Genomic DNA, 238,378 nt, shown 5'->3' with positions numbered 1-238,378 from the left:
AAGTACAGTTAGAATGCTTCAATATCTAATGTCATAGGAGGAATTCCACAAATATTATGATTTGCTGATATATGTAGAAGCTTCAAAGACCATGAGAAACTGGGTCAAACTGGCCGTTTAGGACTACTCATTAGAAAAAAGGAAAGGTTTTAGGCTATGCAGTTATTAAACATTTAATGTAAGCATAATATCTTCCTTACTAGATCCTTGAGAGGTCTGAGATCATGGAGAGTTAGACATAGATGGACCCTGAATATCTTAATCCAATTCTTTTCTCCAGAGGACCAGGGAAATATAGCGACTTTCTCAAAGTTGGGTAATGGAGGGAGAATGAGAAAAAGCAAGTGAGAGAGCGAGAAATACAAAGTGGCTTCTCAACTGTTAAGGAAAGCTCTTTCCATTACTGATTGACAATAAAGGAGGGGTTTTCTCTGCCCAGCATTTGAAATGCCCTCTAATTCTCATTGTGTGAATTTTAGTGGAGTCTTAGCGTAAAAGTCTTCCCTCCCTCCCTCCACCCCCTGCAAAGCCAGGTCATGGACACATAATCAATCCAGCAGACAGGGGCGCCTGGGTGGCTTAGTGGGTTAGAGCCTCTGCCTTCGGCTCAGGTCATGATCTCAGGGTCCTGGGATGGAGCCCCGCATCGGGCTCTCTGCTTAGCAGGGAGCCTGCTTCCTCCTCTCTCTCTGCCTGCCTCTCTGCCTACTTGTGATCTCTGTCAAATAAATAAAAAAAATCCAGTAGACATTCTCACCTGCGGCTTTGAATCTTGAAAGAGTAAAGAAAAAGAGCCAGGGAGATAAGATTTACGATGCTATGATCTACCAGCATTTCTGGCTGTGTCCAGTGGCTAACACCCTCTTGCCATGGTGACTAGGCCCAGGGATGGCTGTGGACTACAGCGAAGTCAGCAGCAACATCCTTCCCCAGTCTCTGGCTGCCTTGTCTCCCTCATCTTCCCCTTTTCTCAGGCTATTCCTCTCCAGACCATCTGTTAATTCTCTGGGTTCCCTGATGATTTCCTACTAACCCTCTTCTCTACTCCCCTACAAGAACTCTGGCTGATTCAGAAAATGGTTCCACAAAGTGAGTCACAGACAACTGACCCTCAGGGAAAAGTGATAAAATCAGTATTGGTTGACTGACTTTAAAACCTCCCCTTAGAAATACAGTGGCAGGGACGCCTGGGTGGCTCAGTGGGTTAAAGCCTCTGCCTTCGGCTCAGGTCATGATCCCAGGGTCCTGGGATCGAGTCCCGCATCGGGCTCTCTGCTTAGCAGGGAGCCTGCTTCCTCCTCTTTCTCTGCCTGCCTCTCTGCCTACTTGTGATCTCTGTCAAATAAATAAATAAAAATCTTTAAAAAAAAAAAGAAAGAAATACAGTGGCAATACAGCCGATTAAACAATTGTTTATGGTCACCTGGAATGCTGGCTGAGAGTACAATTTAAGGAGAAGCATGTGAAGGGTATTGAGGAGTTCAGTGACAGCCAATGAGATGGCAGCTTCTTATAGTGAATACCGTAAAGGTGAAAAAAGTCATCTGCCTCAGCAGATCTGAGAAGGTCAAAGATAAACTCAGACTTTGCTTTGATCCTGTGTGCTGATGAATTACAATATCAGTGGTATTCACAGCCCTGGTTTCAAAGGTGCATATTGTGGCGTTATCTGGGTTAGACTGAAAGCTGGAAAATTCACATGGAAATATATGAGAGGATTTAGAGAACCCTAAGCATGCCGAACCCTTCATTCTCATTGATGCTCCCTTGCCAGCTCAAGAAATATCTCCTACCTTGTCTAATGACCCTGTTCTTCCCTTGGTTGAAGATTTTTTTTTTTAACCAAAGGGAGTTACCTTGTAAGATGAAGACAGTTCTCTTCATCCTCCCCCACCAATTCCCAAGATTGTCAGATCTCATAATTCTGGGAAGGGGATCGCAATGATAAAGTCAGAAGCCAAGGAAGCCCAAAGAAGTGCTGGATTTAGAGTTTATAGTGAAGGAAGTACTCTGTAAAGTGTGTATGAGAATAGAGTAAAAGGATGCTTGATCAAGGATCACAGATGTAATCTGGGGTTGGTCTGGATCCAACAGTTCAAAATTCACTGTAGATTGGGTAACTATATTGAGTCCAAGGAGTAAAGAAGAGAAATGCTTCTAGTGGGCAAAACTTCAAGTAGAGTACCTTAACAGACATTCAGCCTGGAGGGAGAGAAGCCCTGAGGCATAGATCTATAGGAATTCACAAGCATTTGTTAATGGTTTGGCCAGATGATTAGGGACATGGAAGGGACAAGATTAAACATAGAGACTTGTTTCCTGTATGAATTGCTGCTAAAAAAACAAAAAAACAAACAAACAAAAAAAAACACCAGCATTGTATTGAGAGAAATATATTTTCAATGAAGTTTAAGTATCAACAGCCCAAGAGATTTAGGTGTTCTATCAGGAAAACACTGATTAGGACATTTTATTGGGTGGGCTAATACATATATACTTTTGATTGCCCAGAATTTGAACCCCCAATTAGACTTAAAAATCTTATTGCTTGGGGTGCCTGGGTGGCTCAGTGGGTTAAAGCCTCTGCCTTTGGCTCAGGTCATGATCCCAGGGTCCTGGGATCGAGTCCCGCATCGGGCTCTCTGCTCAGCAGGGAGCCTGCTTCCTCCTCTCTCTCTCTGCCTGCATCTCTGCCTACTTGAGATCTCTGTCTGTCAAATAAATAAATAAAATCTTTAAAAAAAAATCTAATCGCCACTCTCTTAATTAAAGATCTAGAGACATAAAAGGAACTTCCTAAGATGGGGAAATGTGGGAAGGAAGAAAATGAGAGAGAGAAAGAGACCAAGCAGCAAACTAGAAATCAAAACCAAATCTGTGTACTCTTGCTGATAGCTTTACTGTTGTGGATTAATGAAGGATATCTAGGATGTCATTTGGTAATGGGGATTTGTCTTTTTTTTTTTTTTTAAAGATTTTATTTATTTATTTATTTATTTGACAGAAATCACAAGTAGACAGAGAGAGGGAGAAGCAGACTCCATGCTGAGCAGAGAGCCCGAGACGGGGCTCAATCCCAGGACCCTGAGATCATGACCTGAGCCGAAGGCAGAGGCTTAACCCTCTGAGCCACCCAGGCACCCCGAGATTTGTCTTTTTTAAAGAGGAGACAGAACTGTCTTGGTTTTGAGCTCTTGCCAAATTTCTAGAAATCCCAAAATGTGTGAGTTTTAGAAGAAAGCAGCAGCCCATCAAGGAAGCCAAAGGAAGCAATATTGCCTTTTATTCCCTCCCCTTGACAAAGAGGGTGAACTAGTAGGTGAACTAGCCCCAGCCAACTGGATGCTTCCACTCAAGTCTTCGCTCTTGAGAATGTGACCAAAAGACAAATGGACAATGAGAGTAGAAGCATGGTGAAAGCAGTGGCTTTGTCTAACAGTGATGTCCTACCTAGCCAGATTGCTCCTGCTGTGTAGCTTTCCTTGATCTATGCCTTTTTATTTTTAAACAAGCCCCATTCCCCAACCTTCTCACTGATTCTCTGCTTTAGTTGATAGCCTCAAGTGCTAGATGTCAACAAAGAAAGTTGGTTTGCATGGGCTATATCAAAGAGCTCTCTTGTCTTCTAGCTTCTGGTTGGATTTGGCCATTAGAACCTCAGCTGGAGAATACAGGAAGGGAGGGAAGTGAAGCCAAAAGATTTATCCTTCTGGTTTCTCAGGAGGTCACCTTGGGTTGGCAGTTCCTCAGGAGAAATTCACTATTCCTCCCAAGGTGGCCCACTCTACACAACTCTCTCTCTCCTTCCAAGTTCTGATAAGCTCACCATCTCTTCGTCTTTTGGGGCCAGAGCTGTCTGCCCTGGGTCCTTGCCCTATGCCTTGCAGTTGCCCCAACCCCCTCCCAACACTTTTAAATTAGGTCCTTTGTAAATAAACCCTTCTCCAATTATTCTAATAAGAGGGTGTCTTCTGTTTGTCAGAGACCTGACTGATATGCCTTCATTTTCTGGTTAACTTTGTGCCAAAGAAACCCAACAGACTTAGCATTCTGACAGGAGGATGAAGAAGGAGCAAAAGCCCAGAGTTGGGATCAAGGGTGAAATTTTCAGTGAAGAGTGATAAATGAGTCTGAATGTAGCCAAGGGAGTCTGTTAGGAAAAAGTCGCCCATGGAAAGGCATAAATAAATATAGCTCAAAATCCACTTAAAGTCTTCAAACCTGACCCCTAATCATAATGGGCAATGGCTAACAGTTGATGTAAAATGAAGCTTCTGTTCTCAGACATACAATTGCTGAAGAGCTGGGCCATTCATTTTTAAGTGTCTGGACAGCCATTAATTCCTCCCTCCCTCTCTCTCAAGTCCTGTGGTGTTTTACACAAAGGAAAACGCACATGGGTTCTTCCACACGTCTCTATGGTTTTCTTCGCTGTCAGAGAGACACAGCTGCACCCTATTTGGAGCGATGCAGCATGAAAAAGCTATTAATCTAGCTCCATCTAGATGCACCAAGCCTAACTGCAGGGCTGCCTTCAGCTTCATTAGAAGGATATGTACAAAGTAATGAAATTCTAAAAACATGGACCGTGAAACAAAAACTAGGAATTACAGCTATGGGAAAAAGTAAACAATATGTGAAGAACCTACTGAAAAGCCAGGCACCACAGATTTTGTACACATAATCTCATTTAAACTGTACAGTCTTATCAATTTGTAGTTATTCTCCTGATTTAACAGGTGAAAAATCAGGGGCAGAGTAAGCAACTCTCCCAGATTACTCACATAACAAGTGGTAAATCCACAGTTCAGGGCCATGCTGTCAAACCTGTTCTCAAAATTGAGGCAAGGGCCCCCCCAGGAGGTACTCAGGACAATCCATTTTGGTGGAGCAAAGCCAACGTTAGAACTTTTAGTTAATTTTTTTTAAAAGAAGAACTTTTCGTTATTTTAATTTTTGTCAGATTATCTGAAATCTTTGTGCGCATGTTTCATAATATACGTAATATATTCGTACAGTAGTACATGCAGGTAAATATGTAAATGCACATGTATGGTTTCTACTGGGTACTTTTCGTCGATATTTGTCTTTATTTTTTCTGAGCCTCATCCCTCAAACTATTCGCTGATCCTCTACACCAGCTGATAATCTAGGTATAGACCCAGGAGAACTGATTTGCCTGGGTCCCATCAATGAGCTGTTGTCCCTTCTGCCTTCTTGTTGGTTGTAAGTGATGGGTGAGCCAAAAAATCCGAAGACCACTGCTCTCCGCTCTTTCAAAAGATACTATAGTGTAGTTGTTGGGAGCGTGGATTCTGGAACCAGGCTGCATGTGTTCAAACCTCAGTTACCCCATTTTAGCTGAGAGATGTTGGATAATTTAACCTTTCTGTGCCTCAGTTTTCTCTTCTACAATATGCAGATTTAAATAATTAATACATAGAGTGTTTAGACCAATATCTGGCAAAAATAAGAATATAATAATATAAACCATTGTCATCACGTTACATGATCCTTCAAAGTCATCAACCAGGAAAGCACCTTGCCATACAACTACTGTCCTATATGCCTTATAGTTCTTTAGGAACCGGCTCCTGAGTTAGTCTGTGAGCCACCTGAGATCATCAGGCCCATTTCTTAATACTCACACTCTTTTTGTCACCCCAAAGGATATTTTTCTTCCTGAAAATTTTTTATACTTTACATCAACTTAAGTTTCAGATTATATCTTAAGACAAATCTGCTTTCTAAACCCCAATACAAATGCAAAGATTAAGGATTTACATTTCTGTAACTTTTTACAGAAACATACCTCAAGCTCCGGAGTTTCTTCCAAGATGGTCAAAGCACATTCTCAACAATTTCAGTGATGTTAGACTTAAGCAGAAGACATTTCTCCAAAGAAGGGAATATGTCTCATCTGGCTGTCTAGCAAAAATAATGGTTATTTTACTGCAAAAAATATATATAATTTTATTAGAGCATGGTGTAATACAGGAGTTCAATTGTCAGTGTCAAATAAAACTAAGTTTGATTTCTGGTTCAGTATTTGCTAATAGAATCACTTACAGATCATTAACATCTGTAAAGTGATTTAAAAATTAAAAATAGAGCTACCTTATGACCCTGCAAATGCACTACTGGGTATTTACCCCAAAGATACAGGTGTAGTGAAAAGAAGGGCCATCTGTACCCCAATGTTCATAGCAGCAATGGTCACAGTCACCAACTTGTGGAAAGAGCCAAGATGCCCTTCAACAGATGAGTGGATAAAGAGGTTATGGTCTAGGGGCACCTGGGTGGCTCAATGGTTTAAGCCTCTGCCTTCAGCTCAGTTCATGATCTCAGGGTCCTGGGATCGAGCCCCGCATCAGACACTCTGCTCAGCGGGGAGCCTGATTCCCCCTCTTTCTCTGCCTGCCTTTCTGCCTACTTGTGATCTCTCTCTCTGTTGAATAAATGAATTCTAAAAATCTTAAAAAAAAAAGAGGTTATGGTCCACATATGCAATAGAATATTATGCCTCCATCAGAAAGGATGAATACCCAACTTTTGTATTAACATGGACGGGACTGGAGGAGATTATGCTGAGTGAAATCAGTCAAGCAGAGAGAGTCAATTATCATATGGTTTCACTTACTTGTGGAGCATAAGGAATAACACGGAGAACATTAGGAGAAAGAAAGGATAAGTGAATTGGGGGAAATCGGAGGGGGGAGATAAACCATGAAAAACTGTGCACTCTGAGAAACAAATTGAGGGTTTTGGAGGGGAGGGGGGTGGGGGGATGGGTGAGCCTGGTGGTGGGTATTAAGGAGGGCACAGATTGCATGGAGCACTGGGTGTGGTGCATAAACAATGAATCTTGGAACACTGAAAAAATAAAAGTAAAATTAAAAATAAATAAATAAATAAAAATTCCTTGCTGCAGGTTTGGGGTGAGAGATGAGCTCAGTGAGGTGAAGAGTCAGATATTTTGGAATACTGTTATGGCTTTTATTTTCAGTGAGCAAGGAAGCCATAAGAGCGTCTTGAGGAAGAGGAAGGTATGTCATGCTCTTAAAAGAATCCATCTGACTCCTGGGTTGTGAGGACTGTTAGGATGGAGACAGGGACACCCCGGGGCACCTGGGTGGCTCAGTGGGTTAAAGCCTCTGCTTTTGGCTCAGTTCATGATCCCAGGGTCCTGGGATCGAGTCCCACATTGGGCCCTCTGCTCAGCAGGGGGCTTGCTTCCCTTCCTCTCTCTCTGCCTGCCTCTCTGACTACTTGTGATCTCTGTCTGTCAAATAAACAAATAAAATCTTAAAAAAAAAAAAGAATAAATACCCAGCTTTTGTATCAACATGGGCGGGACTGGAAGTGATTATGCTGAGTGAAATAAGTCAAGCAGAGAAAGTCAATTATCATATGGTTTCGCTTATTTGTGGAGCATAAGGAATAACACGGAGGACATGGGGAGATGGAGAGGAGAAGGGAGTTGGGGGAAATTGGAAGGGGAGATGAACCATGAGAGACTGGACTCTGAGAAACAATCTGAGGGTTTTGGAGGGGTTTTGGGGGTGGGAGTTTGGGTGAGCCTGGTGGTGGATATTGTGGAGGGCACATATTGCATGGAGCACTGGGTGTGGTGCATACACAATGAATTCTGGAACACTGAAAAGAAATTTTAAAAAATAAATTAAAATTAAAAAAAGAAAAAGAAGTGATGGCAATGGTCCAGGTGTTTTGGGACAGGGAGGTGATGAAGTGATAGTGGAGGCGATTAGACATAATGAGCTTGCATATATACATACATATATATATATATATATATTCTTTTATTTGAGCATAGTTGACACACATGTTACATTAGTTTCAGGTATTTGAAATTTTGACAAGTTCATACTTTATTCTATGCTCATCAGTTTCAGGTATTTGAAATTTTGACAAGTTCATACTTTATTCTATGCTCATCACAAGTGTAGCTACTATCTGTCACATACAACGTTATTACAATGTCATTGACTATACTCCCTCTGCTCCTACGCTGTACCTTTCATTTCCATGACTTACTCATTCCATGACTGGAAGGTTGTACCTCCCACTTCCCTTCACCTATTTTGCCCATCCCCCATCCCTCGTCGCTCTGGCAACCATCAGTCTGTTCGCTGTATTTATAGGTCTGATTCTGCTTTTTAGTTTGTTTATTCATTTGTTGTTGTTGTTTTTTTTAATTTTGTTTATTTATTTGGCAGACAGCGATCACAAGTAGGCAGAGAGGCAGGCAGAGAAGAGGAAGCAGGCTCCCCGCTGAGCAGAGAGCCCGATATGGGGCTCCATCCCAGGACCCTGGGATCATGACCCAAGCCAAAGGCAGAGGCTTTAACCCACGGAGCCACCCAGGCACCCCTGTTTTGTTTTTTAGATCTCAAATATCAGTGAAATCATTGGTATTTATCCTTCTTAGTCTGAAAATTAAAAATAGAAATAGAAATACCTAAAAAAAATGTTAAAATTTGGATTTTAGGAAGATTTTGAAATCACTTGATGCTTTGATAAATAAATATATTGATAGAAAATCTGAAAAATAATAGAAATATCATATGATCCAATAATTTCATTACTGGGTATTTACCCAAAGAACATGAAAACACTGATTCAAAAAGATATATATACCCCTATGATTATTGCAACATTATTTACAGTAGCCAAGATTTAGAAGCAACCTAAGTGTTCATAGATAGATAAATGGATAAAGAAATCTCTCTCTCTCTCTCTCGCTCTCTCTCTCTCTCTCTCACACACACACACACACACACACGAATATTATGCAGCCATAGAAAGGATGGGATCTTGCCATTTGTGACAACGTGGATGGACCTAGAGGGTATTATGCTAGGCTTGCAGATATATTTTGAAGCCACATCTTTCTGAACATATATTTAAAGGGATAATGTAGGTTAAAAGGCCTCCTATGCAATAAAACCAATAAAAGGACATAATCATTACTACTTCATGCCAAAATTTGTACAATAATCAGTGAATGGCCAGTTTGTTCAGAATTGGTATGAACTAAGATCTTGTAACTTATTTTTTCATTCCTAACATATTTTAATTTTTCCTCAATAGGCAGATAATATGGTCCTGAGAGCTAGGGTTCTGTAGCCAGACAGATATGGGTTCAAATCTTGGCTCCACCTCTTACTGTTTGACCTAGAGCTAGTTACTTAACCTCTCTGTTCAGTGTCTTTACCTGTAAAATGAGGAGATTCAGTAAAATATACCCAAGAGAGTTTTGTGAGGATTCACTCAGTTAATGTATGTAAAGAATTTAGAACTGCGCCTGCTACACAGTAAATGCTCATGAAATGTGAACTATTTTTGTTGACTAACTTCTGTTAGTTGTTTGATTTCTTATTTTTCGTTTTGAACACTTTTGATTGAAAAAGCAAATGGTGTTAATTGTAAAAAGAAAATTAAACCCATACAGATATGTATGACTTAGAAATTCGAAGTCCTCTCTAATTCCACATCCGAGAGGGATGTACTATTAAACAGTATAGTAAATGTTCCTCCAGATTTTACCTATGTGTTTATCACACCTATTCATGTATGCACATATGGTAATTTACTTTTTATGAAATGGGATAATACTCTGCATATTATTTTGCAATGCGTTTTTATCACTTAAAATTCTATCTTAAGTATTTTTCCATTTAAGTTCACATAAAACTATTATACGTGATTGCATGGTAACCCATTGTATGGAGGCCCAATAGTGTATTCATTCAGTTGCTTATTGAAGTCATTTAGATTCTTTATTTTTCCTTTTTTTACTGTAACAAACAATGCTACAGTCACATCCTTGCCCATGGTCTTGGTGCAAATTTCTATATTTCTGCAAGAAAAATTTCTGAAAGAACTCATCTACAGAAATGGTTAGAATGAGTAAGAATGATATGCCTTTCGTAAACTATTGTAATTTATATTGCCAAATGACCTTTTGAAAAGATCATATATATTTTTTAAATTCCCACAAACTGAATGAATGTGCTTATTTGCCTACTAACTATATTCTGGCAATCTTTTTAATCTTTGCCAGTTCAGTAGAGAAGATAAATAAGTTTTATGATTTAATTTGCACTTTTAATACTAGAGTTCATTGTTCAAATGTTTAAAGTTTAATTCTTTTTGTACATACTCCCCATTTTTGTGCATTGAATTTTTTTTTTTTGGTTAGGTTCTTTTTATTTATTTTTTCCTTTTTCTCCTCTTCAAGATTTGGAAAAAGCAAGCCATAGGCTGGGAAAAAAATATTTGCAAAACATAAAACTGGGAGCAAATACTAAGTATCTACCCAAAGAAGAAGTTTGAGATTTGTACACACACACACACACACACACACACACACACACACACACACACCCATGAATAGCCATAGCTGCTTTATTTATGACTATACTAAACTGGAAAGGACCTAATGGTCCATCAACAGGTAAATGGATAAATAAATTAAGGTAGATGCGTAAAAAGGAACAAATTACTGATAAACCCAGCAACATGAAATCATTTTAAAAACACTATGCTCAGGGCGCCTGGGTGGCTCAGTTGGTTAAGCCTCTGCCTTCGGCTCAGGTCTCAGGATCCTGGAATCAAGCCCCACCTCAGGCTCTCTGCTCAGCAGGGAGCCTGCTTCCCCCCCTTTCTCTCTGCCTACTTGTGATCTCTCTCTGTGTGTCAGATAAATAAATAAAATCTTTAAAAAAAAAAAACCACTATGCTGAGTGAAAGAAACTAGACATGAAAGAAATTATACAAAAGACAATACTAATCTATGACTGATGAAAAATCAGAATGAGTTTTTTTTCCCCAGGAGATGGGAATGGAAGGGGGAAATATTTACCTGGCTTAGGGTGGTAGTCACACGGTATACTGGTATAAACCTCTGTCAAGGCTCACCAAAGTATACACTTCAATGGGTGCATTTATTTTATTTTGGTTGTCCAATCAAGTTGACTTAAAAAGAAAAAATAGGTTTTTTTCTTATTTTTTTTAAAAGATTTTATTTATTTGTGAGAAAGAGCACGTGCAGGGGGAGCAGCAGAGGGAGAGGGGGAAGCAGGCTCCCCACTGAGCAGGGAGCCCAACATTGGGCTTGATCCCGGGACCCAGGGATCATGACCTGAGCCAAAGGCAGACGCTTAACTGACTGAGCCACCCAGGTGCCCCTACAAATATTCTGTTTTTCATGTTTCCATTATTTTCAATAAAATAGCATCGTATAGTGCACTTTGTAATTTTATTTTTCTCAACATTACATTTTTAAAACTCCTTCATGTTTATACATGTAGAACTGTTTCATTTGTTACAACTGCTAAACAATATTCATCCCTATGTGAATAAACAGTCTTTCCACTCCTCTAGTGATGGACATGTAGGTTATTTCCACTTTTTTCGAGGATAAACAATGCTGCTGTGAACAACTTCATGAACGCCTCTTTGGGCACAGTTACCTGTTCACTTTTATTTCATTTTAGCAAATTATTTAAATAATGGGATTGTAATAATTTGCATTCTCACTAGCAAGCTTCCTGTATCCCTAAATACTCAAACACACTTAAAGTCAACAATATTATTTTTGCCAATAATGTGTTTCTCATGATTGCTTATTTTGCATTTTTGTTATTTCCATTAAGGTTAATGATCTTTTTACATGTTTATTGGCCATTTGGATTTTTATCTCTGTGAATGCAATATCCTTTGATTATTTTGTATGTCTTTCATTTTTGTCTTTTTCTTCTTGACTAATTAGTATTCTATACGTATTCTGAATACGAGATCCTTTATCCGACAATTATCTATAGTCACATTTGCCAGCCTGTTCATTTATTGTTTCTCTAAAGTACTTCTTAGGCTTTTCTGGGAGTTAAACTCCTGCTACATGAAGTATGATCCATGGACCAGGAGGATCAGCATCAGCTGGGAGTTTGTTAAAAATGCAAATTCATAGGGCCCACCCGAGATCTGCTAAATTAGAATCTGAATTTTAACAAGACCACTATATGATCTGTATGTGTGTTCAAGATTTTTAAATACTGGATTAAATGATTAAGAAAAGTGAAAATTTTCTTCCTTAGGGTAATGGCGTAGTAGTCCCCACCTAATTTCTGCTACTTTCTTATAAATGAAACTCCCCAGCTTTGGACCGGTATGTCCTCAGTTCATATATCCTGGCGCTGTACCACAAAAGTTCAGAAATCAAAGAAGCTACTAGAATTGGATTTATTGATCTTCGGGTTGTGAGATAGAGCCCCGCATCTGGCTCTGTGCTCAGCACAGAGTCTGCTAAGATTCTCTCTCATTCCGCCTCCCCCTGCCCCCCAGTGTGCACGTGCGCTCTCTCTCAGATAAATAAATCCTAAATCTATTTTTTTAAAAAAAGAATCTCATTTGTGAGTCTGGATGTCTACAAGATTTGGTAGTAGGGTTTTCCAAGTGGAGATACACCTGTTTTTCTGATTGCCAAGAAAGAAATGGTGTTGGCAGTTGCATTGTAATGTAATTCAAAATGCAAGCCTTGGAAGTTTTGTTGACTGCTGCCAAGAAAGGAACTAGTTCAGTGAGGAAGCATAATCCACCAAATGTCTTCCTTGTTTGTACATGCTTCTATTTTTAAGTTGACACAGAATGCTCCAGAACTGAATAACAACTAGAATTAATGGGGGAAATTGCCCAGAATTGTGCAGGTTGTCAGACATGTGATGACTTCTCTATATCAACATGATTTCCTGAGGTTGGCCAGCTAGGAAGGGGAGCACTCACGGTGAGAGCACAGCACTGCAGCCAAGAGTCATGAAATTATCCCTTAGCACTCTCTGCCTTCTCCAACACGAGGAACGTGACTCTGCAGGTTGAGACCATCTGGCTACGGGGATGTGGTGGAGACACGTACTTCTTACTGACTGTCAGGAATGCTCCCACCTTTCCCCGCCTGCCTGCAGCGCACGGGGGCCCAGAGCACTGGATCTGGCCACGGGGTGGTAAGAAGCAGAAACATGTTACCTCTAGCCGGAAATATTTCATTCCCCACCCCCCCCCCAGACCTGCTGCAGCCACCAAAGAGGTCAGGAGTCACAAACAGTACAGTTACAAGATCGTCAGACCTCCATCAGTGGTCTTGGCCCCGGAGTGATCAGGTAAAGCAGATCCCCCTGCTGACCCACATTGGACATGTAGCATGAGTGAGGGAAAGAATGTGTTAAGCCACTGAGATTTGAGTGTCGCTTGCAATGAAGCATAGCCTGGGTTACATGGATACAGTGAGCAGAGCTGACTCTGCCTTATTCGTGAGCACCTTATTCGTCACCGTTGAGTGACACCCTCTAGCCCAGGTACCATGCTGTAAGCTCCACGGGCATGATCTAGTCCCTCAGCTTCTGGGATAGACAATAGTATTATCATATGTTATATGACATATGCAATATGCATCTGTATCATATATATCAGTTTTATGTATATATGATATATATATACATATATATGATATATAGATATATATGACATATATATGTGTATATATATATATATATATATATATATATCATGGGTATAATGTGCAAGGAGGTTTTCTTACTTTCTTCTTGTTATGCTAAAAGTAGTGTCTCCCCTTCTAGCTAAGACTAGTCTCTCCACAGATCTGGATGCCATCTCTTCCACCCTTAGAGGATTGGTTATTCCTTCATTCTCCTAAATCTGTTTTCTCTCCTACGTGTTTTGCCCCTCACCATTCTCAAGTCTCCCCAAACCTTTTTTAAAAGATTTTATTTATTTATGTATTTATTTATTTATTTATTTGACAGACAGAGATCACAAGTAGGCAGAGAGGCAGGCAGAGGTGGGGGGGGGGAAGCAGGCTCCCTACTGAGCAGAGACCCCGAAGTGGGGCTGGATCCCAGGATCCTGAGATCATGACCTGAGCTGAAGGCAGAGGCTTAACCCACTGAGCCACCCAGGTGCCCCTCAAGTCTCTCCAAACTTAGCAGAAGCCCTCCGTCCATGTCCCTTCCCCTTCCAAATACTATCTCCTGTCCCCTCCTATCCCATTTCAGTCTCCGATGTCTGAAGGGTTCACCCTCACTTGTTGCTCTCAGTTTCTCCTACTTTCTACTCAAGTAATGTTTCTTCTTCCATCACTCTACCGAACACCTCTTTTCAGCACTATAAATGATCTTTTCATCGTGAAATTCAAGGGGCAGTTTCCATCTTACATTTCTCAGCATCACGTGACACAACTGACCACACCCTTCCATTGAACCCCTAATCTGGGAACTCTCCCTCTGTGGCTACTCTCTGCTTTTCAGCTTCATCATCTCTTGCTGGGCCATTAAGTGTTGACCTTTAGCACGACCCATCCCAGTCTCTCTTCCCTTTTCATTCTATAGTCACTTTCCAGTCTTTCACCTAGAAGGGTTACCTGAGGGCACCTAGACCCAGCCACCCCCAAATATGTCCCTCCACCTGCGGCTCCTACTTGCCAATTGGCTGCTCCACTCAGCACTTCCACTTTGATGCCTTAGTGGGCTTGAGGCTGAACTGTAATGTTCTCTTCCCCCTGCCTACCTAACTCCACCCTTCCTTCCCTTTCCACGGTGTTCCTGATCTTAGTGAGTGGCACCAGCCGTCCCCCATTTGCTTATGTTGGAAACCCTGGAGTAGAGCTGCATAAGTACCTTCTGGAGCGCTCAGCAGCAAAATATGCTTTCTCTTTTTGAAATAAAACAAACAAACTAACTTGGGGCACCCAGGTGGCTCAGTGGGTTAAGCATCTGCCTTCAGCTAAGGTCATGATCCTGGGGTCCTGGGAACGAGCCCCACATGGGGCTCCCTGCTCAGGAAGGAGCCTACTTCTCTCTCTCTCTCCCTCTCCTCTCCTGTTCCTGCTCTCTAGCTCTCTCTATCTTAAATAAATAAATACATAAAATCTCAAAAAAGAAACCCTAAAGCATACCATAACTAAAGGAAGTCTTTAAAAATTCTTCTTTTCCCACAGTGTCCTGCACTGCCCAAGAGTCCATAGTTGGTTACCAATTCCTGGTGATTCTGCTTCCTAAGACATTTTTAGGTTGGCCTCCTCCAGATCGGCCAATACACTATATTCTTTTTTTTTTTTAAGATATTTATTTATTTATTTATTTGACAGACAGAGACCACAAGTAGGCTGAGAGGCAGGCAGAGAGAGAGGAGGAAGCAGGCTCCCCACTGAGTTGAGAGCCCAACGTGGGGCTCGATCCCAGGACCCTGAGATCATGACCTGAGCTGAAGGCAGAGGCTTTAACCCATTGAGCCACCCAGGCGCCCCCAATACACTATGTTCTAAGCCATACTGACTGGTTGTCGTTATATCTGCAGTAGCCTCTGAACCCTCCTCCTTCCTCCAAATTATTCCCCACACATCAGCCAGGCAGGACGATTCCAGGAATACACGTAGCTGATCCTGTCACTCCACTACCTGAAACCTCTCAATGGCTCCCCACTGTCCTTAGGGTGGAATCTCAGTCCTTCACAGGTCCACAACCCCGCCACTTTGCCATGAGCTAATGTCACCTCTTTGAGCTCCTGCAAAGAGCTCTGTTCTTTATGAGCCTTTGCCCACGATTTACTTTCTGCCCAGAGCTCTCACCTCTCCCAGCTTCTCCTTCCAGTTCTTAGATTTAATGATGTTTCTTCAGATAAGCATTTCTTAACCTCTCACACCAGGCCAGTGCTCCCCATTAAACACTTTCTTAGTACCTCTGACTTTGCTTTTTAAGTAAATGATTATTTGTGTATTGCCTCATTTAATCTCTCCTTCTGGTTTTAACCAAACTCCCTTAGAAAGTCTATAATACACTCTTCTCCACACAAGGTCCCTGAATCCGGCTTCTAGCTGGTGCCCACAACTACCACATGTACATACATTTCCTCATCCTGGAAGATGGCTTTTTGCCTCTGTGTATTATGGTGTATGGGAAACTAAAGTTTGTAGAAAAATATCTCTGGACGAATTCTAAAGCAATGGTGGTCTGCTGTTTGTGTATCTCTTTGTGCATTTCCTGTCAGTAGTGGGTGGCACACCTCAGCCTTCTCAGGGAGGACAGAGGGAGAGGTCCAAAGGACAGGCTGGGCTGGCTAAGCTAGACCCTAGCTCTCCTCCTTTGTATAATCAACACATCCACGAGGGAGTAACATGAACCACCTTACAGGATCGCGGTAGGATTCATTCATTCGAAAAAGATTTAATGAGCATCTAGTATACGGAAGGTCTCCGGTTACATGCTGGGAATACAAATGCGTTTTGGATATTTAGCAGAGTCTCTATTTCATTTATAGTTAGAGATGGTCACTTATTACTAGTATTGTTATGGTTATGTGTCGAGGGTTGCCTATGTCACATAGTCTGAGTGACAGAGTATGTGATATTTGTGACGTTTGTCATTACGCTTACGAGGTCCCTGCCAGGCCTAGATAAACCACCACGATCAGCGAGCAGCCTCAGAAGCATCCCTGCGCGCGGCGTGGCCGCCCCTCTCCTCCCGGCCACCAGAGGGCGCGCGCCCTCTACCGCCCCGCCCGCTGCGTCTGCGCCTGCGCCCGCGCCGTGCCGGCCGCCCGGCCCACTGCTCCTCTCCCCCGTCGTCGGCCCCGCCTCGCGCCCCAACGTTCCGCCTCCGTTGCCCCTAGCGGCTGTTTGTTGACTTCCGGGGACGCGGTAGTAGCCGATGTCCGGGGTGTCGCTATGGAGGCCCGGGGGGCTTCCGCGGCCCGCGTCGGGACTGAGGCCCTGCCATAGGCCCCACCGAGTCGCCCCCGCCACCTTTCCGGGTCAGGCGCAGGCTCCCCGCATCCCCCTTGGCATGGGGGAACCCGAGGAGGTGGTGCCCGGTGAGTCGCGTCCGCGGGGTTGGTGGCGGGCCGGGAGGGAGGGTCCGCGGGCGGGCAGGCGGCCAGGTCCCGCCTCCGGGCCGCCCCATCGAGGGAAAGGCCCAGGCAACGGCCGCCGGACGGGGTCTGGAGCTCGGGCCGCGTCTGGGCGATAGTCTGAGAGGAACAGAAAGGAAGGGCAGGGGGAGCACGGGGAAGGGGTGCTTGTGTTTTTTATTTTCTCTTTCTTTTGAAATAAGCTTTCGATGAGTTTCTCGAACGCAGGGGCAGTTTTTACCTCCCTATAAATTTCCCAAAGTACCCCCTTCGAGGTCCCCAAGACCCAGTTATGTATTGATTGCAGTAAAGAGTGGGTGACTAGGGGGCGTGGGGTAACAGACGAGAGGGGAAAGCTACTTAGAGAAAAGGGGCGGTGGGAGCCATTAACGAGCGCTCTTGTAAAACTTTAACCCTGAGCTGCAGAAATACGTTTGACATTGTGACGCTGTACCACACATATAGTGTAACAAGTTTCATGAAGTGGTGCTTACTCTAACCACTTGGTTGCTCTCAGGTCTGTCGTATAGTACATTCCTTTGAAAATGATAGTCGTGACTTACTAAATTGATTTTCTCACCCACTAATGGGTCAAGACCAAAAATTAAAAAAAAAAAAAAGTACTGGATTACAGCAGTATCAAGTGTGTGTGTGTAGCGTTTTCTGCCATGTTCTTGTCTCTAACATGATTAGATTCCTGACCTCCTGGAGTTCACAATCTAGTGAGAAATACTAGAAAGTAAGCATAATGATAGTACCATTTCACAATAGATAATAACTACTAGGGGACAGAGCAAGCCACCAAACCTTGGCTTGGGGTGAGGGTATCAGGGCAGGCTAACTGGGAAGCCAGAATAGAACAAAACGAAATTATTCATTCTAGAAATACCCAAAGTGTGTTCTAGAACCTGGCCTTTCCAATCTAAGTAATTGGTTTCAATTGACACACCTCACAATTGTTCTCAAAGGGTTTTTCATAGTGGCTAGTCCCTTGTACATTATCATTTATTATTAATACTTATGTTCCCTATATTTACTTTATGGCACCCATTAGTTTCTTTCTGTGTGATTATTCTCCTTGAGATTATCTCAAAAGTTGGATCTGGCCTCGTGTGCGTGCGTGCGTGCGTGCGTGTGTGTGTGTTTAAAATGTTATAGAGAACTGGTAGGGATTTTTGATCTTTCTCTAAAATGGTACTGGACCAAAATAGTTTGTGACTACTACTCATATCAGGTAGTGTTTAATGACTTAAGAGTGTTAAATCTCAACATACTCTATGGACATGATGCTAAAAATGAAACTCAATACTGTCCTAGTCCCGTGTGTGGAGAAAAGCCTTCAGTCAGGCTAGACCATGAGGTGTTGTAAACCAGTGTTAATAGGGCAGGATTGTTATCAATCAGCTCATTCCAGGGAGCAGATGGTCCATCGGGGGAAACAGACTTTCAGTAACGGAGGACTGCCTTACCTTTTTTTTTTTTTTTCCCCCTACTTTCCTCCAGTAAATAAGTAATACTTATTTAGTAGATTTCATAAATAAAACCAGAATAAAGTCTGAGCAGTAAGACTGAATTAAGGTAGAAGGAGGATGTAAACAGTGCTGGAGTGGAGCAGAGCTGCCATGAGACAAGGAATCTGTACAGATAAATTACCGAAAAAAAAATTTTGGTAACAGACAACATAGTAAAAGTTGTAAAATAGAAACTATCATATATTTGCAGGTTCGGGTGCTGTGTTTACATTTGGAAAAACTAAATTTGCTGAAAATATTCCCAGCAAATTTTGGTTTAAAAATGACATACCTACATTTCTTTCATGTGGAGATGAACATACTGCTATTGTTACAGGTTAGTACTGAAATCCTAAGTGAGGATGGTAATCCTGAAAGAATCCTAGATATTATAGATGTGCTGTGTTTCAAACATGTTGAATATACTTTCCTTTACCAGAATAATGTTTTTTCTTTCTTTCATCAGAGATTTCTTGACAATGTGATGCATCAAGGGAGTGTTTTAAATTTTAAATCCCCTTGGCATATTTAAATAGGATTTTGTATAAATGCTACTTTCTTGGAATAAATTTATTTTAATATATCTATATAATCAAACTGACTACTGCATAATCTTAGAAACTTTTTACACCTAACAGAATCTGGTAACCTGTAATGGACAGTTAAAATAATTCATTTTAACCTGGGCAAGGTAACCTGTTTGAACACGGGAAAGCAATACAACTTTTAAGTGTAGCCTTTTTTATTGCTTTGTGATGACTTGATCTCACATCACTTTATGTTGAAAATGCTTCGATTTCTTATGTCTTTTTCCTTCCCACCAGGAAATAATAAACTTTACATGTTTGGCAGTAACAACTGGGGCCAGTTAGGATTAGGATCAAAGTCAACTATTAACAAGCCAACGTGTGTCAAAGGTTTGGGGTCTTTTCTTCTTTATTGCTTTAAATACTTAAACCTCATAAAGTACTTTGTATTGATTGTGATGTTCTTTAATATATTAGGAATAATAAAGCCCTTAGTTCTTTATTTTCCATTATTTACTTGGCTATTATTGGTGTCTGACTTTATTTTTTATATGATAATCAGAACTACTTTTATGTGTTAGGGTCTAAAAATCACATTGCTTTTAAACCCAAAGAACACAAAGGAAGTGATGATTCTTCAGTATTACATTTGAATATCCTTTTATTTTGCCTGTTTGTTAACCTGCTTAAATATTACTGTTATTATATATACAAAGAATAACCAATACAATATATAAGAATTTTGAGCTTTGTTTTACTTGTTAGAGTTGTTGGCATCATGGTTCTAGGTAGCTGTTGGCTTTATGAATTATACTTGACCCTGCTGTATATAGTGAGTAGATGTACTGACTGAGACATTTGGACTAGGGGTTGATTAGTAGTGTCCTTAAAAGTACAGGACAAAATATTTTAAATCAGGACTCTCCCAGAAAATATGGGATATATAATACCTTTACAAAGCTTTCCTGGCATTATGTGTAAAGCTTCTATTTTGCTGTAACCTGTGAACAGGTGATGGAGATTCCTTGGGATGTGACAAGAGCAATATTCTTAATCTTCCTATCCAAATTTGTAATTTCAGCTCAAAATGTCAGTGTAGTTTAGCATATCCATGCTATTTATAGATAATGTTATGGAATTTTCAAAGTATTCCACTTGGTCAAAAAGTATTTATTGAGCACAATCTACTAAACCCTGGGGTTTTTTTTTTAAACCCTGGGTTTATTCACATGATCTTTACTCTCAAATATCTAATAGATGAAGTAACAGGATTGTCTAGACTGTGAGATCTTTGACACCAGAGACTCTGTCTTAGTGATTTTTGCAGCCTCTATGGTAAGCACTTAGGCAGTGTTCTTTAAATCTCTTTTGAACATGTAAATGAATGAGTGAAGAGCTTTACCATAGGTTATACCTGTGACTCTTGGACTTGTAGTGTTTCGCTGTGTGAGATAGAAGGTGAGCTTGACAATGGCGATAGCAGATTAGGGACTAGGTGATTAGTTTGGTGAGGAGGCAGTGTAACAGTGCCATGAATCTCAGTACATAATCATTACCTGTGGACATTTTAAAAACACTTAGATGCCTAGGCCTTACCTCAGACCTGCTGACTCAGATTCTCCAGGGGTAGGGCTGAGCTATCTGTACTTTTCTCAAAGCTCCACTGGTCATTATGATGCACAGCTAGTTCTAAAAACTTCTGGCTTATTAATTAAGAACTTTGGAGTCAGGCTTGGGTTTAAAATCTCATTTCTACTGGTTAGTTACCATTTGACCTGTGTTATTTATCACTGTTGTAAACATAAAATCTTTTGTCATTTTTAAAATATTTTTAGCTTTAAAACCTGAAAAAGTGAAATTTGCTGCCTGTGGACGGAACCACACCCTAGTTTCAACAGGTATAGTATTCAATCTGTGTGACTTCCTTCCCAACTTGAGAACAGATCTCCAGTATGGTTTTGTAAAATTAATAGAAATGGTACCTTGGCAATAATAAGATTAGGATTTTTTAAAATATAAATGGTTAGCACACTTGTTTGCCTTTGAAAATACATAGATAGGGGCGCCTGGGTGGCTCAGTAGGTTAAGCGACTGCCTTCGGCTCAGGTCATGATCCTGGAGTCCTGGAATCGAGTTCCACATCAGACTCCCTGCTGAGCCCTCCCGCTGATCTCTCTCCTCTCATGCTGGCGCGTGCGCTCTCTCTCTCTCTCTCTCAAATAAATAAATAAAATCATTAAAAAAATTTAAAAGAAAATACATAGACAAATGTTACATGCCTGCAGAAAATCTTGGATTATGTCAAGGGGCAGCCCATCCTTACCTATGTGTACACCTCAGGGGCCGCCCGCTCCTGGTCTTGCGCTTTCCTCTTTTCTGAGGTTGAGTGGGACCTACCCCCAAAAGGCTATTGATGTGAACATAGTTCCAATTAAAATCCAAATGGGCTGTATACGTCTGTGTGTAGAAACTCAAAAGGTGTTTTTAAAGTTTGTATGGAAAAGGACAAGACCCAGAATAGCCAAAACAGTTTTTATAAAAAACAAAAGCAGAGGACCACCACTACTGATTTCAAGACCTTTAAAGCCACAGTAATCAAGACATTGGGCTGCTGGCAAAAAGAGAGACAGAGATTATCAGAACAAAACAGAGTCCAGAAGTAGACACACACATACATGCCCAACTAATGTTTGGCAAAAGTGCCAAGGCAATTCAATGGAGAAAAGGTAGTCTTTTCAACAAATGCTCCTGGAACAAGTGGCCATCCAGGCGCTGATCACTGAGCTACCTTTCCTACCTCCTTCCCCCCACCTCCTGCCGCCCACCCCCATAGCCTCTTCTGTGTTCAGGTTATTCTCATCGTCTCTGGCTCCTCCTTGGCCCTTTCCCCTCATTCATACGTTTGCCTTGCTAAAATGTCTTTCTCTTATACAGATTCTTGTCTTTTAAGATCCAGTATTAAGTCTTCTTCCATGGAGCTTTCTGTGGCTCTTCAACTTTGACTCATGTCATCCTCTGAACTGCTTTAGCATTCCACCAACTCTGGTTCACCCAATATGTGTTAAATTCCATGGCCTTGTCGTATGTTCCATTGGAAAGCTGGTCTTGGTTCCTCAATTAGATTTCATCTTTTCTAAAATAATATCTTAAATTTTTACTGACTCAGGTTGGTTTTGCTCACAGTTTCCCCTATAATTTAGTGAGGCTTTACCTTTGTGTGCATCTGTATGACAGATAAAACTAAGTTTTTTTTTTTTAAGATTTTATTTATTTATTTGAGAGAGAGACAGTGAGAGAGAGCATGAGCGAGGAGAAGGTCAGAGAGCGAAGCAGACTCCCCATGGAGCTGGGAACCTGATGCGGGACTCAATCTCGGGACTCCAGGATCATGACCTGAGCCGAAGGCAGTCGTCCAACCAACTGAGCCACCCAGGCGTCCCTAAAACTAAGTTTTAATATGTGTATGTTTTTAAAAATCTTCATTACTTTTGAGCTTACTGACAATTTTTATTATCTAGGCATGATATACTTCATATTTAATTAATAAAGTAATTAACACACATTTATATAGTGTGTACAACAAACATATGCCGTTCTAAGAATTTTATAAATGTCAGCTAATGTGATCTTCATATGAGATCAGGCACATTCAGGGTGGTATGGCCGTAGACTAATGTGATCTTCATTAACAACTCTGTGAAGTAGGCACTATTCTTATCCCCATTTTGCAGATGAGGAATATGAGAGCCACTGTGACGCACAGCTTGCCTAGGTCACACACCTCACGAATGGCAGGCCAGCATTTGCATCCAGGAAATCTGGCTCTTCAGTCCTTTCTCCTAAAACACAATACTATATTGCCTTCTTGTTTAGCTAGAAAATTAAAATACATATAGAATTTTCATGTTTCTAATTATATTCTTTCTGGATTTGCCTCATTTTACTCATTACATATTATATCTCAACTTTAATGGGTATGGAAGTTAAAATTAATGAACCACATCTCTTTTAAAATAGTTTGATTTGGATTATAAACTAATTTGGAAATTACTTTTCTCTTTTTGCTCTGATTTAATAAAGCGCTGCATTAGCGAGGAAATACATTCTGCACGTTCTGTGCATTTTAGTTGCTACTTAAGCTCTAGACCAATTTAGAAAATCTCACAAAAATGCATAACCTTGCTTGTTTTGCTTGATTTTTGACAACGAATTGGAGTTGTTCACCAAATGGTGGGATAATGTCAGCTTTCGGCTTCCTTCACTGTTAATAGAGGAAATATCTGGAAACTGGCCTGTCTCGTAAAGATGGTGACTGTAGTATATGGATGTTTCTTTCCTTTTCCATGTGCAGAAGGAGGCAAAGTATATGCAGCTGGAGGAAATAATGAAGGACAGCTGGGACTTGGTGACACTGACGAGAGAAACTCTTTTCATCTAATTAGTTTTTTTACTTCCCAGCATAAGATTAAACAGCTCTCTGCTGGATCCAACACTTCAGCTGCACTAACTGGTGAGAATTTGTTCCACATCAGGCTGGGAATCGTTCCTTTCCGTTAGACCAGGATAAGCCAACTGAGTCACCTGACCCCAGCGGTCTGTTTCGTTTTCTTTCCTTAACCATGTGTTTTCAGAAGACATAAAAATTGAACTTTGAATCATGACATATAGTTCAGTTTTGTGCTTACCTAGGTTTAGACATAAACACACGTAGCTGCCATGCTTCCATCTACTCCTGTAGATACTAAATATTCATCCTGTGTTCTGGACATTATATTTGCAGCTCTAATAAGTTGCTATCAGAAACAGAGAAATCGGTTGGATATGTGTTATCAGAATATGGTCTGGGGTGTGCCTGGCTGGCTCAATTGGAAGAGCGCGTGGCTGATCTTGGGTTGTGAGTTTGAGCCCCACCTTGGGCATAGAGTTTACTTAAATAAATACACTTTAAAAAACAAAATAAATTACACAGTCTGTATTGGTCATTGCATCTCTCTGCTCTCCCTCTCTAAGCCCATATGAGAAATGTCTTTAACATGGGAGCCAAGGTACCCACGGTGTCTGTGAAGGAGCTACAGTGGGCTTCTCCGCTCCAGTAGGGGAGCTGAGTGGCCCCTGGTGCCACTCCAGCTGCCAGGAGGGCTGGAGTCACATGGCAGCACCGTGCCTGCAGTACCATCCACTGTCACTTAGCCTCTCGATGTCCTTATGGTTCTGATTTTCCATTTTCCTTTAATTTGGCTTATTATTAAACCACTTCAAAGTTTTAAAAAATTTAAATGAATTAAAAGACCTAAGTCTTGATAATTTCCTTCCTAAAATATTTTGCCTAGTTTCATTTCTCCTTCCCTTGAAACCCTAATCAGAAAGAGCACAAGCTGCTGCATTCTGGAGATGCTCTGTGTGCTCAGGTGGCTCCCTAATCTCTGAAGCTGCAGTGTGTGTTTTCAAGGATAAATTGTAAAACAAAACAAGACAAAACAAAAACCACCCTGAACTGCATTTCTTTTTCTTTTTTGTTTTTCTTCAAAACATTAAAACGTTTATATAGTGTTCTTAAGAGTAAGGTCCTCCAGGCCGTTTTGACCAGGGACTTGCCCAGGAAAGGTCCAGGGCTGCTTATGCTGTTGTTCAGTTCGTTTGCAGTCTGAGTGCTTGAGAGGAAGAAACATTTGCTGTTCGGAGATGGTAAACTAAGAAAAGGAAAGAAGATTCTGTCTTTGCTGTTGAGATAAAAATATGGACACGATTTACATCATGTTATCCTCTTTTATTATCCTAGAAGCCTTTCCTGTTAAAATTGAACTCTTATGCAGCTAGCTGGTGTGAATGTCTTAGTTGCACTTTTCTATCAAGACACATAGTTTTTCTGAATTAAAGAATAAGTGCTGTGTTGGAAATATAATAACTCGATAGCCTTGCTACCTCCTAAAACCTTGTTTTCCTCCTTGTGTTTTCTTTGTAGAGGATGGAGAGCTTTTTATGTGGGGTGACAATTCCGAAGGGCAAATTGGTTTAAAAAATATAACTAATGTGTGTGTCCCTCAACAAGTGACTGTTGGGAAACCTATCTCCTGGATCTCCTGTGGATATTATCACTCAGCTTTTGTAACAAGTAAGACAGAACATTTTGGATTCATCATGTTACCTCCTATTTCTAAGTGTTTACTCAATTGATAATAAAATCTAATTCTCTACCATACTGTGGAAATAATGCCATGGCAGTCTGTCATGAAATAATAGTGGTCCATTTTGGGTCACAGTGTTTTCTGCATTTTAATGAGAGTTTACTTTCTCTGAGACGTTAACTTTTTTTGTGAATATTAGAAAAGCAAAATGTGTGTGTTAGAAACTTCTAAACCTTGGTTCTCAACTTCTTGGATTGCTTGACATTGGAAATGAGATCTATGGGCCACTTTCCCTTGGGTGCACTTGCCTCTGTACTTAGACCTTGTCTACTTTTGTCCTGCTAATTTGCTTTTATCAGTTCAGTAAGGGAGTCATACACTTCCATGGTGAGAGCAGGGATGTAGAGTAGGTGGAAAGGGAAGATTGCTCAGTATGAGACAGGATTTCCTTTGCCAAACTTTGCTTAGCATCCCCAATCTCTCCCTTTCTGGGGCTCCCTGGCAACCTTTATCTGCCTTAGTTAAATATTTGAAATGTTTATTTGAGTCTGTGTCTACATAGAGAGTGGTAGAAGTGTGATCGTTCGATTGGTGGGTTTTTTTTAACAGCAAAAACACCTGAGGAAATAGTTTTCTGGCCCCTTTTAGATATCTCTAAGTCTTTGTTTTCCATTCTGTGCTTCTCAGATTCAGATTTAGAAAGTGCTGACTGACCCATTCCAGTGGCCCTCGGATTTACTGGTGAATTGGTAGCACCATGGTACCAAGAGAGGGCAAACTCTGACTCAGCTGCCATTGTTTGCCACTCTATCAGCTTGTATCTTGGACAAACTAATAATAAATATCGTCAAATGAGGGAATAAGTGAATGAACAATTAACTGTGTTCCTTGGGGCAGTGCTACCTACCAACTAACTGGCAACTTTCTGGATCCTGGGGTTGGTGTAGTGCTCACTTTGTTTATGAGACAAACAAAAAACACAAACGGAAAAACACAAAAATCCCAAGCAAGAGCATTGTCTTATTTAGATTTTAACAAAACTGACAAATTCAATTTTATGACTAAACTCTGCTTTCAGCCAGTAGGAAAACAAGGAATTGCTCATTGTAGCCAACAGGCATTACACGGGGCTTTTTTTGTTTTGTTTATATTTATGCCTTTAAAAAAAAAAAAACAGCTTTATGGGGTGGAATTTAAGAAAGAAGACAAACGAGCAAAGGGGAAAAAAGAGAAATTAAGAATCAGACTCTTAACTGTAGAGAATAATCTGATGGTTGGGGGAAGGTAGGTGGGGTGGGTGAACTAGGTGATGGGGATTAAAGAGGGCACTTGTCGTGACGAGTACCTGGTAGTGCATGGAAGTGTTGACTCACCATATAGTACACCTGAAACTAATATTAAAAATTAAAAAAAAACATACACAAGACCAGCTTTATTGACATATATAGCTCACATACCATACAATTCACCCATGTTAAGGTGTGAGGAGCAGCAGGAATTTATAGACAAAAGTGGAAAGAAACTCATCTGGCCTACTAACTCCTTTCATATCAGAGGCAAGAGGCATGGGAAAAAGAGGAAGGGAGCCAGAAGAGCATTTCTGTGCTGGTGCTAAATACTTTTTAGAAAGCTGTAGTTCAAAAAATTTCATTTTCTGTGCAGATCACTCCAGAAAATCAGTAGAGCTGGGTTTGTAGTATTTGACCCAAGTTTTCAGTGGTGCATACTATGTGTGTTGAATGTCCCACAACTTCCCTAAGTTCTGTTTTGCTAGGAGAACTCTCAAGCTGCAATAGCTTGAGTTCTACTCACAGCTAAGATTTATCACAGCAAAGGATACAGAGCAAAAACGGCTGGAAGGAGATCTGTGTCCTCCAGGGTAGTCTCACATACACTTCCTAGTCCTTACTCTTTGCGGCACAAGACATGCTTTGAACTACAGGGATGTGTGCCTCATGTCCCTGCCCAGAGAAGCCCACTCTTCTCAGGGTCTTTGGCTTCTGTGTGGGAGTGCTGATTATGTAGGGATACCCTGCTAGCAACTACTCACCGTGACTGAAACTCTGATCCCTTAACATTGATACATCATCAAGTGTACATCATCAGTGTTGATGGTTGTTCAAAGCAACCCTAAGAACGAACCCCAGTTGGCATAATTTGCTGTTTGGGTTACAAAACAAAATCATCAGTCACTAACATAACACTCCAAGGGCCACATTCCCAGGGGTTGGTCAGTGACCAATCATCGTTCTCTTAGAGATATGCAAATAACAAATACATAATAAACAACCAGATTTACTGTGTTACCTCTCTCCTGACATGAATGGCAACAGGTTCTGTGTCCGATTAGGTTATATATCTACAAAGGTTTTTAAATTCTTGCTTATAGAACTCCATTCAGTTCATAGAAATGAATTCTAAGAAGTTCCTGCTTTCAAGAAGCTCAAGTCATAGTGTGATAAGTATAATAAGAGAGCAAGTTAGTAGTGTTGGTATGGACAAGACAGTGATTAAACATCACGAGTTCCTTGATAAAAGAGAATCTGGAGGAAGTGCCATTAAATTGTACAAAATCTGCTATTTTAAGGCTCAGTCAACATATTCACACAGAAATGCATTTCCTTAAAACCAGTTTCATAAAAGCAATTTTTTATTTCACAAGCATTCATTGAATATTTCATATACCAGACATTGCTAGGTTCTTGGAATACCCAAGTGAACAAGACAAAATCCATGTCCTAATGGAGGCTTAATGTCTAGTCATTTTTGCTTTACTGTAAAAGGAAGTAGAAGTAAGATGGTTTCTATGTGAAACAGCTAAAATCATTTTCTACTTCATTAGTAGCGATGGTCGTGAATTCATAAAGAAATTGGATTAGCATAATCAAGGAGAAAAGAAAATCTTAGCTTGATTTCCTTACCATCCAGTAAAAATATCTTAAGTGTAAACTGATCAAGTGGTCATTTTCTAAATTTTTTTTTTTATTTTTTTTTATTTTTTATTTTTTATAAACATATATTTTTTATATACATATATTTTTATCCCCAGGTCTGTGAATCACCAGGTTTACACACTTCACAGCACTCACCAAATCACATACCCTCCCCAATGTCCATAATCCCACCCCCTTCTCCCCAACCCCCTCCCCCCGGCAACCCTCAGTTTGTTTTGTGAGATTAAGAGTCACTTATGGTTTGTCTCCCTCCCAATCCCATCTTGTTTCATTTATTCTTCTACCCACTTAAGCCTCCATGTTGCATCACCACTTCCTCATATCAGGGAGATCATATTTTCTAAATTTTTTATTGAACATGAGAATGTGTACCCCAAACACTAGTATTTTGTCCATAATTATGCCGTCCTTGATCATTGTTCTTTTCCTTCAACAGCGGAGGGAGAACTGTACACATTTGGAGAACCAGAGTCTGGGAAGTTAGGTCTTCCCAATCAGCTGCTGGTCAATCACAGAATGCCCCAGCCGGTGCCTGGAATTCCTGAGAAGGTGGTCCAAGTAGCTTGTGGTGGAGGGCACACCGTGGTTCTCACAGGTACGTGTGGCTCCTGCTGCTCCATTCCCTGCTTTCTGGGGTGGCTAATAAAAAAAAATTACATTCATTTTCTTCTTTTGGAATAAAATACTTAACATCTGATCCAATCTCCTCAAAGATTTTTAAATCTTTAATACAGTATTGTTATCTATAGGCACAGTGTTGTACAGCAGACCTCTAGACCTTACCTTGCAAAGCTGAAACCTTATACTCATTGATTAGGGGCACCCCTTTCCCCCTCCCAGCCCCTGGCGCCACCATCCTAGTCTGTGCTTCTAGGAGCTTACAAACTGGCCTTGCATCTCTTTTCATTAAAATCTCTAGCTTTGATTTCCATAGTTTCTACACATCTTTGGCCTATTGAAGAAAACTGTAAGTAGAAAAAAATGAATCTTGTGGAATTGTTTTTGCCAACATAATGGACATTTTCATGATCTTCACATGTTTCTTGGCAGCTGATAATTGTTCTTAGCTTGTTTTCAAGGATAGACTGTTTTCCTCGTGTGTGTGTGTGTGTGTGTGTGTATTCTATATTTCTCTAAAATTGGTATAATTTTTCCTGAAATACCTTCTTTCCCCTGTTCATGCTATTTTCTATGTATCATTGATAATTCTTCTCTTTCTAATGTTCAGAATATAAAACTTGGTAATCTATTTTGCATTTTTATGTTCTATTATAGTAATTTAGCAAAAAGTGTTAAGATTTTAAATTACAAATAATAAAAGAAAGTTAGACACTTATTAGCAATGTCAATTTTGACTTCTGTATGTTATATTTGGTATGACATTTCATTTTTCAGGATTCCAGTCAATATGGTAAGATATACACACTACTTGATAACATGCTTACCGAATTGCTGCCTCCAGATTTGTTCGGCATTAATTTGAGTAGCATACAGGGAATACAGCTAGTGAATTGTTATATTTTTTTTTGGTCCAAAAGAAATTAACAAGTTTCTGAAGTCACCACTTAATCTTCAGTAACCGAAAGTTAGCAGTGTTGCAGGCAAATTTTGAATAATATCCAGTTCTCAGATGATATGCTTCATGTTGCTAGGTGATTGTGCGATATTTTATCTTTCCATTTTCCTCTCTTACATCGTTTTTCCTTGACTTTTTGTTCTAATCCAAGTCATGCTTTTTAAGTGGTGATTTCCCAGAATTACAATTCCCAGATGAAATCTGTTTCCAAGTTAGAAATAATTTTTTTCCAAGGCCTCCATTCTATATTTGGAAATAATTCTGAGGTTTAAGATTTCTTTGAATTTCTGTTAACAAAATGGATTTTCATATATATTTTTTTAAGATTTTATTTATTTATTTGACAGAGAGAGATCACAAGTAGGCAGAGAGGCAGGCAGAGAGAGAGAGAGGAGGAAGCAGGCTCCCTGTTGAGCAGAGAGCCCGATTCGGGACTCGATCCCAGGACCCTGAGATCATGACCTGAGCTGAAGGCAGCGGCTTAACCCACTGAGCCACCCAGGCGCCCAGGATTTTCATATATTTTTAAGAAGATTTATTTTAGGAATTAAACTTAGAAATTAATCTTTATAAATTATCTGAAAATGCATTCGGTAGGCAGAAGTTCAACTTATTCTTTATGTGTTCTATAATTTCTCTAGTTTAAACAAACATTTATTAGGTGACTGAAGGTTATTCTAAAGAACACAAATGTCGATTATATAAAAATAACATCTCAACTATATAGTATAAAGTATTGTTACATAAAATGAGCACCCAAATAATCCATGTTACTTTTAATTATGCTTAGAAGTTTAAAATACACAGAAGTGTGGGGGTTTTTTGCAATATTATAGACGTTTAGCTTTCTGTGGACTTAATTTTGAGGTTAAAAACTATGTTGCCAGAAATTATTCTCTCTAGATTTTTGCAGACTTTGGGATCTCACAGACTAGTAAAGTTATTGTATTTTAAGTTTTTTAATCTTGTGACACAAATATGAAGACCAGCAGATGGTTGCGATCTTCTGATTTGCATTTGACTAAATGAGGGTATTGCAGGCCAAACGCAACCTTTTCACCGTTATATCATAAATAAAGGGGCATTTCAAAATAAAAATTAAGGAGCTCTCAATTTTATTGTAAAAGACACCCTCTTAAATTATATTCACTTATCTCTATGGAAAGTTTACTGCTTTGCCTATTTTTCACATTTCCCCATGGACCTGTGAGAGCTTTATTATGAGCCAGCCCTGGTGAGAAAGCTGTGTTCTGGAGTACAGTATGGATATAATAGTTAGTCCTAACTGATGAAGAAGTGGACCTGAAGCACATACTGATTATTAGTTTGACTAAGTACTAAACGGAATACCTAAGAGTTATAGGATACTTTGAAGACCTTAAAGAAAGAATAGCTAACCATCTGTTCTAGAGCTTTCCCTTCACCAAAGGAAAGGGTTTGAATTAGATGATTTTATGGGGTGGCCTTCCCTAGCATTGTTTTTCCTTTTGTCTATAACTCTGATCTTAAAATATTTAGGGGTACCATTCATTAAAATACTTCAAAGATAATTTAAATTAGTTCATTGCCAGTGAATTTATTTAAAATGTAATACTCCATGGGACCATAAGAGGTGAGAAAATTAAACTACTGGTTGTGGCGATGCTATGATTAGTTTCTCCTTTGAATCAGGGAAACAGTGGACTCCTGAGAAAGGGTAAGTGAGGCAGAGTGATAGATGTATGTCTTCGTCAGCGTTAGCAAAAGCCAAGAAAGTCCTGGTTGTAAGATAGGGTCCACAGTGAAGTCTGGATCCCAAGGAAAAATAAGAACTTAGCTTTTCTAGATTATATATATTTTTAAAGATTTTATTTGACAGAGATCACAAGTAGGCAGAGAGAGGTGGGGGGAAAGCAGTCTCCCTGCTGAGCAGAGAGCCTGATGCGGGGCTCGATCTCAGGACCTTGGGATCATGACCTGAGCTAAAGGCAGAGGCTTTAACCCACTGAGCCACCCAGGCGCCCCTCTAGATTATATTTGGACAAACTCATGATCTCTACAGGGCAACAAGTTACTGTTCATGAAATCAAATGTATTCTGAGAAACTAGAGTAGTATTCATATGAAGCCACCTACTAAAACCTGGTTTCCTAATAGGGTATCATTTGTTAGCATCGAATTACATTGTTAAATGTTACAAAGGTGATGAGACCAAAAATTATATTAGTTGTTACATGTTTAAAAAAAAAGAATGTTAGGTCATTAAAAAAAAAAAAAAGAGGAGACAAACCATGAGACTCATAATCTGACAAACTGAGGGTTGCTGGGGGGAGGGGGGTATGGAGAGGGTGGTTGGGTTATGGACATTGGGGAGGGCATGTGATATGGTGAGTGCTGTGAAATGTGTAAGCCTGACGATTCACAGACCTGTATCCCTGGGGCAAATAATACATTATATGATAATAAAAATAATTAAAAAATTTTTTAGAAGTGTCAGCTCAGTACCTGAAAGCAAACCCAACAGGGTAAGGATCAAAACTTTTATCACGTGATTCAGGCTGCCTATATGGCCTCATTTCACAGGCTCATCTCAGATAGCCACGTAACCTAAAGTGGTTATTGGCCAGCTAGAGATGGACACTTGTTTTCATTTACCCAACATTCTACTATTAATCTGACATTCGGAACTGGTGACATGCCATACGGTTATTATACTAATTTTTACATTAAAATAAGGATGTTTTGCCATAGCCTCAGTGTGGCTTCATATCCTTGACACAGCCTATTTTCTTTAAGAGGTATGAGCTCTCTGGCTTATTTGTGAAGTGTTATTAGACAGGAAGAATGTAAAACCATATGACAGTAGATAGTTATGTTTTCCTCAGGATCCTTCACTGTCAGAAATGAGATGAGTTGATTAGTTAGTTTTTAGAAAAATGTTCTTAAAACAAAATGTCTTGGGGCACCTGGGTGGCTCAGTGGGTTAAGCTGCTGCCTTCAGCTCAGGTCATGATCTCAGGGTCCTGGGATCGAGTCCCGCATCAGGCTCTCTGCTCAGCGGGGAGCCTGCTTCCCCTCTCTCTCTCTGCCTGCCTCTCTGCCTACTTGTGATCTTTCTCTGTCAAATAAATAAATAAAATCTTATAAAAAAATTTCCTAGTGTGTGTTAAAATCTGCCTGAATGTTTTTTCATGTAAGCCTCCCAGCAACCCTGTTAGGAATTATAACATCAGAGAGTTTAGGTAACTGGCCTGCTTTCCCCCTCTAGTAATAATGGAGGTGTGGACTCCTCCCTGAAACCAAAGCTCTTCCTCTTCCTTCTGTAGCATGGAAAGGTGATGTGTGGGGCTTTGGAGAAGAGATCATGCTTCCTGACTCAGGGCCAGCCAGAGTTGTGTAAAGGGACCCTTTCATCACCACTCACTTATCCTGTTTTTGTGCTTTTCCATCTCTCGAGAACATGTGAGCTAATGTTTAATAAGTTATTGGAGGTCCTTTGGAGTCACTTAAAAAACGTTAATGTAAAGGAAAAGCTTTTGTCCCCCTTTCATTATTACTGCACTTCCTAGTAAAAGAGCTTTACCTGTGAGTTAATCAAGCATATCTATAGTAAGTTTCAATTCTCATGCAAATTCTCCTCTGAAATTGTTTTACAAAATAGATTGTTCTGTTAAACTATTTTTGAGAAGTAGGAGTTTTTCTGTAGGAAACACTACTCTGTTTGTTTGTTTTAGATTTTATTCATTTATTTGACACACACACACAGAGACAGCGAGAGAGGGAACACAAGCAGGGGAAGTGAGAGAAGGAGAAGCAGGCTTCCCACTGAACAGGGATCCTGGATCCTAAGACTCTGGGATCATGACCTGAGGGGCAGATGCTTAACGACTGAGCCACCCAGGTGCCCCACTGTCCCCCCCCCCCCACTTTTTTAAGGTAATGAAAGGAATTAGCTTAATGACAACTGATGCTATTTTTAAAGAGCTAAGTGGTAATTTATAGGGACATGTTAGGTAGTTCACTGACTGATGTGTCTTTAACAACTCTTTTTATGGTTATATGTAAAAGGTAAAATCAGGCCCATGCCATAGCTTTTTTCTTCTCCTTCATCATTGAGAATGTATACCTAAGTATTCAGTATTCTTACATGGGTATTTCAGAGGCACCTAACTTTCATTAAGAAAGTTTGAATGTCACAGTTTTCTAGATATGATGGTGACAGTTTCTGCTTCCCTGCAATCTTTTTCTTATATTTGCTCATTCCCTTTCAGAGAGAGCGGTGTATACCTTTGGGCTCGGACAGTTTGGTCAGCTGGGTCTTGGTACCTTTCTTTTTGAAACTTCAGTACCCAAAGTCATTGAGCATATTACGGATCAGAAAATAAGTTCTATTTCCTGTGGAGAAAATCACACAGCTCTGATAACAGGTATAGATGAGAATTTCTGTTACATATATCTAGAATGGGGTATGTTTTACTACAAAATACAAACTGTGTGGAATGAATGTATCTAGCGTAAGCAAAGGAATCAGTGACTGAGAAAATGGAAGTTCTTGTTTAATATGCCAAAGTGTAAAATTGTAAACTCTTTTTTAACATTTTAGTTCAATTTCAAATCAGTATAAATGATCTAAAGATTAGAACCTCAAAACAAGTCAGTGTTGTCAGAGGTAATATCATATTATACTTTGGCAGAAGGCTGGAATCTTTTTGAAACTGCAACAGTTTGAAGGCTCTTAACTCGGAGAAGAACTTTAAAATGTTGTCCATATTCAGTCTGACCCAGCTATGTACAGGCTGAGTTAATGCCTGTGAAGCTTTTGCCACTAGGAGGCGTTTTCAGGAGTGACTCTTCGCTACTTCCTCCGCAGGGATAGAAAGGCACCTCAAAGGGCACTAGGCAGATACCTGGCTCCCCTAGACCCTTTGCTCTGTACTTTCTCCTTTATCCAGGGAGACACTGCTTTGGGCCTACTTCTCAACCTATGGACTCAGTAAAGATTCTACTCTAGAAATAACTCTCTTCCCTGTAGGTAATTGTTAGTCTCCACAGTTGTGATTGCTTTGGAACAAAAGCCCCTGTAATTCACTATTTCTATCTGCAAATGAAGTAAAGCATTAAAAAGGTAGAGATTATAGAGTATTTTGAAATAAACTATATACTTATATTTCTTAATTTGTTTCCTTCTTTCTAAAAAAGCTACTGCTAAATGGAACTCATCTAATGGTATCTAGTTGGGACAACGAGTAATCCACAAATACAATGTATACTACCATACACTGTTCCTCCTTCCCTAAAGAGCCTTTCAGAGAGAACTACCTGCCCATTTTCAAGTGTCAATGTCCATGTTAATATAGCATGAAATAGAACTATATAGAATGTAGAGAATTATTATTCATTCATAGTCCCAGAAGAATTGTTGATCTATATCCCTTACTGCAAAGTCCTAATGTCAATTCACTGTCCTTAAACTGCTATTTTTCATCAACTCTAAATTGCCTTTGATGGGAAATACATACTTTTTATGGCTCATCTAACACACAATTAGATTATTTGGTTAAACTTTCATACTACTATTTCCCCTGATGAAAGAACTTATAGTACAAACAATTGAACATTACTTTTGCTTGCTTTTTGCTCATAAAGCTTTCTCAGGAGAAAGGTGTTATGAATTTTTTTTCCAGGACTAATGAGAGGTGTGTAGTGAGTTATCTGTAAGTTCTTACCAGTTCCGCGTTATGTAGCCAATGACTTGTGGTTTACAAAAGTTTTCAAGTTGGAAGTGCAATCAGGTAGCTTGGATCAGAGTTTATCTTTTCTGGTAAAGATAATCAAGTTAAAACACAAAGCCTACAAATTAGCACTTCGGGTAAAGAAATCAAGGGTCAAAAGAGGAAGAAGAAGAGAAAAGAATGATAAGGAATGTATATAAAGAAGGGAAATAAGTAGTTGATGATAAGAATTATAAGAGTCTAAATTTGGGGGTTAAATATGGTTATTGTTTATTAATAGGGGATCTTTTCTACCTATTAGTTTTTTTTAAAGATTTCTTTATTTGAAAAAGAGCAGTGAGTGAGAGGGGACAAGTGCATAAGCAGGAGGGGCAGAGGGAGAGAGAATCTAAAGCAGACTCCATGCCGAGCACAGAACCCAACACAGGGATTAATCTCATCTAACTTTGAGATCACAACCTGAGCTGAAACCAAGACTCAAACACTTATCCGACCACGTCACCCATTCACCCCTCTGTATTAATTTCTGAACTTGACACTTACTGAATTATGTTATTATTTCTCAGCATTTTTCCTTTGGTTCTCTTGGATTTTATTAGTATGAGATTACTTTACCATCTTAAACTAGAAGTTCCCAGATGTGATCTTACCATTTCCTGGTTTAAAACCATTCATTCAATGTATTGCCATTAAGATAGAGTTCAGAAATTCTTAATATGAACCAACAGGGTCCTCTGTGGTATGGTTCTTTCCTACCTCTTCAGACTCCTCTCATACCACTGTCCCCTTTGTGCTCCAAGCACACTGGTTGCCTTTCTTAACTGTGTTATGTTCTCTCTTGATTCAAAGCATTTGTATGTGTTTTCCTGCAGCTAAAACCTTAATCATCCTTCAGGTCTGTTTAAAAGCCTCCCCTAATCCCCAGACCAGAAGGAAACTCCGCCTCTTCGGCAACCATCCTGGCCCCCTTTCCTTCCTTCTGCTTCCATGGCACTTTCCGCCAATTGAGAGAGTGGGGGTGAAGGAGGGCCTGAGAAGAGTACTGAAGGTTTGGAATAGTTGCTCTGGCAGTGGGCAGAGGGGTGAACTGGGGAGCAGCAGGAAGACCCCTTACATTATTGTGGACCGTAGAGGCCTTGCCATTGCTATGGGGGCTAGTCACCGGGGTCGTTTTATGGCATTTCCCTCAGCAGCTTCCACAGCCCCAGAGCTAACTTAGTGAAAGAGACAGTTGGATTGATCTAAGCCACTAGTTTTCCACCAGTGGCCATCTTGTTGCCCCAAGATACACAACAGTGGAGACGTTTTTTGATTGTCCCAACTGCAGAGGCAGGGTGTTTTATGGACATTTAGTAGGTAGGAGCCAAGGATGCTGCTGAACATCCTGCAGGGCACAGGACAGACCCACACAACCGAGAATTACCTGGCATTAAATGTCCAGGGTGCCAAGGTTGAGAGACCTGAGTGTTTTTCCACTGGATTGTATTGGGACATAGAGGGTCAGACTCCAAAAATCTCCTTCCCCCGGAGAAGATGGTGCGTATCTAGAGATAGCTTGTGCTGGGTTGCTGCTGTTCCACACAGTTCTCACACGACTGGGCTTCAAATTCACAAACCACCAACGGCTTAGTGATTTATTCTCAGAGTATCTATTGCCTAGTGTTTCGTGCAGGACCACAGAGACCATAGAGAGTGTGGAAATATCAATGGATCAGAGTAAACTTGGTGCAGCATTTGAGGGGGAAATTATAATTGCAACGTAAGAAATAAGTAGATATATTTATTTACAAATAGGTCCATACAAGTAAGTCTTTATAACTCTCTCTCTCTTTTTTTTTTTTTTTTTTTGCATTTTAGATTTAGGTCTCATGTATACTTTTGGGGATGGTCGACATGGAAAATTAGGACTTGGACTGGAGAATTTTACCAATCAGTTCATTCCCACTTTGTGCTCCAATTTTTTGAGATTTATAGTTCAATTGGTAAGGACATCACATTTCCCTGTTTACATGGTAATATTCCTTTATTTGAGTCTTGCAGTATTTCATAGAAAATAGGTACTTTTATGTTTGTGTGAAAGAATATCATGCCTATATCTAATGAGTGTACTCATTTCCTAAAAGCCAAATGTCAGACATCATGCCACTCAGAAAATCTGTCCCTTTCCTAATTCTCCTTTGAACATTGTCCTTTTCACCCTAATCTTGACTCTCCTGCTTTGCTCCCCTGTGTCTCTTGAGAACCAGAAATGTGCCATGCCTGAAAGCTTGTTGTCTCCTCCAGCAGCCAGCAGAGTATCTGACAATCACCTATAAATATTTGTTGAATTAGATATTACTGAGGCTTATTTAAAATAGTAATAATAATTTCACAATGTTATGAAGGAAAGGTTCAGAGTATGAGTTCTTATAATCACTGTGAAGAACACTATAAGGTTGCTTTAAAAAATCTGTGTATTACAAATACTACACAATGGTTTTTTAGGCATTTTATTGGAAATCACTTATTTCTCAAAATTCTTTGAATGTTGGTTTAATTTTCATGTTCCACCATCATGCATGGTTACATTTTGCTCTAAGAACTTTAAAGCATTGAACTTCAAAAGTGTTCATGTAAAGAAAAAGGTTTGGAGATATAATTATCCCAAGAGGTTGATTTCCTCTTGGATCACTTTTTTTCCAAGTAGAACTTCTCTGGGTGATTTTTTCAAGGTGTTCATGTTACTCTCAGATTAAAATAGCATTTTCTCAACTTTATGAGGAGAAACAGAATTGGAAGGAAAATGGTGTGTAAACTTGTTCTAATTTTCAATTGTAGTGTTTAAAGAAGACACATTAGTGTGTGTGTGTATGTATTTGGGAGGAGAGGAGATGGCTGACTACCTAGGAAGTTCACCACTAAGTAAATGTTTTGTAGCTGAAAACTTAAAAACCTATTTGTGTTTGAAACCAATGTTGATTAATCAATCTGTGGTTTAATGCTACAGGTGGCTTGTGGTGGATGCCACACACTTGTTTTTGCCACTCCGCGACCCAGCGGGACAGAAGAATTGGAGTTAGAAGAAAGCAACGATTCTTACTTTCCTGCAGCGCCTTCTCTGCTCCTCAGCGATCTGAGCCCAGGCAGTGTACTGCACAGAACTCTACCAGCACGTGTGCGGCGAAGAGAGAGGGTATAGGCTTGTGGCCAGTTCTATATCATGGCCCTTCAAACAGAATGGGAAAAAATTCATTTTCTTTTTAAACCAAAAAGGGTCTTTTAAGATAGATTGACTAAATAAAATGGTTAGAGTTGGAGGCTTACAAACTTAAAGCAAATTCAGAGTTAAGGTGTTCAACACACAAGTGAGAAAATTCAAATAATCATGGATAACCTTGAGTTAATAGAGAGTGGATACAAAGCAAAGATACAAAGCAACCTTTTAGAGGCCTATCTTCATACTTCAGGTTGAATGCTGAATTATTTTCTCAACTCTATATGGATTGACTTTTACTTTGCTTTTTATCTTTTAGTTACACCTCGTGAGCCGTGTAAGGTTCTACACTATAAACAATGAAATGTGGGAAACAGAAATAAGGACTGCAGTTCAAGATAGGGAATGTTCTTTCTCGCTTAAATTTAGAGGTTCTCATTCTGCTTTAGAATTATTGTTTCGATGGCACTTGTATTTAAAAAAACAAAAAGAAAATGCCAAATAATATTTAAAGGAGACATCCCTTTTTTAAAAAGTTACTTGAAGTTCCAAAACATATTCCTTTGGAAGTAAAAAGGTTAAGTTTGGCTTTTGGTTATGAAAAAGTACATATGGAAAGACTGAGAAATAGCAGTATTTTGTAGTTATTGTTTTTTAGGTCTTGTGACTAATTTTTTGTTTCCTAAGGAAAGCAGAGAGAATATACATACACTTTTACCCATCGTGTGAAAAACGGGCTTCTAAATTAACAATTTAGAGCAACTTAGATACAGAGATGACAGAACAAAACATTTTTGAGTCCTTGGTGATAATTTAAAGATGAATGTGGGACAGTGGGCAACTTTGAAGTCTCTTAAATATTTTTAGTAGCTGGGGGGTAGTTTCTGTCAATACTAAACATATAATATCATGTAACAGTTTATTTAACCTGTTTATTTTAAGGAGAGATCGCCTGATGCTTTTCAAATGACACAAACACTACCTCCAATTGAAGGAACTTCTGTGCCACCTGTTAGCTTTCCCCCGACCCCAGATCCTTTCTATATGTCTGCAGGTAATTGGCCAGGGAAAATGATACTTGAAAAGGAGGACCCCGTGCAACTAGTGGAACCAGGTAACAGCTGATATCCTGTCTGCTCACAGGAAAAGGGTCCCTTTTATGCCTATTAGTGTCATATTTATGTTAGGATGTTCTTGCAAATTAAATTGTTTTCTTCCTAGTTGGAGGCTGACATCTCTCGTTCGAGTTCCAGTCCAGATTACTCTTATAAATATAAAGCATCACTAGTGACCCTAAAAACCCCATAATAATAATAGCGGCATATTTTTATAGAGCAATGCATAGAATATGTAATACCTTCTCTTACCTTATCTCCTTTAAACCTGAAGCAACTCTGTGAAATCCGTGGGAGTTCTAAACTCTTCATTTTGGTAGATGAGAGAAGCAAGGCTTGAAAAGACTGAGTGACTTGGCCAAGGTCACTCAGCCTATAAATGAAGAGAGTCAGATTTGAATGTGGATCTTCTGGACCTATGTGAAGTCTTGAATTTAGGCAGTATACCATAGTGGTCAAGAACATGGGACATGGGGGCACCTGGGTGGCTCAGTTGGTTAAGCTTCTAACTCTTGATTTCAGCTCAGGTCATGATCTTGGGGTTGTGGGATTGAGCTCTGCCCAGCATGGAGCCCTCTTAAGATTTTCTCCCTCTCCCTCTGCTCCTAACCCTCCCCTGCCCTCACCTGTATGCATGCGTGCACACACGTGCTCTCTCTCTCAAGAAAAAGAAGACAAAAAAGAAAAAAAGAGCATGGGGCATGGAGTTAAGTAGAGCTGGGGTCAGATGCCATCCCTGACATTTATTAACTGTGTCTAACCCTTAGTTTTCCTATCTTTAAAGTGGGTATAGTAATACTCCTTTAGAGTGATTGAGGTTAAATGAGATAAGGTATATAAAATACTTACCATTGAGCCTAGCACTTCTAGGAAGCTCTTTATAGTTGGTTATTATTAACACTTCTACCTCACTGCCTTATAGATACACATTGTATTTTAAATTGTAATCCCAGCTCTTCAATTATTATACACCTCTTGGAAAGAATTTTGTTTACAGGCATTTGTGTATCTTAGGAGTGTGTATGTATTATTGCAGGGCACATGCTTGAATAGTAGGGGCAGGACAAGAAGCCAGGGTCAAGAGATTAGAATAAACAGTAGGTTTGGAATTAAGATGATCTGGGCACCTGTGATTAAGAACCATGGCACAGATAAATTTTAGTATTTTGGGATCAAAAGTTGAAGTAGTAAAAGCAAGAGGTGTGCACCGTGGGAATAGAATATTATCTACAACTAGAACCTGGATCATGAGCCAGTTTCTTACTGTATTTTTTCCAAACGTTTATTTTATTTATTTTGAGAGAGAGAGAGAGAGGGTGTGTGTGTGTGAGTGTGGGGAGGGGTAGGGGGAGAGAATCTTAAATATGATCCATGCTGATCCCAGGACCCTGAGGTCATGACCTGAGCCAAAACCAAGAGTCAGAGACTTAACCGACGGAGCCGCCCAGGCGCCCCTGATAATGAGCCAGTTCCTTGCATCTCACAGAGAACTTTTTTATGCTTTGCTTTGAGGTAAGCGTCACTGACACCTTTCAGGCCTGTACATGGAAAAAGTGGAGTCTGACAACAGTTTGTACAAGGAAAAGAGAAGTTTGTGGTTTGGAGGAAGTTGTTTCTCACTTCAAGAGATCTGAATATGAACATATACAGAGTTTTATAGCTAGAGCCAAAGGAAAAGCTATTCCTTATCTTTTTGTGACTGTTCACTGAAACTGTCTTAAAAGTATGCTGCAAGTTATATCTAACATATAACAGGACCTCTTCTAAATTACTTGCAGACTTCAGTGTTTATCGTGGAGGGAGGAAGGTCAGGGAAGACCTTGCTGAGAAGGTGACATTTAAGCTAACACATAAAGGATAAGAAAGCCACATGAAGAGAGAGGTTATGTGCATTCTAGGCAAAGAAAGTAATAGAGGCAAAGGTTTGGAGGCAGTTTATAAGAAAAGGAAAGAAGACTGTTGGAGCTAGAGAGTGCAGGAAAAGGCTAGATAAGATGTTGGAGAGAAGAGTGAAAAAAGTATTCATGATTTTATAGGCCGTGAGAAGCCTGTTTGAGTGTTTTCTTAAGTGCAATACAAAGTCATTAAAGGTTTTTAATCAGTGGAGTGATGTCCTCCAGTCCAGTTTACATTTTAAGATGCTCACTTTTGCCTCTGTGTGGATTGTAGGGAGGAAGGACTAAAGGTAGGAAGCATACTCAAGAGCCCATTGCAAGAGAGGATGGTGTGTGGTCCAGGTTGCTGTGAAGATGGAGAGAAGGGGGCAGATTGGAAGTGCATTTGAGACCTAGAACTACCTGAATTTACACATGGAGGTGAAGGAAAGGGAAGAATCCAGAATGATTCCTAGGCAAAAGCATGGTTGACAAGCTTGAGGGAAAAAAAAAAAAAATCAAGCTTGCTGCGAAACATCGAAGCAGAAATATGGAGGAGGCAGTTGAAGATGCCAGCCTAAAGTTCAGAAGAGAGGTCTGAACCAGGGAGATACATTTGGAACCCGACAACACAGAATTGGTATTTACAGTCTGTGGGACTTGGTGAAAGCACCTGTTAGATAGCAGAGTAGCACGAGAAGAGCGCCCAGGGTTTGACCTGAAGAACATCTAACATTTTGAGGGTAGGGGAGGAAGAGCTGGTGGCAAAGAAACTTTCCTCAGCCCCACCAGCTAGAAGGGTAAGAGGAAGGGAACCAGGAGAGAGTAGGGTCGTGAATTCCAAGTACTGGTCAGAGGTCAAGGAGGAAGCTCAAAAGAAGCATCCCATGGATTTGGCTTTGTGGAGAGTGTCCTTGATCTTGACAAGAGTAGCTTCAGGGGGAGATAAGAGCAGAAGCCAGAGGGCAAAGAGTTGAGGCATGAATGTAGAAAATTCCTTTGCCAATTTTGGTCATTAAGAGGAGCAGAGAAAAGGGCTGGCAGCTCGAGGGAGATGCGGGGTCAATGAGAAATAGTAGAGCATTTTTGTATGCTAATGGATGTGAGCCAGTAGTCCCAGACTGACCGATAGCCCGAGAGAGAGAGAGAATGAACATGAACATCACAGTGGTGCTGGCATACAGAGCAATCTTTGGTAAGAGGAAAGACACATCCTGTATTTCAACAGGAAAATGGAAGTAAATGTGTACATTTTTTGGGGGGAAGATAAGGCAGATCAGGTCTGATGACTTCTGTTTCCTTAGTCAAGTATAAGGCAAGGCCCGTGAGCTTCAGTGATCTACTATCAGTTTTTCCAAACCTCCATTCTCTGCCCTCTCCAGTCTATCCCATTTAGAACTTTCTACATTAATCTTCCTCAGGCACAGTTTTAGTTCTCCTCTGCTCCAGTGGCTTCTGATATCCATAATATTTGTGAAGATAAATGTGAGTTTCCCCATGTAACTGCCACCTGCTTTTGTAGCTCCATCTCTCAGTAATCTTTTTCTTTTTTTTTTAAATTTTTTATTTTTTATAAACATATATTTTTATCCCCAGGGGTACAGGTCTGTGAATCACCAGGTTTACACACTTCACAGCACTCACCAAAGCACATACCCTCCCCAATGTCCATAATCCCACCCCCTTCTCCCAAACCCCCTCCCCCCAGCAACCCTCAGTTTGTTTTGTGAGATTAAGAGTCACTTATGGTTTGTCTCCCTCCCAATCCCATCGTGTTTCATTTATTCTTCTCCTACCCACTTAAGCCCCCACGTTGCATCACCACTTCCTCATATCAGGGAGATCATATGATAGTTGTCTTTGTCTTCTTGACTTATTTCGCTAAGCATGATACGCTCTAGTTCCATCCATGTTGTCGCAAATGGCAAGATTTCATTTCTTTTGATGGCTGCATAGTATTCCATTGTGTATATATACCACATCTTCTTGATCCATTCATCTGTTGATGGACATCTAGGTTCTTTCCATAGTTTGGCTATTGTGGACATTGCTGCTATAAACATTCGGGTGCACGTGCCCCTTTGGATCACTACGTTTGTATCTTTAGAGTAAATACCCAGTAGTGTAATTGCTGGGTCATAGGGCAGTTCTATTTTCAACATTTTGAGGAACCTCCATGCTGTTTTCCAAAGTGGCTGCACCAGCTTGCATTCCCACCAACAGTGTAGGAGGGTTCCCCTTTCTCCGCATCCTCGCCAGCATCTGTCATTTCCTGACTTGTTTATTTTAGCCATTCTGACTGGTGTGAGGTGATATCTCATTGTGGTTTTGATAGTAATCTTTTTCTTATAACCTTAATGCAGGTCACCGGTCTGTAAAGTGAGCCACGTCTAGCCAGCCACTTGTTTTTGTATACAAAGTTTTATTGGAGCCCCATCGGGCCATTCCTTTATGTAGTGCCTTTGGCTGCTCTTACACGACAACAGCAGAGTTTGAGTCATTAGGACGGAGACTGTGTGGCCACAAAGCCTGAAATATTTACTAGATGGCCTCTTACAGGGAAAGTTTCCCAACTCTTGATTTTGATCAAACAGAGGTCTTCACAGTCAGACTTGGTAGAAAAGGCTGTAAAGTCAAGTCAAGTGTCGAGACCGACACTTGGCACTTCATTTATTCCTTTATGAAGTATGGGGACACTCTGCTTACCTCTCTTGTTGTCATGGAGGTCACGTGACATGTGCGAAAGCATGTATTCCCAGCACATGGCCAGCCTTTAGTACAAGCCATTGCTGCTGCTTCTGTTAGCATGGGGCTTCACTTTCTTCTCTGTCCACCTCCACCTCCCAGGATTCTACTCACTCTTCCGCGCACCTCTTTAGTGAAACATTTCCTGATTCGCAGCATTTGGATGTGATTTTTCATGCCAGTGTATTCCCTTTAGATGATAAGCTCATTCAGAGTGAGCCGTTAATTAAGTTGATTATCTTGCACATAGCGCCGCACACGAAATAAGCACAAATGGATTATTTGCTCCTTTGCACTGAATGAATTTACAACGGCAAGATCAGTGGGGACTGGCATTTTTAGCAAGGACTTCGTTTAGGAGCTCCTCTCAAATATATGGGTGCTAAACGGGGTTGTAGTAATTGAGAAAAATGTAAGATCAAGGAGAGCTCGTTAAGTTTTAGTTACCTGCTCGATGACATAATAACCTTGTAGTTTTCCATGAACATTTCTAGGTGCTTTTACTAGTTATCTGATTTTTCACGTAACAAGTGGCCTTAAAACTCATCTCACAGAGTTTGTGAGGGTCAAGAATTGAGGAGCAGCCTAGCTGAGGGGTTCTGGCCCAGAGCATTTCATGCAGGTGCAATCATGCTGTCAGTTGGGGCTGGAGTCACCCGAAGGCTCCACTGGGGCTATAGGATGCTCTTCTGTGCTGCCCCGCATGGCCATTGGCAGGAGGTTTTACTTCCTCAGCACGTGGGCTTCTCCCTAGGAATGCTCCTAGCATGGCTTCCCCCCAGAGAAAGTGATGCAAGAAAGACAGACATACAAACTGTGGTAACATCACAATTATGGCTGCTTTGTTTTGTTGGCCATATAGAACTACCTGGTAAAATGTGGAAAGGAACGACATAAGGGGCCCCATTTCGGGAGGATGTGGGTCACCAGGGCCCTTTTTGGGGACTCACTGTTACAGTGGTTGATACCTGGGTAGCAGTTCTCCCAAAGGTTTGCCTGTTCATATGAACAAAGCAGTTCCTATCTCACTAGCACTGAAGTCTTTAAACTTTCAGAAAGAGACTTTAAAACCTCTTATCACTGTGAATGAATTCTGTTCAGTTCCCTTAACATGAGGTTAAAGGACTTCAGTAAAATTATGCCTTCACTTTATATTAGAGAATAACTTATTGTCCAGGTGTCTTTCAATTTTCCACTGAAAGCTGGTTTTCTCTTTTCCCTTTTAATCAGATTATTTTCGTGATAAAATGGCCAAAGGGAAAGAAGCAGACAATTCTTCAGCCGGAGATTCAGAAAGCCTTGGAGAAACTACTGATGTCTTAAATATGGTATTGGTCTGCTCATTTATCGATATAGATATGTTTGGATTTTAGTTCATCGTGTATTCATATTTGTGTGTTGAATACATGTGATGTTCCTTGCATTAAAAAGGGTTTGCTTCCATTTTGTTTATTTTTATATGCTATATGTTTATTATTTTATTGAAGTATAGATGACATACAGTACAATTAATTATGATCTTCGTATCATTAGTATGCAGTTGAGTATAGATTATATTACTGTCTGAACTGTTATATAAGAATATGTAAATATATAATCTTATATATACTCTTTATTCTTTTTAGAACATATTTTTTATTTCTTGCAGACACATATGATGAGCCTGAATTCCAATGAGAAGTCATTAAAATTATCACCAATTCAGAAACAAAAGGTATAATATAGAGAGTTCTTTTCACTGTGGTGGGTAAGAACAGTTTATATTTTTTTCTTGAAAGCTTTCTGAAAAGAATACGTGAAAGATAAGTATTCGTTTACTTTAGATTTTGAAAGAGGAATACATTGTAGATGGCCTCAATTTGGGTTTGTTCTGTTGGTATGTATTTCAGATATATGGCAGGATTTCATTGCTGAAATTTGCTTTTTGTTGTCACTAACAAGTCGTAGTAGTCACATTTTCTTACCACCAAAGCAAAGGATTATTATGGCAGTTCAAAAGCATTGGAAGAAACTACTACTGTTTATCAGAATGGTTCTCAGACTTGGGCTAAGCATGACTTTGGTTGAGTTACCATGTTGTTCTCAAAGATGATATTAACATCTTCTTGAGCTCTAAAATTTGGTGGTTTTAGTCAAAATATTTGATAATTGCTTTTCCAGTGTGCGGAATAGGCTTTAATCTGTCATGGAATTGATAGCATAAAAATAAAATTAAACATTTGGAAATCAATCAGAAACCATGCATGGGTGATAAAGAGAGGTTTTTAATGAATAACAAATGAGTAGCAGGAGAAAGGAATAGTTGGTGGTTTTCACAACCCTGGAGAGACAAAGGCCTGACCTGAAATCCTTTGCTTCTCCTGGCTTTAAGGACCAGTGGGGTGAAAGAAAGGAGGGGTTTGAAGATTAGAAAAGTAAATTGGAGAAATAGAAATTGAAGGAAGAAGGCTTATAGACAATATTTAATTTATATTTCCAGTGCCTTTGTCACATTATTAAACTAAAAAATCCTCAAAGTCAAAGTCACTGAAATGCAAGAGGATCTTGCTGACTTTTAAAAATTTGTGCCAGTCTTTTTTAAGTCTTACCTCTGTTTTATTGAGAGGCAGAGGCGTGGTGAGTAACTGCATTCATTTTGAATATGGGAGAACTCTTCTCCTAACCCAGGGGGGAAGCTCAGCGAAGGTTGACTGACTTTACTGACTGACTGCACTTCCAAGCAGACATCTGTTCCTCTGTCTCTCCTTCCTCTTCTCTTAGACTCAGGGCTCTGCCTCTTCTATGCTGTTTGATTATGCTAGGGAAGTGAAGGCACATACACTTAGAAATCATTTCTGGCAGCTGGGCCTCTGCCTCTCTTTAGGGCTCTTGAAAGAATTGTGACTTTTTAAAAAGTAGGACCTAGAACAAGCAGAAGGAAAGCACTTCCTTTTAAATTGATATTTTATACTTGACATAGTCCTTTTAAGTAGAGGCTCAACCAGACCTATTTTAGTGAATTAAAAAAATGATTTATTGTAGCATTTCCATATATTAATGTTTAACTTGTGCTGTTTTAATTTTGGGGGGAGCAAAAAATGACTTCTTCCTAAGCCTAGCACTCATGACAATTTGTAGCACTTGATTTAGTGAGATTTTACTCTCCAGAGACCCAAATTTATCAAATATTTCAGTTCATTAGCTTACAGAATTTAGGTCAATGATTTGATTTTTGCCTTATTTTGTCCAGCAGGAAATGAATTTCATATTCGTAATGTATCATTCAAATCGCAGTCTTTAATTTCGTAGTTTTTATAAAAGTCTTACATTTTACCATAGGTATTTTTTCCACATAGTGGTTAGTTTCATGTATGTAAGTTATTATAATTAAAGAATACAATAGATAAAAGGAAGAGGGTCAAAAATTTGAAAACTCAAAGATTTGTTTTGAAAAGAAACGTATTTTTTAGTATACTGATTAAAAGTTTTGTAGTTTTCATCTCAGATTTTCCTTCTAGGCATAAGAAGGCATATTCATTTTTTCCAATATTAAACAATTTCATATTTTCATTAATTTTCTTTAATTCTGTGAATTTCACGGAATTCAAAGAGCAATCAAAGTCTAACAATTAAAATAACAGGGAAGGTAGGAAAAAAAGAAACCGAACCTGATTTCATATAAGAGAAGTGTACATTTTTTTTTATCGGTATTTTGCACAATCTGTATGGACATGTATTCTCTTTGAGACTTGATTCCAATTAAGGGGTGAAGACATCCTGACATGAGTTGACTTGTGTGAATAGAGACAACATGAGGGTAGGTAGTGAGTGCGTGCGAGTGAGATGCTTACCTGTGTGCCACGGCGGAGTCCCATGTGCCGCAGACTCAGAGAGTGGTGGCGGTCCTCGCCAACAAGAGGCCAGTCTGAGCAAAATGTCTGGGAAAATTGGACATTTTTATTCTGCTAGCGAAACTTAGAGTAATGCAAAATCTGGGCAGTGTTTTGAAGTAGATAAGTCCCCTTTGTCAACTAATAGTAGTATGACGATTACTTCAAAAATTTACAGAAACAAGAAACAATTGAGCAACTGAAGCAGCATACAGCTCACTCTGAAAACGATGATAGTAAAGGATTTGCAAGTGAAGAGATGTCCAAAACAGTGAATGAAGGGAGAGTCTATAAACAACTTTTGGCAAAAGGAATGTACGTGATGCAAGCAGCTATGACTACGGAAGCATTTTCAGATGAGGACATAGGTAGTGACCCAGGCCAGCCTGGGCCTCGAGCTGACACCCGTGCAGAGGGTGTGCAAAGAGGGCTGTTCAGATGTGAGAGTAAGCATGGTCTTTATCCACCTGACAGTAAGGCCATAGCAAAGGCAAGCGATGCAGGCCAGTGGCAGAAGGATCCAGATGCAGAAGAAATAGTCTCTGAGAAGGAAACTGAGCTGGCCGAAATGGCAGGTCTGAAGGCTAGGAGACAAATCGAAGAGAATTTAAGAGATATTAATATGTTCTTTGACAACTTACCAAATAGAGACATAAATATTGATGATGAAGACAGTAAAGATTTTGTTGAGGATGCTAAGAGGAACAAGCGAGATATGATTTTTGACAGCGAGAGAGACTCTCTAGACGAGCCAGACAGTTTCTTGGAAGGCGAAAGTGCAAGTCAGCAAGGCACCACTGACGGCTTCGAGCAGCCGGAGTCAGTAGAATTTAGTAGTGGAGAGAAAGAGGATGACGAAGTGGAAGTGGACCCAAACTTGTGGTATAGTCGCAAATTTATCGAACAAGGGCAGGAGGAGGAGACTGAACACAAACTGTCCAAATTCCTGGCAAAATACGATTTTAAATGTGACCACTTGTCAGAGATCCCTGAAGAGCAGGAAGGAGCAGAGGATTCAGAAGGAAGTGAAGTAGAGGAGCCAGAGGTAGAGGCGAGTGGGAAACATGTGCAAGTGCCCGCACGAAAGCAGGAGGAGATAGAGATCCTGTCCGATGACCTGACAGACAGAGCGGAGGTGAGTGGAGGCAAGGGCAAGGCAGGAGGTGGAGGTGAGCGAGTCCAGAGGGAGGGAAGTTCAGGAGCGGAACAGAGGCAGAGTGAGGGGGGCGGGGAGGGGAAAGACGAGGGAGGAGGAGAGATGGAGGGCTTGGGTAAGGGAGAGAAAGACCCAGAAGAGGAGGAGGCCCAGGAGCGAAGGGAGGGGGAACAGGAACGAGGCCATCAGGAAGGAAGAAACGAAAGGATGGAGGAAGGGGAAGGGGAGGAGCACAGAGGTGAGAAGGAAGGGGAGGGAGAGGGCGGAGGGGAGGAAGATGAGGAAGAGGAAGAGAAGGAAGAGGGGGAAAGGAAAGAGGCGGAAGGACAAGGAGAGGGGGAAGAAGGAGAGGAAGAGGAGGGAGAGGGGGAAGTGGAGGAAGGAGAGGAAGGAGAGGGGGAAATGGAGGAGGGAGGAGAGGGGGAAGCAGAGAAAGGGGAGGAGGAAGCAGAGGAGGAAGGGAAAGAAGGAGAAAGTGAAGGAGAGGGGGAAGAAGAAGCAGGGGAGGAGGAAGAAGGGGAAGCGGGGGAGGAGGAAGAAGAGGGGGGAGCAGGGGAGGGGGGAAAAGGAGAGGAAGAGGGGGGAGGAGGGGAGGAAGAAGAAGAGGGGGAAGCAGGGGGGGAAGAGGAAGAGGGGGAAGCAGGGGAGGAAGAGGAAGAGGGGGGAGGAGGGGGGGAGGAAGAAGAGGGGGGAGGAGGGGAGGAAGAGGAAGAGGGGGAAGCAGGGGAGGAGGAAGAAGAGGGGGAAGCAGGGGAGGAAGAGGAAGAGGGGGGAGGAGGGGAGGAAGAGGAAGAGGGGGGAGCAGGGGAGGAAGAAGAAGAGGGGGGTGCAGGGGAGGAAGAGGAAGAGGGGGAAGCAGGGGAGGAAGAAGAAGAGGGGGGTGCAGGGGAGGAAGAGGAAGAGGGGGAAGCAGGGGAGGAAGAGGAAGAGGGGGGAGCAGGGGAGGAAGAAGAAGAGGGGGGTGCAGGGGAGGAAGAGGAAGAGGGGGAAGCAGGGGAGGAAGAGGAAGAGGGGGAAGCAGGGGGGGAAGAGGAAGAGGGGGGTGCAGGGGAGGAAGAGGAAGAGGGGGGAGGAGGGGAGGAAGAGGAAGAGGGGGAAGCAGGGGAGGAAGAGGAAGAGGGGGAAGCAGGGGAGGAGGAAGAAGAGGGGGAAGCAGGGGAGGAAGAGGAAGAGGGGGGAGGAGGGGAGGAAGAGGAAGAGGGGGGAGCAGGGGAGGAAGAAGAAGAGGGGGGTGCAGGGGAGGAAGAGGAAGAGGGGGAAGCAGGGGAGGAAGAAGAAGAGGGGGGTGCAGGGGAGGAAGAGGAAGAGGGGGAAGCAGGGGAGGAAGAGGAAGAGGGGGAAGCAGGGGGGGAAGAGGAAGAGGGGGGTGCAGGGGAGGAAGAGGAAGAGGGGGGAGGAGGGGAGGAAGAGGAAGAGGGGGGAGGAGGGGAGGAAGAGGAAGAGGGGGGTGCAGGGGAGGAAGAGGAAGAGGGGGGAGCAGGGGAGGAAGAGGACGAGGGGGGAGCAGGGGAGGAAGAGGACGAGGGGGGAGCAGGGGAGGAAGAGGAAGAGGGGGAAGCAGGGGAGGAGGAAGAAGAGGGGGAAGCAGGGGAGGAAGAGGAAGAGGGGGGAGCAGGGGAGGAAGAAGAGGAGGGGGGTGCAGGGGAGGAAGAGGAAGAGGGGGAAGCAGGGGAGGAAGAGGAAGAGGGGGGAGCAGGGGGGGAAGAGGAAGAGGGGGGTGCAGAGGAGGAAGAGGAAGAGGGGGAAGCAGGGGAGGAGGAGGAAGAAGAGGGGGAAGCAGGGGAAGAAGGAGAGGGGGAGGGAGAAGAGGAAGGAGAGGGAGAAGAGGAGGTAGGGGAGGAAGAGGAGGAATGGGAAGGAGAGGGGGAAGAGGAGGAGAAGAAAGAAGGGGAGGGGGACCAGGAAGGAGAGGAGGAAGGGGAGGGGGAAGAAGCAGAGTGGGGAATGAGGGAGAGGGAAGAGGAGGATACTGAGGAAGAAGAGGGGAAATACAAGGAGACAGGAGATGCCGAGAGTGGAAAGCAGGGGCGGCTGGGGTACAACAAAGAGTACAACAAAGCAGGCAAAGTCAGAGCATCTGTGAAATCCGGTAGAGATAAGGCGCACCCCCCAAAGTTTCTCACTAACACAGAGGGGGAAGGGAAAGAACAGGAGGTACAGAGGTTCAAAATGCCAGTGCGGTCCAAACAACTTTTAGAAAATGGGCCACCAGGTTCCAAAAAATTCTGGAATAATGTATTACCACATTATTTAGAATTGAAGTAACAAGCTTGAAGTTTGAAAGTTTGTTAAACTTTTTAGATTTTTAAAAATTTGAATTTTAAATTTAACAAACTTTAAATTTAAAACTGTTGGCCAGCCAACAGTTTGAGCATCTTACACATAATAGGCATTTAATACGTTTTATTAAATTGCTTTTTTGTCATGGTTCCTGTATGTGTGGTGCAGTAACGACCGATAAAGACAACACGCAGCACTGGCAAATTTGGCTCCTCTTTAATATTTGGTTATGTTTTCCCTCCAAATTATAAATCTGATACTAGGAAATATGAAAAGGTCATAGCAGATAATTAACATGATATATTCCCCAGTAAAGACAGATTTAGGAAATAGGAGTATAGTATAAGAATGTTGCATTTATGCATATAAACTGGTCCCTTTAAAGATGACACGGATCCTAAAGGGCTAGAAAAGCATTTCTTATGAGTTCTTTTTGGTCTCTGATTACAATTTGCCTACTATATGGAATAATTTTATAAGGTGGATGGTATTGTAAAGCTGAAGTGAAGAATTCGCATTTTTTTTAAAAAGTGCTTTTTTAAAAAAAAAAAATCCTTTTATGTGCCCTTTTTGCAACAATCTACAAGTGTCAGCTGGATTCAGAGCTTAGATCTTAATGTGATGTCTTTTAGTTCCTGCCTGGGCCAATGGCAGTGTATCCCATGAAATAGAGGTGAACTTGAATATATATTCAGGAAGCATGTAAAACATCTAAGTGCTTATTGGCCAGGCAGAGTGCCTCACTGGGGTTCAGTTTCCTCATGTGTAAAATGAGGCGGATTAGATGATAGAACTATAGTCCCTCCTAACTCCGATTCCTTCATTCTAATGGGCTGATGTACTCCCATCGTGTTTGTCATTTGCACAAAAGCTTTTTAAGGAAGAAAAATTGCACTTTAAAATTAAAGGAGTTTTCTATAAATTATATATTGTTCTTTCCTCTTAAAAAGTTACAAAAAGTTACGAAGCGCTCTAATGTCTCTTGTCTTCTGTCGTTCTGTATTTCTGAACTATAACTTCTGAGCTTTAACTGTACTATCGGAATCCTCATTCCCAGTGTCTATTACGTACCCTCAGTGTGTCCTTTGACTACTCTGTAATTCTGTTTGTTGCTTCTCAGAATGTTTCAAGTAAAATAAAATGTAAATGTATACCGTCAGTAGTTGTTTGTGGAAAGAGAAACTAACAACAGGTATTGAATTTTAGAGACGCTAGATTTCTGTTCGCGTATATTCCATCTAACCTTGCAATTTTCAGTATTTATCATACAGCTAGATTGTCTGATTGTTCTTTATTCATAGCTCCCTTTTCAACGGATTTCCCGCCCCAGTCCCTTCCATATCTTGAGCATGAGGGATTTCTTATACTTTGAGCAAGGAGAATCTCAATGGCAAACTTCCTGTGAATTTTGTGTTGCCGGATCCTTTGCACATTTGATTCTCTGTGAGAAAGAATATGGGGGGAGAGACTAGAATACAAAAAGAGAAGAAACTCTTAGGAGCAACTATAGATTTTGTTTCAGCTGCAGGGATCTCTGGTCATTCCCCTAACTAACCAAACACGCTAATTTGGCATTGCAGGGTTCTACCAAATTCTGCCACATTCAGTGAATGTCAGTGGAATGGAATTGGTACTTTGATCTAGTGTGTACAGCTCTGTGTTGTTAATGCTGGGGCCCAACATGGTTATTTAAAAAGCTGACTTAAAGTGATTAACTGAGATGAGTGACAGAATTAAGTTCATAAAGGAAAAGCCTTCAGGGAGAAAAGAAACTCTTACCCTCAGGTTACTTATGTCAGAGGGGAGACCTCAACTAGCCAGCAGTACTGAAATGGCGTTCCGAACCTGTGCCCATCTCAGTATTAGAACTGGTGTAGAGAACCACTTTTAAACAGCATTCCCTTCCCATTTCTTCCCATTTCCCTGGCCAACAAAAGTGCCCTGTGCTCTTTTCGAAGGAGTAGCTTGGGCAGGCACCGTGTTCCTCCTTTTGAGATGCAAATTAGCACTTGATTAAACAGAACTGAGTAACTGGCTCCTTTATTGTCCCCATCTGCTGGTTGATTGGGCTTTGATGGTAGTTTCTCACTGGCTGTTACTGAGGCCAGTGTGCAGTGTGTGTGTAGAATCTATTGAGTTCTAGTTTCAAATGAGGACTCTGGCAGAAAACTATTTTCAGGTAAGCGACAAAGGAGTACCACAGAAACAGCTCTTGAGGTGAGTGCAATGAAATGTTTTCTGTTACTTCATTATAGAGGTAAACTTGCTATACACGTGTGTATTCAAGATGAATTGCTACCATAGCGGAAGGCGCCGTACTTCCTTCTTCCTTCGTTCTTTCCATTGCACCTGACCTGTAAGTTAATATTTGGTACATACTCTTCATTCAACAAATAAGCATGTACCAAGCACCCAGAAGCGAATGGAAGCTTTCCCAAATCAGCGAGAGCTCAGGAAATGAGCGCTGCTTACACGCAACCTCCTGTGGTCCTTTTACCTGTCAGGGACATCAGGTAGGTACAGATGACTTGAACACCAGGTCAAAAGAGTTCCTGTGACCCTGTCTTTAACTGTGGCTTAACAGTGCCCTTTTGTTACCTGATTTCCCCTCGCCTCCCAGGTTCTTTTTAGCCAGGGCTACCCAAAGATAAAAATAGGATCTGAAAACAAATCCATGGCGTTCCTTCATGAAGTCCCTTAATTAAGAAGATGGTGGTTTTATGCCCTGAGTACGGCGAGAGTGAGATACAGCTCCTGATCTCAGGGAACTCACGGCTGTTTCTATAGGCTGACCAGAAGCTTCACACATACCAGAGAGAGTTTCAGGAGTGGCACTCGGAGAAGGGCCAAGGAAGGGCTTCCAGGGAGCCACAGGGAAATGTCAGCTGAGTTGTGAGAAGTCAAAGCTAGCCACACAAGCAGCTGGGGCAGGGCCAGAAGGCTTTCCCGGTTGACGGCAGCCCTGAGACCGTTTCAGTGTGATTGCAACTTAGAGTATCTTTTGGTTCTGCATAGAGAGGCGGAGGGCCTTATGTGTTTCTGAAAGACATTGAACAGCAAGAGGAAGGTGATCACACTTGGGCTTTAGTAATGGTCTGGTGGGTTGGAGAGGAATGGGACCTGAGCCAGGGGTTAGGAGGCAGCTCGAGGAGAGCAGACAGAGACAGGAGAGGAGACTAGGACAGTGTGGACAGAGAGTCGGGGACCTCTGTTACCAAGAGAGCTTTGGGGATAGAATCAGAAGGCTTTGTAAAGAGATGCCACCTGGAGGGAGGGAAAAGGCCAAGCTTTTCTTGTTTCTGTGTGAAGAACAGGTGGAAGGGGCACCACTGGAAGGGTGAGAATGGAGGAGTAGGGGCAGGTGTAGGAGGCTGCTGGAGGCTTGTTGATCCGGGACCCGTGCAGCAGACAGATCGTGTCTGGGCTGGAGCTCAGGGGAGATGGCTGGGAATCACCAGCTTTTACGGGTCTTTGAAACCATGGAGTGGAGCGAGAGGCAGCATTCATAGTACGAGAAGAAGAGAACCGAAGACAAAGTTTGAGGAAACCTCAATAGGTAATGGGAGATTGAGAAAAGGAAGTCAGAGAAGGAGGGCAGGGTTGGGACACTTTCTAGAAAAGAGGGGTGCTGCCCAAGCCCAGGAAGGCATGGTGGCGGGCTGCAGAGAGGGCTGGGTGAGGCCCGGCCGGAGCCCACGTTGCCAGCAAAGAGGGAGCTGCAGGAAGGCTGCCTTAGAGTCAGGGACTCCGGTGCCCTAGGGAAAAACACCTTAGACTTGCACTTGCTGCTACTATACGCAAGGGCACATAAGCACAGGATGAAGTGAGCTGCTCAACAGGAAGAGCCTGCAGTGCTCTTGGTCTCAGTGTGGGGGTGTGAGGGACAGCTCTGAGGGCAGCTCTTCCCGTCTGCACATATGTGAGCAGAGCCAGGAAAGATCCTGGGCACTGGCGCCCGGTCGGCCTGGAGTCAGACCCCAGCCCTTCACGGATTAGCTGTGTGGACACCTGGAAACACTTTTCCTTTTTTAACCTGAGTCTTACTGATTTCTTTTTATAAAGGGAGGGGTCTTTGGATAGTTAAATTAGTTCACACATGAAACATGTTAGGGGTCCTCATCAAATGGTAGCCCGTGTCCCTCTAATTATCTCCTCTGACCACATCAAGTCAGGTGCAGAACTACCCTCCATCATCTCCAGGTCACTGACAAATGTGCATGGGTTTAGTTTTGTCTACCTGACTTCTTTTTAAATCCAACATAGCTGCTAGCCCCCCACCCAACATTGGCTTATGGAGGTAGATCTGTGCAAACGAAGTAACAATAATAATAAACCCCTTAAATATGGGATACAGTGAAAGTCTGCACACCATATGTGGGTCCAGTACTGCCCCTCGATGGTTGAAGTGTGATGAAAAGTGTGATGAAAAGTGTGATGGGACAACAGATTTCCCTGTGTCCTAACGTTTTTATCAAAATAGATTTAAAAATAACTCACATGTAAAGAGTAAAACTGCCTACCAGCAAGAAGTTCTGTATCCTCAGCATTATGGCCACTTTCACAGGCCTGTTTATCAGAGTCATACTGGAACAGATTTGGTGGCAAAAATACCAGATTAGGAATGAACTAAGGGATTGGCACACAGAAAGGAGAAGTTTAGAGATTATAAAGTAGTGACATTCGAAGGCAATAATTTGGAGGTCACGCTGGGAGCCCTGAGGTACAATCTGGCTTGCAGACTCACTTTGTTTGGTTACAGAGTGATTTGGGTAATGTTTGAATCCAGCACTGAAATACCGAGGAACTTTACACTGTAACTGTTTTCCGGACATGACTTGGACCTGAGGCAGCACTTGCTCACAGTCCCTTGCCCTCTTCCCTTGCTTGGTCTAGCTGCGGGGCTCCTGGCAGAGAGTAAAGGGAGCTGCACAAGAGGGTAGAACAAATAAGCGAACACTTTTTTAAAAGATTTTATTTATTTATTTGACAGAGATCACAAGTAGGCAGAGAGGCAGGCAGAGAGAGAGAGAGAGAGAGGAGGAAGCAGGCTCCCTGCTGAGCAGAGAGCCCGATGTGGGACTTGATCCCAGGACCCTGGAATCAACCTGAGGCAGAGGCAGAGGCTTTAACCCGCTGAGCCACCCAGGCGCCCCAAGCGAACACTTTTAAATCAACTATTTTGTAGTGGTAAGATCTGGGACATTATGGCAAAACGGTATCCAAGCATCTTGGTTTTTGTTTTGTTTTTGTTTTTGATGGTCCTCAGTGTACACTAGGGAGTCTTAAAATCAACTATATGCAGATGCTCATTCCTTGTGCTATTTTCTCTGTAAATAATCTTTTTAATTTTGATACAAACCCTCCAAGGTAGGTAGGTATTGCTGGTGTCACTTTCCCGTTTTATAGAAAGACTGTAAGGTGACGCTTCTTAGGCCGTGATTGATGGTGCAAAGCTTGGAAAGCAGTACTTAGGTCTTTGTACCGAATGCCTTCCTGCTCTCTCCTCCTGCCTTTGTGAGCTCTAGTGTAGTATAAAAGTAAGCTTCCATGTTAGCCCTTCTTGTCCTAAGAAACCTTGAAACTGAGATTTTAAATATATCTCTTCCCTACCTGGTGTTATGTAGCTATAGTTTAATGTTCTATTAACCTATTTGGAAAACACCGTCTACCCTGTACGACATGGCGTACATATGGTTCTCATAAATCGAGAACCGTAGCACAAAATTTTACACTTTATAGCTCCTTTAAAAAACTTGTTTAAAACTCTTTACTGAGATTAGTAACATCTAGAAAAGAGCCTCTCTCATGCGTGTAGAGCTCAGTGCATTTTCCACAAAGTGAGCATGCCTGTACAGTCAACACCCAGATCAAGGGAAAGTGCTTCCCAGGGGCTCCCCTTCAAAGCATTTCCTGTCCCCCCAGGGTCACCACTCCGCCAACTGCTGGGACCTCCTTTAGTTTTTCAAGTATGCAGTGTAGTCGTGGTTTTAAGCAACCTGAAACATCGTGAGGAACTTCGGGGTTTCTTGGTATTTCCCCATAAGAAATGTGGCCCTGGGGCAGACCCAAGACTGCAGCAACCTGTGCTGTGCCTGACCGGTGAGACAGTGGTCCCTTTGTGAGAACCAGGCCCGTTCACTTCGTTACTGTGGCCCCAACACGAGATGGGTTTCCGCTGACTATTCTAGACTACTTAATGTCTTATGTAGTTCTGGTGACAAGATTGTATTTAAACTTTGCCCTTTCTCTTTGTAAAATAACAGTATTCTGCCAATGTCTCCTAAATTGTTTCGGTTTGAAGGTAAGTACTGTGATTTAAAGTCGTAGTCCAGATGTGAGTAGATTAATTCTCAATGTGCTTAAGTGCAAAGTTCTACAGTTTATGTGATTTCTAGTGAATATGTTCTCTAAGAGCTTTCTCAAATTTAGAAAATGATACCATTCTAGCAGTTATTCTTTGTTACAGATTTTCATAAAGTTGTGAGTAAATTTACAGTTCATTATAAAAAGAGATGAGTGTTTTGCTTATTTCTAAAATAAGATAAAACCTCATGTTCCTTTTTATAATAGCATGATATTGTTCTATGGTTACATTAATATCTTCGTTAACTAGCATGATTGGAGTTGACTCAGGTGCTAAACTAGCAGAATTCAAGAGAGGAGGACTTTGCTGGAACATAGCTCACCGATCCCTCCCTGTGGGAGAGAGATGCACGGAGTCTGAAATTCTCCGTCTCGGGAACACTGTTCTTTCCCACTATTTTATATACATGAATACATCTGTCTATCAGCCATAAATCTTAAATCTAGTAATCTTGCTTCCCATTTCCCTCCAAAGTAGTCTCTGATCGTTTTACCTTCTCGAATGTGCTTCTGGCCAGGCATAATATACAATGTAAGTCACTTAGAGGGGAAGTTACACAGGAAAAAAAAAGAAAGCTTTAGAAATTACTGGTGAATGGTAGCTACCTCGTAGTTAACCCTATCCAACCTGAAAGTGCAGCATGTCCTTCAATACAGCTATCTACCCTGGTCCCCTGTCTTCCTCTCTCGCCTTCCCCTCCCACGTGTACCCCTTGTGACCTTTGCTTAACCTAAGTGAACCCCTCCCAGCATAGCTGCCTAACTGCCGAAACTCTTAAATTTCCAGGCTTCCATGCTTCCCTTCCGGATTGCTTGTCCTTAGTGACAATGCTGTAAGGGCCACACCCTTAGCGCTGTTGGCCTGAGGATGCCACTTATGTCTGTTACTGAGGTGTGAAATATAAACATTTATATTTATCCTCTCCCTAGCCTGAACTCTCACATTTGGTATTTTTGCCAGAAGAAAGGTGAGTTAAATATGAGAGGTGTTATTTTCAAAGCACCCACTAAAGATTCTTTCCAGTGTCCAGCTCATCCTTAACCAAACAGCAACTAGGAAGGTGACCACGAGAAGCTAGTTACTGTGTTGAAGGAATATAAAGTGTGTATATCGTCTGAGGTAAACATGGCCGAGGTGAATTTTGTAAAAACATTCTTCAGGGGCGTAAGGGGCACTAATTACTTACTGCCTTGCCTATTTTGGGGGCCATTAGTGAAGTGCATAAATGAAAAGCATAAGAAAAAAGTCCAATAAGGAGCCTGATCTCTTAATGACAAAAAATAAGCAATATTCCACCCAAAATATGAAACTGCAAAAAAAATCTCAGTATAGAATAAAGAATATAACTAATATTTTCCACCTAGACTTAGTATTACATGATTTACTCTATCAAATCCAGAGACAGACAGACTTTGGATTAGTTGGACAGGAGCCAGGTAGACTAAGTTCTGCCTCTGTTTCTCCCTCTGCTTTAAATAACCAAGAGCAAACCATTTAAACTGCCTATGTCCCTTTATCTTCTTTCTGGAATGTAAGTAATTATACCTAACTCTGTCTTGTGAATATCAGTGAATTGTACTTCTGAAGTGATTTTAAATCCCTGTGTTTTGGAAAAATGAACATAATATATAGATATGATTATATTATAATGCTACAGTAGAAAGCTTTTAAACTTCTCTAAAGTTTAAAAGCATTCTTTTGAGACAGCTCAGAAAGCATATTTAGGTTTTATTTTTTCCCATTTTAACCTTGTAGTAGACGCTAATAGAATTTTGGGAATCCTAGTCATTGAAAATGGTGAAATAGATCAACATGCCGAAAAACCTTGTTTAATATAGTAACTTGATATGCATGATATGTTATGCAGCATTTTCTTTGCTTTCAGTATTTGAATTTTTATTCTCTGTGTTCTTTGAGATGGTATAAATTATTTATGACCACAATATCAAATCTGTTTTTCTTTTTAAAAAAAGAAAATCTTACTTCTCTGATTATCAATTTTGACACAGGATCACGAATTTTCAGAAGATGAATTCGAGGACGTGGATGAGGAAATTAATGACTATCCGGAAGGCAAGAAGAACATACCAACGGATGAAGCCAAGGACAACTCAGTTGAAAAGGTATTGATTGACACCATTGAAAAGGTATGATGATATGCACTTAAATCCTGAGACCCTGCCTAAGAGCAAGCATATGGGTTCCGTGGTTTCTGCAGAGAGCAGACTGGAGTTTCCTTTGGGAGCAGAAATACTTCTCTGAAAAACTTGGTTCTTGTGCTGTAGGAAAAGCTTTAGCAGATCTTTGAATCAGGCACACTTTGTTTCTCACACCCTTTCCACACTTCTTGGTAGCATTTTGTTCCCCGTTTGGGTGGAAATGAACTGATATGGGTCAGTACAATATACTGTTGAGAAATTAACCGAGAAGTTCAGCACTGGGTCCTTAAAATGATGAAATTACAAAGTTAGGAGCCCTCTACTGGTGGCAGAAATGGGCCGTGTGTGCGCACACATACATGTGTATATTTACATGTATGTAGACAACTGAAAGCTGTTCACAGCAGTGTTTGAGGCTGTGCTCAGTGCTGCGTAAATGCAGTGCAGAAGAAAGGAATTGTAGGAGGGAAAGGAGGAGCTGTAACTGAAGGAAGTCATCCTAAAAGTGACGCTAGGAATGGCAGAAACATCTCTTCCATCTAGCAGTTTTGTCCAAGAGGGACACTGCTAGGAGACAGTTGGTAGGTTTGAAATCATTCATTTGCTAATGCTGCTCTGGGTTAATTTCACAGGTAGGGAATTCAGAAACCCAAACTGAATGACGCCATGTCAATTTGTTTCCATTTTCACTTTTTGTACCTCTTGCACAGAGCACTGAGTTAATCATACCTTCTTGTTGATGAATCACTCGCATCTTTGGTCTGTGCAGGTCCTCCTTATTTAAATTGATTCCCTTTTAGTTCTCCTTTTCCATAACACAGACAACCGCTGAAACATGCTCGTCCTTTTATTTGAATGTGTACTTGTAAACCTGTGTTGTTTCATGTGCATGTATTTTTCATTTACAAAATGGGGCTGTGCTGTCGAGATCATTTTCTTCCTTAATTCCTTTCTCAAGACTCCTTCCTCACACTGAGGGGGAAAAAAAAGCTTCTAGCAGTTACTGTTTTCTTTCAGAGGGAGGGAAAGATTTATAAGGAATATTTATGAGTTCCAGTTTGGGTGGTCCCTGAAATTCTTTAACATAGAATAACCGAATCTCCAGTTCGCAAGCCAATTCATATACCAGCTAATGTTCCTGAATCTTCTTTGAGTAGAATTCTTGAATCATTCAACTTTTTGGAATCAAAAAACTTGAAACTAAAAGGGACATTAGCAATCAGTTAGCATCTGAGGCAAAAGCCCAGCAAAATGAGGCAGTTGTCTCATGTTTATGTTGTTAGCTAGAAGCTGACTCGAGAGCCCTTGCCTAAAACCTAGATGATGTTTTCCAGCCCATCACAATTATGTTTTTTATTATATTGCTTCTTTATCATTTATAGGACAAGAAAACCAACCATGAAGAACGGGCTATTTGTGAATACAATGAAAATCCAAAAGGTGTGAACACATTTGACTTCAAAAGGCCAGCTACCTTAACATACACACATGCATGCATGCATATGTATACATACATGTGCACACATGTGCAGTGGTTGAGGCATTAGAGCTTACACATGTGTATTTTATTTCTTGCTTTTTACACACGAGCCTCATAGCAAGCAATGAAATACGTGACCCAGGTGTACTTGTTCTCATTAATCGTCACTCACGGTGACTCACATATCAGTGTTAAGTGGTTCAGGACAGCCTTTTCACTACCTTTTTTTTTTTTTTTTTTTTTACACCTTTCAACCAGTAGTATTAAGTTGGGCTGTTGTTCCACATCTTAATTTATATCTCTGGTAGGCACTGCCAGACCCCGTTGCTAAAGACCAGGCTGGCCTGGAGCCACGGCTGGCCAGCCCATTATTTCCCCCAGGGCTCAGACTTGGGTCTTTCATCTTGTCATGGACATTTAAGGCAGGTCCTTTCCCAGGCCTTCCTGTTGGTGTCAGAGAACAGCTGCCACAGAATTGAGGGGACAGTGATTACCCTTGAGACCTACATTTTCTACAGCCAAATCATCTGGGTTTTATTGTGCAACCCTTATATTATGTTTCCACACCATCACATCAAAGTGTGCTTTTTGCTGTGTCCTCATTAAAAATAACCATTCATAGTAGTGGATATCTGATCTGAACTTGGGCAGAGTAGTACATTTTAGAATATTTGAAGCAAAATGTTAAAATATTGTATGTATTATTAGCAACTAATTAAAAGTAAGATTTAAGTAGTTGATAATATAAAATTATAAGAATGCATATGCTTCATGAGTATACTTTAAAGATGATTATTCAGCTATATAACTGGGTCAATTTGAAACACCATGTCCATATGAGTACAAAGAATTTAATTATAACTAGGTTAACTAAAAAGAGTAATTTCTATTTTATGGAAGTCTTTCCTAACTCTCACTGTTAGCTTTGTAGCTATATTTGGGTACTGGTCATGCAAACATCTCCAACTTTGGTCAGGTCATTCTTGGCTTTTTGTCTTAACTCAACCTTCTAGGAAGTAGGCCATATAGACCTTGTCTACTGCTCCAGTGGTAGTGGTACACTCTCTTTAGTAATCCCCCTAAGTCAGGCTTGATAGAGTTGCACTGAAGGCATCAGGACTTTTCTTTTTCTCATTACTTAGGAAAACATAATTCTAAATATATTCTATTGTAGGAAACATGCATGATCGTGCAAAGAGCAGATCTTCTGAAGTCCTGGAAGACAGTGAATCAACATCAAGTAAAGATGTCAAAAAATCAAAGAAGGTGAGTGAAATTTATTTTTCATTTGGTGTTAAGTATTGAATTGCTCCTTTTACCTTTTATATAGTGATCCACATAATTTAACTCCTTAATATGAGCTTTTATGGCTCCAGAACATGTGACGAACTTCAAGTGTTGTTTCGTGTTTTAACGTAGCTGTTTATTTGCTGGGTTTTAGATGGAGTCAGGTGACCCTGCCAAAGTTTAATAACACGTTTCTTTCAATGATCCCATTCATAGAGAGTCAGCTTACAGGAAAAGATACACAAAAGAACTTTCTTGCTTAAATTATGAGTGTAATCATCATGAGAGTCTAGAAGAAAGTAAGGCAAAACCAAGAAATAGGATAAATGCAAAAAATAAGGATGTTCATGCTTAGGAAATGTGACCACAGGCTACGTCAGCCTCTCCTGCCGAATACCTGTTTTGGAGTTAATAGTCTGAGAGATATGGTTCTTCTTCTTGAAAGTTACTCTTTCCACTTGCCGGAGAACTTTCTGTAATCATGAGAGCACATTTGCAGGTAGAAGCGTTAGGAGGAAATGTGGAAGAAAAGATCCATGAAAGGCCTTATTAATTCCTGTTTGGCCTTTGGGTTTGGGCTTCAAGTAGTTATTTCTACATAGAGGACGTCTGTGACCAGCTGCATTTCCATAAATTATGTCCCATTACTGTTCTCTCACGTAACCCCCTTTTCTCATCCTTCTTTGTATTTATCGTAATTGGCAATTTCACAGTGAAGTGTACATTTATTTGCTTTATGACTCGCTCTCTCTCCACTGGCCTTCCGCTCTGTGGGCCAGAAACCATTTTCTGTTTTGCTTTCCAATGGATCCTTAGCATGTAGCACAGTCCCTGGTACACGGGACATGGTAAATGCCTAGGAAATACTTTTGGTTGATAACGAACTATAAAACGTAAGGAGGTAAGAAAGCGGTGAGGAGGAGGGTAAAACCAGGAGCAGCCCTTAGAGTAGTAAACAGCCTGTCTCTTGCCACAGACGTTTTCAAGCTAAAATTTTGGTACAGGTCCCAGGTTATTGTTTATCTTTTACTAAAAATTACTTTGTGAGTATTCTTACTGTATAAAAATTGCCTTATATTTAGAGATAGCTGTGACCTGGCTCAAAGGATACTCTCAGAATTACTCTCCTTCTTAGAATTTTAATGTGTGTCGTGAAGTGTTAGGAACATTCTCTGTCTAGTAGAAAGGAACATTTAACAGATACTCTACTACATAGTGATCCTGTGAAGACTTTTTTCCAATTATAAGAGCTTAGGGAAAGACTCTGGAAAAGAAAGTCAGATTTGAGGGAGAGAGATGAAAAGTAAAGGAGTCAGGAGAGAGAAGAACCTAGGAGGAAAAGTGAAGTGAAGCATCAGAAGAAAATATTCGAAACACATCTCAGACCAAATGAAAACCTGTGTTCTAGAATATACGATTGAGTTTCGGGACTTTTTCAGGCTGTCCAGTCTTCAGCATGGCATTGCCCACCAGTGGGAAGATTTGGATACACAAGACTAGGAGAGGGGGCTGAGCCAAGGGAGAAATGCCATGTGGGAGGCGGAGTGGCCTGCTCCTAAGCAGGCCAGGCAGCGGGCCTGAGCACTGGCACAAGTGGGCGGGACAGATGGGAGGTCAGGCCAGCGGACAGTGGGCTGCAGGCGCCAGGCTCAAGGATGTAATCTTTAACTGGGATTCTGCTCAAATTCTCATTGATACATAATGGAAGAATATACTTCAGTAAATGTACATGTCCTTGGTTAAAAGAAATAAAAAGTAATGAAAATCATATTTAAAAAGTCAAGTAACAACAAATGTATTTCTACTTAAAGAATATACTGTTATTCTACATATTTTAAAAAGGACATAGATGGTTTAGGTGAGATTTTCTTTTAGTCAATTCCACATGACCTTTTTAAATCTAGAGTGTCTCTAACCTTTTTATACCATCTAAGCCAAACAAATCAAAACCTTTTAAAGCTTGGAAAGTAAAAGATGCATTAACTCATATCAAAAGAATATTTAGACAGACATTGCAAAGATAATCCAAAAAAGGAAAAGAAGGAACTGTACTCTTGGCAGCTACAGAACAGAATTCACCTCTGAGTTTTGTTTTGGTGATTTTAGATGTTTCAGATCGGCAGGTTAGGACCTATGATCTTAACTGATGGCAGAGACCTTTTAGTAGGTGAATGTTGTATCTAGAAATTCCCAGATACTACTTTTCTCCACTGTAGCCACTGCCGGTTATTTGGATCCACAGTTAGCCACTAAGAAAATTGTGTTAATGTGTTATTGGCTTCATTTCCACCTAAGGTAGCTAATAAAAAGGGTAGTAAACTTTTCAGCTATTAAAAATAATTTCTTTATGTTATAGAGGTAGTTTATTTGTGTATTTATTTAGCATATACTAATTGGTTATCTCTTAATGTGCCAGGCACAAGGCCAGAGACTGCAGATACAGAGGTTAAAGTTCGAGAGCCTTCCCTCAGAAACTAGCTGCAACATGGCAGATCCCCTGGGTAGTTCCAATGCCAGTTCAGTCAATAGATTTCCTGTTCACTGTCACTACCATAAATAAAAGACGCGGAGATGAGAGTATCTCCACCAAAAAAGTATGCTTGTGAATTCTTGCCTTTCCTAGTTATTGCCTTTTCTCTGATGGTATGCTTTGTTCCCCATTGCAAGTTACAAATGAGCATGCTCACTTCAAGTACACAGTTAGCCAGACTCTATGTTGTGAGGAAAATTGGAGGTAGATTATACCTGTGGTCTCCTGTCATTGTCTGTTTTTTCCAAAGCTTAAAAACTGAGACAGTCTCTCTCAGGTCACCCAATAATGACTCCCCTGCTTTTAAAAAAGAGCTATATTAAGGTATAATTGACATATGCTAGATGACATATAAAGTATATAATTGGATTACTTTTGACATGTGCATACACCTATGAAATCAGAAAACTGGTGCTGTTATTGGCAGAGGGTTCTTTGTGCCTCTTTGTGATCCCTGTCTATCCAAACCACTGATCTTCCTTCTATCATTGTACATTGTTTTGTAAGTTCTAGATTTTTATAGAAATGAAATTCTAGGGGCTCCTGGGTGGCTCAGTGGGTTAAGCTGCTGCCTTCGGCTCAGGTCATGATCCCACATCGGGCTCTCTGCTCAGCGGGGAGCCTACTTCCCCCTCTCTGCCTGCCTACTTGTGATCTCTGTCTATCAAATAAATAAATTTTTTAAAAAAAGAAATGAAATCCTACACTATGTACTCTTTGTTTGGCTTCCTTTGTTCAGCTTAATTGTTTTGAAATCCATCCACACATGTATCAATAGTTCATTCCTTTCTCTTGCTGAGTACTATTCTGAGTCAATTTTTTATATGGTGATGGTATGAATTAAAGTTCTTTTTTTTTTCCGACTTATGGGCATCTGATCATTCTAGCACTATGTGTTGAAAAAAGATTATCTTTTTTCTACTGAATTGTCCTCACAGATATCAATTAACTTTTCCATGTGTGGGCACATTTCTGGAGTCTGTATTCTGTTTCTTTGATCTGTTTATCTTGTGCCAGTCCCATACTGTCTTGATTACTGTAGCTTCATAATAAGTCTTGAAATCAGGAAGTGTTACTCCTTCACCTTTGTTTTTTTTCAAACTCATTTTGGCTCTTCTAGGCCTTTGCATTTCCATATGAAATTTTAGGATCAGTTTGTCAATTACTGGAGAAAAAATGCCTGCTGGGATGTTGATTGGGATGGCTTGGAACCTACAGATGGATTTGAGAAGAGTTAAGATCTTAACAATATTAAGTCTCCTAACTCATGAAAATACTTCCCCATCTATGGATGTTTTATATCCATCTATGGATGTTTTATATTTTTCTTCACAGTGTTTTGTAGTTTTTAGTGTACAAGTCTTACACAGATTTTGTCAGATTTTTTTATGTCTTCTGTTTTTTTATTCCGTAATTAGAAGTTTGTCAATTTTATTGATCTTTCCAAAGAACTAGTTTTTGGTTTCATTTACTTTTCTGTATTGTTTTATGTTTTATGTACACTCTAATCTTTATATTTTCTTTTCTTCTACTTTCTTTGGGTTAATTTGCTCTTCTTTTTCTGGTTTCTTAATATGGAAGTTGAGGTCACTGATTTGAGACTCTTCTTATTTCTTAAGGAGGCTTTTTGTGCTATAAATTTTCTCTGAAGTACTTGAATATATTGTTTTCATTTTCATTTGGTTCAAAATATTTTTTCACTACTTCTTTGAGTCATGGGTTACTTAATTTCAACATATTTGGTTATTTTCCATTGAAGTTTCTGATACTAATTTCTAATTTAATTACATTGTGATTAGAGAACATACTTAGTATGACTTGAGTCCTTTTAAATTTATTGAGATCAGTTTTATGACCCAGAATCAGGCTGTCTTGGTTAGTATTACATGTGCACTTGAGTAGGTTGAGAAGCATGCTGTTGTTGGGTGGATTGTCTTATCAATGTAGTTACTTCAAGTTGGTGGATAGTGTTAAGTATTTCCTATCCTTCCTGATTTTCTGTCTACTTGTAATATCTATTATTGAGGAAGGGGCATTAAAATCCCTAAATACCACTGTGGATTTATCTATTTCTCCTTGTACTTCTATTAGTTTTTGCTTCATGTATTTTAAAGCTCTTATTAGGTTCTAGAAAATTTAGGATTGTTATATTCTCTTAATTAATTGACCCCTTTATCATGAAAGGACTTCTTTATCCCTGATAATATTTGCTCTGAAATCTGGTTGGTCTGATATTACATAGCCACTCTAGCTTTCTTTTGATTAGAGTTATCATGTTGTATCTTTATTAATCCTTTTACTTTTAACTCATTTGTGATTTTATATTTGAAATGCATTTGATTTCCTGAAAATCTCTGCCTTTTAATTGGAGCATTTAGCCCATTTATATTTAATCTGATTATTAATGCAGTTACATTTAAGTCTGTCATCTTTACTATTTGTATTCTTCCTTATCTTTAAAAAAATGCCAAAGTTTATCTGTTATTAATAGAGCTGTACTAGCATTCCTTTGACTAGCACTTTGATACTTTTTTTTCATTCTTTTACTTGTGTTTTAGATGAGTCTCTTGTAAATGGCCTATAAGCTAGATTTTGTCTTTAAATATTTTTAATATATGTACCTTAAATCTAAAGCTAGTTAATGCTCCTGTCTTTTCCCCAAATAATACCAAGATCTTAGAAGAGTTTTCTCTCCTATCACTCCTTCCTTCCCATTTTACATGTTATTTTATCTAGTATTTTAATTTTTTAGCCTCACCAATCAAATGTTACTATTATTTGTTATACCACTTTCTTACTCACCATTCTGTTTTACATCTCAGGTATCCTTCTTGGGATCCTTTTTCTTCTCCCTGAAGAAATCCTTTGGAAGTTCCTGTCATAGATTTCTTCTTATAGTTAACTTTATAAGTTTCTGTTTACTTGCAAATGAATGATCATATGGCTGGTTGGCCATATGATTCTTTTGATATATGCTCCCATTGTTCCTATTAAGAAATTTGCTTTAGTATAATTGCTGATAACTTTATATATAATCTATCCTTTCTCCCTCACTGGTTTTGTTTTGTTTTTTTTTTTTAGTTTATTTTGATGTACTTCGGTTCACTATGAGATGCCAAGGTGGGAATTTTTTGCTTTAATCTTCTTCTAATTCATTATGACTCTTGAATCTGAGGATTCATGTCATTTATCAGTTTAAGAAAATTCTCATCCATTATAATTTGAATATTTCCTCTCTTCTCTTTGGAATTCTGACACAAAACTTTTCATTCTTTTATCTGTGTCTTTTAATGTTACTTTCCTGGTGTCCTTGTCTAAGTAATAGTTTGGGGGATTTCAGAGCTCTCATACTTCAGAGCTCTTTGATTCCATAGTTTCCTTACAGCTGAGACTAATCTTTTCAACCTACCTATTGTGTTTATATTTTTCACATGTAATTTTATTTTGATTCTTTTTCAAATCAATCATTTAAAAACTATTTTTTTGTGCTCATGTTTTTTTATTATGGTTCTTTAAATAGTTAAGCATACTTATTTTATATTGTATATTTAGTTACTTCAATGTCAGACATCCCTTAGGAATCAAAATCTGTTTGTTGCTCTGGTTGACTTGCTAGTACTCTCTTGTTTCCTTATGTGTTTTGAAATTTGGATTGTGAGTTCATGTTCAACTCGGATTTTTGTGGAACTCCTTTAAGGCTTACATTAAGGCAAATCCATCTGTAGAGAATTTGTATTAGCCTCTGTTAGCTCCTCTGGGTGTTACCATTCCAGGACCACTTTCAGTTAATTTCTCAGTTAGGGCTTTCCCACCTACACCGGTAAAGTAAATGGGAACCCCAACCTTCCACTAGGAAAATGTGGTTATCCTTCACTCAAAGTCTAGACCAGAAGAGCATGTTATTTTATCATCTCCTAGTGTTTGTAGATGAACTTACATTAAGGGCATAGTTCTTAGAGGTCCCCACTTTGTGGAAGGGTCTCAGTTCCAAGCCTCTCTATTTTGTGAGATTAAATATGCATTAACAGGGCACCTGGGTGGCTCAGTGGGTTAAGCCTCTGCCTTCGGCTCAGGTCATGATCTCAGGGTCCTGGGATCGAGCCCCACATTATCTGCTCAGCCGGGAACCTGCTTCAGCACCCCCCCACCGCCCCTCTGCCTGCTTCTCTGCCTACTTGTGATCTCTCTCTATCAAATAAATAAAATCTTTAAAAAAAAAAACAAATAAATATACATTAACAAAATGAGTCTAAGTTGTGAGATCAATAAATGTCATTCCATTGCTCCCTCACCTCTGAGGTTACCTGTTCCCTACTTTTTTTCCCACAGGGATTTATTTCCCTTCATTTTGTTTTTGTGAACTTACTTACACATTATAAAATAATGTTTTTGTACTTACTGAGCATTTCTTGGTATTTTGTAGTAGCAGAATTTTTCAAGATATGGATTCCTCCACAACAGCAGAAACAAAGCAGGAGTTCCCCCATTTTAGCCCACAGACCCTTTCTCTAGACTCTGATTTTTCAGGTCGCCACTTTTCACTTAAGTTCCTCCATTCTTTAAGACTAAAGGCTAGCTATTATTCACATCATTTTGGTTTCCAAAGGAGTCAAGTCCTCACCTGGTTTTTTGTTTGTTTTTGGCATCTTGTCAAAACTTGTATGTATGTTGTCACTCTTCAGGAATCTTATTTTCTCTGGCTACATCCTCAAAAGGCTTAAATCCCATGGGGCTCTTTTCCATCATCAGCTTCCCCAGTTTCTCCTATATGTGCCGTATTTGGCACTCCCTTCTTGATACACTTTCCTCCTTCAATTCTGAGGTACCTCTTTCCTGAGCTCGTTTCCACAAAGTTCTGTCTCCAGTACTTGGCTCCTCCTCTTCTGACTGCATCTCACACTTGGCTCTTTAGTTTCTCTCCTTCTGTTCTCCTTTCTGCCTGCCTGCACTCTGTGGGTTATGACGTCTGCTTTCCTCTGTCTGGCTGCTATCTGCCCATTTATAGCCCTGGCCTCTCCTGAGCAACAGATCCATATATTCACCTGCCTCCAGACCCTTGGGGGCTCCCAAAGCCATCATTTGGCAGCGCTAACATTTTGCCAGAAGTTCTGATCTATGGGAATGGAGGGTCTCTCCCCCTCCCGAACATCCTAGTTTTCGTCTTTGTCTTCTTTAACAACACAACAAAGTGAAATACTGAATTTTCTCTTTGAGGAAAAATGATAATGTATTACCAAGGCACAGATGATGAACGTTAAACCCTGAAAGGTCTTAATTCAGGGAGGAGTCATGATTGCCGTTGGTAAAAGAAGAGGCCGATGGACACTGAGAATGTACCTTTGTACACATGGTGCCCCATAAAGATGTGATGAAATAATGTTAAGACTAGTCGAAAATTATACCCCCTAAAATACTATTAAGTGACTATTCACTTACTGAAATGAATTCTTTGTGTGTGTGGGTTTTTTTCTAGATTTTCCTCTTTAAAAGGATGTCATTGACGAGTCAAAAAAGTATGCAGAGTAATAATGAGCCACTCCCAGAGATAAAACCAATAGGAGATCAAATAGCTTTTAAAAGCAGTAAGAAAGATGCCAACCAGAACCACATGGGGCAAAATCATCAGGATACTTCACCCCCAAATATGGAGAGAAGGTCAAAATCTTGTACAATACTATAAATATATATCTGTTTCCGTGGTCACCAAGCACATTGTAATTTATACTTGAAAAACATTATGACTTCTGAAGGAAAGTTTCTGATAACAAACTTTTAAAGATGTAAGTTTAATAATATGTTTTATTTGGTTTGACTGTTACGACCAGTTTTGATATTTATTTATGCTAATATTTTTGACAAGCAATTTCAAAATATGTGTATCTGAAACTCTCCTTCAAGTGTTGTGGCCTTAACTGTTCAGTGTTGCAAAAGAACATATATTTTTATATGTGAAGTTTAAATTAAAATATCTCATAGTTTTTGCTAAACAAATTCTTTATAATTTCATAAGGCAATATTTACAATCTTATGACACTGTAACAGTTTTTAATGTATTTGCAATTTTTAAAAACCGAGTCAAAATTGTTTCAATGAACATATTTTAATAAACTATATCTGGTCGTTTCCACTGTTTAAATGTATGAGTATGAATAAAATGTAGAGGTACTTGGAATCCTCCATCAGTTGACAAAATGGGGGCCGAAAAAATCTGTTTATGGTTAAAATATTGTGAGACACAAACTTCATTTACCTCTGAGTAAAGAAGATATCAGGGCCACTGTGTAAACAGTACAGCTTCACAGAGAAACTGTCAAAATTTCTTTGCCTCCCACTCTTCTTTAGGGAGGCGGCATGGCACAGAAACAGCAGATTCTGTGCTGTGATTTGGAGTGTTTCACCTGCCGTAGCTCGCCACCGTAGTACCACCACACACAGCCAGGCTGACTGGCTCCAGCTGTCTGTAGCAAGGTGGGCTCCAGCACGCAGTCCTCTGCCACAGGGAAGGAGAAGGGTAAAGCGGTTATGTCTCCTCGGACAGAAACATTGCTGTCCTGTGCTCACTGATACTACTCAATCCGGTGGAGCAAACCACCTTCGCTTTCACCATTCTGGCTCCTGACGAACACATTTTATCCTTCAATCGTAGTGACCATTGCCCCACTGGAAGACAGGAAAAGAAGCTCCATTCTTGTGTTTCACGCAAAAGGGTGTTAGTCTAGAGTAGACATGATCTTGAGATCTTACAGAATAGTTTTCTGTGTAAATATTACATATAGGGGAATTCAATTTTGCTATTGCCACTATAGCACTCACTAGTACAGTATCGCCAAAAAAATGCTTCACAAAAATGTAAACTAGAAGAGCCAAGTGGCAATAAAGCTCACATATAGCACTAAGACATGCCAGTTGTGGTAGGTAAAAATTCTAAGATGGCCCCCACGGTTTCCGTCAGCGGCTGCGCTGGCCCTGAATCCTCCCTTCCCCTTGAGTGTGGGCAGGAACAGTGAAGACGATGAAATACCCTTCCATTGCTTAGGTTCCATTATATGGGAAAGCTGAGGTGTTTTGCAGATGTAATTAAAATTCCTAATCAGTTAACTTTAAGCAAAAGGGAAATAATCCTAGATGGGTCTGACCTAATCAAGTGAGCCCTTTCAGAAACTCTCTAGAGGTCAGACATGGAAGAAGTCAGAGCAATTCAAAGTAGCAGCGATGCTTTCCTGTCGGCTTTGAAGACGCAAACTGCTCTATTACCGAGAGGGCCGTGTACCAGGGAAGGGTGGGAAGCCTCTAGGCCGTGAGAGCCTCTGTCCTCTAACCGCAGGGCACTGAATTCTGCAAATAACCCATGAGGCTGGAAGAGGAGCCCAAGCTTCAGAATAAACCAGAACCCTGGCTGACATCTGGACTGCAGCCTTGTGGGGTCCTGAGCAGAGGACATAGCTCAGCACTGCCCAGGCTCCTGACCCATGAAAATTACAAAATAATAAATATATGTAGTTTTAATCCACTAAGTTTACGGTAATTTGTTATGTAGTGATAGGAACTAACAACACTCTTACTCTGACAAAAGGCCTTTCGGTATGGCAGCTTCCTCCATCAGAGCCAGGAAGAGAGTTAATAGAGGTTGCTAGCAAGACAGGGGTCACAGTCTTAGGTAACATAATCATTGAAGTGGTGTCTTGTCCCCTTTGACACGTTCTGTTGGTTAGAAGCAAGTCACAGGGTCTACTCATACTCAGAATGACGGAATGAAGACCAGGAGGCAGAGGTCGTGGGCACCATCTTAGAGCCTACCCACCATACCAGATGTTTGGCTGATGACTGAAAAGAATGGGACAGGTTACAGACCAAAGAAAGGATTGAGTCAGAGCACTTGGAAGAGGTGGACGTGAGACCAGCATAACCAGCAGACAGGGTACCCCTGCTTTCTCAGAGGCCTCAAAACAGTTCAGATTTGAAAAAAGGAGTTGGTAGAGATTATCAACACCAAGAGTCAGTTTCAGTGGTACGAGTAAATGCTTTTTGAAAAACTGCATGAAAATACTCTACCAGTTGTCTGCCCGTGGACTGTAAATGTTTGTGTTGTATTTGTTGCTTAAACATGGCTTCATATCTGGCTTTTACTTTTAAGAAATACTAACCGAGCAGTTCCTATGTGCCAGATATCATGCCAGAAACCAAGACCAGAGTCCTGGTTCCAGGGGAGTACAAGGAAGCAAATGGAAAAATGACTGCATTGTCAGTGGAGCTCGTAGAGCAACTTACGAGCCCAGGTTTCCTAACTGGATGGAAAGGAGATTAGTGGGCACTAAACTTAAACAGAAAGCAAAGCTCACATATTTGAGAACTCTTAGAAAGAAGCCAGGAAAGATCACTGATAGAATGGAATAGAATGATCAATTTAGGCTAGCTTCAAAAATAAAAGGAATCATATTTACCAATAACCTTAGCTTTATTAGAAAATGAAATGATATGTCTTAATCCCCAAACTATTCAACTTCATGATCTTTTCCATGAAATCCCCTCTCCTTTATATAAATTTCCTCTGGCCATTTTTACTGACCTTTTGGGGGACCTGAAAATAGAATCTGTTGACTTGAACATTAGGGGGTCATTGACAATGTTCAGATTACTATGGACCAAGCGTTAAATGAATATTAATTTAGAAAAAGTTCGTAGAGGTAGAATTTTTAAAACAGCATGCAAATCCATGTCAAAACATTAAAGAAAAAGGAAAAAATTGGTAGGCACTAAGGCCCTCCTATGTATGAAGAAACTATCCAGTTCTGAAAAGGTGCTTGTGTTATTTTCCTAGGGCTTCTGTAACAAAGTACCATAAACCGGGGAGCTTAAAACCATGGAAATATATTGTCTCGGAGCTCTGGAGGCCAGATATCTGGAATTAAGGTGTTTGCGGGACACGTTCCCTTTCTCCTAACTTCTGGTTGCCTCAGACGTTCTATGTCTTGTAGATACGTCACTCCAGTCCTTGGTCCTCACATGGCCTTCTTCAGTGTCTTCACATTGTCTTCTGCGCATGTCTATCTCTGTTTCCAGATTTTGCTTTTTTACAAGGAGAGTAGTGTAGAACTCACTGTAATGACCTTATTTTAATTTGATTACTTCCTTGGAGACTCTGTTTCCAAATAATATCACATTCTGAGGTCCTGGGACTTAGGTCTTCAGTGTCTTTTCCAGGAGACCTTTCAACCCACAGTAGCATGTTCGTTTCAGAGCTACTGATCCCACAAAAAATCCTCAACTGTTTATGGTCTCTCCTCTCTTGTATTCTTACTATGGAAGAATACAGTTCCTGGCTCTTCAATGACAAAGTATCTTCAGTGGAGATATTTTGTGATGTTGAAATTTCTTTCATCAAAGCAGGAATTGTAGCGGGGTTATTTTTCCCAGGGTCCCAGACCCAGTGGGCACATGGTCAATGTCAAATGATTATCAAATAAGTGATCACATGTGCAATTGTAGAGTTTGGATAAGGATTTGTTTCTTAGAAATTTGTACACATTTACTGTAAGCCTGAACTCAGTTTTTTAACGTATTTCCCATATGGTGTATTGCAGTATAATTCTACCCATAGACTATTATAAATCTGTAGAGGGAAAAGAAAGTCTTTCCATGAGCAGAAGAGAATCTCTTCCAGCAGGAGTAGCGAACACCACCCGAAGCATCCAAAAGGGGAAAATTAGGCCAAACAGTTTTAAAATCATCAGGGCTGGCAACAACAATGAAGCCCAAGCCACTGTCACAGGCTTCTACTGTCAGGGACCCAAGTGGCAGTGGAATCAGAGATGAAACTCGGAGTAATTATTTGGGGAGAGAGCTAGACTGATTTCTTTATCATGCTTCTGACTTTCAGTTAAGCATTTTTCTGCCTGCTCTGATTTTGTGAGGCTACTGAAACTGAAAACATTTCCATACTCAAAATTTCCTTTTGCCAGGACACATGGTTTAAAGATTTTTAATGATAGTAGTTCTTTAAAAATCTTTGAGTATCTTTTTTAGACAGAACTTTAAAACGTGGTTTACTTTTTTACCTTATAAGAATAAGAAGAAGTCAAAAGAGGAGACAAATCAGAAGGTTAGGAAGTCTTCATCTCAGGAGCGAAGGGGATATTTTATCGAATTAAACAAACAATGCATTTAAACCAGGGATTGTGTTACTGAGGTATTTTCAAAGGCTAACCCGGAATGCGTATTGGAGCTTCTGCCACTCTGTTCCAGCGGCTAACCACTGTCTCTCAAGGCTGGGCCCAGCACTCCCAGATCCTCAGCATCTTAAAAAGAAGGTGGCAATCTGGGTTTTTAATCTGGACAACTCAGTGTGCATGTATGTCCATGCATGAGCGTGTATAAGTTAGGGGTAGCCAAGCCAGAGCTGTAGGCCGAATTTGGCCCACAAGAAGCAATTTGCAGCCTCTCTTCTAAACAGAGGACAGTGTTTTGGCAAGAGAAATTTGTCCACATGGAAAATATGTTAAAAGAATTAATTAGGCCCTGGATTTATCTGAACTGTAATCTTCCCTAGTTTGATATCAGATTTTAAGCAGCAAATGAGAGCTAAAGCATTAACTGGAAGAGTGACCTGATCATTCTACTAACATCATTTTTTTGTTGCACACCTATGTACTTTAGGCCTTCTCGAGTATGGGGAGTTGGGGGCATGAGGGAGTGGAACCATATTGAATGCAGTGAACTGAGATGTCTTTGCTGGAAGAAGCTACATTAAAGTTAAGAGACAAGGGACTGATGGGCTTTTTGATCAACAGTTCCTCCAACAATTGTGACAGATGATACTTTGGCATCTTGTCACTACACAATCCTAACTACTGAAGATATCAGGAAATGTCATCGTAACCCTCAAATTACTTACTTAAACTACAGCAGGGAAACGTACCTGCCCAGGCCAGGCTGCATTCCCAGATAGTTCCTCTCGATTCTACATTCATCTAGCATGTATCATACATGTATATTATGATAGGTGGGGTATCTTAAGTAAGCTTAGCAGTAGACTGGAGAGCTGTACCTAACTAGGAAATACAGAGATGGGGGTGCCTGGCTGGCTCACTCAGAAGAATAGACGACTCTTGATCTCGGGGTTGTGAGTTCAAGCCCATCATGTGTAGAAATTACTTTTAAAAAATGTACAAATGACAGTGATACCTTTTTATTTTTACTTAAGAAAAGTCTTATCTGGCTCAGTTGCTGGTAAACATCTGACCCCAGGTGAAAATGATTTTTTTTTATGTTCTAGAAAACCTGTCAAACTTCCTCACAGTGTTAATGAGTAATTTGTTTAGAATTGTCAAAATAGTAGCACACTTACTAAGATTTTACAGAACTTTCCTTGTAGGCATGAAGGTTATTATAACAGAAGGGTTTTCTATGAAAAGTCTTAGTCTGTCAATAGTTTAAAAATCATTAAAATTCTGTCCATAGGAATGTTTGTTTTCATATGTTCAGATGTTTATTTCCCAACTTGGCATCAGATTTACATTAACTTCTTAATTATTATAATTACTTAATTTACTGCTTTGGGGATTTAAAAGTTGATTTTCCTCATTATTAGGTACTAGAAATTAAAGCTAGAGAGTTTAATTATGAGATCTTGTTATTAACATTAATCTCTTTTTTTTTTTAATTTACTGGGAGACATTTCAAATACGTAGGAAAGTAGGAAGATCAATATAATAAAAACCTATGAACCTGTCACATAGATTTAAGTCAATTACACTTTGCTGTGTTTGCTCCGTGTTCTACTCAGACATTCTGACATTCCAACCCTAAATACATCAGTATGCATTTCTAAAACTGACATTTTTGTAACTGCAAGGTAAGCGTTTTTGTTTAACAAAGTTATCAATAATTTTCTAATATCAGCTACTTTCCACTCAGTCTCTTATTCAAATTTCCCGTGTTCTTTCCCAAATACCTTGGATAAGCCAGTTCACTTAAATCGAGAATCACTCAAGCTCCCTCTGTTGTATTAGGTTGTCCTTTAAGTCTCTCTTAATCTTGAGGAGTTCTTTCATCGTGTTTTTTTCATGACACTAAGTTTTTACAAACTGGGACACATGTCTTGTAAAATAATCACAGGATTTAAAGCAAGTCTCTAGTCCTCTGGCAATTCCTAGTAAGTGGCTCAAACCATCCTAGCACTGGGAATAGAGAGAAAAGTTGGACATAGATATGTATTTGAAGCACTTGAAAGTATCAGAGTGCTATCAAAATATTACAGGGCCAAAATTTGGGAGGAAGGAAGCCTGAATAGATGGACTTTGCATATGGGGCTGCTTTTCAGCAAGAGGTATTAACATTTTCCTAGTTTAACATTTTCCGAGGAAATAATGCAGAAGATTGGGGATTTGGGTAGAAAAGGGAACTATTTTGAAAAGGATTACATGGGGGTATCTGAGTGGCTCAGTCGGTTAGGTGGGCTGCCTCTTGATTTTTGCTCAGGTCCTGATCTCAGGGTGGTGAGACTGAGTCCCACATTGGGCTCTGTGCTGGGCATGGAGTCTGCTTGAGAGTTTCTCTCTCTCCCTCTCTCTCTCTTTCTCTCTCTGTCCCTCCTTCTGCTTGTAGTCTCTCTTTCTCTAAAATAAATAAATCTTTAAAAAAAGACTAAATGTGAATTTGAGAGCTAAATACAAGCAGTGAAATCAAGTCATAATTATATGGGCTTAATAGATTGGCAGAAAAAACTGGTGAACTGAAAGCTCGGCCTGAGGGAAATATTCAGACTGAAGCACAAAGAGACTAAAGGAAGCAAAGTGTAGAAGAGAGTCTGTGAGATATTTATGGTGCTATGAAAAGGTTGAAGGTATGTGTATTTGGAATCCCCAAAGGAGAAGAGAGAATAGGACAGAAGTACTATTTAACGAAAGAATTTCTGAGAACTTACCAAGGCAGAAAGATATTAGCTCTAAAATTCAAGAGGCACTACAGACTTCAAGCCGGAAAAATATAAACCCACACCAGTGCAGTTCATTAAAAACAAACAAACAAACAAAAAACAAAACCCTTTAACACTTGTAATAGACCATAACTCCTATTTTTTTTTCTAATGTGCACCCAAGAATAAGAGAAGGAATGAATGCATCTTTAGTCTTATACTCAGAGGTAGAGCCCGCTGTGAACATGTGTGTGTGGTTGCTGGTGTGAATTACCCAGACCTCTTTGTGAGCATTGTGGGCTTGGAGCCTGAAGCACAGAGGGAGTAAATTGCTTCCTGGACCCAATTCCATTGCGTTTGGGGGCGGGTTTTCTGGCACCAGCCAGTTCTCCTGGCCTCCACTCCTTTCTGACCCTGTGTACCCAAAGATAGGGTCAGAGTCCACAGGGTAAGGGTTCACTCCCACAAGACTGCCCCCTCCCCTGCTTTGGACAGTTTTTAAGCCCACCTCTCCCTCTTCCATTCTGTCCCACATTTGGGCAAGCTGGTAAGAAAGCCCAGGTACTGGGGCACCCGGCTGGCTCAGTCAGTATAGTTGCGACTCTTGATCAGGATCATGGGTTAGAGCCCCATGGTGGGTGTAGAGATTACTTAGAAACACAGTCTTAAAAAGAAGAAAAACCCAGGTGCTCTTGTCTTTGGCAGCAGATGAAAGTTCGAACCTTGGCCTGTAGCTGGAACACTTACTCCAGCCCCACTCCCCGACGACCACAAAAATTTCAAGCCAGTCTTCTTTCCCTGCTTTCTCAAACCATTCTCAGACCAGCCTGGGAAGCCAGCCCTGCTCTACCCCATAAGCCTCGTGATATGTGTAATAAACCTTCCATACCTCCTGGGTGTGTGTGTGTCCTCATCACTTTCATCATCAGAAGTCAATCTTAAGGGTTCATTTCACCCACAATACCACTACAGATAAGAATAGTGAAAGTGATCAGAAAGAGATTACCTCAAAAAGAACACTTACGACTCGTAACTGACTTCTCAACAGAAACGACAAAATCTAGAGTATACTGATTTTTTTTTTAAAGCACTGAAAGAAAAAAACTGTCAAATGAGAATTCTATGTCCAGAGAAAATTTGTTGCAGAAATGAAGGGGAACAAAGGCATTTTCAGACAAAAACTGATAGTCGTCACTAGCAATCCCACACTAAAGTAATCATGGAGGGTTTTGTTCCCTAAGATAGTTGTTCTCCACCAGGTGGGGGGTGAGGGGGCGATATTTGGAGACATGTTGTATTTGTCACAATGAGGGTGGGGGTGAGAAGTAGAGGTGCTACAGACATCTAGGTAGAAGTCTGGGGATGCTGCCAAGCTTCCTACTGTGCACAGGGAAGCCCCCCAAACAAATGAATTCCTGGCCCCAAAATGTCAGCAGTACTGCAGTTGAGAAACCTTGCCCTAGAGGAAGGGAAATTTAGGATGACATAGACACTGGTGCACGCTTTGTAACAGCGCTCTTCACGCTTTCCGAAGCCTGGAAACTACACGCAGATCCCTTCTGTGGTGAATGGAAAGCAAACTGTAGTAGGTCCCTATGATGGGCTACTACTTCGCATTAAAAAGTTATGGATAGGGGCACCTGGGTGGCTCAGTGGGCTAAGCCCCTGCCTTCAGCTCAGGTGCTGACCCCAGGTTTCTGGGATCGAGCCCTGCATCCTGCTCTCTGCTCAGCAGGGAGCCTGCTTCCCTTCCCCTCTCTCTCTGCCTGCCTCTCTGCCTACTTGTGATCTCTCTCTGTCAAATAAATAAAATCTTTAAAAAAAAGTTATGGATGCACACCAAAGACAAGTGAATCGCAAAAGCATTATGCCGAGTGAAAGACACCAGTCTCAACTGGTTACTGATGTAGGATTTCATTGCTAGGACATTCTTGAAAAGACAAAACTAATGTTGGGGAACAGATCAGTGGTTGCAAGGCTTTGGGGTGAGAGGAAGAGCCTGTGACTACAAAAAGGTAGTATGAGGGTATTTTTTGCTTGTGTGTCCTGATTTGAGTGGTGTTACCTGAAAATAATAAAATTTATAGAACTGTACACCCGAAAAAGGTCTTTTCTGTTACATGTTAATTTTTTAGATACAACAGAAATATGCTTTAAAAAATTTTTATTCAAAAAAAAGAAAAACTTTATTCAGCCAAATTGTATGTACCAAGGCAATGAGGCCTGACAGTTTAGCCTAATCTAAAGGTAAAATTTGGCTTATCGTAGATGCATGGTTCTTAGCCAAGGGCCTGTGTAAAAGAGAAGTTTTTTAAAATAATAACTGCCTATGCCTTCCCTGGTTCTCATTCACTGGGTCAAGACTAGGGCCCAGATATGTCTTTTAACATGGCTTTGTAAGCATTTGTCCTGCATCAAGTGGAAAATAACTGATTTCAACTCACAAATTACTACAAAACCTCAGAATGTTATTTCTCATAAGCCAGCTGCTATAATAATGGCATCAGAAATGTCCACATTATTTTCTGTGAAAGGTACTGGTTGTATCAGTCTAGGTAGTTTAACTGCTTTAACAAACACTCCCTAAGTCTGAACCATTTCATGCAGTAAGTGTCTATATCTTGGTCATGTCAAAATACACCAATGGTAATACAAGGGTAAGCAGATGGCCTTGCTTCACCCAGTAATTCAGGGACCTTAGCTCTTATCATTTGGTGGCTTTGGTCTGACCTTTATGCCTTAGTGTCCTCCAGGCCTGGAAGCTGTACATCTCCCCTCTGCCTACATTCCATTGGCATTCAAGGGTATGGCTCCACCTTCAAGGGAAATTGAAAATGGAGGCCAATTATGATTCCAGGAACACAGAGAAACTGACACAGTTGGATGTACTTCCTCTACAGGCCAATGGAGGGCATGTGCATGTGCCTTTGCAATGATCTGAGTGAAGGACGATGGATAATGTTCTACTTTCTGTAGTTTAGAACTCATTTTAAGACCGTCCAATCAGCATAGAACAGTCAAGTTTCCAAAGCGTTAAGTGTGTGTTCTGAAAAAGACTAGAAAACACATAAAGGAGTTGAACTGAATTCCAAATTCCCCTTTGCCAATGTAAGTACATGCTAGCTTCAGCAGCAATGACACATCTTGGCACGACTCTCGGACCTTTTTCTTTTCCTTCTCTCTCCCAGTAGGTCTTTTGCATGTGACCTTCAAGAACCCAGGAGCTGGTCTTGCTGTAACACTCAGAGTCTAGGTGTCGTATCTAGAAGTCACTTTCTTCCCACCCCATTCTTGCTTTTGATCTCAAAGGCCTGCTGACATCACCCATGATCGTTTCCCGTGTACTCCAGGGAATGAACTTGTCCTGTAGGTTTGGTCATCTCTGTTCTTCAGACTGTTTTCTTCCCTCCCTACCACGTGCACTTGAAAGAACCCATTCTCTACACATTTCTTACGACAGTATGTGAAAGTATGATCCATAACTCTAACGTGTACTATCTTCGCACAAGTGATAAATTGGGTGGGGTCCGTGTGATGGCATTCTAGAAGGGCTCCAAGAAGAAATCACACACGGAATGTCCCATACCTTCCACCCTCTCCACTTCGCCACTAGAGAAATGATTTTTTGGCTCGTGTGACAGGGATGCCCGCAACATTTGTAAGTGTATGAAGACGTGGAAAGTGGAGGAAATGGAAGAATAGAGATTGTCTGTGATCTCCTGAGAGAGGACTTGATCCGCTCTTTTCTGAGAAAAGCCTACATATCAAACAAAAAGAATAATGGGCACCTCTTGCACACACACGGAACAGACAGCATTTGTATTGATTTGAAAGCAAATTTTGTTTCCAGGACCTGATGACTCGCAAAGGATTCTATGCTACCTCCTTCCTGAAAAGCTGAATGGAGGGACATACCTGGACAGTGTTTTTCCTTTCTCTCATAATCATTAGTAAAGGGATGACTCCTGCAATCAGTCCTTCCACGTAAGTGTTTTCAGGAGTCAGGAGAGCGAGTCCCCCAAGAGGCCCCAGCCCAGGCTTCAGCATGAGGTCAGTGTCAGAACAACCTTGTAGGGTTATGACTTTGTAGGGGTAGGATTTCACATTTAAAAAACCAGCAAAATTTGCTTTCATTGGGGATTGAAATGTGAGACCTCAGGCTCAGCGTGTGGGTGAAGGAAGAAGAAAAGGGAAAGAAGATACATGTGTAGACGGACAAAATTGATGTCCACTGGGCAGCGGCTGTGTGGTTTGCAAGTGTCTGTGTCCCTTGTTCCCTCCGATTCCCCATGCTTTCCTTCTTACACTCTCATAGGGAGCCCAGCAGAGCACTTGTCTCAGGGTTGGTGTCCAATACTGAGGGCAGTCCTCATGAGAGAGAAAATTGGGGGGGTTGAAGGAAATGGGACATTTCATAAACCGTGGGAGACATTAAAAAGTTGCCTTGAAGGGATTGAAATGGCAAAGCTTGAAAGAGAAATGAAACCGAAATAACACAGAGAAGCATGTTATGTTTGAATTTGAGCTTGAACTATCTGAGCATCGCTGAAGAGGCAGAAGCAATCTGGTTTCGTAACACAAGGGCACTTTCCTTTAAGCAACTACCTGCCATGTCCAAGTTTCTTGAAACAATATAAATGACTTTACCGATGACCACAGAGTGTGCCAAACCCTCTAAATCTTAGGGTAAAAATCTGACCTCTCACGATCTCCTACAGGGAATGTTCTTTTGTTGGTGCGAGGCTCAGTGGAGTTGGAAAATTGTTTCTGTGTTTATTTCCGAACAAAGAGAAACTGTTCGCAGCTCTCTGTAGCAAGAGGGTCAGCCACTGTCACTTGCGTTTGGCAGACACTCCCAGGTAGGTAAGCAATGGGAAAGCTTTGTGGTGGAAACAGATGGAAGGCTTCAGGTATGCTCCAGTTAGAGAAGTCCTTGGCCTGGGGAAGCTGGGGGCAGGCCAACAAGAAAGAGGGACATCCTAGTGGTTGTACTGAAGAGCGAATTTGCCTTTCTCTGGTGAGCCCTGAGTTGGAAACAGGGGCAAACGTTAGAGAAGTTGGCACGTCCTGACCATTCTTTTTTTTTTTTTTTTAATTTTTTTAATTAAAATTTTTTTAAATTTTTTAAATGACATACAGTGTTACATTAGTTTCGGGTGTACAACATACAGATCCGAGTTCTCTATATCCTATGCTATGCTCACTACGGGTGACGTCTGTCACCATACAGTGCTATTACCATATCATTGGCTATATTCCCTATACTGTGCCTCTTATGGTTGTGACCTACTCATTTCGCAATGGGAAGCCTGCATCTCCCACTCCCCTTCACCCATTTTGTGGGTCCCCCGGCCCCCTCCCCTCTAGCAACCGTCTGTTGGCTCTCTGTATTTATAGGTCGGTTTCTGCGTTTTGTTCATTTATTCATTTGTTTTGTTTTGTTTAGATTCCATCTATGAGTGAAATGATACAGTATTTGTTTTTCTCTACCTGAATTATTCCACTTAGCATAATGCGCAATAGGTCCATCCATGTTGTTGCAAATGGCACACTCTTGTCCTTTCTATGGCTGAATAATATTCCATTGTGCGTACATGCCACATTTCATTATCTATTTGTCTATCGGTAGATACTTGGGTTGCTTCCATGGCTTGGCTATTGTAAATAATGCTGCTGTAAACATAGGGGTGGATGTGTCTTTTCAAATTAGTGTTTTTGTTTTCTGTGGGTAAACACCAAGCAGTGGAATGATTGGGTCATATGATACTTCTACTGTTAATTTCTTGAGGAACTTCCATACTGTTTTCCAGAGAGGCTGCACCAGTTTGCATTCCTACCAGCAGTGGAAGAGGGTCCCCCTTTCTCTGCATCCTGGCTAACACGTGTTGTTTCTTGCATCATTAATTTTAGCCATTCTGACAAGTGTAAGGAGGTATCTTATTGTGGTTTTGATTTGTATTTCCCTAGTGATGAGTAATGTTGAGTGTCTTCTCATGTATCTGTTGGCCATCTGGATGTCTTCTTTGGAGAAATGTCTATTCAGGTCCTCTGCCCATTTTTAACTCAGATTATTTGTTTTTGTTTTTGCTTTTTTGGTGTTGAGTTGTAGGAGTTCTTTATATATTTTGGATATTAACCCCTTAGCAGCTATATAATTTGCAAATATCTTCTCCCATTCAGTAGGTCAACTTTTCATTTTATTGATGATTTCCTCGACTGTGTAAAAGTGTTTTATTTTGATGTGGTCCCCGTAGTTTATTTTTGCTTTTGTTTCCCTTGCCTTAGACGTATCCAGAAAAACATTGCTACAACCGATGCCACAGAAATTACTGCTTGTGCTCTTGTCTAGGATTTTTATGGTTTTAGGTTTCACATTTAGGTCTTTAATCCATTTTGAGTTTATTTTTGTTTATGGTGTTAGAAAATGGTCCAGTTTCATACTTTTCCATGTAGCTGCCCAGTTTCTCACACCATTTATTGAAGAGACTGTCTTTTCCCTATTGTATATTCTTGCCTCCTTTGTCACAGATTAATTGACCATGTAAGAAAATTGTGTTTATATTTCTATAATTAGTTATTTACCACCTCAGAAATTTTTAGAAAAAAAAACAGTGAAATATAACAACATTTGAAAACAATTTTCTCTGCTTTTAGAAATACTCTATATTTGAATAGGAAGGCTAAAAATTTATCCTCTACAGCTGCCAAAAAAAAAAAAAATAGAGCTCAAAGAAATTGACCAAACCAATATTTTGAATGGCTTTATTATATTTCTCATTTCAGTTCTTATACTTTTCAACTCTAGAATTTTCATTTGGTTCTTTTTTTTATCATTTTTTCTCTATTGAGACTCCCTCTTTGTTAACTCTTTATTGGCATATTTTCTTTTAATTTATCAAATAGAGTTTCTGTCACTTCTTGAACAAATTTATAATACCCCCTTCAAAGACATTCTCTGGTAAATCCAACATCTGTGTCCCTTCACAGTTTCTAACTGGCTACTCGTTTCCTGAGTTTAAGTTACACTTTCTAGTTTCTTTGTATGTCTGGTAAATTTTGGTTTAAAAGTAGACATTTTAGACAATATTTTATATAATATGTTATAATAACCCTGACTTGTTTTATTTTTCTGAGAGTTTCTTTGTCTGGTTGCTTTGTCTGGTGTTTGGTAACTTGTCTGAATGTAAGCTGTAGAATCTGTTTTAACCCAACCCCAACTCACATCATCCCCCTCTAACTCCCAGTATGCAGCTGGTGACATCTCTTCAGATGTTTAGGTCTTATTTTTATACTTTAGCCCCACTTTCTAAAGGTTCACTCTGGGTCTGAATAGCTTGGCAGTTGGCCAATTAATTCGGCTGCAGTTGTGTTCTAACAACTGAGTCCACAATGCTTCCACCCTCTGCTGGATGAACTATGTGTGGTTAAGGAATGCATAGCCAGTTCTCATGTTTCCCTGGGCTTTCACTTTTCTCCAGGATCTTTTGGGCCTCCCCAGTGTTTTTATTTGGCCGTCCACTGAGGAGGTATGGAGAATTTATCTCAGTATTTCTGTGTTTCTCTGATTTCCAGGGAAATCTCTGATTTCCTCTGATTTCTGATTACATATCTGGCTATAAATCAACATTCACTTCAAAGCGGAACTTCAGCCTTCGACTATCAAAGCTGGGATTTACCCCCCCAAAACCAAGTCCGTCACTTATTACTGGCAAATCTGTGGGTTTCCAACCTTTACCCTTTATTCTTCACAGGTGTTACCCCCAGTAAATCTCTTGCACATTTAATTCCATACTGGCATCTGCTTTTCAGAGTACCTAAATGGACACAGTGGATGGCATAGTTAAATGGATCAGCTTTCCAGTTTTCACTGATGAGGTATCCAAACTTTAGTTGGATGATCTGGAATCATCCTCATTCATGAAACCAGGACTGCTCTGGAACCAGCAACTCATCTCTGTCCAGGTCTACTGGCTTAAATCAAAGATATTGCTCAATGCCTGAAGGAACCCAGAGGGAAAAGTCTTCCTGTGGGAAGGGATGAGGCAATCATATTGGGGGGCATTCAGTGGCCATTTGAATTTAGTCAGTTTTCACCAGTCTGTTGTGGGAAAGCTAGATTAGGACCCAAGGGAGGATCCACAGGGAATATCTGGGCGAAAGCCTGAGCCAAGAGGTAAAAAGGGGGCATATTCCCAACAGCCTTCTAAGATTTCCTAATTGTATTCAAGAACTGCATTTAACTGCTAGAAGTAGAAACCTGAATACGTTGGCTAAAAACACAATGGTTTGTTTTCTTGCATAAAACAAGCTCATAGATGGTCAGACTACTATTCGTGTGACAACTGCACAAAGTCATCAGGGATCTAGGATCATCTTTTGTGCTCAGCCATTCTCACCATGTGGCTTCTGTTTTTCTGTTGCAAGGTAGCTGCCGACACTCCAGCCATTATGTATGCAGTCTAGGAAAGCGAATGGAAGGAAAGCAAAAAGGCTTTCCCCCAAAACTGAGTCAGCTCCTTTAAAGAAATTTCCCCAAAGTCGCATACACCACTTCCACCAAATCCTATTGGTTAAAACTTGATCACAACAAAAGAGAGCATAAAATATAGTCCTTTATTCTGTACCCAGGTTTCTGTTATTAAACAGAAGCCTGCCACAATGATCTTTCAGTTTAAAAGATCTACATTGATCTAGTTGAAGTTGAACAGCATGACCAGAAAGAGAGAGGATCTTGGGGTAACATTTTTCCTTACGGCTCCCACAAGAGAGACAAGAGGGCAGATCGAACCCCTTTTGTGAACCATGCGATGGAATCTTCCATGACCAACAGTTGCCATACAAGAGTCAACTCACTACTCTAGAGACCCTGGAAAGAACTCAGACATGAGACTCCATAGGATACAACTTCGTGATTTTTCTACATGTCATTGAAGACTTCTTTTTTGTTTTGAATAACAGAAATTGGAAGGGCTCAACCATATCTCATTTTAAAAAGGGGAGATGGTTCTGTTATAAACTTCCTTAACCAGTGTAGTCTTGCATGATCATGGCTCCCCAGGCTTACCCCCAAGAATGTATCCAGTGTTTTAAAATAGTATTTTAACAAAATACAATCAACCAAATTGGCTATGAAAATCTACTAAATACAAACTCAGATTTGGTAACAGCCTCTCTTACACACACACACACACACACATTCTAGTGATGATCTAGATATCATCCCAGATCTAGAACTGACTCTGATAAACCACAGTTGCAACTTACTTGAATATCTTTATTTACCAGAGAAATCTTCATTGAACACACAGCACGGACTTTAGAAGAGTTTCCTAAGAAGTGGACAGTTTTTTGCTTTCTCTTTGATTATTCATAGAACATGAATGAGTCATTTTTCTAGGCCTGAAGCCCTGTGTTGATGAGACATATAAGTATAGAGAAATGAGAATAACTCATGTCAAGGAGGTATATATTGTATCAGAAACTTTCTTGAATGGGAAGTGTTCAGCAAGAGAGACCCACACTTGGTTTTCCCCATTCTGGACACCAGACCCTTTCCTACAACTATAAGGCAGAAATACATAACCCTTGGAAGAAACATTTCACCCAGAACTCCATGAGGACAACCTGGAAATTTACTAAGAATCATAAATGTATAAATTTTATTGTAAAGGCAAAGCATGATGTTCTACAATAATTATAACATTAATATTTGAAAAGCGCCTACACACCACACACTGTTCTAAGTGCTTTCTCTTTATTTAACTCATTTAATCTTACCAACAAGCCCATAAAAAATGTTTTATTATCCCCATTTTCAGATGTACACATGAGTCACAGAGAAGATAATTAACATAAGAACACACAACTTGTAAATGGGTTCCTGACTTTACAAAACTTGTGCTTTTAACCACTGTGGATTATGTAGAATATAGCATTTCATTTCATTTCCTACAGTAATTTTTATTTCCCGCCTTTCATTTCCTACAGTAATTTTTCTTATTTTCTCTCTGAAGAATTGATGAATATCCTTTGCCAGGTGTGACTAAGAAAATGGTCTTTGTTTTGGTCCCGTTTTGGTTTATGTTGTTCTGTTGTTACGTTGTTAGTCAAGTTCTGGTGACAAGTCCTCTTCTGGGTGTCACATTGCCACCTCCACTGGGGTCTGTATTAAGTGAGGCCACATGTGTTGGCTTTGTAGCATGTCAACTTAGCTAAACTGGAACTGTGTTTTCCAGAATTTTGTCCCTGATGTAGTTTTGGTTTCTGATGGACCACAACAGATTTGAGAAGGTAAAGACGAAGCAATGGTCATTATTCCCTGAAGGTCAGTGTAAGGCGCTGGGCAACAGCGGGAGCACATGCGTTGCCACTGTTAGGGTGGCTTGGGACAGGAGATTCCGGGCCTGCAGACTCTTCAGCTCCTGCCTACTCTCCTTCAGCTTCAAATTCTGGGCCACATGCAGCTCCATGAGAAAAGATGCTGGCTTCTGCAGGTTACCCACATCGTCAAAACTAAAAATGGTAAGAGATGCTTTCTACTTTGTTCTGTGGCTTCCAGTTTGTCCTTGGTCTCTTCCACTTCAGGTTCAGTGTCTCTTTCTTCTAGCCCTAATACCCATAGTGACCTCAGGCTCATCACCCTGTGCAGAGACAACAGCTTCCCATGCAGCACCTCGCCAGCTCCCACATTATCTAAGGTCTCGTCCTTGTTGTAAATTCCTAATTCCATATCACATAGGGTGGTTCTGCTTTCCCAATTGAACTCTAGTGGACAAACTCATTTCTACTGTGATAAGCAACTAACAGAACCAGCGGCTTAACATAACAAAGGATTATTTGGAGCTCAGATTGTAAGTCCAAGGTGAGTCAGCAAGGTGGGTGATTGGGGTGGCTCTGCTCCATGTAATCACTCACAGCTCACACTTCCATTTATTACCCAGATGCTTTCCTCTTGCCTGCAGTAGACCCTAATGGTGCCCCACCCTGATCTCTTCCTTTAGGCAGATGCACACATCCCCAGCTGCTGAAGGTGTTGGCCAATGGCTCACAGCTTCTCGTCTTTTAGAAAGTTGCCCTTGGCCAAAAGCAAGCCTCTTCAGAGAGAAGGTGATACCTCTATCTCTGGGGAGTGGACCTCAGCCAATGATTGAATGACAGAGGGTTCCAAAGGCCATCTCTCTTGTCTCAGTGTGGGACTAATTGTAGTGCTCCAGAAGTATCCCCTAGTATTGGACCGAATCGATTCTATACCTAACACTACTCATTTGCTTGGATTTCCTCATGCTCTATCTTCTTTCCCTAAATTTCTTTATCCTAAGAACATACCCCCAACAAATCACTTGAACAAGAATCTTACACTCCTATGAAACCTGATCTAAAACATTCCCACACACAGAACATATTCCATCATTCTCCCAGGGAGCCACTAAAGTCCCATCTAATCAACGAATCTAGCTCATAGTCCTGCATCTCTGGGTGATGCATGGTATCTACATCTGGACCAGCCTTGGTTCTACTTGGTCTGAAAGACTAACAAAAACGAAAAATTATCCAGCTTACCTTCCAACAAACACCTAATGTGTAATGGCAAAAATCAACACTCCTATTTGGAAAGGGGCAAAAGGGAGACACACAGAAGTTGCTGAAATGTGGCAATTTAAAAACTCTGCTTTGCAGATGATTGGAGGCCCTATGCTGAGAGTGAAGAACATTCTGGATCAGGACCTGGTTTTCTCTCTTGCAGTAATGCCACTGTCCACTGTTCTTTATGGTTTCTGGACCTGCTCTTTGGAGGTTTTTCCTTGCCGTATCTTTAAGATATACATATGCCCTCTTTAAGTCTGTATAGCTCTTTCAGTTGCCCTTAGAATATCGCGGATTAAAATTAAAATTAGAAGATTGGTTTTAAGTCTTAACTACTCAAAGGCTTGTTTTGTTTGGTATTGCCCAGGCTTGTGGCTTCCTGAGCAGAATAAGACTCTCACAAACTGAATGACTTGTTGCTTCTGGGTGGCTCAGTCGGTTGAGCCTCTGACTCTTAGTTTTGGCTCAGATCATGATTTCAGAGTCATGAGATCGAGCCCCATGTCGGGCTCCGTGCTCAGTGGGGAGTCTGCTTGAGAGTTTCTGTCTCTCTCTCTCTACCTCTGCCCCTCCCCCCATTCTCCCTTTCTCTCAAATAAACAAATAAAATCTTTGAAAAAACCTTAATAGACTTAACAATAGGTAAATAGAAAAATAAAATGTGGTATAGCCATATAACCAGATATTATTTAAAAGAATGAAGTGGTCACACATGCTACAGTGCAGATGAACCTTTAAAACATTATGCTAAGTGATAAAAGTCAGATACAAAACATCACAGATTCATGGTTCCTAAGGGCTGGGAGGAGGCAGAGTGGGGAGTAACTGCTAATTGGCGTGATGTTTCTTTTTGGAGTGATGAAAAGGTTATGGAATTAGATCATTGTGATAGTTATACAACTTTGTGAATATACTAAACATTATTGAATTATATACTTAAAAAGTAAACTTAGTAAAAACTTATTAGATTTCTTAACATATGATTGTAATTACTTCTGTCTTGCAGTCACACCCACAGTTCTTCTGGGGACATAATTAACAGATCTGGCACATTTTTTTGCTGTTTTCTAACTTCCCTATCTTTATCTTTCTCTTGATTGGATATTAAGGGATTAGAGGACAGAGAAGACCAAACTCTTAATCAGATCTTTTCCCTAAGTAATTTTACATAAGGGAGAGATTTTATTGAGGGCCACACCCTTAATCATAGCACTTTTCAAAACATTGCTTTACTGCAGTATAATTGAACTAAACTGCATATATTTAAAATGTACAATGTGACAAGTTTTGACATATGTGGGTGTACGTGTATTTACATCCATACTCAATGTAATGAACCCATTCTTTCCTAAAGCTTCCTTATGCCCGTTTGTGACCTTTCCTTGCCACCCTTCTCCATCTATGCCCCCCATCACTAATAGGTTTTCTGTTCCTATAGATTAATTTGCATCTTCTAATATTTGTGTAAATGGAATAATGCATTGTGTACTCTTTTTTGTCCAGCTGAATTCACTCAGCGTGATTATTCTGAGTGAATTGGCTGGGTCTTATGGCAGGTGTATTGTTAACTTTTTAAGGAACCGCTAAACTATTTTCCGAAGTGGTTATAACATTTTACATTTCCACCAGCAATGAATGAGTTTCAGTCTCTCCACATCTGTGCCAATACTTGGTATATATGGCAGTGTTTTAAATTTGAGTCTTTCTGAAAAGTAGTGATCTCATTTTGGTTTAATTTTTTTAAAGATTTCATTTATTTATTTGAGTACAGTGAGTGAGCGTACTTGAGTCGACGGGGGTTGGGGGGGACAGGCAGAGGGAGAGAGAGAATACCAAGCAGACTCTGTGCTGGGCGTGGGGCCTGACAAAGGGCTTGATTTCACAACCCCAAGATCACAACCTGAGCTGAAAGCAAAAGTCGGGTGCTTAATCAACTGACCCACCCAGGCGCCCCTCATTTTCATTTTAATTTGAAACCATATATCTACTTTGATGAACTCTCTTGTATGAATTCAGGGGATTGTTTATTTTCTTAATATTGAGTTTTGAGAGCTCCTTTTATATGTTGAATATGTGATGTTTTCTCTCCATCTGTGGTTTTTCTAATGCTGTCTTTTAAAGAGCAAAAGCTTTCAATATTGATGAAATTCTATTTAACAACATTTTTCTTTTTTTATGAGTTGTGCTTTGGGTGTTATATCTAAGAAATGTTTGCCCACCTCAAGCTCACAAAGATTTTCCCCCTGTTTTCTTCTAGATATTTTGTAATTTTATGTTTTACATTCAGGACTACAATTCTTTTTGAATTAATGTTTGTCTTTGGTATGAGGTATGGGTTAAAGTTCTTTTTTTATTGACATATGAATGTTTCATTGTTCCAGCACCATTTGTCAAGAAGACTATCCTTTCTCCACTGCATTGCCTTTGCACCTCTGTCAGAAATCAATTGACCTTATATGTGCAGGCCTATTTCTAGACTTTCTATTCCATTGATCTGTCTGTCTACCTTTATGTCAATACCACATTATCTTCATTAATGTAGATGTTTAAAACATCTTGAAGTCAAGGAGTGTTAGTTCTTTAAATTTGTTCTTTTTCAAAGTTGTTTTTGCTTGTCTAGTTTCTTTGCCTTCCATATTCATTTTAGAATCAGACTGTTAATTTTTATTTTAAAAGTCTACTGAGATTAGGATTTAGACTGAGTTTAATGTATAGATCAGTTTGGCTTCTGATCCATGAACTTTAATTTCTCTCTCTCAATAATATTGTTGTCTTGGTATTTAGACCTTACACAGCTTTTGTGAGACTTATCCCCAAATCTTTCATATTTTTAATGCTATGGCAAATGGTACTATATTTAAAATTTCAGTTGTTTATCTAGTATATAGTACAGAGAACTTACTTATTAGTTCTAATAGCTTTTTATGAATTCCATTTGATTTTCTATGTTGACAATCATTTAATCTTTGAGTATAAAATTTTGCTTTTTTCTTCCTGGTCTGAATATTTTATTACCTTTTCTTGCCTGATTGCACTGGCTAGCTCTTTGAATGCGATATTGAATATTGAGTTAAATGGCAAGAGTGGACACCATGATCTTAGGGGGAAAACATTCAGTCATGTACCACCAAGTATGATATTAGCTACAGCTCCTTTGTAAATGCTCTTTATTAGTTTGAAGAAGTTTCCTTCTAGTCTCAGTTTGCTGAATTTTTTAAAACTGGGAATGGATGTTGAATTTTGTCAAATGCTTATACTGCTGTGTTGAGATTATCATATAGTTTTTCTTTTATGGTCTCTTAATGTGGTGAAAACAGTCATTGAATTGTGAATGTTAAAACTAATTTCTATTCCTAGGATAAATTCCATTTGGTCATGATATATTGTACTTTTTATATTATACAGTGTTCAATTTGCTAAATTTTAAAGAAATTTTACATCTATGTTTATAAGGGAAATTATTTCATAGTTTTTTCTTTTCTTTTTTTTTCTTTTTCTTTTTCTTTTTTTTTGGTGATATCTTTGGTTTCACTGTCAGAGTAGTGTTGGCCTCATAGAATGAATTGGGGCGTATCTTTTCCTCTTCAATTTTCTCTGCGTTTATGGGAATTGGTATTATTTCTTCCTTAAATGTTAGTTATAGTTTAGCAATAATGTCAGCTGGGCCTGGAATTTTCTTTGTGGGAAGATTTTTAACTATACTTGGTGGCTCTTAAATGCTAAAGCCTAGGATTGATGGATCACACTTCTCATAGCCAGAATCAGTCCCATGGTTCCACCTAATTGCAAGAAGGCTAGGAAATATAGGGGAGAACATAGCTATTTGGTAGTCAATAAATGTCTGTGTCATAAACTTTCAAAAAGTTTACAGAAAATTATGTCTACATTGAGTAATTGCCCAAAGTTTACTTAAAGTCCCGAGATACCGTCCATCCCTTCCAATACTCTGCAAAGAAGCCCATTGCTTTTACCATACAACTCTGGAAAGAAGATCACATTCTCTGTGCTGTGGCTCCATTCTGTGTTCAGTGGAAACTCAAGTTTTCTCTTCCTATGGCTTTTGCTCCACATTGGTGAAAGAGAGAATTTTATCCAAGTTCAGCTTTGGCAGGAAAAGTAATGTCTAGATTGGATCCAAGATGAAAATGGTTCCTTAGTCTTACGGAAACACAAATACCATGATTCTTCCTGTCTTATGCTATAAATACTCCAGTGTCTGCAGCAGCGTCTCTTGGCTGCAGAAATGTTTAAATATTTCATGTCCATCAATATGTGGGCTGGGAAGCCCCATGAAAGCATGAGTCTTACTAATATCTCCATATTATGAACACATATTATTAATTTCCTAGGCATATCAGAGAAGGTTGTTTGATCACAAATTACAAGCTTACTTTAAGTTGGATCACTCAGGGCACATAAGATGCTGCAACAGAAAACTCTTCAGTAGCTTATTCAAGGTGTTTATTTCCCTCCCGGATCACGGTTCTGAAACGTGCAGTCCAAGCTCGAGAAAAAGGCTATACAGTCCTCAGTGTGGGGCTTCCATTTACTTCATAGGAGATGGCTGCCTCCTTCTCATTTCCCAGCCAAGATTAAAGGGAAAGGCTTAAGGGAACACGTGAACTTATTGGTGGAAGACAAGTTGGAAGTTGCATACGTTACTTCCGCTTACCTCTAAGGAACAAAACTTAGTCTCATGACCACACCAAATGGCAAGGGAGGAAATATCATACTGAATTGGGAATCCAAGTGCCTAGCTAAATCTTGGGGCACTAGTGTGTAAGAGAGGCTGGATATTGGTGGGAAATGAGTAGGGTTTCAGGAGTGCACAATATTTACAGGAACGAAGAAGAAAAGGATTTGGAAAGATGCCAAAGGAGGGTGGCTTTGGATAGGGATGGGGTGTCCAGGGAAATGGGCACTATGAGAATAGTCAAGGTGCTGCTGTTGGGTTAAAAAAATAAAAACCCAACCATTTTGTCATTTTTCTGTCACCTGTTCTAGATTCGGGGTCCAAATAACCAAGACATGGTGCCTGCCTTACACTGCATGGGGGAAATAAGGAAGAATCAGATGGATGTTTCCTCCTGAAACCCCTTGGGTGTCCATAGCTGGAAAGGGAGCCATTTGGATTTCTCATCCCACTAGGTTTTTGACAAAAGGGAAATACAGTTTCCTAGAAAGAAAGAGGTGTTGGTCTATCACAAAACATATCTATCACAGATGGAATATTGGTCCCATCCAATTTATTTGGCCATTCCAAAAACAAGATTGTGGCTACTATAAAAAAGAAGCCACCCTACTACCCCATATGCTGCCAGGATTTAGGTTTTGCTGATGCTTTCTTTGTAATGTTTCTTGTACCTATGCCTTCTTCCCCATTCTTTATATGCTTCCCAAGTCTTAGCATCTGTTGCCTGAGCTACCTGTCCTTGGCTAGGATGGTTGAGATGCAGGTAAGAGAAAGCCCTAGAGCTCAACCGATGCCAACGATAAGGACATTTATTACCACCTGTATCAAGCAGGTCAGAAGTACAAGTAGGCCCCGAGCCCCATGGATCGGGGCTCTGGTTCTGTTTTGCTGGCAGTTCTCTTCATTCATATGTTGGCTCTCGTGAAATGGCTGAGACATTCCAGGCATCGCATCCATACATACCATCAGCAGAAAGAGAGGAACTTCTCTTGTCTGTATGATTCTTGTAGGAATATAGTGGATGCTGTGATGTGCTGCCTGTAACCCTCTTCAGGAGCCGAGGACTTCTCCCAGCTGCTGGGAGTGTTTCCGGCAGAGCCTGCAGCTGGCAGCCCTTTTCGGAAATGCTCTCTGCAGATGAGAACTGCCTTATCCAAGTTCACCTTCCCTTCCTGGGAGTAGCCAATATTCAATAACTATTTGTCACACGTGTTTAAAGGCCCAGCCTCCTCACCCCAACTCAGAACAACTCTATGGGACCATCTTCAGGTCTTTGTTGTGTTGGCTGAGGTCTTCGCTGATACCGTATCACAGCTGCACATCTCCCTCTGCCCCCTCTTGTTGCCTCCTCTTTCATTGCACAGGTGTGGACCCTAAGTACACGCCTTTATGAACCTCCTGCACATTCACTGTTATCTCAGAGCCTGCTTCTTGGGGAACATGATTTATAAGAAGAAGTAAAGAAATCCTTTTGGTGTCCCCTCCCAACTTAATGTCCTGCTGTGTCACACACATCCCCCTAAATGGGTCCCTGGGAGGCTGGCATGACTGGCTTAGAGCAAGGAGGATTTGCCTCTGGAGCAGGTGAAACACAGGTCAGAGTCATTTTGAAGGCTTCCTCACTCCTCTGTCCAGCAGTTGGCACTAGCTGTTGGCTGAGGTCTCATCTGAGCTGTCAGGGTATGGTATGCCTGTATGTGAACTCTTCATGTGGCTTCTGCACAGCACAGTTGCCGGCTTCTAAGAATGAGTATCTCCAAAAATAAATAAATAAATAAAATGGAAAAACAGACAATGCTGTATCCCTTCATATGACCTAGGCTTGCTCATTTCTGGCATAGCCACAGACCCACAGACCCTTGATAAAAGACAGCGCGTATAGAGCTTCCTTGGTGGGAGGAGTGTTCAATGTCCCACTGTGAAGAACACGAGGGATGGAGGTGGTATTATCACAGCCATCTTGATAAAAATACAGCACATAAAACAAGCAGACTTTCATTTATCCACTGGGGAGCCTGGGAAAGCTTCCCTGAAGTTCTGCTTAAGATATGACCTGAGAATAAGGGGATGTTACCTAGAATAAGGAGTAGGAAAAGCAAGCAGAAGGAAAAGTATGTGCAAAGGCCCTGAGATAGAAAGGAGCAGAGCACAGACTGTGAAAGGTCAGTGTGACTTCAGTCCTGAGAGTGACGGCAAGGGCGGTGAGCATTAAGACGGACTCCAGATCAGCAGAGCCTTGTATGCTGTGTGTAGAACGCTTGTTCATCTACATGGACCAGTGGTCCTTCAGGGTTTAAGCTGTTGATTGACCATTTGTTCTGACTATGGCAAGTGGAGAGCGTATTGAGGTTGTAGGAAAGACAGGAGTGGATTCAGGAGACCTTGTAGGAAGTCCCTGATGGGAGTTCAGTTGAGAAGTGATGGAATGTAGCATAGGTCAGGTGGATGGCATGAAGATGAACCAGCGTGGCTGGATTCAAGTGCCATGATGGGGAGGAAATCAACAGGACTTATGGGTAGGGTGGAGTGGAAGGAAGGAGTCAAGGATGAATAGTGGTGCCTGTCACAGAGACAGAAAATACTAGAGACAAGCAGCTTTGCAGGTTAGAGGTCTCGATTCTGTTCAGTACGTGTAGTGTTGGAGATGTCTTTGAACAATCAAGAGGAGTCATGTAGCGGGGTCAGGAACACATAGAGGAGCCTAAAGGTATAGATTTATGAGTTCTTGGTGTTTAGCTGGCAATTAAAGTTCTAAGTGTGGATGAGATCCCTTAGGGAAAGAGTATAGAGATTCTCATAGAACATTACATTCAGTGGTTGCCCAGAGGTTGATGGGAAGCTAAGGAGCATCCAGACTTGGTGGAAGTATGATGGTGTGGTGTCCTTAAAGCTGAATAGTAGTAGTGTTACTGGGGCGGGCAAGGAGTCATTAGTACTGAATGCCTTTGAGACGTGTACGAAGATGACTAAAACAGGTCTATTGAGACAAACAACATGGTGGTAATGACAGCAGGAGTTAATTTGGAGGAACAATGTGGGACCCCAATTGGCACAGGTTGACAGAGGCAGAGTTTAGAAAACTTTTTTGAAAGAGAAAGAATTGAAGGAAAATGTTATAATAGGACCATCGTGCAACAGCACACATTTGAGAATAAGGTGTGTGAAGCATTCAATTTCCTTGTACCAGATCAGAGGCTCAAGAGACCCATCACGGATGCATTCTCCTTTTAAAGAGAAGGAGCATGAGGCATGTGAGAGAAGTTCCCACCTGTATCATATATGTTCCAAACCAACAGAAATTGGACCCACTCCAGCAAAGAGAGGGAAGGACCCAAGCAATGTGGGAAAGCTGCAAATAGCCACCTAAAAAATATTCATGTAGAATCCCAATGTGGATAGCTCAGAATCTCTTTTTAGCTTGGGCGTGTTCAACTCTTGTGGGCCTTTGAGCAAATCTTGTAACTTTTCCATGCATCAACTTTTCTTTGGCTATTCACCAGGGTCAGAGGGAGGCTGATCCTTGAAAAGCGCTCAGAACAAAAAGTCCAACAGGATTTGACTAAATGAAGCATTTGATTAGTTATCACTAATAGTATGATGCAACCCAGGAAGGACTATTAACTCATTGTTTCTAAACTTGGCTTGCTTTTCTACTTGGCTGGAGCCCTCAAAGCTCTGGCCAAGCAGCAGGGTTTCTGCATGTGCTCTGGCTTCCCTGAGGACCTCACAACGAGCAAGAAACCCTCAGGATCCACGAGAGGTCTTGAGGAAAACAAGGAGAAAGGGCATGGGTACAAGCACAGGGAGAGACAGCCAGTCCCGTCCATACAGAGACAGGGGCGTGTGTCAGCTCTTCTTGTGGCTGGCAGCTCTTCTGGAGTCTCAAAGACTAATTTTCCAGTCTATGTCCTATGCTGACCTTTGGGTTGATTATAAGAGAGAAAATGAAAACTTTCCCTCTCCTCCAACGCATCCTTCTTGGACTGGAAACATATGTCAAGGCCATTACCTCCGCAGATGCTTTGGGATGAATCAGCATTCTAAAAGACGGAGGCCCCAGGAGGTGCCAGCGTCCACAGGATGTTCAGGGATTGAGGAGAGAGGGGAAGCAGTGGAGTGCTACAGCCTTCCGCCAGGGGTCCGTTGTACCCCCGTCAAGGTTGGCAGCCTGAGAATCTTGGCGAGAATAAAGGGTGAAGGGGTCCGAACTACTTCTACAGAATCCTGCACAGACCCCACTGGGCCAAGGGCTGGGGTCCTCTTTGGGAAATCGGTATCATCATGGTTGGAAGCCTGTCCTCGAGGATGGTCTTTATGCAAAACACATTAACTCTCCTTTTCAGGTGCATAGCCTCTGGGACAGAAATTGATTGTTTCCTCATTACTACCTGCGAGTCTTCCAGCCTCAGAAGTGTGCTGGCCCCCTGCTTCTCTGCTCCGAAGGGAAAGCAATGCCACAAACCACATTCCGACCCAGGGAGAGGGCTTTGAGGTCATGGGGCTCAATGCCATATAGGAAAGAGGTGATGCCACGAGACCTAACTGATGTTTCCTCACTTGCTTGCATTTTCTGTCAGCTTCTAGTCCTGGGTTGTGTTCCTTTGGGTATATTTCCACAGGTCCTATCTAGCAAGAGGGCGAGAACAAAGGCCTTCCCCTCTGAGACTCAGATGACCCCTGTCAGGACCTGTGAGCTGATGTTTGCTATGGCTTTCTTCCCTTTCCCCTGTTCCGCTTGTATATCCTCATTTTCCTGTTCTTGCTTTTTTATCTCCAGTGTTCTCGAGGCATGTATCTTCAGCTTCCACCTCCAGGCAAGCACATTCTCATGTCTCCTACTGAATCTCTGGTGGTCTTAGCAGTAGCCATCTCCACGTGGGCCTTCCCCCCGGGCTTAGCATGCTCAAAACCCACCGTATTTACCCTCTGCACTGGCTCCGTACCTGTGGCAGGGTGAGTCCAGGCAGAGAAGCAGAGTCAGTAGGGGAGCTGTGTTGCATACGACCGGTATGGATGGGGTACAGGAAATGCTCTTCCGCAATCGCAGGCGCTTGCTAAGCAGTGTCTGTATGGCTGTTGTCTCTGAGTCTGATGCTGGAGCTTGAGGTTCACAGAGGAGGTGGTAGAGAAGGCAAGCTGTGAAGTAGAGTGGGGAGACCAAGGTAGACTGGACCCCACAAGCTTGAGCTGGAACCCCATAGGGAAGGGCCATGACCTATGTCAGCTCCTGTTGCCTCTGACCTTGGTGATGAGGGTATCCAGCAGAAGCGGTGCTCTCTGTCAAGAGCTAAGCACATAACACGTGGCCTAGAACTCGGCTCCGTCTGAGGGAGGATGGGGGAGGGGCAGGGCGCTCGCAGGCCCAGCTGCTTCACGCCAGTGAGGTAAGTCAGCAAAGCGGCAAGGTGGGAACCATGAAATGGCCACTGCTCCCCTTCCGGCCTCCAGATTCCCCAAGAATGTCCCCTGTGACAGACCCTAACTGGAAACAAACAAGAGAGTGAATTCTGGGAACTGTAGCTCAGCCTGGCCAAGTTGACTCATGACAAAGCCAATAAAATCCACCCCCAGTCAACTTAGCGTCCGTACACAATCTCCTCAAGGTAACTTAATCTCTGCAGAAGGACCATATCGAAGTCCTACTTCTGCGTAGCATTATACAACTAAAAAAAAAAAAATGGTAACTTTTTCCCCCGGAAGAGAATGCATTTTTTGTCCATTTTTGTCCTTGGGTGATGTGGATCCTTCTCCAAACTGGTTCACATTCTTCCACTGATACCGTATAACTTAAATCCTGAGCTCCTGAGTTCAAGTTTAGTACTAATACAGCTTACGTGAGATGAGAAGGGGATGGAAAAGAAAAAACAAAAATATCCAGTTAACGTATGTAGAGACATCAATATTCAAGAAAGGGAGAAATATTCATCACTCTTATGGTCCTTGTCTCTGCCATGGTCACAGGGTCCTCGCTGACCTTCACAGCTGTCTTCTTCCTACCTGCTAGCCTTGCGTATTCTTTTTGCTGTCAGCAGTTACCTCAGTGGCTGGTCGTGGCTCTTTGCTTGGTGGATGGAGTGACACAAGCTTTCATTCGAGAAGGTTCTGGGATACTAGCAGCCCGGCCTGCACTGGGTTGTTGTAGTTCTCTGTGGGCTTTAATCATAGGACACGGGCATAGCCAAAGCACCTGGAGGATTCCCTGCTTTCTAGATGTTCTCCTCATGCCCACTGTGTAGTCGTAGCAACCCGGCTTCTCCCTGGCGGTCAGGATCGATCACCGAGCCAGGTAGTCGGCTCCTTCTCTGCTCTTCATTCAGTGGCACAAGGCACCCAGAGTGCCCAGGCAGCGGTCTCTACTTCTTCTTGAGTGGGGTCATGGTTGGACCCCCTGGTGGGAGCATTCCTCTCTCTGGAACTGAGACCTCGAGACCCGCAGAGCCTACGCACCATCACAAGGATGAGAAGTAACGTGTTGCTAATGGATCACCAGAGGTAGCGCGGAGTAGTGGCCTTCCTGTTTTCACCCCTGGACTCACGGATGGTGAGTATTGGTAATGGGAGTCACAGCATGGTAGACTGGAGGCCGACTCGAAGCATGTACACATCCAGAAGGACTTCAGCCAACCCTGCAGCGCACTTAGCTGGTGTCTTCGAAAGGGTGCTGTCCCTCTAGCAAGCTGCTACAGGCTCATGGGGACATGGTAAGACCAGTGAAGTCCATGCACACACGCCCATGGCCTCACTCCCTTCGCCATGAAGGCAGTACCCCGACGGGAGGCTATACCTGCGAAATACCAGGATGGCACAGAAGGGATTCTGTGGGGCTGTGGGCTGGTGATCTGGGCAGAAACCTGTGGCCAGGGGAGGAAAATCCATATCCCTTGTGACTGTCTATCCACACAATCAGGTAAACTAGTCAAAGTCCCGCCTTCTAGGGCTCCCCTCCACGCGGCCTCTCAAAGCTGTCAGAGAGTAGGGCTGCGGTGCGTGACGCGCTGCTCTGCCATCTCAGGTGGCCCTGAGGCACCACTCTCTGAGGCTTTTCTTCCTCAGTCACCCAGTCCTAGGGAATGTTCCATCAGGCCCAAGATGGAGACCGGAAGAGAGAAGGTCATGTAGTGCAAGTAGGAGCCATGGAACTTTGGGCCTCTACCTGATGCATCTCATGTGCCTTCTGTTTGGTGAGGGAGTGCTGCTCTGCACACCCAACTGCATGGCTTGGCCAGCTGGACAACACTCCATTCGTGACAGGCAGCTCAGATTCCATGGGAACTTGGTGACCTGTGGTCAAGCCTTCAGTCTCCAGTAATGCCAGTAGCAGACCAAAGTTTCTGGAAAGCAGAGTGAGAATCCCGAAGAGGCTATAGAGACTTATTACAGAATTTTAAGGGTCAGGTTTTGCTTCACCCAGAGGAGGTTGCCAGAGACTTCAAGATGCTTCCTCATCTGCCGCTGCCACCTTGAGTATTGCTATATGTCCCGGGGCCTATGGCCCCAGTGGCAGGGTGTCCTGCATAGTGGGGTCTTTCGGCTTTCGGAGCCCGACTCAGAGCTAGCATTTCCTAGGTCCAGTTCATATGGTGCCTAACCAAAGATGGATTCTTTCCATCCGGCTTTGTTTGAACATTTTTTTTGCGCAAGCTTGGTTGGCCTGCCTGGACCTGTGCTTGCCCCTCTAATCACGGAGGCTGGGGATAAAGTTCTACTCCTGACCCGGTCTGATTCCTGTACCCACACCTATGACCCAGATTTGGAGTGGCCGTGGCTGGCAGAACCCCCACCCCCAACTCCAGACCACGGAAGCAGTTCCCCAAATGAGGTTCTTCTGGGAATTCCCTTCCCGGAAGTGAAGTCCCTCCCCTCGGGGAGGGGCCCATTTGTGTGGAGAAGTCTCTGGGCCTATTTCAGAAGGATTGCTCTCCTGGTCCGCGTGCCAGAGCAGGCGGGGTCTGTCTTGGATCTTCATCATGAAAACCTGGTAGGCTTCGTGGAGGTAAAGGCCATAGCACCATGGGAGTCTGTGCTGTGCCTCAGCCCCAGGAGTTTCTCACGCTCCTGACAGGCCGCACTCAAGCTTACAGCAATTTTTCTAAATTGCCATTTATGTGTTCCTACCAATTTATGGCTCCCGAGTGTCTCCTGCTCCAGGTAAGCCCATCTCCGCCAGCACTGTATGGCTATGCCGGTCTTTCTGCATAGCAAAAGGTGACGATTTGCCCTGAAAATCCAGTGCTTCGTTGGGTCCGAGAAAAGGGACTGATTTTTCCACTTGGCCAGCTTTTTCTGGTTCTCAGGGCAGGAATGATCACTTCCTAGCATGTGGCAAGTGAACCCAAAAGCCGTTAATTATCTTTGTAAATCTCTGCGTTCTTTTATTTCTCAATTCGCGGTATGACCTCCTGTTTCTACTTTCTAAAAGCATTTCCCTCGAATCTGTTACTGAATACGCCAAATAAATATATTCTAAAGTTGCTTTTCCCTTTCTTGGTAGCTTATTATTTTTATAAAAGAAATGATTTCCTTTGAATCTTTCGAACAGACATATTCCATTTCCCTTATGCTGCAGACATTTTTCATACTCTAGAGCCTGCGTTGTTTCGTTCTGAATATTTATCTTAGAAAGAGAAGAAATCTCTTGAAGCCAAGGTATTGTAAACAGATACTATTCTTGGACGGGCCTTTGCTTTTTGATCTTGATCTGGAACATTCTTACTTTAACCCTCTCCCCTCCAGATATTTAATAGTTAGTGGTCAGTAAAAGCCCAACGCGCCTTATCTTTCTGGCATTCCTTTAGCAGGATTTTCAAGAGATTGAGATCAAATCTCCTTGTCCTTGTCTCGAGTTCCCACAAACCTAGAGTGTCTACTGTAGTCTGTAGTTCGTACAGGAGCATAAAAGCTAAATCCACTGTCCCTGTGCTACTCGAAGTGTGCTTCCCAGAGCCATGCTGCTCTCTGGCTTTTTTTTTTTTTTTCCATTTTGTTTTTCTAGTGAGCCCTGTTTAGTGATTTTACAAAAGCATTGATCGATGATGGATTCGAAAAATTTTTAAAAGATTTTATTTATTTATTTGACAGACAGAGATCACAAGTAGGCAGAGTAGTAGGCAGGCAGAGAGAGAGAGGAAGGGAAGCAGTCTCCCTGCTGAGCAGAGAACCCAATTCGGGGCTCGATCCCATGACCCTGAGATCATGACCTGAGCCGAAGGCAGAGGCTTTAACCCACTGAGCCACCCAGGTGCCCCTTGAAATCTTTTTAAAGATTTTTTTATCCACTTATTTGAGAGAAAGAGTGCGCAGAGCTTATGGGAGGGGGCAGAGGGAGAGGGAGAAGCAGGCTCCCCACTGAGCAGGGGGCCTGATGCGGGACTAGATCCCAGGACCCTGGGACCATCACCTGAGCTAAAGACAGACACTTAACCAACTGAGCCATCTAGGTGCCCCTGGACATTTTGTTTTATTTTATTTTGTTATTGTTTTAGTTTTTGGATTGGACATCTTAAAATAATGGTCCTTTACTACAGATGGTCTGGGAAGCATCGACGCAGGCTGCTTCACTTCAGAGTGGCTCCTCGACGTTGGGAAATGTCAGTCCATTTCCTGAGGTGCAGTGGGCCACCAGCTTTCCCCTCAAACTGCAGGCCCTTTACTCGGAAAAGAGGTGGAAAGAGAAGAGAAGAACTGGTTGGAAAGCCTAGGAGGACAAGGAGGAGTGGGGGAAATGGCAGGAGCACAGGCAGGGAAGGACCTTGAGTGACGTCCGTCCACAGGGAATCTGTCCTTCAGTAGGGAGGGAGGTGGCCGGCAGGTTCTCCTTCACTGGTCTCAGCTGACAAATGCAAGGCAGAAAGTGGGGGTGAGTTCTGGAATCCTCTTCTTTCTCCGCTGTGGGTCATCCTGCGTTGACTCAGGAGAATGTGGTGGTTAAGCCAAGCTCCTCGCCACTGCACAGAGTGGAAAGACACCTCCACACCCCCCACCAGGCTTTGATGTCTGTGTTCTCTTCTCCTCTCCTCTGGCACTTTGCCCAGCCTTCAGGAATGCTTCGGTGGACAGAAGAGGTGCTGTCAGCATGGCCCTGAGGGGCCCGGGAAATCTTTCTTTCTTCCTTTGGAAGCAGCTAGATTGTGCTCTCACGGGTTTTCCCTTGAAGCCATTTTCACCTCCTCTGTATCTGTGTGCTTGGTTTTTGAGGTCTAATGCAGCATGTCGTACTGATCCTTCTTTGCCATTCAGCGTCTATACAGCATTCCTGCCCATACAGATGTTTGGAACCTGCTTCTTGCCTGCCTGTCTTGGTGTCTTACACCAACCGTGTCCTTTTTTTCAGTTCCTCAATTGTTATGTCCAGTGGGACAGGAATGAGATCAGAGCTCTGTGGCACCCCTTGAGTGACTTCTCTTCCTGTTTCCATGGACTCAGTACCCCATCTTCTGGGTTCAGTTGTTTGCCAGATTTATTCTACAAAACTGTCCTATTGTCTAGCAAGATATTGTGGGAGGAACTGATAACCTCTTTCCCTTCCCTTCCTCTGCCCCCATCTCCTCTATCAGAGAGAGAGAAACCTGGAATAATAGTAGCAGTGTTGGGGTGCCTGGCTTAGTCAGTAGAGCGTGCAAATCTTGATCTCCGGTTCATGGGTTCAAGCCCCACATTGGGTGTGGAGCCTTCTTTAAAAAATAATAATAGTAGTAATAGTAAGAATAATAAAATCTGATTGGAGTTTGCTTTAGGGCAGCAAAGAGAAAAATTTTTTTTACCATAAAACTTGGTATAATCTTTTATTAATTTTAATTTCAGCATACTTAACATACAGTGTTGTATTAGTTTCAGGTGTACGATATAGTGATTCAACACTTTTCTACATTAGTGCTCATCATGGCAAGTGTGCTCTTGGGTCCCTGTCACCTATTTCTCCTGTCCCCCTACCCTTGTCCCCTCTGGTGACCATCTGTTTGTTCTCTATAGTTCAGAGTCTGTTTTTCGGTTTGTCTCTTTTTTTTTTCCTTTGTTCATTTTTTTTGTTTCTTAAATTCCACATGTGAGTAAAATCATATGGTATTTGTTTTTCTCTGACAGCTCATTTTGCTTAGCCTTATACACGCAGAGAGGAAAACTCTTCAACACAGAGTGGTGTTTGCTGTAATTCAGCCAGACTCCGGTGCTAGGAGAGAGCCAGGGGTTCCTTCTCAGCCCTGTAATAGAACTTAGGCTGGTTTCTGTGAGGAGAGCTCGCTTCAGAAGTGGTGTGGTGAAGGAAGGCCACCGGGCAGGCTAACCTGGACCTGGAATTTGGGGTACATATTCACCTCTGTTCATGAGCCCGGAACAGTTGTTCTCCCCTGGGGGCAAACTTTCCCCTGGGGCACACGTGACGTCTGGCAGTTTTTCATTGTCATGACTTGGAAGAGGAGGTGTTTCCCTGGCATCTGGTGCACAGGCAGCCACTCTCCCCAGCAAAATGGTGTCAGGCCCCAAATGTCAGTGGTGCCTAGGTTGAGAAATGCTAGTCCAGAATTTAGCCCATTTTAAAAACCTGCCCCACTGAACTTGGGGGAAGAAAAATATGCATCTGGCCAAACTCCAGGCCACCTCCCTAAAGATTCTAGTTTCATTGGTCTGGGGTCCAGCCCTGATGTGATGTTTTCATGAAGTGCCCACCCCTCCCCCTGGCCCTTTGTGGTTGGCCAGGGTTGAGAACGACTCGGAGGCCCAGGTGAGTCTGGTCTGACAGAGTCCACAGGTGAGGTGGCTCTCCCTCATTTTCTTGTGACTCAGGGTGTTATTGAAGGGTTGTTGGCTTCCTGAGCAGGGAGCAGCTGTGGAGAATCTCATTGGAGATGGAAGCTCAAGATGGAAGCTCAAGTCAGGGGCTTTTGTGAGAACTGGGATAAAAGAATTTGAAACCCTTCTGGATGGATGTTCCCAGGGCTTTTAGCCTAGCTAGTGGATGAGACTAGTGACCAAGGAGAAAGTTGCCCCTCCTCAATGTATGTGACCTTGCCTAGGTGCAGGGCTCCTTGACCCAGAGGTGGCTGGATTTCCGCTCCGACATCCCTCTTCCTCCAGGCACCTTTGCACAGTGCACAACCTGATGCAGCAGCCCTGATTGCAATTTGCCTTAGCTAAGACCCCCTTGGGGCAGGAAACAAGCCAGGTGCTGCCTTGTGGGTTCACAACACAACAAAAACAAAACAAAAACTTTTGGGAAAGACTCAAAGAAGAAACCAGATCCCTCCTGCAGGCAGCCTAGAAACCCTATCCTGATGGCAGGCCACAGGTTGGAGGCTTTGGGCTTGTCCTGATGTCCTTGGAGGTGGTGGAGAACAACCCAGGAAATGGTGAAACTGGGCTGCAGAAAACTGCAACAGCTGCATTCCCAAGACTTGGGGTGAGACATGGGGAATTTTCTGTGCCTTGTGCCTGTCCATCAGCCGACCTGGAAAGAGAACCTCAAGCCCCATTCCAAACCCCATTCCAAACCGCAGTTCAGCAGGCTCCCCTTCCAGCCCTTGATTCATTCCCTTACAAGAGAGAAACAAAAAAGCTGTAGTATGGACGTTGGTGTCCTCAGAGCCGCACACCTAACTTCAAATCCCCTCTGTGCCCGTAACGGTGAACTGGGCAAGTTTCCAAGCACCGGTGTCTTCTTGGGTAAAATGGGCATAATAGTACCGAACCTGAGACGGGGTCGTGAGGGTCAGGTCGGTGAACGCGGCCGTTAATAGCCAGGCCGCAGGGGCTATTGTGGACCCGACCGGTTGTCCCTTCACACAGAATGGCTCACGCGGCTCTCAGCACAGATGACAGCGTGGGGGGTCCGGGATCTGGGAGAAGGTTGGGCACCCGTGTGTGTATTCGGGGTGCGCGGAATCAGAGAGCAGGAAAGTGTTTGGGGTCATCCGACGTGCTAGGGCACGTTCCTGGAGCTCTCCGGCCCTGGGGGGCCAGCCCCGCTTCCAGAAGAAGGGCTGGCAGCAAAGGAGGGGCTAGGTCGGAGCCCCAGACCGCGCCAGCGTCCGGGGGAGGCGGCGGAAGGAGGGCAGGCCCCAGGCGAGCCGGAGGGAGGGCGAGAGGGAGGAGTTTTCCAGCTGGGCTTCACCCGCTCGCCGCGCAGCCCCTCGGCCCCGTCTGTCTCCTCCGCCCCCTGAAGGCGCGCGGCGCAGCCGAGCCGGAGCCGAGCCCAGCCGAGCGAGCGCCGTGCGCGCCATGGGGAGCCCCGCACTCCGGGCCGCCCTGCTGCTGCTGCTGCTGCTGCTGCGGGTCCCACCGAGCCGCGCCTTCCCAGGTAGGACCGGAGGCGGGGCAGTGTCCCCGGCCGGGAGCCCTTTGTCTGCCCGGGACTTGGCTTTGGCGGCCCCAGGGAGGGGACGGGCGTAGCGGGCTCGCGTCTGGGCACCGGGAGGGGAGAGCCGGCTGTCGGCCCCACGCCGGGCGCCACGAGCCGCGGACCCTGTGGTCTGCGCTGCCGGGTGCCTGAGCGGACCCAGGTTAGCGCCCGAGACCACGAAGGGAAGTTTGGCGGCGGGCTAGTTTCTCCCCACCTGGAGTTGTGCCTGACACGGTGTCCCGCCGACACCTCGGCGCACCGCCGAGGCCCGGGGGGCGGGGGGCGGGCCCGCAGCTTGTCCTGGAAGAAGCCCCTACCCGCTCCCCTTGGAGGGGCCGGGCCACCCCTGGGGGCTGCAGGGCAAGCGCCGCGGGCGAGCAGCTCCCTGGGACGGCACAGGCTGGGGCCTCTCCCGCATCCCCCAACCCCCCCCCCCCCCCCCCGCCTGCTGGGGATTCCGAGAAAGTCTGCGCCTCTGGGAGAGAGGTGCCGGCAGAGAGTGGTCACTTGTGGCAGGCGCTCGGTTAGCCCCAAGGAACCGGGACTACAGGCCCGCGGCTCGGCTAGGCAGGGGGTGTGGCTTCTTGTTGCTCGGGGGCGTGGTCTCTAGCATCTAAGGGGCCCCAGGTAGTTATTCGGGGCTCTCTTGGTGTTGACAAAATCTTCCGATTTGGTGTTCACAAAATCTCTAGATTTGCCCTTTAAAAAAGCTTCAGCTGACTCCCTCATCTGGGAGTCTTTGGTCAGTAGGGGCTTCAGGAGAGCAGGACAACATGGATGCACCCCTATCCCCCAGCAATGGAAAAGAAATCCGGGGGTGCAGTTTAATTTAGTGCTAATGGGAAGGTGGGTGGTGTGGACTTGAGGGCGTGCAGACATTTGACTTTGCGCTCAACACTATGGGCAGTTTAAATCGGGGGTCCAAGGAATGAACCTACCAAGTTCTGGGTGGCGGTGGAGGGTTCCCAGGTAGTGGGGTACGAAGAGGTAGAGAAGGCTGCTGGAAATACTCCGCACAGCCCTAAATGAATGAATGACTCAAACAAGTGTGTAAAGTGATATATACAGCAACTGGGTTTTGAGCTGTTTGGTGGGAACTGATTCCAGGCAAAGTAGAAAGGAGACTTCATCCTCTGCCCCAGGCAATTGCCATTCCCATGCTGCCCACTGCTGTTTAGGAGTTGGGTTACCGTGAACCAAGAGGGGAAGGGGAGGTCAGTACTGGACAGGGAGCAAGAGAGAAGTTGAGAAGCTGGAGACAGCCTTTCACGCTGAAGTCCCAGGCATCTCTGAGCTGCCTGTAAGTCTGCTGGAGCCTTTCTCAGCCAAGGGGCCTCTTCTCTTTTTCCATCTGAAATCCCTCTGCTCTCCTTTCTCCCAGCTTCTACCCTAATATAGTGTAGCTTGCTGCCAGGGCCCAGGCATCCACAGGAAAATGGGTGTGCCAGTTTGGGCACGCCTCTCTGTCTCTGGGGAACTGCCCCTGGCTAATTCAGCCAGCCAGCAGGCTGCCTCCTCTTGGGCCCCTCTCAGTGAGGTCTCTCAGGAAATGTGCTCTGCTGGGGCTTGGGAAGCCTGGGGAGGGGAAACTCTAGGCCAGTGGGTCCCAGGGCAAATCCCATCAGCAGAATTCACCCTAAGTGCTGGGTGACAGAGAGGGTTTGCAGATCATCTCAGAGGAACTACCTTAGCAACTGGACATTATGTCTCCAGTAAGAGAGAAGGTAAGAGGCCTGGAATCAGGAACCTCTAAAAGAGGGAGGCGGGGACAAAGGGCCCCATCACAACCACCACCATTATATAACTATCTGAGATTTAATAGCAAATCTGTCAGAGTGAGAGTAAATCATTCCCACTCCTAGAAGGTCTCTGGAGTTCTTCCATCTTTGAATTTGATGCAGCTTTTCTGGCATCGGATTCATTCTTTGCAGCCCAGCAAAGACACGGTGTCTACAAAAATCCACATGAAATGTATAGAAAGTTTGTAGCAAAGTTGTTTGTGTTTGATTGTGTTTGTATGGCTATAAGAGATAAAAGTTTTTATTCTGGTCTTTTTTGGAGCTTTTTTTTTTTTTTGAGGTATAGTTGACATTACATGTTAGTTTCAGGTGTATAACACAGTGACTTGCTATTTGTATACTTTGTGAAATGATCACCACCAGAAGTCTAGTTACCATCAGTCACCATATGTAGTTACAATTTTTTTTTCTTGTGTTGAAGACTTGGAAGATTTACTCTGAGTAACTTTCAAATATCTAATACAGTATTAATTAACTGTAATCACCATGGTGTACATTAGTACATCCGCATGGCTTATTTATTTTGTAACTGGAAGTTTGTACGTTTTGACCCCCTTTGCCCATTTTTCCCATTCCCCTACCCCCAGCTCTGTAACCACCAGTCTGTTCTCTGTATCTACGAGCTTGGGGTTTTTTGTTTTGTATTTCAAATTGTACATACAAGGGAAGTCAGATGGTGATTTATCTTTCTATCTGACTTACTTCACTTAGCATTATGTCCTCAAAGTTCCATGTTGTCCATTGCTAATGGCAAGATTCCTTTTTATTATGCCTGAATAGTATTGTTGTGTATGTGTGTGTGTGTGTGTATCTACACCACATCTTCTTTAACCATTCATCTATCAGTGGACATGGGTTGCTTCCATATCTTGGCTATTATAAATAATGCTGCAAAGAACATGGGGATGCAGATATCTTTTTGAGTTAATGTTTTCATTTTCTTCGGATAAACACCCAGAAGTGGAATGAATGCTGGATCATATGGTAGCTCTGTTTTTAACTTTTGGGGGCACCTCCATACTGTTTTCCACAGTGGTGCCCCAGTCTGCATTCCCACCAACACAGCACAGAGGGTTCCCTGGTCCCCACCTCCTGGCCTACGCTTGTTACTTCTTGTCTTTTTGATGATAGCTATTCTAACAGGTGTGAGGTGACAGCTCATTGTGGTTTTGATCTGCATTTCCATTTTTCTTCTGTGCTTAAATCAACTCTTAAAACCTCATTTACACCTGAGAGTTCAGAGGTTCACGCTACCTCATCCTGGAAGCAAAGCTGAAGATGAAGAATGAGCAAAGTGGGCCCCAAGAAAGGCTCCGTGAATCTTATCCTGGGAGAAAACTGGTGAGCAGGCGTGGTTTCACCAGTCAGGAAAACTCAGTGAGGTTTGTTCAAAGCCCAGCCAGACCACATGAGCCAGAGCCGTCCTCCGAAGTGCCACCTTCATAGATAAGTATTAGGAAGTGAACACCTGCCCCACAATCTACAATTAAAGTCTCTCCCGGGGCAGGCTAAGCTAGAAATTTCTCTTTGGAGTTAAAAGGTGTAAGGATATGAGAAAGTTCCTCTTCATTAAAAAAGGGGAATTAAAAAGCAGGGAGTCTGGGGAGAGCAGGACATTTTCATCGAGCATTTTCTTCACCGAGAAACTTGGAGTCCAGTCACAGCTTTGTGAACTCGAAGACACACTAGAAACTGTCCTTCAAGCACTGTCTTCAGACCTTCCGATCTCATCAATTTTTACACCATAACTGAAATATAGGCCCTCTCTTTTCCATGGTTACCGTACCATTCTCGCTTACAGTCTCCCTTATTCTAATTCATTCTACTTTCTCTGGCCAGATACTGGTCTTTTTTTTTTTTATTTTAGAAGATTTTATTTATTTATCTGACAGAGATCACAAGCAGGCAGAGAGGCAGGCGGGGGGGCGGGGGGGGAAGCAGGCTTCCTGCTGAGCAGAGAGCCCGATGTGGGGCTCGATCCCAGGACTCTGGGATCATAACTGATACTGGTCTTTAAGTACAACTACTTTTACACCTACTCAAACACTGAGAGTGGCAGCTGCCTGTCCTCTGTCACGTTAACTAGAAAGTTCTCAGTTGTTTTCAGCGGACTACACAATTGCTTCCAGCCTAAATTTTCGGTCTTTCTCTCCTGGTTTCCTAAAATGTGGCCAAACAGACTACCTGTTTTCACAGAGCTTGAACCACATTTTCCCTCTTCTTGGTGATTGCTGCTTCCTGCACCTGGAATTCCTCCCTCCCTCCATCCCCCTGAACCCCAGCCACCTGCCGGCCCAAATTCCGCCCATCCTCCAGTGTCACCCTCTTTTGGATGAAACGTTTCCTTGATCCCTTAAATGGGAAGCTTCTGCCTTCTGTTAAACACCCACGGCACTCCATGTTTCTCTTGCAGTGTTTATGACATGTGTCGTACGGTACAATAATTTACACACTCCTGTATACTTCTAGATTCTGACTTCTGGAAGGTGGGTACTACCACATCTTCCCTTTCTTTGTATTCTGGGGCCTAGCCGAGCACCTGGAGCCAAGAGGGTGTTTGTGCTGGTCAAGTTACTGGCCCTGTAATGTGGCTGATGGGCCACTGGAAAGAAAGGAGCTGAGAGAATCATGCACGGGTCAACAGGGCTCTGTGCCACCATGAATCTCCATGCAGAGCGACTGTGGCTCGCTGGCCATAGAGGTTGCTTTTTCAGTCCCTGAACACCCTCTGCTTAAGCAATAACCTTCTCTGTTGGGGGCTGTAAGGCGAGAGACTTACTGCAGCCACAAGCTGGAGCGTACATTTATTATTTTTCTTGGCCTCTTTGCTATAGTAGTTGAACGCTTTCCTTAGTGAACGCAAATGTGTGCGCTCCATCAATTCCCCTTTCAGAGAACACAGCTTAAATGGGTAATTGAAAGTGAAGATTGAGTTTAAACAGAAGAAAGATTCCTTTTGCCAGGCTATCCCATAGTATGAACTTGTGGCAGCCAAGTTATGATGAATACCCAGGTTACAGACTCACTTCCAGCCGAGCGGCGTGAACGAGTTCCAGGTCCTGGGGAGTCGCTCACGCCGGCCCCTTCCTTAGGTTGGCCCTTGCGTGAGTTCTCGACTGTCAGCTTTTATGGGCCATTGTTTATGGGAGCCTTTTAAGCCTCAGTTCTTTTCTCTTGGATATTTGAAAGTAGTTCTGTAATGGAAACTTTTTCTGCCTTTTTTAATGAAAACGGGGCTCTACCCAGAGACTTTTTCAAGCGGACACAGAATGATGGTGTGCTTGGGACAGCGGGGTGAAGAAACTGGGGAATTCCTTCTCTTGGTGTTTTCTCTCTTATGGGAAAGAGACAGGGGCTTATCTATGGGGGGAAATGATGTAGCAGTGGCGGGTCGACAGGCTCTGGGAGCCCAGAGAGCTGCCATTGCAGGAGCACTGGGCCTGGACGTTGGAGAATGATGTTCGTGGATGGCTGAGGCCCGTGACAGTGGCCCCCAGGCCCAAGAAAGGTTAGCAGAGGTCCGGGCACTTCCCTATGAACATCTGGAAATTGGAAAGAAAAATCCGCGTGGGTGTTCTTTTTCTGGGGAGAAGGCCCTTCTCCCAATTCAGAACCACTACTCAACTAGAAGCTCTTCATGAATTGCATGAGCAAGCTGCCCTTAATGGACACAACATTGCACATGCCTAGTAAGATGAAATTGTCAGAGTAGGAAAACTGCGATGGAACCGCTGAGCCGGGGGTCCCTCAGGTCGCGACCAGAGGTACATCTTCTCCTCCTCGCCTAAAAATCAACACCCAACAAAGCAGGCATAATCATAGATGGTAATTGCCTTCGGGCCTGGGTTGGCAACTCGTTGTACCCCTCGCTTAGCCCAGAGTCTGCGACCTGGAGGAGGATCTTTAGTCCGTATTCGTGGCTTAAAGAACCAGCTAAAATAATTTATCGTGGCGGAGAACAAGGGTTCTGTTTCAAATATCCCTGTAGGATTTCACTGGAATTTCCAAGATGCTAATTCCCAGAGAAAAAGGAATGCAAGACAGCAAAACATCAGAGGAAATTTGCACTGTCCTGAACAGGAGACCCCCTCTGGACGGGCGACGAGCCAAGGCATAGTTAATGGCTGGGGCTGTTGGATGTCACATCCCCCTGGGACACTATTCTGGGAGACTCAGAAACTCCTGGGAGACCCAGAGGCAGGATTTGCAGATCAAGGTTTAAGGCTAAAGCTTGTGCAAGAGAGAAGCCATTGGTAGCATTGCTGAGCTCCCAAGTTTTCCAGATGATAATTGGTTTCACCTGGACCTTACGATCCTCATGGCGCGCTCGACCCAGAAACCTCTGGAGTTTTCATTCCGGAGATGCATGATTCACTCGCCCGTAATCCTTAGCTCATACTGGATGTCTCTTTCTGCATTGTTCTCCAGGGAGAGCATAAATGGGCTTGGACCTAATGGCTTGGATTATCCCAGAGGTTTGGGGTTGTAAATTGAGTATCATGGTTTTAGAACTTTTTTATGAGTAATAGTCAGACAAATCCGAACACAGACTTGGGGGCAGATTTTCTGCCTTGGCCTGGAAATAGCATTGTGAGCTTTCTCCTGCCCCGCTTGTTCTTGCGGTGACCTGTCACGTGTTGGGTTCCAGGGGACCGGCCGCTGATTTCTCATGTCCCATTGCTGGCTGTCGGCAGCGTCTTCCCAGTTGTGCCTTGTGAGCATCTGTCTGTCCAACACCGACTGCATCCCGGGACCCTCTGACTGATGACTCTGGCCGGCCACTTACTGTGTGGGTGGCTGAGCTGAGTGACCGTGCCAGATCCAGGGATCCAGGAATGTTCAAAAACACTGGTTAATTTAGGGCCACAGGGCAAAGACTGAGCCAGGGTTTGGCAGGCCCACTGTGGAGTGGTGAGGAAGTGGTGGCGTGGCCACGTCCCCTACCTTCTGTGACTCTGCCCCCAGATTGGCCGTTCCATATAGGAACTCTGACAGACTTGTTGCCACTGACTCAGCATTCGTCAGACAAAAGCTCCGAGTCCTTTAAATACCCAGTGTTGAAATCCTGTTTCCACTTAGATTCCCATCTAGCTTTCCAAGGGGTGGAAACATACTCTTTCTCCATTAGTTACTCATGGATCTGAAGCCTCCGGCTATGTGAGCAGGTCCTGGGGTCTCTTGTCCCTTTCGTGTCCTCATGGTGGCTCTCAGCGTGTTCGTGGCACGAGAGCTGCCGGGAAGAATGCCTCCAGCCAGAGCTGACCCTGCTGGGCTTTCAGGCTCTGTGGAGATTCTCAGAGGAGTTTCTCATCCACATCCAGGCTCCCCTACGTGGGCCACCTGGTCTCTGGAACCATGGGATATCCGACTGGGAGGGCCCGAGACGTAGCTCCTTGTGTCTTAGGGATGAGCCTCTGAGGCCCAGCGAGCTGGAGGGTGTTTGTCTAGGGTGACCGAGGGCATGAGAAGCACAGCTGGGTTTAGAGCTAAGTGGTGGCTCCAGAGCTCCCATCACTGTGCCCCGCTGCTGCTCTGGCCTTGCCCTGAATTCAGTCTTCGAGTGGCCACCCTGTGTGAGGCACCTGCCGGGCCCCTGGGGAGAGGGGCAGGCTGGAGCCAGTCACATGGCCTGTGCTTGCTGGGCCGGTCCCCGTGTATTTCGGCACTTGGCTGCCACGGCAGGCTCTCACGCCTGGGGCCGCTTGCGTGTTCCTCGAGGGCTGGGAGTCCCAGATGCTCCCTCTCTCTACCACTTGCTTTGAGTTCCCCAACTGATAGGTCACCATATTCTTTTTTTTTTTTTTTTTTTTTTAGATTTTATTATTTATTTATTTATTTGACAGAGAGAAATCACAAGTAAGCAGAGAGGCAGGCAGAGAGAGGAGGAAGCAGGCTCCCTGCTGAGCAGAGAGCCCGATGCGGGGCTCGATCCCAGGACCCTGGGATCATGACCTGAGCTGAAGGCAGAGGCTTTAACCCACCGAGCCACCCAGGCTCCCCAGGTCACCATATTCTTAATGAGATCGAATTCATATCCCAGACCATTCACCCATGGAAACTAATGCGGTGATTTTCAGTGTGTTCACAGAGTTGTGTATCCATCAGCACAATTTTAGAACGTTTTCATTCTCCCCAAAAGAAACCCTGTGCCCCTTAGCCATCATTCCCCACCCCTGACACCCGAGCTCTAGGCAACCGTTGGCCTGTTCTCTGTCACTACACATTTACCCACTTGTTACATTCTGTATAAGGGGAATCGTGCAATATTTGTCCTTTTGTGCCTGGCGACTTTCACGGAGAGTCATGTTTTCAAAGCCCATTCGTGTTGAGGCAGGTATCACTCACTACTTGATTCCTTTGTACGGTTGAAGTCTATTCTACTGCGTGGGTATACCACATTTTATCCATTCAGCAGCTGATAGACATTTGTGTTTCCACGTTTTATGAGTAATGCAGTAAACAGTCCCGTAAGTTTGTGGGCATATGGTTTCATTTCTCTTGGCTAGATACCTAGATGATTTTCCAAAGCAACTGTACCCTTGTCCATTCGTACCAGCGGCATGTAGTGGTTCCAGCTCCTGCACACCTCAACGATTCTTGATATTATCTGTCATTTTGATTAAGTGCTATCATTTTAGCTCAGGTCATTAATGGCTTCTACTCAAGGACAGAGTGAGAAAGCAGCGTCTGTTCTGCCAGCTACGAAAGGAGACTGGTGAGAGTCACCTACGGCTGCCTGCCACCCTTTCACTGCTGGCTGCAGGTCCACTGCTGGTTATCAGGCACCCTTGGGTGCATTAGAAGGAAAAGTGAGAAGGAAACGCCTTGTGCGGGTATGGGGTACTGGGCTTGGTCAGGAGACAAGACTCTGGGCTCATTAGGAAAAGGATAGAGGCCGACCCAGGACTCAGGGCTGAAGACTGGCGGGCAGGATGATTGGAGACCCTGCTCCCTCTTTGGGGGATGTGATGATGTAGGCCAGTCCCTGAACAACCTTACGCGTGTGTTGGTCCTTGCTCTCAGTGGCTCAGCCCATGTGGAATCTACCATAGTATTTCACGGCTTGTGACTGCTTAAAAGAACAAAGCAAGAAAGGGTACTGGCATATGGACAGCATCCTGGCGTGCAGGAATCCTGGGATTCCCTGGGAGCAAGTCAGACTAGCAGAGGCTTGGGCCCCATGGAGCAGCATGTGCATTCGAATAAGACCCCTCCCCTGATCATTATCCACGGTGAAATTTCAGAAGTACTGGTGTGATGAATGAGTTTAGCCGTTTGGCAGACCAGGGCTGCTGGCCTGTTGCTATGCGCCACACAACAGCTCTCCATCCCTCCTTCCCCCTTTCCTGTGGGCTTTGCTTTCATCTTGTCGCTAGACTTCCTTTCCGAAGTTCCCGACATTCCTGAGATAAGCCAGCCCAGCCTTTAGGTCTCTACTCCCTCTTCCAACTCCAAAACAAACCCAGCCCCGAGAGGGACCTTGACTCTGTGTCCTTTTAAGCCCTCTCTCCTGGCTGAACCTCCAGCGGCATCGGCAGCAAAGCCTTCTTTCGGTGATGGGTGACAGGGACTGCGTGTGGCTGTGCTCTGCAGTGAATTTGTCCTTTAGAAATAATTTCAGCTCCTTAAGAAAGCCAGAGGAGGACGGTCTGGGCCTCCCCTGTCCCGCCAGCGAGACATCATCCTGTGACTGAGAACTGGCACCTCGGGGACTACACATCCTTGTCCTAGAAACTGATGCCCTGGGGTGAGGGAGGAGGCAGCCCTGTTGGCAGGGGACAACACCAGTGGGAAGTCAGAAGAGCACACGCTGCTCCTCGCCCTCAGCACACCCCCCCCCCCCCGGCCCTCCCTGTAGCCCCACGAATTGGGCAAGTCAGGAAGACTGAACTGGTAACAGCAATAAAAAGAGAGCCTCCCACTTTTCCAGGGCGGGGGGGGGCAGGGGAAGTTAGGGTTGATATTCTCCTTTGGCAGATCTGGGCTGGGGACTAGGAATCTAGGGCAGGGATCTCCAAAGTCAGTCCGGGCAGGCCAGATGGGGCCGGCTGCCTGGTTTTGTATGACCAGTGAGGTAAGAATGGTTTTTCAGTTTTAAAATGGTTGAAGTCAGAAGGAGAATATTTTCTAACATGGGAGATTCTATGAGATTCAGATATCTGTGTCACTGGGTCCCAGCCTGGCTCACCCGTTTGGGTACTGTCTGTGGCCACTTGGTGATACCACGGCAGGGTTGAGCAGTCATGACCCAGACCATGTGGCCTGCAAAGCCAAAAGTATTTATTGTCTGGCCCTTTACAGAAAAAATCTGCCACTCCTGAACTAGGGTATGGACCGTGAACCAAGCATCGTCTGGGAGCTTTGGAGAACTCTACAATCTCAAAACCCACCTCAGACCTAAGAAATCAGAATTTACCTTTTAACATACTCCTAGGTATTTCGGGCTGCTGCTCATTCCCAGTGAGGCTCAACTTCGCCTTTGGTCGAGGGTCTTTTAAGAGATATAGGCTGTAACTAGCACCATACACTGTTGCTGTGAATTCATGTGACAGAGAATAGGGTGTCTCGTTATCTGTTTGAGGCTTGTTTGAGGCATGTTTGAGGCTTGGTCACCTTCCAGGCCCTCTAGAAACGAGGGTCTATTCTTGCCAATTCTCGGCCAAGGTCTGGTATCCTAATTCAAAGCTGGAGGCCTTTGCTAGCTGCTGGCAGACTTCCTTGAGGCTGCATGCATTTCTCAGCATCTTACTGGATCTGCTGCCCTGCCAGGACCTTGCTATGTGGCATGGCCTGCAACTCTCCCCAGGCCCCTAACCTGGGTGCTGGGGGCTTGACTTGGACAATGTATCTTTTACAAGGTGCTGTTCTCTTAGGAGCGGTTAGTCTTTCTGCTGGTCAGGACCATCCCTAGTAGAACATTTCTATAAGTGGCTTCCTTGAAGCACTGCTTCCCGGGGAAGTTCATAGATATATTCTAGGGGCAGCAGAAAGCAGTGTAGCTGGGAAACTGCTGGATTAAGGAGGCTTCTTTCTTGCAGGACTGCTCAGGGTCATTGATATGCTAATGACCTCATTAAGTCTTTTTTTTAAAAAAATTTATTTATTTGACAGAGATCACAAGCAGGCAGAGAGGGGGAAGCAGGCTCCCCGCTGAGCAGAGAGCCCCATGTTGAGCTCAATTCCATGACCCTGAGATCATGACCTAAGCCGAAGGCATAGGCTTAACCCACTGAGCCCCCCCAGGTGCTCATTAAGTCTTCAGGGAGAGGACCAGGGAGGCTAGGGGAAGACCACCGACCAGCAGGGGCAGCACCACCTGGGAACTTCTTTGATCTGTAAATTCTCAGGCCACCGCATCCCAAAGCTACTGAACCTGGCTGTGAGGGAAGGGGGACCCAGCAGTCTGTGTTTTAACAAAACTTCTTGGTGATGCTGATGCTTTGTGCAAGTGTCAGATCCACCCGTGCGGTTCATTTCCAAATTGTTTTCTCATGGCATCTCACTAGACTAGGGTTTCACATTTGGTTTTATGATTTTTATTTATTTTTTATTAAAGTACAATTAGCATACAGTGTTATATTAGTTACACGTGTACAACATAATGATTCAACAATTCTAGATGTGACTTAGTGCCCACCACGGTAAGTGTAGTCACCATCTGTCACCAATGTTAATACAGTATTATCGACTGTATTCCCTGTACCTTACTTTTCATCTCTGTGATGTAATTCTTTTTTTTTTTTTTGTAATTCTTTTATAATTGGAAGTTTCTCCCTTTCACCCAGCTCCCCACCCCCTCCCCTCTGGCAGCCACTCAGTTCTCTATAGTTAAGGATCCATTTAGGTTGTTTTTGTTTGTTCATTTGTTTTTTGTTGTTTTTGTTTTTAGATTTGACATATGAGTGAGATCTTATGGTATTTGTCTTTCTCTGTCTGACTTGTTTTATTTAGCATAGTATCCTGTAGGTCCATCCCTGTTGTCACAAATGGCAAGAGCTCATTCTTTTTTATGGCTGAGTAGTATGCCACTGTGTGTGTGTGTGTGTGTGTGTGTGTGTGTGTGTGTGTGTGATTGTCTTTATCCATTTGTGTATCCATGGGCATGTGGGTTTCTTCCATATCTTGGCTACTGTAGATAATGCTGGTACAATGGTGGGCATGCAGATACCTTTTCCAGTTGGTATTTTTGTTTTCTTTGGGTAAATACCCAGTGGTGGGATTACTGGATCATATGGTAATTCGATTTTTAATTTTTTTTAAAGCCCCTCCATAGTGTTTTCCACAGTGGCTACACCACTTTCTTTCCCACCAACAGTGCCTTTTTCTCTACATCCTCACCAGCACCTGTTATCTCTTGTCTTTTTGATTCTAGCCCTTCTGACAGCTGCAAAGTAAGATCTCACTGCGGTTTTGATTTGTATTTTCCCGATGATGAGTTATGGTGAGCATCTTTTCATGGGTCTGCTGGCCATCTTGTGTCTTTGGAAAATTATCTGTTTAGGTCCTCTGCCCATTTTAATCAGATTATTTTTTTTGTATGCGTGTGTTGAGTTATATAAGTGTTTTTTTTACATATTTTTGGATATTAATACCTTATATAGGTCATTTGCAAATATCTTCTCCTAATCAGTTGGCTAATTTTTCGTTTCATTGATTGTTTTTTTCCACTGGGCAGAAGCATTTTATTTTGATATAGTCTCAATGGTTTATTTTTGCTTTTGTCTCCCTTGCCTCAGGATACATAGCTAGAAAGAAGTTGCTACAGCCAATGTCAAAGAAGTTACTGCTTGTGTTCTTGTCTAGGATTTTTATGGTTTCAGGTCTCCCATTTAGGGCTTTCCTCCATTTTGGGTTTATTTTTGTGTGTGGTGTTAGAAAGTTGTCCTGCTTCATTCTTTTGCATGTGTGGGCCTATATTTCTTAAATACCATTTATTGAAGAGACTGTCTTTTCCCTGTTGTATACTCTTGCCTCCTTTGTCATAGATTAATTGACCATAGAAGTGTGGGTTTGTTTCTGGGTTCTCTATTCTGTTCCTTTGATCTATGTGTCTGATTTTGTGCCGGTACTATAGTGTTTTGATGATTACAGCTTTGTAGTATAGCTTGGAATCTGGGATTGTGATACCTCCAGCTTTGTTCTTCTTTTTCAAGAGTGCTTTAGCTATTCGGGGTCTTTTGCGGTCCCATAGCGATCTCAGGATTGTTTGTTCTAGTTCTATGAAAAATGCTATTGATGTTTTGATAGGGATTACATTAAATCTGTAGATTGCTTTGGGTAGTGTGGATAGTTTCACAATATTAATGATTTGAGTTCATGAGTTGCCATATCTTTCCATTGGTTTGTGTCATCACATTTTTTTAAATTTTTAATTTTTTATAAACATATATTTTTATCCCCAGGGGTACAGGTCTGTGAATCACCAGGTTTACACACTTCACAGCACTCACCAAAGCACATACCCTCCCCAAGGTCCATAATCCCACCCCCGTTCTCCCAAACCCCCTCCCCCCAGCAACCCTCAGTTTGTTTTGTGAGATTAAGAGTCACTTATGGCTTGTCTTCCTCCCAATCCCATCGTGTTTCATTTATTCTTCTCCTACCCACTTAAGCCCCCATGTTGCATCACCACTTCCTCATTTTTAAAAAAAATTTATTTATCTGACAGACAGAGATCACAAGTAGGCAGAGAGGCAGGCAGAGAGAGAGGAGGAAGCAGGCTCCCTGCCGAGCAGAGAACCCAACTCAGGGCTCGATCCCAGGACCTTGGGATCATGACCTGAGCCGAAGGCAGAGGCTAAACCCACTGAGCCACCCAGGCGCGCCACACTTGTTGTTTTTAAAGGAAACTGTGTTTTTGGTTCCATGATAGGACGTTTGAGAAGATGACATTGAATTTCTTTTTTTTTTTAAGATTTTATTTATTTATTTGACTGACAGAGATCACAAGTAGGCAGAGAGGCAGGCAGAGAGAGAGAGGAGGAAGCAGGCTTCCTGCTGAGCAGAGAGCCTGATGTGGGGCTTGATCCCAGGACCCTGGGACCATGACCTGAGCCGAAGGCAGAGGCTTTAACCCACTGAGCCACCCAGGCACCCCGACATTGAATTTCTTGGAGCTGGTGGAAGTGCCCACTGCAAACTCAGGGGGAAAAGAAGGAAGAAAAACCCACAAACTTTTGGGTAGCAACATCTGTCCCACATCTGTCCCACTAAGCAGTTGTATGCATACTTACTTAATAGAAGTTTCTTTCAGTTGAAGCCACCAACTTTTGGCTGGTGCGAACATGTGTTCTTTAAAATGTGTTTTTGTGTATTAAAATGTGAAGAAAGCTGGGAACAGCCCTTGAGATCTATTTCTCTCCTCTCTGCACAACTGCCCCTTCTAGGATATTCTTTTTTTCCCCCTCCTGAAAAATTTCCTCAGGCAAATCCCACCCCACCTTTCTAGACCAGTCAAGTCCAGTTGGCTTTTGCTGGTGCCCTTACCCACAGCGAGTGACTCTTCTCTCCACAGGAATGCCCCGGGAAGCCTTCAGATCTGAGGGGATGGCCTCTCCCCAGGCAGCACCTCTCAGTGCAGGGCAGCTGGCTATTTCTTCTCAGTGCTCAGCCCACCACCTCACCTTCCAGAGCTTTCTTCTTTGCATATTGTCAGGGCAGGTGGTTGGGTGGATGTTTTTCATTCTTTGCTGTCGAAGAGTTTATAAATGCTGTGTTGTCTCTGAGTTTGAAAATGCCAGTGACACTGAGGCAGGAACCAGGCCAGGGGATGGGGACGCAAAGTTCTCTTGCCCAGCCCTTTCCTCTTCTTGTTTATACAGAGGTGAGGCCGCAAGAGCTGACGTGGTGGGCGGGTTCTTGGCTTGGTTTACCTTCTGCCCAGAATTGTAAAGAAACACAGTCACCTCACTGTCAGGCCATGTGACCTCGGCCAGCGCCACATTCTGGGGCCTTCTGCTGAAGGCCTTGCCACAGCCTGCCTCCCTTCTTGGATTTTGTGTGTGTTTCAGTTGACCTCTGAGGAGGCCCGCTGAGCCTTTGCGGGACCTTCTGCCATTGCTTTCACGCCGCTGTCTGGTTTCATGTTAAAGGCTGACATCTTATTGTATGTCAGCCTCATATGTGTGCCATCAGCCTCGAGGGCCTTGGGGATCCCCCTTGGTGGGGACAGGAGTTGCTGTTTGTTGAGGGCCCCTGCTTTGGGCTGACCTCAGAATCAGGCGCCTGTCGTCTCCCTGTTTCTCCTGTCTTCCAGCTTTAGGTGGAAGGGGGGCACGGCCACGCTGTGGTTCTTCATAATATGAAAAAATAGAAGGAGAAAAAAACCTGACAAAAATATATTCTTTTTCCCTCGAACGAGAGTAATGCCTTCCTTTATAAAGTCCTCCTTTCAAGCTGCTTTTTGTTAGCTGTGTAAAATATGCCCGCCCTGAAAATTTCCCACACTACATGCTGTCTTGTCTTTGCTGATGAAAGGCGGAGTGCCTGGGGACTGTGGGCGCCATACACTCTGCCCAGTGTCTCCCCTTTGAGGTTTTGTGTGGAAGAGTTTCAACACAGGAAGGAATAGTCTCTCAGGAGAGGCAGCTGTAGAAGCAAGGCTGTCTCTGTGAGCTGCTCTGTGGTGGGATCGCTCTCTCACCAGCTCCCTGCCTTTCCACTTGTATTTCTTTTTTCTAGAGGGAATAAAGTTAGAATAGATAGTTAAGAGGAGGCTGAATGGGGAGAGAAGGTGTTTGGGTGCAAGACAGGGAGGAGGAGTCCCCAGTAGGATGGAGCTCTGGTTGCCCACAGCAGTGGCCCAGCCGGTGGTACCCTTACTGCCTTCCCTCCCTTCCCCAGCCCATCATGGTGCTTCCTGGGATCTCCTCCCATGAGCTACTCGTACCTTCTCTTAGAGTCTGCTTTTGGGGAAACTCACATGAACAATGTCGAAGCTGGGACTTAACCCAAGATTTTAGGTTCTGACTCAAAGTTCTCTCTACTGTTGAATTCATTCCTGTCAAGCGAAACTGTCTAGGTCAGTCATTGAACCATAAGTCAGACTTCATAAAGAAGCCTGGGGAGTGTTTCAGTCATCGTTGGCTGTGTAAGAAACCATCCTGAACCTTAGTGGCTTAAAACAACCCCCAACCACTTACTTGCTTGTGATTCTGCAATTTGGGCAGGGCTTAGTGGGGATGGCCCCTCTCTGCTCAACCACCCAAGATATCTCCACTCATGTGCCTGGCACTTCCTCTCGGATGACTGGGATGGCCGAGATGGCTGGGCCTCCCTTTCTACCTCTTTGCAGTCTCCTGTGCTCTACATCTTCTCTGTCTCTCCGTGTTGCCTTCCTCTTTTCTTTCCATACAGATAGCTTCTTTTTTTAAAAATCCACATTTTTATTTAAATTAAATGAGCCAAGATACTACATCATTAAGTACAGATGTAGTGTTCAGTGATTCATTAGCTGCGTATAATACCCATTGCTCATCACATCACAAGCCCTGCTTAATGCCCATCACCACGTCCCGCATCGGGCTCTGTGCTCAGTCAGAATCTACTGGAGATTGTCTTCCTCTCTGTCTCCCTCTGCTCCTTCCTTGTTCTCTCTCTTAATCTCTCTCTCTCTGAAATAAATAAATAAAATCTTTTAAAAATAGAAAAATTTCTCTTTGCCTGCTTGGTTTAGGTTTTATTTGCTGTTCTTTCTTCTGCTCCTTTAGATGTAAGTTTACCTTTGGCCCTCGGGATTTTTCTACTTTTTAAAAAAATTTATTTTTTTTTTAAATTTCTTTTCAGTGTTCCAGAATTCATTGTTTATGCACCACACCCAGTGCTCCATGCAATACATGCCCTCCATAATACCCACCACCAGGCTCACCCAACCTCCCACCCCCACTCCCCTCTTCTTGAGGAGTGAAATCCAGAGCCACTGTGACTCTTAAGGCCCCAGTACAGAACTGTCATGGTGTCGCTCTTGTCACATTCTACTTGTTAAAGCAAACCACAAGGCAGGCCCAGGTGGTGGTGAGAGTGGGTAGACTTTGCTTACTGAAATGGAAAAGGGGGTATCGTCATGTGCAGGGTGGGCAGAATCGGTCAGTTTGGTTTGGAAGAACATGCTGGAGATGTGAGTTTAATTTCCCAGGGTGTTTGCCAGGTGCCTTCTGGTGAAATGCTGCATCTCAGGTGAGCTCTCTGCATGTCAGCCTGTTCAGTTACAGAATGTGGCCTGCCCCGATCCACTGCAAGGACATGGAATTGAATACATCTGTGTCTGAGGAGTATCCAAGGTTCACTTGCCAGTATTTCCTGATACTAGCCCCACCTCCATACTTTGCTCCTCCAGGCTTCTCTCATTTTCTCTCATTTTCATCAATGGCAAAGACTCGAAGAAAAGGTAACTCAAAATAGATCATAGGCATAATTATAAAACCTCTAAAACTTGTTGGTGATAATATGGGAGAAAAATCTTTGTGAGTTTGAGTTAGATTTTCTTAGATATGACACCAAAAGCGTGAACTATAAAAGATTTAAAAAAATCACTTCATCCAAACTTAAAATTTAAAAACAGTTAAGATAATGAAGAGGGGGCACCTGGGTGGCTCAGTCTGTGAAGCGTCTGCCTTTGACTCAGGTCATGATCCCAGGGTCCTGGGATCAAGCCCCACATCGGGGTCATTGCTCAGTGGGGAGTCTGCTTCTCTCTCTCCCTGTGCTGCTCTTCCTCTCTGTCAAATAAATAAATAAAATCTTAACTAGCGTACTTTATTTTTTATCATATTCAATGAGTGAAGGAGCATATGGTACATCATTAATTTTTGATGTAGTGTTCAATGATTCATTAATTGCATTATAAAATCTTAAAAAAAAAGTCGTAAAAAAGAGAAGGAAGAGGAGATAAACCACAGACTGGAAAAAAGTTATTTACAAATGCCATATAGTCCTGACAAAGCACTTTTATCCAAAATATATGAAGACATCTCTAAACCCCAAAGGATAAGAAAACAAGTAATCCACTGTAAAGGGTAGGCAAAAATATTTTTTAAAGATTTATTTATTTATTTATTTGAGAGAGAGCATGAGCAGGAAGAGCAGAGGGAGAAGGCAAGGGAGAGAGAATCTGAAGCAGACTCTACACCGAGCACAGAGCCCAACATGGGGCTCAATCCCACCACCCGAACCAAAACCAAAATCTAACGCTTAACTGACTGTACTACCCAGGTGCCCCATGAGTAGGCAAAATATTTTAACAGACACTTCACCCCCGAGAAGGTATATGAAAATATAGCCAACATCATTACCCACCTACTAGCTGGATGAAGTTGGCCAGCTGAACTTCCGCTTTCTTTTGCCAAATGTAAACTGCCACCTGCTCCCCTAGGGAAGTGATTTGCAATGTACAGTGCAAATATAGGGCATGGTCATAATTCCCAAAAAAATAACTTGCACACATTTTTGTTCCTTGGAGAGGGCTGACTAGCCAGTTCTCAATCTCCCTCATTGGACCTTATGTGACAGACACCCGCAAATTGTTGGCTATGACTGCTCGGTAACCACTGGCCACTAGCAATTTGAGGCTGATCATTTACTGTAAGCTTGAGTGGACGAGGGTGCCTCCCACCATGCTTTTCCAAACCAGTATGGTTTGTAGGGCTCCCTAAAAAAACCTCCCACTGTCTGCTTCTTCTACCCTCAAGTGTCCTAATGTCCTTTCATTTCAAGGAACTTGTATCATGTAAGCTCTACAGCAAAGGGCTTTAGTGTTTCTCAGTACCATCAATACCTAAGAGATTTACTTTGACTTTGATTTTTTTTTCTTTGATTGCATTTGTAAACAGTGGTCAAGCTTGAGATGTATTAGTTTGAATTCTCATATTTTATCATTTTCTCTAGGACCTAATGTTAAATTTAACGCTGAATGCTTAGTAAGGACACTGATTATGTGAGGAGGAAGTCACAGAACATTTTTCATCTAGTGTCTAAATTTGGAAAAAGAGGCTTGGATGAACAGCTGCAGTATCCCAACTGATTTTCCATTTCTGTGAATCCCAAAGGCCCCTCTCCATGCATTTAAAATTCCTGGAATTCCTAAAATTAAAAAAAATATTGTGAGAGGAACACACAGGGTTGTTGTTGTTTTTTAACAGCTTTATTGAGGTATGCTTGACACAGTAAACTCCCCGAACTGCCTTTGTGCCTTTTTAAAAATTTATTGGCGGGTTTGCTTATTGCTGGTCTGTTTCTGGGTTCTTTGTTTTGATCCATCGATCTCGATGTCTTGCATTTGCCAGTGTCACATTATTTTGATTTACTGTAGCTTTGTAAATAGTCTTAAAATTGGAGAGTGTGCTTCCTCTAACTTTATTCTTTTCCAAAATTGTCCTGGCTATAAACTCCATATAAATTTTGGAATCATCTTCTCTATATCTACCAAAAGAGCCTGCTGGGATTCTGATTGGAATGATGTTAAATTTACCAATCAGTGTGAGGAGAACTGATATCTTTCTTATTTTGAAACCTCCAGTCCACAAATACAATATATCTCTCCATTTATGTAGGTCATTTTTTTATTTCTTTCATTAGCATTGTGGAGTTTTCAGAATACAGATCAGGTATATGTTAGATTTGTACTTCAGAATTTCATTTCCTGGAGCTATTGGAAATGGTATTTTTAAAAATCACTTTCTAAAGATTCTTTGCTAGCAGATAAAAATACTATCGAATTTTGTGTTTTTTTTTTTAAGTTGTGGTATAATTAACATACAATGTTATATTAGTCTCAGGTGTGTGATATGATCCAACAATTTCATACATTAGTAAATGTTTTTTTTTAAGATTTTATTTATTTATCTGACAGACAGAGATCACAGGTAGGCAGAGAGGCAGGCAGAAAGAGAAGAAGGGAAGCAGGCTCCATGCTGAACAGAGTAGCCTGATGTGGGGCTCAATCCCAGGACCCTGGGATCACGACCTGAGCCAAAGCAGAGGCTTTAACCCACTGAGACACCCAGGTGCCCCAGTAAGTGTTCTTTTTTAAAAAATTTATTTATTTGACAGACAGAGATCATAAATAAACAGAGAGGCAGGTCAGATGGGGGAAGCAGGCTCCCTGCTGAGTGGAGAGCCCAATGAGGGGCTCGATCCCAGTATCCTGGGACCAGGACCTGAGCCAAAGGCAGAGGCTTAACTGACTGAGCCACCCAGGTGCCGCTAGTAAGTGCTTTTGATCCCTTTTTACCTATTTCATCTATCCCCCCACTCACCTCCCCTCTGATAACCACTACTTTGTTCTCTGTAGTTGAGAGTCTTTTTTTGTCTTTTTTTCCATTTGTTTTGTTTCTTAAATTCCATGTACAAGTGAAATTGAATTTTCTATTTTGACTGTGTATCTTGAAACCTTGCTAACCTCAGGAGATAGTTCATTCATTATTTAGGACTTTCTAAGTAGATAATAATGCCATCTGCAAAGGGGGCAGGTGTACCTCTTCCTTTCCAATCTGCATGCCTTTCTTTCTTCTTGTCATATTGCATTGGCTAGGACTATCAGCATAATGTTGAATAAGACTGAAGAGGGTAGATGTCTTCACATTATTCCCAATCATTGGGAGAAAACACTCCATCTTTCCCATGGAGCATAATGCTAACGTAAGCTTTTTATACATCCTCTTGACAAAGTTTCTTTCTGTGAACTTTGGACATGAATGGATGTTACATTTTATCAAATGCTTTTTAAAAATAATCATTTGATATGCTCATGTGAACTTTATTTTTTAGTCTGTTAATGTAGTAGATTACATTGATTTTTTTTTTATTGATTGAGTGTTTAAATACTAAGCCAGACTTATATTCCCAGGATATATATCACTTGATGTTGGTAAATTTTTTTTTATATGTTGCTAACTTTTATCTAGTAATTATTTAACTGGTGACTTTTACATCTATGTTCGTGACAGGTATTGTCCTGTATTTTTATTTTCCTGTAGTTTCTTTGTCTGGTTTTGGCATCAGAGTTAGGCTGGCCTCATAAAATGAACTGAGACATATTTTTTCCACTTCTTTCTGGAAGAGATTCTGTACAATATGATGTTATATCTTCTTTAAATATTTGGTAGAATTCACCAGTGAAGTCATCTGGGCCAGCAGATTTTAACTACAAGTCCAATCTCTTCAGTATTTATGGCATTATTTGGATTATTAATTTCATCCTGTGTGAGTTTTGGTAGTTTGTGTTTTGAGGAATTGGTCCACTTCGTCTAAGCTGTCAAAGTTATATGTAGAGTTGTATGTAGTGTCTAAAGTGATACCCTTTCTCTGCTCCTGAGATTGGTAACTTGTTTCTTCTCTTTGTTTTTCTTTGTCAGTCTTGCTAGAGTTTTATCAATTATATAAATATTTTCAAAGAGCCAGCTTTTGGGTTGACTTTTTTTTTCTATTATGTTCTCTATTGTGTTGTTTCATTGATTTCTGCTTTTATGTTTATTATTTCCTTCTTGCTTTGGTTTTATTATCTTCTTTTTATCTAATTTGTTAGGTGGAAGCTTAGGTTATTGTTTTGATAACTTTCCTCTTTTCTTTCCCCCCCCCCTTTTTTTTAAAGACCTCTCTTTTCAAAGACTTATTTATTTATTTGGTAGGGGGCACAAAAGAGAGACTCTCAAGTAGACTCACTGAGCACAGAGCTTGATGAGGGACTTGATCCCATGACCCCGAGATCATGACCTGAACTGAAACCAAGAGTCAGACACTAAACCGACTGAGCCACCCTGGTGCCCTGTTCCCTCTTCTCCAACAGAAGCATCTGATGCTATGAATTTACCTCTAAGTACCACTTTAACTGCATCCCACTGCACTCTTTCTCTTCTCTTTCTTGAACTCTGTTGCCTTCAATGCTGGGCCTTTTGATTTTGTCCTGTAAGTCCCCAAACAACAGGAAGAGGGATTGAAAAAAGCTGACCAAGGGGGAAGACTCAGAGTTTTAGGTGCCTGCAGACCCGCTGCTATGTGCTATCACTCCTGCCCATTACCACCGCAAGGTTACCTGGGGTCTGGGACACAAGAGAACAAAGAAAACCAGCAAAAGAAAACTGGGAGATTTTCCACTCCCTGTGAATACCAGGAGTGTCCTTTCCCCCTCCATGAGCCACAGCTACAGGGCTTCTTCTGGAACTCTGTCTGCAGCCAGTGTCCACTTCTGTGCCTGGGCTAACCTGAGTTTAGCCCAGGGGAACATCACTACTGATTCGGTAGTACTTCGGATTCTGTCTTCTCCAGTCTGCCTGTTAATGTTTACTTTTCAGAGTCCTCAAATCACTGTTCAGTTTACTCTGTTAGGGTTTTTTAGTTGCATTCTGTAGGAAGGTCAAGGTGGGGTGTACTTAACCCCATCTTACCCAGACATGGAATCTTGTGAGCTGTTTTTCTAATGTTACATGATCTTCTTCGTGGTGGCCAAGTAGGTGATTTCCTTCCTCCTGTTTTTGTTTCTTTTGTTTCTTCTTTTCTCTCTTTCTTACATTTCCTTGACTGTGATACCAAGTATACTGTTAGACCTTGATAAATAATTTCTGACTTGACTTTGTTCCAGTGCAAACATGCTTTTTGCATTTGCATGGTATTTTATAAATATCACAATTTTGAGAAATAATGGGAATGCTTTGTGTTGGAAAACATTTTTTTTTTTTTTTTTTTTTTTTGCTTTCCAAAGATATATCTACTAGGATGAGACTAGGAAACAATCACAATTTTAAAAATAGGGAATGCTTATGGGGTCACCCCAAGAGTTCGAAAGGATAACATACCTATCTGTGACACAGGTATCATTTATTTTTGTTCCTTGAGTGAACCCAGTTCCATCTAAAGTTTTTTTTTTTTTTTTCATGACATAATGCCAATAAATATCTGTTAATGATTAAAGGAACTGAACCATGCAGAACAGTTACGCATCAAATGCTATTTATCCTTCTTTTGCTTTATTAGAGAACTCATATTAGTAGCAAATGACCAATCCTATCATCAGTCCAAAATTGGACTGGAAATTGTGAAATTAATAGATTCAGTAAAACATGACCTTTTAAGCAAATGAGGCGTCTGATAAACTTTTCAATTTCTTACTTTAAGACTGTTTTCATATCAAATGAAACAGCTTTCATACATACCTGAAATTATATCCATTTATGTAGCGAAGACTGAACCTGTGAGGAAGTGTGTGCCACATACTGTCTGCTGACTGCTTTCTGCCACAGACCTAGGAGCCGTGCAGGTCATGCGCAGGGCGACTGTGGCTCAGGGGGTTGGCTCTGCTCCCCACTCTATACAAGCTATTTCATATCCCAGGGAAAGCAACCATGCATCGTGATTTTGAGCAGATATCTGAACTTGACTGCAGCTGAATTCCAGTGAGAGCCGGAGCTCAGGAAACAACAGTTTGCATTAACATCCAAGTTCTGCTCAAAATATCAACAAAAGCCAAATCCCCCCATTGAATAGGCTCTTTTGAAGTCTTCTCTTGTGAAACAACACTGTTGACGTGTAATTCATCATTAGCTCATAAAAACACTTTGGGAATATAAATCAGGATGGGCTGTAAAATGGAGTCTTGTTGCTTTCAACTAGAACACCCAACCTGGATATCTGAGACCTCCTCTCATTCTCTCTAGCGTCTGTCGTCTTTCAAGCTCATCTTCCTCCTCATCTGTGCCCTTCTGCTCATGCTCTTGAACTCAGCCTTTCCCTCTGACGCAATGGCTGTGTTTAACAATCTTCAAAAGAATACACCAACTCCATGTTTAAATGGGAAGACACCCAGGCTCCCAGATGGTGAGGCCAGCCTCGGTCGCACGGCCAGTTGGCAGCAGAGCTGGATGAGGTTTCCTAGCATCCCACTCTGTTTTTTTTTATTCCCAGGCTTCTAGAAAGGCACTGTGCTATTTGTAGAACCTCACCTCTGAAAAGACCATGCTGAATGGTTCAACCATTTCACCTTTTTTTCTGTACCTTTCAAGAATGTGCAAAAAGGATGCGGAGAAAGGGGAACCGTCCTACACTGTTGGTGGGAATCAAGCTGGTAAAGCCACTCTGGAAAACAGCATGGAGGTTCCTCAAAAAGTTGAAAATAGAGCTGCCCTATGACCCAGCAATTGCACTACTGGGTATTTACCCTAAAGGTAAAAATGTAGTAATCCGAAGGGGCACCTGCACCCCAATGTTTATAGCAGCAATGTCCACAATAGCCAAACTATGGAAAGAGACTAGATGTCCATCAACAGATGAATGGATAAAGAAGATGTGGTATATACATACAATGGAATACTATGCAGCCATCAAAATCCCGAAATCTTGCCATTTGCAATGCCGTGGATGGAACTAGAGGGTATTATGCTAAGCAAAATAAGTCAATCATAGAAAGACAATTATCATATGATCTCACTGATAGAAGGAATTTGAGAAACAAGACAAAGGATCATAGGGGAAGGGAGGGAAAAATGAAACAAGGTAAAACCAGAGAGGGAGACAAACCATAAGAGACTTAATCCCACAAAATAAACTTAGGGTTGCTGGGGTTTGGGGTGGTAGGGATAGTGTGGCTGGGTGATGGACTTCGGGGCGGGTATATACTATGGGGAACGCTGCGAATTGTGGAAGACTGATGAATCACAGACCTGTACCCTTGAAACAAATAATACAGTATATTTTAATAATAAAAAAAAAAGAATGTGCAAGGAAATCAACTCGAGATGAGGTTAGAAGTCAGGACAGATGTGCGAGTCTGGTTGCAGTTCATTTCTTGAGCTGAGTGCTTTTACTGCTCAGTTCGTGACAGCTCATAGGTCTATGCATGTTTCTGGAAACAAAACACTGATAAAAAGTATATGGAAGAGCAATGACTCTCATGGTGGACTGGCTGGGAAAAATGTGGAAGACGAAACAAGTGGCACCTGGAGTGGCCCCTGATTTTTTTTCTTAGGCCTCAGAACCTAATATTCTACGAATGCCCTTTATGATGCCACAAGTCATCTCTCTCATCCATCTTAAAAATTCATTTTCCTCTTCAAGATCTTTGATTCTGCTCTCCAGGTATGCTGGCTTCCCAGCGCCTGCCTAATCTTTGTACCATCAGTGTTGCAGGATCCTGCTTCAAAGCAGGCATTTGCCGAAAATCAGTGATAATCATGCCATGAGCTTGGCCCCCACCCCGGGGCACTTACTTATTTAGTATTTGCTGTGTGCGCTTTCGAACAAGCCAGGGCCCATCTGGATTTAGAATTTCCCTGCATGTCAGTGCTCCAGGGTTCCAACAGTATGTGTGAGGAGGTTTGTAGCTTCTTTTCTAAATGATGGCACGAAACCTCTTTTCTCTCTCTATCTTTTTAAAAGATTTTTATTTATTTATTTGACAGAGGTCACAAATAGGCAGAGAGGCAGGTAGAGAGAGAGGAAGGGAAGCAGGCTCCCTGCGGAGCAGAGAGCCCAATGCGGGGCTCCATCCCAGAACCCTGAGATCATGACCTGACCCGAAGGCAGAGGCTTTAACCCACTGAGCCACCCAGGTACCTCCTCTTTTCTCTTTTTGCATTGAATCTGAGTCAGAGGAAGAGATTTTTCTTTGAGGCCTCTCTCTCTCTCTCTGTGTCCCCCACCTTTCCTTTTATAGCAGAGGAAGGGGCAGGAGCCCAAGTTTGTACCCAACAGTAGATTGAAAGCCATAGATCCTTCCCCCCTCCCCAGGGCTGACAAAGTGATCTTTTGGAGGTGTTCAACACTCCGCCTTTTTATTATTTCTCTCTCATGTTTAGAGTTGTCTTTTGTCCTTACCTTCACTGTTCTGCCCACCCCCTCTCCCCAGTTTGCTTTGCAACCGCGTACAAGTCAACCCAGAGTCTGTGTGCGAGACGTTATTTGGTATTACAATTTTATAGAACCACAGAATCTTAACCTTGGAAAGGACCTTAGGTCTCCACCCTTGTCCCCGGGGCAGGGTTCTCCAGCTCACTTCCCCTGCTCTGTGAGCTTTGATGGTGTCTCAAGATAGATCTCAAAGCCTTAGAAAAATTTCCCCCAAATTGAGTTGAAATCAGCCTCTGGGCAAACTTCCAGACATTGTCCCTATTTTTCACTTTGGGGAGTATAGAGACCACGTCTCTCTTTCTATAGTTTCAGCCACGAGAAATTGGAACGCAGGGATTCTGTTTACCTGTAGTCTAATGTTCTTCAGACTATAAATCAGAAGTTTCCCGACAATTCAACAGACTATTTGTTTCCTTATTTACTTGTTACTGAAGCTAGAGCCCATTGGCCGCTTTTTGGTTTTTCTTTCTAACATCTGCCAGCATATCTGTGTCATTCACAAAGTGTGGCCCCAGGAATTGGCCTGAACGGTCTGGTACTCCTGGCGGAGTTGGTTCAGTCTAGAATAAACTAGTCTTCTGGAGTGTAGCCTCTGCCCTCTTGCTGGTCACTTTTGCTTTCTCCTTTTTAGGACGTGCTTCCCCTGTGAGTTCACAGTGTGGACAACTAGACCCAGTTTGCCAGGGCAGATCCCACCACACAGAGTTTGTACGGCTTAGTCTGGGAAGAGAAGTATAAGACTTCAGGCTTATAATCTCTAGTCAGTTTCTCCTTGTAGGTTTCCAAACAGCTACTGCCTCTGATGATTTCTTCATCTGTCATTTTTGCCTGCCATAGCCAATGCTGCTGATGTCCTGCCCCCATCTCCCCTTGGCCCGCCTCTGCTTTCTCCCGCCGCCCAGGTAGACCGTTACCACTCACGATGACAGCTTCTTACCTCACATGTCACTGTGCCTCAGAGGTTTTGTCTACAGGCTTTCAACTGCTGTGGAAGCTTGCTTGGCAGAAAGTTCTGGAAGGGTAGAAGATAGAACATCCATGAGGCCCCTCCTCAGCCAAGGAGGGGCAGGAGTCAGTGGATAAATGCCCTAGCTTCCAACTTCGGTCCCCAGAGCTTCCCCAGTGGGAATGAGTCTGGTTTTCCTCAGAAGCAGCCTGATCATTAGCACAACTTTGTGGACTTTTCTCTCCCTTTCTTTCTTTCTCACCTCCCAAGTGACTGACCTGCACCCAAGTCCTTGTCTCAGGGTCTGCTTTGGGAGGAACAAAATCAAGAACCTGTCCTATCCAGCTTTGTGTCTTCTGAAAACTATTCTTCTTAATTCTTCTTCCACTCCTAGAACTCCACAAAGCCCTACAGCGTGTCTCCCAGAAGAGCATCACCCATTAGTGGGTTATGAACTCCAGTGAGTGAGTCAAGACCAACACCATTTTGAAACGAAAATGAAATAGAAACTATGAGAGGGCATGACACCTTAAGTATTGGTGTGTGACATTTATTTTTTGATCATATAAATGTGTGTGTTTACTGAGTCACAAGATACAATTTATTTCTTACTGTGGGTTGTGATAAAAAAGAAGTTGAAAAGTCACTGCTTTCGCAAGCATGGTATATAAATCAGTATATTTTTAGGGTATTCCTATCAGCTTAAGGTATTACCATCTAGTCACAGGGATAGCAAATGAGGAAGTGTGGCTCTTCCTGTGCATGCTGTGTGCTGGGTCAGAGGGGCATTCTCTGGAGTAAACCAAGGAAGTGAGGTTAATTTGGCCTGATTTGTTCTTTGTGAACCAATGCGGATTCCAAATTATCACTGTTTAAAAACAATATCCTGGTTTTTCTGTTTAATAAGATGTTCTTAAACGCAACAGAGGCTAGAATTGAAAGTTTTCATGTCTGTCTTTTTCCATACCCCATAGTTTGACTGGTTTGAAAATTGCCCGTCCTTAGTCTTTGACGCTTCTTTGCTTCCCTGTCATTGTTCAGTGACTGTGAGGAATCGGTCCACAGTCTGCCCTCCATGTTCTTTTAGGTCCCCAGGGGCAGGCTGCCTGGATCTGGGAAGTTGAGCTTGGTGAGGCAGCCCGCAGGGGGCTCCCTACTCCTGTTTCAAGCCCTCTTTCTGTCTTGTGCTTTTTCCCTAGTCTGATGGCGCTTCATCTCCTCAGTGGTGCCCAAAGCACAGCAGGAGTTGAGAAAATCTCCTTTTCGTCAGTTAACCCATTAATGTTTCCTCAGCTTCTCAAGTAGTGCAAAATTCATCTTTATCTTTTTGTCACCTTAAAATTCCTCCTTTACACTAAAATATATGGAATCTGGGCATTTTGTATCATAATAGGATGGAAAAGACGTGGCCCTTCCTGGTCACTAATTAGCAGCTCTTCCACCTAACTGTGGGAGTAGCAGGCCACGGTGGAAGCTTCCAGATTCCTGAGAGGGCAAGACTGCATTTAGAGGTGGGTCCTGAAACCTCCCAAACTCTCCCTTCCTGCTTTCCATCCTTGAGACATGACATTTATGTTTTTTTTTCTATTTGCTTTTTTGCAAATAGCTATTGAATAATTGTGAAAGTCACAGAAGGCCTTTGAAAAAATCCCAAAAGACTGAAAAGCATAAAATATAAAAATTAAACCACCTGTGATCTACTACCCAGAGATAAATAACCACTTTTACTATTGGTGTTTGTCTTTCTAGACTCTATTCTATACATACATTCAGGCAATGAAAGCAATGTTATTTATCCATCCATGTTTGGGTAATCTGCTCTTTGTAAACTTGAAATTTGTGGTGGTCCCCTCTCCATTCTAATTAATATTCTTGCCAATGGAGTGTTGGCAACAATTTCAAACATGCTGAAGAGTTGAAAGCATTTTTATGGTGAATAACCATGTGGTACTGATTGGATCCTACAACAATGAATATTTATTATATATGCTTCATTCCAAATCTATCCATGTCTCTATCTATCTAGTGTTTTAAAGTTTAGAAATCTGATTTCCCCACATTAGACATATAGATCTTAGCACCCCTGTGGTTTAGTCTGCATACCATTATCATTTCAATTATTATTTGTATCATTATTTTAATAGCCATATCACAATTTATTTAACTAGTCCCCTCTTTTTTTTTTTTTTTGAGAAGAAGACAGAGAGCCAGAAAGAGAATCTCAAGCAGGCCCCACACCCACTTCAGAGCCCGACATGGGGCTCAATGTCATGACCCTGAGATCATGACCTGAGCCGAAACCTAGAGTCAGACGCATAACTGACTGTGCCACCCAGGCGCCCCTAATTAGTGTCCTCTTGATGGACATTAGAGTATGTTCAACTTTTTGTTAGTATAAACACCATCACAATGGACATCCTTGTTTGTGCACACTTGTCTGATTGCTTCCTTAGGATGAATTTGGAAGTGGCTGGCTCAAGGTTCTTGTGTAGTTTTTCCTTTTTGATATATATATTTTTTAGTTGAGGTGTAATCGATGTAACATTATATTAATTTCCAGTATATAGCATAATGGTTCGATACTTGTATGGTTCATGTGTATTTTTTAAAGATTTTAATTATTTATTTGACAGAGAGAGAGAGATCACAAGTAGCCAGAGAGACAGGCAGAGAGAGTGGGAAGCAGGCTCCCTGCTGAGCAGAGAGCCCGATGCAGGGCTCTATCCCAGGACCCTGAGATCATGACCTGAGCCAAAGGCAGAGGCTTAACCCACTGAGCCACCCAAGAGCCCCATTTCGTGTGTATTTCTAAGGATCTTCATGTGTATTGTCACTTTGCCTTCCTGAAAGACTCTTCCGCATTGTACATCTATAAGCAACGTTTCTATTTCCCCACACTCTGAGCAATACCAGATATTACTGATCTTTTAAAGTTTTTCCAATCTTTTCAGGAAAATACATTTTATAGATTTAATTTATAAGCCTTGCCTCGTTTGTTCTTTCCCAGACTTCAAATCCCTTCTCATCTTGCCATGGTGAGCAGCACTTCCAAAGTCCTTCTCCCCTGGGCAGTCCCCAACTTCTTGCTGCAGAGATGGGAAGTTCCATTGTCTGCTTAAGTGACTTCATGGACATGACCTTGCTTCCAGATGGCCCAGTTTTGTAGCCTGAGCCTCAAGAGGCCTTTTCTGTCCACTCTGATAACACTCTTCTCAGCCCTTTTCCAGATGTACTGACCACACAGAAAGTTTCTCCTGAGCATTGGTAGTGGCAATGGTAGGATACTGGCATACATGTTAAGATAAGAAAGTGGGGCTCCTGGGGGGGCTCAGTTGGTTAAGTGACTGCCTTTGGCTCAGGTCATGATCTCCAAGGTCCTGGAATCAAATCCCGCATCGGGCACCCTCTTCTCTGTGGAGATCCTGCCTCTCCCACTCCCTCTGCCTGCTACTCCCCCTGCTTATGCTCGCTCACCCTCTGTCACATAAATAAGTAAATAAAATCTTTAAAAAAAATAAAGCAAAAAAGTATTTAGGTAGACATTAAGGAAGGACTGCGGACCCTCTGAGAGGTAACATGTTGAAAGCTGCTCGAGAGTAGGTTGGGGATGGCACGGTCTCCAAATCTGAGTCTTCATTGGGACACTCTGTCCTGGAAGCCAACGTCTGCATCAGATTATCTTCCGAGAGCATTTCCAGATTTAAGACTCTCTAATTTCATTGGCAAAGCATGCCTTTTACTTGAAGCCCAAATGGTCATTCTTAAGAACTTTGAGGATAAACAAGTTCTTCTAATTGCAAACAAATGAAAAACCAACCTAACAAACTTTTTGCATCAAAGACATTATAATTTCTCTGGTTAAAAAAAAAGTTTAATTAAACATTGAGTAGAACAAAAGAATATATAATAGGGTCTCATAACAACAACAACAACAACAATAGATAGCTCTGTACCTACCAGCCAGTTTAATAAAAAGAATATTACCCAAAAAGAACATAAGGGTTACCTTGAAGTCCTCGCTTGCCCGCCCCCCCCAAATTTATCCCTTCTATCACCTCAGAGGTAACTGATACCCAAACTTCAGGTTAGTCGTTAGTTATTCCTCTGGGTTTCTTTATGCTATTACTGAATATGTGTGTTTGTTTGTTTATTTATTTTTAAAGATTTTATTTACTTATTAATTTATTTATTTGTCAGAGAGAGAGAGCACAGGCAAGCAGAGTGGCAGGCAGAGGCAGAGAGAGAAGCAGGCTCCCTGTCAAGAAAGGAGTCCAATGTCGGACTCCATCCTAGGACGCTGGGATCATGACCTGAGCTGAAGGCATCTGCTTAACCAACTAGGCCACCCAGACGTCCCTATTTATTTATTTTTAAAGATTTTTTTTATTTATTTGACAGAGTGAGAGATGGCGAGAGAGGGAACACGAGCGGGGGAAGGGGAGAGGGAGAAGCATTCTCCCTGCCGAGAAGGGAGCCTGACGCAGGGCTCCATCCCCGGTCCCTGAGATCATGACCTGAGCCAAAGGCAGACAGTTAATGACTGAGCCACCCAGGCACCCGTGAATATGTATCTATCTCTAACAATATATTATTTACTTTTGCGCACTTTTTTGGACTTTTGTATGAATGAGCTCATCCTCAATGTGTTCTTCTGCAATGTACTTTTCTCACTCAACATTAGATTCTTGAGATTTGTTTATATTACTGCATGTTGTTTCAGTTTGTTCCTCCTGATTACGATATAGAATCTCATTGCATCAATGTGCCATAATTAATTTGTGGTATCTTGGCATGAGTTTGGGTTCTTGATAGTTTTATGTTGCCACCAACAGTGCTGTGCGGAAGGTTCTTGTGCATTTCCCTGGAAGAATGTGCAGGAATTTTTTTGGAATGAATACCTAGGAGCGGAATTGGTGGATCACCGTACACACATAACTTTGAGTTTGCGCAATAATGCCAAATCATTTCCTAAAGGCATAGTACCAATGAAAAATTCGACCACCAGAATGTTTCTACTGCTTCACATCCTTGTCAACACTTGATCTTCCTCGATGTTTAATCTTTTCCCAAACTGGTTGCATCACTGTGGTTTTAACTACTATTATTAATGAGACTTTAGTAATCCTATAATAGCAATAATAATGTCATTATAAATACTTACAATAGTGTAGTTATATTCTCCTGGGAGGGTTTTTTCATCTTCCAGTCAGTGCCAGAGTATAAGACAAGAACTTTTCTTTCTAGGCCTGGTACATGGAATGGATTTCTTTCTAGCTTACTCTTTACACTGAGTGTGTAGACCTTTGGTATATTGGTTCTGTGTGTGTGATGAGGGGAGAAGGGAGGTCTCCTCTGAAACTGCCAATCTTGAGTGGGCCTCATCCACGGAAATCAAACCGCAATTTTGATACTTGTCCTTGAGATGAGAGGTGATACTCAGCCTATGCTTGTCTGACCAGGTTCCTGCCCTTGCAAAGGTTTTGGCTTCTGACTGTTCCTTCTTTTTTGCAAACTCAAGATGGATTTCAAAAAGTAAACCAGAAAATTCAGAATTTTTAGTTGATTTTTATATGAGCATGGTCAGGCCCCAAGGCCTCCCAATACTGCCTGAAATAAAGTCCTACTTGCTTGACTTTGAAATTGATTCCCTTTCCAACCTATAGTTACTTTAACTGTGTTTTATGGAATTAGACCAGCACAATATAGTAGTTTGACGGGTCTAAGGACACTTACACCTTCTCAAGTTCACATACTAGGGAATTCTCAGGGGAGATGGCTACCCCATCACTTGTTCAGGATTTTACAATAAAACAAAGAGTTACCTTTGCTGATGTGCTAAGATGTTTCCCATATCCTGCCTGCCTTTGGTTTTCATTTGCATTTCCTTGCTCAGCAACTCATTGAAGAGTGGCAGTTCTAGGAGACATCTGCCTCCGTGTTCTAAAAATGCCCACGCCTGGCTTCCCCAATGCATCCTTAATGAAGAAAAAGATTCCATACCCAATTTGATTATGCTGTATATAATTTGAATGGGACGTGACTACCATACATCTAGGAAAAACTTTCAAAGACCAATACCACCAAAACAGTTTACTGACAGGTTTTGTAAGGGATGCAAAATAGTGTGTTTCCATTTTCCATTCCCTTTGGATACGCTTCACGTGAATACACAGATTGAATAAAATACTTCCTGTATGTCATCCAGGGCAGTGCGTGGGGTAGAGTCTGTCCGCTGAAGAGTAGGTTCTTTTTTTTTTTTTTTAAAGATTTTATTTATTTATTTGACAGAGAGAGATCACAAGTAGGCAGAGAGGCAGGCAGAGAGAGAGAGGAGGAAGCAAACTCCCTGCTGAGCAGAGAGCCCAACGCGGGACTCGATCCCAGGACCCTGAGATCCTGACCTGAGCCGAAGGCAGCGGCTCAACCCACTGAGCCACCCAGGCACCCTGAAGAGTAGGTTCTTATTCCTCCTTACAAGTCATAAACACCTATGTTAGGACTCCCTGGTGTCTACTTTGACCAATAGGCAGAATAAGGTGGTGCTACACAGAGCTGCCCCGTGTGATAAAAGGTTAGAGAAATCACTGATCCTTCATTTCATTTACCTTTCATTTGGCCATTTCCTTCTTACACTGGACTTGTATCTGCTCATCAGAGTGGTGGAAAATAGCTCAGAAAGATATGAGGGTGTGTACTTCCTTCTTCACTGGCCCATGGTTTCTGAGCACTGGTCTTATTCCTGCAGATGGGGACTTGACCAGCTCTACCAGTCCCCTCCCTGCACACTGTCTTGCCTTGACCCTGGAGCTCACTGATGACATAAGTTGCTGGAGGAAGGACAAAAGGAGCTTGTCACTGCAGGCCCTTCTCCAGCAAGGGGCTGGGAAGGGGCCAACTTGCCAGCAGCCTCCTGTATTGACAAGTTGCAGCATCCTTGATAACAGCCAAGACATAAAAATGGGAATTGGTGTTTGCATCTGGAATTTATGAACTTTGAATTCTTGGACCAGGGGATTCTCAGTAAGAGAAACCAGGACACACGGAGAAATATCCACATCAGTAGGAGTCTCTATGCTAGACCCTAGGTCAGCGGATCAAGACTGCCAACTAGCAGGATGATTGTACTGGAAATAGAACGAGCCTGAATGCCGTGTCCCAGGGTGGTGGGGAGCAGCAGATGTGGGATGTTGCAGGCGCTGGAGGGAGGAGAATGTCCTCTCTTTGTAGTGAGTACTGAGTCACCCCAGGAACATCTGAAGTTCCACTACATGATGATTCAAAATTTCTCTTGTGGACTCTTCGGGGGATCTGATAACCATTTATAATACGGTTTCCAAGGGGACACCAAGTGCAAGTTACAAGCAACTGACTTACAATTGTGCTTTTGAGACACTGCCATCTGTCAGTGGGCAGCACTTTGGGTTCCCCTCTCACCAGTGCCTGAAATCTTGGTGGGGTTGGAAGCCACCCTGTGCATCTCTTTGAGCAGGAAGCTACATGTGGTATTTGTTAAATGATGCCAGAAGTCCATTGATCCAAAATATTGCCCCCACTTGCCTGTTCTGCTACCAGAAATTTCTCTCTGAAGATCACAGGGTTTCTACAACGAGAAGGAAGCCATTTTGGGAACCCTTTCTGTAACTGGTTGTGTTAAGGCATTAGGTAAGTATGAGAGTGGACAAATGCCTTAGTTGATCTGTTTAGCAAAGCTTACTCTGTCATCAGTTTGGGATCCCTAGATAAGTTCTGTAATATGGTTATTTTCAAATTCTTTGCTACCTACCGAAGAAAATATATTTTACATCACAATCTAGAACACACACATACATGCACACTGTAAGTCATCCAATCTAAGATTCTTTCAGCTGCCAGAGGCACCATTATTTTGGGTACCATGAAAAAAAAGTGATGCCGATTCAGTGATGCCCTCCCATAGATTATAAAGGTCATCACCATGAGTTTACAGAAATTAATTGTAAAAAATGTGCTTCCTAGAATCCATGAAATGTTATATATATAATATATGCATATATTATATATATAACAGAAACAAAAGCTTCATAATCCTTTTCTGTGTAGAGTGTGTTATTAGTATTTACTTTTTTTAAACCTATCCTGATCTAAGGTTTTTTAAAAAAATATTTTGTTTATTTATTTGACAGAGATCACAAGTAGGCAGAGAGAGCGGGGGAAGCAGGCTCCCTGCCAAGCAGAGAGCCCGATGATGGGGCTGGATCCCAGGGCTCCAGGATCATGACCTGAGCTGAAGGCAGAGGCTTTAACCCAATGAGCCACCCAGGTGCCCTGTGATCTAAGGTATTTTATTCAAAATAAGCTGGTCCCAGTAAATTTGTTCAACAGCACTCATGTGTTTTGTTTTGGGGCATGGAGCCCAACATGGGGCTTGAACTCATGACCCTGAGATCAAGACCTGAGCTAAGATCAAGAATTGGATGCTCCACTGACTGAGCCTCCCAGGCGCCCTGCACATATGTGTTTTATTATATATATATATATATATATATATACATATATATATATATATAGAGAGAGAGAGAGAGAGAGAGAGAGCGAGCGCACGTGTGCACAAGCGAGAGAGAGTGCACGCGCACAAGTGCAGCAGAGGGAGAGGGAGAAACAGACTCTCCACTGAGCGGAGAGCCTGATGCGGGACCCATGACCTGAGCTGAAGGCAGACAGTTAACCGACTGAGCCACCCAGGCGCCCACACACGTGTTTTAAAACTGAGCTATGGTATTGTTTTGAAATAAGGAATTGGAGGTGATATGCCGAGACCAATTTCTTATTCCAGACCAGATGTCATGCCATAGGTTGGCCATTCATTTCACTCAGATATGAATAGATGGCCTACTGTTTAAGTCAGAACTTTTGCTGGCAAGTAACAGAAACCCGTCTTGAACTAGCCATGGCAAAAAGGAGATTTTATTGTTTTATGTAAAGGCAGGGGTGTGCTGGTGGGCTCAAGAATACCGGAGCTAAGGACTCAAATACTCAAACACCGTGGACTCTCTCTTTATCTCCCTCTTTCCCTTTTGTCTCTGCTTTTCTCTGGTGTTTTCATTCTCATGGACTGGCATTTTCTTTGAGACTTAACGTTTGTCATTGACAACTACAGGGCTCATATCTTCCTTCTTTTTTCTTTTTTTTTTTTTTTTCCTCCAGAGGAGGATCCTCTGGAGGATCTGATTGTCCCTGTGGTCAGGGGCTAGGATAAAGCCATCTGCATGAGAACCACGTGGGTGGCACGGACAATGATGTAATTCTTCAAAGGGAGGAGGTTCATTTCACCCAGAAGGATGCCATAGATGCCCCTCACACCTAGACAGGGGGTAGCACCGGGCTTCGTGTCCTTGGGCTTAGCCTCCCCCAACGAGTATTATGCAAAGCCTGAAGATGATAATTCTGAAAACCAAAATGGCTGTTGGCTCAGCTCCGCCTTCCTTTTTTCCCTAGAGCGCCGGTCTCCCAGTGAAGATAATAGTAACTGACAACAGCCAGTGTGTGACTGTCAGTTCAAGGGCACTGGACGAAAAATGGATGCTTGCACAATCAAGGAGAGAAGCTACCCCAAAGGAAGCCATTCTACCTCCTGTCACGGGCAGAGCTGGTTAAATAAATCATGCATGAAGGCTTCAGGCTTAGTCCAGGTTTTCATCCTGGGGTGCTTGAGCTCCATCCTCTGCCAGGGAACCAGAGAATGTTGCCGAAGGACAAAGCCTCAGGTTTTAGCTGAGCAGGCTGTGGCATGTCCCTTGTAGACATTCTCACGCTGTTCATGTCAGGGCTGTTTGCCGAAAGTGTCTTTCTTCAACCTCCTCCCTCCTTCTGTCTTTCTCTATCTGCCATTTAATCTATATTAAAATATCACTAACTGTGCATTTATCTTTTTTAAAGGGTTTACTTGTTTATTTGAGAGATGGAAGGAGAGGGAGAGAGGGGGTCTGAAGCAGACTCTGCACTGAGCACTGGGTTTGATGCCAGGACCCTGAGATCATGACCTGAGCAGAAACCAAGAGTTGAATGCCCAAATGACTGCGCCCCCCACCAGGCGCCCCATCTAGCATGCTCAGTACACACTGCTACACTTTTATTTTATTTTTGTAGTATCTTCCCTGAAGCCTGCTATTCTCAGTTTTGCCATGATGTGCCAGAATTTTGTAAACTATACCACTGGTTTAGTGCCAAGAATGATGTACCAGTTGCCACTGTATTTGGGCAGCTTTCTTGAATCTTAAATACAGTATCTGTTTCTGTAAGTACAGCCTTCACTAAGGGGAGGTGGGTGTCTCATTTGACACTGGTGGGACAGCTCGAACAGATCAGTAGTCTATAAAGGCTTGAGGGGAAGAACCCTTTCTAGGGCCTCTTGGTGGAGGGGTACTTTGTTAATTTCACTGGGGCAGAAAGAGGAAATGAAACCCCACCATATTCCTTGAGGAGTCTGATATTTAGCTGGGAAGACAGACGAACCACATGGGTGGTGTGGGGACACACATCTGAAATGACTTCAGAAAATCCAAAGCAATATAAGATCAGCCCTAACTGAAAAATGTAAACAGAACATATCAGTGTGAAGAGGATTTAAAGTAAAGATTAGAGGGGCGCCTGGGTGGCTCAGTTGGTTAACCATCTGCCTTTGGCTTAGGGCACGATCCTGGGGTCCTGGGATCGAGTCCCACATCAGACTCCCTGCTCAGCGGGGAACCTGCTTCTCCCTCTGTACAGCTCCTCTCCCCCCACCCCTCCCCGCTGCTGCTCACACTCTCTCTTTCTCACGTTTTCTCTCTTTCTCAAATAAATAAAATCTTAAAAAAAATAGTAGTAGCTCAGTGGGTTAAAGCCTCTGCCTTCAGCTCAGGTCATGATCTCAGGTTCCTGGGATTGAGCCCTGCATCGGGCTCTCTGCTCAGCAGGGAGCCTGCTTCCCTCCCTCTCTTAGCCTGCTTCTCTGCCTATTTGTGACCCACCCCCCGTGTCAAATAAATAAATAAAATATTTTTTAAAAATAGTAAAGATTAGAAAAGACAAACTAGAGGAACCAGGCTTTGAAATAGCTTTGAAAACAGGCAAGGGACTAAGGAGAGGAAGGGCTTTTCAGGCTGGCTGTGTGAAGGAGGCATGAAGACAGAGAGACCAGTGGTTGTGAAATTGCACAAGACTTATGGTCAGAAGAGTTCAGTCCTTTTTCCTCTTAAAATCGACACTCACTTCATTCCCGGAGCGCAGACTACAGTCAAGAGCAAGGTGGCAAAGAGCTGCTGCCCTGCCAGCTTTACGTCCTAGTCCCTGGGTCGTCATTCCTTCTTGGGGTGGCGCCGAGGATCTGAAGAGGAAATGCCAGTGAGAGAGAGAGGCTGGTGAAGTTTACTGCTGTGCCAGACTGATTGGTTATGACTAGTTGGAGGGGAAGGAGAAGGGCAAGCTGATTTGCTGGACTACAGCGAGCCCAACTCCAGGTTGAAGGTGAACCTAATTCGAAAGCACGTAGTGTACTGTACAGTCGCTCCCTTTTACAGATGAGCAAACTGAGGCTCAGGGAAGGAAAGTGGCTTCCCCAGTCGAGAACATACAGGTAGTAGAGGAGCTAGAACTTGATCCCAGGGCTCTTCCAATTGCATGCTGCCAGCCAGGATGGCGACGGGTGGTTGAAGAAACTCAGGACCTGCTTGACTTCTCATGGCATGGGACATTTGTGTCCCGAAAAAATCAGGGGGAAAGCAGCGGCTTCTGTCACTGTTCCTGGAAGCCTTTCTTAGATGGCTGCCTTCATTTCGAGGGAAGACACACAGAATGAACAGGACAAGGCCATTCTTTATGCGTTTTCAAAATATTCAGAATCACTGTTTTTCCAAAAGGCATATGTTCTATGCATAGGAAGACATATATTCTACAGTGGCCTATCATTAGGGTGAATGTGTTATTAATTTTCCACTTCTGAGTGTGAAAAGCAGTGCTGTTGATAATGCTGGGACAACAGACGCGAAATGGGACTATCTCTTGCAAACTAGGGACACCCTACCACATACACACCCATGTAACTGAAACAAAGTTGCACAAAGTAGTATTCATCTTTAATATATGTAACAAAGTGTGATATTTTCTTTTTTAAAATTGAAGTATTGTTAACACACAACATTACATTAGTCTCAAGGCCAGGATGTAGTCAATAGACGAGTTCATACGCGTCTATACGTGAATCTGTGCTCAGCACAGAGGTAACTGCCACCTGTCACCAATGTTAATTACAACACCATTGACTGTATTCCCTATGCTCTCTATGCTGGCCTGTCATCCGTATGACATATTGATTAACTAGAAGCCTGCAAGCCTGTACCTCCCACTCCCCTTCACGCATTTTACTCATCCCCCCTTCTGGCAACAATCAGTTTAGTCTCTGCATTTATGGGTCTATTTCTGCTTTTTGTTTGTTTTAATTTTTTGATTGCGCATATAAATGAGATCTGTGGTATTTGTCTCTATCTGACTTACTCCATTTAACGTAATGTTGTCTAGGTCTATCCATGTTGTTGCAAACGGCAAGACCTCATCCTTTATGGCAAGGTGCGATATTACTCTGTAATATAGAATTACATATATAATATAATATATAATGTGTACATATATACCACATTTTCTTTTTTTTAAGATTTTATTTATTTATTTGACAGAGATCACATGTAGGCAGAGAGGCAAGCAGAGAGGAGGAAGCAGGCTCCCTGCTGAGCAGAGAGCCTGACTCGGGGCTTGATCCCAGGACCCTGGGATCATGACCTGAGCCGAAGGCAGAGGCTTTAATCCACTGAGCCACCCAGGTGCCCCCACATTTTCTTTATATGCCATATACATACATATATACCATATCTTCTCTTCCTCTCTCTCTCTCTCTCTCTCTCTATATATATATATATATAAACACACCCACAGCCACACCACACCTTCTTTTAACCATTATCTATCCATGGACACTTGAAAATCCTGACATTTTCAATTCTATTTCCCTACAAAAGTACCATATGACCCATTAAATTGGGTTGAAAGTTTGCAACACGCAACTCTAGTTGATTGTTGGTACATGTGAGGGGCTTGGGATGATGATGGAGAAAGAAAAAGAGGGGGCGTATGGTGAAGTGAATGTCTGAGATGTACTATAAACTTGTCACTTCTGAACATTTTGATAAATGTGCTCCCCCAAGAAAGACACTGGTAACAAACATTTCCTTCCATCTATTCCTCATGATTCGCAAAAGGTTTAGATCGATCTTTCTGGAATCCATGTGTTCCACTTGGAGCACGTCTCCTCCTGGTGTACTTGCTCCCTCCCACCCCTACCCGCACCCTTTTTCTTAGCTTTGGGCTTTCGTCTGTTAGCCTGCCATTGATTTAGAGCAGTAAGGCTTCCAAGGACAAGTGGCTCATTTATAGTTTCTGGCCCTCTGTGTACTTTTTCTGGGCCTGCATCTTGAAGTTGAAGCCGATGGTCTTGTAGAGCTAAAGTGTTGTCTCTGCTGTGCTCCTTTAAACACACACATTTATACACAGCGTCTGGACATTGCTCATCTGTCTCAGAACTTTGCCAAGACCTAACAGAGCAGATCTTGCCTGCCGGTCAGGCACGTGGGACTCACTCCTGCCCCTCCTCAGTGGCCTCCCATATATTAAGAAACATTTGTAAAGTTACCCATGGAGGAGAAAAGGGTTACCACTTTCCCCTCTGTCTCACTTCCTTCGGGGTCCCCCAAAATGTTTGAACACTCATACATGTGCTACCAAGAGCCACAAAATGAGAGACTTGGGAATAATACTTCACAGCAATAAAATAACTTTCTGTCGGTTCCCACTTTGTAAAGATCTTGAGATTATGAAGGCATATAGGGGAACACAGAGATTTTCCAGCCTCAAAGGATATGCTATGGTAACATATTGAACCTGAAAGTCACTTTTTCCTAAATAAATTTTATCATCTGATCATCTGAATCCATTGACTAAATTTGACAATAGTTTATTTTACTACAGAGGGTTGAGTACATGACTTTTCCTGGTATTTACACACACACACACACACACACACACACACACACCCATACAAGATGGTTTAGATGGAGGAATTTGAAAACACACAGAGAAAACTTTGGTAGCACTGACGCTCCTGACAATGCTTAATGCATTAAAAAAAAAAAAAGGTACTTGTAAAAATCACGTAAAAATAAATAGTACTCTGAAATACCAAAAAAATATATATATAAATAAAAAAAATTCTTGAAAAACTTATCAGGCCAGATAAAAGTTTGTCACATTTTAATAGTTTTACCAGAAGCTCATTGACATGCACAGTGTCTCAGGGCACTAGAAGCCTAATTAAATAGAAGATGTGATTATGAACCATCAAATAAGAAGCCTCTAAAACAAACCAAGGATGGTAGTAATTATTTTAATTTAGTATGGTATTTTGAAAACATATACATATGACATTTAGCCTTTCCAGCAACCCTATGAGGCATGGCCAATTGGGGTATTTGAGTTTTAGGGAGAGTCAATGGCTGTCTTAACTTGGTTCCCGGGAAGCTGAGCCTGTGGCTTGTTGACAGACTGTTCTCAGGGAAAACCTATAAGTGATGGAGAGGAGCAAACGAGAGCCAAGTGAGACGAGTCTCAGGTCAAGTCTAGCCAGAAGATGCTCAAAAACTTGTATTCTGCAGGATTGCCCTCCCGCCCCCATCATTTTAAAAAATGAGGTTAAATTGGGGGCACACAGTAGTCACTATTCTATAGAAATTCTGAAATCTGCCCAAATTTTGGTAGTTACTTGGTCATGCCTCACAGTCTAGAAAGAATTCTTTTTTTTTTAGGATTTTATTTATTTATTTGAGAGAGAGCGAGCAAGAGCAAGAGAGAGCACATAAGCAGGGGGAGCAGCAAGCAGAGGGAGAAGCAGGCTCCCCGCTGAGCAGGGATCCCCACTTGGGCTTGATCCCAGGAGCCTGGGATCATGACCTGAGCCACAGGCAGACGCTCAACCGATTGAGCCACCCAGGCATAAAGAAGATTCTTTATGATTTTTCGTACCCTCTTGGCTTTTGATTCCACCCTCTGAGCATGCTCTCTTTTCTCATGAAAGGTCACACCTGTTGACAGCTAAGCAGTCTTGTGAGCCTGCTTCTTGACTGGAGAGTTCTGGGAGTCCAAAGACCTCCCCTCATTCTGTATGTTTCTGTTCTCTCAGTCATACCAGGGGTATTTCTGCATGTGTAACTTATTAAGAACGCTGTGGGTCTCCTGTGAATCTTCTTGGAGTTCCTTCAACTAGACAAAAGCCATACCCATACATTTTAGAGATATAGATTCTTTTCTGTTTGATTGAGAGGATCTATGAGACACATCCTTAATCTCTTTCAGGGGCCTATTGTATCACTGAAGGGATTCTGAGTCGCCATCTTGATTTAACCAAGGATTTGACAGTCATATCTTTGGCTTCATCTTTAGACTGTGTTTTCTTGGCAGTGCCCTGGATTTGATCTTTGTTCATAAGCCATCCAAATGTCCTTTATACTTTATTATGACTACAGTGTAAACCCTTTGGCAAATCATTTGCTAGCACTAAATCATCTGGTTCCCACAAATACCCTATGGCTTCCAATAGTACACAATACATTTTTCTGGGGTGCCTGGGTGGCTCAGTCAGTTAAACATCCAGCTCTTGGTTTTGGCTCAGGTCTTGATCCAGGGTCATGAGATTGAGCCCTGCATTGGGTTCTATGCCCAGTGTGGAGATTCAGATTCTCTTTCCCTCTCCCTCTGCCCCTCCCCCGCCTGAAAAATAAAATAAAATAAATAAATTTTTAAAAAAGATTTTATTTATTTATTTGTTGACAGAGACAGAGATCACAAGTAGAGCAGGCAGAGAGAGAGGAAGGGAAGAAGGCTCCCTGCTGAGCAGAGAGCCCGACGCGGGACTTGATCCCAAGACCCTGTGATCATGACCTGAGCTGAAGGCAGAGGCTTTAACCCACTGAGGCACCCAGGTGCCCAATCATGGAGACTTTTTTTTTTAAAGATTTTGTTTATTTATCTTATAGACAGAAATCACAAGTAGGCAGGGAGGCAGGCAGAGAGAGAGGGGGAAGTAAGGTTCCCCACTAAGCAGAGAGCCCAATGCGGGGCTCGATCCTGGACCCTAAGATCATGACCTGAGCCGAAGACAGAGGCTTTAACTCACTGAGCCACCCAGGCACCCCAAAATAAATACAATCTTAAAATACGTTTTTCTAAACATCCAGATCTCGCCAGGATTGTCACATTTCATCTTCATGTACTGAAGCTGCACCAAGCAGGATAAACCATTGCAGACACAGGAGCATAAGGACACATGATTTATGTGTCATAAGAAACTTAAGGGAATTTTTCTCTTTCCTTCCAACATTTGTTGACTACCAATCCTGAATCCTATGTTAGATATACGAGACATATTAGATGTGGTTCTCACCACTGTGCTATTTAGAGACATAATTTATCTTCATAGTTTTCTTCTTGAATTAAGTCTAGACTACTATGCTGTCTAGTATGGTAGCTACTAGCCACATGTGGCTATTCAAATTTAAATGAAATGACATAAACCCACTCTGTTTTCCTGTTGTACTAGCCATATATTTCAAGCACTTAATTGACCACATATGGCTAGGGGCTACCCTGTTGGCCAGCACAGATAGAAAACATTTCCATCATTGCAGAAAGCTTCTATTGACATCAAAATCTAGGGAAAAAACAATAAGATCTAGTAAAGGCAAACATTTATCTCTGCTTTAAATATATTTTTCTCTTCTGTACTAAAATGAGTCAAATATCAAGGAGATACTGCATGTGTCCTCAGTAAACATTCAAACATCCTTTAAAATAAAGAATGTTGGCTAATTGAACATAATAATTTAAAAAATTTTAAAAAAAGAATGATATAAAACTGTGGTTCTTAATACTTTCTGGATCACAGACCCTTATTAAAAATCTACTGAAGGGCTTTAAAAAAAAATCTACTGAAGGGGGGCACCTGGGTGGCTCAGTGGGTTAAAGCCTCTGCCTTCAGCTCGGGTCATGATCCCAGAGTCCTGGGATTGAGCCCCGAGTTGGGTTCTCTGCTCAGCGGGGAGCCTGCTTCCCCCTCTCTCTCTGCCAGCCTCTCTGCCTACTTGTGATCTCTGCCTGTCAAATAAATAAAATAAAATCTTATAAAAGAAAATAAACTTTAAAAAAATCTACTGAAGGTTAGCAGCTTTTTCCCCTGGAAAGTGTATTTATGTAGCAAAAGGCATACCCGATTACAGGGGTTCATGCACTTTGCGCACAGAGCCTTTCCGCTGATCCTCTAGGATGCCGGGGACTCAGATTAAGAATCTCTACTGTAAAGGGAATTTTATTTTTCTATTGGCTTTTGGGATAAAATTGATGATGCAGTTTGCTATTTAACACAATGACTTTTGATAATAATAAGAGTCTATTTAGAATAATGAGGATGAAGGGAAAAATAGAAATTTCCTACCAAAAACTAAGAATGCAGAGCTCTCTTCAAAATAACTAAAAAATAAGCCCAGCCCTTTGAGTTAAAAATATAACATAGAACCGGCAGATCTGTCCATTTGGATCATGTGTCACAATCAATAAAGAAATATAGAGTTTTAGCAAATTGGCTGTATTTTCATTAGTCTCCAATGCTTCCCCCCACCCACCTTGAGAACACGTTTGGGTGACGGAAGGAGTATTCTCCTAGCCTTCTAAAACTGAAGTTCCTGATGTAATTCTAATACATATAATAGATATTTCTTAAGAGCGGTTTGGTGCCCCAATGATACGTGGATGTTCAGAATGATAAGGTGGGTTTCAGTTGACCAGAAAGACCCGTATTTGAACTTTGGAGGAGAGGAGTGGCTGTTTCTTTGGAAATCTGTTGACGTAGATGAAGTTTCTGCAAGGAGAGCAGAATTATAAATGGAACTGGCTCCAGGTAGGGCTGAGGGACAGAAGCCTTCATGGCACCGAGTTTCTGATTTCTGAGCCAATGTTGAATTTGTGTTTGTGTGGAAGAAGCACTGAAGCATTCTTTCCAAAGAGTGGTAATCCGAACCATATGAGGACTGATTAATGGTTGTCATAATGAGACCTTAGTTAACCAGAATTCTAGAGGGATAGACTTTTCATAAATCAAGAAGAACATGTTAAGGACCCTTCCTCTGTCCTCCCCACCGCCCTCTCTTTTTCTTCCTTCCTTTCTTTTCACTGTAAACCTGTGGAACATCCCCGATATGTATGAATCTCTTTTAGTACTTATTAAACTTTAGTAAGTAAAATCTGCTACACGTAAGTTAGTCTTTAGTCTGATGGCATCCTTCCCTATGTCCATTTTGTAGACTGGTTATTATTTTTTATAGAAGTCAGTGCGTGAGTTTAGGCTGAATATAAACTGGACACTTTCAGAGAGGGATGGCTAGTATTCATTTATTTTCTTTTCCCCTCTTTTATCCCCTGTCAGTAATAGGCAGTTAATTTCCCATTCATTTGTGTATCGGTTTGGATACAATCAGTTACAAGTAATAAGCAACGTTCTTTACAAAAGCCTAAATCAAAAGGACATTTCTTGTTGACCTAACAAGAAGTCTGGAGGTAAGATGTCTGAGCCTGATTTAGTAGCCCAATAAGGTATATAAGGCCATTTGCTGTTGGGCTGTCAGTGCTAGGAAAAGCCATGCTAGTGGGTTGGGATCTAAGCGGAGGTGGGTGGACCCGTGTCTGTGAGCTGCGGCTAATCAATTTGCTCATCAGGGTAACCTCTGCCAAGATTCTGAATTGAGGTGATCTGCATTGTCTGCCTCGCAGTCTCTAAGTTTAGTAAAAGCAACAGTGAGAATGCTTGTCTCCCCTTCTGGCTCATTATAAAGACCCTCGTCACAGTGTAACCTAGAGGTTTCCTCTCTTGGGCAAACATCTCCCACTTTCCCCATGACACTTGAGTGGAGCTCGTGCTTTTGACTTGAGCTCGTGGTGTGACCACACACGGAGTGTACTCCTAACGGCCCTGGAGGCAAGGAGCAGGGTTGGAGCTCACAGTGGGAGTTACGCGGGCACAGGTGAAGGGGATCTACCCAGAGTGTAGAAGTTCAGCTTCTGGCAACTGGTCCTACACTTGCTTGTGTGGCAGTCCTTTTAGACGCGCATCAAGGCTTTGGGATGTGAAGACTTGGTGGTGGGGAATGAACCAGAAATATTAAATACCACAGTCCGCCAGGTGCAGTCTTTCACAATTTTTCAGTACGTTTTTAGAAATTTCAAAGTAATGATAGGCTCAATGGAGAAAACCTGAAAAGCAGAGAATAAAGGGGGAAATTTTCACCCATGAGTTCTGCTCGAGCATGGAGGCTTCTGGTATGTTGTTCCAGCCATCTTCCCCATTTCTTTCCTTTTCTCCCTCCTTTCCTCTCTTGCTTTTTAAATAAGGAAGTAATTCAAGTATAAGTAAATGATTCACCCTGTAGACTCAACTGATATTCATATTTTCTTCAGGTTTTTTTTTTTTTTTTTTTTTTTTGCTAAGATATAAGATGTCAGTGGCCCCCATGTATAGCATGTATAGCATCCTCTCTGCCCAGAGGAAACCACTAATCTGAAGTTGGTATATATTTTTCCAACCCATTGTCAGTTTCCTGCATATCTATGGGAAACATATAGTAGTGATTTTTGCATTGTAAGATGTGACATAATTGACGTCACACTATTTATTATGTAACTTGCTTTTATTCTCTGTCCATGATTGTGTATGTGATTCCACCTTGTTTCATGTAGATGGAATTCAGCCATTTGAGCGGTGACAGCTGTCTATCATTTGAACACCCACCCCCTCACCTCCCCGTTTCCTTCTAGAAATGGGTTTATATAGTTGTTGTTACTAGAGGCAGTGCTGCCCTGAGCATTCTAGCGCATGGCTGTCTTTGCATTATGTGGGAGTTCCTGAGGCCGTCGTCTAACAGTGGGAGGGCTGGGACGCCTGGGTGGCTCTTCCTTTGGCTCAGGTCATTGTCCCAGTGTCCTGGGATCAAGCCTGCATCGGGCTCTCTGCTCAGTGGAGAGCCTGCTTCTCCCTCTTCCCTTGCCTGCCATTCTGCCTACTTGTGTTCTCTCTCTCTCTCTCTCTCTCTCTGTCAAATAAATAAATACAATATTTTTAAAAATAAAATAAAATAAAAGTGGGAGGGCTGATTTGAAGGGTAGTTTCACGTGCATTACCCAGGATATCTTCAACCTCACTGTACCAGCTCTACTCCACTGGCTGATCTTGAGAATTCCACTGTCACAAAATCCTTGCCGGTGAGGTTTGTGCCGATCTGATGAGTGTGAATTGGAATCTTGTTCTATTGCACCCTGATGACCAGCGAGGTTGAGGATTCTTTGATATTAACATGTTGTGGCTCCAAATCCAGGAGCTTTGTGCGTATGTATCCTTCCCCCCCGCCCAGGGGACTCTTTCCTTTATTTATCCTGGATAGTATTTCTGTCATCTGCATGGCAAATATTTTCTCCCAGCCTGGCACGTGTCTTTAAACGTTGCTTATATGTTTCTTATTGCACCAAAGTTTTACATTTTAGTGTGGTGAAGTGTAGCAGTATTTTACTTTTTAAGTGACGGTTTGTATGTTTGATTTAATAGTCTTTCCCTAACTCGTGACCATGCAGATGGTCTGCATTTCCCCCCAAATGTTTGGCTTTCAAATGTGGGCCTATAAATTCTCTGGAAATGATTTTTTTGGTATGGTGCGAAATAGGACTTATTATTTTTTTTGTATGTGCATATCCATTTAATCCTAGCATATTTATGGACCATTCCCCCTGCTGATAATAATCCTGCCTTATTGTATTCCAGTTTGACATATGTGTGTCAGTGTTATATTATGTGTGTGTGCGCGTGCACATGTGTGTAGCTTTATACTTCATTCTCTATGTAGTTTACAATATTTGCTTTTCTGCTTAGTTGTATTTCATGTACATTTCCCTATTCCAAACTTGATTAGTGAATATATAATAGCTTGTTGATAGAGGATAATTTGTTTGCTCATTCCCCTATTAAATTTTCCCTATAATAAATAATATATGAAGAAGGTGTCTTAGAATGCTGATGGACCAGCAGGATGGGGCTGTACACCTGCCTCTCCAATAGGTCCCTTCCCTTCTCTATGGAAGGTACCCCCGCCCCCTTGCAATTACACATCTCGAGCTGTTTATCCATGAGTGAGTGTCATGGTGGTCCCAGAGATGCCTGGATCAGACATTCCTTCAAGGAAGGACCAGTGGTCTCAGCTGGAGGCAGTGCTGGTCTTGGCCAGTCATCAGCTTTCAGCCCCTTCAGAGACAGCCTCAGTTGTTGGAAATGCTTGACCCATGCTCACATCCTTCCAACACAGGCCCTACCATTTCCGCCCAGCCTGAAAGGCTGTCATTGGGCTGCCATCAAAACTTGACCTCTTCTCTCCAAACTTGCTTCCTTCGTATCCCTTTCACAGGTGTTGATGATCCCTAATAAATTTCCTGTGCCCCAAACTCCATCCCCAAAGCTACTTTCCAAAGAATCCAACCTGTGACAGTTGTCCTCTTTGCTTTGAATCAGGAATAAGTCCAGAGTCTCTTACTGCCTAGATAGATTGTCTGGAGGCCAGGATGACAGGGGGGAAAAGGGAAGTGCTCTTAATGAGCTAGATCCCTTGACCCTTACTGGGAGATAGGCCATACGGAGATGAAGAATGCAACAGTTCTTAGAGAATTCCAGTCCATCTCTGAATGTGGAGAGAAATGGAGACAGGGTGGGAGGGGCGGGACAGCAGATTCTGAAACACTTTTAATATATTCAGAATGTATTTTAGAAACTAAATTTCTTTGAGTTACATGCATAATAAAGTTTATTTTCCATTGTGAAAGTAAGACATGTTTATAGTAGAAAATTTAAATGAGAAGGAAGAAAAACATCCAATTATCATAGGCTCTTTGATACATTATTTTGAATTTGATTGTTTTACATTGTTATAAATCACACCATTCGTATAATTTTGCTGTGACACATTGTTCACTTAATGTGATAATATAAGTTTTTTCCACACTATTGTATCTTTTTATAAACATTATTTTTAATGGCTGCATGACATTACAATCCAATGAATCCAATGAATGTACTATGGTTTATTTAACCATGTGATTGACTACTTGGTCTGTGTGTAATCTTCTGCTATTATAAGTGATATCGCAAGAAAGTCTTGGTGTGTAAATTTTTTTTCCGATATTTACTATTCTTTCCTTGGGATAGATTCCCAAGAGTGGAATGACTGGATAATGGGGTTTGAACATGGGCTTTTGATTTATTTTGTTAGATTGCTTTCCTGAAGGGTAATACTGGTTTTCATGTTCACTTTTTGATATTGAGAAAGGAACAGTTTGTGTAACTTTGTACCTGTCTTGATGGCCAGAGAGCTAGTGAAGAACCCTGGAGCAAAGGAGAACATGGAACTGGGCTTGTCTGGTTGGGGAGTTGGGGCCTTTTTCAAATGGACATGGTCCAGGCTTCCTCAAGTTCCGACTTTGAATTTCCACTCTATCTCTCATCCGGAATACATGTGGAGCAAGGACCATTACTCCTTTCCTTCTCCTGTATGGGGATTTGAAAAAATCTCATAGTAGAGAATGCCCTCCTTGCGCTTGTCTGTTATGCTTGCAGGCCCCTGTAGGTAAACATGGGACCAAGATGGTGCCAACTCCGTGGTCAGTTATCAGACGAGGAAGTCTACAGGGAAAGATATGATATGTAAATTTAAGACTCCAGTTTTGAAGTTTGGGCCCTGGTACTACTTTAAAGACGAAGAACCTACCACTTACTGGAATCCAATATTTAATATTCTAAACATGATTCAGTTCCAACTTCCAAATGAGTTTAAATCTTAAAATTAAATACAGATTTTCTCTTGGAGGCTGTGGTTTTCAAGGACAGCAAGATTCATTAAGAAACTTTACTTCAGCGATGCTGTGGTGAGAGGCTCTAAATAAACATCCAGATTGTTGATTTCGGCCTTCATTTCCTACAAGTATACCAAAGTAGCCTTGTAGTTCTTCTGCCATTAAGATAAGAGATTTGATTTTCCTCCTTATCCTCCACCTAAATTCATTTCACAAGACAGATGGACTTTCAGATACCACAAACACTCAGTTCGACTGAGTTTTCTCTGACTGCTGGAGAAAATGTAGGCCATGTCTGAGTCACACACATTTTACTGCGTGTCCCCTGGCGTGAGAGTCATATATGTTGGCGTCTTCTCAGAGTGAAGCTGACTTTCTATTCTGAGTCCAGAATTTCAGTTGGCACACGGTGATTCCAAAAACAGTTGGAGGCTCATTTTGATTGGCTCTGGCAATCTCCACCCAGCCAGGTTCACTCTGAGAGGTCCCCTGTCCCTTCATGAATGGCCATGGAAGCTTTCACTCTCAGCTCTGCGTTCTAATTGCCCCTCTCGCATGACTGTGCCAAAGCAATGCTTCGAAATAGTCGTCCATATCAGGTGGCTTTTCTTGCTGCAGTTTCTGTTCTTTTTTATTGTAGGATCTGGAGACTCACCGCTAGAAGATGATGAAGTCGGGTATTCACACGCTAGATATAAAGGTGAATGCTTTGCTTGTGTGCTAATGAGGGACCTGCTGGTGCCAGGAGAACTTTCCTTTTTGCCTTGCAGAGCAAACTATAATAAAGTGACCAGACAACCAACACATTAAAGTGCGAAATATATTGAAAAATAAATAAGCTTATGTTCCCATTTAAAAAAAATAAAAAGGAAACTTTAGAATTTTCTGAAGTGCTGTCCTTCAGCACCCGGTGGTCATTTTATTCTCCTAAATTTCTTTACTGTCTTCACCTCTGCAAAGCCAAGCTCTAGCTGATGAAAGTGAAAATCAAGCCATGAATTCTGCCTGATTCATACATTACGGCTAGAATGGTCCAGAGTAAACCACCCAAGGTCAGATCTGGACCCCATGCTGCTAATGTACTGAGATGAATGGGGAATGAGAAAACTTGATTTTCATAAGCTCATTTCACGGTGCTCTGAGTCCAGCTTGGCTCCTGAAATGATTAAGTAAAGTGTGTTGTCCAGTGAAGCTTTAAACTCATGATAAAGAACTCCATCTCTACACACATCTGGCCATCCACCCCCCCACCAGGTATAAAAAGCCTAATCAAGAAGCTTCTGTACAGGCTCAGGTAAGTATGTCTACAAGTGTTTCTACTGGTGAGTCGTTTCTTTGAAGCTTAAGGAGCCCTTGGTAAAGGGAAGGTAAATGCAGATTGAAACTGAGGAAGAATTGGTTAATAAAGTTCTGTTGTGGCGTCTCGCCCAGGAAACTTGCCCACAGTCTAGCAAGAGGACACTGCCCTGTTCTGTGGCGACGTGTCTAAGCTGTGGGAGAGTCGGGATAGTACTGGTCAGCCTTTGGTCATAGAGAGTCCATTAGCTGTTTTCCATTAGGAAATAGCATTAGAGTCCATTGGATTGATGTAAACAATCTAATATAATGACTGGTGCCTATGTCCAGGTGTATTTCCCACCATATTCCACATTTTCGTATACTCTGTGAATGCAGACAGACCCTCATTCTTACACACAACCTCTACATTAATTGCCTCAGGAATTAACCAATCAAGTAAAGGACAAGCTTGTTAATTAGATGTTTGGAGGAAGGAGATATTGTGATTCTGCATGCTTCTTAATTAACTGGGAATTTTTAAAAAAAAATTTTTATTTACTTACTTGAGAGAGAGCTAGCAAGAGAGAGCACGAGCAGGGAGGAGGGGCAGAGGGAGAGGGAGAAGAAGACTCCCCACTGAGCAGGGAGCCCAGTGCGGGGCTCCATCCTGGGATCCCGGGATCATGACCTGAACCAAAGGCAGACGCTTAACCGACTGAGCCACCCAGGTGCCCTAACTGAGGGCTTAAAAATTTTTTTTCTTTGAGTTCCTTGTTGAAAGATCTTCCTAAAATACATGCATGCACATATGGACATTCACTTGTACAGTAGAAGTTGTTTAGTGCCCTCAGCTTGTTGTTCCTAATGTTAGCCCTCACCTCATAGCAGTGTGAGTGTGGGAGGTAGACCAGATAGCTAGTGCCTGTCCTAGAGTTTTAGTAATAAAACTGTCATAGGAAATTGTTTTTTTTTTTTTTTTTTTATTAATTTTTTATTTTTTATAAACATATATTTTTTATATACATATATTTTTATCCCCAGGTCTGTGAATCACCAGGTTTACACACTTCACAGCACTCAGTTTTTTTCAGTTGTTTGTTTTTGTTGTTGTTGTCGCTGTTGTTTAGTAACCTCTGTACCCAACCAGGGGCTCGCACTCACAACCCCGAGATCAGGAATTGTACCGTCTTTTTTTTTTTTTTTTTTTAAAGATTTTATTTATTTATTTGTCAGAGAGAGAGTGAGTGAGAGTGAGCACAGGCAGACAGAGTGGAAGGAAGAGTCAGAGGGAGAAGCAGGCTCCCCGCGGAGCAAGGAGCCCAATGTGGGACTCGATCCCAGGACGCTGGGATCATGACCTGAGCCGAAGGCAGCTGCTTAACCAACTGAGCCACCCAGGCGTCCCCAATTGTACTGTCTTCTGACTGAGCCAGCTAGGCACCCCAGTTTTCTTTTTTTAAGTTTTAATACTTTGATGCAAACCATTGTAAACAGAGGGTTTAATTTAGCTCTAGCTCCTCGGGTCCCTGCATGGTGTCTGGCACAGAGCACTTACTCAATAAGTGTTCTTGAATTAAAGAGAAGAAGAAAGTGAGAGGGAATCAGTGTTTCCGGTGGCCCCAGAATGTGGCAGGCATTGCTTTTTCGATTCTCTTGCATGGAATGCCATCATATGATCACACCAACTGAGGGAAGGGGGAAGGCATGTGGAATATATATCATTATTTCTTATGCAGATGAAGGAACCACTGATCAAAGAGGGTAGGTGAATTGCCCAGAGTCACACAGCTAGCCATATTGCATTGAGGTCTGAAATCCAGCTGTTTTAACTCAATGGCCAGAGTTTGCTAGTGGCTCCTCACTTGTCTGCTGTAAGACACTGTCTATCCCAGGAGCTCCAGTTAACTGGGGTGCTTACCACTTCAGCCTAGGGGGCCGAAAAAACTTTCCCGAATAATCAGTTTATATTTCTTCCAAAATAAACCCTGTCTTAACGGAAGCAGTGTAAGAGCTTTCTTTCGCTGAACCTCTGTGGTAAATGTTTTGCTCCTGCACTTCAACTCATGGTGCTTTGGTGCACTTCCGATTCAAGTCACTCACTACCATTTTAATTATTATTACTGCAGGGCTGTTAAACTGTCAAAAATATCTTCTAGAGATTTCTCTTGGAAAGCAATCCAAAAGGAATTCCTTTTGCGAGTAAATGAGAACAAGATTTTTTTCCCACATGTTGACAACGGCACACCCTTTGGAGGTACAGTCAACACTTCCAGGAGGATTTGAGGACTCAGAATATGGGACATATTCCTGCAATTTTCAATTGCATTGAAAATATCTCGAACTAGATGAACTCGTGATACATGTATACCCGGGTCATCCTCTCCCGGAAATGCCAGCCTTCAATATTTGACCTGGGTACGTGTGTGGAAAAGCCAACCGTAACATGTGTGCTCAAGGGAAGGTATGCTGCTTCCTGGTAGCTTCTTCGGGAATCATGTCCCTCCTGAAAAAGTCCAGGAGCTGGAGAATGTGAGCATTTTCAACATGCGAGTGAAGGACAGGCTGAAAATTGGACACGCTTCCCGGGTTTCCATCGGTGGAGTTGTGATCAGGACACAGAATGCACAAAGGATTTGCCCTGGGCTGGAAGGGTTACCAGAGTCTACTCCGTTATCAGCCAGAAGAGGGAGGAAGGAGACAGGCAAGCGTAGGGGTTGGCAAGGGGTAAGGCAGAGTTTGAATCCTACAGCTTTAAAGCCGGATGATGGCACTTCGAACGAAAAGAACTTAATCCACTCCTGTCACTTCTAGATGAGGAATCTGATTCCCTGAAAGATTGAGTGACTTGTTCAGGGCTGCTAGGAGATGACAGAGTTGGAACGGATGCCCCCCGGGGCTTTTGCCTCTGCCTGGTCTTGCATGCACCATACCCTGCCAGCTCAGTACGTTTCCCTCCTCCCTCTCTCTGTGTCCCCGGTATTCACCCCTCCCTCGCCACCCTTCCCCCATCCCCAGCGGGGGCTTCACTTTCTCTGGAGAGAGAGGCAGGAAGGGGGACCCAGCCAGCAAAAGGAGGAGGCACAGAAGCCTTGCTTGTTCTAGAAGAACAAGACACGCAGGGAAAGTAAGAGGAAACGAGGCAGTGGGGAGGTTAAGGAGGAGGGGTGGGGAAGATAATAAAGAGGTAAACAGGTGATTTTTAAGATTTTTTTAATACCACGAAAATCCTCTGCCGAACTATAAAAAAATGCTTCTCCGAGACCCCAAACAACTGGTGTATAATGGAGTTTCCTTGTAGGTGATCTTGCCTATTACAGTTGGAAAAGAAAGGCAGAGAGAAGGAGAGAGGGAGAGAGAAATATACCTCACTTCCAGTAGTCACGGAAGTCAGTAGGGTCCAGATCTCACTTCTCTTTGAGTAGTAGGCATCTGTGGATTTTTCCAAACTTTATCTTAAGATCTTTTGGTGACAGAAGAAATATCCACAGCTTGGCATGCTAAGCAAACACACACCAAGGGCTTCTCATTTACCTGTGATCTTGAAATCTACTTTCATGGCTTACCTGGAGCCATCACCAAAGAAGGAACCAGGGTATTTAAAACTGGTTCAAGATTCTTTTATACTTAAAGAAAATAATGGAGACATGTATGCTGTTTTGTACTTGACTTTGGGGTCTAGATTGTTCTCGTGTAAAACTGTTAGCACAGACTGTGTGTGTAAAATCCAGAGGAATGAAACTTGGTTCAAGGAAGGTCTGCAGGCCTGGGGCAAGCTCCTCTAAGTCTGCTCCCACAGGGTCAAGCCCACAGGGCACGCCTTCTGTGCTCGAGTCCTGACTGTAGGCCCCGTGTGGCCAGTCTCCACAAATATTATAGGATAAAAGTATTATCCAAAGGAGTTGTGAAGGCGCAAAAGTGAAAAAGCCATCTGTGCACAAGCCCTGGGCATGGGTCCTGGTCTTCAGGACTGAGAAGCAGTCAGAAACACACTGTCAGAAAATTCCCTGGACAGTCAGACAAGGTGTCTTCCTTTTCGGCCACATGATGGCGCACGCACCCTGCTCGCGGACAGCTCAGGGGCCCGAGAGGCGGGGAGAGCCAGGCAGCTGGAGGGAGGGGGGCTCCTACACCTGGCATCCGTGAGACAGCCACGGGCTGGCTTGAGGGAGCTTGGCCCTGGTCCCCATCGATTGTGCGATGGGCACTGTGGAAACTTGCCCACCGGGGAGCTAGCCTTTCCCTAACAATGTTAACAGCTTTCAGCGAGCACCTTCCAAAGGAACCAGAGAGAGGTTCTGATTTATCAGTGTGATCCTATCTGTGCTCTGGGCAACTCCTAGCCCCAAATCAAGTCACCCCGGTATTCTGCCATTTGGGAACTTTGCCATGTTCCTAAAGAGGGGGCGTCACTGGGGACATCTGAAAAGGGGGTTGCTTCCCTCTGAGGAGCAAGTGTTCTGTGATTTTAAGCCAAAATGATATCCCACGGCAAAACCCTAGAAATCGCAGCTTCATTCACAGGAAGTAAAATAGTATTGCAAGTTTTTACAGAGAATATGCATGCAGATTTGGGAAAACTCTACCCAATTATTGACTCCCCTGCCACTATGCACAGATGGTTGGGGTTAGGATTCACAATGATACCAGTTGCCTCCAAAGAATTCTGTTACCTCTTTCAGGGGTAAAGGAAAAGGAGCAAGCATTTATTGAGTAAGTGCTATGTGCTGGGTGCTGTGCTAGGTGCTTAATATGCATTAATGGGTTCTGTTTGTTCTTCTTAGTGCCCCTGTGACAGAAGTATAGGTATTGACCCAGAAAGGTTAAGTAACTTGTCCAAGACCACAAAGTTAGTAATGGAAGAACCTGGGTCTATAGTCAGATATGTCTGATACCTAGTCGTATAATCATAACCTCCCCACCCAGACACACCTTAAAGACTCCTTTTTAAAAGATTTTATTTATTTATTTGAGAGAGATAGAGAGAGAGGGAACATGAGCAGAGGGGCAGAGGGAGAGGGAGAAGCAGGCTCCCTGCTGAGCCGGGAGCCCAGTGTAGGGCTTGATCCCAGGACTCTGGGGTCATGACCTGAGCCCAAGGCAGACCCTTCACCAACTGAGCCACCCAGGTGTCCCCATCTTAAACACTCCTTAAAAGATTCCAAAACCTGGGGCAAAGCCAGCCAGGGACTTGGAGAAAGAGGAGACCCATTTTCTAAAGTTGTGCTGTCCTATCTCTCCCCACCTTTGTTTCTGCCACCTGCAGATACCCCATGGTGCTCCCCCATCAAGGTGAAGTATGGGGATGTGTACTGCAGGGCCCCTCAAGGAGGATACTACAAAACAGCCCTGGGGACTAGGTGCGACATTCGCTGCCGGAAGGGCTACGAGCTGCACGGCTCTCCCCAGCTGGTGTGCCAGTCAAACAAGCGGTGGTCCGACAAGGTCATCTGCAAGCGTGAGTAGCCCGGCCCAATCAGGACCGAAGTTCTTGTGCTCTGAGATTAGGCTTTTTTTGTTGTTGTTAAAAAGCTGAAGGTTGCATGGTCTCTGATGAGAACCCTCCCCCCCCCCCCCCCCCAGTGGGCAGACGCCAGTGGGTTTGGAAGATGTGGTTGGAAGAGTGATGACACCTTTCAGACCAGAGAGTGTGATGGACTGTTTGGGCAACGGGGCAAGTACAAAGGTTGTGTTTGTTCAGGACATGCTAGCCAGCCCCTGGAAGTGTGCTGGGGATCTAGAAACAAAACACACACATGCTCTGCTGTCAAAGGTCTCCGAGTAGCAGCAGAGAGCAGGGGAGAGACACACATCGCACTAGAAGCACCAGGAAGGGAGAAGTCACTGACTTGTGTCCCTAGGGACAGTCTGGAAGTGTTCTCCCGAGGGATGGAGCTTCAGGAGGCAGGGCGAGTGACTGCAGAACACTATCCTGGGAAAGCAACTGTGCCTCGGCGGACAAAGAAGACTAGGAAAGCATTTCAGGGGTGGACATCCAGCTTGAGGAAAAATCACCTCTCATTCAGGCCACTCCAAGAGGCCCAACATTGTTGAAGCACCTATGAGATGCCATTGTGATTCAAAACAGACACCATTTATTGAGCACGTATTGTATGCCAAGCATCTGCCCTGTGTCCAGTTTTTGCAACAAGTCTACTGATGGGGGGCCGATACTGCAGCCATGTGTCTCAGCCCATGTGCACTATGCACAGTAACCGTGAATATATGGTAGACTCTGAGGCCCTGTTCCTACAGGACTGGGCCTTTTTTGAGGCAGAGAGGGAGCATCCCCACTGGGCGCGTAGCTGTCCAGGACTGACTGGTAAAGGATTAGGGAAGCCCAGTTTCCTTGCCTGGAGGCAGGCCAAACTCTGGGACTTCCCCTGCCGGGGCACCTTCCCTCCCCTGGCCTATCTTCTTCATCCCTCACTGGTCTCCCTTGGGAGCCCTTTCTAACTAAATCACTTGCACACAAATCCACATCTCAGGGTCTGCTTCTGAGGGACCCAACCTAAAACAGTGGCTCAGCTGGGATGCCAAGCCAAGCAGGTCCCATAGGAAACAGTGGGCCCCTTCTGTGTGGCACGCAGCCACCCCTTTGTTTCTCGGATTCTGTCCATTGTCTTTCAGTTGACTTGGCACTCACTGTGTTTTCAGCGTTTCTGGACTCTGAAAGACTACGGACAAAAACTAAGAAGCTCTGAGTATCCGGTTTTCTCTTTTTCAGAAAAGCGGTGTCCCACCCTGGCCATGCCGGCGAATGGAGGGTTTAAGTGCGTAGATGGCGCCTACTTTAACTCCCGGTGTGAGTACTACTGCTCGCCAGGGTACACGTTGAAAGGGGAGCGGACTGTCACGTGTATGGACAACAAGGCCTGGAGTGGCCGCCCAGCCTCCTGTGTTGGTAAGAAAATACCATTCATTAGGGGGCACATACTTTGGGAGGAGCAAGGTGTGTGTGCGTGTGTAGTGGATTTTAAAGGAAGCATCAACACCCCGGATGACCCAGCTTTGATTTCTTTTTTTTTTTTTTTAAAGATTTTATTTATTAATTTGACAGAGAAATCACAAGTAGGCAGAGAGGCAGAGAGAGAGAAGGGGGGAAGCAGGCTCCCCGCTGAGCAGAGAGCCCGATATGGGACTCGATCCCAGGACCCTGAGATCATGACCCGAGCCAAAGGCAGAGGTTTAACCCACTGAGCCACCCAGGTGCCCCCCAGCTTTGATTTCTGAAGCTCTCTTCCTCCCTACTTCTTAGGCCTTTAGCCCAGACCTAACATCAGTCTGTAACTTGGAGCGGACCTGATAGCCCGTAGCTTCGTCCGACTTTTGTTTCTTTCTCGGTTTGCTAATGAGACCTCTGCAGACTGGCAGAGGGCTGCCTCCGTCCAGGGATCTGCCTGTGGCACTGAGCAGAGTCATTGACATTTGCCAGACCGCCCCGCAGAGAACACCTATGTGCCTTTCAGCTGAGCTGGAGTTCATTTGTTGTTGATGATTGTGGTCAGCAAGCACTCCATGTGCTAAGCTGGGATTTGGCAGAGATCACAAGTAGGCAGAGAGGCAGGCAGAGAGAAGAGGGGGAAGCAGGCTCCCCACAGAGCAGAGAGCCCGATGCGGGGCTCGATCCCAGGACCCTGGGATCATGACCTGAGCCGAAGGCAGAGGCTCTAACACACTGAGCCACCCAGGCGCCCCTAAGCTGGGATTTGAAAATGTTACCTGACTCAGGGTTTGTTGAGAAATGGTTCTTACGGTGTGGTCCTGGGAGCGTGCAGCAGCCTTGAGAACCCTTTAGAAATACAAATTCTTAGCCTCATTACAGATCTGCTGAATCAGAGGCTCTGGGGAAGGGGCCCAGCACTGTGTGCTTTAAGGAGCAGCCCACCCCCACGCATTCTGGGCATTCTGAGAGGGCTTCAAGAGAGCCACTGATAGAAGACAGTACTTCTCAAACTTTAAAGTGCATCAAATCACCTGGATATGCTGGTGAAAATGCAGATTCAGCAGGTCCAAAGTGGGATCTAGCAGCTGGCATTTTCTCAGGCCCTTCAGGGGATTCTGATGCTCTGCAGTTTGAGAGCCTGCCTTAGAATATCAAATTTGGGCAGAACTTTAATACCTTCATTCTCCAAATTGTGCCCTTGGACCAGCAGCATTAGCACCAGCAGGAGGCTTATTAGAAATGTTGCATGGTGTGACCCATCCCAAACCTGGTAGATCAAAATCCACATTTTAATAAACTCCCCGGGGGATTCCTGTGCCCTTTAAACACTGAGGGAGACTGCTCTAGGACAGTGGTTTTCAACTCTGGCTTCTATTTAAATCTGAATCACTGGGGCTCTGGTATTTTTCCAAACCTCCCTCCACGTGGTTGAGAACTACCATGCCAGAGGATCGTTTACTCATAAACTTTTAGAGCTGCCAGGACCCAGCCTTCCAGAACATTCTACTCCCTTCCTCTAGTCTGCAGATGAGGGATAAGAGGTCACCTGTCTTACTCAAGGTTGCATAGAACCAAGCCTGTGGCTCCAGGTTCTTGGGCCCAAAGTCCCTGAATCCAGAGACAGCTCTGGCACTAAGCTAAGGCCACAGGCCCTATGAGGCTGGCTCCTGTGCTGCTGGGATCTGACCATCCTCCTGAGAACCAGTCAGCTCAGTCTGCCAATGTGCTTTACCCCAAGGTCTCCTTTCTGAGTGCTCATTGTTTGGGGGCATATGCTTTGGGGCGCGGGGGGGCAGAGATTGATGCCTCCTGGGGGCAGAAACAGCAGCAACTCCTCTAGGTCAGTCCCAGCGGTGTCGTTGTGAGAACGCTGCTGTCCACGGTCCTCCCTGGCAGCCTTTTTCACTCTGCAGTTACATGGGGACAGAGCTGTAGCCAAGGGACCTTGCCCAGGGTGTGACAGAAAACCCCGTTCTGTCCAAGCTACAGCCTGGACCTCACCTAGTATCCGTTTGACGCAAGCAACCCGTTCAAAGAAACTCCGATTGCTGACTCAGGTTTACTCAAGGCTTCTCTCTCTATAGGACGTAGGTAGGAGTTTGTCTTGGTGGGTAATTGGGAAAACAGACACCACACTAGGTACTCCGAACAGAGGAGAATTTCCTATAGAGAATGTGTTAAAAAAAAAAAAAATCTAAAAAGAGCCAGAGGAACAAAAGAGGAAAAACACTATTACCCGAGATGAGTTACAGCAGAAAGCCGTGCCGACTGAGGGCTGGAGAAGCAAACATTGGCCGATGGCTCAGGAGCCCAGGAAGCCCTCTCAGAAGTTCGCACCAGAAGCATAATGGCCTTCCGTTCCCAGGACGGTGCCTCCTGTGGGCAAACCTGCCTGGCGTCCAGCTGGCAGGAGGAGTCTAGGAAATAGAATTTTGAGACTTTCAGTGCGGGCAGGAACGGGGAGATTATAGAAAACCTAAACACCAAGGGATTGTTGGCCTCAGTAACTTTTTCTCTGAGGCTTTGGCCCCTGGCCTGGACTCACCATAGTTCTCAGTGGGCAGAGGGCCACGCAGTCCTACTCATGCGGCGCAGGGAGAATGGGGCCCAAGGCCAGAGGTTCGGGTCAAGGGCCCCTCCCAGATGTCACTTTCAGTGTCTCCCCCATGACTTGGTGTGTGTGCAAGCTAGCGCCTCAGAACCACCACTCAGATTTTCTCAGCTCTCCTCTCTTGCGTGGGAAAGGGCAGAGGTGGACAGGAGGAGAAGAGATGCTTGAGAATCTTTCTGGAGGCAAGCATTGGTGACGACTCCTCTTGGGATCACACTGTTCAGGTGTCCAGATCGTGTGCAGTCGTGGAAAGAACGTGCTGATTGTTCTCAAAAAGCAACAGGCATGGCTTAAGCTGGACCAGATGGGGCCGGAACCTTCCCAGAGGGAGAAAGAACTAAGCAACAAACCCCAATTTCGGGAGATTTATCTTAGAGTTTGCCAGAGCAAGTCTCAGGCATGCTGCAGAGGTGGGAGAGGATCTTGTGCCTACAGTGGGGGTCGGGGAGGGAGAAAAGGGGGGACCCGTGAGCCACAGGAGCGCATAGAGTTCCCAGGAAAAGGAGACAAAGGGACAGTGCAAGCAGGCAGTTCTTTTCCAGTAAGACAACAATAAGCTGGAGGCCATCCCCAGTGAACGTGACACTAGGGATGTCCTTGACTCTTTTGGCTTTAAATGCATGACATTAGTTTAATCACTTTGTGGGTGTGTTGGCAAGGCTAGGGGGTCCTTGAGCATAAACCAGAGCCTCAGCCTATTTTAGATGCTGACACATGGTGGCTGAGTAGTTCCCAAATTTCCACACAACTTCTAGCACTGCATCTTGGCCAGAACTTTGCTGAGTGCTGAGAAAATCATCCCAACTCTCCTCCAGACCCAGAGGGAAGAGCGAACTCTCGGCTCTCTTTTGACGCTGAGGCGGTCAGTCCTGTGGTCTGGCTAATTCAAAAGTGCCAGCAGTTAAAATTAATTCTCTCCTGCAGACCACACGCTGGCACTGGATTCAAACCCATGGTTATTTCCGAAACAGATATAGAAAGAAGTCAGGGCAGGGGAAGAGTTGTACTGCAGTCACAGGAGGGTAAAGTATTTGAAGAGCCACAACCGCCATTGATATATATAAAAAGAAAACCTTGGAATGAAACAGCTATTGTTTTAGGGGATGTTTTTTCTTTCTTTCCATTTGTAGTTATTTTGGGTTGCACTGGCAGTTAGATAGAACAATGGACAGTGAGAATTATAAGTCCTCATCTAGAAACCAGATTTTGAGTTGACACGTGATTTCTCCTGTAGACCAACCCTATTTCCTGGGCCAAAAGAGGAAAACATTAAAGAAAGTCTAAAAACCACAGATAATGAGAACCCAGCGGGTGTCTTTTGACATGCAAAGAGCCCCAGTTAGCTGTATTAACAAAGGACCATGTACAAACTGAGTAGGTTTCTGGCACTGCTCCCTGCTTGTTTTGTGTTGCCTCCAGAGTAGAATAGATCAAGAGAGTTAGCACAGATGAGATTCTGGAATAAAAAATTCTCTGAGATTGCAGATACCCATGCACAGTGATGGAATGTTCTACTGGCTTCTCAACTGTCTGACAGCTGGGCTCACCCGCTGATGCACAGGGAAGTTTGCTGGGCTGCCCTGCCTTATTTCCAGAGATTCCTTGAAGATGCAAACATTATGGGGCTAAGAATGAACCTATCAGTGTGTCGTTGTGGATCTTAAATTATACCAAATCTCTCCTGGGTCAACAAATACACATCCTTCTGCAAACTTTCAGGAAGCTAATGTCAGCTTCGAAACAGCTGGGTTGATGGAGATAGTGGTGCACTTTTTCCCTGGCCTGATTTCTTAGTCCAAAGTGAACATGTAACCTTCTGGTGGCCATCTCTAATAGAAACACACCACCAGCCACTCTTCGGTTGGGCGTCTCTCTGGTGAGGATGGTGACTTTTCACTGTGGAAGTAATTGCTTTCACTCTTGCCTCTTTCGTCCAGTGGGGAAAATCTTCTGATACTTTCCACGATACCAAAGAATCGGAACCACTTCCCAGAGACATCCACAAAGATTATACTCTGGCTGGGGGAAGCAAACAGTTGGGCAAGTTCTCAGTGTCCAGGTTTGTTTTGCCTTTGGCAGTCAGTGTCTTCCTGTGTCCCATGAAGTGGCTTCCTCTGTCACCAACCTCAAACTATTTTATATCTGTATCAGTAAGCTATTGCTGTATAACAGACAGCCCAAAATCCAGTGGCTCCAAATGACCATGTTCTTTTGCTCCTGGTTTTTGGGTCAGAAATTTGGGCAGAGCTCAGTGGAGACAGCTCAACTCTGTTCCACATGCTAATGGCTGAGATGATGGTTGGGGTCAGAGGATCCAAGATGGCTTCATTCACAAGTCTGGAACCTCAGTTGGCTCTGCTGGCTGGGGTTTGGCTGAGTCTATCTCTCCTTTCATAATTTCTTATTCTCCTCACATGGCCTCTCCAATAAGATAATTGGATTTCTATAGATGTCAGCTGTCTTCCTTAGAAGACAGCAAAAGTGGAAGGTGCCAGACTCTTGAAGGGCCCAGACTGAGGACGGGCATAGTGTTACTTCATGTTCTGTTAGTCAAAGTGAGTCACGAGGCTGGCACAGATTCAAAGGGATGAAAATTCGACTCTACCTCTTGGTAGGAGGTACTGCATGTATATAAGGGGATTATGAGCCACCTTTGCACGAAATTCACCACAATATCCTTTGTTCAAAATCAGTGCTTGAAAGTCATTAATGAAATACATCTTGAAGATGCCATACAAGATGCTCTACAGAGTAGTTTGAAAAAAACTGGCGTGATTGTTCATATACCAGTTCAGGTACTATTAACAAGGCCAAAATCATAATGCTTCAAATGAGCCAGCAATTCTATTCTTATATAAATATTTGTGCTTAAGCAGCCCTGGGCCATGTCATAGGCCCAATCCCTCACTTGCTGTTCAGGCTAAGATGACTGCTCTCGCTCTCCCACACATCCACTTTCAAACCAGGGTAGAGGACTAGAGGACACAGTTAAAAAGGAAAGGGTATGCTCCGCCCACCCCTTTTAACAGCACAGCCCAGAAACTGCCCATGTCACTTTTCCTCACAGCCCTTTGGTGGAACGCATCACATGGCCACGCCTAACTTCAAGGGCGGCTGGGAAATGTAGTCTTTATATTCCGGAAGATGAAAGGTCCAGGCAGTTCTTTTGCTATTAAAGAAGAGGGATCAGAGACTGGGGGATCCACCACCAAGTCCCTGCCCCATTGACTGTAGAGGGTGAGACCAAGTTGGCGTGACAGGTCAAGGGATAGAAGAAATGAGAGTAGCAGCAGGTAGAAAGCCAGTTTGCTTGGGGTATGTAGGAAGTCAGGAAATGGGCGCTGAATGGAGTCTGCGCCTTGTGAGGAGTGGGGCAGCCCTTGACTTGGGGTAAGAATAGCATCCTGCCTTAGAATGAGGCAGAAAGAAGACCCCCCCGCCCCAGGTCATTCAGTCTCAGATACCAGTAACTGGCCTATTGTGAAGCACCTGTTAATCACACATCTAGCAGTCATCTCCAAACACAGATCTCCAGTGGAAATCTTCTACTCTTTGAGGAAACGTTTTACCACGCAGTTAATTTATAGCCTTAGTTTAAAAGGCTTTTTTTTTTCTTGTTACCTGTTGGCCAGGACATTACCCTTTTGAACTTCTTTCTTATTTCTACTGCCCACCTGGTGAGATGTTTTGAGGATTCCCAAGCTTGCCAGATAAACAGTAGTTGATAGAGTGAAATATATTTGTTTCTGATATCTGTATCTATATTTATATATAAAGAATTGGAGAGAAAGCAGGAGTGGGGGGATTAGGGGCAGAGGGAGAGGGAGAAGCAGACTCCCCACTGAGCAGGGAGGCCCACAAGGGGCTAGATCCCAGGACTCGGGGACCATGACCAGAGCTGAAGGCAGATGCTTAACAGACTGAGCCACACAAGCGCCCCTTGTTTCCGGTATTGCATATGCAGAGAGGTGACTAGAGCACAGGGGAGGGTGAGATGTCTCCCCTGAATGCAGAGGCCAGGGTTTCTACACAATAACTGGCTCTGTGGGCATCCTGACTCAGCAGGGAATTATAATTATGTTTCTATAGTAACTTTATTCAATTCATTCATGGAAATTTATGATCACTTATAAAAAGCAATGATGGCCATGGCTGGGTAATAATAGGCTTAGGTTTCTGGAACATCTGCTGAAGAAGGGCAGGCCAGCTGGTCTCGTCGGCTGAAAGTGAGGGTGCAACTGAACCTGCTTTTCTTGGATTCAGGGCACAGCTGTAGCAGGTGACCTGAAAAGAATGTCCATGTTGGAGGACACTATGAGGTCATTGGCAGGCAGACACACAGAAGTGTTCGGCTTAGTATGAAAATTAAAAAAAAACATGTGATCATATCTTAAAATCCCAGACCACGAGAAATTCCACAAGAGGAAACACTTCCCAGGGTACAAATGAAGATGGTCCTAACAACACTCCATCAATGGGCAGACGGGAGAACGAAATAGTGCAGGCCGAGTACTCAGCCTGGGGCAGGCAGGCGGGATGGTGCAGCATATATTAGTTGTTATTTCTTTTTTTTTTTTTTAAAGATTTTATTTATTTAACAGACAGAGGTCACAAGTAGGCAGAGAGGCAGGCAGAGAGAGAGGAGGAAGCAGGCTCCCTGCTGAGCAGAGAGCCCGATGCGGGGCTTGATCCCAGGACCCTGGGATCATGACCTGAGCCGAAGGCAGAGGCTTTAACCCACTGAGCCACCCAGGCGCCCCTTAGCTGTTATTTCTAATGATTGGGTTTTTTTTCTCCTTGTTTCTACTTTGGAAGAGCATGGATTCTGAAAAACTAGGCCAGTTTCGGCTGATCATTGTTAGGCGGACCCAAGCTGGCTTTGGGAAGCTCTGAGAGCCTTCACCCAGATAACCTGATTTGGAGCATGTTAGCTCACAATGTCCGCACACGTGGTTGGATAGAGAAAACCCAGTACATGATTCAGATGTTTAGCTGCATGACGCAGAGAGTAGGAGTATCTCTTCGCTTGGACGATGTCACCCCAAGAAAATATGGGAACACTGTAATTTTGCATTGAAATCTGTCTCCTGCCCTCAACCTCTCCCCTTTTATTTTAAATAAAATAAAATACATACATACATACATACATACATATATATATATATATGCTTTCCATGATGAGCGAGCCAGATAGAATTGACCAGCAGGGGGCAGGTGTCGTATACTCATCTTTGTGATTCACACACAGCTGTGAAACAGTCATCTCAATTATATGTGTATGTCTAATGTCCCCTTCTTGTCACAAAAACAAAAGGATTATTTTGTATTTTTTTTAAGGATTTTGTTTATTTGACAGAGAGAGGTCACAAGTAGGCAGAGAGGCAGGCGGGGGCGGGGGGAAGCAAGCTCCCAGGGGAGCAAAGAGCCTGATGTGGGGCTCGATCCCAGGACTCTGGGATCCTGACCTGAGCCGAAGGCAGAGGCTTTGACCCACTGAGCCACCCAGATGCCCCGGATTTTTTTTTTTAAACTTAGCAAATGAAAATAGACACGTTGAATGCATTTAAAGCGTGTTCCATTTCATCAGAACATGTGTGTACTTTATCAATTTTGAGAGGCATATCATGGTATGTTTTAATACCCCTGAAATTGGGACACATCTCACAATGGATTTTAACTTAGATGCCATAGTATATGGTAGTGACTCGATTGGGGATTAGTGTATCAAGGTTTGTAAATTCACACTCTCTCGATGCATGGCATAGAATGCATCTGAATTTGGATAGCTGAAGACAAAACCGTTTAGCAAATTATTCAAAATTTCAGACCCTAAATAAAATGAGAAGTTTTTCAACAAGATGTAGGAGAAAGTATGAAGATTACGTGGTGTTTTCATCTCTCAAAGTTGTTTGTGATTCAGAACCAAATGATCTTTTATTTTCATTCAGGTTGTAGCATAACGGCATTTAAATAATTACCAGTTGGCATGGAAAGCAATGTGTATCTAAATGTTGACTTGCTAGGCCATCTTTTTTTTTTTTTTAAGATTTATTTATTTATTTGAGAGAGAGGGAGAGAGTACACATGAGTTGGAGGGAGGGGTAGAGGGAGAGGGAGAAGCAGACTCCCCGCTGAGCAGGGAGACTGACAGGGGGCTCGATCCCAGGACTCTGAGATCGTGACCTGAGCTGAAGGCAGGTGTTGAACAAACTGGGCCACCTGGGCGCCTCCTAGGCCATCTTTAAATACATTCTCTACCTGTTCGGAATCAAGTGGAATTTACAAAAGTCTGAAGCTCCCTCGCCTTCTTGTGACTTCACTTTAGCTATAACAAAATGAAATCCAACCCAGTGAGGATTGACATCTCATTTACTTCTAGCCCTCATTATCAACCCATCCCTGATACTGAGGAAGCAGAAGATCTTTTACCAGGTGGAGACACTACTCGAGAAGCTACTCGGGGGCCCTTTGGAGGGCCAGAGCCAAGGCAAAACTGCTATCCCCAGAAACAAAACCATAGGTGTGGTCCTGTGGCAGGTGGAGGGCACAGTGGATCCAGACAGACCACTGTTTGTTGTAAGATACCGAGCAGTTGGGAATGGACATCGCCAGAGGAGAGAGAGAGAGCTTGTTCCAGGAGTAAAGGCTTGGGCTTGGGTTATAATCCACACTATCACTGTCTACATGCCTGGCCTTAAATAAATCACTTAAACTTTCTGAGCCTCAGTTTCCACATCTGTAAAACAGAGCATTGGGTTTTTCCTTGAAACTTCCATCCCATTTACTTTTACCTCACCTGGGGCCATGCTGTCATTTGCCTCATGTTCTATTTTGTGTATGGTGACAATAGTCCGCCCCAATAGACCGTAAACGCTTGAGCAGCCCATGACACAGCAGTTGGAATGATGCCTTGGATAGGCAGCCTTCAGTAGAGTTGTGTTGCCTTGAGCTGAATCAAAGTAGAAGACAGCTAAGGTTCCCTTTTCTGATCATCTCTGATGCTGCCTTTAAAGGAAGAGGGATTCCCTGTGCCTGAATGACTTCTAGCTCGGAGGGCTGAAGTGCTGTGAAGTCAGTAAGCGAAGTCTAGAAGTCCAGGGAGAAGTTGCCAGAGCTAATGAATTACCCCGAAAGCTGCCTTGCACGGCCAGGTTTAGTCGTGCATGTAGGAGTTCTCCAGCGATCTTCTGAACTCAGGATGAGAGAAGGGGCAGGATGAATGGCGGGAAGAAAAATACAGTGGGGTGAACTAAACCCTTCAAAAATGGGGAGCGCCTAGAGCTGTGGGCATGTCAGATGCTGGGTGTTGTACCCCCCGTGGACAAGATATTTCTTGATGATGGTGAGAATCTTCTGGTTATATTTTCAGATATGGAACCTCCTAGAATCAAGTGCCCGAGTGTGAAGGAACGCATCGCTGAACCCAATAAGCTGACGGTCCGGGTGTCCTGGGACACCCCGGAAGGAAGAGACACAGCGGATGGCATCCTAACTGAGTAAGTACAACTTGGCAGTGAGGAGGCTGTTGCTTCTTTTCTGAGAGACATTTAATGAGCCAGAGTGGGAAAGTGTATCCGTGCAGGTCCATTGATGCGCACAGAGTCACTGTGGCGCTCCTTCAGCAAGTCCCTCATTCGGGCTGCGTTTTTCTCCCTCGTCATCTTCAGCACCTGACCTCCTGTATATTTCACTTCTGTCCTTGTGTCTTGCCTGTCTCCACCATAGCACGTTTACTGCCAGACCCTGAATGCCCAGAACCATGCTGAGCACAGAGCTGGGACTCGGTCAGTATTTGTCAAGGGAGAGAAGGGAAGAAGGGGTGGTGGGAAGAAGAGGGACGGGAGGAGGAAGAGGAAACCAACTGGTTCACTCTGGGATAGAACCACCCCCACTGCCTGCCCAGGGTGCTCCTACTGTAGCCGCCAGGCCTTACTAAGCCATCACCTACCTCCCTGGTGTTCTGTGAATACGGTTTAAGGCAGACCTTTCTAGCCCTTGTTTTTTGCAACTGCTTTTTTAAAAACTTGATTCTTAGTCTATTTTTTTAAACTTGGGACTACAATAGGGGTTCCTGGGTGGCACAGTCAGCTGAGCATTCAACTCTTGGTTTTGGCTCAGGTCACGGGATCGAGCCCACATGCTCCGTGCTCAGTGGGGAGACTGCCTGAGACCCTCTCTCCCTCCTCACCTCCCCCTGCCCACTCTCTCTAAAGTAAATAAATAAACCTTTAAACCTGTGACTACATTAAACACTTACAGAGAAAGCTTATAAGAAAAAAGAGAAGCTTGCTTCTACCTTCTTCTCTACCCCAACGCCATGCCCCACGAACAGCTGGGTGAATAGTTTGACATACCTCCAGAATGCTTTTAAAAATGCATGATTCCCTTTGTGAAAGTTTGGCTAAATATTGTTCTAATCTAGCACCTGGGCCTGTACCCCTGCAGCGATCTGCTTGGCCTTCATTGTCCCTAGAGGCCACTATTTCATGTCAGCATGTTCACATCCCTGCCTTCAAGTTCATGGCCCTGTCAGACCAACCCACTGAGTGTGCACCTGCAGACAAGATACCTCTGATTCGCCGCCCCTCTGAACTACACAGCAAGGCAGCCCTTGTTAAAATCCGACCCAGGCAATTATGGGCAATAAGAAAACATCTTTTACAGGGAAGATGTTGAGTCTTTCACCCCGAGCAAGACATTTTGTTCCTACATCCTGATCATTTCTCCCAGTACACCATTTAGCTTAAATAATCTTACTGACTGTGTGCCTCCTTGTAACTGCTTAAAGGAGTTACAAGTTACAAGTTACTCCTTGAGTATTAAGAAAATTATATACTTGCTGTCATATCTACATGTCACAAACCTCTAAGGAGAAATTTTAGGCAATTGGGATTAAAGAGTAAGTCACAGTTGATATAAACAGGGGTTGGTTTTTATTGATCTTGGAACTTTGGGGCCTAGAACAATGCCTGGTCTATGCCCTAGCCTATAATAGGTTCCGAGATCTTGACAACTACGGTTGCTCTTGAAATCCTGCATAATAAACACCAAGTAATGGGTCACCAGATGACTGTGTTTGTCTAGCACGGATATAGACCTTGGCATCTTTATGGGTGCCTGTGTGTTATGGTTAGAAACGTGACTGTTTCAAAGACTATCTTAGTAGCCCCCAGCCTTCCGTTCCAAGCAGCTGTCTGCTTCTAGGCTTCTATAGCCCGAACCAGCAGAGGCTTGGAGCAGGAGGCTGCGGGGAACACACTCCAGACAGAACAAGGAATTCTGAGAAGGCTGTCTCGTCACCTTTTCAGCTCTCACTTGGGCTCCTTGCTTCTCCGGCCTGTCTCTCGTACAAGCTACTGTTCTATGGTCCCCTTCTGAGAGGGAAGGTTCTGGAGAGCAAGTGCGTCTCCAAAGCAGGTGCTTCCTGTGAGTTGCCTTAGTTACTCCTCATGGCTGTTATGTGCAGGCCACTGATGAAAACGGAGTCTCCGAGAAGTCAGCAACCACCCATATTTGAAGCCTGATTTCTCTCAGGGTTATCTGCATTTTAACCATGCTTCAGTTCATACCTTACAAGCACACACCCTACCACCTCTGTGGAAGGCTCTGGCACACTTGCGTTCTTAGCAAATATTCTCATCGTTGCTAAGAACTGTAGTGAGAAGGCAAATTAAGTATCTGTTGGGAAACCAACCCATCAGCCTGGTATTTGATCATGCTGTCCGAAACTACTGGTGCTCTCATCAGACAGCCAAGAAGAAAGATGCTAGTCATCCTAGCCGTGTGATCTTGGGCAAGTTTCCTAAGCTTTTGGTGCCTCAATTTCTCTGTGAAATGGAAATAATAATTCCTATCTCATGGGATTGTGTGGAGGATTAAAGAAACCAGTATGTGTAAAATACCTAGAACCATGCCTAAAATGTGTATATAGTGTTTATGTACGTGCAAAGAACTATTACTAATACTACTACTACTACATTAGGATAATCAAGGAATCACAATAAACTTGCCTTTTGCTCAGGAAAGATCTCCACACTGGGCCAGAGAGAAAAAAAACTAGAGCTAATTCTAGCACCCCCCTGTAAACCCAAATCGCCAATGGCTGCTTGGACTATACCCTCAAATGGTTTTCCTCACAGAAAATTTGTTCATCCTTCCCAAAGTGAGGCAGTTTACGGTTCTCCTTGGAACAAAGTTGGGCGGGAAGAAGACTTGGGGCCCTGGCTTCTCAGCCTCTGCCATCTTCTCTTCTATCCTCCAGTGAGAAAAATGGATCCATACTTTCCAGGAATTGGGGACTTCCATGTTCTGGTCTCAGACTTCTCTTCCAAAGCAGAATAAAGCTCAGGAAAAGCTTTGTTCTTCAAGAAATCTTTGTTCTAGGGGTGCCTGGGTGGCTCAGTGGGTTAAAGCCTCTGCCTTCGGCTCAGGTCATGGTCTCAGGGTCCTGGGATCGAGCCCCACGTCGAGCTCTCGGCTCAGCGGGGAGCCTGCTTCCTCCTCTCTCTGCTTGCTTGTGCTCTCTCTCTCTCAAATAAATGAATAAATAAAATATTAAAAAAAAAAAAGAAATCTTTGTTCTAGTCAAACCTGACCTAAAGGCTGCCCCTCAGTATCTCCACATCCAGTTAGTGCCTATGATGACCTAATTGTTGTTAGGCCTTTAATGACCATGTTTGGTGTTCCTGTTTTTTTCTCCCCTTTTAAGTGTTATTCTAAAAGGCCTCCCCCCAGGCTCGAATTTTCCAGAAGGAGACCACAAGATCCAGTACACAGTCTATGACAGAGCTGAGAACAAGGGCACTTGCAAATTTCGAGTTAAAGTACGAGGTAAGATTACTGCTTCTTGGCTTTTTCCTCTCTTTACAAGAGTAAAACAAAATCGGCCCTCCAGCAGGAAACCTTTGTGAATGCCCACTGCCACGGGGATACTTGCCAGCTTCGGATTAGCCTCTGATGATGAGGCGAGGAGAAGGGTGCCATCTTAAAGCCGGAATTTCACAATCCAAATCCGGATGAGGTTCAGTGCTGGCTGATTATTTGAGGCCCGAGAGAGCAGTAAGCTAGTCTCGCATGAGCCCACAGCTGGCTATCCCAGAAGCATATTATTTTGATAACATTTTCCTCCATGGGCTTGGGTGACCAGCTAAAGCCTGAAAGTCCTTCTGTAAAGGAAGTTGAGAGCCCCCTAATTTGGGCCACCAGGAGTCCATGTTCTTGGTGTTCCAGAACATTTATTCTCCTTGAAAAAAATACTTTGAAGATTTATTTTATGCCTCATGGTTTAGGCAGCTAATGACGAACCCTCTTTACTCTTCTGGGCTCAGCCTCCTCCTCTGTAACACAGGAGGCTAGAGCGCTTGATTTCAGTGGTCTCGTTGCCATGAACGGTGACCATTCCAAGGCCCACCCACTGGCCAGAGAGTCCTATGCCCCCTCACTCATTCACAGGCTGGTATAGGCTGGGCCTCTGTGGAGGGGAGCTCGGCACTGAGCGCCCCCTGGCCTTGTGTCCCTACAGTCCGACGCTGTGGCAAACTCAACGCCCCGGAGAATGGTTACATGAAGTGCTCCAGTGACGGCGACAATTACGGGGCGACCTGTGAGTTCTCCTGCATCGGTGGCTATGAGCTGCAGGGCAGCCCTGCCCGAGTCTGTCAGTCCAACCTGGCCTGGTCTGGCACGGAGCCCACGTGTGCAGGTATGCGTGCAGCCCTCTCTCCCGCCAGCAGCTGAACCTAAAGACCCTTGGGTTCTGGATTCCAGTAGAGGGAGGGAGGATTTCACTCCATACACTTCGAGAGGTTCAGTGCCACCCCTCTTCATCGGACGGGTGAACACGGTCCTCAGATTTCGAGGGCAGCTGTCTCACCCACCCTCCTCCTTGGGCTTCTGTCCATCTTTGAGTTTCTCTTTCACGTCCTCTAAGGAAGAAGCTGGAGGTGGGAGCCCAGGGCCCACTGTTCGCGACTGTGTGAATCAGGAGAGTCTGCTTTAGGTACCTGTGTTCTTCCCTTCTACAAATGGAAGGGTCTTTTTTTATTATTATTATTTTACGCAAAGCCAGGACACTACTACGTATGGACAATATAATTCCCACTTTGCAGCACTGGTTTGAAAGTCACGCAGACCTTGGGCATTCGGGACTTTTCCTCCTAATGCCAAATGAGCAAGATAATACCTACTACTTGAGTTGTTGTAAGGGTTAAATGAGGTTATATCCACTGAACAGTGGGATAGAGCAGTGCCTGGCCTGGGGCAGGCACTCAGTGCACGTCCACTCTTATTATCAAGGAAACATAAATTGGGCTGCGTAGTGATCATGGTGTGAAATTTGGACTAGTCAGAAAATGGGTAGAAGAATAAATGAAACAAGATGGGATTGGGAGGGAGACAAACCATAAGTGACTCTTAATCTCACAAAACAAACTGAGGGTTGCCGGGGGGAGGGGGTTGGGGAGAAGGGGGTGGGATTATGGACATTGGGGAGGGTATGTGATTTGGTGAGTGCTGTGAAGTGTGTAAACCTGGTGATTCACAGACCTGGGGATAAAAATATATGTTTATAAAAAATATATGTTTATAAAAAATAAAAAATTAAAAAAAAAAAAAAGAAAATTGTGGATATATCTTTTATTTATATACTTTGCTTTCCTCCTTATTTCGGTTATGCTTTCCTTTCATCCCAGCCATGCAGGATTGAGCAAGAGAGAGAGACACACACACACGTGTAGACCATCAGCTAAATGCCCAAGGTTCTTCAGTTTCATATCTTAAAGTAGAAAGAACATAGCTCTTTCTTTCCCTGTCTCACTTCCTGAGGCAGGGAAAGTAATGCCCATCCCCCCACCACCTCACCCCCCCAGCCAAGATGTACACATCCTAATCCCTGGAACCCATGAATATATGACCTGACATGGCAAAAGGGACTTTGCAGAGGAAATTAAGAAAGACTCTTGAGATGCGGAGGCCATCTTGGATTCTCCAGGTGGGCCCAGTGTTCGCACAAGTGTCCTTATAAAAGGGAGGCAGAGGGGGAGAGAGAGACAGGGAGGCAAAGATGCCAGACTACTGACTTCCAAGATGCCAAGAAAGGCCTCACCCCGGGAGACGGAGGTGACCTGTGAATGTTGCAAACTGCAAGGAAACAGATTCTTCCCTAGAGCCTCGGGGGGTGGGGAGCAACATTTTGACTTCGGCCCAGTGAAACCCATTTGAAACTTCTGACTGCCGGGGCTGTAGGAGAATTTGTGCCTGTTAAGCCCCTAAATTTATCGTGATCTGGGAGAGCAGCAAGAGTAAACCAGTATAGCTCCCCATTCCCCAACCCAGTGCTACTTGGGACCATCTCCCAAATAAACCACTTACAACTGGGGTGCCTGGGTGGCTTGTTGGTTCCATGGCCTACTCTTGATTTCACCACCGGTCATTATCTCATGGTCATGGGATCGAGCCCCGCCTCGGGCTCTGTGCTCAGTGAGAAGTCCTCCTGAGAGTCTCTCTGTCACTGCCCCCCACCTCTCCTTTTGCCTCTTCGCCCCACTGGCACGAGCACACGCTCTCTCTCAAATTCTTTAAAAAAAAAAAACAACTGGAACTTTGTATTGGGGTTTACTTGCGCGTTTGTGTATGGTCTGGGTGTCATCCCAGGCCATGCTGAGCCAGAATAAGTAGGGGGTTTCTCATCCATCTGGCCCTTTCTAATCCCAGCCATGAATGTCGACGTGGGCGTCAGAACAGCAGCGGCACTTCTGGATCAGTTTTACGAGAAAAGGAGACTCCTCATTGTGTCCGCCCCCACAGCCCGGAACCTTCTCTACAGGCTGCAGTTGGGAATGCTGCAGGTGAGTCCTTACGGCCAGCCGGGCCCAGGTGCGGAGGGGCGGGGGGTAGAGCTCTCCCAGGAAGGGCCCAGTGATTTCATTAAAGGCCAAGGTCAGATTCAGGGCCTTGGCTATTTTCCAGGACCTCCAGGAACTGGCGCTTTAGGCCTGCCGCCGTTCATTTCTGGCTCTGGGGCATAACCTGATGAACATTGAGTCCCCAGAGCTAACCTAGTTGTTGTGCAACTAATAGGGTTTCTTTGTCTTGACCGGTAAGCCCAATCGACCTGCTGCCCAGGGCCAGCCAAAGAAGAGTCTTCTTTGGTGGACCTGTCCGGGAAATGCCTATGCTGGAGGCCGTCATTCTGTTGTTTGCCCAAGAGGCTGGCTCAAGGGATGAGGGGAGTCCAGGGGCCTTCAGGCCCCAGATCCTGCCCCAGGGAGCTTCCCTTACCACAACCCCCCTCCTCCGCCCCGCCAGGTCCTCTCAGAGTGACAGCTTTCTGTAAGAACAGTGGTTCTCAGAGTGTGGTCATCATCATCACCTGGGAGCTTGTTAGAAATGCAAAGTCTCCCCCATCTCAGACCGATGGGGTCTAATTTACTTTTTAACAAGACCTCCGGGTGATTCCTGAGCAACTGAACGTTTGAAGCACACTTTTCTAGGAAATGTGCCCTTCTGAGCTGTGTACATTTTATAACTACAAAACGAGGCAACCAGAGTCTTTTGGGGGAGAAATTAGAAACAGAAAGGATCAAACTAGAGCTTGTTAGATTTTGTCCAGAAGCTGGTTTGGGATAACAGCAGCTGACCATGACTGAATGCGGAAGAGTCAGGATGTTCTGCCGGGTCGTGGGCACTGTGATGCACCTTTTTTTTTTTTTTTTTTTTTTTTTTTTTTGCTATTTTTCCCCCTTTATTAACCTTTTTTTTTTTCTTTTCAGCGTGATAGTATTCATTGTTTTTGCACCACACCCAGTACTCCATGCAATCCGTGCCCTCTCTAATACCCACCACCTGGTACCCCAACCTCCCACCCCCCTCTGCCCCTTCAAACCCCTCAGATTGTTTTTCAGAGTCCATAGTCTCTCATGGTTCACCTCCCCTTCCAATTTCCCTCAACTCCCTTCTCTTCTCCTTACTACAGTGAATAAAAATAAGAAAAATAAAAATAAGTGTTCAGACAGTCTTGGTTGATGGGCACCTGGGTGGCTCAGTCCGTTGAGTGTCTGATGCTTTCAGCTCGTGTCATGATCTCAGGGCCGTGAGATCCAGCCCCACTTTGAACCCTGAGTTGGGCTCCATGCAGGGTCTGCTGGGGATTCTCCTCCTCGTCCCCTTCCCCTGTTCATGTGCTCTCACTAGCTCGCTCGCTCGCTCTCAATAAAATCTAAAAAAACAAACAAACAAAAAAAACCAAAAAAAACCACCAATTTTGGTTTAATAGTTTACAGTTTTACTTCTCATCTCAGCATTTATACAATGAATAAGGATCAGTCTTTCTTCCTTCTTCTCCCCATGTACTCGAAAGGTGCCCATAAACTCAGAAGAACCATGTAAAGTTTTTATTTTTTTCCCTTCGACAGAAACTCCGTTCATTACATTTTTACTCCCAATACCTGCCACCTTCCCTGCCTCCCTCCATCTCTGTATCGCCCTGTCCCAGCTGGGGCTTCTCTTCGGGTGTCACAGGGCTGTACGACTCCACTGTGGGGGAGATTGGCCTCGAAGGCTACACAAGCATATGTTTCCTCATTTCTTCTTCATTTTGTAGAAAAATGAATAAGCCAGGCAACTTGCTTTTCCTCTGTTGGCAAGCTTTTCCTCTGTGTTGCTTATCCTCTGTGCTTTTGGAAGTGAAATTTGATGGGAACGCGGCCCTACTCGTTCATTTGCGTGTGGTCTGTGGCTGGTCTTGCGCTCCAGTGGTACAGCTGACTAGTTAGGAAGGAGACTATCCAACCCCTGGAAGCCTAAAATAGTCACTCCCTGGCTCCTTACCAAAAAATGTGTGCTGTCCCCTGCCCTAGTCTATCCCATCTTTTTGGGTACTTGCTAAGTTACAAATTAAATCATGCTGATGTTGGTAGGCAGAGTCCAAAGGCTCAGAATGGGGTCCCTGAGGACCAGCCACGAGGGTCCCTGTGTGCACCAGTATAGAAATCAGATGCAAGCCAGCAGTGAAAGTGCAGTTGATGGAAGGTGTGGAGAGAATGCAGCTAGAGAGCGTCCGGGGAAACTCTGAAAGGGAAGGAGAGAGTGCCTTTGTTCAAGGTCTGCGATGTTATTGAGGATCGTGGTCTGGGGTACATGTCCTCTCAGGCATCCGGGAACCAGTTAGAATGAAGACGAGGACCCGCATGTCAGTCCTTAGAGCTGGCGGGGGCGGAGGGGGGTGTTTGGTTTTGAAGAGGCCTAGTGTCCTTGGTCTGGAATGTGCATCTGATGACTTCCTCGGGTCATTCTCACCTGGTCCTTCCTTAGATGTCATCTGTTTGAAAGAAGTCATTAACACCTTGTCCTTTACAAGGAGGACCTACGCTGCTTGCATTATAAGGCACGTGTAAAGCAGGGATGCAAGAGTAGGAGTAGGAAAAGGAGCAAAAAGCAGATTTTCATGGAGTCCTTCAGTTTGCCTAGCTCAGTCGGAGAAGCTACCTGCTATCCAGGTGTTTATATGTGACCCCCTGCCCACCCAGCATATTTACACTGGTGTTCTAACCAGAGCCTTCAAGGGACGGTTTGATTGACGTAGGACATTCAGTTAGAATAATAAAAATACGTATTTCTATCCTTACCAATTCCATCACCTTCTGGAGGGCTGCTTCAGTGGAACGGTAGTAAAATACTTGGTGTTACAGTAACTCAGGAGTTTAAATTTTCTTTCCTCAATAGGCCAGATTCATCTTATATTACTTTGCTGTTACCAACTGCCATTGCTCTTCCCAATGTGACCTCCTGGCATGTGGCTGAGGAGACCACATTCCCAAGCCTCTTGCCAAGGGCTGATTCACAGGGCTGGAACTTTCTTTTTTCTCTTTTTAAATTGAGGTATCACTGGGGCGCCTGGGTGGCTGAGTCCGTTAGGCGTCTGACTCTTGGTTTCAGCTCAGGTCATGATCTCAGGGTTCTGAGATCGAGCCCTACACTGAGCTCCACAGTCAGCACAGGGTCTGATATTCTCTCCTTCTCTGCTCCCACTCACTGGCTCATGCTCTCTCTCTCTCTCTCTCTCTCTCAGATAAAATCTTTAAAATAAAAAAATAAGGGGCACCTGGGTGGCTCAGAGGGTTAAGCCTCTGCCTTGTGCTCAGGTCATGATCTCAGGGTTCTGAGATCGAGCCCTACACTGAGCTCCACAGTCAGCACAGGGTCTGAGATTCTCTCCTTCTCTGCTCCCACTCACTGGCTCATGCTCTCTCTCTCTCTCTCTCTCTCTGAGATAAAATCTTTAAAATAAAAAAATAAGGGGCACCTGGGTGGCTCAGAGGGTTAAGCCTCTGCCTTGTCCTCAGGTCATGATCTCAGGGTCTTGGGATCGAGCCCCGCATTGGGCTCTCTGCTCAGCAGGGAACCTGCTTCCTCCTCTCTCTCTCTGCCTCTCTGCCTATTTGTGATCTCTGTCTGTCAAATAAATAAATAAAATCTTAAAATAAGGGGCGCCCGGGTGGCTCAGTGGGTTAAGCCGCTGCCTTCGGCTCAGGTCATGATCTCAGGGTCCTGGGATCGAGCCCCGGATCGAGCCCCGCATCGGGCTCTCTGCTCGGCAGGGAGCCCGCTTCCCTCTCTCTCTCTCTCTCTGCCTGCCTCTCCATCTACTTGTGATTTCTCTCTGTCAAATAAATAAATAAAATCTTAAAAAAAAATCTTAAAATAAAAAAATAAATTGAAGTATCATTGACCTGTAACTAGTTATATGGCACCACGAGTCAATATTGATATAGATTACAAAATGATCGTCACAATATCCCAGTTAACATCTGTCACCAAACCTCGATATAAATTTTTTTATGCGAACTTTCAAGATCTACTTTCCTACTTTCTAATAGACGATAAAGTATCATTAACGACAGTCTCTCTGCTCTACATTATGTGCTCGGGACTTTTTATTTTATAATTTGAAGCTTGTACCTTTCAGCCCTCTTTACCCACTTCACCCATCTTCCCACCCCCGCCTCATGAAAACACCAGTCTGTTTGCTATACACAGGAGATCGCTTTTTATTTTTTTGTCGTCTTTTTCAGTTCTTGGAGATTCCACATAGAAGTAAGATCATACGGTATTTATGTTTTTCTGTCTGATTTATTTCACTAAATGTAATGACCTCAATGACTATCCATGCCGTTGGAAATGGGAAGATCTCATTCTTTTCTATGACTCCGCAATATTCCATTGTGTGCATATACCACATTTTCTTTATCCACTCATCCATTGATGGAAAATTAAGTTGTTTCCAGGTCTTGGATATTGTAAATAATGCTACGGTGAACATGGAGGTGCAGATATCTTTTGATAGGGTTTCGTTTTCTTCAGACAAATATCCAAAATTGGAATTGATAGATCAGGTGGCAATTCTATTTTTAGCTTTTTGAGGAACCTCCTTACTGTTTTCCACAGTACCTGCACCACATTCCCACCAACAGTGCACAAGGGTTCCCTTTCCTCCACATCCTTGCCAACACTTGTTTCTTGTATTTTTGATTTTGGCCATTCTGACAGGTGTGAGGTGATATCTCATTGTGGTTTTGAATTGCATTTCCCTGATGATCAGTGATGTTGAGCATCTCTTCATATACCTGTTGGCCATCCGATGACTTCCTTGGGAAAACATCTGTTCATGTCTTCTGCTCATTTTTCAGTTGGATTTTTGTTGTTTTGTTATTGAGTTGTATGAGCTCTTTATATATTTTGGATATTAACCCCAATCAGATAAATGATTTGTAAGTATTTTCTCTCATTCAGTAAGTTCCATGTTCATTTTGTGGATGGACTCCTTTGCTGTGCAGAGCTTTTTGGTTTGACATATTCTTACTAGTTTTTGTTTTTGTTTCCTTTTTAAAATTTTTAATTATAGTATAATTAGCATATGGTGTCATCTTTTAGGTGTACAAAATAGTGATTTAACAATTATATACATTACCCAGTGCTCATCTAGATAAGGGTCTCCTTTAATCCCCATCAACTATTTTACCTGTCCCCCTACTCACCTACCTCCCCCGGCCTCCCACCAAGCCCTATAACCATCACTTCTCTGTAGTTAAGCATCTGTTTCTTGGTTTGTCTCTTTTTTCTTTGTTTTTGTTCTTAAATTCACATATAAGTGAAATCACATGGTATTTGCCACTCTCTGACTTATTTCACCTCAAGGATTATACCCTTTAGGTTCATCCATGTTGTCACAAATGGCAAGATTTCATTCTTTTTTATGGCTGAGTAATATCCCATTGTGTGTGTGTGTGTGTGTGTGTGTGTGTGTGTGTGTGTGTGCATGCGCGCGTGTGTGTGTGTGTACCACATCTTTAGTTTGCATTCATGTATTGATGGACACCTGGTGTGCTTCCAGAGTTTGGCCATTGTATATAATGCTGCAGTAGACATGGGAGTGCATATATCCTTTTGAATTAGCATTTTCATATTCCTTAGGTAAATACCTGGTAGTGGAATTACTGGATTGTATGGTAGTTCTGTTTTTAACTTTTCGAGAAAATACTGTTTTCCACAGTGGCTGTACCAGTGTGCGTCACTACCAACAGTGCACAAGGGTTCCTTCTTCTCTACATCCTCACCAATACTTTTTCCTTTTTGTGTTTTTGATTTTAGCCATTCTGACAAGTATAAAGTGGTATCGCATTGTGGTTTTAATTTGTATTTCCCAGATGAGTGATGTTGAGCATCTTTTCATGTGTCTCTTGGCCATCTGTATTTCTTCTTTGGAAAAATTTCTGTTCATCTCTTCCGCCCATTTTAATTGGACTATTTGGTTTTTTGAGAGTTGAGTTCTATAAGTTCTTTACATATTTTGACTACTGAGCCTGTATTGGCTATGTCATTTGCCAATGACATTCTGTAGGTTGCCTTTTTGTTTTGTTGATGGTTTCCTTTGCTGTCCAGAAGAAGCTTTTTATTTTGGTGTAGTCCCAATAGTTTATTTTCACTTTTGTTTCCCTTGCCTTGGGAGACCTATCTAGAAAGATGGTGTTATGGCCAGTGTTAGAGAAATTACTGCCTGTGTTCTCTTCCAGGATTTTTATGGTTTCAGGTCTCCCATTTAGGTCTTTCATCCATTTTGAATGTATTTTCCTATATGGTTTAAGAAAGAGGTCCAATTTCATTCTTTTGCATGTGGCTGTCCAGTTTACCCAACACCACTTGTTGAAGAGACTATTTTCCCATTGCATAGTCTTGCCTCCTTTGTCAAGGATTAATTGACCATATAATTGTGGGTTTATTTCTGGGCTCTCTATTCTGTTTCATTTATTTATGTGTCTGTTTTTGTGCTTGTACCATACTGTTTAGATTACTACAGCTTTTTTAAAAAAGATTTTATTTATTTGACAGAGAGAGAGCACAAGCAGGGGGAGAAGCAGAGGGAGAGGGAGAAGGAGACTGCTCTCTGAGCAGAGAGCCCGATGTGGGGTCCAATCCCAGGACCCAGAGAACATGACCTGAGCCAAAGACGAGACACTTAGCCAACTGAGCCGCCCAGGTGCCCATCTACAGCTTTTTAGTTTATCTTGAAATCTGGAATTGTGATACCACTAATTTTGTTCTTTTTCAAGTTTGCTTTGGCTATTTGCATTCTTTTGTGGTTCCATATAAATTTTAGGATTGTCTGTTTTAGTTTTTTGAAAAATGGTGTTGGTGTTTTGATAGAAATTGCACTAAATCTGTAGATTGCTTTGGGTAGTGTAGACAAATTAATAATAATTGTTCTCCCAATCCATAAGCATGGAATATTTTTGCATTTCTTTGTGTCGTCTTTAATTTCTTTCATCAGTGTTCTATAATTTTCGGAATACACATCTTTGACCTCCTTGGTTGAGTTGATTCCTAGGTATTTTACTGTTTTGATTAAATTTATAAATGCGACTGTTTTCTTAAGTTCCCTTTCTGCCACTTGATTATTAGTGTATAGAAATACAATGGGTTTCTGTACTGATTTTGTATCTTCTGCTCTTACTGACTTCATTTATTAGTTCTACTAGGCCTTTGTTGGGGTCCTTATGGTTTTCTATATGTAATGTCATGTCATCTGTAAATAGTGAAAATTTTAGCTTTTCCATACCAATTTGGATGACTTTTTTGTTGTTGTTGTTGTTGTCTGATTGCTGTGGCTAGGACTTCTAATACTATGTCTCATAAAAGTGGTGATTATTAGACCTACTTCTTTTGTTCCTGAGCTTAGGGGAAATGCTCTATTTTTCACCATTGAGTATGATGTTAGCTGTGGGGTGTTCATATATGGCCTTTATTATGTTGAGGTGGGTTCCCACTAAACTCACTTTGTTGAGAGTTTTTTTTTTTATCATGAGTGGCTGTTGTACTTTGTCAAATGTTTTTTCTCCATCTGTGGAGATAATCATATGGTTTTAGTCCTTTCTCTTATTGACGTAATGCATAACATTGACTTGTGAGTACTGAACCATCCATGCATCCCATGAATAAATCTCACTTGCTCATGGTGAATGATTTTTTTTAATGTATCCTTGGATTTGATTCGCTAATATTTTGTTGAGAATTGTTACATCCATGTTCATTAGAAATACTGGCCCGTAGTTCTCTTTTTTTTTGTGGTATCTTTATCTGGTTTAGGCATCATGGTAATGCTGGCTTCATAGAATGCATTTGAAAGCTTTCCCACCACTTATAATTTTTGGAATATTTTGAGAAGAACACGTATTAACTCTTTATCTGTTTTAAGATTTTATTTTTACCTGAGACCAAGAGAGAGACAGAGCACAGCAGAGGGAGTGGCAGGCAGAGGGAGAAGCAGCAGGCTTCTTGCTGAACAAGGATCATGATGCAGGACTCCATCCCAGGACCCTGGGATTATGATCTGAGCCAAAGGCAGGTGCTTAACCGACTGAGCCACCCGTATTAACTCTTCTTCACATGCTTGGTTGGATTCACCTCTGAACCCATCTGGTCCTGGACTTTGGTTTCTTAGGAATTCTTTTATTACCGATTCAGTTTTATTGCTGATCTGTCTGTTTTAATGTTACATTTCTTCTTTTTTTGCTGCTTTATTTTTTAATTAACATATAGTGTAGTGTTTGTTTCAGGGGTACAGGTTTGTGATTCATCAATCTTAAACAATACACAGTGCTCAGCCCACCAATGTCCATCACCCAGCCACCCCATCCCCCCCAACCCCCTGTCTATTCTAGAAGCCCTCAGTTTCTTTTAGATTCACTTTTGGGAGGTTACATGTTTCTAGGAATTTCTCCTTCTAGGTTGTCTAATTTGTTGGCATTTAGTTTTTCATAATATTCTCTTCATGATTGTTTTTCTGTGGTGTTGGTTCTTATTTCTCCTCCATGATTTTGTTTTAGAGTCTCTCACCTTTGTATTTTTGTTTTTGTTTTTGATTAGTCTGGCTAAAGATTTATAAATTTTATTGATCTTTTTAAAGAATCAGCTCCTGGTTTCATCGATCTGTTCTATTTTTGTTGTTGTTGTTGTATTTCATTTGTTTTTGCTCTAATCTTCATTACTTCCTTCCTTCTACTGGTTTTTTTTTTTTATTTCTTCTTTCTGGTTCTTTAGTTGTAAGTGAAATTGTTTGAGAATTTTCTTGCTTCTTGAGGTAGGCCTGTACTGCTATATACTTCCCTCTTAGAACAGATTTTGCTGCATCCCAAAGACATTGGACCATTGTGTTTTCCTTTTCATATGTCACCCATTATTTTGTAATTTCTTCTTTTATTTCTTCCTTGACCCATATATTGTTTAGTAACATGTCATTTAACCTCCATGTATTTGTTTCTTTCCAGATTTTTTTCTTTTAGTTAATTTTAAGTTTCAAAATGTTATAGTCAAAACAGATAAACGGTACAATCTCTGTAAGACTTTGTTTTGTGGTCTAACATGTGATCTACTCTGGAGGAATGTACCATGTGCATTTTAAAAGAATGGGTGTTCTGCTGGTTTGGGATGGAATGTTCTGAATATATCTGTTGGTATATATGGCCCCCAGTGTGTCACTGGAAGCTGCTTTTTCCTTGTTGATTTTTTTCATTGAATTAGCCATTGATGTAATGGGGTGTGAAAGCCCCCTACCATTACTGTATTCCTATCGATTACTTCCTTTATGTTTATTAGCTGCTTTATGTATTTGGGTGCTCCCACCTTGGATGCATAAATATTTACAGTTATTAAATCTTCTTGTTTGATTATCCCCTTTATAATTATACAGTGTCCTTTTTTGTCTCTCATTACATTCTTTGTTTTAATGTCTGTTTTATCTGACCTAAGTATTGCTACCATGGCTTTTTTTTTCTACTTCCATTTGCGTGACAAAAATTTTTCCATCCCTTCAGTTTCAATCTGCATGTGTCTTTAGGTCTGACATGAGTCTCTGGTAGGGGGGACATAGGTGGATTTTGATTTTTTTATCCATTCTTACACCCTATGTCTTGATTAGAATGGTTAGTCCATTCACAATTCAAAGTTCATACTGATAGGGATGTACTTATTGCCACCTTGTTACTGGTTTTATGGCTGTTTTTGTCATTCTTCTCTGTTCCTTTCTTCTTTGCTTTCTTCTCTTATGATATGTTGGCTTTCTTTAGTGATGTCCTTGGATTCCTTTCTCTTTATTTTTTGCATATATATTACTGTTTTGTTATTTGTGGTTACCACTGGGTTTAATATATAACATCTCTGCATATTAAGTTAAAGTTTGCTTTAACTTAAGTTTGAATCCATTCTAAAAGCCCTAAAGGTTTACTCTGCTCCATCCCCAACCCCAGTTTTAGGTATGGGGTGTCAAACTTTACATCCTTTTATTTTGTGAGTCCCTTGACTGATTTTTATAGATATATTTAATACTTTTGTGCTTCCTACTTTTCTTATTCCTGCTTATGGTCTTTCCTTTTCACTCCAACAATCCTCTGTAACATTTCTTACAAAAGACTGATGTAGTGGTGATAAATTCCTTTAACCTCTGCTTGTCCAGGAACTTTATCTCTCCTTCTATTCTGAATGATAGCCTCACTGGACAGAAATCCTTGGTTGTAGGTTTTTCTCCTTCAGCACTTTGAATATGTCCTGCCACTTCCTTCTTGCCTGCAAGTTATCTGCTGAAAAAGCAGCTGACAGCCTTGTAGGGTTTCCCTGGTATGTAATGGTTTTCTTTTCTCTTGCTGCTTTTAAAATTCTTTATCAGTGCTTTTTGCCATTTTAATTCCTGTGTTTCTTGGTGTGGACTTCCTTGGGCTGAATTTGTTGGGGGGCTCTCTGTGCCTCCTGGATTTGGATTTCTGTTTCCTTCTGCAGATTCAGGGAGTTTTCAGCTGTTACTACTTCAAATAAATTTTCTGTCCCCCTTTCTTCTTCTGGAATCCCTATAATGCAAATATTATTATGCTTGATGGTGTCACTGAGTTTCCTTAGTATATTTTAATTTTTTATTCTTTTTACTCTACCATTCAGCTTGATTGCTTTCCATTACCCTGTCCTCTAGGTTGCTGATCTGTTTTTCTGCTTCCTCTAGTCTATTTATTCCATCAAGCATGTTGTTAATTTCAGTTGAGTTCCTCATCTCTGATTCTTTTTTTTTATGTTTTCCTTCTCTTTGTTGAGAGTCTTACTGAGGTCCTCCACTCTTTTCTCAAGTCCAGTGAGTACCTTTATGACCATTACTTAAAATTCTCTATCAGATATATTACTTATCTCCATTTATTTTAGTGCTCTTGCTGTGATCCCCCCCCCAATTCTTTAATTTGGGACATATTCTGTCTCCTCATTTTGCCTAACTTTCTGTGTCTGTTTATGTTAAGAATGTCAGATACATCTCCTTCTCTTTCTGTAGTGCCCTGAAGAGCAATGTATCCTGTTCATCAGAACATGTTTGCCTGTTCTGAGCAGGGTTTGGTCCCTGTGTTGTCGCTGGGCCAGAAGTATAGTAGCACCAAACTGAAGGGTACTTTCCATGTGTTGGACCCCAGAAGCTTTCATTGGTGGGTGGCTCTTGCACTCAGACCAGGAGTTTGCTCCCGGTTCACTGCTGGGGCCAAAGTCGAATTGATATGTGTGTTTTTTTTCCCCTTTCCCCAGGTCAGGAGACACTTTGGGGAAGGTGCTAGCCCCTGTTGGGGTTGCTTACACACTGCTGTACTTGGAGCACAACCTTAGATGGATTTCTGCCAAGGTTGTATTGGAGGAGAATGGAGGGAGGTAGTGTAGAGTGCCAGCAAGGTGCCAGGGCCCACTGCTAGCCAGATAGGTGAAGAATGCTGGTGCTGCACTGGTCCTGCTGGTGTCCGTGTATCTACATTGGAGAGGTCGAGTAAGAGGCCCTATAGCTCTTCTGTTCTTAGAGAAATCTCTCCAAGATCACTGCCTCTCCAGTATACACTCTGAGATGAATAAACAGATCTTTTCTCCATATGCCCCAAACATTTTTCAAACTGCTGTATCTGTGCTGTATCTCAGCAGGGCTTTCTGTTATGCTGCCCCTTAAAGGGCAGGGACTTAGTTTCCTGTAGCCTTCAGGCTCTCCTGCATCTGAGACCACTGATTATTTATTTATTTATTTATCTTATTTTTCAGTATTTCAAGATTCATTGTTTATGTACCATACCCAGTGCTCCATGAAAGACATGCCCTCCTTAATACCCACCAGGCTCACCCATCCTCCCATCCCCCTCCTGTCTAAAACCTTCAGTTTGTTTCTCAAAGTTCACAGTCTCTTATGGTTCATCTCCCCCTCTGATTTCCCCCAATTCACTTTTCCTTCTCCTAATGTCCTCCATGCTATTCCTTATGCCCCAGAAGTAAGTGAAACTAGATGATAATTGACTCTCTCTGCTTGACTTATTTCACTCAGCATAATCTCCTCCAGTCCCATCCATGTTGATAGAAAAGTTGGGTATTCATCCTTTCTGATGGAGGCATAAAACTCCATTATATATATGGACCACATCTTCTTTATCCATTTGTCTGTTGAAGGGCATCTTGGCTCTTCCACAGTTTGGCAACTATGGTCATTGCTATGAACTTTGGGGTACAGATGGCTCTTCCTTTCACTACCTCTGTATCTTTGTGGTAAATACCCAGGAGTGCAATTGCAGAGTCATAGGGTAGCTCTATATTTAATTTCTTAAGGAATCTCCACACTGTTTTCCAAAGTGGCTTCACCAACTTGCATTCCCACCAACAGTGTAAGAGGGTTCCCCTTTCTCCACATCCTCTCCAACACATGCTGTCTTGTTGATTTTGGCCATTCTAACTGGTGTAAGGTGGTATCTCAATGTGGTTTTGATTTGAATCTCCCTGATGGCTAATGATGATGAACAATTTTTCATGTGTCTGTTAGCCATTTGTATGTCTTCTTTGGAGAAGTGTCTGTTCATATCTTCTGCCCATTTTTTGACATGATTATCTGTTTTGTGTGTGTTGAGTTTGAGGAGTTCTTTATAGATCTTGGATATCAGCCCTTTGTCTGTAGTGTCATTTGCAAATATCTTCTCCCATTCCGTGGGTTGCCTCTTTGTTTTATTGACTGTTTCCTTTGCTGTGCAGAAGCTCTTGATATTGATAAAATCCCAAAAGTTTATTTTCACTTTTTTTTCCTTTGCCTTTGGAGACATGTCTTGAAAGAAGTTGCTGTGGCTGATGTCGAAGAGGTTACTGCCTATGTTCTCCTCTAGGACTTTGATAGATTCAGGCCTCACGTTGAGGTCTTTTATTCATTTTGAGTGTATCTTTGTGAATGGTGTAAGAGAATGGTCAAGTTTCATTCTTCTATACATAGCTGTCCAATTTTCCCAGCACCATTTATTGAAGAAACTGTCTTTTTCCCACTGGATATTTTTTCCTGCTTGGTCGAAGATCAGTTGACCATAGAATTGTGGGTCCATCTCTGGGCTCTCTACTCTGTTCCACTGGTCTATGTGTCTTTGTGCCGGTACCATGCTGTCTTGGTGATCACAGCTTTGTAGTAAAGCTTGAAACCAGGCAATGTGATGCCCCCAGTTTTGTTTTTCTTTTTCAACATTCCCTTAGCAATTCAGGGTCTCCTGGTTCCATACAAAGTTTAGCATTGTTTGTTCCAGCACTTTGGAAAATTCTTGTGGAATTTTGATTGGTATGGCATTGAAAGGATAGACTGCTGTAGGCAGTATAGACATTTTAGCAGTGTTTATTCTTCCAATCCATGAGCATGGAATGCTTCTCCATCTTTTTGTGTCTTCAATTTCTTTCATGAGTGTTCTGTAGTTCCTCAAATAGAGATCCTTTACCTTTTTGTTAGGTTTATTCCCAGGAATCTTACGGTTTTTGGTGCTATATAATAAATGGAATTGATTTCTCTAATTTCCATTTATTTATTTTCATTGTTAGTGTATAAGAAATCATCTGATTTCTCTACATTGATTTTGTATCCTGCCACATTACTGAATTGTTGTATGAGTTCTAGTAGTTTGGGGGTGAAGTCTTTGGGTTTTCCATATAAAGTATCTTGTCGTCTGCGAAGAGAGAGTTTGACTTCTTCTTTGCCAATTTAAATACCTTATATTTCTTTTTGTTGTCTGATTGCTGTTGCTAGGACTTCTAGTACTATGTTGAACAATGGTGGTGATAGTGACTATCCTTGTGTTCCTGATCTCAAGGGGAAGACTGTCAGCTTTTCCCCATTGAGGATATTTGCTGCGGGTTTTTCATAGATAGATTTTATGAAGCTGAGGAATGTTCCCTCTATCCCTATACTTTGAAGCATTTTAATCAGGAATGGATGCTGTATCTTGTCAAATGCTTTTTCTGCATCACTTGTGAGGACCATGTGGTTCTTCACTCATCTCTTATAGATTTCTTCTATCACATTGATTGATTTGTGAATGTTGAACCACCTTGCATCCCAGGGATAAATCCCCTTGGTCCTGGTGGATAATCTTTTTAATGTACTGTGGGATAATATTTTTAATGTAATGTTGGATCCTATTAGCTAGGATCATGTTGAGAATCGTAGTATCCATATTTATCAGGGATATTGGTCTGAAATTTTCCTTTTTGTTGGGGTCTTTGCCTGTTTGGGGATCAGGGTAATGCTGGCTTCATAGAAAGAGTCTGGAAGTTTTCCTTCTGCTTCAATTCTTTGAAACATCTTCAGAAGAATAGATCTTATTTCTTTAAATGTTTGGTAGAATTCCCCAGGGAATCCATCAGGTCCCGGGCGCTTTTTTTTTTTTTTTTTTTTTTTGGAGGTTTTTGATCACTGCTTCAATCTCATTACTAGATATTGGTCTATTCAGGTTGTCAATTTCTTCCCAATTCAGTTTATAGGTTTCCAGGAATGCATACCTTTCTTCTAGGTTGCTTAACTTATTGGCATTTAACTGTTGATAATAATTTCTGATGATTTTTTCTATTTCCTTGGTGTTAGTCTTGACCTCTCCCCCTTTCATTCATTATTTTATTAATTTGGGTCCTCTCTCTCTTCTTTGGGATTAGTTTGGCGAGTGGTTTATCAATCTTAATGATTCTTTCAAGAACCAGCTTCTCGTTTTGTTGATGTGTTCTACTGTATCTCTAGTTTCTTTCTCATTGATCTCTGCTCTAATCTTGATTATTTCCCTTCTTGTGCATGGGGTTGGCGTAATTTGTTGTTGCTTTTCCAGTTCTTTAAGGTGTAAAGAGAGCTGATGTATTCTGGATTTTTCAGGTTTTTTTGAGGGAAGCTTGGGTGGCTATGTATTTCTCCCTTAGGTCTGCCTTTGCTGTATCTCAAAGGTTTTGGACTGATATGTCTTCATTCTCATTGGTTTCCATGAATTGGTTAAGTTCTTCCTTGATTTCCTGGTTGATCCAAACATTTTTAAGCAGGGTGGTCTTTAGCTTCCAAGTGTTTGAATTCCTTCCAAACCTCTTCTTGTGGTTGAGTTCCAGTTTCAAAGCATTGTGGTCTGAGCATATGCAGGGAATAATGTCGATCTTTTGGTATCGGTTGAACCCTTATTTTTGACCCAGTATGTGGTCTATTCTGGAGAAAGTTCCATGTGCCCTTGAGGATAATGAGTTTTCTGTTTTAGGGTGTAATGTTCTGTATATACCTGTGAGGTCCATCTGGTCCAACGTGTCATTCAAAGTTCTTGTTTCTTTACTGGTTTCCTGCTGGGATGATTTGTCTCTTACTGAGAGGACATGTTAAATTCCCCTACTATTAAAGTATTCATATCAATAGGACTCTGTATTTTTATTAACAGTTGGCTTATGTAGTTGGCTGCTCCCATATTGGGGGCATAAATATTTAAAATTATTAGATCTTCTTGGTGGATAGACCCTTTAAGAATGAGGTAGTATCTTTCTTTATCTGACTACAGTCTTTAGTTTAAAATCTAATTTATTTGATATGAGAATCACTACCCCAGCTTTCTTTTGAGGCCCATTGGCATAAAAGATGCTTCTCCATCCCTTCACTTTCTGTCTGGATGTATCTTTAGGTTCCAAATGGGTCTCTTGTAGACAGCATATGGATGGGTCCTGTCGTTTTATCCAGTATGTAGCCCTATGCCATTTTATGGGAGCGTTTAGGCCATTCATGTTGACAGTGATTATAGAAAGATACGTTTTTATTGACATTATGTTGCCTGTGAAGTCCTTGTTTCTATAGATTGTCTGTCAATTTCTGTTCTATGTCACTCTTGGGTTCTTTTTTCTTTTATAAACCCCCCCTTAATATATGTCGTAGTGCCAGCTTGGTAGTCACGTACTGTTAAACCTTGCCGGTCTTAGAAGCTCTTTATCTCTCCATCAATTTTGAATGTCAGCCTTGCTGAATAAAGTATTCTTGGATGCATGTTCTTCTCATTTAGTGCCTGAAATATGTCTTGCCAGCCCTTTCTGGCTTGCCAGGTTTCTGTGGACAAGTCTGGCATTATTCTAATGGACCTTCTTCTGTACATAAGGACTCTTACCCCTAGCTGCCCTCAGCAGCTCCTGTCTAAAACTATGATTTGTGAGCCTCACAATTAAGTCCCTTGAGGTCTTTCTAGATTTGTGGATTTTGATGGCTGTTCTTCTTGCCCCTAGGACCCGAAGGCTTGTTCCTTTCCCCAGACTGGGAAAATGTTCATCCAGAATTTGTTCAACTATATCTTCTAGTCTTCTCTCTTTCTCCACCCACTCAGGGATCCCAATAATTCTGACATTGGAACATTTCATCACATCATTTATTTCCCTAATTCTGTTTTCATGGCTTCTAAGATGTTTGTTGCATGCCTCCTCCTGATCCTTTTTCTCTACCATTTTGTCCTGTAGATCACTAGTTCTGTCTTCTGTCTCGGTTACCCTAGCTGTTAGAGTATTTAGATTAGAATTGATCTCATTGATAGCATTTTTAACTTCTGCCAAGTTGGGTCTCCCTTTTGCCCTTAAAGATTCTATGTTGTCACTAATGGTTTTCTCCATCCTAGCCATTGCCTGGATAATTGTTAACCCTGACTCCCTTTCTGACATACTGTTTATGTCCATATCCTGTAGCTCTGATGGAGAGGGCACAGTCTCTGAATTTTTCCTCTGTTGGGTGTTCCTTCTCCTAGTCATTTTGGTGAGAGGTGGTTGAGGGAATGTATAGCTGAATGTATCAACCACGATCCTGCAAGGTGCACCCTGGAATGCTTCTAAGCAATCAGAAGTTGCCACCAAAAAGAAAGAAAAAAGATAGGGGAAAAAGAAAACCCAGCCAGAATGAACCCCAAAAGTAAGGTTTATAAGGTATATAAACAAAAACAAACAAAAAGACTGACAAAAGTAAATGACAAGGAAAAAAAAAAGAACTCGCCAAAATGAACCCCAAGAATAAGATTTCTATAATACCAGAAGAAAAACAAATACACAAAACACTGACAGAAGAAGATGGGAGGGTGGTTATAAATCCTGGATGTGGGCAAGGAAGGTTATTTTGGTTCTTCCTGGGTGTATCTTGATATCTTTGTTAAAGGACTCAACTTTCTAGAGATAAAGGGAAATTAAAACTGGTTTATATATATAGGGGTAGTATTGATTAGGGAAAGAGGATTACCTTGAAGCTTATATCTGTATGTATATTTTAAAAAGTAGAAAAGAAAAAGAAAATACAAGTATACATATGAAAAAAGTTCACGTTAAAAGGTTATTATGGAATATATTGTATTAAACTTCTAGTTGTAATGGTAGGTAGGTTAAAGAAAGAATAAGAATCGTGAGAATGAATTTTTTAAAAAGCTGTATCTATGAAATAGGTTTTAGGGAAATACTGGGAGCTTAATATATTGTTTTCTTCTGATATTGGGGCTTTACAGTTTTATGGGGACCCTATGGTGGTGTCCTCTCCTTCTATCTGCTGGCTTTCTGGGGGAGGGGCCTGCCATGTTGTTTTTCAGTCATTCTCGCTTGGGTTGAGTCCTCCTGCCCCATATCAGGGGGCTGGGCTCTGTGGAAATCAGTTTTTCAGGCTTTTGTTCTCTGGAGGTTCTTGTTCTTTGGTGGCTTTTTGCAGCTTTTCAGAGATTTCGAGGAAAGCAAACTGCACCCAGACCTCTTTCTCAGAGAAGCCTCAGTCAGCTCCCATCTGGTTGGTCCAGAACACACAGACTCCCCCTCTGCAATCTCCACTGAACCATGCAACTCCCATAGGCAGTGCACATCCCCAGCCACCGTCTCAGGGGTTGCCCAAGTGCCTGCCTGTCCCTGCACCCCCGTACCAAAACCATGAGCGATAATGGTCCAGGGAGCCCACTTCTGGGGGCTGCCCTTTCCGGGACTGCTGTCTGAGGACCAGGCCAGGTGTGCTCATTCACTTGGCTACCCCACATCTGCTTCTGCCTCCAAGGGATCCCTTCCAGAGATGGAGCTGAGTTCCTTCAGGCCCGGGCTGGGAGCATCCCGACCCTTGGCCGGTCCTAGAGACTGCCAGCTAGCACCTACATGGAGCTCTCTCAGGTGCAGGTGGGGAGTGTGGTTCAGATTCCAATTGCACAGTGTGTGCAGAGCACAAAAGGCTGTGGTTCTAGAGAGCGTCCGCCAGACTACCTCAAGCTGTGCAACCCTGGGGGCTCCAGGACCAGGAACTGGAGGCTGTGCTGCCACACTCTCTCTGGCATGGGTGGTCGCCAGTTGTGGCTGTCCTGGGTCCATGGGCTTAGGCCCAGGCCCGTGACCACCAAATTCCACCAGTTGCCCCTGAAGATCTTTTGCTCTTTGTGAGTGCTTTTAACCAGACTCCAAGTCAATGCTGGTCTCCAATCACAGGGCACTTTCGTATTGGGGTATTACTTTCCCATGGGTGGTGGCTCCCTCCCCCTTCTGTTTATCCTCTGATATTAGTCTGTGCGTTCCCAGTACGCTTAACCTGTCCACTGTTGCCATCTGCCCCTGTAGAGATCCAGCAGTGTATAATCCTACATCTCAGCCTGATTTCATGGGTGTTCAGAGGGTTCTGGTAGCTATTTAGCTCACTTTAGGGGACCAGTTGAAACAGGGTCTCCTACTTCTCCACCATCTTGCCCCTCCTCCCATAGTGGACATCTTTTATCTTGTTTATCCTTTAATGTATTTTTAGTACTCTTGTCTTTAAACCTTCATACTAGCTTTATGTGATCAATCCACCAATTTTACTATATATTTACCTTTACCAGTGAGTCTTTCTGTTATGAATTACTGCCCTTTCATTTCAACTTCAAGAATTGTCTTTAACAGTTTTTTGTAAGGTTGGTTTAGTGGTAATGAATTCCTTTAACTTTTATTTGTCTGTAAAAATCTTTATCTCTTTGTATTCTGCATGATAACTTTTACTGGTTAGTCTTCTTGGTTGGGAGTTGTTTTTTTCATTGTTTTCGTTTTTTGTTTTTTGTGTTTTTTTCCCCAGAACTTTGAATGTATTGTTCCTCTCCCTCTGGCCTGAAAAGTTCCTGCTGAAAAATCTTAAGAGGGATCATGGGGGTTCCCTTTGCACTTAAAAAGATAGTTCTCCTTTGCTGCTTTAAGATTCTCTTCTTGACTTTAACCTTTGAAATTTTAATTATGCTATGTCTTGATATGTGCCTCTCCTTGGGTTTCTCTTATTTGAACTCTCTGTGTTTCCTGGATCTGGATGGATGTCTGTGTCCTTCTTCAGATTAGAGCTGGGTTTAGCCATTACTTCATCAAGTAAGTTTTCTGCCCCTTTCTCTCTCTTTTCCTTCTGGGGTCCCTACAAGGTGAATGTTAATCCAGTTAATGTCCCATAAGTCTATTAAGCTATTTTTACTGTTTTCTTTTTTTTTCCTTTTTATTGTTGATTGGGTTCCACTGCCCTGTGTTCAAGTTCATTGATCCTTTCTTCTGCTTCATCTAGTCTGATCTTTAACTACTCTTACATTTTTTTAAATCTATGATTTGAAGTTCTTACTCTGCTCATTCTTTCTTCTCCCCAAGTTCAGTGAGCATCTTTATGACCATTACTTTGAACTGCTTATCAAGTAAGTCACATATCTCCATCATTTCATTGTATCTTCTTTATAGAACTGACTTCCCAGTTATTAAGAATCTACTATATGCCATTGCCACATTTGCTTCTCTCTGGGTCTTTTCTCTCCAAGTATTTTCAGATATAATCGACCTCCATCATTGTATGAGTTTAAGGTGTACAGCATAATGATTTGACCTACTGTGGTGATCACTTTACAATATATGTAAGTTAAGTTGGCATCCATCAGCTCATGTATATACAATAAAACTGGAAATCAAAAAGAAAAAATTTTTTCCTTGAGATGTAAACTCTCAGGTTGTTCTCTCCTAACAACTTCCATACATATCCTACAGCAGTGCTAGCTATACTCATTGTGGTTCACATTATATCCTTAGGATATATTTATTTTGTAACGAAGTTTCTACCTTTTGACCACCTTTCTCCAATTCCCCCTCCCTCCCAACTCCCAAAAATCAAAAGATAGCTTTTTCCAAGAATTTGGTGTTTTGTTGTTGTTGGCATTTCACATATAAGTGAGATCAAATGTTATTTGCCTTTCTTTAACTTATTTCACTTAAGATAGTGTCTTCATGGTCCATTCATGGTGTTGCAAACGACAAGGTTTTATTCTCTTTTGGCTGAGTAATATTTCATTGTGTGTATCTCCAATTTTCTTTTTTTTTTTAAGTATTCTTTAAAATACTTATTTAAAATACTTATTTATTTGACAGAGAGAGATCGCAAGTAGGCAGAGAGGCAGGCGGGCGGTGGGGAGAACAGACTTTCCACCGAGCAGAGAACCCAATGTGGGACTGGATCTCAGGACCCTGAGATCATGACCTGAGCCAAAGGTAGAGGCTTAACCCACTGAGCCACCCAGGCGCCCCTCTCCTATTTTCTTAATCCATTCATTCATCAATGGACACTGAGGTTGTTTCTTTGTCTTGGCTCTTGTAAACAATTCTGCACTGAACAGTCTTCTAGTGAGTATCCTTTGGATAACTATCCAGAAATGGATAATCTAGGGGGGTAACCACCATATTATTTTCCATAATGACAGCACCAATTTACGTTCCCACCAGCAGCGCACAAGGGTTCCCTTTTAACCACATCCTTACCAGGACTTGTTATCTTTTGTCTTTTTGCTGATGGCATTCTAACAGGATGAGGCTATCTCATGATTTTGATTTGCATTTCCCCGATGAGTAGTGACGTTGAGCATCTTTTCATTTGCCCGCTGACTTTTTGTGTATCTTCTTTGGAGAAATTTCTATTCTGATATTTCCCATTTTTAAATTAGATTATTTGTGGGAATTTTTGTGAGTTTTTTTTAATTATTTAAATTCAATTAGCCAACATATAATATATAATAATTTTCAGATGTAGTCTTCAATGTTTTATCAGTTACATATAACACCTAATGCTCATCAGTCACATCACATGCCCTTGTTAATGCCCATCACCCAGATACTCCATCCCCCCACCCACCTCCCCTCCAGCAACACTCAGTTTGTTTCCTAGAGTTAAGAGTCTCTCATGGTTTTTCTCCCTGATGACTTCCCATTCAGTTTTCTTTCCCTTCCCCTATGATCCTCTGTGTTCTTTCTATATTCCACATATGAGTAAAACCACACAATAATTGTCTTCCTCTGTTTGACTTATTTTGCTCAGCATAATACCCTCCAGTTCTCTCCACAATGGTGTAAATGGTTAATATTCATCCTTTCTGATGGCTGAGTAATATTCCATTGTTCTGTTTTGCTATTGAGCTGTAAGAGTTCTTTATATATTTTGGACTATAAACCCTTACTAGATATATGGCTTACAAATATTTTTCCCATTCTGTAAGTTTTATTTTCACTTTTTTTTGTTTCTATTGCTGTACAGAAGCTTTTTAGTTTGATTAGTCCCATTTTGTTTTATTATTTGTGCTTTAGGTGCATATCCAAATCAATGCCAAGACTCCTGTAAATGGGCTTTTTCCTTAATTTACCTTCTAAGAATTTCATGGTTTCAGGTCTGATGTTTAAGTCTCTAATCATGCCAAGTTAATTTTTGTGGGTATAAGATACAGGTCTAATTTCCTTTTTTTTTTTTTACATGTGAATATTCAATTTCCCCAGCACCATTTATTGATGAGACTGTCTTTTCTCCATTGAGTATTCCTGCATCCCTTGTCAAATATTAGTTGTCTGTTTCATCGATCTGTGTGTCTCTTTTTATGCCAGTAGAACAGTCTTTTGATTCTATAGCTGCTTTGTAGCATAGCTTGAAATCAGGAAGTGTAATGATTCCTGTTTTGTTCTTTTCAGGATTGCTTTGGATATTTGTGTTCTTCTGTGGTTCCATAAAAATTTTAGGATTTCTTTTTTTTACTTCTGTAAAAAAAAAATCCATTGCAATTTTGATAGTGATTGCATTAAATCTATAGATGGCTTTTGGTAGTATGCACAGTTAAACAGTATTCTTTCAATTTATGAATACAAGATAACTTTTCATTTAATTGTGTTTTCTTTGACATCACTGCCTTGTAGTTCTGAGTAGAGATCTTTCACCTCCTTGGTTAGTTTATTCCTAAGCATTTTCTGTTTTATTTTTTAAACATTTTATTTATTTATTTGTCAGAGAGAGTGAGCACAGGCAGACAGAGAGGCAGGCAGAGGCAGAGGGAGAAGCAGGCTTCCTGCTGAGCAAGGAGCCCGACGTGGGACTTGATCCCAGGATGCTGGGATCATGACCTGAGCCGAAGGCAGCCTCTTAACCAACTGAGCCACCCAGGCGTCCCTGTTTTGTTTTGTTTTGTTTTTTTAATTTTATTTATTTATTTGAGAGAAAGAGTAAGAGTACAAGCCAGGGGAGGAGCAAAGGAAGAGGACCAAGTGGACTCCACACTGAGCACAGAGCCCGATGTGGGGCTCAAACCCAGGACCCTGAGGTCACAACCTGGGCTGAAATCAAAAGTCAGACACTACCGACTGAGCCAATATCAACATCAGGGATGTTGGCTTATCCTTTTCTGGCTGTGGTTTTGGGGTAATGGTGGCCTCATAAGATGAATTTGGAAGAATTCCCTCCTTTTCACCTTTTGGGAAGAATTTGAGAAGGATGAATTTGGTAAAACTCACCAGTGAAATCATCTTGTCCTGGGCATTTTTTTGTTGTGAGGTTTTAGATTACTGATTCAGTCTCCTTACTAGTATTTAGACGATTCACATTTTCTTAAAGATTTTATTTATTTATTTGAGAGAGAGAAAGGGCATGAGTGGGGTGAGAGGCACAGGGAGAAGCAGACTTCCTGCCGAGCAGGAGCCCGACATGGGGCTCAATCCCAGGACTCTGGGATCATGACCTGAGCCATAGGCAGATGCTTATCTAATTGAGCCTCCCAGGCACCCCAGATTATTCACATTTTTAACTTTTTCTTAATTTAGTATTGGTAGTTTCTATGTTTTTAAGAAGTTTTCTATTTCTTCTAGGTTGTCCAGTTTTGGGCATGTATGTGTTCATAGTAGCCTCTTGTGATTCTTTATATTTCTGTGATATCAGCTGTGACATCTCCTTTTTCATTTATAATTTTGTTGATTTGGAACCTTTTTTACTTTAGTCAGTCTAGTTATGTCAATTTTGCTTATCTTTCAAACAAACAACTCTTAGTTTCGTTAATTTTTTTCCTATTTTCCTGTTCTATGTTTAGTTTATTCCTACCCTAATCTTATTTCCTTCCTTCTACTAACTTCTGGCTCAGTTTGTTTTTCTTTTTCTAGTTACTTAAGGCATAAAATTAGGTTGTTTATTTGGGAAATTTCTTAATACAGGCTTTAAAAAATTTTTTTTTATTTAGTTGACAGAGAGAGAGAGAGAGAGTGAGAGGGAATACAGCAGAGGGAGTGGGAGAGGGACAAACAGGCTTCCCTCTGAGCAGGGAGCCCGATGTGGGCCTTGATCCTGGGACCCTGGGATCATGACCTGAGCTGAAGGCAGCCGCTTAATGACTGAGCTACCAAGGCACCCCAATATAGGCTTTTATTGCTATGAACTTCCTTCTCAGAACTGCTTTTGCTGTATCCCTTACATTTTGATATGTTGTGTTTTCATTTTCATTTGTCTCAAGATACTTTTTTTATATCCCCTTTGATTTCTTCTCCAATACAGTGGCTGTTCAGGGAAGTGTTTGATTTCCATATATCTGGGCATTTCTACTTTCCTCTTGTTACGGATTTCTAGTTTTATATCATTATGTTCAAGGAAGATACTTGGTAGGATTTTATCCTTACTGAACTAAGACTTGTTTTGTGGCCTAATATATGGTCTATCCTAGGAGATGTTCCATGAGTATTTGAAGAATGTGTGCTCTGCTGTTCTCAAATAGAAAGTTCTTTGTATGTTATTTAGGTCCATTTGGTCTACAGTATTGTTCAAATCCACTGTTTCCTTATTGGCTATCTTTGGAGAGTGTATGATCTCTCCGTTGTTGATGGAGGGATATTAAAGTCCACAAGTATTATTGCTGTTTATTTGTCCTTTTAGCTCTGCTTTTGCTTTATATATTTAGTTGCTCTGATGTTGGGTACATCAATGTTTTCAATTTTTATATCTTCCCGATGTATTGATCCCTTTATCATTACATAATGAACATCTTCATCTCTCTTAAGATTTTATTTATTTATTTGAGACAGTGCACATATGAGTACAGGGCGGGGCACAAGGAGAGAGGGAGAGAGAGAAGCAGACTCAGTGAGAATCAGGGGGCTGAACACGGGGCTCATTCCCAGGACCCTACCCTGAGATCATGACTTGAGCTGAAGGCAGACGCTTAAATAACTGAGCCATCCAGGTGCCCCTTGTTTCTTTTTACCATTTTTAGGTTAAAGTGTTTTGTATTGTACAAGTATAGCTACTTCTCTTTTTGTGGTTCCCATTTACTCGAAATATTCTTTTTCATCCACACACTCTGAGCCTCTGTGTGTTAAAGGCTAATGTGAGTCTCTTGTAGGCAGCGTATAGTTAGATCTCTTTAAAAAAAAAAAAATCCATTCACGTATTCTTTTGATTAAAGAATTTAATGTGTTTACATTTAAAATAATTATTGAGAAGAATGTACCTTCTATTTTGTTATTTGTTTTCTTTATGGTTTTGTAGATCTATTGTTTCTTAAATCTTTACCTTCTGTCTTTTTGAGTGTGTGTTTGATGTCTTATGGTTTCAATATGCTTTGACTTCATCATGTTCTTATGTACAATTACTACAGGTTTTTCCCTTGTGGTTACCATGAGGCTTAAGTAAAATATCTTAAAATTGTAACACTCTATTTTAAACCAATATCAACTTAACTTCAATAGAATTCCTAAGCTTTATTCTTCTACTTCTCCTCCCTTTCACATTTTAGGTTATTGATGTTTTCGTTCATATGTTTTTATATTGTGTAACTAATAACAGATGATTGTAGTTTGAGTCATTTTTACTCCATTTTTTAACTTTAAAACTAGAGTTGTAAGTGAATTAAGCATCATCCTTACCATCCAATTTTGATCATATACTTTACCATCAACCGTGACTTTTATGATGTCAGCTAAGTATTATTTTATTTCTACTTAATGAACTCTGTTTAGCACTTCTTGTAATGCAGGTCTAATGGAGATGAATTCCCTCAACTTTGGTTTGATCAGGAAAATCTTAATCTCCCCGTTTCTGAAGAACCCCTTCACCTGGTATATTTTGCTTAGCTGACAATTTTCTTTTTCTTTCAACATTTTGAATATGCCAACCCATTATCTTATGGCCTGAAAAGTTTCTGTTGAAAAATGCACTAATTATTTTATGGGCTTCCCTTGTAAGTAACTTCTCTCTTCTTTTGCTGTTTCTCAAATTCTTGTTCGATCTTTGACTTTTGACAATTTACTTGTGGTGTGTCTCAGTATAGCCCTATTTGAGATCATCTGGGCATCTTTGATCTGAATCTCTATTTCTCTCTCCAGGTTTGGGAAATTTTCAGTGATTATTGTTTTAAATACACTTTCTGCCCTTTTCTCCCCTTTTTTCCTCCTTCTGGAATTCCCATAATGTGAATATTGTTTCTTTCCATTCTGTCCCATAAGTCCTTTAGGCTTTATTCCTTCTTTTTCATTCTTTATTCTTTTTTATCCTCTGAATAGTTTCAAATTCTGCATCTGCCAGGTCGCTGATTTTTTTTTCCCCTTCTGCATAGCCAAGACTGCTTTGGATGCTCTGTATGGAATTCTTCAGTTGAGTTACTATATGCTTTAACTCTACGATTTTTTTTCAATTTATTTTTTAAAAGATTTTATTTATTTGACAGAGCACAAAACAGGGGAAATGGCAGAGGGAGAGGGAGAGGGTGAGGGAGAAGCAGGCTCCACATTGAGCAGGGAGCCCGATGCAGCGCTTGATCCCAAGACCCTGAGATCATGACCTGAGCCAAAGGCAGATGCTTAATCAACTGAGCCACCCAGGTGTCCCTGTTTTTTTTTTTTTTTAATTGTTGCTCTTTCTTTGTTGAACTTTTGAACTTCTTGTTTTGTTCATGCATTGCTTTCCTAATTTTGTTGTCTATGCATTCTTGTAGTTCACTAAACCTAGAATTATTCTGAATTCTCTGACCATTCATAGATTTCCATTTCTTTAGCATCAGTTATTAGAGCTTTATTAGTTCCCTTTGGAACTGCCATTGATGGGTTTCCTTTGCTGATTGTTTATGATCCTCGATTCCTTATGTTGGTCTGTACACATGTGAGTAAGTGTTCTCTTCCAGACTTTGCAGTTTTGCTCTGGGGAAGATAGTTCCTCTGCAACCAGCTCAGCTTTGGTGTTTTGGCTGTGTCTGCTGGTAGTGTCTTTGGGCATGTGGGTCCTGCTCTTAGGGTATATTTTAGACCTATTTAGACCTTAGAACTGTTCGAGTTCTAAGGCCGGTGGTTGGGGGATGGGTGTGTGGACCACTACTGAGAAGAGCTGGATAGGACAGCTGGCTTGCTTTCTTACCTAAGTGAAGTTGTAGGATGGGCTGGATTCTCAGGTCAGGCTTATTAGGCAGGACTGGCTACTATCCTCAGCAGGAGTAGAGCTATGACAGCTTCCCAGCTCTGGCAAGGGCAGGGCGCAGGATGAAACCCAGGGCCTGCACAGCTCACTGTTCGTGGACCTGAATGAGGCAAAAGCAGGCACTGAATGTCACGGTCAGGTGACGCTGCCAGTTTTGCTCTGCAGACAGGAAGAGTCATGGACCCTACCCTCTGTCACACAGGCCACCTAGCAGCCCTTGTGCTGTGGGAAGACACCCTGGTCGGGCAGTCGGGAAGCTGTACTCAGCAATCAGGTGACGAATGAGTAGGTGGTGCCTTGGTTTCCCTGTTGGGTTCAGTGGGAGCAGCAGCTCCAAGGTTGCTAATGCTCTTCATTTCTGGTCTTGACTCCAGTCAAGCCAAGCCTCAAGTTCATGTCCGAACAGGACTACTGTGTTTACTCTGGTGGTAATCAGCTCTGCCCACCTACCTCCCAACTTGGGAGTGGTCCGGTTAGGTAGTGCCCTGGTGTTCTTACCAATCCTCCCTGTCAGAGGGAGGTGGATAGAAGCCATATTCCACAGCCGGTAGGGCCATGACTCATGCTCCTCTCTTGGCAGGACTGGAAGGGTTCACTTATGGCAACTCGCAGATTTGCCCAAAGAGGCTCCCTGGTCAGGAGTGGCTGTGAGTCTTGACCCATCATGGGTGGGGCAGTGAGTGAATTGTGCTGCCTGGGCATAGCCCAGAAAACCTCGAGGGTGGGGGGGAGAGTAAGAGCAAACAAAGATGGTGTCCCCTGGCCAGTGTTCCCTGAGCATCTCTGCAGGCCTCTAAGATGTGCGCCAAGCCTGAAGTCCGCCCGTTTGGCCAAAGATCCAGGACAAACAGGCCTCTTTCACAGCCATACCAGGGTTGTGCCTCAGTTGGCTGTCCAGTTCCCTGGGGGTGGGAGCCTTCCAGGGACTCTGACTGTTCCCATCCCATAGGACCCAGGAATGCAGGCCCTTCCAGCCACCAGAGCCAGGCCATCACGGGGCATTTTGTGAGTGGCAGCCACAAAAGTCCAGGCACCAGACATTAAAAACTGGGGCACCAGTTTTTACACAGGTCCCCTCTGGTAGATGCTGTCGCTCTGGAGTGTGAACAAGGGAGAGCATGAAGGGACAGGGTCTGCCGTCCAAGGGAAGGGTTGCAGGCTGTCCTTTGAGGTGTATTTAATGAGAGGCAGCTGTGCTGATAAGCTCACAGGCCTCTTTCACATATGACTGAGCTACTGGGTCTGGCACCCCTTGCTGTGCCCTAAGGTGGTAGCTAGTGAGGAACCCTCTCTCTTTTGGTTCTGGCCTGGAGGACCACTAGCCGAAGCCCCACGAGACACCACAGTCGGGTGATAGGGATGGGTTCCCGGGTGGCAGCCATAAAAATCAAGTTACCAGACAAAGAAATAAGCTCCTTTCTGGAAGATAACCGTGAAGTAGAATGAGGCAGAGCTAGAGCCCGAAGATGGCATCCCCTGGTCGCCACTCCCTGAGGGCACCTCTGGAGGCCCCTAGATGCATGCCAATCTGGAAGTCTGCCTCTTAGGCCAAACCTCCTGGACAAGCAGGCAGGTCCCATTCTCAGAACGGATGCTGATAGGGGTGCCTGGGTGAGGGGCAGGGCTCAGTCAGTTCAGTGTCTGCCTAAAGGTTCAGGTCATGGTCCTGAGGTCCTGGGATCCAGTCCCATGTCGGGCTCCCTGCTCGGCAGAGGAGTCTGCTTCTCCTTCTCCCTCTGCTCCCCACCCCCACCGACTTGTGAGAGAGCTCACATGCTCTCTTCTCAAAGAAAATCTCAAAAGAAAGACTGCTGGTGTATTTCAGTCTTCCTCTCTGCTGTGCTGTAGGAATTGTACTTCTCCAATAACTCTGTCTCCAATTTTTATGGTCCCTTGGGACCCAGAAATGCAAGCTCTCTCCTCCCTATGCCCAGCCTCTAGTGTCAGGCTCTCAAAGGGTGTCCTATGGGCAGCAGGCATAATAGGTCCCCAGATGTCAAAACTAGGGCACCAGACAAAGACTGAAGCCTTTGATTACTGTGTCTTTTCTTACTGTGTTTGGGTTTGAGGAGCTTGGGATGAGGGATTGGGGGAGAAGCAAGGGCAGATAAGGGACTCTGGCAATACTCTTCTGTCCTTGAAAACAAATTTGAATTCTCTGGGGGGTAGTTTTGGATACCTTCTAGGATCTTCAGCTCATGCAAAGTCTCACCCCTTCTGGAAAAACACAGACTGCCAACTTGCTTAGGTTTTCAAAATCTGATTGCTAAGCCATCTCCAAGTGGTCTCTCTATGAGGGTATTTAGGTTTTATAACCACTGGTTGAACCCCAATTTCTCCACTGTTTTCAAGAATGTTTGGAGCAGGCAAATAAACTACCCAGAGCAGAACACTGCTGTCGCTGGCACTCTGCAGTTTGACCTGGAAGTCTTTCTTCATGCTCACACTTCTCCCTTTGTTGTTGCATTTTTGTTTTGTTTTGTTTTTTTCAGCAAGCGCAGTGTAGCCTGGATCTTCGACACATCACGGTGGTGGAGCTTGTAGGTGTGTTCCCGACCCTCATCGGCAGGATAGGAGCAAAGATCATGCCTCCAGCCCTAGCCCTGCAGCTCAGGTAGGTGGAAGTCCTGGCCTTAAATTGTACCCTTACAATGTACTTTTTTTGGGATCATGTTCCCTGATTTCTTGCTACTCAGTATTAATTCCACGTAACCTTCAATGTTGAGTTGCTTGTAGTCTGAGTGTTCTAGGACCATGCTAACTGGCATGGTGCTGCGCGTGCGCATTTATCAGGTGGTGGATAATTTCCCGTGTTGTCTTCTTCCCCCTTTAACCAAGGGGCTATGCTTTGTCTTTGCTTTGTCTTTCTTTCTGCTGGGTGGGGTTGGCGTGGGTAGGGAAAAGGCTATGAAAAGGACTTACGCAATCCTTCGTGCTATTAGGAGAGCAGGCATCCGGTTAGCTTTTCCAGGCTTGGCCTCTTTTACCTCCGTGCTTCCAGGGTACTTGTCAATACCCCCATTTTAACAACTATATTTTCCTTTGGTAACACTTAACAAAGCTAGAATCATGGTGCTCAGGCTCGGAGTCATGGTGCCTTCAAAAAGCAGAACTCAACAGCCAAAAGGTAATTTCAGAACAATCCCAAATATTTACTTGCCTCTCTTGACTACTGTGAAAAGGATAATTAGGCTAAAGCAAAACTGCTCAAAATCTTCCTTTCTCACCCATCCTTTTTCTCCCACAGTGCAAGGAGGGCTACGTGTTCATAGTCCACAGTCACTACTCTTCAAAGTCCTTCGGGGCCAAGGCTGGTGGTGGTCCCACCACCCTGTAGAGTCAACATTTAGAACACAGGAATTCCAGGTTTTTGCAAAGGGGTTGGGAGAGAGGACAACAAACCCTACCCCTCTTCCATGCTTCCTCATGGAAGCATAAGATTATTCTCTCCAAGTCCATTGGCTAGAATCCATCCCATGATTGCAACCAAACTTCAAGGCAGGCTGGACAGTGCAGCCTTTCCATATTCCCAGAAGAAGAAAATGAAAGAGGACTTGAGTCCCAGCTTAGATGTTCCAAGAGATTCACAGAGTTCCCTTGGGAGAGTGTAGGAGAGAAATACATCCTTAGCCAGTGACACAACAGATTATTTAACATGTCTGTTTTCCATCTGCTTTTTGGCAACCCCCCTCCATGTTTGATTTCTCTCTCTCCCCCCAGAAAGAGCACCCCATCCATACTAAGATCAAAAACTCAGAGGGCAAGGGAGGGAAAAAGAAATGAAGATATCTGAATTATCTTTAGTTGGCTGAAAGAGGGAGAAGGTGGGGTATACTCAGAACCTTTGGGATATACTTTTTTTTTTTTTTGTCCTGCTGCATCAGCTAACACCTCTCCAAAGGTGACACTTACGAGGTCACCCCAAGATCCCCTCAACATTTGCTATCCAGTACCTAGCACAGTGCTTGGAACCCTGTTGGAGCTAAGTAACTGGAGCAAATGACTCAAAACTAAGACAAAGTTAAAGTTACTATTTCCAGGGGTGAGCAGAGCTTCTCAGAGTGTACTTGGAGTTCTCTTTCAAGTTGAAAACCATAAACCTAGGGAGAGGACTATGTTGACATCTGAAAATGTATAACAAAAAATCCCAAAGTATGTGTTGGAAGCTGTTGGTAATTTAGAACTACTGGCTCACACCCTGTGCTCATGATTTTTTTATAAACCTGTCACAGAATCTGCTAGATGTTACTCTGTGGATTGCAGATATACAGAGAGAGGGAATCTGGGTAAAATTCTGATGTGATTTTAAACGACTAGAATTTGAAGAACAGAAAAATCTGATTTAAGTCGTAGACGTTAGGATGACTCTAGAGCTCTGCGGGCTGGGGACGGCCAAAGCAACAAGAAAGTGCATACATGAATTATGTAGTGCTTCTCAAATTGAAGCAGCCTCTGAATCACTTGGAACACTGCTAAAGCATAGAATGGGGCCGCATGCCCACAGTCTTTGCTTCAGTAGGTCTAGGATAGGGCCGGAGGATTGGCACTTTGAGCATGTTCCCAAGCGTGGGCGAAGCCGCTGCCCTGGGGCTCACATCGTGAGAACCACGGGCCTCATGGCTTTACAACTTTGAAGTGGAAATTTTGCAAAGCAGCCTGTAAAAAGAGGGTTAATCATGACTGGGGAGCCGGAGATAGTCCAGGTAGATGTCACGCAGAGAGGATCTGTCACAGGTATTACCTAATGGAGTCAGTGTCAGGACACATGTTCCCTTTATCAGACCGATCAGGAATAAGGGACTTGGCAGGTAGATGCTTTATCTTTTTCCCTTTGAATTCCACCCTAGGGTCTAGTGCAGATGAAAAGAGCCAAATTTGGCTAAGAATAGAAAGCATGAGAGAACAGGAGATGCAGAATGCCTGGAGAACCTAAAAATTCTCTTGTCTGGGTAGAATACTACTTTCCAATAGCACTGAAGCCATCATGAAGCAATTGACAGGCAGCAGCAATATCTGGTGTTGCAAAGTTCCCACCTCCCTGTTTCTCACTCTCATGTGTTTTTCTTTAAAGATTTATTTTAGAGGGTGCATATGTGTGGGAGCATGCATGTAGAGGGGTGGAGGGGTAGAGGAAGAAGGACAGAATCTCAAGCAGACTCCTTACTGAGCGTGGAGCCAGATGCAGGGCTTGATCCCAGGACCCTGAGATCATGACCTGAGCCGAAACCAAGAGTTGGATGCTTAATCTACTGAGTCACCCAGGTGTCCCCAGCACCGATGTTTTGGAGACCTGAAGGTCTGGGCAAACGCATGTTCCCTAGAGTAACTTTCCAGCAATTGCAAGGGTGATAGGGAAAAAGGAGGCCATTATTTTTATATGCATATTATTTTTGAGTTATAATTGACACTACATGAGTATACAACATAATGATTCAATATTTGTATATATTGCAAAATGATCATCAGACTAAGTCTAGTTAACAACCAGCACCATATGTAGTTACATTTTTTTCCTTGTGAAATTTTAAGATTTAGTCTTAGCTACTTTCAAACACGTAATATGGTATTATCAACTATAACTGCCATGCCTTACATTAATCCCCATGACTTATTTTAGATCTAGAAGTTTCTACCTTTTGACCCCCTTCACACCTTACCCACCCACTAGTCTGTCCTTTGTATCTATGAGGGTTTTTTTTGTTTGTTGTTTTAGATTCCACATGGTATTTGTCCTCTGATTTATTTCACTTAGGATAATCTCCATAAGGTCCATCCATATGGTCACAAACGGCAACATTTTCTTGTGTGTGTGTGTGTGTGTGTACCATATTTCCTTTAGCCATTTGCCCATCAATGGACACTTATGTTGTTTCCATATCTTGGCTCTTGTACATAATGCTGGAGTAAAGATGAGGGTGCATATACCTTTTCAAGTTAGTTTTTAAAGTTTTCTTCAGATAACCCCCTAAAGGTGGAATTGGGCCATTATATAGTTACTAATTTTTTGAAAAATATCCATACTGTTTTCCAAAGTGGCTGCATCATTATACATTGTCACCAACAATGCCCAAATGTTCCCTTTTCTCCAGAACCTCACTAATGCTTTTTCCTCCAAGATTTATTAATTTGAGGTGGGGAGGGGAGGGGGGACAGAGGGAAAAGAGGAGGGAGAGAGAGCATTAAGCAGATTCCCAGCTGAGTGCAGAGCATAAGTCAGGGCTCAGTCTCATGACCCTGAGATCACGACCTGAGCTGAAACTGACTTGGATACTCAATGGACTGTACGACCCAGACACCCCACCAACACTTACTATTTGTCTTTCCAATAGTATCTGTGCTAACAGGAGTGATGTAATACTTCCCTGTGGTTTTGGTTTCCACTTCCCTGCTGATTAATGATGTTGAGATTGTTTTCATGTATTTGATGGCCGTGGGTATGTCTTCTGTGGAAAAACATCTATGCCATTCCTCTGCCCATTTTTAATTTTGTGTTTGTTGTTTTGTTACTGAGTTGTATGTACTTTTTATATGTTTTGGGTATTAGTCTCTTCTCAGATATGAGTTGCAAGTATTTTCTCCATTTTAGTACGTTGCTTTTTCATTTTGTTGATAATGGCCTCTGCAGAAACTTTTTAATTTGATATATTCCCTCTTGTTTGTTTTTGCTTTTGTCGACTTTACTTTTGTGTCAAATCCAAAAAAAGCATCATGGTGAAGATGGATTTACTGACTATGTATTCTCCTGTATGTTAGGGTTTCAGGTCTTCCATTCAAGTCTTTAAGGCATTTTGAGTTTATTTTTGTATACAGTGTATGGCAGTGGCCCAGTTTTCCCAATAATATTTATTGAAGAAATTGTCTTACCCCATTGGAAGCTATTGGCTCTTTCATCATAAATTAATTGGCCATGTGTGTATGGATTTATTTCTGGGCTCCCTATTGTGTTCTACTGTCCTATGGGTCTGATTTTATGCCAGTACCATACTGTTTCAATTATTATGGCTTTGTAATATATTTGGAAACCAAGGAGCACACTGCCTCCAGCTTTGTTGTTCTTTCTCAAAACTTTTTAGCTATTCAGCATCTTTTGTGCTTCTATACAAATTTTAAGGATATTTTTGTTCTGTTTCTGTGAAAAAATACAATTAGAAGAATCTGTATATTCCTTTGGGTAATATCCCAATTCATGAGCATTTTTTTTCCTATGTATTTTCTTCAATTTCATTCATCGGTGTCCTATAGATTTCAGTGTTCAGGTCTCGTACCTGCTTGAATTTATTCCTAGGTATTTTATTCATTTTCATGCAATTGTGAAAGTGCTTATTTTCTTTCTGATATTTCATTATTATTGTATAGAAGTGCAAAAGATTTTTGCATCCTGTAATGTTACTGAATTCAGGTATTCACACTTTATTAGTGCAATCTTTAAGGGTTTTCTCTTTCTACATATAATATGTCCTCTGCAAATAGTGACAGGTATAGTATTTCCTTCCCAATTGGAGGCCTTTGATTTATTTTCCATTCCTAACTGCTGTGGGTAGGATTTCTAATACTCTGTTAAATAATAGTGGTGAGAGTGGGCATCCTTGTCTTCTTCCTGACCTTACTGGAAAACCTTTAGCTTTTCAACAGAAGTATGATATTAGATGTGAGCTTGGCGTATGTACCCTGTGTTATGTTGAGGTTTGTTTCCTCTGTACTTTGTTGAGAGTTTTCATCCTAAACAATATTGAGCTTTGCAAACAGTTTTTCTGCATCTATTGATGAGCTTATTCTTTTTATCCTTCATTTTGCAAATGTGTTGTAACATGTTAACAGATGTTGAACCATCCTTGCATCCCTGAAAGAAGCCCCATTTGATCATGGTGAATGAACCATTTAATGTATCGTTGAATTCAGTATGCTAGTGTTTTCTTGAGGATATTTGCAACTATGTTCATTAGGGATATTGGGCTTTCCTTCTAATGTCTTCATCTGGTTTTGGTATTAGGGAAATGCTGGCCTCATAAAATAAGTTTGGAAGTGTTCCCTCCTCTTCCATTTTTAGGAACCATCTGGGAAGGATTGTTACTATTCTTTGCTATAATTTACCATTGAAGATGTGTGGACCTGGTCTTCTGTCTGGTTGGAAGTTTTTTGATTACTTATTCAGTATCCTTACTAGAATTTGGTGTGTTCAGATATTTCCATTCATGATTCAGTTTGGGAAAGTTTTATGTTTTTAGAATTATATACATTTCTTCTGGGTTGTCTAATTTGTTAGCATATAATTGTTCATAAATAGTCTATGGTTTTCTGTATGATTTTCTGTATTCTTACGTTATCAGTTGTAACATCTCTTTCATTTCTGATTTTACTTACTTGAGCCCTTATTTGAGCTAGATTCTTGGTGAATCTAGCTAAAGATTTATCAATATTACTAACTTTTCAAAAAGCTAGCTCTTCTTTCATTGATCTTTTCCATTGTCTTTTTAATCTGTTTTATTTATTTTCACTCTGAACTTTATTTCCGTTCTTCTATTTTGGTCTTTACTTGTTCCTTTGCTGGTTGAGGTGTAAAGTTACATTATTTATTTGATTTATTCTCTTACTTGAGGTAGGCATTTATCACTATCAATTTTCCTCTTAGAACTGTTTTTATTACATTCTATGAGTATTAGTATATTTTCATTTTTTTGGTCTCAAACTATTTTGTTGATAAATAGAATTTTATTGACTTTTTTCTAGAGAACAAACTAACACATAAAGTACTATATATTTTAAAAGGCCACTAGTCACACGAAACATTCTCCAGAATAGATCACCTATTAGGCCACAAAGCATGCCTTAACAAATTGAAAAAGTGATAGTCATACCATGCATGCATCTTTTCTGGCCACAATGCTATGAAGCTAGAAGTCAACCACAAGAAAAAAATCAGGAAAGACCACAAATACATGGAGGTTAAAGAACATGCTATTAAACAATGAATGGGTCAATCAGGAAATCAAAGAAGAAACAAATGAGAATGAAAACAATGGTTGAAGACCTTTGAAATGCAGTAAACCCAGTTCTATAAGGGAAGTTCATAGCAATACAGGCCTACCTCAAGAAGCACGAAAAGTCTCAAAAAAACCAAAAGTTTTACCTAAAGGAGCTAGAAAAAGAACAAACAAAACCCCAAACCAGCAGAAGGAAGGAAATAATAAAGATTTAGATCAGAATAAATGGTATAGAAACTAAAAGACCAATAGAATAGATAAGTGAAACCAGGAACACAACCTAGAAGGTAGGGATGAATACTGAGAAACCTATAGCCTACCAAAGCTGAAATAAGAAGAAAGAAAAAACTTGAATAGACTGGTTACCAGCAAAGAAATTGAGCCAGGAATCAAAAACCTGCCAACAAACAAAACTCCAGGGCGAGATATCTTCAAAGGCAAATTCTACCAAACATTTAATGAAGAGTTAGTACCTGTTCTTCTCAAAACATTCCAAAAAAAAAAAAAAAAAAAAAGTAAGGAAAAATTCCAAATTCATTCTATGAGGCCAGCATTACCTTGACACCAAAACCAGAAAAAGACACCACAAAAAAGACAAGTACATGCCAATTTCTCTGATGAACTTAGATACAAATGTCCTCAACAAAATACAAGTAAACTGAATCCAATAATACCTTAAAAATTACTGCAGGGCACCTGGGTGGCTCAGTCGTTAGGTGTCTGCCTGAAGGTTCATGAACCCATAACAATCCTAGAGAACACAGACCATAACCTCTGACATCAGCCACAGCAACTTCCTTCTACATATGTTTCTTTTTTTAAGATTATTTATTTATTTGACAGAGATCACAAGTAGGCAGAGAGGCAGGCAGAGAGAGAGGGGGAAGCAGGCTCCCTGCTGAGCAGAGAGCCCAATGCGGGGCTCTATCCCAGGGCCCTGAGATCATGACCTGAGCCGAAGGAAGAGGTTTTTAACCCACTGGGCCACCCAGGCGCCCCTACATATGTTTCTTGAAGCAAGGGAAACAAAAACAAAAATGAACTACTGGGACCTCGTCAAGATAAAAATCTTCTGCACAGTGAAGGAAACCTTCAGCAAAACTGAAAGGCAGCCTACTGAATGGGAGAAGATATCTGCAAATGACATAGCTGACAAAGAGTTAGTATTCAAATACATATAGAACTTAGGCAACTCAACACTCAACAAATTATCTAATTTTAAAATGGGCAGAAGACATCAACAGACATTTTCCGGAGAAAACTTACAGATGGCCAAGAGACACATGAGAAGATGTTCAACATCACTCATCATCAGAGAAATGCAAATCAAAACCACACTAAGCTATCACCTCACACCTGGCAGAATGGCTGATCTCAACAGAAGAGACAACAGGTATGGATGAGGATGTGGAGAAAGGGGAACCTTTGTGCACTGTCGCTGGGAATCAAACTGGTGTAACCACTGTGGAAAATAGTATCAAAAAGTTAAAAATAGAGCTACCCTCTTATCTAGCAATTGCCCTACTAGGTATTTACCCAATCAATACATTTTACGTTTTTGATGTCATAACTACATCTTTTTATCTTTTGTATCTCTTAACTTACTGTAGTTACAGTTCTTACTACTTACATGTTTTAACCTTTTATACTACCTTTATGTGATGAATCCACTAGCTTTTCTATATATTTACCCCTACCAATGAGATGTATACTTTCTTATGTTTTCTTGTTACTCATCAGTGCCCATCCTTTTCAGCATAAAGAAGTCCCTTTACCATTTCTTGTAAGGTTGTTTTAGTGGTGATGGACTCCTATAGCTTGTCTGCAAAACTATATCTCCTTCAATTCTGAATAATTTTTTTGAATAGACTATTCTTGGTTGGAAGCTGTTTTCTTTGAACACTTGCAATGTATCATGCCACTCCCTTTGGCCTGCAAGGTTTCTGCTGAAAATACATGCTGATAGTCCTCTGGGGTTTTCCTGTAGGTAACAAACTGTTATTCTCTTGCTGCTTTTAAGGTTCTCTCCTTGTCTTAACTTTTGACATTTTAGTTATAATGTGTTTTGGTGTAGATCTCTAGTTTCTTTTTACTTAGAATTCTCTGGGCCTCCTTGATCTGGTTGTCTGTTGCTTTCCCATGTCAGGGAAGTTTTCAGTCTCTTTATCTCTCTCCTCCTTCTGGGACCTCTTGTGTACAAATAATGGAATCATATATGCAAATGTTAGTCTGCTTGGCATTGTTCCATATGTTCTGAAAGCTATTTTAATTGTTTACACATTCAGAGCAGCAAAAAGAAAAAAGAACTTTAAATTCTTCTGCCCTGCCTTTGAGTTCACTGATTATTTCTCCATCTAGTTTCTTGTTGAATTCCATACACACACACACACACACACACATTTTTTACATAATGGTTCTAATTTTTTTAATTTAATTTCATTTTTTCAGTGCTCCAAGATTCATATATTTTCACATTTTGTTGTTGAATTCTTCAGCTCTGTGACTTCTGTTTGATACTTTTGTATATTTTCTTTTTTGGAGTTCTCAGTGGACTAGACCGTTCTTTTTCCAAGTTCTGAGAGCATTTTTATGATCATTACTTTGAATTCTTGATCAGGTAAATTACTTTTCTCCATTTTATTAAGGTTTATTTTCCAAGGTTTGATCTTGCTATATTGTTTGGAGCATCTTCTTCTGTTGTATTAGATGAAACAGCCGTTTCTCCCACTGTTGAAATGGTGGTATATAGGAGATGATCCTTATTGGTCATCTGTTGCTGTAGCTTTTGATGGTCTCTCAAACCTTTCTGAGTCTCTAAGCAGACTATTTTATTGTCAGTAGCTTCCAATATCTGAGATTGTGCCAAAGGTAAGAATCTTAGCACTTCGATTCAGGCTCATTAGAAGCGAGCCCCCCAACCAGCAGCTGTTAAGGTTACAAACATATATACAGTGTTGTAGCTCCACTGGTAAGTGTTAGCTCCACTGGTCATCTGAGCTGCATGATCGGGAGGTGTCCCCTGGGTGGCAGTCAAAAACCTGGGACCTCAGACAAGTGCCCAAGCTCCTTTCTGGGACATATGGGTGAGCTGTAGTGAGACAAAGGGACAGCACCAAGATGGCATCCCTGGGACTATGTTTCCTGAGAGCCCCTCCGTAGGTTCCTAGCTGTGTGCCGAAGCTGAAGGCTGCCCCTCAGGAGGAGGTTCCAGGATGAGCAAATGGGAATTTTTCACAGGAATATGGGATCTGTTTTAATCTGTCCATGCGGTGCCCCAGGCCAGGGATAGCTTACCAAGAACTGTCTTCTTGATTGATACAGTCTGATGGCAGCCCGGAATGCAAGTCTTTTTGGCCTCTGGAACCTGTGATCAAGGGGTATGCTCTGGGTAGCATCCACAAAATCCATTTTACCAGATGAAAAACTGGGGCAGCAGACATCTGTGAGCTCTCCTCCAGTAGATGCTAGCTAGCACTCTGGAGAGCAGCAGAGGCACAGTACAAAGATAGCGTCTCCCCTCCAAGGTCTCGGAAGGGTTTATAGTCAGTCCCCAGAGGTCAATTTAAGAAGTCCGCCCCTCGTGCCGTAGCTATGATGATAAACGAATAGGCCTCTTTCAGAGAAAGGCTGAACTCCTGGGTCTGAACGAATGGCAGTCTCCTGGGGGTGGTTCCTGTTTAAGAACTTTTTCCTGTTAGTTACTGGCTTGTAGGACCTGTAGGTGTCAGCAACACGGGCTCAAGAGCCAGATGATGTACAAGTGTCCTGGCAGCATCATCGGTAAGTATCAGGGAGCCAGGGAAGGTGTGCACTCCTTCCTCGAAAATACTACAGAGCTGTAGGGAGGCAGATGGAGTGTGTGAAGATAGGGCCCATCGGCTTGAGTGAAGCCAAGTGTGGTACTCACTGCAACGGGGATAAAGAGAGATGGGGGGGCAGTGTTAAGGAGAGAGACACACACAGTGAGACGAAGACATGAAGAGTCATAAGGAGATGGTTAGAGGGAAAGAGGGGAGAGAGGAGCAAGGGAGAGAGAGACACACACAAATGGAGGGGGGAGAGGGATATGAGGGGGAAGAATGAGAGAGAGACGTACAGAGTCGCGGGGGGAAAGAGGAGGAAGAGGGGCGGAAGCTGGGACACACAGACAAAGACTGGGACCTACATGGGAAGAGAGAGATACAGAGGTAGAAAGACACCAACACAGAGATACACATGCAGAGAAAGGGAGACAGAAACAGAGGGAGAGAGAAAGAGAAGGATAAAAAGGAGAGAAAAGGAGAGACACAGACAAAGCAGGAGATGGACAGGCATACAGAGAGGAGAGGGGAAAGGAGAGAGAAATGGGGAATAAGTGTGCAAAGGACAGGTGGAGAGAAGATGAGTGCGACAGAGACGGAGCGCTTGTGAGAGCTGGGGGAGAAGCGGGACGGACAGAGCTGGGGGGAAAGCGAGCCTGAGGGGCAGGTTAGGAACAAAAGAGCTCGAGTGTGAACTACAGGGAGCAAGGGATGGATGGAGAGGGACAGGGGGAGAGGGAGAGCTGCATGGAGAGAGACGGCGCCCACCAGCTTTAGAAGGCAGGATAGCACCAAGATGGCGCCTGCTGGCTGGAGTGTGAAGAAGGAGCCCAAAGGCCAAAAATAAAATAAGAAAGAGATGGCTGCCACTGGCTTTAGCAAGACGGAGTGTGAAAACGGCACCCACCAGCCTCTGTCCCTGATGCTCAGTCACTCACTTAAAAATGATCAAAGGAGCTTCTTTCACCTGATGTCTGGGTGCTTTTCAAATGGCTCCTTCTGGGCTGCCCTTTGGGGGAGTTTGTAGGTTGAGCCCTGTAAGCACCATTTCTCCATTTACCACAGACTTGCACGTCTCCTATGCTTCAGCCCTATTGGTTTTCAAAGCTAGACATTTGGGGGAACGCGCTCCCTACGTGGGGTGAAGAGACTCTGATCCTCAAAGAAAAGTTCCAGGTTTTCAGTTCCCTCATGATTGGTATCACTGTGCTGGGCATGTGGCTACTTTGCTGAGATTGTGTTTCGTCTTTTCATACCTGCTTTGATGTGGCTTTGTTCTCATTTCCTGATAATGCAGTAGACGCTCTGCCTGGTCTCAGGTTTTTTGGTTTTTTTCTTTTTCTTTTTTTTCAGAAGAAACTGTTCTAGATGTAGTTGTAAAGTTGTTGTGTCCAGGTGAGGAGGTGACTTCAGGATCTTCCATTGCCATCTTGAAACAGAATAGCCCGTATTATTATTATTATTTTGAGTCTACAGAGTTTTCTAGAAGACTCTCCAGAAAGAGCTCATTATGGGCACTTATGTAACTCCAACACACTGCTGGCAACACCCCTCAGCCTGTGGGGTGTCCCATCATCCATCTCCAAGATTTCTGTGGTCTCTCGGGCATGGTGGGATACATTTCCAGTGACTGTTGATCGCTTGCTGACTTGAACACTCATTTCTTCCCATGGTCATTTTTCCTCTTTATATTCTGTCCATCAAGGCACAAGGCTCACATGAAAAGCATGTGTGGCAGCACATGGTGGCACCATGGGAGATTGCCACCATAGCCTCAGAAGCACTAGAGCATCAAATGCCACGTTTCCTCAGTGGTTGCCCTTTTCCCACAGATTCCAACCGCCACAACACGTGGCCTTTTTCGCTCTCCAGACCAGCTTTCTTTTCTACTCTTGTTCTCTGGGACCATTCTGCATTAAGACATCCCTCTCTCCTCTAGAAAAACCTAAATACTCCTCTTTTTAAAGATGCAGAGCAGTTTATCTGCATTTTGACCCACTTCATGGTCTACAAACACTCAGTTCATGCATTTCTCAGTCAGCTCCTCCTGAGCTGCTCTCTCCTGTCTCAAGAGACCTGGTGGAGAGATTTAACTGTTGTCATTCTTTCCTTCTAGTCACTAGCAGCAGATTAGCAATTTAGCTTCCCACTGAGATAAAACAGAAATTATTCCCATCTTCCCCGAAACTCTCTTAAACGGCAGAAGCAAGTATCGTCAGTTTGGATTTTGAGTAGCAAATATTTTCCCCTTGATCTTTGGGTGGGAGGAAAAATATTTCACTTTAAATACAGATGGCAGTGTATAGTCTGCCTTACACAGAAGGTCTAGCTAAGTAAATTCAAAAGTAAAACCGAGAAGAGACTGAGTGGGCTCAGCTGATCAACTTGTTTGCTTTCCCTGGCAGATTTCGTCTAAACACGCTTCTGTTGCTACAAAAATCATTATTTTCCACAAGATAAATTCTAGCGTGATAGAGTAGGGAAAAAAAAATCAGACTTTTTTGGGGAGGGAATTATCTGAGGTACAAATTATAATGAACCAAGTTACTGGACCTGGAGCATAGACCAAGCTTAATCTCCTCTAACTGCCATCCTGAGCTGGCTACTGCATGAGCCAGAATGGGCCACAATTACAATGTTTGGAAGCTTACTTCAATCACCTTTGCCTAGTCCACAGTTTTTCAACCTTAATACTATTGACCTTGGGGGCTGGCTTATTCTTTTGTGGGGGAGGCTTTCCAGTGGGTCTGAAGACATTAAGCAGCATCCCTGTGTCCTAGAGGCTAGAAGTACCCCTTCACTGTGCCCACAAAAAATGTGTCCAGACATGGCCAGATATTCCCTAGAAGGCAAAGTCACCCCCTGTTAACCATGGACTTAGTTCTAGTATGTACCTGGTTGTGCAGACCTAGTCTGTAAATTTGGGTTGACTCCAATTTAACGCAGAAAACCTATTAGGACTGTTGTACACACCCTGTAGTAACTGTTGGCACACAGCACACCAAGGGAGGCCCAGGATCTTGCTGATGGGTATAAAGCGGTACCACTTACCCTTGCAGGCGCATACCAGTCATTTGGGGGAATCATGTTAATAACACAGATCTATTTCAGCACGTTTGGGGTGGAGCCTGGGATTCTCCAGTGACGCTGTTAGTCCAAACACCATACTATGAGTAGCAAGGGTCTTTAGATGAGTAAGTCTGCAGTAGTAAGCCTTCCTCTGCCCACAGTGTCCCTACAGGGCTCTGGCTGGTCCAACAGAACGCTTGGGAGTCCGGTTTGACAGTCTTCTCTCTGTCTGCCCTAGGTTGTTGCTGCGCATCCCACTCTATTCCTTCAGTATGGTGCTCGTGGATAAGCATGGCATGGACAAGGAGCGCTATGTCTCCCTGGTGATGCCTGCGGCCCTCTTCAACCTGATCGACACTTTCCCCTTGCGAAAAGAGGAGATGGCGCTGCAAGCTGAAATGGGCCAGACCTGTAACACCTGATGTGACGGTTCCTCTCTTGGTGGTTCCTCCTCTCGTTCTCCACAGTACTAGGCACATGGAAAGGCCAGAAAAATATTCTTGATGTACAGATTTTTATTTGTAATTTTTAAAGTCTATTTTAATATGAGCTTTCTTTGCACTTAAAAATTACCATGGTGCTTTTTGTACTTTGAAGTGTACTCCCCAGAAATGGTGACTATGATAGGCACTCTTTCTCCTTCTTCCAATCATGGCTGGTCAACTTTCTAGAGAAATTAGAAACTACAACCTTCTACATGCTTTCAGTGTGTTATTCAGGGTAACACATACCTTACTTCTATTTTGTTTTTTATATAAAACATATCAATAAAATATTTTGGAGCAAATTTACTAAAACTTATTTTGTTTTAAGCATAAGCCCTACTTGGCTCAGTGGTTTTAGGAATGGAAAAATGTCCTTCCTTTCATCAGCTGAGCTGGGAGAGCTCCCTAACTCACCTTCCAGGTGGTAGAGTAGCTCATGACAGCAACAAGCCAAAAATCAAAGAGGTAAGCCTTTGATCACTAACTTTGACAGCATAAACAAGAAGCACCAATTGTCTCCTTTTGTTTTTCCCCAGTGACCGCTGTTATGAGTCAGAGGTCAGAAGGATCAGCAAAGACAGAGGGATCGTCACCCTGTTGCGGGAATTCCATGTTCTGGGACCCTCCCCTTGAAGATAGTCCTACCAGGCCACGCCCAAAGCCACAAGTGCTAAACACACACTTACCTCCAGTCTGCTAACACATTTTTAATGTGTGCACTCAGAACCTTAGCAGCAAGTCAGTTCCCATAGGAGAAACCAAGAACTTGTGCTATGGCACTACTTTCTGGCAAAAAAAAAAAAAAAAAAATCTCCCTAACGACTAACTGTTGAACTATTAGAATCAAAGCAAACAGACATTCGGAAGATGGAGAAGGATCTGTGCTCACCTTATCCCATGGGCACATCGAGTCATCAGCTACACGTATAAAACGAACTCTGACAATTGCCTGAAGACTGGCACAACAGATCTTCTACAGCTGATCATAGAAAGAAGGCCATGTCACAAAAGGTAAGAGGAGTGGAGATATGGTTGGGAACCAGACCCCTGGCACAACTAACTGTGAAGAGGAGGGACATCATAAACATGGAGGAGACAACCAGACCCCACACCACATACTTCCCCATAATGTCTGGCTGTGGAAACTACTGGGGCTTCACTCAGGAAGAGCCCAAGGGTGACAGGAAACCGAGTTCCTGTCCTTAAAGAGCCAGCATACTAAATAACGGCCCAAGACCCAGCACGGAAGCAACAGCTTGATAAGCACCTAGGGCTTCCATGATGGAGATTTATCAACCAATCTTAGAATGCATGTCAGAGATCTGCAGATTCCTCTGGGAACAAAAGTACTGGTGGGCACCATTTTTTTCTTCCTCTTCTCCAGCCCAGCCAGCCAGATGCTTATAGGAGCCACCTCTAACACGGTCCATCTCTCTTGTTAGCACAGCATGCTTCCACCTGGCCATCTCCTGTACAACCACCCGGTTCAACCTGCAACCCTGCCTCAGTTGGCAGGCAGCCCTGGCCAGGACCACCCCCTGCAATGTGATGGCTGCTCCCACACCAGCACACTCACAGCTCCAGCAGCCAGCCCTTTCAGCTGTCTGTTCATGGGGCACACCCTGCCCTTTGGTGTACCTGCAGCTGTATCAGGCTAACTGCGGACAGCTAGGCTGACTACCGTCCTTGCCCATGAAGGAGCCTGGGGTGACTACAGCCAGACCTCTCAACAGCCCAGAGAGTAAAACTGCCCAATGCATTCAGAGCAGGCAAAGCAAAGCAAGTTATTGCAGACAGCCGGGCTGGAGACATTCATGGCTCCGTCACAAAAGGAGAGTGTATGCAGATGACACGGGGTGCCCTAGAGTCTAGCCTGAATCTGGTGACCAGGTGGGACTGTGTTATAGGGCACCACAGGACCTTTTACACAAGGCCATTACTTTGAAGAACAGGAAACAAGGCTGACCTTCCAAATACACAGAGGCACAGAGTTGGAGGAAATGTGGAGACAGAGAAATGTCCCAAATGAAAGAACAAGACAAAATAACAGTAAAAGAACCAAATAAAACAGAGATAATATTGATAATAACTTCTAAATAATGGCCATAAAGATACTCATTGGACTGGAGAAAAGAGTGGATGGACTAAGAACCTTAATGAAGAGATAGGAAATTTAAAAAAGAACCAGTCAGAGCTGAGGAATTCAGTAAATGAAATGAAAAATTCATAGAGGGACCAATAGCAGATGAAAGAATGTAGGAAAAAAATGGATCAGCAATCCGGAAAATGGTAATAGATAGCAGCCAAGCTGAAAAGGAAAAAGAATAAAAAAGAGTAAGCTAAGGGGATTCTGTGACATCATCAAATGTCCTAACATTCACATGAAAGGGGTCCCATAAGAAGAAGAGAGAGAGAGGAGTCAGAACATTTATTTGAAGAAATAATAGCTGGGGAAGGAAACAGACAGCCAGGTCCAGGAAGCCTAGAGAGTCCCTAGAAAGATAAACTCAAGTTTGTCTTTTAATAATAATTAAAATGGCAAAAGTAATGATAAAGATTTCAAAGCAGCAAGAGAAGACAATTATACACAAAAGAAAATCCTGTAAGGCTATCAGGTGATTTTTCAGCAAAACTTTGCAGGCCAGAAAGGAATGGCATGGCATCTTCAAAGTGATGAAAAAAACCTACAACCAAGAACACTCTAGCCAACATAGCTATCATTTAGAACAGGAGAGAGAGTTTCCCAGACAAGAAAAATTAAAGGAGTTCCTCAACCTAAACCAGCCTTACAAGAAATGAAGGGAGAATTCTTTAAGTGGAAAGAAAAGGCCATACCTCGAAGTATGAAAAATATAAAAGGAAAAAATTTCACGGGTAAAAGCAATCAGATGGAAAAGGCAGATTAATCACTTATAAATAGCCAGTGTGGAAGTTAAAACACAAAGTAGTAAAATAAATTTTATCTACAAAAATTAGTCAAGGGATATAAAAAATAAAAAGTTATAAAATATGTACATAAAACAGGGAGAGGGAATTAAAAATTAAGTGTTTTTAAATCATTTCAAACTTAAATAACCATCAGTTTATTATAGAGTACTATACACATAGGATGTTATGAGAATGTAATGATAACCACAAATAAAAAACCTATAGTAAACACACACAAAAAATTTAAATCCAAGCAAAAATGAAAGCAAGCTATCAAACCACAGGGGAAGACATCAAAAGAAGAAAGGAACAGAAGAGAACTACAAAAGCAACGAGAGAAAATTTTCCAAAATGGCAGTAAGTACTTAGCAATACTTACCAATAATTACATCAAATGTAGATGAACTCAATGCTCCAGTCAAAAGATAGAGGGTGACTGAATAAGTAGAAAAACCAGACCCATCTATATGCTGCCTCCAAGAGAGTCACAGACATACAGACTAAAAGTGAAGGGATGGAAGAAGATATACCAATGGAGCAAAAAAAAAAAGCTAAAGTAACTTATATCACACAAAAAAGACTTTAAATAGACTGTAGCAGGAAATAAAGAAGGCCATTACATAACAATAAAAGGATCAATTAAAAGGATATAACAATTGTAAACATCTATGCACCAAACATAGGAGCACCTAAATACATAAAGCAAATATTAATAGACATAAAGGGAGAAAGTGAAAGTAACAAAATAATAATGACTTTTACACCCCATTAACATCAATGGATAGATTATCCAGACAGAAAATCAACAACCAAACTGTCTTTGAATGGCACATTAGACCGGGACCTAACAGCTACATATAGAACATTCCCTCTACAAAGAGTGGAATACACATTATTTTCTAAGCACATGGAACATTCTTCAGGATAAATTACATGTTGGGCCACAAAACAAGTCTAAAGAAATTTAAGAATACTGAAATACCTAAAGAATCTTTTCTAACCCCAATGATATAAAACCAGAAATCAATTACAATTTTAAAAACTAGAAAAAGTGGGCCAAAAAATAGGCCAAAAAATAACAACTAAACAAGTTATGACATATAAAAAATTTAAAAATACATGAAGACAAATAAAAATGAAAACAGTCCAAAATCTTTAGGACATAGAAAAAGCACTTCTAAGAGGAATGTTTATACTGATTCAGGCCTATATCAAGAAACAATATTCAAGCATGGAGGACATTAGGAGAAGGGAGAAAATGAAGGGGGAGAAATTGGGAGTGGGAGACGAACCATGAGAGACTATGAAATAGAAGGGAGGGGGGAATGGGTGATGGGTGAGCCTGGTGATGGGTATTAAGGAGGGCACATATTGCATGGAGCACTGGCTGTTACATGCAAACAATGGATCATGGAACACCACATCAAAAACTAATGATGTATGGTGACTAACAACACAATTTAAAAAAAAAAACATATTTTAGGGGCACCTGGGTGGCTCAGTGGGTTAAGCCTCTGCCTTTGGCTCAGGTCATGGTCTCAGAGTCCTGGGATCGAGCCCCGCATCGGGCTCTCTGCTTAGCAGGGAGCCTGCTTCCTCCCCTCTCTCTCTCTGCCTGACTCTCTGCCTACCTGTGATCTCTCTGTCAAATAAATAAATAAAATCTTTAAAAAAAAAACCCAAAAAAGGTATTTAAAAAAAACAAACCCTATACACCAAAAGGAACTAGAAAAAAACACGCAAAGCTCAAAGCTAGTAAAAGGAAGGAAATAATAAAGATTAGAGGAGAAATAAATAAAACAGACACACAGACACACACACACAAAACAAGAATAGAAATGTTCAATGAAACCAAGAGCTAGTTCCTTGAAAAGATAAACAAAATTGATAAATTTATAGCTAAACTCATCAAAAAGACAGGATTCCAATAAAATGGGAAATGGAGGATGAGAAATAAAAACACCACAGAAATATAAAGAATTATAAGAGAATATTACAAAAACTTACGTGCTTACAAATTGGACAACCTAGGAAAAAATGGATAAATTTCTAGAGACACAATTTTCCAGAACATGAACCAAGAAGAAACAGAGGAGTGAGGAGTTAAGATGGTGGAGGGGTAGGGGAACCCTAAATTGGTCTCTTCCCTTGAATACAACTAGATAGTTATCAAATCATTCTGAAAACCTGAGAAATCAGAGATATGAGAAAGAAAATGCTGCAAGTCTACAAGTAGAAAAGTGACTACCATTTAAGGTTGGAGATAAGGAGATTAAATCTAGTGTGATATAGCTGAAGATATGGCAGAGAGAGGGAGCCTGCTTAAGAAGGCTACCATAAAGTATTGTAAACAGAGGAGTGCAAAATGGGAACTTCTAGAAGTCTGCTACAGTGGGGGATGCGTCTGGCTTAGAGGTGTTCAGGTGGAAAGCAAAGCAGAATCCTAGGTAGGACAGCCTGGTCTCAGGATCCCCAGGCGGGGCACAAGAAGAATAGGGATGCCTGAATGCAGCAGAATTTCCAGGCATCAGAGCAGGGAAGCTGGCTGAAAACAGCGAGTCCAGGCACCAGTTTTCTGCTCTGTGTTGCGATAAACTAAACAGCTGCATGGTCTGGGGACCACTCTTCTAGTGGGGGCCCAGCAAAATGCAGAAGTGTAGCAAGACTCCTTCCCTCTTCCGAGAGGAAGAGTGCACAAGAGTCCATAAAATTTAGAGTTTTAAAACAGTTGTGTGCTTGAGATAAAAATGCTTGGTCACAAGCTGGGTGAACAGAATTCTGACCAAAACTTGGGAGGCAAGAGTGACTGCTTTTCTGTGAGGGCTCACTAAAGGATGGGGGAAAGGACTTTCAGTTCCAGGGCTAGAGAGTAGGGCACAGCCATATTGATACCCCCCACCCCACCCCAAATCAGGGCTGAAAACCTTCTGGGACAAAACAGTGCCACCTAGTGGAGTCCGGAGCCACTTACACCAAGCCCTGCCTCTGCGCACTGGAGGCCCATTTCCACTAGGGCAAGTGCACCAGAGAATCAGCACAGCAAGCCCCTCTCCTAAAAGACCAGCACAAACAACTGGCTCTCACCAAGTTTACTGATCATAGAGGGCTGAAAATCAGACAAAGACCACATCATAAAAGAGAATTACCAATATCCGTGACAAACATGAATGCCAGAATTCTCACCAAGATAGTAGCCAGTAGGATCCAACAGTACATTAAAAGGATTATTTACCATGACCAAGTGAAATTTCTTCCTGGGCTGTAAGGGTAGTTCACTGGATTTACGAATCAATCAATGTGATACATGACGTTAATAAATGAAAGGATAAGATCCATATGATCCTCTCAACTGGTGCAGAAAAAGCATTTAACAAAATACAGCATCCTTTCTGGGTTGAAACTCTCCACACTGTAGAGATAGAGGGAACATTCACTAAAATCATAAAAGCCATCTATGTAAAGTCCACAATGAATATCATTCTCATTGAGGGAAACAGAAATTTCCCCCAAGGTCATGAACATGGCAGGGATGCCCACTCTCCCCACTTGTTTGATATAGTACTAGAAGTCCTAGCCTCGGCAATCAAACAACAACAAAGGCATTCAAATTGGCAAAGAAGAAGTCAAACTCACTCTTCACAGATGACATGATATTTTGTGTGGAAAACACAGAAGCCCCCACTCCAAAATTGATAGTATTCATACAGGAATTCAGCAATGTGACAGGATATAAAATCAATGCACAGAAATCAGTGGCACTTCTATACTTAATAATGAGACTGAAGAAAGGGAAATGAAGGAATTGGTCCCATTTATAATTGCACCAAAAGCCATAAGATACTTAGGAATAAATCTAACCAAAGAGGTAAGGAATCTGTACTCTAAAAACTATAGAACATTTATGAAAGAAATTGAGAAAGACACAAAGACATCGAAAAATATTCCATGATCATGGATTGGAAGAATAAATATTGTTAAAATGTCTATGTACCCAGAACAATCTACATATTCAATGCAACGCCTATAAAAATACCATAGACATTATTTACAGAGCTGAAACAAATAATCCTAAAATTTGTATGGAACCAGAGAAGACCCTGAATAGCCAGAGAAACACTGAACAAGAAAACCAAAGCTGGTGACGTCACAATGCCAGACTTCAAGCTATATTACAGTGGTGTAATCATCAAAAGAGTATGGTACTGGCACAAAAACAGACACATCGATCAGAACAGAACAGAGAACCCAGGCACGGACCCTCCACTCTGTGGTCAACTAATCTTCGACAAAGCAGGACAGAGTATGCAATGGAAAGAGGACAGGCTCTTCAATAAATGGTGTTGGACAAACTGGACAGCCACATGTAGGAGAATGGTACTGGACCATTTTCTTTCACCATGCACAAAAATAAACTCAAAATGGATGAAAGACCTCAATGTGAGAAAGGAATCCATCAAAATACTAGAGGGTAACACAGGCAGTAATCTCTTCAACCTTGGATGCACCAAATTCTTGCTAAGCACTTCTGCAAAGGCAAGGGAAACAAAAGCAAAAATGAACTATTGGAACTTCATCAAGATAAAAACCTTCTGAACAGCAAAGGAAACAGTCAACAAACCAAAAGGCAACCTACAGAGTGATAGAAGATATTTGCAAATGACACATCAGATAAAGGACTAGTATCCAAGATCTATAAAGAACTTTTTGTTCCAACTTCATCAACTTGTTGTATTTCCTTCCCGTGTTTCAAAAATGCATATATTCACACTTTTTCTTTCACAAAATGGACACTGGGCTGCAGTTTTGAGTCCCACTTTTCCTCATAGCATATTCCATGTCATTTAACGATATTAATAAGAACCTTTGTTCTGGAAACACAGATTCTGAGCTAAATATTTTACATATACATAATTTCATTTTTAGACAACTTTTGTCATTTTACAGATGGGGAAATGATCTCCAGATCTTACATAGCTTGCTGCAGGTCTGATTTATAAATGGGGAACCAGGACTTGAACCCCAGTTTCTCTTACTCTAAAACCTGAAGGATCGCTAGAAAATTCTGTCCCTTATCATAGTTAAAAGCAAAATTGCTATATGGCTGTAAAATATTCAGCTTGTATATGTTCCAACCTTAATAAGTTCATTTCTTATAAAGAATTTTTTAAACTCCATACCCAAAAAAACAAATAATCCAGTCAAGAAATGGGCAGAAGACATGAGCAGATATTCCTCCAGAGAAGACATACAAACAGACACATGAGAAAATGCTCCATATCACTTGGCATCAGGGATACAAATCAAAACCACAATGAGAGACCTCCTCACACCAGTCAGAATGGCTAAGATTAACAAGTCAGGAAACCACAAATGTTGGCCAAGATGCAGAGAAATTGGAACCCTCTTACACTGTTAGTGGGAATGCAAGCTGGAAATGGTTAAAGATTCCTTAAGAAGTTGAAAATAGAGCTACCCTATGACACAGCAATCGCACTCCTGGGTATTTACCCCAAAGATACAAATGTAGTGATCCAAAGGGACACCTGCACCCCAATGTTTATAGCAGTAATGTCCACAATAGCCAACTGTAAAAAGAGCTGAGATGTCCACTGACAGATGAATGGATAAAGAAGATATGGTGGTGTGTGTGTGTGTGTATACACAATGGAATATTACTCAGCCATCAGAAAGAATGAATACTTACCGTTTACATTGATGTGTATGCAACTGGAGGTTATTATGCTGAGCAAAATAAGTCAATCAGAGGAAGACAGTTATCATATGGTTTTACTCATATGTGGAATATAATAGCACAGAGGATCATAGGGGAAAGGAGGGAAAACCGAATGGAAAGTCATCAGACGAAAGGAAAAACCATGACAGACTCTTAACTATAAAACACAAACTGAGGGTTCCTAGAGGGGAGGGGGGCTGGAGGATGGGGTATTTGGGTGATGGGCATTAAGGAGAGCATGAGTTGTGATGAGCACTGGGTATTATATACAACTGATCAATTATTGAACACAACAGCAGAAACTAGTGATGCACTATATGTTGACTAATTGAATTTAAATAAAGATCAAAGAGAAGTGGGGAAGGAGGAGGATATCAATACTACCTTTCAAATAAGAGATACTGGGGAATGGAAAAAGGAACACTGATAAGCTATGAAAAATGATACAAGGGAAAGTCATTTACTTTCTAAGTAAAAGAATTTACTTAGAATTGTCTTGAAAATAAACATACCAAAGATACAGGAAGGTTATTTTCCTATGAAATATCTGTGCGGAAGAGCGGTGGTCCAGAAGGCATCACCGAAAGATCTGGGATTGACTCAAAGAATATGAGAATGAGACGTCAACAGAAGACTAGTTAGAAGATTGGCAAGATGTTCATGCTTATAATTAAAGGATTATAAAAATAAGAGGCGTGGATAAAGCTTGCAGGTTCGGAAGTCCCCATTTGCAGAGTACCCCTATTTTGGTGCCAGGACTGACCCTCATGGTGATTGCTGTGTAACCTGTCTTAGACTTCAAGACAGGAAGAGCCACGTCCATCCCTCAAATGTGGCTAGAACTGAGCTCATAGTAGGTGCTGGACTTGTCTCTTCCTGTCTTGGAGTCTAGAAGAGTTTATGCAGGAATCATCATGAATCCCAGAAGGTAATAGGATTTCCTAGAGAGTCGTTAGTTCCATGTGTGGGGCAGGAAAACTCAAAAGGGAGCCTGAGACAGCTTGCTGTTGTCACAACATAAGAATACTTTCAGAGGTAACTGAGGTAATATTTCTTAAAGGTAAAGATAAAGAAGGAATCCCTCAAAATCAATTAAAAATACAAACAACAAAAAAAAATGAGCAGATTTCATCGGACAGTTCATGAAGAAGACATGTGAAAAGCCAGTAAGCATGAGAAGTCATCAGGGAAATGAAAAGTGAAAACCACAGAAAATACCCCTTGAGTGGTTACAAAAAAAAAAAAAAAAAAAACACCAATATACTCAAATAAAAATTTTTTTAAAACCCCAAATGTAGCAAATTGTTATTAGTGAATCTGGGTAACAAGTATTCAAGAATTCTTTTCTTTCTCTCTCTCTCTCTCTCTCTCTCTCTCTCTCTTTTTAGAAATAGAGAACAATTGAGCATGAGTAGGGGGTAGGGGGAATGGGCAGAGGGAGAGGAAGAAGGAATCTTAAGCAGGCTCCATGCCCAGCATGGAGCCCAATGTGGGTCTTGATCTTACAACCCCAAGATCATGACCTGAGCTGAAATTAAAAGTTATTAAAAGTTGGATGCTTAACTGACTGAGCCACCCAGTTGCCCTGGGAATTCTTAACCCTTAATGAAACTTTTCTCTAAGTTTGAAATTATTTCAAGTTAAAAGTTAAAAAAAATTACACCATGGAACTAAAACTGTTTGATATCCGGGGGAAAAAAGAACCCATATGAATAAAGTCTCTTTGTGGCGGGGGGAGGACTAGTAGTGAAAGTGTTGGCAGGATACAGAATGACTGGAACTCTCCTACACTGCTGGTAGGAGTGTGAAATGCTGAAACCATCTTGGAAAACTGATAGTTTCTTATAAAGTTAGACATGTAAGTTCCTGAAAACCTAACAATTCCACTCCTAGGTACATTTTCAAGAGACAAGAAAATGTAGATACACAATTGCAGCTTTATTCATCATTAACTCTGCTGGAAATTGCCCAGGAGAATGTTTAACCTGGCATGATGCCATACTACCCAAAACAAAAATATACAAACTACTGATCTGTGCTGTACTGATATGATATAAAATTATCATCCTGAGGGGAAAAAGCCAGACTCAAATGAGTATACATATTATACAATTCCCTTCACATGAAATTTTTTAACAAGCAAAACTTGTCCACAGTGACAGGAACCAGTACAACAGCAGTTTCATCTGTCAGGAAATAAACTGATTGGAAAGGAGCACAAAGGAGGCATCATGCATGGGTTATTGGAAAACGTCTTCCTCGATAAGGATGTAGGTTAAAGCCCAAGTGCCCACAATCTGAACACCAAAAATATGATCCTGATTAATGTCAACTAGAGCCGCAAGTCTACAATGATGTAAAATGGTAAAAAAAAAAAACCCACAAAGTATGTTTTAAAATGGCATATGTAATGATGAGAATTGATCACAAAATGCAGGTGTGAGTGCAAGATGTTGGACAAATGCCCAGCTGCTGAGACCGAAGGGGAAGACTATGAGAAAATGAGTGTCTGATGATGGCCCTTAGCCCAAAATCAGAACCATCCAGGTAAGAGGATGTTAAATTAGACTCACTGTGTGGATTCGGGGGAAGAAAGTGTTTTTAGAACACCACATAGGTGGAGGAGAACATATTTTCAAGGACCAGCTATGGACTCTTATCTTCCTACAGATGAGGACATGGCCTTGCTGATCTTGGTTCAAAGATGGGAGGAGACAGGGGTTCCACATCATTTAGCAGCAGAAGAGCTCACATCATACTAACTCTCCTGCTGATAATTATAACTCTGGAAAACCAGAAAAAAAGGTAGCTTGAATTTACTGGAACTCAGTCAAAAGCAGGCAAAAACTGGAGAAGATAGGACCCTGAAAGAATGGAAACACACAGAATGATCTCCATATTTAGCTTTGGAAGCCTCTGAGGCTCTTTCCATTTGCTTGATGAACTGGACATGGAACTCAAGCAGAAAGCCGTAGTCTTGGCTGAAAATTCAGAGGACAGAGGCAGGGTGGCTACAGAGACTGGAAACTGAGAAACATGGGAGAGAAGAGAAAGCCATAGTGAAGGAGTCTCTGAATCTGCAGATAAATTTTTCTCAAATCTTTAACTGACCCCTGAGTTGTACATGTGCATAGTTAACTTCCACAAAGTCCAGATGGGAAAAGAACAGTTGAAGGTAAAAGAGCTCAACAGATAGCTCAGCAGCAGGTCCGTGCCAGAGATCAAGTCATGTTAAAGGGGTTCACTGAACAGCTGAGGCTTCGATGGAAAACCCAGAAGTAAAGACTAAGCCTCTGGACCAAAATAAACCAAAACAGACCTGCTCAATAAATCCTAAAACCAAGCTTCCACGAGTTCAGGAAGATATGCTGGTAATTTTAACCCCTGGGGATAGAAATCTATGTTTATAAAAAATAAAAAATTAAAAAAAAATAAAAATAAAAAGGCAACCTACTAAATAGAAGATATTTGCAAATCATATAGCTAAAAAAGGGGTTAGTATCCAAAATATATAAAGAACTCATACAACTCCAAAGCCAAAACCCAAAAACTAATGACATACAATATGTTGGCTAATTGAATTTAAATTTTTAAAAAAGAGTGGAAGATCTGAATAGAAATTTTCCCAAAGAAGATATACAGATGGCCAACAGGTATGTGAAAAGATGCTCAGCATCACTCATCATCAGGGAAATCCCAATCCAAATCCCATTGAGATCTCACCTCACAACTGTCAGAATAGCTAGAATCAGAAAGACAAGAAACAAAAGTGTTGACAAGAATGTAGAGAAAAAGGAAACGTCATGCATTGAATGTGAACTGGGGCAGCCACTGTGGAAAACAGTATGGAGGTTCCTCAGAATATTAAAAATAGAATTACCACGTGATCTGGCATTTCCACTTCTGGATACTTACCCAAAGAAAACAAAATCAGTATCTCAAGAAGATATAAGCACCTCTACATTCACTGCAACATTATTTACAACAGTCAAGATATGGAAACAAGCTAAATGTCCATTGATAGATGAATGAGTAAGGAAAATGTATGTGTGTGTGTGAAGAATATTATTCAGCCGTAAAAAATATGTTCTTACCATTTACAACAGCAACATGGATGGATCTTGAGGACATTATCCTAAGTGAAATAAATCAGAGAAAGATAAATCCCATATGGTGTAACGTATATTTATAATCTAAAATGGCAAAGAAGCAAACCAAAAAACCAACCTCAAAATTACAAAAGATTTATTATTGGTGGTTGTTGGGGGTGAGGGGTTGGGGATGGGTGAGAAGGGTGAAAGGGATCAAACGATAGAAACTTCTAAATATAAAATAAGTCATTGGGATTACTGTATACTATGGCAATTATAATTAATACTGTAATCCATATCTCAGAATTGTTAAGAGAGTAAACCTTACAAGTTCTCAACACAAGAAAAAGATTTTTCTAACTACATATGGTAACAGATGTTAAACAGACATATTGTGGTCTTCATTTCACAATTGTACACTTGAAATGTCAATTATACCTTAAAATAAT

The 238,378-nt window shown here is 42.5% G+C and overlaps 2 protein-coding genes across 6 annotated transcripts; both read left to right on the top strand.

Moving 5' to 3' along the window:
• The first annotated feature begins 16,535 nt into the window (after nucleotides 1–16,535).
• RPGR (retinitis pigmentosa GTPase regulator) lies at nucleotides 16,536–103,054 on the top strand. Of its 4 annotated transcripts, XM_059156690.1 has the most exons (19): nucleotides 16,536–16,902; nucleotides 18,661–18,786; nucleotides 19,274–19,366; nucleotides 20,812–20,874; nucleotides 23,328–23,486; nucleotides 24,939–25,088; nucleotides 28,492–28,650; nucleotides 33,881–34,036; nucleotides 37,199–37,323; nucleotides 38,328–38,513; nucleotides 39,477–39,648; nucleotides 45,499–45,596; nucleotides 45,917–45,982; nucleotides 48,316–49,272; nucleotides 59,947–60,060; nucleotides 61,479–61,536; nucleotides 62,751–62,842; nucleotides 68,475–68,513; nucleotides 70,867–71,005. In XM_059156690.1, exons 1-18 carry the CDS (start codon nucleotides 16,740–16,742, stop codon nucleotides 68,502–68,504), a joined length of 2,967 nt encoding a protein of 988 aa, XP_059012673.1. In that variant the 5' UTR covers nucleotides 16,536–16,739; the 3' UTR covers nucleotides 68,505–68,513; nucleotides 70,867–71,005. The 4 variants fall into 4 exon arrangements, with proteins under 4 accessions (XP_059012673.1, XP_059012674.1, XP_059012671.1 ...); XM_059156691.1 differs by lacking the exons at nucleotides 68,475–68,513; nucleotides 70,867–71,005 and adding an exon at nucleotides 98,926–103,054; XM_059156688.1 differs by lacking the exon at nucleotides 68,475–68,513 and having other exon boundaries at nucleotides 70,867–71,518.
• A 4,616-nt stretch (nucleotides 103,055–107,670) lies between these two features.
• SRPX (sushi repeat containing protein X-linked) lies at nucleotides 107,671–225,488 on the top strand. 2 transcript variants are annotated; one of them, XM_059156692.1, is made up of 10 exons: nucleotides 107,671–107,870; nucleotides 158,122–158,181; nucleotides 164,023–164,214; nucleotides 165,484–165,660; nucleotides 175,683–175,809; nucleotides 179,022–179,143; nucleotides 179,835–180,014; nucleotides 182,024–182,157; nucleotides 211,334–211,455; nucleotides 224,930–225,488. In XM_059156692.1, exons 1-10 carry the CDS (start codon nucleotides 107,792–107,794, stop codon nucleotides 225,111–225,113), a joined length of 1,377 nt encoding a protein of 458 aa, XP_059012675.1. In that variant the 5' UTR covers nucleotides 107,671–107,791; the 3' UTR covers nucleotides 225,114–225,488. The 2 variants fall into 2 exon arrangements, with proteins under 2 accessions (XP_059012675.1, XP_059012676.1); XM_059156693.1 differs by lacking the exon at nucleotides 158,122–158,181.
• Nucleotides 225,489–238,378: the final 12,890 nt, after the last annotated feature.

The sequence above is a fragment of the Mustela lutreola genome, chromosome X, assembly GCF_030435805.1.
Source record: "Mustela lutreola isolate mMusLut2 chromosome X, mMusLut2.pri, whole genome shotgun sequence".
Taxonomy (NCBI): domain Eukaryota; kingdom Metazoa; phylum Chordata; class Mammalia; order Carnivora; family Mustelidae; genus Mustela; species Mustela lutreola.
This window is presented reverse-complemented; position numbering and strand designations above follow the sequence as displayed.

Coding starts and splice junctions, on each gene's coding strand:
- SRPX (XM_059156692.1), top strand. CDS start 107,792: ATGGGGAGCCCCGCACTCCGGGCCGCCCTGCTGCTGCTGCTGCTGCTG. Junction 107,871..158,121: donor ACCGAGCCGCGCCTTCCCAG/GTAGGACCGGAG, acceptor TTTTTATTGTAG/GATCTGGAGACTCACCGCTA. Junction 165,661..175,682: donor CCGCCCAGCCTCCTGTGTTG/GTAAGAAAATAC, acceptor TTATATTTTCAG/ATATGGAACCTCCTAGAATC.
- RPGR (XM_059156688.1), top strand. CDS start 16,740: ATGTCCGGGGTGTCGCTATGGAGGCCCGGGGGGCTTCCGCGGCCCGCG. Junction 28,651..33,880: donor GCACACCGTGGTTCTCACAG/GTACGTGTGGCT, acceptor ATTCCCTTTCAG/AGAGAGCGGTGTATACCTTT. Junction 62,843..70,866: donor ATGTCAAAAAATCAAAGAAG/GTGAGTGAAATT, acceptor GTTTTTTTCTAG/ATTTTCCTCTTTAAAAGGAT.